We start from the raw sequence: 288,358 nt of genomic DNA, 5'->3' as shown, positions 1-288,358 counted from the left end.
GGTAGCCAGGTGGGAGGGCAGGAGGAGCCAAGATATGGAGGCTAAAAGCAGCGCAGTGGGCTTGGGGGATGCTCAGGGCACCCGCTACCCAGAGAGGTTCCAGTTAGTCCTCTGCCTAAGAAGTGCCCCCATTGTTCCAGGACTCCTTCCCTCCTTTTGTCCTGCCCTCTTTCCTCCCTTCCTCCCTATTTCTCCCTCTGCCCTCCCTGTCTTCTTTTTCTTTTTTTTTCCTTCTCTCCTTCCTGCTTCCTTCACCAGTAGTTACTGGTACCCACTATGTAGCAGCCACTGTGCTTGGCGCGGACGGACACACATCAGCCCCCGCCCGCATGGTGGAACAGGGATATGGGAGAGAAAGACAACAAGCCACTCAGTGTACAAATAGTCAACTACAGCGGGTAAGTGCCCTGGAGAGAAAGTTCAGGGAGTGGTGAGAATATCTAACAGGGAAACTGTTCTCTGTATGGGGTGTGGGTGGGGCAGGGTGGTAGACTGTTTCCAAAGACATGGCCTCAGTAACTCCTCTCGGCCAAGGTAGGGTTCCTTTCTTCACCTCTTGATTCTGAGCTTGGCCATGACTTGCTCTGGCCAATGGACATTAGCAAACATGGCAGAGGCAGAGGCTTAAAAAGTGCTCGTGCATTCAGACTTTTGCCCTCTTTTGTGGCACTTGGAACTCTGAGACATTGATGGGACATTGATGGGAGGAACCCAAGCTAGCCTCCTCGAGAGGCCACACGGAGGAGAACCAAGCTGCCCCTAGCAACAGGACACTAACTGGCACACACATGAGGCCATCCTAGATTATCTAGCCCAGCCAACGCAGAGGCGTGAGTCCGTGTCTTCCTCCCTGACAGCATCAGTGAATCTTAGGGAAAGAGCACTGGCAGAAGCTCTGCAGCCGAGAGGGTTGGGCCTCCACTCAAACATCCAGCTTCTCTTTGTTTTCACAACTTGCAATGTTGCATGCACTGAAGTTTGCTTGGTTGCTGAAAATGCACACAGTCATGAAATCGCTCATTAGGGTACATCATGTCAGTGGAATTTGTGGTTAAGGGAGGGATCATCGTCTTCCCAGAGGCTTTAGATGGGCTTTAGCTCCAGAAAAATCTGTAACCCCTGCCTTCACCTGACCCACAGCCACAGCCCTGTACAAATGGACAGGTTCTGCTTGCCCTGGGATCTCTCTGCTGGGAGGATCCCGGGCCCTGTGAAGTGATGGAGGTCAGCCACTCAGTAGCAAAGGCTGGCTCCTCCCACACACCAGTGCCTGATTTGGGGAGGAAGGGAATGCAGACCTTCTGAGAAAGGGTGACCTTTGCAGCTAGGCCATGTGGCCAGACTTTGGTAACACCTCTCTATTAAAATTGATGTTCCTCCTAATCAGCAGTGATGGGGAGATTGTTTCTTAAATGCTGCTAAATGCAGTGCCGGGTACCAGGTGAGAAGGCAGGGGTCTCGCTAATTCTCCTCCGTGATGTTCTCCAGCCGGAAAGGAATTCTGGCAGCCCCTACCTGTGAGAAGGGCTTGTTTCCCGAGGTGGGTTGACAAGCATCTGGAAACTAAGATTCTCTGCACATTGCCTGTAATTTCCCTTTGATTTTATATGTCCTCCAGCCCTCAGAACCATTATTATTATTATTATTATTTTTATTTTTAAGAAAAGCAAAGATTAAATCCTCATACCTCTCTGGCAGAGTGGAGGTGACCACATTCCAGCATCTGGTGCCCTGTTTGCCCCAAACATGACTTCAAGTGAATCCACATAATACTCTTCCAGAGGGAAAGCAGAACCATCTTCACGGCTTAGGGAGCAAGAAACACAGCGAGGAGTTCCACAGGAGGCCCACGCGGAGGGATGCGGCACCCCCGGTGGACTCTAGGGGACGCTCACTTGGAACGTGCATCACCCAGAGCTGTGTCTGCCACCATGACTTCAGAGCAGCACAGACCTGAGGTGGATCCAGCAATGCCCACAACTGTCCAACAATTTGATTTTTCCAAGGCTGTTTCCATGTGGAAAATGGACTGGCTCTGAGTATTAAATGAGAATGAATGTCCATATGTCTCACTCCTTTCTTCATGAAAGGAAGACACCTCTGGGACTCAGACAAACATCCAATACCATCTAGTCTTTATTCAGTCCTAACTGCATGACAATACAACTAGTGTAACAGTCATCAACATAAGGGATGCTCTCAGTATTGCTCGATGCCCTGTGCGCTATCACCAACAACAACTGCTGTTCATCTATGCCACGGTATGCATCAAATCTACACCACTCCTGCAAGGTATCACTGTCTCCATTTCACAGATGAGAAAACTGAGCCCCCAGAAGGAGAGAGTGTAGATGTGTTGGTATTTTCCTGCCCAACGTTGATTCCCATTCCTTCTGATCATGGTACCCTGACCTCTTTTGGGGGAATTGCCTCTTCCCTGTGATGGGCTGACTGGTGGGATTATCAGTCAAGGTGCCCACCTCCTTTAACTGTCCCCATCTCTCTCAGTCTCTGGAGTTTCTGTTTCAAGCATAAGGACAGAAACATTAGAAATGACTGAAGTTGATTTGCCCCAGGAGGGGCGTGGGGTCGTGTCCTGAGAAGATGCTCTTGTGGGACCCTGCTTCTTGGACTTCTTGGATCCCAGCCCCAAACCCACCCCCAGACAGCCTTATTCTGCCTTCAGAGTCTGGTCCTTTGCTTTCCTTTAAATTCCGAGACCCTCTTGGGCCTGCCCTTTCCCATGCAGGTTACAGCCAGATTGGTTTCTGTTGCTTGCATCCCTCAAACTCTGCCTGACACAAGAAGTGACTCCTCCAGGGTCATCCAGCCCAAGAGTGGCATAGTCAGAGGAAGCCCTCTGTCACCAGGCTCCCAAGCCAGTGTTCTCTCCATCATGCCACGTGGCTGGCCTTGAGGTGGTCCTGACATAGGGAGAGCTTTCTGAGATGGGGGCGAGAAAGCAGATTACCATCAAAGACCTGGTGATGGAAAGACACATGGCATGGCCTCATGGTCATGGAGCCCACATGGAGGCCAACGTGCTGGAGGAGAGCTTTGAAGGCATCCATGGAAGCAGATGACGGGAGCCTGAAAGCCATGTGTGGCCACACACCTGCTTCTGACATAATTAATGAGACACCTTTATTGTTCCTGTCAGTGAGCTTCTTTGCTATCCAAGCCCTCAGTTCATCATATATTTTTTAAAGCAAAAATGGAGGCCTTCCTGAAATAGGCTCCCTCATTTTGCTGCAGTACCGACCTTCTATGAGGGTGAGTTGACACCATCTCAGGACGATGCACTAGACCCCCAGTGATTGATGGCACGAGAGACAGCAGTGTATACTTTTTTTTTACTGACACCTTGAAAAGTAAGGGCCCCTGTCAGACTACTGAGCAAGTAGTTAGCCTTGGAACTTTACTAACGGCAACCATAATTTCATGACTTATTTCACCGTGCCATCTTGTATGATTCTAGTTTGTATGATTTCTTCACTTTTCAGAGGTGGAATCTGAGCCTCAGAGGCTAAGTAACTTGTTTAAGGTCACACAGCTCGTAAACAGAGACAGAGATAAGATCCCTGAGGTTACTGAAGTTATTGAAGGAATAGCTTGCTCCTTTGCCGTGCCCTCCCCTCCTCCCTGGTGCCTGCCAGAATTCTCATCTGCACCCTGGATTGCTCTGGGAGTCACCGGCTGCCCATCTTCCTTGGGACCGGCTCCTCTAGGTTGCTGCCAGGACAGGGCAGTGACTGGGGCTTCAAACACCAGCAGGGCCCTTCAGCTTGGCTCAGAGTCCTGCCTCCTGCCAACGTGCCTTTGCTTTGTTCTCATGACCAAAGTGAGAGCTGTCCTTGGCACACTGTTTACAGCTGTGCCTCTCTGGTCAAGATCCAGGAGTAGAGGGTTGATGCCCATCCCTACCATGGCACAGCTTCAGCTAATGTGAGCCAGAGCTCATGAGCCCACGACTCCTCTCCCTGCCGGTCCCTAGAGATCATGAGCCCACAACTCTTCTCTCCGCTGGACTCTGGAGCTTATAAGCCTCTGGCTCTTCTCCCTGCTGGTCTCTGGAGCCCATGAGCCCATGGCCCTCCTCCCTGCTGGTCTCTGCTCTTCTCCCTGCTGATCTCTGTTCTTCTCCCTTCTGGTCCCTGGAGCTCATGAGCCCATGGCTCTTCTCCCTGCTGGTCTCTAGAGTTCATGAGCCCACAGCCCTCCTCCCTGCTGGTCTCTGGAGCCCATAAGCCCGTAGCTCTTCTCCCTGCTGGTCTCTGCTCTTCTCCTTTTTGCTGGAGCTCTTTTTCCCTGAAGCTCATGAGCCCATGGCTTTTCTCCCTGCTGGTCGCTAGAGCCCCCTTTCTTTCCCCACATGTCTCTCCAGGACGCCTCTTTCTATTTGTCCAGAGAATATTCCAAGACTCGCCTTTGCTTGTCTCTGGGACAGCAATCCATACAGAAGTCTGAGTCGTGGTAGGTGCAAACCTGTGGAATTCTCTTTGCCCCCCCACCAACCCTGCTGTGGCCACTTTCACACCCTCTGTCAGAATGTGCCTCTCCAGCAGCGTAGGGCAGCCAGGCAACCCTTAATGGTAATAGCTGTAACTGCAGCCAATTTCCAATAATTGGTGGCCTTTGCCAGGGAATTCCTGCCTGTCGCAGTAACTCCTTCTTGCTGCCTTTGATCTCTACCAGTCTCTGTGAGACACAAAATACTGTTGTCATCTTCAATTACTCCAAGGGACAGAGTGGCCTTGACCTTGCCACCGACGTCCCCAGCCCACGGGGTAGTGGCAGCCATGAGGGAGGCTGGGTCGTGGACAAGGGGAGTCCCCAGGCCCATTCGTGGGGCTGGTGCTTCTGGAAACCCCACTGCTGCTATGTGTGAAGATGGGCCCTCCAGCTGAGGGTGTGGAGAGCGTGCTGGCAGATACTAAGAAGCACAGGCTGTGCGGGTTGCCGGATGCCTCCTTTGTGCCCGGCACACCTCTTCGCTGATCCTCTCAGCAACTCCTCTGTCAGGACATGTTATTATCTCCATTGTACGAAGGAGGAAACTGAGGCTCAGAGGCAGTCACACGGCAGGTGAAAGGCATGGCCAGTGCGTGGCGGAGGCAGTTCAGCCCCAGGTGCTGGGCTTAGGTTCAGAGCTTTTTCCATGTTGCACAGCTCCCCAGGTCTGTGGCTGAGACGCATGCTCCACCTTCCCTACAGGCTCTGAGTTTCTTGAGGACAGAAACTGGGTGTCCTTCAGATCCACCCCTCCCAGGGCTGCCAGTACAGGGCTGGGTGTGGTGTAAATGCTCAGCCGACCCTTGTCAAGCCCAGGGATCAGTTCCTTGGTCCTCTTCTTTTATCAGATACACTTACTCCTTGGTTATCTCATCTTAGCTCGGGGCTTTATTTCCCCACCTATACACTGATAACTCCCACCTTTACATCTTCCCATAGCCAACTGCCAGTGTGATATCTAGCAGGTGTCTCAAATTCAACTTGTCCCAAGCTGGCCTCCTTATTTTCTCTCCAAAACCAGCTCTTCTACAATTTTCCTGATCTTCGTGTTTGGATTCTGTAACTTTGCAGTTACTCTGGCTAAAATCTGTGGGGTCATTCTTGTCTCCTTCATTTCTCGGGTATCCTACATTCAATCCACCAGGACATCTTGTCAGTTTAACCTAAAAAAAATCTATAATCCAACTAGTTCTTCCTGCCTTCACTGCCACCATCAGCTCTCACTGGGATCACTGCCATGGCTTCCTGACCTGTCTGCCTACATCCATCCCTGCTCCCCTGCTGTGGTTACGCTCAGCCCAGCATCTGGATGCGTCCTGTTAACCACTAAGGTGATGATGCTTCTCTGCCTCAGCCCTCCTGTGACCCCTCCTCTCTCCCATGGGGAGACTCACTGAGGCCACTGACGTAGTACCTGTCATTCACGAAAGGGGACTGCTATGGTGAGTAGAATGATAAAGGTCATAGCATGGTCTTGGAAACACGGAGCAGAGGGGATTCATTCCAACCAGAGGAAGGAGACGGCTTCCAGAAGGAGGCGTGATTGGTGCTAAGCTTTGAACCCTGAGTCTATCTATTATGTTGTCTAGAGACGTGGAGATAGTAGTGCCTGTAACGCTGCACACTGGCGAGGTGTCCACCGAGGGCTGATTCCAGCAGACAGTCTGCCGCAGCTCTCTGTGCTCCTGTGTCCGGCACTGGGCAGGTTCTCCAGATTGCCCAGGGCTCAGCATCCTCATTGCAGAAGCAGATATTCCAGCGGGCTCAACAGCGAGCAACTGTGCACACGAGAAAGCCCCTTGAGAGTGGCACAAGGGCTGTTACCATTATTATTTATTTAATATAATATAACAATAAATTCCTGCACCTGCTTCTTTCTCATCCATTGGTGTGAGCTCAAAGGATGCAGATTTTTTTTTTAAACAGAGTTTTGCTCTAATTGCCCAAGCTGGAGTGCAGTGATGCTATCTTGGCTCACTACAACCTCTGCCTCCCAGGTTCAAGCAATTCTCTTGCCTCAGCCTCCTGAGTAGCTGGGATTACAGGCACACGCCACCACGTCTGGCTAATTCTTTGTATTTTTAGTAGAAACGGGTTTCACCATGTTAGCTAGGCTGGTCTTGAACTCCTGACCTCAGGTGATCTGCCTGCCTTGGCATCCCAAATTGCTGGGATTACAGATGTGAGCCACAGTGCCTGGCCAGATCATGTTTAATATTAGCCAGAACTAAGGAAGGTCCCCATTCAACTGCAAAAAGTCCAGACCAGCGGAGTTGAGCTTCACTCCTCCTCCACTTTCTGGGATCTGGTCCCATGCGTGCTACATGGACGATCTCACTTCTTTTTCATGTAGTCCTGCAAGGTAGGTACTACTGTCACCACTTTACAGACTGGGTAGTGAAGCCGCCTTCTCACAGTGCCACAGCCAGTGAAGGGCAGAGCCAAGACAGGAACCAGATCTATCTGTCACCAGAGTGCTGTGCTCTTAGCCACTACACTGAGCTGCAGCCTGGGAGACTTGCAGAGCCACGGGGAATGGACCTTTCTTTCTAGGCTGATCCACAAACTACCTCTCAGTTTCTAGGCAGGAGCGACCTGAAGTGCTTGCTGCGTGGGCTTGTCCTGCCTTGCCCCCGCGCAATGCAGGTTGAGGTGCGCTGGGCACACACCCAGAGACCTTTGTACTGCAGTTTGAAAAGTTATTTAACGAGAAACTTTTTGTACTTCTCTTGTCCTCTTGCCAGAGGCTTCTGTATACATAACTCTGCAAACTGCTGTGCTATTTGCTCATGGAAGTCAAGTTGATTTTTAGTCTCTCTTCCTTCTATGTAGATCCCTCTAAATAGTTCTATGGCCGTTTCCTTTTTTATAATTATATATCTTTATAACTATGTCTTCCTTTATTTATAGGTGTATGTAGGTGCTATTCTTTCTCCTTTATTTAAGCATGTCAACAGGAGGCCAGGATCTGAAGCCAAAAAATGAGAATTATCTGGGTCTTTTTGGTTTTTTATTTTTTAATTTTTATGGGTACATAGTAGGTGTATATGTTTGTGGAGTACATAAGATATATGGATACAGAGAATTGCCTGTTTATTCATCTAAGACCTAGAAAATAATTCACAGAGAGCAGGTCAGGTTCAATGTGAAGCTTCCACAAAGTCAAATTCCTGATGCAGAAACATGTGGGAAGAATCAAAGTTCTGGCCCTGAGCCTCATCAGCTCTGAGCCTTCACCCTCCTCCCCTCCTGTGCAGGGGGTGGAAACCACGTGGGCTTTGGCATCAGAAGGACGGGGACTAAAATTCCAGCTCTGCCAGTGTCCTTGGGCATGTTCCTAAACTGCCCTGATGATGTTTACCTGGCAAGATCTTGGGAGGATTGGTGTCATAAAGCTCACAAAGGTCCTAGCACAGAGGCCAACACACAGATGGTGCCCAACTCTCTTTGTGGTCTGTGTCTTGAATCCCACAATTTTAGGTGTGTGGGCAGAGCTGGACAAAGGCACAATGCCATGCTGATCTGGCCAGTCTGTTTCCTGCCTGGGACGTGTTCTCTTGCAGCAAGGCCCTGGAGAGGACTCCAGGAAGAGACACACTGAGAAAGTGAGCTTTTATGGACCACACTAGCTCACACCCAATTATTATCATGATGAAGTGGTTTTCCCAAGGGATGGTATGAAAGATTGTAGATTTTGCAGGTTCTATGCTTTGGTTTTTTTTCCTTCCACCAACTTAATGATGGGTCACTTTGCCAGTGACCTGTCATTCACCAGCCCCACCTTGGTAAACAGGGGCAGGATGTGACTTTTGAGTCAGTTTCTCCACATGCTGGAAACATTGTGAGCGGGGATGAGGGAGAGGACACAGATTGGTTTGTTCAATCAACAAATATTTATTGAGCTCCTGATAAGAGGCAGACACTGTGTTAGCACCAGGGATGTGGAAATGAACAGGTGCCTGCCCTCATGGAGTTTACATTCTCTTATGGAGGCTGCATAAGCAAATAAAATGTCAGGTAGCAGTAATGCTATGAAGACATGTAAGGCAGGGCAGGAGGATGGAGAGAAATGAAGGGAAGAGGTGGTGCTGTTTTAGATAGAGTGGTTAGGAAGGGGCTCTCTGAAGAAGCGACATTTGAACAAGGACTTGAATGAGGATGTTACCTATGTGAGGAAGAACAAATGTAAAGACACTGAGGTGGTGTATTAGTCAGCTATTGCTACAATGATGCTGCATAACAAACATCCTATGACTCAGTGGCTGAAAACAACAATTATTTGTTCTTGATGATGCTTCTGCACATCAGCTAGTGAGTGGCTGATGTAGGATGGGCTCAGCTGAGCTTGGCTGCAAGCTGCATATCTGTGTCTCTCATCCTCTTTGGATCAGCAGGCTAGGGAGGGTGTGTTCTCAGGCTGGTGGCAGCAAAGGGATAGGACAAACAGAAAGAAGTGATTCACTTTAGGGCCTCACTTGGAACTGACACACTGTAAGTCTACTCATATTTTACTGACCAAGACATAGCACAAGGCCAAGCTTAACATCCATGGAGCTGAGAAGTATACTGTACCTCTAGTAGTAGGAATGGCAAAGTTATATGGCAGAGGGCATGGACAGAGAGATGGGTGAAGAATTGGGAACATCAGTGCTGTCTGCTACAGGTGGGAACTAGCTTTGTGGGCTTAAGCATCGGCAACAAGGTCAGGATGGCCAATGTGGAGTGAAAGAGGCGGAGAAGGGAGAAGATGAGGTCAGGACCTGGATGGCAGCCACTTCATAAATGTCCTTGATAAGAATTTGGACTTATTCTAAGTGTAATGGGAAGCCACTGGAGGCTGGTTTTTTTTCCTTTGGTTTTAATTGGCATATATCACATACTATAAAGCACACAAATATTAGTTAAATATACAGCTCAATGATAAGTTTTTAGAAAGTGAAAAGTTAGTTTTGACTTTTTTTTTAGCTTTATATAAATGGAATTAAACCGTACATATTCCTTTGTGCCTGTTTTCTTTTGCTCAACTCTGTGTCTGTGAGATTCATCGATGTCCTTACCTGGAGCAGCTATATCCTCTCCTGTCACTGTATGATATTCATTATATGACTATATCTCGATTTATTGATCTTTTCTATTGTTGATGGACGTTTGAGGAGTAGTTGCCAGTTTTGGGCTATGAAGAATAATCCTGCTAAGAATATTTTGTTTGTGTTTTCTGCTGCAGAGATATAAACACTTCTGTTTGGTATATATGGAGGAGTGTGTATGTACCTGTTCATAGGGTATATGTACGGTCAGCTCTAGTAAATATGGCCAATAAATGTCATTATATATATTAATATAGAAAACAATATATTAATATATTACATAATACATAACAATATATATTACCGTGTCTTATATAGGTGTATAAAAATATAAAACAAGTTTCTTCTCCTACTGTATGGCTTACCTTTTGACTCTTAAAAGTGTCATTTAGTGAAGGCAGGGCATGGTGGCTCACACCTGTAATCCCAGCACTTTGGGAGGCTGAGGTAGGAGGATTGCTTGAGGCTAGGAATTTGAGACCAGCCCTGGCAACATAGCAAGACACTGTCTCTACAAAAGAAGTTGAAAATTAACTAGGTGTGGTGCTATGCAATTATAGTCCCAGCTACTTGGAAGCTGAGGTGTGAGGAATCACTTGAGCTTGGGAGTTTGAGGCTGCACTGAGCTCTGATCACACCACTGCACTGTAGCCCGAGTGAGACCCTGTCTCAAAAAAAAAAAAAAAAAAAAATGTCATTCAGTGGATAGAGGTTCTTGGTTTTAATGTAATTAAATTTCTCAACTTTTCCTTTATGGCTAAGGCCTTTTGTATGCAGTTAAATAAATCTTTACCTATACAAAGATCATAAATATGATTTCCTATGTTTTCCTCTAGAAACTTTATTATTTTATTTTCAACATTTAAGGACTTGTATAGAGAATGTTTAATGAACCAATACAGATCAATAAGAAAAGCAATGGAGAGTTGTTGGTCAAAGGCACAAAGTTTCAGATAGAATGAGTTTTGAGATCTATTGTATAGCAGAGTGACTATAGCCAATAATAATGTGTGTGTGTGTGTATATATATATTTTTTCTTTTTTTTCTTTTTTTAGATGGAGTCTTGCTCTGTCACCCAGGCTGGAGGGCAGTGGCGCAATCTCGCCTCACTGCAAGCTCCGCCTCCCGGGTTCATGTCATTCTCCTGCCTCAGCATTCCGAGTAGCTGAGACTACAGGCGCCCACCACCACGCCCGGCTAATTTGTTGTATTTTTAGTAGAGACGGGGTTTCACCGTGTTAGCCAGGATGGTCTCGATCTCTGGACCCTGTGATCCGCCCACCTCGGCCTCCCAAAGTGCTGGGATTACAGGCATGAGCCACCGCGCCAGGCCAATGATGTATATTTTAAAATAACTAAGAAAATGAATGTCCAATGTCTCACAAAAAATAGTGAGGTGTTATATATACTGATTAACTTAATTTATGTATTCCCCATTGTATATACATACATTGCATCCCATAAAAAATATACAATTAGGCTGGGCATGGTGACTCACACCTATAATCCCAGCACTTTGGGAGGCCAAGGTGGGCGGATCACCTGAGGTCAGGAGTTCAAGACCAGCCTGACCAACATAGAGAAGCCCTGTCTTTACTAAAAATGCAAAATTAGCTAGGTATGGTGGCACATGCCTGTAGTCCCAACTACTCGGGAGGCTAAGGCAGGAGAATTGCTTGAACCTGAGAGGCAAAGGTTGCAGTGAGCCAAGATCATGCCATTGCACTCCAGCCTGGGCAACAAGAGCAAAACTCTGTATCAAAAAAAAAAAGTATATATATATATATATACACACACATAATTAATATTTGTCAGTTAAAAATAATATTAATAAAACATTTTTAAAGAAAAAGACAAACCAATTTTTTAAATGAGTAAAATTATTGAATAGAATCTTCACAAAAGGGGACATTCAAATGACCAATAAGCACACAAAATGTGTGCAACATCATTAGTTATCAAAGAAGTATACATTCAAGTTATATGAGATTTCACTTCACATCCACCAAAATGACTAAAATTAAACAAAACATAGAAAATACCAAGCGTTATGAGGATGTGCAGCATATTAAATACAACCACTTTTGAAAACTTTGTGGTTTCTACTAAAGTTGAACATACATAGACCCTATTAGTATACACATCAGATGGGCCTAGGTTGAGGGTTATCCTACAGAATAGTTGAGAACATGAAAGATAGGGAAAGAATAAGAATAAGGATTCATTCCAGATTGAAGGGGATAAAGAGAAACAACAATGAAATGCAATTTGATGTTTCTCATAACAACACTCTCATTACAGTTTTGTTTCTTCTTTTACAAACTTATTTTTTTCTTGCTTTATTGCATTGGCTAGAACATCACCTGAGAGTGTTAAGCAAAAGAGTGGAATAATATAACTTGTTATTTTTAAAGATCACTCTGGCTGATGCATGGAAAACAAATGGGGCAGGTTGTGGCAGCAAGGAGGTGTTAGGAGAGTCTTGCAATAATCCAAGACAAAGGTAATCATGATGGGGATCAGGGTGGAAACAGGAAGGAGGGAAGTAATCAGATTCCAGAGATACTCTGAAGATATTGACAGCAACTGCTAGTAGGAGAGGGAGAACAAGAATGCAATAATGACCATGCAAGGTTTTTGGCCTGACCATCTGGATGATCGGTGACATCATCTATTGAGATGGGTGAGGCCAGCGGACTGGGACAGGTTTAAGTATGGTGAGGTAAGCAGTAGCAATCATGAGTTCAAAATTTGAGACATCCAAGAGGAGGCAAGTGTCAAATAGGCAGTTGGCATTGTCAATCTGAAGCTTAGAAGAGAAGACAGAGCTGGAGATACTTTAGAGTTATCAGCGTATAAATGGTGTTTAATGCCTTAAGAAGGGACAAGGTCACTAAGGGAGTGATTGTAGGAAGGGAAGAGGAGAGGACAAGAGAGGAAAGGAGAGAATGATTGGGGAAGAGAAGAGAATGGGAAGGGAGAGGAGGAGACATCTGGAATGAGCAGCTAGCTAAGGAGAAAAGCCAGGGAAATGTGGTGGTCCAGAAAACAAGCGAAGGAAGTGTTTCAAGATGGATGCCGCCAAGAAGCATTTAACATGGTTAATCACTATTAACTATGAAGGATAAGAATTGACCATTGAATTTGCAAAAGGAACGTGTGAAGACTGTTGACTAAAAGTGACACTGGGTAAATGAATTTCCTTCATAAACAGTCTGAGGCAGGGGATGTACAGTGTCTGATGGAGGGCTCGTAATCACAGTTACTGTTGCTCCACTGGGAACAGGTCCTTTGCACCTCTGGAGTCACAGAAATGGCAGCCCAGCAAAGAGTGAAGGAACAGCCATCACCACTCAAAACATGGTCACTCAGAACCTTGGGATTTGCCAGGTACTTGATACTTTGCTGCGAAGACCTAACATGAACCACACTCTTGCTACTATTCATCAGTCTCTATTTCTAGGTGAATGGGGTAGAAAAATATAGATAAATTTTTATGCAGAGAAAATCCCATCATCATTTCAACCATCAAGGCCCCCTTAAAACTGCTCAGCAGAGGTGGTAACTTAGGGCAGGATTCACTGAGGAGGATTTCATTCTTTTCCTAGCATATTGATGATGGATTGATTTTTTAATTGGTAGTTTTTTGATGCATCCATCCATTCATTCACTAGTAACTCATTCATTCAATAATCCTTGCACACTAGGGCTATGGAAATGCATAAGCCATGGTTTGAAGTCGTGTGTGTGTGTGTGTGTGTATGTGGGGGTGAGGAGGTATGACAGCAGCAGGTTGAAGACCTTGCAGTGAGTAGGATTAGTGCTCAGGATAGAGGCAGAGGACACGCTACAGCGAGCGCCAGAATAAGAGAGGGGTCAGCTTCATCTGGGGAGGTGGGAACAGCCTGCCAATGTGGCCATGGCTTGACTGGAGCTTGGAGAAAAAGCCTAAGTGTTCCAGCCTAAATGTTCCAGTGGGATGGGCACCCAGGGCAAAAACAGTATAGGCAAAGGCAGGAAATCGAAAACCTTGGGAGACCTTGGAGCATGAAGGCAGAGAGGACTTGGAAGGGCTGAGCCTGGACAGGTATGGATAGTGATGATTAGTAGTAACAATAGCACTGGCTAGCACTTATTTATTTAGTTGAATAATAACATTTATTGGCCAGGTGCAGTGGCTCACGCCTGTAATCTCAACCCTTTGGGAGGTCAAGGCGGGCAGATCACTGGAGCTCAGGAGTTCAAGACCAGCCTGTGTAACATGGTGAAACCCAATCTCTACAAAAAATAGAAAAATTAGCCTGGCATGGTGGCACACACCTGTAGTCCCAGCTACTAGGGAGGCTGAGCTAGGTGGATCGCTTGAGCCAGGGAGGCCAAGGCTGCAGTGAGCCGAGGTCGAGCCACTCTACTCCAGCCTGGGTGACAGAACGAGACCATGCTTTTTTAAAAAAATGAAAAATAGCATTTATTGAGTGTTTGCTGTGTGTTAGTCCCTTTAAGTGGGAAGACTATTCTGTTTTGTAGTGTTTCGCTGGGAATATTTTATTCTTCATTTTTATCAAGGCCCTTAGATAATGACTCAAATGAATGGACTCCTGAACTCTGGAGTGGAGACTAGACCACAAAGATAGAACTCGCAAAGGAAGTGGCTGAAGACTGCTTTTGTGACTTTTGTCTGCTCATCCACCGCAGGACAGACACAAAGGACAGGCTCAGGGATTGGAGGATTCCTAAGTGAGGTGGTCTGTATGCTGAGCTGTGAGTGGCCCCTCCCAGCTCCACCTCCCCACCTCCAACCCCACCTCCAATCAGGGATGCATGGGTACTGCTTTTCTCTCATCCAAGCTGGTTAGGGGGCTTTGAGGAGGCCTCAGAGAGTGTGATACCTGTTTTCTCCAGCTTCAGAGACACTGGGCTGTGGTTTAACTCACCCTTGAAAAATCCCAAGGCCTTTACGAGGCTGCATGAAGTGGCTTTGGCAACAGAGCAGGGCAGCACAGCTGTGCTCCTGTTGACAAGGGGCAGATGATGCTGACAAGGGGCAGATGAGTTCTCAGGAGCCAAGATGCTGTCTGGCCCTTAGGTCCCTACGTCAAGCCCTGTCTAAGGGAGTGAAGAAGCTTTAATTCTGAATGAAGTTAGGAGTGTTGGCCGCTACCTCAAATGAATGTAATATTTGCTAAAATGCGATCAGGAGACCACTGTGACCATGGTATTATAATTAGTAATAGCAGTATCTAAGAGTGAGCATGGAGATTCCCCAAGATTTCTTCAAGGAGCAGGAAACAGTCCCCAAGAGCAGGTTGGAGCAAGCACTAGGGTGGAAGGAGAATGGGGGTGTTAAGGTAGGGGAGAATGTTCAGTGCCTGTACCTTATGAGTTCTCCTCATTTGATGCAACAGTTACAGGCCTTCCAGCAATGCTAAAAGGTTGATCCTACTACTATTCCTATTATATAGATAAGCAAACTGAGGCACACAGGTATTGAGAGGTCTTATGGTAGCTCCAGAATTTCAATATAGGCCAGGATGATGGGTCTCCCTTCACGTGGAGAAGGAGATACGAGATTTGTGTTGAAGCTGTTCCCATAACAAGCCAGCTATTTTCCTCCTGGACTGAAGTCTACGGGGAATGGCTTGGGAGGGAGGAGGCTGGCAGAGATAGAGGTGAAGTTAGTTAAGGCACCCTCCCAGGCTGGTTTTGGGGCTCCCAATGGGTGAGACCCAAGGCAGAGAGACCTCTTTAGAGGCAACTGCAACAGTCCTGGGGGGAGTCTGGGTACTTGGACCCTACCCTTGGGATGGAGATGCCAGGAGGAATTCGGGAGAAGTGAAAGGTCAGAAATTACCCCTGGAGTAGGATTCAGGAAAAAAAAGATTGCAGGAAGACACCCACATTTCTGCTTCCAAAAAGAAGCAACTTTCATGCAGATGGGGAGAAAAAGCCAAACAATCATGCATCAGGCAGCCTCAGAGAAACAAATGGAGAGGACATGAGGCATCTAGAAACATGAGCCCTGGAAAATGAGGACTGGGCACCTTTGACGTTGGCACAGCCCAGAGAAGCAGTCCCCGAGGAGGGTGGAGGCAGGGGCTAGGGAAGACAGCACAAGGGTGGGAAAACCTTGGCCACGAACAGCTCCTCAGCACCCCTCACTGGCCGTGCGTGGGAGACGGGTCATCATTGAACAAGTTGCCTTTCAGCTCCATCTTTGTCTATCTGTGTCACCCACCCCGGGAAACACCAATCTAGCCTTTGGACATCCCTTCAGATGCTGACACAGGTTTGGAGAGGAAACCAAAGGCCCATCCCTAAAAACTCACCGTCTTCCAAAGGGTGCTTTGGGCTTCTTTCCAACAGAAGTTGCACCTAGTCCCCCACACCTGCTTGGTCTTGACTCCAGGAAATGACCTGTAGAATCTAGGAGATAGCTCCTATTTGTGTAACATTTTACTGGCCTCACCTGGCTCCAAAGATATTTAATATAAGGCAATATAAGTCCATAAAAGGCAAAAAGCCCCAGCCAAGCCTTCAGCATCCCCAACAAATGTACTTCATGCACCCGAAGTGAATATCTCTCTTGCCTCACTCTAGACCTGGCCCAGGGTAAAACAAGCAAAATACTCGCCTTGGGTGCAAATTCCCTCCAACTGGAGGAAAATAAGTGAATTCTGCACAGCCCGATGGAGTCAAGGACAAAGATTTGGGCAGTATTTGAGTCTCGGCTGTGCCGATTACCATGGACCCTGGGACAAGTCTCTGCTTCCTTTTGATGGACAGTTTCTGTAAAATGGGCATGTGATTCTTTCTTTGAGGTCTCAGAAGATGACTGCGCCAAGATCTGATGAGATGCAGGATAGGGCTTTATAAGTCGTGAAATGCATATACAGGTAAAGACACAGATATTATTCCAAACCTACAAACAACTCCCTCTCCTCAATATTTTACGGTGCTGCTTGGTGGATGTGAATGGACTCTGCACTGTGTGTGGGTGTGGACTCTGAGCAGGAGCAGGGGGGCGTTCTCGGGCCCCTCGTGGCTGGCCAGCTATCCTGTCAAAGCAGCTCCTTGTTCCCCAGGGGCCAGGTAAGAGAAGGTGGCTGGATCTGTAAGCCACACTAAGGACAGGTCTGATGGATGGTGTCATGGAGGACTTATCTTTATTTAAAATTTTTAGGACTGAGCATGGTGGCTCATGCTGATAATCTCAAGACTTGGGAGGCTGAGGCAGGAGGATCACAACATAGTGAGATCCCCGTCTCTACAAAAACGTAAAAAAAAAAAAAAAAAAAAGCTGATGTGATGGCGTGCACCTGTGGTCCCAGCTGCTTGGGAGGCTGAGGTGGGAGAATCACTGGAGTCCCAGCATTTGAAGCTGCAGTGAGCTATAATTGTGCCACCGCACTCCAACTTGGGTGATAGAGCAAGACCCTGTCTCAAAAAAAAAAAAAAAAAATTTCGTTGACATTTTGCTCATCAGGGATTTTTTTGCAGTAATTTTGATTTTCTAAAATATTACTTACCTTAGTTACAGAGTTTCTTGGTGCCCCCTTACATTTTGCACCCAAGGCGAGTGTCTCACTTGCCTTGCCCTAGACCTGGCCCAGGTTCTATCAGTTACTGAGAGAGATGTGTTAAAATCTCCAACCATGATCGTAGACTTGCCTCTTTCTCCCTTTAATTCTGTTGATTTTTGCTTTACCTGGTTTGAAGCTCTATTATTCCTAAATACACATTAAAGATTTTTTTTAATGAATTTACCCTTTTAACATCAAAAATCTTCCTTATCTCTGGCAACACACCTTGTCATGAACTCTACTGTCTCTGACACTATTATATTCACACTAGCTTACTTATCCTTTGTGTCAGACTTTTTTTCCTGTCACTTTAATTTCAGAACTGTTTTCTTCTTTATATTAAAAGCTCTCTCTTGTTAACAGCATAGAGCTAGGTCTTGCTTTGATTCTTAACTTTTTAATCTAGTCTGACAATTGCTGTCTTTTAATTTGGGGGTTTATTTTATATTTACAGTAATTATTGATGTGATTGGATATAAGTCTCCCATTCCTACTTATCTTTCTTTTCTTCTTTTCTTATTTCTTTATTCTTTCTTTCGGGAAAATTGAGTATTTTTTTTGTGTGTGTTAGTTTTACTCTCTTCAGTTATTGCCATTTTGGCTGTATCCATTTTTTTGTTTGTTTGTTTTTGGGGTTTTTTTTTAGTAGTAATACCTTACCACTAACACTTTGGGTATTACAATACGCACCCTTAATTTATTTCAATTTACCATAAATTAATACTATACTGCTTCATGTAAACTACAAGAACTACAATGGCATAAATCCATTTATTATTCTCTCGTCCTTTGAACTTTTATGGTCATATTTTTATTTCTATATAAGTTATAAATGCTATAATATGTTTTAAATTTTTTCACTTTAAATGCATATCTTGGCCAGGTGAGGTGACTCACGCCTATAATCCCAGCACGTTGGGAGGCCGAGGCAGGAGGATCACTTGAGGTCAGGAGTTTGAGACCCAGCCTGACCAACATGATGAAACCCCATCTCTACTAAAAATATAAAAATTAGCTGGGCATGGTGGTGCACACCTGTAGTCCCAGCTACTCAGGAGGCTGAGGCAGGAGAATCACTTCAACCCAGGAGGCAGAGGTTGCAGTGAGCTGAGATCACGCCACTGCACTCCAGCCTGGGCAACAGTGTGAAACACCGTCTCAAAAAACAAAACAAAACATACATGCATATCTTTTAAAGAAATTAAGGAAAAAATGGTCATTTATACTTACTCATACATTTAATCACCTAGTCATCTTCTTTCCTTCCTTGAGACCTGTATTTCCAACTATATCCTTTGCCTTTAGCCCAAAGAATTTTTAAAAACATTTCTTGTAGCATGACTCTGCTGGCACTGAATTCTCTTAGCTTTTGTTTTTCTCGAAACATCTTGATTTCCCTGTATTTCTGAAGAAAATGTTTACTGGATATAGAACCCTGGCTTGGTGGTTAGTTTGCTTCAGCACTTTAAAGAACACAGCACCATTCTGTCCTCCACTGTTTCTATGGAGAAGGCAGCTGTCATTCTTATCATACCCAGGATTTCATTTATCTTTTAACTTCTGGAGGCTTTCAAGATTTTCTCTTTATTTTTGCTTTTCAGGCATTTGATTATGATGTGGATTTCTTTATGTGTTTTTTTTTTGTGTTTTTTTTTTTTTTTTTTTTTTTTTTTGGTTTGTTGAACTTTGGGAGCCTGTAGATGTTGGAAATTTGAAAAAACAAATATGGCCATTATTTCTTCCTGTATTTTTTCCCATCTCGTTTCCTCCCTCTTTGGGGCCCTGGTTGACATATGCTAACCTGTCAGGTACTGTCCCACTAATTACTGAGACGCTCTTCATTATTTTTTTCAATATTATTTTCTCAGTTCAGATCATTTCATCCTGTGTTTTTTTCAAGGTCATTGCTCATTTCTTCCACCACGTCTGATCTGCCTTAAGCCCATTCAATAGATGTTACAGATTTATTGATGTATAATTGCCATACAATAAATCACACATATTTAAAATGTAAACTTGGAGGAGTTTTGACATAGGTTTCTGGCCATACAAAGGGCACCACCCCCAAAAGCTTCCTTGGGCTCCTCCGAAAGCCATTCCTCTCTCTCTGCTTTCTGATTGTTTTGCATGTTCTGGAATTTCATGCACCCTTTCTTTTTCTGGCTCTTCATCCCAGCATGATAGCTACACGCTTCATCCATGTTGTTGCGGGGTGCCGCATGCATCCCTGTTTGACTGTGTGCCTGTTTTTATTGTTATATGGATGCACCACTGTTTGTTGATCTGCTCATTGGCTGATGGGCCCCTGGGCTGTTTCTGGCTTTTAGCTATTAAAAATAAAACTGTTGTGAGTATTCATGTATTGATCCTTGTGTGGAAATATGCTTGCATTTCTCTCCCTTCCTTCCTTCCTTCCTTCCTTCCTTCCTTCCTTCCTTCTTCCTTCCTTCCTTCCTTCCTTCCTTCCTTCCTTCCTTCCTTTCTTTCTCTCTCTCTCTCTCTCTCTCTTTCTTTCTTTCTTTCTTTCTTTCTTTCTTTCTTTCTAGAATCTTCACCCAGGCTGGAGTGCAGTGGCGGGATTTTGGCTCACTGTAAACTCTGCCTTCTGGGTTCAAGCAATTCTCCTGCCTCACCCTCCCTAGTAGCTGGGACTACAGGTGTCACCACCATGCCTGGCTAATTTTTGTGTTTTTAGTAGAGGTGCGCTTTCACCATGTTGGCCACGCTAGTCTTGAACTCCTGACCTCAAGTGATCTGCCCGCCTCAGCCTCCCAAAGCGTCCAGAATACAGGCATGAGCCACCATGCCCAGCCATGCTTGCATTTGTTTTGTGTAACTATGTAGGGATGGAGTGGCTGGATCATATGTAGGTATGTGTTTAGCTTTTATAAAAACCACCAAACTTTGCTTCCAAAGTGGCTGTTCCATTTTACATGCCCACCAGCAGTGCAGGAGACCCTACATTGCTCTACATACTTGGAAATACTTGGTGTGGTCTGTCTTTTTAAAATAATGAAGAGCATTAGAAGTGATACATGCAATATGTTGGTAAATATAAAATATATGATTTCTTTTAGAAAATCCCTTTAATGGCTAGGCAATGTGGCCCATGCCTGTAATCCCAGTGCTTTGGGAGGCTGAGGCGGGAGGATTGCTTCAGGCCAGGAGTTTGAGACCCGCCTGGGCAACATAGCAAGACCTTGTCGCTACAAAAATATAAAAATAGTAAAAGTTAGCCAGGTGTGGTGGTGCACACCTCAGTTCTAGCTATTTGGGAGGCTGAAGTGGGAAGATGGCCTGGGTGTCAGAGTAAGACCCTCTCTCTAAAATAAATAAATAAATAATTCCTTTAAAAGGTAATTGTTAAAAGTAAAACTACTAACAACTAATATATTGTAAGGTGGAGTTTATAACATACATAGAAGTAAAAATATATGATAAATTAGAACAAAGGCCAGGAGAGGAGAAATGGAAGTATACTGTTACAAAGTTTTTATATAGCACATGACGTGTTATAATATCACTTGAAGGTAGACTGTAATAAGGGAAAAATGTGTACTATAACCCTAAAAAGAAAACAGAGAGGGGTAGCCAAGAAGCCCACAAGAGATAAAATAAGATCATAAAAGAATTCTCAGCCAGGCGCAGTGGCTCACGCCTGTAATCCCAGCACTTTGGGAGGCTGAGACAAGCGGATCGCCTGAGGTCAGGAGTTCAAGACCAGCCTGGCCAACATGATGAAACCCCATCTCTACTAAAAATACAAAAATTAGCTGGGTGTGGTGGCAGGCGTCTGTAGTCCTGGCTACTTGGGAGGCTGAGGCAGGAAAATCACTTGGACCCAGGAGGTGGAGGTTGCAATGAAACCGAGATCATGCCACTGTATTCCAGCCTGGGCAACAACAGCGAAACTCCATTTAAAAAAAAAAAAAAGGCCGGGCATGGTGGCTCATGCTTGTAATCCCAGCACTTTGGGAGGCTGAGGCGAGCAGATCACGAGGTCAGGAGATTGAGACCATCCTGGCTTACACGTGAAACCCTGTCTCTACTAAAAATACAAAAAAATTAGCTGGGCGTGGTGGCAGGTGCCTGTAGTCCCAGCTACTCGGGAGGCTGAGGCAGGAGAATGGCATGAACCCGGGAGGCAGAACTTGCAGTGAGCTAAGATTGTGCCGCTGCACTCCAGCCTGGGCGACAGAGCAAGACTGTCTCAAAAAGAAATTTTAATATCATAGTCACAGGGCGCAAACCAAAAAAAGGCAGAAAAAGAGGAAAAGGAAACAACAGATAGGACACTATCAACCAACGTGACTTAGTTGATATTTATAAAACACTTCACCCAAGGTCAACAGAATACACACTCCTTTCCAACGCACATGGAATATATACCAAAGTAGGCCATATTCTGGGCTACAAAACAAATCTTGATAAATGTAAAAGGACCCCAATTTTACAAAATTTTCTCTGTGCTCACAAATTAGACATCAACACCCAAAAGACATCTGGAAAATGACATAATTTTAGAAACAAAATAACATACATCTAAGGAATGCAGTGGCCAAAGCAAAAATCAAAAGTTGCCTGTATCAAAACATCTCATGTACCCCATAAATATATACACCTACTATATACCCACAAAAGTTAAAAATTAAAAAAGAAGAAATCAAAAGTAACTCAAAGTGAACGAAAATAAAAACTGACATTATCAGTTCTTGCAAGATGCAGCTAAAGTGGTGTTCAGAGGAAAATTCATAGCATGAATTGCCATTAAAAAAGAGGAAAGGGCTCATGCCTGTAATTCCAGCACTTTGTGAGGCTGAGGCAGGCGGATCATGAGGTCAGGAGATTGAGATCATCCTGGCTAACACAGTGAAACCCCATCTCTACTAAAAATACAAAAAAATTAGACAGGCATGGTGGCGGGCACCTGTAGTCCCAGCTACTCGGGAGACCGAGGCAGGAGAATGGCGTGAACCCAGGAGGCGGAGCTTGCAGTGAGCCGAGATCGCGCCACTGCACTCCAGCCTGGGTGACAGAGAGACTCTGTCTCAAAAAAAAAAAAAAAGAGGAAAGGACACGAAGCAATGGCCTAGGCTTTTACCTTAGGAAACAAGAAAAGAGAGAGCAAATCAAGTCCAAAGTAAGAAGAAGAAAGGAAATAATAAAATAAAATTAGAAATCAGTGACATTGAAAAGCCAAGAGGAGAGAGAAACAAAGTCAAATACTGTATGTTCTCACTTATAAGTGGGTGCTAAATGATGGGTACATAGGGGCATCAGAGTGGAATAGTAGACATTGGAGATTACAAAACGTGGGAGGGTGGGATGGGGGTGAGGAATAGAAAATTACCTATTGGGTACAATGTTCACTCTTCAGATGACAGGTATAGGAAAAGCCCAGACTTTACCACTATGCAATGTATGCATGGAAGAAACCTGCACTTGTACCCCCCAAATATATACAAATAAAAAATTAAAAAGGAGAGAATGAAACAAAAGCTTTTTCTTTGAGAAAATCAGTAAAATTATATGCTTTCTTTTTTTTTCCCAAGAGTTGTATTCCCACCAGTTCTGAGCTGCATTCCAGCATCTTCAAATTTTTTTTTTTAATTTGCTATTCAGAGTTTTTAATGGTTACAATCAGGAGGATTGGTCAGATTCAAGCCACCCAATCATTTACTGTACCTGGAACCCTGGCTTCCATAGCTACTTGTCACACTGTTTGTGTGCTTCCTTCTGTAGCCTTCTCTCCTACTTCTTATTTGATGTTTCCCATTGTCTGTGAACCAGGAGATCGAATAATCACACTTGTGAGAATTGTATAACAGCCAAAGTCAGTGGCTCTGGGAGACTCTCTGGTGAATGAGGTCTGTGCGTTTCCATTAAAACACCTCTTTTGTTTACTTCCCAGGAGGCAGTATGATGTAATGAAATGGAGATGGGCCACAGAGTCTGACTTGACCCAGGTTCAAATCCTGGGTTTGCCACTTAGGAGTATCATGACCTTGGGCAATGAACCTCACCTCTCTGGACTCAGTTTCCTTACCTGTAAAATGGGGTTGCATTGAATCTCAAGATTGCTGTAGGGCTTAAAGGACATAATATATGGAAAGTTCCTAACATCACCCCTGGCACCCCCTGGTGCTCAGCACAAATGACCTTCCCTTCCTTAACCCTTTCCCTCCTGTCCTGGAGAATATCTGTTGACTGATAAGTAACAGTCTCCATCCTCCAGATGAGTAAATCAGGGTGTGTCGAGGTATTAATATATATTTGAGCCAGTTTGCTTTTTAAGTTTTCTTTGTGTGTGTGCTAACAAATTGTAAAGGCATCAAAGATTCTATTCACTATTGCCAACACTTATCCAGTTCTTTGTATTATCCACCTAGGATGAGTGCCTTGAAAGTGTACAAAAAATAGAAGTAGCGAGGTTTTCAGGAGTTGGTAAAGTCTGACCTTTTACCTTCAGTGAGTCTGTGTAAGGCGTGAGACAACATTGTCTGTCATCCTTTATGTGCAAGTTTTGGGCAGATGTGCAGATGACACATCTACCTGCCTTGGGTGTAGTGTGGCCGCCACCAGACCAAGCCTCGTCCAGCTGCCTTCTGCTGAACAGCTGTGGACCCGTAAAAGGAAATGCCAGACCTCCCAGCTCTGGCCTCAGAGACAAGCCTCCCTCACATCTGTCTCCTCCACCAGCCCTCCCCTGAAAACTGAATTTAAAATCAAGCAGGGCTAGGGAGTCACCACTCCTGGGGTGTTTTCAGGAATTATCACAGACCCTGTTCAAAGTGTATAATGTTCTTAAACTGACAGGATTAGGGGATTAAAATTCTATACATTCTAGAATCCAGGTATCAGAAACTCTCTTGAGAAAAAACTGCCTGGCTTGGTGGAGGGGAGTTAAAGTGCTGTAATATCTAGCAGGTGTCTTCAAAGGCCTGCATATGGCCCATGCATTGTCTGATTACGCACTTGTTCATTTGTTGCTTCATTCATTCATGCACATTTGTTCATTAGACTGTTTATTTGTTCACACATCAAAGAAATATTTCTCGAGCACCTATTATGTGCCAGACACTGAGCTGGGTCCTGGGGTTGCTGAGGCAAATGTGATGGTCCAGCTTTGCCTCTTCAATACCCATTCCCCATTCTTCTGGCATCGGTAACCTGATTTTGTTTAGGGGGACAGCCCATCCAATGGATAGAGCCCGAGTGGGGCCCACATCCAAGTGGGGCCTGCCCTACTGTAGCCTAGTGCAGGGCAGTCAAGAGTATTCCCCCTGGAATTGGAATCTCGAGCAGTATAACATGACAGGGACAAAGGATTACTCTCCATTTATGGCCCTGGCACCCCTGGAGAGTCTCCATGTGCCCCCGCCCTGGATCACTGTCTGTTCTCTGAACCCAGTCTGGTTGTGATTCCAATGCTTTGAGCTCTCCCAAATCCTCCCAATCAATTGTGCTTTGCTTGAGTAAACCAGATTTATTTCCATTACTAGCAACTCCAGAGCCCTTATATATTCTCTATCCCCCAGGAGCTCACAGTCTCGTGGGACAGACAAGTAAACAAATGATTTGGGTTCAGATACCCTTACAGCAATTACACTGGGCGTTCTGGGAGTCCAGAGGAAGGGCCTTGATTAATTTCTTAGCCTCAGTTTCTCTTTAAACGAAGAGCCCTGTAAACCCCTCCATGTATTCCAGTTATTCATTGCTTTATAATAAACCATCCACAGCTGTATGGCTGAAAATATTGATGCATTCTTGTCTCTTGTAGTTCTGGGATTTGACTGGACTCAGCCAGTTCTTGCTTAGGGTCTCTTATGCTGTTTGTAGTTGGAATTTAGCTGGGGTTGGAATTATCTGTAGGCTTTACCACACAGGACATCCAGGATGGCTCACACAGCATGATGACCTTCTAGTCGTCAACTGGGAGCATGGCTAAGGCTGTCCCTGGGAACATCCATATATGGCCTCTCTGTGTAAAGAATTTTACAACACAGATTGCTCCAAGATCAACCCAAGAGACCCCAGTGGACACTGCACGGCTTCTTATAACCTAGTCCTAGAAATCCCAGAATACCACTAATGACCATGATCTACTGGTCAAGCAAGTCTGTAAGGCCAGCCCAGATTCCAGGGGAGGCAAATTAGACCCCACATCCTAATGAGAGAATGAGAAAGTCCCACTACAGGTACAGCATGTGGGATGGGAGCTACTGTTGTGGCCATCTTTGGGAAACATCATCTTTCTCACCAGGTGTTCCTTCTAGAACATTCCTTGGGCTACTCACATGCCCCAAATAGGTGGCAGATCCTTGGTGCTTGATCCTAAGTCTCTCATAAGTCAGATGTGACTAATTACTTTGGAAATACCAGTCCCCCAGAGTCTTCTGGCATCGTCATGAGCTTTGTCAACAGAGTCAGACCAACCCTCAAAGCTTTAGATTCAAACTCTGTGTTTTCATCTCAGTTCTAATGCTGAGTTGCTGTGTGACCTTGGTAAGTTGCTTCATCTCTCTGACCCTTAATTTCCTGCTCTGTAAAGTGACTATTAAACATAGCAGTCCTGCTGAACTCCTGGGATTATGGTGAAAACAAAATGAAACTTTGCAAGTGAAGGAGATTTGTTAACTGTAAAGACCAGGGCACACATAGCAGATTATGGTGATGCCGGCTCCATTGAGGAAGGCATTTTCTGTACATTACTCTCCCCAAATCCCTGTAAGGCAGGCAGCCTTGTGAGGAAACAAGCTCAAATTCCATTTCTTATTTAAGTCACTTGCTGTAAAATTTGAGTCCAGATCTTCTGCAGGCCCCAATCTCTAAGTGGGCTTTTTTTCTTTTCTCCTTTCCCCATTTTTTTTTTTTTTAAGACAGTCTTGCTCTGTCACCCATGCTGGAATGCAGTAGCATGATCTTGGTTCACTGACACCTCCACCTCCCAGGTTCAGGTGATCCTTGTGCCTCAGCCTCCCGAGTAGCTGGGATTACAGGCATGTGCCACCATACCTGGCTAATTTTTTTTTTTTTAGTAGAGACAAGGTTCTGCCATATTGGCCAGACTGGTCTTGAACTCCTGGCCTCGAGTGATCTGCCCACCTCGGTCTCCCAAATTGCTGGGATTACAGGTATAAGCCACCACACCTGGCCCCTGAATGGGCTTTTTAAGAGTTGCTTTTTCATTGTTAAAGAAACGAGAAGGACTTGGGTGTGGGTAAATCCCCACAGATTCTAGCTTAGAGTGGGTGCTTCATCCCTAAGTGTTGGTTGAATGAAAGAATGATGGATGAATGAATGTATAATTAATGACCAACCAGGCATTTTGCTCAGGACACCTTCCGGACCTTTGAAAACTCAACTGAACCTCTCATTATTCTTGTATTACTTGATTTCTTTCAGTTTAAAAACATGTAGCTCAGGTAGGGTAAATTCAGGTTTCTTTCAGATGTTGACTGCCAGGAGAAGTAGCAGACCTCACCTCTCTGATCCTGCAGCACCTGGCCACATTTTTATTTATTTATTTTAGGGAGAGTCTTGCTCTGTGACCCAGGCTGGAGTGCAGTGGCACCATCACGGATCACTGCAGCCTTGACCTCCCAGACTCAAGCGATCCTCTCACCTCAGCCTCTGGAGTAGCTGGGACTATTATTATTATTATTATTATTATTATTTTGTAGAGATGGGGTCTTGCTATGTTGCCTGGGCTGGTCTTGAACTCCTGGGCTCAAGTGATCCTCCTGCCCTGGCCTCCTAAAGTGCTTGTATTACAGACTAGAGCCATGCTTCTATTAGGGACCCCACCTCGCCCCCTCCCTGTCTTCCGCCCTCCATCTTCCTTCCTCCAGGGAACAGGCTGAGCCCCTGCCGGAGCCAGGCACTGTGCTTGCCCTGAGAATACGGAGTGGCAACCAATTCTTGACTGTGCCATCCTGTTTCCGTATCCGTGACTCCACCAAGCAGACCTCACTGCTTACCTCACAAAGAGCCCTGATGCCTTGAACTGTGCCTGGGCCACAGGGCAGTGGCCAGTGAGCGTTTATTAAATGAATAAACAAATGCACAAATGTTCCCAGTGAATGATTTTGGAAAACGCACAAGTGTAGTTTCAGTTCAGTGAAAAGCGAACATTTGGCTTCAGCTGAGGTTCACTCCACCGTGGGTTGCTGGGTCATTTCAGTTCAGGGCTCTGTTGAGGAATGTGGGGTTTTGCCTGGGTTGGGTTGACAGCAGCAATGGATGCCTTTATCAGGGGCAGAGGGGCGCCCGGAAGCCTTTCTTTGGAAAGTCCGCGTGACCCCTAGCGCTGGGACAAATGCACCTTGTCACTGTCCAGCGGCCGGCAAGTCCCGCGCGCGCCCCTCATCCTCCCTCCTCCCAGGCGCGACTTTGATGGAGCGACCCTTGGCTGCGGCGCCGGGCCTCAGACAATGCACAATGCGCCGAGCCCGGGCCGCAGCTCCTCAGCGCGGCCACAAGCGCTCTATTGAGCCGGCTGGCGGCGGGCGCTGGAGGCGAGCGGGGCGAGGGGAGGTGCTCTGAGGCCTCTTTGTTCAGGGGCTCACGTGGGGGCAGTTGCTCCGCCGCCCACACAAGTATGCAAAGCCTCCCTGACCCTGGCGGTGGACAAAGCCTGCCGGCCGCCCCAAGCCAGAACCAGAATCGGGGTCTTATTCCATACCAGCAGCCCTGCCCGCCCAGGCCTTGAAATCTGTTTTCAGGTGGGGAAATTGAGGCCCAGAGAGGCCAATGAGCTTGTGTGGGCCTGGTCAATCTGAGAAGGCCTGGAAAGCCCCAAATTCACAAGAGTGCATTAATAGAGGAAGAAAGCCGTAGTGGAGGAGATCGTGGAAGAGGCCTCCTGTTGGTTTGGGCAAGCAAGGTCACAGGTGTTTTCGATGCGCCCTCTGCAGGGGGCGGGCCAGGCAATGGAAAGAATACGGGCTTTGGATCCCGGAAGTCCAGGCTCAAATCCCGGCTCCACTTGCTGTGTCTGTGCAATCTTGGGCAGGCGTCTGACCGCTTTGTGCTTTTGTATAAAATAGTACCTAGCTCACAGGCTTGTGAAATAATACATGCCCAGCCCCGGATCCCAGGGGACAGGCAGCCCTCTGGAACCACTGGATCTGACATTGTGGGGGACTGTGGAAGGGGCCCGAACTTCCCACCCGGAAAGACCTGAGATGCTTATGCTTTGATGTTTATGGACTCTGTGGCCTCTGAAGCTGCCTTTCTTACTTGTAAAGTGGGACTAATAATACCTCAGTCAGAGGGCTCCGGTGGAGTTTTAATGAGGTCACACAGTGAAAGCATCTGACACATAGTAGGTGCTCAGTAAACAGCAGCTGTAGTGATTGCTGTGTCATCCCTAAGGATGCAGAATGTCACCTAGGCTCCGCCAGGTAGGCCAGGTGAAGCTTACCTTCAGACAGGTAAGCTCCTTGAGTCTCTTCAGGGCTGGAGAGCGCCTTCCACTCCTGGGGGAGGACCTTGGGGAGGGGCACACCAGGAGCAGATGGTGTTTGAGGTCGGCCAGTGTGGAGGCGACAGTGCCCCCTACTGGACAGTCTGCAGAGTCCGAGGGGCTCCGGCACCTTGGCCCGATCTTGCCAGGACCTGGCAGATCCTTCTGGCAGAGGAGCCTCTCAGAAAGCTCCGGAGCGCGCCCCTCTCCCAGGTGAATCCTATTGTGTTGGCCGGAGGCGCTACCCTCCCCACGTCCTGCCCACGGACTGCCTGTCTTAGTTCAGCCCAGTTCATTCTTCTGTTTCTCTAACATCTTTTCATCTCTGGCGTCTTTCCTTTGGGAAACAGAAGTACAGAGAGTTCCACCCAAATTAGCTAAGTTATTATCTGAAACATGCCAACTGACTTTCTGACTCCAGGAGAGTAGATGGCGGCTCTGTGTTGCAAACAGAGCCACAGCCTCCACAGTCACCTGCCCTCCTGGAGGCGCTGGGGCACTCCGAAGGGGGCTATGCATGTAAAAGTGCTTCTCATGTGAGAAGTCCTTCCGTCTCACAAACGGGAAGGGTTCGTCTTTCTCCATATTGCCAGCAACTTTCTTTCAGATTATATTTAATGAGTGTGCCACGGAGCAGATGTGAGCCTGGGTATCCGGCAGGCAGAGAAACCTGGAGAGAGACAAATGTCTGCCCAGATAGAATTTCCATCACAATTGAGGAACCTCTCTCTCTAGTCCTCCGGCACTTCTGCAGAAGGCGAGGGCAGTAACCGGGCTGCTCATTGGCTTGCTCTGATCTGGGGATGGCCAGTTGAGAAGGAGTCTTGAATCTTTTCATGCTGTTTAATGAAACAAGCAAATGTGCTCCTTGCTCTGGGAGATGGACTTTATCACCCAAGCAGGGTTAAGATTACTTCGAGGGGCTTTTCAGACCTGAGGGGTGACCTGTGTGTGATCTCTGGTTTTCCAGGTGCAAGGGGTTGGTCCATGAGACGTCCATTTCTGGTTGCAATTAGGTAGCGGGTTGCTAAGTTGGAAGGAGAGAGGAATAGAAGAAAAGATTCAGGGGTCTGAGAAGACCTCATGTCAAGCCTGTAGATCTCCCACTGAGGCCCTATTCGTGACAGCTGACTGCCTGCCTTGCTAATCGCTCTTAGCACCCTTTGGCCAGCCCATCTGTGCACACAGGCATGTGACTGAGCCGTGGGCGGTACAGAGGGCTAAGAGACAGGCTGTGTGGGTTGAAGCCTGCTTTGCCCTTCTTCACTGACATCCACTGGGTCTACCTCTTCCCTATCTTCTTGGTGACAGTTTGGATTCTAGTGACAATTAGCTGATGCCCTCAAGGAATTCACATCACAGCTCTGAGTTCGGAGAGGTGGGACTAGCTGAGCTCCAAGTCCCTCCGAGTCCTGAAACGGACTCTTTCCTCCTCTCTCCTCCCCAGAAAAGGGAGTGTGGGCTTCCCAGCCGGAGAGAGGACCCAGCTCGTCACTTGCCTGCCCTTTGACCTTTCTAGTCTCGCCTCCTCATCCAGCCTTCCCTGTGGGATTCTGAGAGTGAAAGGAGACAATGTTTTGAGGTCCCAGCACCCCGGAGGGATGCTTAATCAGTGACCGTTCCCTTCCTCCCTCCTTCCCTCCTCCTATCCTCTCCCTCCCTCTTCTAAGTCCTCTGGTCCATTATCTTGGCTTTCAGTTGGCCTCAAGTGACATAAGCAATAAATGCCCTTTTTTTCCCCACTGCTTTATTTGTCTTTAGTCAGGAGGTAAGAATAATAACTGTAACTTACAAGTTTATCTAAAAAGGTAAGTCTTTCTCTAAGAAGGTAAAATAAACAAACAAACTAAATCCCACTAATAGTAGAATTTTTCCCCAGGGACTAAAAACCACTTTTTCTTCCCCCCCATCAAAAGCAGTGCTTTCAAGTGGGGCCGGGGGAGAGGGAAGTTTGTCCCCCAAGGACATTTTTCGATGGAGACGACCATCGCCCAGGGGGCAGAGGCCGGGGACACTGTCAGACGTCCTGCAGTGCCCAGGACAGCCCCAGCACAATGAAGGCTTTTCTGGCCCCAAACACCAACACTGCTGAGAGTGATAAACCCTGGTCTAAATGGTAGACACAGAGGCATGAACCTGCCACTGCCAAACCACGTGTGTGTGGGGTGGTCCAGACAGACCCATTTCTAGAACAATCTGTGGGAGAAAAGTTGATAGCTGCTGAGCCTGGGAAATGGAAGTTTCGAGCAAGCAAAGCCCCGACGACCCTCCCTGAGCATTTCCGGACCGTTGGAGCAGCAGAAACAGCTCTGCTCAGCGGTCCAGGCCAGCCTGAGACACTGCCTCTCAGCCCTCTTGCCACTGGCAAGCCACTCAACAGTTCAGAGCCCAAAGTAGGACCAGGTCTACCAGTGATTCCCAGAGTGGAGAGACTTTAGAAGCCCAGAGTTGATTTTGATGGTGCAGGGACTGTAACTTTAGGTAACACAGACCACATATGAAATGATTCTTCCCTTTTCAGTTTGCTTCCAAGCCTCTGTTAAGAAGACAGTCTCTGGTGCTCCTTTGTCTTGAATTCTTCTTTGACTTTTGTTTATTTCCTTTTTAATCAACAGCAGGCGGGCTCCAGGTTCACAGGCAATAATATGTTTAGCTGGAATTTCATCAAGTGGACTTACTTCCATCATATTCTTCATTATGGCCGCAGTTGCACCGCTGGTTTCCCATTTATGGTGGTGAAGTCAAGTTTCCTTTGACAATGAATTTAACTAAGCAACCAAGTAGACTTGAGGACACATATTTAGTAAACAGCAGTATGGGTGGTACATGGAAGTGGCAAATTCATGAAAGGGGTTCGAGAATGCCTGGGGTGTGGGGGGCAGTGAGAGGAGGGGGAGGCTTCACACTTGGTCATCCAACTCGAGTCTCAGTTTCCTCACATAGAAAGGAGAATGACAATCACTTCCCTGCCCGAGCAGTTGGGTTTGGGCAAAATCAAGCAGCATGGGGCAGGTGAAAGCATTGGTCCCTTGTCCCCCTGACACCTGCAAGGTGCTGCTGCCCTTGTGATGACCTTCTCTGCAGGCTTTTGCTCTCTCTCTCTCTCAGGGTGGCCCAGCACTCTCAGCGGTTAGGGCTGCACTTGCAAGTGGCAAGGAAAGGGGCTAGCATCGTTCAGCCCTCACTGCATGCCTCCATGCCTGTCAGCTCATTTCATGCTCAGAGTACACCTGTGAAGAAAGTCTTCTGCAGCCACACTTTTTAATGAGGAGCCTGGGGTTCGGGGAGAGGCAGTCCCAGGTCGAACATCTACGTAACTGGTAAATAATAAAGTCCAGATTCAAGACCAGCTCTGTTTGCCTTCAAAACCTGTACTTTTTCCACTAGATCACCCATGAAGGTAAGCTGCCCTTGACCCTGACCATCTGTAATCACTAAGCACAAACACAGCAGAGGGTCAAGGCCAGGGTCATCAGCCAGGGGCCACAGGTCAGGTCACCGGGCACTCCCTCTTTATCTCCATACGCTGGCCTCTGGTGGAGCAGACGCAGTGCCGGCTCAGTCCTACAGACTCTTCTGATACTTCCCGGTAAGTTCAGTGCCATGTTGCCTTAGGCTTTTCACGTGTTTTGGAGGAAATCCTGGCTTTGGAGCACTGGGTTCAAACCCCAGCTTGGCCACTTGCTGGCTGAACAGCTGCGTTAAACCTAGTTTACTCATCTGTGAAACAGGCATAATAATAGTAATATCCTCATATGGGTGGTGGGAAATTTACCAAAGACTATGCATAGTTGACATAACAATCATCAGCCCTCGGTAAATAATAGCGTTTTGTTATCAATAAAATACAAGTGTCCATGTCTAATTCACAATTCACATCAAAGCCAGACCCGGGTCAGCTTACTTAAACAACAGTGTGGAAAGTTGTTGGCTGGAATTTTCTTCAGGGTAACTGAAGCTAAAATGAAGAAATGTAATTTGGGTTAACACTGTTTTATTGGTACTATTGCATAAGAAATGAAAAGTGTGTGTTTGGTTATTTTGTTTGTTTTTTGGCCCTACAAATTTCTGGAATTCCATTACACATGATGCAATTTGATTTCTAACATCTGCAAATCAGCATTCAGCTTTACTTCCTATTTCAGCCAGTGTGGGAGAGATTTTTTTTGGTTTCTTCCGTGCAAGAATTGTCATAACTATTTTCCCCTTTTCTGCTGACAGGATGGCCAAAGAATAAACGGTGTGTATTTTTCCCTACAAGTCACTCTGCTCCTTGATGCCTCAGTTTCTCTGTCTAGTGAAAAGGGCATGATGATTCGTCTGATTCCTACAGACTTCATGAGACTGAATGAGTGGTCACTCTACTGAAGTCTGTCTTTTCATAAGAGGCAGTGCACTGTGAATTTCATTCATTCATGAACAGGCAAGAACTATTCATTCATATACTCATTCCACACACTTTCAAGAGCCTTGTCTGTGCCAGGCGCTGTGTCATGTGCTGAAGCTCCAGAGATGAGTACAAGGTTATTCCCACCTTTATGTATAGTAAGTCAGGAGGGCCAGACACAAAGGAAGATACAATTGTGCCAGGGTGAAAAAATATTGGGGTAGAGAGCCAATTCTGGAGATTAGCCCACTCACTGATCCGGGAGAAGGCATCTGAGACAGACCTTCAAATTCAAGTGTGATGTGGGAATAAGGAGAGAATTGGGAGGGGGCCAGGTGCAGTGGCTCATGCCTGTAGTCCCAGCACTTTGGGAGGCTGAGGCAGGAGGATCACTTGAGCCTAGGAGTTCAAGACCAGCCTGGGCAACACAGGGAGACCCTGTCTTTACAAAAAAAAAAAAAAATCCAAAAATTAGCCAGATGTGGTGGCACGCAACTGTAGTCCCAGCTACTAGGGACGCTGAGATGGGAGGATTGACTGAGCCTGGGAAGGTGAGGGGTGAAGCTGCAGTGAGCCATGATTGCACCACTGAGCTCCAGCCTAGGCCACTGAGCAAGACCCTGTCTAGCAGCAGCAGCAGCAGCAACAGCAAAAGAAGAAGAGGAAGAAGAAGAAGGAGGAGGAGGAGGAGAGGAGAGAGAGGAGAGAGGAGAGGAGGAGAGGAGGAGGAGAGGAGGACAGGGGAAGGAGAAGGGAAGAAGGGGAAGAAGGAGGAGGAGGAGGGAAGGGGGAAGGGGAGGGGTGAGGGAGGAGGAGGGAGAGGAGGAGGAGGAGGGAGAGGTCGGAGGTTTGAAAGTTGAGTTTAGGTAAGAGTTTTTCAAACTGCAGATGGAAATCTTCCTGAGATCAATAGTAAGATCATAATGAAATGGTAACTATTTTAACTGAAATGGACGGGACTGGAATGGAGTAGATTGGAATGTATCTAGAGTTAAAGGGAAGATAATTGTGTCATGATAGTTTTAGAGGTGTGTGTGTGTGTGTGTGTATGCTGGTTCTTACTCTTATAGAGTAAAATTTTTAAAAAAATTTTTAAAGGAAATTCTATGATCCAGATAAGAATGCAGAGGATCTCCATCAGTGGTGGGTGGTTAAATTTTTTAACAGTTGGCTAAGAAAAAAAAAAGTATGCATTCATATGTGTACACGTTTATTTTGCATTTTACTGATATGAAAGATTGTATCACACAACTTACAAATAAGAAAATATATAATATTCTTTATTGCAAATTTCATAGAGCCAGTTGATTCTCATAGAATGCTTTTGTTAACTTTTACTAAATTCTTATCTATAGCTGACTTATGGTTGCATCTCAATCATGATTTGAGAAGATCAGACTACAAGTACATGTTTGAATACTGTCCAGTTCAGCAACGAAGTGACTCACATCATTGATGAATGAGTATAGTTTCACCATGTATGTTGGTTGGCATTTTCTTTTACCTCAATGAGTGACAGAAGACTAACACAACAAAGATGAATGTCAGAACTTCACTCATTCATCAGGCTGGACGTGGTGCTCACACCTGTAACGCCAGCACTTTGGGAGGCCAAGGTGGGCGGATCACCTGAGGTTAGGAGTTCGAGACCAGCCTGAACATGGCAAAAGCCCATCTCCACTAAAAATACAAAAATTAGCTGGGTGTGAGGTGGGCACCTGTAATCCCAGCTACTCGGGAGGCTGAGGCAGGAAAATCACTTGAATCCAGGAGGTAGAGGCTGTGGCGAGCTGAGATGGAGCCACTGCAATCCAGCCTGGGTGACAGAGTGAGACTCTCTCTCAAAAAAAAAAAAAGAACTTCACTTATTCATCAATATTGTGTCACTTTTTTCCTAAGTTGGATAATAGTTTCAAATTCTAAGAGTATTTTCTTAATTTTTTGGGTGCTATTCACAATGTAATGGCTACAGGTGTAACATACTTTTAAATGTAATCTCCTGAGGAAACATTGTGGGAGATTTTGAGGCGAATAAAAGATTACTGGATATTCTTTTAGTAAATCTCTGGGGCCTCCAGCGATTATCTCATGCTATAGAGGTATGTCCCTTTGTCTTTGTATTTTACAACTGTGCAGAGATGTTTACTTATAGAAAATTGATAGTGGGCAAATCTTTTATGTCCATGGCTAAGCAAAGGATACCTGTCCAAGGCCATGCAAATGAATTTTACCAGGTAGAAAAGGTAAATCTGCACAAGGCAAATCCTCATTTAACCCAGTTGTAACTTCTTACTGCTCCCTCATTAATTAATGGGTTAGGTAAAATAATTCACTTGTATTCATATTATACCTGCTTGAGTCATAATTTTAGCCTTTTTTGAAAATTGTCCTCTAACCATCTTGATCATTAACATTTTCTTCATCACCTTCTTAAGTCCAGACAATCAATACAACAATAAATCCAAGTCTCATTTGTAGCACTTGCCAATGTCCATGGTGTATATATTTCCACAACAACAAATTTCAAGCTACTAATGTGTGTGATATTATTGAACATAGAGTTGGCAAGAGTTGCACAATAGCATGCCATTATATAACATTACCAACCCGAGATGGGTGGATGACTTGAGCCCAGTTCGAGACCGGCCTAGGCAACATGCCGAAACCCTGTCTCTACAAAAAATACAAAAATTAACCATGTGTCATGGTGCATACCTATAGTCCCAGCTACTCGGGAGGCTGAGGTAGAAGGATCACCTGAGCCTGGGAAGTGGAGGGTGCAGCGAGCCGTGACTGTGTCACCGCACTCCAGCCTGGGCTACAGAGCAAGACGGTCTCAAAAAATATATATATATATCACCACACGGATGCGATAAACATCCATATCCTTGAGAGCATAGGTAACAGTGAACTCTCATGACATAATTAGGAACGGATAAGTTTTAAGTACTTATTGCCACATTTTAATGTAATTTATTTAAGCATATAAATTTAATATTTATTGTGCTTAGCAATTTCAAAATCTTGAAAATTTAACAACAGGTTCTTACGGGATCCCTGGATATCAGAAAACACCCCCACGAAAAAAATGTGGTTCTTCTTTTTCTCTTTTCTTTGCAGATGCTTGGCATTCCAATCAATGGGTTTAAATGAAGGAGCTGAAGCGGGGCATGGTGGCTCACGCCTGTAATCCCAGCACTTTGGGAGGCTCAGGCGGGAAAACCTCCTGAGGTCAGGAATTCGAGGCCAGCCTAGCCAACATGGCAAAACTCTGTCTCTACTAAAAATACAAAAATTAGCTGGGTGTGGTGGTGTGCATCTGTAATCCCAGCTACTTGGGAGGCTGAGGCAGGAGAATGGCTTGAACCAGGGGGTGGAGGTTTCAGTGAGCCTCTGTGAGTAAGACTCTGTTACAAACAAACAAACAAACCAGAAAAACAAAAACCAAATTAAATGAAGGAGCTGGGATCAAGGTCTGTAAACAGAGCAGGATCAGGGTAACCCTTTGAATTCCACCAGATCAGATTCAGATTCGAAAGTAGTGTCACCACTGCTGAGAAGGCTTCCCAAGGTGACATGGACAGAGGGCTCACGTCTCACTTCTGCATTCTCAACTGGCAGGACTCACTCTTCCATGGCCTGAGGGCTGCACAATGGAGGGGAAACAGAGTCCTGCCCTGGCTTGGGAGCTGGAGACCTGGGTTCCTGCCCTGCTTTGCTGTGAGCCCCACTCTGTGTGGGACCCAGTGTCCTCACGAAGGGAGTCTGTCTTGCGCAGGAGCAGGCAGGCGGCCCACGTATAATAAACAGCTGAGGCCGGGCGCGGTGGCTCACGCCTGTAATCCCAGCACTTTGGGAGGCCGAGGCAGGTGAATCACGAGGTCAGGAGATCAAGACCATCCTGGCTAACACGGTGAAACCCCATCTCTACTAAAAATACAAAAAATTAGCAGGGCGTGGTGGCGGGTGCCTGTAGTCCCAGCTACTCGGGAGTCTGAGGCAGGAGAATGGCGTGAACCTGGGAGACAGAGCTTGCAGTGAGCCAAGATCATGCCACTGCACTCCAGCCTGGGCAACAGAGTGAGACTCCGTCTCAAAAATAAAATAAAATAAAATAAACAGCTGATCCTCCGATCATAGAGGGTAAAGGGTCAGGGTGAAAATGGAGGGTGCGTGCCCTGTGTGTAAGCACTAAATTCAAACATTTAAAGACGACTGTGCGCTGCTGACCTGGCAGACTTGGCCAGCAGGGTGCCAGTTTGAGATCCCTCAACTAGAGGATTTCTAGGGCCCAGTCTGGTTTGACAGCCCCTCTTCCTACCCACCATACCTGAGCCTTGCCCATCTCCTGAACTCCTGTCCTTCACATCCTTACCCAGGAAAAGGCTAAGGAATGGCCTGGGAGATGCTTATTACATCAAGTGGGATATGTAGTGATACCATTGAATAAGTTATCCTTGGAAGACGTTTAGTGTTTGGGAGTTTGCAAGCTCAGACCATTTTCAAAGGGAAAAAAAAAGTCGTTGTGTTGAATGTTCAGTTCCTCTGGCGTCCAGAAGGTTCAAATCAGTTATTTCCATCCCCTTCGATCAGATTTCTGTCTCTGCGGGATGCCCCAAATGAAGGAGCTGGCTTACCTTTTGGAGTCACAGGGTAGAAAAATATGTGTGACTTTAAGCCCTAGAGAAGCCTGGACAGCTAGTGCTCCCCTTGGGGTGGTGTCTGGGGCTGAGATGGTGGAGAGAGCGCAGAGGCAGTCTCCCAGCCTGAGCTCTGGGTGTAACAGCAGGAGCTATTACCACACCATTTACTTGTGTTATGTCTCTCTCTCTGCAAGTCCCTCTAGATGAATTTGCAAGTTAAATGCATTTAGGTTACGGCCATACCATATAAGGCACATAATTTTCTTCTTACAAAGAATGACTAATCACCTGTTAGGAGAACTTTTGAGGACTATTATAGTATCATTTTATATATGTGTGTGTAAGGAGGCAAAGTGTATGAGTGTGTATATGTATATATTTGTCTGTTTATCAAAGACCTCTTCTGTGACCTCAAATGTCATTGCCACTCTGAATTTAGACATTCATGCACACATAGGGTTGCTAGAGAAATACAGGACACCCACTTAGAAATTTAGAATTTCAGATAAACAGTGAACACTTTTTAGCATAAGTACGTCCCGGGCAATATTTGGGAATATTCACATTCAAAAAGTATTTGCTTTTTGTCTACATTCAAATTTAACTGCACATCCTGTATTTTTATTTGTTAACTCTGGGAATGCTACAGACACACAAATGCACCTATTTGTGTATGTGCCTCCACAACACCTCTGATACGGAGACACAAATATGTGCACACGTATGCATAACTGGGCTGTCCTTTGCCCATGGATTCAGATACACACACACACACACACACATACACTTCCTCCTCTGTCATGAGCACAGTTGTGACCCCAAGGTGCCCTCCGAGTTGAGTTTACAACCACAAGGTCTGTTGTTGCTTCCTGAGGCGGATTTCTCCCGGGTTTCTTTAAGAACCTGCAGTTGCTGGGCGGTCATTACTCTTTCCTGAAGTTCCCATGGATTTAACAGCTTTGGACCTGGTTTGGAGCAGGGGCCCCGGCTGCGGGCTTCCCTCCCGTCCAGCCTGCCCTGCCTGCCTTTCCCTTTCCCTGAAGGCGTCTCGGTTACTTGCGAGCCAGGCCCGGCTGGCTGGTGGGCTTTCTTGGGAGCAGGCCTCTTCCCTCCGGCTCCCCAGCTGCTCGTATCCGGGTTTACGGCCCCGGGGCAGTGCCTACGGGGCCTGCAGGCTGGATGTTCTGAGATTTTTATTGGCATCTCCATCAAGATGAGGGCCATGGGGGTCCTTCAGGCCTTCCGGAGCCGCTTTATTGGGGCCGGCCTTCCAGACACGGCGGGGAGCAGCGATTTCCAGGGGAATCTGGTTTCTCTGCTGGGCTCGCACCCGTTTCCTCTGTGTTTGGCTTGGCAGCGCCTCGGCCTGGCCTGTTTTGAGCCTCACCTCGTGCTTGGGCTTTTGTGGCCTGTGGGTAGATGAGGTGGCGCGGGGTAGCCATTTCCCCTCAGCCACAGAGACACAAACGGAGCTTTGTACGGGGCCGACGCAGGTGGAAGGGAAAGAGCTCAGGCCTCTCCAGCCCTCAGGGAAATGCTGTGGAGTTGGAGGACGTTAAAACACAAATGCAAACCACTCCAGATCGTCTGCACCTTGAGAGCCCAAGCTCAGTCGTGGGAGGACTGAATGGCCGGGTCTCAATGACTGCCGCCTTCTTTGGGACCCGGAATAGGAAGGAGGTGCAGGGATTAATATTCTGTGAGGGGATTTAAATTTTAAAACCCCAGTGGGGGTTAAGCTCACAGTGAGCTCTGAGCAACAGATGGTCAGAGTGACCTTGGCGTTGGAGGCAGGGAAGGCGATGCCTGGGGAGAGAGTGCCTGTCCAGGGGGGTCCCCTGCTGTCCACAGGTCAGCCCATGTGGGCCACCAAACCAAATGACTAGCCAGCCTACTTGTAATGAAAGATTCAGGATTGGCCGGGCGTGGTGGCTCATGCCTATAATCCCAGCACTTTGAGAAGCCAAGGCGGGTGGATCAGGAGGTCAGAAGTTCGAGACCAGCCTGGCCAAGATGGTGAAACCCCATCTCTACTAAAAATACAAAAATTAGCCGGGCGCTGTGGTGGGCACCTGTAATCCCAGTTACTCAGGAGGCTGAGGCAGGAGAATCGCTTGAACCCGGGAGGCAGAAGTTGCAGTGAGCCAAGATCGCGCCACTGCACTCTAGCCTGGGGGATGGAGGATTCTCTGTCTAACAAAAAAAGAAAAGATTCAGGATTAGTGTTTGAGCTGAATTATGTCCCCCTCCAAATTCAAATTCATATGAATGTGGGTACTTCAGAATATGACTGTCCCTGCCTCCCTGCCACCTCCGCCTATCCCGGGTTCAAGATAAACTAAACTAAAATGAAGTCAGACTGGTGGGCCCTAATCCAATGGAACTAATGCCCTCGTAAAAGAGGAAATGTGGACACAGACACACGCAGAGAAGACCATGTGAGGACACAAGGAGAAAACAGCCGTCCGCAAGCCAAGGAGAGAGACCTCAGGAGAAACCAGCCCAGCTGACACCTTGATCTCAGACTTCCAGCCTCCAGAATGGTGAGGAAGTCAGTTTCTGATGTTTATGCCCCCTAGTCAGTGGTACCTTGTTACAGGGCCCAAGCAAACAAATATGGTAGCCACAAGAGGGAAATGATCAGGGCGGGCCTTAATTTTGTTTTTTATACGTGGCAGATTGGAGAAGGTGGCCGCACACTCCTAGTAGAGTGTGATCACAGAGATACTGGTGCATCCAGCTCTCGGGGCCTTTCATTTCCATGTGATCCAACCCAGCCTGCAGTTCAACCCACCGTCCTTTATTCACTTACAGTTTGAGGCCCCCATGAAGCGGGTCCTGAGACGTAGGTGTCAGTGGTTTATCTGGGAAGTTGTTCCAGGAAGTAGATGAGGGAACAGGGATGGCAGGAAAGCCAAAACCAGGGGAGCTCATGAGACCGTTGTGGTGGGTGGGCCTCAGGAGCTCAGTGCACCAGGGACCCTCTGAGAGTCTATCTGGTGCCCCTCAGAATTGTCCCACCAAGGGCAGGACGCGGAGGAGTTTTTGCCGACGCCCTGGCTGTGCCCCGGTGAAGGTCATTCCTGCTGCTGGAGAAGGTCATCAAGCACAGGACACGGGAGATGGCCTGAGGGTGTGGGAATGTGTTCCCTGGGGTCGGCTGAGGAGAGGGCACCCACGGCCTCTGCCCAGTCTCTCACGAATCTGCTGACCCAGGGGCTGGCCAGAACCTAATTCCTCGTCTTGCTGGCCGAGGCCCTCAGCCACCTTGCCCTGAACAGTGGGTCTGATTCTGCTCCTTCCTGCACCAACGTCATGCTTGATTTTCTTGGTTCCACGTTAATCAAGGATGGGAAACACCAAGGCGTTTTTCCTAATCTGTCACAGCCCTCAGCACAGCACTTCTGACATCAGACCCGCAGGAAGGTTCCCCCCACGCCGTGCAGTTCTCCGGTGGACACCAGCAGGGTGTTCTGCAATTCAATTCGGACCCTATCTACCTGGAGATAGCATCAGATCGAAGCATCAGATTGCACAGGCTGAGGGCTCAGTCCCACAAAACCGCACCTCACTTCAGATGTCAATCACAAGCCCCAGGCTGTGGCCTGAACCTCTGACTGACTGGCTATGGACAGAGGTTCCCACAGCTCCCCTTTTCAGGTTTGATTAATTTGCTAGAACTCAGAGAAACACTTTACATATATTGAACCATTTATTATAAAGGGTATTACAAAGGATGCAGGTAAGCAGCCAGGTGGAAGAGTAGCACAGGGGAAGGCGTGGGGGAAGGGGCGCAGAGCCTCCACCCTCTCCAGCTGCACCACCCTCTAAGAACCTTCACGTGTTCAGCTATCTGAGACCCACCCCAACCCTGTCCCTTTGAGGTTTTATGGAGACTTCATTAGGTAGGCATGATGGATTAAACCACTGGCCATTGGTAATCAACTCAACCCTCAGTCCCTGTCCCCTCCCCAGAGGCTTGGAGGTGGGGCTTAAAGTCCCAACCCTCTAATCTTGCCTTGGTCTTTGCTGCCAGCCACCAGTCATCTCATTAGTATAAAAAAGACACCACTCCAGAGAGTCCAAGGGCATCAGGAGCTGTGTGTCAGGGGCCAGGGGCAGGGACCATATGTGTATTTCTTAAATCACAGTGTTGCGCACACTTAACCCCTGGGTCTGTTGACATGCTGTTTCTCCAGCCCAAATCCTGTGCTCCCCCCGGGACAGGAGTCCTCTCTCACTGGAGACCTTCCCACTTCTGGACACTCCCCATCTCCATCCCTCACCAGCTCAGTGTGACCCCTGTATCTCCCTTGAGACTGCAAAGTTGTCCCAGGACCAGCCCATTCATAGGGATAAGGCTTTTCCCCTCTCCTTTTCCCTCCTTCCTGTCTTCCTGCCTCCCTCCTTCTTTTCTTTCTTCTTCTCTCCCACCCTCCCTCTTTCTTTTTTCCCTCTTTTTTCCCTCCCTTCCTCTTTCCTTTCTTCCTTCTTTCCTCTCTCCCTCCCTCCTTCCCCTCTTCTTTCTTTCCTCCCTCCTTCCCCTTTCCCTGCTTCCCTCCCTCCATCTTTCCCCTGTTTCCCCTCTTCCTTCTTTCCTCTCTCCCTCCCTCCCTCCTTCCCGTCTTCCTTCTTTCTTCTCTCCCTGCCTCCTTCCTTTCTTCCTTCTTTCCTCCCTCCCTCCCTCCTTCCCCTCTTCCTTCTTTCCTCTCTCCCTCCCTCCTTTACTTACTATGCAGTGTTATGCGCTGTGTACCACCTGTTTTGTACGAATCAGTGTGCCAGGGGACACTGAGATGAGTAACTCAGCATTTGTGCCCTTGAGGGGTTCACCATCAATGGCAACAGCCAGCTTTGGTCAGCTCCTTCTGCAAACGCTGACCCTCCCAGCCCAAGCCACCCTGCCTTCTGAGAGTCTAAAGCCGGGTCAATTCCGTAGGCACTAGTCAGTCATGTGGGAGAGGGGTGGTGGATGGAGGCATGGCTTTGCTTCCTTTGTAAAAGCTCTGTGAGTCCTTATGGGTGCCTCTCAGAGGGTGCCTTGGAACTGTTACCCTGGCTGCAGCAGCAGCCACCGCCATGGGTCTCCCTTACACTGGATCCTCCCCATGCACTGCCTTGCTCTCCTTGCCTGTCACTCCTGCCTCCTGAAAGCACCTCCCAAATCAACTGCCTGCACCTGAGTCCTTGCTTCAGGCTCTGCTTTGGGAGAACCCAAATTAAGACCCCATCTCTGCCCAGTGCTGGGTTTGGCAGGTGCGGGCAGGAGCCTGACTGCACCTGCTTTGCCAGCATTGAGTTGAGGGGCAAGAGGAAAGAAGTAGGGAGCCCAGCTGTGGTCTCCAGGCAAAACTGTGACCTTTGCAACTTCAGTAACGAAGCTGGTTTTTTAAAAATCTCCATCTGCCTGGTTCTTAGATCCACTTCTCAATGTTTCTTAAAGAAAGAAGAGCCATGACTTGTTAGGATTTCCTCAAACCCCTGTATTTATACAAATGTATATTGACTAGCCTGTTACTCTACTATTTTTAATCAATTTTATTGAGGTATACTTTATAAACAAAATGTATAGTTAACAAATGGTGACAAATTGTATACCTAAGTGACCACCACCTTGATCAAAATAGAGAACATTCCAAAGTCCCAGAAAAGTCCCTCTGTCCTTTTTTGGTCAAACATCCACATTTTTTCCCAACCAGGCAACTCCTCATCTGATTTGAATCACTATGAAATCATTTTATCCATATTACAACTTCATATGCATGGAGTCAGACATATAGAATGATCCCCTCTGTGACTGACTTCTTTCATTCTGGATTCTAGTTCTTTCCTTTTTATTACTGACTCATACTCATCATTGTATAAATCTTTGCAAGGTTATGTGTTTTCATTTCTCTTGGGTAGATGCCTAGGAGTAGAATTGCTGGGATATATGGTAGGTGCATGTTTGACTTTATTTTTTTAAAAACAGAAATTTCTGAGCTGTTTTCCAAGAGTTGTTCCATTATACACTCTTACCAGCAACCTATGAGAATTAGCTACTCCAGCTCCACATCCTTCTCTGCTTTGGGTATTGTATCAGTTCATTCTCACATTCCTATAAAGAAATACCTGAAGGCCAGGTGCAGTGGCTCTCTCCTGTAATGCCAGCACTTTGGGAGGCCAAGGTAGGTGGATCACCTGAAGTCAGGAGTTCGAGACCAGCCTGACCAACATGGTGAAACCCTGTCTCTACTAAAAATACAAAAATCAGCCAGGCATGGTGGCACGTGCCTGTAATCCCAGCTATTCGGGAGGCTGAGGCAAGAGAATCGCTTGAACCCGGGACGTGGAGGTTGCAGTGAGCCAAGATCATGCCACTGCACTCCAGCCTGGGTAACAAGAGCGAAACTCCATCTCAAAAAAAAAAAAAAAAAGAAAAGAAAAGAAAAGAAATACCTAGTTCTGGGTAATTTATAAAGCAAAGAGGTTTAATTGGTTCACGGTTCCACAGGCTGTACGGGAAGTATAGTGGCTTCAGGTTCTGGGATGGGGGGACTTAGGGAGCTTTTACTTATGGGGGAAGGCAAATCAGAAGCAGGCATCTTCACATGGCAGGACCCAGAGAGAGTGGGGAGGTGCTACACACCTTTAAACAACCAGATCCCTTGGTAACTCACTCACTCACTATTACGGGAACAGCACCGAGGGAATGGTGCTATACCATTCATGAGAACTCTGCCCCATGATCCGATCACCTCCACCAGACCCCACCTCCAACACTGGGGATTCAACATGAGACAATTTGACATGAGATTTGGTGGGGACACAAATCCAAACCATATCAGGTATTTTCAGGATTTTAAATTTTAGTTGTTTTAGTGGGTGTGTAGTTGTATCCATCTCTATCGGCCATTCACACACCTTCTTTTGTGAAGCATTTGTTCTTTTGCCAGTTAAAAAAATTGCATTTTGTTTCTTTATTATTGAGTTATAGAAGTCCTCTATATGTTCTGAATATAAGTCCATGATCAAGTACGTGTGTTGGGAATATTTACTCCCAGACTATGTCTTGAATTTTCAATTCCTTCTTTTGTGCATTTAAAAAATTTATTTTTAAAAATTATTTATTTCCTTTTTGAGATGGAGGTCTCACTATGTTCCCCAGGCTGGCTTCAAACTCCTGGACTCAAGCAATCGTCCTGCCTCAGCCTCCTGAGAAGCTGGGAATACAGGTGTGCACCACCACACACAGTTCATTTTGGTGTCTTGGAGTTTGTTATTTTTTAAACAATAAGAAAGCTCTATTTTCTTCTAGTATGTTTTTATTTTTTGCTTTTAAATTTTAAACAGCTTTATTGAAGTATAATTTACATTTTATAAAATTCTCTCATTTTAAGTGGATACTAATGGTGTTATTTTAAAGCAGAAACTTAATGAAGTCCAGTTGACCCATTTTTTTCTTAGATGATCCTAAGATGATCCTTAGATGATCCTTCTTTTTTCCTAAGACATTTTTCTCTATCCCAAAGTCACAAATATTTTTCTCTGCCTATGTTTTCTTCTGGAAGTTTTAGTTTTAGCTCTTACATTTAAGTCTCTGGGTTAATGTTTGCATATCGTGATCAGTATTGTTTCTAGGTCTTTTCAGTGGCCAGAGCTAGGATACCTAGACTATGCAAAACATGCCTCATAAGTTTATAATGATGTTTCTCATTTAAATCGGGACTATAGGTTTTTGTTTTTTAACTTAACCTCTTTTGATTACATCTATATCTATCTGCTTTCTTCCATATCTGAGCATGTTGATTTTGAAGGACACAAGGGATGCTAGAATTTAAATATCCCATATTTACTCTTTTGTATTATCTCATCTTACACACAAAACAGTCTCATAACATTGATATGATCAATTATGATGACTGAAAACTGTGAAGAATGTCTTGTACGTGTGCTTCCCTCTCCTCTCATTTGTTGTCGTTGTGCTGTGTCTCCATTGTCAGGACATATGGCCAGTGCATGCGTTTTTTTTTTTTTTAGACGGAGTCTCGCTCATGTCCCCCAGGCTGGAGTGCAGTGGTACAATCTTGGCTCACTGCAACCTCTGCCTCCTGAGTTCAAGCGATTCTCCTGCCTCAGCCACCCGAGCAGCTGGGACTACAGGTGCGTGCCACCATGCCCAGCTAATTTTTTGTATTTTTAGTAGAGACAGGGTTTCACCGTGTTAGCCAGGATGGTCTCAATCTCCTGACTTCATGATCCACCCGCCTCAGCCTCCCAGAGTGCTGGGATTACAGGCGTGAGCCACTGCAGCTGGCCTGCATGCCTTCTTTAAGCTGTCTTTTGTCCCTAGTTCTACTGGTAAGTATATATATTTCATGTTAATGTCGCTCTATCGTTTTGTCATCTGCAGCTGATTCTCTGGTAGATTCCTTAGGAAGGACTACAGGAACAATTCTTTTGTTTTCTTTTCCTTTTTTTTTTTTTTTTTTTTCCTTTTGAGACAGGTTTCACTCTGTCACCCAGTTGGAGTCCAGTGGTGTAATCATGGCCCACTGCTGCCTCGATCTCCTGGGCTCAGATGATCTTCTCGTCTCAGCCTCCTGAGTAATTGATCCTACAGGCACACACCACCATGCCCTGCTAATTTTTGATTTTTTTTTTTTTTTTTTTTTTTGTAGAGACAGGGTTTTTCCACATTGCCCAGGCTGGTCTTGAACCCCTGAGCTCAAGTGATCCATCTGCCTTGACCTCCCAAAGTGCTGGGATTACAGGGATGAGCCACCACAACTGGCTAACAATATTTTCTGGTTTCTACATGTTGATGACAGTTTGTGTCATTTTTATACCCTCTATTCTTGAAAACTGGTTTTCTTGGGTATAAAATCCTTGCTTTGCATTTTTTCCTCTTGCCTGTCTTAAGTTATTCCATTTTCTGCCATAAACTGTTACTATTTTTAAAAATCTGATAGTAAATCTGATCGTTTTCTTTACCTTATAAATCACATGTTCTTTGTTCCTAAGCTTTCGAAGGACTTATTCCTTAAAGTCTATGGTTTTAATAGACTCTTTTGGTGTTAGTTGTTCTTGGTAAATTTTCCTAGATATACAGCGTGCTCTTTCAATACATGTCTTCAAATCTTACGTTTTTCTTTTAGAAGAGAGTTTGGGAATTATAGTTTTTAGTATTCTCTATTCTTTTGCTTTCATTCTACTTTTCAGAGTTTCCATTATCCATATATTAGAACTTCTTTGACTATTTTCAACATTTGGTCACATCCTCTCAACACTTTGTCTCTTTCATTTTTATTCTTGTTAAAAAAACTTAACTGCTTTTTATCTTTGATTTCTTTTAGGGCAGGTTCAGTTGTGTTGTTTGCTCTTGTGTTCTGGTTTTGTCTTCATTTGTAAAATGAATTTTCTTCTATTTCTAGTTCTTAGTTCTCTTTTTTTTTTCTTTTTAGTTTGTCAAAATCTAATCTACGTGTTTTTTTGTTGATGTTGTTTGTTTGTCTGTTTGTTTTGAGACAGAGTCTCGCTCTGTCGCCCAGGCTGGAGTGCAGTGGCGCTATCTCGGCTCACTGCAAGCTCCGTCTCCCGGGTTCACGCCATTCTCCTGCCTCAGCCTCCTGAGTAGCTGGGACTACAGGCGCCCGCCACCTCGCCTGGCTTTTTTTTTTTTTTTTTTTTTAATTTTATTTTCAGTAGAGACAGGGTTTCACTGTATTAGCCAGGATGGTCTCCATCTCCTGACCTCGTGATCCGCCCGCCTCGGCCTCCCAAAGTGCTGGGATTACAGGCGTGAGCCACCGCGCCTGGCCTAATCTATGTCTTTCCATTGTGTCTTGCATTTTATCCCCAATGCCTTTCAGCTTTTTTTTAAATTTTTTTTTTTATAGTAGGTTTCAGCTTGATGTATCTTGTGAGTGTCTCTGGTGTGCTTTCCTTGTCTGTAGGGATATAATTCTGATTCTTGTTCTCTTTTTTCTTATAATAACTTGGTATAAGATGATTATTTCCTGTTGCTCCTTTTTGTGCCAATTTAGTTTTTCTTGAACTTTCACAAGAAAGCTTTGTTCAGGCAATGCTCCTAACTTCACAGAGCTTCTTCTGTTGTTTTCATGTCATATTTTAAAATATGGTGTGCTGCTGCCTGAGTCCCCTGACTCTGTTCAGCTCCCCGCTCTTATCTGGCCTTTCTTGTTCCATAGTCTCAGTTGTTTCCTTATGACTCAGCTTTTATTATTTCCTTCCAGCAATTTCTTTTCAGTATAGGCCCCAGTCCTGTGCTCTTTCTAACACACCACACTAGACAGCTGGAGGTGGATAGAGCCCTAACTTTCGAGTCTTCTTAAGAGTTTCATGGGGTCGTTTATGCAGGTGAGATACCTGCATGTGACTGACAAAGAATAAATTGAAGACCACTGCATCACTGTATGTGACACTTCTCAAATGAGAAATGAGAAGAAGACAGCTAACTCACCATAGGGAAGCATGTTCGGCCTAGATATAGGGCTGACCAGAGTCTGACTTGTGACCTGATAGGAAATTGAGCAGAGTTTGACTTGTGACCTGATAGGAAATTGAGGTGTTCAAGTATTTTCCTTTGGATGAGTGTCTGTTCTGAAGTCTGGACGTATCAGATTTAAACTGTTCTGGGTTTTCTGTTGACAGGGGTATGCAGTGGTTTGAATGTTTGTGTCACCCCACATTTCCATGTTAGAATCCTCGCTTCTAAACTGGATGGTATTAGGAGGTGGGGCCTTTGGGAGGTGATTAGATTGTGGAAGCAGAGCTCTCATGAATAGGACTGGTTCACTGATAAAAGTGGCCCTTCCTTGCCCCTTCTGCCACATGAGGTTAGAGTGAAGAAACAGCTGTCTATGAGGAAGTGATCTCTCACCAGACATGAATCTGTTGCACTTTGATTTTGGACTTCCCAGCCTCCGGTACTGCAGGAAATAAATTTGTTGTTTAATAAGCCATCCCATCGATGGTATTGTGTTACACTGGACTGAACTGCTTGAGACAGGGGTGAAAGTGCCTTGTGACTCTAAAATGTTTGCCAAACTGATTATGGCGTTATGATTATGTCTGAGGCTATGGGCTTAATTCATTTGTTGAGCAAATATTGGAGGAGCATCTGCTATGGGCCAGGTCTTGTGCAAGGGGCTGAGGATACAGTGGCAGAAAAGGCAGTCTTGGCTTACAGAAATTACAGTCCTGTTCCTCTGTTCATGTAATTGAAACTTCACGCACATCAGCAGAATATTTATAAGTCTGTGAAGTCACAGATTTGCTGTTGAGAACAATAGCTCAGTGAAAAGTTTAACCTTGTTGCGAGTGGAATCCCGACCAGAGGACGTTTGCATTTCTGTCTTTTAAAATGCTGCCACACACACGGAAAAAAACAAACCAAGCAAAATACGGCATTCACGTCTCTGTTTCTGGTTTTAATTTTCTCCTTTGAGACCCAAATCAGATTTGAGTTTCTAAAGAAGTTTATTGTGGTGGAAACGGGGTTGGGATTTTACATAGCGTGGAACTCTCCCGTTTGAAGCCCTTCTCTTGAATGGGTATTACCTTCTGCTTTCAAACAGATGTTTCTATGATCTTCAAACTGGCCCATCACTGAGGCCTGACTTTATCATGAAATGTGATAAGTGAGGCCAAAGGGTCACCTTTATTGTTCAAGAGAAAACTTCACAAGAAAAACGTTTACTATCTGATAACTTGTTGGCAGGATTTACAGCCACTGGGGAAGATGAGAGGGTCCTCAAAGCCTAGCATCATGGTTTCCATCAAATGGGAAAGCAAAAGGCTCCAAAATAGGATTTGTTTATCAACCTGTGTTCTCTGAGTGGTTTGTCTCCCCCTGAGTCTATTTCATTCACCAAGCATTTATTCAGCGTCATCCTTGTGCCAGGTACCATGCTGCATTCTACCGAGCTGAGACAGTCCCCGGGTTTAAAAGCAAGCTGCGAGGAAAGAGAAAACCAACACGTACTGGCCACTTTCTATCGGCCTGGCATGTGGCTAGATGCCTCCACACACAGGGCTTCATCACAACCCCAGGAAGAATCACAGGAGAGGAACTGGAGGCTCAGAGGAGTTGACTGAGGTCAAACGTGAAATCAGGAGGTCAAACATGAAGTCAGGCCCAGGTCTGTCTGAATCCATAGCTTCTACCTAGAAAATAACCTGGGTTGGGGGGAGTTGTGGGGAGCAGCACAAGCCTCTTCTTAAGTTTCAGCATAAAAATGTTGGGGGCAAATGAAAATCTCATAGCAGATAATTTGTCTCTGGCTTGGAGGAGTCTGAACAGTCCAGTAGTTTTTATATAATTAAAATATGTGTGCGCACGCACACACACACATATTTCCTGACACTACTATATACATTCTGGCATTTTCTGTGAAGTTGTCCAGAAACAAAGAGGCCACCAGTAATTATGACATATCTCAATTCCTCTTTTCATTATATAACCCAAAGAAGCACATTAACATGTGGCAAAGTCATGATTACATAAAAACTTTCTATAGTCAAGATGCCACTCACCCAGTGGATTCAGCTCAGGTGTCACCTCCTCCAAGAAGCCCGCGCTGAACTCCCGCTCCTGGCATGGTGCTTACGTGGCCCCAGCACCTCTGCCACAGCCCAGCATCCTTTACAACAGCTGTCTACTTGTTGGTGCCAGCCCTTATGAAGCCAACAGTCTTTGGATGGGAGACAGAAGGTCAATGAAATAATGGACTTGAGAGAGCTTTGTGAAGGACAAATGCAATGTGATCGCCAGTCATTATGCAGGAGACAGAATTGAGCGGGGTGTGAAGGGTAAAGGGCAGGGCATGGTTTGCAGAAGGAGGGCCCCTGATGGTGACTTTGGAGGAGCCCTTGGTTTGGGGAGTCCTCCAGGCTCAAAGATGGGGTGGGCCCAGCGTGAGCCACGCCCAAGGTCAGGGTGCTCAAACTATCTCCAGGTCTATCAGTTTTTTCCTGCAAGAGTGATTACCTTGCAGTAGATGCTTCTGAAAGCTCATGGGTGGGCATAGGTGGGAGCAGGTGCACCCTCGGCTCAACTGATTTATTTCCACTGTGAGTCTGGCTGCATTGGAATCACCTTGGCCCTTCCTCAGTTTCCTGCAAAGCAGAGGCTGTCCAGAGTGCACTAGAAGGAGTCCTCAAGAGAGCATCTGGTGATGGACAGAGCCAGCCTTGGAGGTCTGTTACTCTGGAGGCTCCCATGCAGACCTGCTGCAGAGGCTGAGACCGGGAACCCACCTGCAGACACAGAGAAAAGCAGAGGGAGGCGCCTTTCTTCTCAAAGTTTTTAAGACCATTCACAAGCCTGTCCTGTTTTTCAAAAATCTCAGCCAGGAGTACCAGCCTGCTTCCTTGTCCCCAGATCCTGTGGCCACTCCTCAGGCCTTGTCCTGCCGGGCCCTTGTCTAACTCTGTAACAGTCACTCCATGAAAATTTTAGCTTACAGGAGACTCCCTCTCCAGCTTGTCCTCCTACTCCGCTAAGGGCCTTCTACATTCTGTCCTATTTAATGCTCGCTCACAAAAAGCCCATGAGGCAGATGCTCTTGATGTCACCCCCATCGTGTAGATGGGGGTCCTGAGGCACAGAGAGGTTAATTAACTTGTCACCGGTCACACAGCATGTGACTGTGGTGCTACAATCTGATTCCAGGCAGTCCGGCTCCAGGCTCATAGCCACTGCGTGGACTGCTGCTCACATCAGGTGTATTCAAGAGCATAATTACACAAAAGGTGGGGGAGGCACAAGAAAGAATCATTGCTTGGCACGAAGTGTGGCTTGCTCTGTAGCAAAAGAGAGACCATGTTGCATTTACAGTATCCAAGATGGCTCACGCCTGTAACCCCAGCACTTTGGGAGGCCGAGGTGGGCGGATCACGAGGTCAGGGATCAAGACCATCCTGGCCAACATGGTAAAACCCTGTCTCTACTAAAAATACAAAGATTAGCTGGGTGTGGTGGCAGGTACCTGTAGTCCCAGCTACTCGGAAGGCTGAGGCAGGAGAATTGCTTGAACCAGGGAGTCGGAGTTTGCAGTGAGCTGAGATCGTACCACTGAACTCCAGCCTGGTGACACAGAGAGACGACTCCATCTCAAAAAAAAAAAAAAAAAAAAAAAAAACAGTGTCCAGGAGTAGGACTCAGTTTCCAGCTGCCCCTGGCCTGGGATGTGGACTTTCAGAGCGGGGCTCCCTTGACTCACCCTGCACTTCTCCACTTTGGCCACATCTCGGCTCCTGTCCACATACCTGTCCCTCCCTGACACAGTGAGCCTGGCTCTGTGTGTGTTGAGGGGCAGGCAGGCGTTGTCATTGTCCACCCACCTCCTCCCCTTCCCCTGGACAGAGTGTGTGCTGGGAACTCCACGCCCCTGCAGCTGGTCTCCAGTGTGGCCGTTATACACTCAGGATCTAAGACCGCCCACATTCCTCCCTCACCTGGACTGCAGGAATGGGCTCGGAGCAGGCCCCCGTTTCTTTTTTTGCCCCTATAAACCACACACACACACACCCAACAGCCAGAAAGGCGCTGTCAAAGGCTAAAATCGGTCCCATTGTACCTGCTCACTCCCTCCAGTGGCTCAGGCCTGGAGTGTGGAACAAAACCGAAAGCTCTTCCTGCAACTGATGAAGCCCTGTGCCATCTCCCTGCAGCCCCCTCCAGAGAAAATCCTGGATGCCTGTCACATGCCAGGCACTGTGCTAGGCTCCGGGCACTTGACCGTGAGCAAAACTAAAGCCCTGTCCTCCCAGAGCTTATAGTCCAACGGGAAGACAGAGAACAGTGACAGACAAACCTGCAGGTGAGGGGGTGACACGAGCAGTAAGGAAAGCCCAGTAGGCAGAGGGCCAGCCATGTGATTGCTGGGTGCTCTCTGAAAAGAGCCAGCCAGGCGGGCCTCTGGGACAAGGGGACAGCAGGCAGACCTGAGCCAGGGCGGTGTAGGTACAGCTGAGCTGGCGCAGAGGGTGCAGGCTGCAAGCTTTCTGTTCTTCCTGACATCTGCTGAGCTCCCAGCCCCGGCCCTGGGTGCGGCTACTCACCCTCTGGGTAGCACCCTGGAGCTTCATGAGGCTCAACTCTTCAGAGGGGCCTTCCCTGTCCCACCTCTCTCAACTCCCTTTGCAAATAAATAACTGGAGACTCTGAAGAATGAGGAAACCAGTGCAAGCTCAGCCAGCCTCAAGGCAATCCAGCCCTGGTGTGGAACCAACCCCAACAAGCACTGTGGTTCCTGGTGTTCAGTATTCTCTTCCTCTCCAGACCTGTCTTTCTCCAGAGGACTTCAGGGGACATGTGCACGACCCAGCCCCTGGCTCCCAGGGCCCCACCACTCCACTTTGGCCACCACTCCCCGCATATCTGGGACTATCATTATATGGGAGATCGCCAGTGCCCCTCCCTGAGCAGCCTCCTGCCCACCTGCACCACCAGTATCTGGATCCCCCATTCTCTTCCATCAGCCCCACCTTCCTTCCTTCCTTGGAGTCTCCTATCCTCCATCCTCAATGTCTTTGTCCTTTGCCTTCTTCCTACATAACTGTAAACAGCCCATCTTGTGCCCACCTAGCCCTCTACCTGCTTTATTTCTCACCTGGCCACCAAGGGGAACTGATGCCACCAAAAACCTGTGGTCTCCAGCCCAGTGGGGCACTCCATGCCTTGGTAATTGTTGGACTGATTCTGGGCCATTCTCTGCAACTCATCCTTCATCAGCATGTTCAAGCCTCCATTAAACCACAAACATCTCCTTCTCCTCCAGCCTCTCCACTCTCAGGAGAAGACTTGACACCCAGTTCATAGAAGGAACCACAGGGCTCCTGCGTGTCACTCCCGCCTGACCTCCGCACCCCTGCAGCCCATGTCCAACCATGGCCGCTTGTTCCCCTCCCACCTGTCTTAGCAGAAAAAGCATCGCTCCTCTAAGTTGCTACCAATCCCACCCTCTGCGCTCCCCATCTGTCCCTCCTCCCCACTTGGACGGTCTCTCCATGGACCCCTGCCCATTCTTCCTGAAGATGCAGATGGCACCTTTGTGTCTGAGTTCTATGGAACATAAGCTCTGTATCTTGAACTCTTCCTTCTCCACTGGCCCAGGTCTGGGCAACTGGGGGCCAGAGTGAGGAAGGGGCAAGAGTGACCCTGACATGTGGAGGCTGGGCAGCTGCGTCTGTGTGAATGTCTTTGCTTCCCATTTCCTTTGGGGAACTCACATCTGCCAAACCCTGGGCTTTGTTGCTGGGGTGTAAGTTCATGTACCTCCCTTTCACTACAGAAAGGTAAGGCCACGCAGGAGCTCCTCGGGCCAGATCCTCCCCTCACCACCAAGCCCAGGCAAAGAGTGGATGCACAGTGTCAGGGAGACCAGTTGGCTCCACTCTTCTGACTGAGGGACAGGAACCTGGTTAGAATTCATCTATTCCGCCTCGAGGGCCCAGGGAGACTGTTGAGAAGCTCATGCTCCCCAGACTTTCCAGAACAGCCAGAACCTATCTATTCCCAGCCAGATAGTTTAGCTGCCAGGCTTCCAATAATTTCCCTCTTGCTTGTGTCAGGCAGAGTTGGTCTCTGTTGCTGGCAGCCAGCATGCCTACCTGAGGCAGAGAAGGCGTGGTCATTGTGTCTCAGCTTCGAGGAACATAACCCCCATCTAACTAACTCAAGTCAAGAGAGGTTATTGAAGGAGGTAAGGAATCTCCCAGAAAGGAGGTACGGGAAGGACAGCTGGGCCTCGTGGGAACTCGAACAACATTGAGACGCATTTTCCAGAGGCCACCTGGATGCTTATCTGCCCCTTCCTGGTGGCTCCATTCCCCTGCACACCCCACAACTAACCACAGACCCGCTTTTCCAGCCGACTCACAGTCCCAGCCTCCCTCCCTGCTGACTCCGACACAACTCTACTGTCCACTGTCTTCGTGTCACTTAGCTGAGATTCTCAAAATAGAAAGAGTCCAAACAGCTCTGATAGGTATTGGATCCCTCAGCCTCTTTCAGGGCTTATGGAATAAGATTCCGTATGGAAGCTTCCCGGACAGCTGAGTCAGGAGGTGGAGGTGAGCCTGGCAGGCGTCTGAACGGACTGTTCCATAGACACTTACTAAAATGAGTGGGTTAAAGCCGGCCTAGGGGGCCAATGGTGACAGTTCTGAGCAGGGTGCACAGAACGCAGGTGTGAGGCCTCCTTGCCTGGATGCCCAGGTAAGCATTTCTTTTGTTGTTGTTGTTGTTGAGATGAAGTCTCACTCTGTCGCCCAGGGTGGAGCACAGTGGTGCGATCTTGGTTCATTGCAACCTCTGCCTTCCTGGTTCCAAGCAATTCTCCTCCCTCAGCCTCCCAAGTAGCTAGGATTACAGGCACATGTCACTATGCCCGGCTAATTTTTTTTGTTTGGTTTTTTTTTTTTTTTTCAGTAGAGGTAGGGTTTTGCCATGTTGGTTAGGCTGGTCTTGAACTCCTGACCTCAGGTGATCTGCCTGCCTTGGCCTCCCGAAGTGCTGGGATTACTGGGATTACAGGCTTGAGCCACAGCGCTAGGTCCCAGGTAAGCATTTCTGAAAAGCCTCCAACCCTGGGAGCTACTCCAAACACTCCCCAGACAAGACCCTGCCTGCGCCTGCACTTAGGCCCAGAATTGTCCTTCTTTTGAAGGGTTCTGGGTGCCCTGGGGCTGCTCCCTCCTGTGAGGCTTCACTCTTTGATTCCCCTTCTTGTCTACCAGCCCTCCTGGACTGAGCAGGACTTTCTCGCTGTGGAAGACAGAATCTTAACTCAAACTGGTTACAGTGAAAAAGGAAATTTATTGACTCATGTAACTGAGAAGTCCATGAGTGGAGCTGGCTTAAGGACTGAAATAATGTCATCAGACCTCTTCTCTGTCTTTCTCTCTCTCTCTCTCTCTCTCTCTCCCCGCTCCCCGCTGCACACACACACCCTCTGCTCCCCTCTGCATGTGGGCCCAGCTTTTCCTACTGTAGATGAGTTCCTGCGTGCAGTAGGAGAAAGGGTCACAGCTGCAGGAGCTTCAGGTGTATGTCATCCCAACTTAGCCTCAGACTAAGCTTAGGTCTTCTTTCTCCACCGTCCATAGGTAGAATCCCAGCTTGGGACTGGTCAACTGAGTCACCTGTGTTTCCTGTATTATCGCCATTACTGTGTCCAGGGAGATGGGAGGTCCTGACTGTCAAGGCCTGGCTCATGTGCCCACTCCTTTGCCCAAGGACTGATTGGCAGCTGTACTGGAATCACATGCACAGAGGACAGGTCAGTAGGAGGAAGGACAATCGTATTTCAAGAAGATGTAGGAAGGAATGTTGGACACATAGAAACAGCGGATGACCTCCGCACCACTTCGTTTGGGGGCATAGGTTGGCAGGACTCCTGGATCGTTCAGAGATATTTCTTTCCCACCTCATCTTTCTATGCTATCTGTACTCTCTCCGGCTGGTACCCTTTCTGTCCTATTGTCTGGCGAGTGTTCCAGCACGCTGTCTGCCTTTGTGAAAGGTCACAGAGTATAAATACATGCGTAAACATAAAGCAGGCATTGCTGATTGGATTTGTCGTTTGGGGTCCACACTGCCTCCTTCTAGCCTGGGCTGGGAATATGCGTATCTCCCCACTTTTGTATTCCTTTTTCTGATGGTGGTTGGGTTTCAGATTCTATTAATATTAATTCAGCATCTTCTGGGTGTCCAGCACTTTCACACTGATTATCTCCTTTAAGCCCTGGATTACGGCTGGGGGGCCCAAGACTGAAAGAGGTGAACACCTGTTGTCTTAATTTCCTAGGCTATGGTAACAAATACCCACAGACTGGGTAGCTTAAAACAACAGAAAATTATTCTTGTATAGTTCAGGAGGCCAGAAGTCCAAAATCAAGGTCTTAGCAGGGCTGGTTTCTTTGGAGGGCCATGAGGGAGAACCCACTCCCTGCCTGTCTCGGAGCTTCTGGTAGTTGCTGGTGATCCTGGTATTCCACAGCTGTAGCTACTGACTCCAGCCTCTGCCTCCATGGTCACAGGGCCATCTTCTTATGAGAACACCGGCATATCGGATTAAAATCCCAACCTCGTTTTAACTGGTTATGTCTGCAATGACCTTATATCCAAATAAGGTTATATTCTGAGTTACTGGGAGTAAAAGCTCAATGCATCATTTTTTGGAGGAAACAATTCAACTCCTAAAACCCATTAAGCAGTGAAGCCAGGCCTCAAACCCATGTCTGACTCCAGAGCCCACACTCTTTCTGCCTGAAGCTGATGGTAACGACAGCCAGTGTTTTCAGGGGACTGTGGTGTATGGGCAATTCCTTGCATACTTACTACTTAAAAATCATAACAGCCCTATAAGGTAGGCATTGGGGCCATCATTTTCTAGGTGAGGAAATAAAGGCATGCAGAGGTGAAATGCTCAAAGTAACACAACCCCACTTAGGAGCAGAGTTGGGATTTGAGCAGGTTCACCTGACTTCTCCTCCAAGTTGCTCCTGGCCCTGCCTTGAGCTAGAAGGCCCAATATGCACATTGACAAGATGCTGTGGGAACGCTGGGTGGGCAGAGACCACTGCTGCCTGCAAAGGTTGGGATAAGACTGATGGAGAGAAAAAACCTAGAAATCCTTCCTGGAGGAAGTGACAGTTTAGCTGGATCCGGAAAGATAAGTCAGATTTAGTGGGGCAGAGATGAGAGGGAAGGATGTTTCAAACAAGGCAGAGAGTAGAAGCAAGACCTAAAGCCAGGGAAGTATTTGGGGGACAAACGTGGCTCTGTCTGGCTTGTCCATAGCCCACAGTTTCATGTGGGTGAAAAAGGAAAGAGGCTCACTCAAATCGAAGACCCAGATGAAGTCCCTGTATTGACTTGCCCTCCAGGTTCCCCTGTTCTAGTGGAAATTTACTTCTAAACCTGCATGTCCTTCAAGAGAGGGAGAAATCGCAGGAAAGCAGGGGAAGCCCAAACAAATGAGACCCACTGAGTGGGGTCCACTCCCTTTCTCCTTCCCACACACCCACAGACACCCCTCTCCCAGCCCAAAAACCAGAGGGTTGAGCTGAGAAACTCTCTGTCTCCAGAAGGCCCAGCCTTCCTTCGTTCTGATCCGCCCAAGTGAAAAGGTTTCCAATGTGTTCTTTCGGTTGCCATGGGTTTGCTTTCTGCGTCAGACATTCAGTCTGTCAGACATGAAATGGAATAATATTTTTATTTTTAGGCATGGGTCAGAGAGTCTTTTCTTTCTGCTGCCGGGTTCGCCCCCGCACTGGAACTCCAGGGAATTGGGTCTCTGGAAGCCTGGGAAATGAATAGCTTCAGCAGGAAGCTGGTGGGTGGTGTTCTGTCTGAGCTGGACACTGTGTCCTAGAGTGAGATGACCTCACTCCGGTAGGGGTCCCTTTTGTGTCTTGGCAGAGCAGCTGGTTTTGGTCAAGACCTGAGTGCAAGTTGTGCCCATGTGTCAAGGCTGGCACTGTGGGAGGGCAGGTGGGTGGAGTGGACCTGCTGTGGGTGGTGGAAGAGGTCCAGATGGCCAGTGGCATGTGGCAATGTTGACAAGGAACAGGTGACCACACCAGCAAGTAGTCAGGATCCACAGAGAGCCATGGGATGCCCACAGGTAGTTTGCTGGCATTAAGTGCAGGCAGGAATGAGCTCTCATAGTTCAAGTTAAAGGGGGAAATTTAGAAATAGGACCCTCATATTAAGGGCCAGTTCTAAGAACAAAGCAAAACCCCAGGCTTAGAGCAGGATGCCTCAACCTTGGCACAACTGGCACTTGGGGCTGGATAGTTTTTTTGTCATTGGAGACAGTCCTATGTGTTGTAGCATTAACAGCATTCCTGGCCTTCACACACTAGATGCTAGTAACACCCCCTCCCCAGTTGTAACAATTAAAAGTATCTCTAGACACTACCAAATGCCCATAGAGTAGGGAGGCAAAATTGTCTCCTGTTGAGGCTGAGAGGGATCTGGAAAATGAACATGTTTGGGATTTGGGAGGCAGATTGAGGAGCAAGGGAGTAAACAAAGATCCAGTTAGTGGAATAAATGGTGACTCCTTGGCTTGCCCCACATTGGTTAGGATCTTGGGTGGCAAGCAGCGAATGTCAGTTTTTGCTAACGTTCCTGCTGTGGTTTGAATGTGTCCCCAGAAGTTCATAGGCTAGAAACTTAGTCCTCAATGCAAAGGTGTTGAGAGGTGAGACTTTGAAGAGGTGATTAAGTCATGAGGGCTCTGTCCTCATGAATGAATTAACGCCATTATTGTGGGACTGGTTTCCTTATAAAGAATGAGTTTGGCCTGCTTCCCTCTCTCTCTTACCATGTGATGCCTTCTGCCATGTGGTGACACAGCAAGAAGACCCTCACAAGATGCCAGCACCTTGTTCTTGGACTTCCCAGCCTCCAGAACAATAAGCCAATACATTTCTGTTCATTATAAATTACCCAGTCTCAGTATTCTGTTATAGCAGCACAGCAACGAACTAGGATAATTCCCAAAAGGAGATGTACAGAAAGGCTATGGTAGAGGTAGAGGGGACATTCCTTAGTAACAAGAGGCTGGAAGATCTGGCTTAGAAATGGCAGGAACCAAGGAAGCCTCTGTTTCTTCATCTGTATAATGGTAGTAATAACAGTGCCTGCCTCATAGAGGCATTGAGGATTAAATGAGTTATTATAAGTATCCAGTACATGATAAGCACAGTGTGAGAATGAGCTACTATAACTATTAATGTGGTTGTTTTAGTTTTGTTACTTTCCTATTCATGATCTGGCTGTTGTCTTTCCTTCCATCTTCATGTCTCACCACGCTGTCTCTTGCCCCAACACTCCAGTCAGCCCTGGCCATCTGTGAGCCTCTCAAATGCTAAGTCATTTCACATTTTCACCCAGCTGAAACAATTTCTGTGGGATTTGTCTCAAGGTTCTGTTGCTCTTATCTTTAAAGTGTTTAGACAGGGAATAAGCCTGCCATTTTGAAGTAGCAGGTCCCAGAAATATTTCTCAGAGGAGGTGATGAAGTGTTAAATGCAGCAGGTCTTTTCTGAGAAGTGATTTGCTGCCACAGACCATCTGAGGGGCAAGAGAACAGCTCAGAGAGCAAGAGGACGGCCTGGAGCCTAAGTCAGAAGAAAGAATCCCAGCATGGGCAGGGATTTGTAGATCAGCCTTCGTATAGCACACAGAGACAGACGTAATGCAAGATGGCTGCATCTTGTCTGCTGTGAGCTTAGAAGAGGAGAAAATCTAGGCAAAGGGACCTAAGTCATGGAGAGAATAGAGAAAAGTAGCCCCTGAAACTTACTGTTTTGGGAGTCATGAGGTGCAGCCAATGGCATGGGGAAACCACACCACCATCACCTCTACCTCAGACAGTGAATTGTGCTGTAAGGGCTTTTAGCAGCAAAAAGGTGAGATTTTTAATATCGGAGCCATTTGTCATGTGAGAAGGCCTTGTGGAGGGGTAGCTGGCACTTTTCATCACCTGGGAGCAGAAATAAGCATAAAATAAAAAGCTTCTCCTCAGGGCAGACCACGGGAAACTAGTCTTGGAGTCTTGAGTAAGCAGGAAGAGCTGACTTTAGTCCAGAAGGTATGGGACTTGTACCCAGGTGTTGTGTTATGTTAAGCTTGCTTCATATTGAATCTGGACTTGAAATTGTTATGCAAAGAGTAGTCACTGTGTGTAATTAAATATTTATGCTCTTATTTAACAACAATTTCCATTTTAGCAAAGAAAGCAGACTTTAATCCCCTGCCACTTCTCACCTCTTCCTGTAACAACCCCAGCTTTAGGTGAGCCCAGAACAGCACTTACTGCTGGTCACCAGAGGCAGCCCCTAGAATGTCAGGCTGAGAGGGGAGCTATACCAAGCTAGCCCTAGACCACAGCGGGCAGCCTTGATGATGAGCCAACAGCTTGATCTCTCGTTATCACAAAGCGTGGGTTCAAGTTCTGGCTCCACCTTGAGCTAGAAAACTTAATTCCTCTGAGCCTCACTTTCCTTGTCTGTAAAATGGACGTGAGGATCTCTGCCCCATGGGAATGTTGTGTAACTGAAACAAGATAACAAGTATTAATGGTTCCCAGGCATATGGTGCACAAAAAGCAAGAGAGAGCTGTTAGAATGCAGGTTCGTAGGCATCTCTTCAGATTTTCTGATTAAGTTCTGGGACAGTCTTATAAACTTCTAGGAGATTCTTATCTAGATATGTTAGTAAGAAACACTGATGTTTAAAAAGGGTTTAGTAACAAGCCCAGTATACAATACGTCTTCAGTACATATCATTGGTACCTGTTGTAATCATTATTCTAATTATTACAATAATAGTGGTACATGACAAACTCTCCCCAAATCCAGTGGCTTAAAATAATAAGCATTTGTTTATCGCAGGAATACGCGGGTCAGTGATGCAGGCTGGTCTCAGCTAGGTGGTTCTTTTGGTTGTGGCTGGGCTCACTTAACAGGTTCAATGCCAGCTGGCTGTCCACTGAAATGATGGGGCAAATAGGCCACGTGTCTCTGAAAATGGGCATGAGGATCTCTGCCCCAGGTGCCATGAGAACTTGCTAATCCAGCATGTTCTCATGGAGGTGGCAGGGGTGCCAGTGCTTTCAGGCCTCCGATTACTGTGATGTTTAGTCCCATCTTGTTGGTCAAAACAAGTTGCATAGCTGAGCCTAGAGCCAAGACATGGCAAGCACCGCACCCAGAGCAGTAGCCCCTGATCAAGCACATGCCACAGGGAGCTGGTAGGGGGAGTGTGAAGATTTCGGACTAATCGTAAGTATTGTGGTAGAAAATATCAAAGTTCACTGTCTTTGTCTACCAGATTTGCTTCGATGAGCATGCATTACATTTTCAATCAGAAACAAATTTAGCTATTATCACTTTGAAACAAAAATAGTGCTTAGAAAACAAGAGAGGATTATTATGAGGAGTAAATAAGATTTAAACATGTCAATACATGAGGAAGAGCATTGCAAGCTGCCTGGAAGCCTGGGGGATGGTGTGCTAAGAACCAGGCCCCAGCTGGATGTGAAGAGCCCCCTCTCCATCAGGCCTGCAGTCTGCTTTGGATCTGGCTATGCCGCTGCAGCATCACCCACACGTTAGGATCAGGTGTTAACGCACCTCTTACCCCTCTGGAGCCCCAGTGCTTGCATGGTGAATCAGTTTCAGGCAGCAAAACCATAGCCTTCCTCACTTTGAGGGCTTCTCTTTACTTTCCCCTTTATCCAACCCCCTGGAAATTTACTTCTCTTGTGTTGCAATACACTGAGGGCTCCTCAGAGGGCAACGCCACATCCCCAAAGTACATCATAAGAGCACTCACAAAAATAAGAGTCACTACCACTTTCTTGAGCCTTTATTATGCTCCAGGCATGGTGCTAATGTGCTTTATATATTAGCTAATTTAATGCTTCTGATGACCCCATGAGGTTGTGTATGAGTTTCCTATGGCTGCTGTAACAAACTACCACATACCTGGTGTCTGAAAATAGCATAAATTTATTCTCTTACACTTATAGAGTTCAGAAGTCCTAAATGGGGCTAAAAATCAAGTCAGTAGGCCTATGTTCCTTCTGGACGATCTATAGGAAAATCTGTTCCTTGCCTCATGCAACCTTGAGAAACCATGTGCATCCCTCGGCTTGTGGCTCCCTTCCAGCAATGGGGATAAAGAAATGGATGGGGATATGGATGCATGTATGGAAGGGTAGATGGATGGATAGATGGAAGGATGGATAAATGGAAGGATGGATAGATGCATGGACGGATGGATGGATGGATGGATGGTTGGATGGATGAATGGATGGTTGGATATATGGATGGATGAATGGAAGGGTAGATGGCTGAATGATGGATGCATGAATGGAAGGATGAATGGGTGGATGGATGGATGGATGGATGGATGAGTGAATGGAGGGTTGAATGTATGTATGTCTGTATGGATGGATGGATGGTTGGAGAGATGAACAGAGGATGGATGGATGGATGATGGATGGATGGATGGATGGATGAATGGATGGTTGAATATATGGATGGATGATAGATGGATGGATGGATGGATGGATGGATGGATGGATGGATGGAAGGATGGATGAATGGTTGGATAGATGGATGGGTGAATGGATGAATGGATGACTGGCTGGATGTATGGATGGATGTAAGGATGGATGGATGGAGGGATGGATAATTGTATGTATGTATGTATGTATGGATGGATGGATGGATGGATGGATGGATGAATGAATGAAGAGACACTCAGAAAGTCTTTAGTCTCCTTTAGATTTCATCTCTGTGGCTGAGACATGGCAAAGCATTTCTCTTTCCACCCCCATCCTTGGAGATGTGGTTGCTTTTCGCACCCATCAGCATCAAGATACTTCCCACTCAACTTCGTGGGTGAGAGCCTGTACTCTTTCCAAACCTCTCACTGAACCAGTCCACTCTAGTCATGAGAAAATAAGTATGTCATCTAATCACCAATGATGTCAGTCAAGGAACCTTAAACAAAGAGATTAGTTCTGCTTGTATTTGTTGGTACAATGGACATCATAACATATTTAACAGCACTGTAATGTGGAACAGATGGGAAAGACCCCAGTTTTCAGGGCCTCTCAATCTCTCCCACCTTCTACCAACAGCCAAAACCAGATGACCTTTTAGAACACTTTATGGGCTGGATGGCTGCCAAGCAATTGCTCACCCAGGGGCTGCCAATACCGGCCCAGCCTGATAATGCCTGCTGGGTTCTTCATTGAAGACAATCAAGTTACAATCCTTGGGAATGCTGGAAATTCCACAGTGGATCTAGATACAATATTGGGGTGAAGCCCTCCCAAGCTTTATGCATTTATCATTGAGTTTCCACTAAGTGCTGATTATGTCATGGAATTTCCATCCACAAAACCAAAATCTTGGGAAGTCACCAAGGAGTAAATTTCAATTTGGTTATGTGCTGGGCAAGCTTGGGCAAATTCGTCATCTCTCTGAGCCTGTGTCTTCAGCTGCAAAATAAACGAGAAGAGCCAGCTGGACAGAGTCCTGAAGCCTGAGTGAGACAGTGTCTGTAGAAGCCCAATAGGCACATAGCAGGTGCCCAAACTAATCTCGGCCCACGTGGGTGAGGGACCGAGTTTAGAATTCTAGATCTATTGAGAAACATTTCACATGCACCTAGTCTGTGGACCTGCATCCCACACAGAATTTTAGAATTTTTGAAATGAAAGGAATCTTGGGGCTTCTTTAAACCAAAGCTTGCAAAGCAATGGTCTGTGGGCCACACTCAGCCTGATAGCACATGTGTACACACTCATGTTAGCACAGGTATTTTTTAATAACATTCAAATTAGTTGCCCCCTAAAAAATTTTTTCTAACATTAAATTGTGAAATCTCGAATGATTGAGAAACTGTCACTCTAATCCAAAGCCCACATCCCCACATGGCAATGATTGGACAAAGATCCCAACCTTCCTTCTTTCAGGATGCTTTTACACTTGGTCTGGTGATATGGTTTGGATTTGTTTCCCTGCCCAAATCTCATGTCGAATTGTAATCCCCAACGTTGGAGGAGGGGCCTTGTGGGAAGTGACTGGATCATGGGGGCAAACTTCGCCCTTGCTGTTCTCGTGATAGTGAGTGAGTTCTCATGAGAGTCGGTTGTTTAAAAGTGTGTAGCAGAGGCTCGCTGTCTTCCTCCTGCTTCAGTCATGTAAGACGTGCCTGCTTCTTCTTCACCTTCTGCCGTGATTGTAAGTTTCCTGAGGCCTCCCAAGCCATGCTTCCTGTAGAGCTTGTGGAACCTGTCAGACAATTAAACCTCTTTTCTTTATAAATTACCCAGTCCCAGGTAGTTCTTTATAGCAGAGAGAACAAACTAATACGTCCGGTCTGCTCAGATGTTTCCTATCTGGGTTCTGTAGGCATGTTAGTTCACAGACCCAGATTGAGAGCAATTCTTTCACGTTTATAGATAATGAAACTGAGGCCAAAGTGAGGATGACAATAAACCCCTCCCTACGACTGTCTCCTACGACTGTCATGGGAGACCTCACCAAGAGATCATGCAGATTTTTCCTTGATCACAGCCTCAGAATCCCTCTTAATACAGTGCTCTGTGTTGGCAGCCATTCAGATAACCAATCAGGTACCTCAGGGATGAGAGATTTTGCTCAGGGTCCCTTAACTCTGCTCTGTTAACCTTAAGGGCTTGCTTTTTCATCTACACCTGATAGTTTTGGGATTGCAAACTGAAGAGACATAAACAGTGGGTTTGCTTCGTGGCTGTGTGCAGGTTTGGAACAAGAGATCACTGGAGGGCAGGGCTAGACGGCAGCAGCGCCATTTTCAGGCTGTGACCTTGAGGTCCCCTTTCTACCTCTCTCAGCCTTGTTTTACTCTTTAGTAGAAGAGACAAAAAAGCGTTTGACATTATTGTAAGAATCAAATGAAAGACTGTGGGTGGAAGTGCCCAGCAAACTGTGAAGGTTGCGTTATCATTTTATTAAGCATGGTATGCAGTACCCATAAGGCAAAGGGCTCCCTCTCTGACTTCCCTGACTCCAGGGTAAATTTGAATTTTGACATATATTAAAATGTAGCTTGGGAGATATTCCGGCAACTGCACACTATATATTTTGCGTTTGGCTTCCCTGGCCTTTGGTCACGATTGAACATGCATTTCAGCAAAAACATGATTGTAAGAAAATATTTCATTAATCAAATGCAATCTCTTTCTTTATAACCCCTGCATTACCAACCCCCTACCTGACCCCAAAAAGGAAGGCTTGCTGCTTGCACAGACGCCTCCCCCATTGCTCCAAACCATACCCCTCAAGACCTCGCCCAGCAGTACACGTTAGCCCACACAACCATGTTTTCCTTTCCAAACCCTAAAAAAAAGAAAAGAGCCCTTTCTCTTTTCTCTACCCACAGTAATCCTGAAATTATGCACCATATCCGGAACACAGACATGGCCCCAAATTTAATTTTCTGGTTTCTGCAGAGCTGACTTAATCAGACCAGAGTCGAGGAAGGATCCCCCAGGGATGTGCCCCAGAGCTCTGCTGCGGCTCCCAACCTGACAACCCGTGAGACACAGTCACAACACTTTGCCCAGAGCACCACGTGTCTGTGTCTGTAGGTCTCTGTGTGTGTGGTGTGGGTGTGCACCTGTGTATATGGCTTGTATGTCTGGCAGTTGTGTATGATGACTGTCTGTATCTGTATCCGTATGTGCCTCTGTGGTGTCTGTGTGGGGTATGTAGTGTATCTGCATGTGTAGTGTATGTGTGCATCTGTGTGTGTTTGGCCTATGGGGGGTGTGTGCACACGTGCATGTGTCTGCAATGTGTATGTGTGTGCTGCGTGTGGTGCATGCATGTGTGTATGCCTGGATGTGGTGTGGTGGGTGTGTTTGGCATGTGTGCATATCTCTCCGTGTGGTGTGTTTTATGTGTGTGGCATGTGTGTGTATGCATGGTGTGTGTGATTGTATGTGTGCAAGTGTGTGTATGTGTGGAGTGTATGTCTATGCGTGCCTCTGTGTGGAGCATGGTTGTGTGTGGTGCATGTACTTGCACACAGGTGTGTGGTATATGTGTACCAGTTGTGTGTGTGTGTATGGAGTGTGTCTGTGTTTGTGTGTGCCTCTGTGTGTGGTGCATGGTTGTGTGTGGTGCATGTCCTTGCACACAGGTGCGTGGTGTATATGTAGGTGTTTGTGTATGGAGTGTGTCTGTGTCTATGTATGCCTCTGTGTGTGTGGTGCATGAATGAGTGGTGTGTGTGCACGTGTCTACAGTGTATATAGCATGTGTGTCTGTGTGCCCGCATGACCTGTCACCCATGCCCTAGGATGAAGAATTGATCGTGGGCTCAATCCTGGGGTCCCTGGGACAGTCCTGCACCTTGTTCTCTCTGCGTGTTCCTCATGGTCATGGAGAACAATGGTTTGAAGAGGACTGACAGTGCTCTGAGAGATTTCCAAGGTGATTCACATCTAACCTCCCCATTAGACAGAGAGGGATCTGAGGTACAGAGAGGTAATGAGACTTACCAAAAGTCACAAAGCAAGCTGGTGATGAGTGCGAGGCTGGAACCGATTTCTCCTGCCTCCCCGGCCAGTGGGCTTTCTTCCTGGCCCCCTTCAGGGAGGTCACGGCCAGCCTGCTGGGGAGCTGGTCATAGGGAAGGACCTTGCTGGGATTCAAGGGTGGACAGCTTGGCTACATGGATTAATCAGGTAGGAAATTGCACAGCGATGTCCTTGAGCATGAGTTGACAAACGCTTCTGTGAAGGACCAAAGAGTAAATATTTTGGGCCTTTGTAGCGCAAGGGGCAAAATTAAAGCTATTTTGTTGGTACTTACATAACCATTTAAAATGTAACCCACTTAAAAATTTAAAAACCGTTCTTACTCCTTGAACTGTATGAAAACAGGTGGCAGCTAGATTTGACCCACAGGTCTACCCCTGTCTGAGGCTCTGAGAATCAAAACAAACAAGTAGACAGATCTGAGCTTGTGAAAGCCCAAACAGGAGCAAACACAAGAAGGTCAGTGCCAGCAGCCAAGAGCACAGAACAGGCAGCAAACAAAGAGCCATGGCGGTGATGGGTGAGAAGTGCAGAGCTGAGGTCACAAACTGGCCTGCAGAGATTGGGGGTTGGAGTCCCAGGTATATGGCGCTCAATCACAGACTGCGGTCAGAGACAGGACCCATTTTCCAGGAAGGTCCAAAGTGAGGCAACGGAGAGGGACTCCATGGCGGGAGCAGTGCTCAGGGGTGCAGGAGCCCTGTGGGCTAGAAGGACCTCGGCAGGTGCTTGTCCAGTTTTCTCATGGGTGGTAACCTCACGCTGCCCGCCCTCAGTGCCATGGTCCACCGGCTGAATGAATGCCCAGGCCTGAATCTCTGCCCAGTGTCTCATTTGGTCATTTTGTGAGCCGCGTGTGTACATGGGTGTTTTAGTCCATTTGGGCTGTTACAACAAAATACCATGGCCTGGGTGGCTGATAAACAACAGAAATTTTTTTTTTTTTTTTTTTGAGACAGAGTCTCGCTGTGTTGCCCAAGCTGGAGTGCAGTGGCCAGATCTCAGCTCACTGCAAGCTCCGCCTCCCGGGTTCACACCATTCTCCTGCCTCAGCCTCCCTAGTAGCTGGGACTACAGGCATCCGCCACCTTGCCCGGCTAGTTTTTTGTATTTTTTCAGTAGAGACGGGGTTTCACCATGTTAGCCAGGATGGTCTCGATCTCCTGACCTTGTGATCCGCCCGTCTCGGCCTCCCAAAGTGCTGGGATTACAGGCTTGAGCCACCGCGCCCGGCAGAAATTTTTTTCTCATGTTCTGGAGGTTGGGAAGTCGAAGATCAAGGGACCAGCAGCTTCGGTGTCTAGTGAGAGCCTGTTTCCTGGTTCACAGATGGTGCCTTCTTGCTGTATCCTCACATGGTTGAAGGGGCAAGCTCTCCCTCTGGCGTCATTTTAATAGTCACATGCATCACAGCTCCACCGTCATGACCTAATCACCTTCCAGAGCCCTCACCTCCTAACACCATCACCTTGTGGGGTAGGATTTCAACATATGAATTGGGAGTGGGGGGAAATAAACATGCAGGCCGTACCAGTGGTCCACACCCCCCAGGACACCTACTCCTGCTGCATAACGCCTAACCCTCAGCCCACCCCATAGCTTCACTTGGCGTCCCCCATGACCAGTTGTCTTCAGAATAAAGAATTTGAGGCTGGACATGGTAACTCACACCTGTAACCCTAGCACTTTGGGAGGCCAAGGTGGCTGGATGACTTGAAGTCAGGAGTTCGAGACCAGCCTGGCCAACATGGCAAAACCCCATTTCTACTAAAAATACAAAAATTAGCCAGGTGTGGTGGCAGGTGCCTGTAGTCCCAGCTACTTGGGAGGCTGAGACAGGAGAATCACTTGAACTTGGGAGGTGGAGGTTGCAGTGAGCCAAGATCACACCACTGCACTCCAGCCTGGGTGACAGTGAGACTCTGTCTCAAAAAAAAAAAAAAAAAAGTATTTGAGCCTCACTGACCTTGCCTGATATAATGCAACTAGTCAGATGTATAATGTTATAGGATTATAGCCCCTGTGAAGGCTGGTGATGAAAGACAATGGGGAAGGAACGTCCCCCACTGTCTTTGAAACGTGTATTTAGTAGTTCATTTTGCCTAGAAGGAGAAATGACTGAGAGTACAGATCTACACGGATGAACGGGTAGTACCCAGCACCAGAGAGTAAGCTCTGGGAAGGCAAGGTTTGGGGGTTTCTGTTCTGTTCACCATTTTATTTATTCTTGATGTATAATAAGAGCTCAATAGGCCAGGTGTGGTGGCTCAGGTGCTGTAATCTCAGCACTTTGGGAGGCCAAGAGGGGAGTGGATCACAAGGTCAGGAGTTCGAGACCAGCCTGGCCAATATGGTAAAACCCTGTCTCTACCAAAAATACGAAAATTAGTCAAGCGTGGTGGCGTGTGCCTGTAGTCACAGCTACTCAGGAGGCTGAAGCAGAAGAATCTCTTTAACTCAGGAGGTAGAGGTTGCAGTGAGCCGAGATCGTGCCACTGTACTACGGCCTGGGTGACAGAGTGAGACTCCATCTCAAAAAAAAAAGAGCTCAATAGTATTTTTTATTTAAATAGTCTTTACTTGATTCTTTCCTTAAGGATGGTCAAGGACTTGAAAAGGACAAGAATGGGGATTGATAACATGGAAGTTTAGGGAAAATACACCTGGGTAGCCCTTTCAGTGAGATCTTGGGTATAAAGATATGTGTGTACTGTTTGAATGCTCATCAAAAGTCCATCCATGTAGAGAAGGCTCTTGATAATCGAGTGTCCAGACGTCACTGGATGTCAGTTCAGTTGCCCATGAACAAGCGGGCCTGGTGGCAGGGATGTGACAGTCAACCTCATAATTTAGTTCACAGACTTCAGGACATCAAGTAAAATTATGAATGAAACAGAGGAAAACTAATAGAGGACAGGGATGGATATACTGATAAATGAGACATTTTGCTAAGCATTCACTTGTTCATACGGGGGTAGGTGCATTAGAGGGAATGGGAGCTATTGTTTCCACTGCTGTTTTTGCTTGGAAGTTTAAATATGGAAATTGGGGTGCACCAGGACATGAAGTATCCAGAGGCATGGGCTGTGGGGGATACCGTGGATTTGCTTATTAATTGCCTGTTAAACTCCTTGCAAGATGTTTTCCCGTAATGCAGAAGGGTAAAGCTAAAATGGCATTGGCTGAGTGTGGTGGCTCACACCTGGAATCCTAGCACTTTGGGAGGCCGAGATAGGAGTTTGAGATCAGCCTGGGAGACATAGGGAGACTCTGTCTCTTTTTTTAAGGGAAAAAAAATCATTTAAAAAAAAATAACATAGCATATCCCTGCCTCCTTTGCTTCCGTGTTCTAAATGTGAACCAGGTTTTTCCAACTCCAATACTCCTTCATGAGACTGAGTGTGGGAGGGAGGTGCACGAGGAGATGGCTTGACACGGGCACCCCTTTGCCGCAGTGCAGTGGAGGTGAGGCCTTTAGTCAGCGGCGGCAGTGCTCTCCTGGTCTGGCAGCCCCCTAGGGGTGGCAGCAACTTTCTCCACCATAGAAGAGGCAGCGTGGTCCTGAGGCTGAGCTCCTCCTGAAATCTCAGATTAGAGTCTGTTCTTCAGCAATTTTGTGAGCCATTTTATACCCCATCATAAATCCCTTTCTCCTTAAGCTAGTTAGAGTGGATTCTGTTTTCTGCAACTGACTGCTGACAGATTCTAGATTCTCCCCTTAACAAGCATCCCCAGAACACGTGTAAGCCCATGCGGGAGACCCCAGACTCCTGGCAGTAGTTGCAGGGCAGTACTTTGGAGTCAGGCTATGCATCCTAGAGAACGTAAAAGAAGATGCTTCTTCAGAACCTGCCTAGCATGACCAGGGAAGGCATTTGGGTTGGGGTGGAATAAATAGCTCCCAGTTATGGAATGTGTCCTGTGGGCTGAGCACTGTGACAGCCCTTTACACGTACTATCCCGTTTAATCCGCACAACCACATTCCTTTGAGATAAGTATTCCAGAAGACGTGAGAACTTTTTTAAGGTCCAATGCCTTGCAGATTTGGTTGCTTGGAGCCAAACACTGATGAGGATGATTCCAAGCCTGTTCCTAGAACAGTTTCACCGTCACTTTTAAGGGAGTCAGTTAAGAGCAAAAGAGAAACCTCACATTTTTTTCCAGGGCCATAAAAAAATCATATTTTTAAAAATAAAATTTTTAGTGATCTTACTACTGGGAATTTATCCAAAGGAAAGGAAATCATTATATTGAAGAGACATCTGCACCTCCACATTTATTGCAGTACTTGTTCACAATAGCCAAGATATGGGATCAACGTAGGTGTCCAACAACAGATGGATGTAAAAAATATGGGATATATACACAATGGAATACCATTCAGCCATAAAAAAAAAAAAAAAGGGAAAGGAAATCCCGTCATTCATGGCAACATGGATAGAACTAGAGGACATTATGTTAAGCAAAATAAGCCAGGAACAGAAAGTTAAACACCAAATGTTCTCACTCATATGTGAAAGCTAAAAAAAGTTGATCTCATAGAAGTAAAAAGTAAAACAGGGGATACTAGAAACTGGGGAGAGTAGGAGGAAGGAAGCATGGGGAGAGATTTGTTAAATGATACAAAATTACAGTTAGATAGGAAAAGTAAGTTCTAGTATATTACACCACTGTAGGCTGACTATAGTTAACAATAGTATATAGTTTCAAATAGCTAGAAGAAGGATGCTGAATGTTCCCAACACAAAGAAATGATAAATGTTTGAGATGCTGGATATGCTAATTACCCTGATCCGATACCTTATATTACATGTATCAAAACATCACTATGTACCCCATGAATATGTAACATTATTACTTGTCCATTAAAAAAAAGAATTTTAAGTGTAGAAAAAAAGAAAAATATGTAAGCTGATGAAAAAAGAAGGAAATATACATTTTCTAGCGTTCAAATCATACAGTGCTTGTCCTAAATACTGCTCCATTTGCCACTTGGAAGGGAAGACTAATCTTTTTTGGAACATTGCTGTTATTTAGCATATAACTTTTTACTATTTCTTAATTATAAAGGTATCATTAAAAACTGCAAACTCAGTTTTTGAAATGTTCGATGCTTTTAAAAATTCAGGTCTTTTCATTTACTAGATAGGCAAAACAGATTATTGATGAGATTCTATTCATTTCATTCTAATGAAAATAGAAATGAAATAAAATGGAACAAACAATACATAAAATGTTTATTTGGAATCATTTAGAAAAGGTGCAAAAACAGCACAAAGTTCCCATAACCTTCACCCAGTGATGCAGTCTGCATGTTTGCCTCTCCAGAATTCATGGAATCCCCAGTGCTGGAGGCGGGGCCTGGTAGGAGGTGTTGGATCAGGGGGATTTCTCATGGATGACTTAGCGCCATCATTCCCCTGGTGATTAGTGAATGCTTGCTCAGAGAGATCGGGTTGTTTAACAGAGTATGGCACTTTTCTCCCTCTCTCTCTTGATCCTGCTCTGGCCATATGACACGCTGGCTCCCTGTCACCTTCTGCCATGATTGCAGGCTTCCTTAGGACCTCACCAGAAGTGGACGCCAGCACCATGCTTCCGGTTCAGCCTGCAGAACCATGAGCCAATTAACCCTCTTTTCTTTATAAATTATCCAGCTCCAGGTATTCCTTTATAGCAACGCAAAAATAGGCGAACACACCCAGTCTCCTCTAATGGTAACATCTTACATGTCTGTGGGGCATTTGTCAACACCAAGAAATTAACACCAATACAATCGTGTTAATGAAACTGCTAACTCGATTTGTGTATCACTGGCTTTTCTACTAACGCCTGTTCACTGTTCCAGGATGCAATGCAGGATTCCACATTGCATTCAGCATTGTGGTTTGTTGCTTTTTATTTTTTGTTATCCCATCACCTCATTCCAAAGGAAAAGGGCCTCAGTGATGCGCACGAGCTCAAAGAGAGCAAATACGGACAGCATGAGACAGACCATGTCTCAGAACAATTTAGAGCAATTTCCCTCGCTGTCCATTGGTAGAGGAGCCCTCCTGTTAGAAATTGGCAGCAGCAGGCCACAGTGAAGACCAAGCTGGAGCGGGGAGCAGGGACCAGGATGCATGCCAGCATGCAATTGCAATACAGAATTCCAGCCCGGAAGCCCTGAGCAAGTTGGGGTATCTCCTCTGGCAGTATAATGAAGGGTAGCAGAACGGAGAGCCAGGGCTGCAGAGGCAGGGACAGAGGAGGCCGGCGGGCCCTAGTAGCGGAGTAACATTCTCACCAAGGGAATTCCACGAGAAGATGATGAATCTCTCCAATTAAGCGTGTCATGGTTGGGCTTCGAAGCCATGGATGAAAACTGAGGTAAGATAATTATTTCCATGGGACGCCTGGTTGTGAAAAAAATCACACGGTCATAAAAATGAATGAGTCGCCCAGCCAGAAACACTAGAGAACTCAGTAAAGATTTAGAAACCGTGTGTGTTTAATGTTACTCTCCCAGTGGGTTGAGTTCTCACAAAAGGTGCTAAATTAAAACAAGGAAGGGTGAATCTAGTTTTCTCACTGAAACAGTGTTTTAACCCTGAAGTTCCTGACCCCAGGTTTGATGCTTCTGCTGTAGAAATAAACATGTATACCACGTTTAGTTAACATAAATGACACGTGGCACACCTTTATGTTATATGGATTAAGACTTCTTCAGATCAGCTAAACAGGGCTATGCCGTGATCAATTCCATATAGACCTAAAAGGCAGAGCACCCCAGTCGACAGAGTTCTGTCTTTCTTCAAAAAACATGCTGCTTTATTTTTTGGACAACTACTTAGAAGGTAAGGGTTCTCGTTATTCAGGGCCACGAGACTCACAAATGTTTCTGGGAGGGTACTTAGCACTACTCTAAGACTTTAGACAATGGATCCAGATATGCTGGGTGAACTCACCTCCCTCAGTTGTAAATTCCTTGTAGCCAGCAGTGGTCTCGCTGCAGCCTGACAGTGGAAAGTGATTCTTCCATTTGCAAGGTCCACTATAGGAGTGCCAGCAACCTAAACAAGGCAGATGGAAAAACCAAGGACCACTCCTTCTTCCCAATAGAACAGATTTCCCACCCTTTGCCCTTTCTCTGCAGAACTGCTTCACCAAGTCAAAAACTCAGAGACTCATTTGAATGGTGTTTAACTCTAGGGCATGCACCACTGAACCAGATCCAAATCTATTACTTTTGATGGCAAAAACTGTAATTATTATTATTATTATTATTGAGATGGAGTCTCACTCTGTTGCCCAGGCTGGAGTGCAGTGACGTGATCTTGGCTTGCGCACTGCAACCTCCACCTCCTGGGTTCAAGCGATTCTCCTGCCTCAGCTTCTCAAGTAGCTGGGACTACAGGTGTGCACTGCTGCACCCGGCTATTTTTTTTTGCATCTTTAGTAGAGGTAGGGTTTCACCATGTTGGCCAGGTTAATCTTGAACTCTTGACCTCGAATGATTTGCCCACCTCGACCTCCCAAAGTGCTGGGATTACAAGCATGAGCCACCACTTCCAGCCTGTAGCAACTTGTGCACCAGTGGTTCAAAGCCTCATGCCCTGCTCTGGACTCCACTTGAATTCATATGGAGACTAAAACTTTGTCCCTTGCTTTATCAGTCATGTAAGGAGTGAGGGGCTACAGATACAATGCTTCTCACTCAAGTCCCCCACCCCCCATCCCGCCCCACCTCCCAAAGGGTGAGAAGGGTTTAAGATCACAGAGATGGGAAAAACTTAGGAAACGTATTACACACGTTATTAAAATAATGGCAGATTTTTAAAAAATTCTCACTTGGGAGAACAAATTAAACAAGAGGCAAAACCATTTTATTTTAAATCCTTCTAATGACAGTGTTCTGAATTGAAGGGTACACTTCTGTGCCTTTGTAAGCAGAAGATTCTGACATACACTTTCCTTTTCTTGGCAAACCAAGGCCATTGTTAGGAGCTTTTGTTAGCCTGTGGCAGCTCCTGGGTCTACTTGCCGGTTTCTTAGACCTGCCCTCAAAAGTCAGGATGGTGTCTCTGGCTTCTCCTGCATCCGGCAGAGTCCTCCCTTTCTCCTCCGCAGCTTCCAGTGCACTGTGAGTTAAGAAACCAGATAGCCAAACCCAAGAATTCTTTGTTAAACAAACTGTCCTGGTGGGGCTTTGATCCCTGGGGTTGGGAGTAAAATGGCTGGAAAGGCCTCCTTTTACTTCTATCTGGGCTAGTGCCTGGATCTATTGGGGGTGCTGTTTCTCTACAAAATGCACTCAGAGTACATTTCGGAATTTTCAGTATCCACTTGGCCTGCCCATGACCCCCACCCTTGAGACTGTGAACGAGGACGTCTGGGGCGATGCTGAGAATGTTTTCGAAGATGCTCCCAGATGAGGCTGATGTCCACGTGAGATTGAGTGCTGCTGTCGCCTTGAGTCTAACCTCCGCATGAACGAGGTTGAACTGGAAGTCAGAATCTTAAAATGTCAGCCTCAGCCACACGTCATCTTTCTTCTCATAACCTCTTGGACAAACTCCTTTACTTCAGAAAACGAATTTCCAAACCACACACTATTTCATAGACCAAAATAGAGATTTTTATTTCTAAACACAAAGCAGATACATTTTTAAAAACATAAAACAACAGCAAAAACGTCAAACCATCTTTTAGAACACTGCTACTTCCAACTTGCACAAAAGGAAGGGGAGGAAAACGTCAATGCAACTTTAAAATATAGCACTAAGAAGAAACTCTGGGGTCCTGGTGTTCCTCCCTGGATGGCGGGGAAGGCTCCATCGGCTTTGGACTTGATATGAACCGAGATAACACACACATGTTCCGAGACAGTCGTTTGGCTCCAATACTGCTTGCCTTCCCAGAAAGCTTAATTTATTGCAAATGCATGTTTTACCATCACAAATAATATGACAAGAGTAGATATGGTCCCTCTGCATATTGTTTACATAATAGAACATTTAAAACAATGGAATGAGTTTGCCTTTGACATCAAAAATCATTTATGCAGCATCTACATGCACATATACACACAAAAGTGCGCACGCATACACATGCACACACTCACAGACACACACACACACACACACCATGCCATTGCTTGGTCCACATTGCATGAAATACACCATTCCAGCTACATGAACAGGTCAGTATCAGGTCCAGGTCTCCAGGTACAAAGGATGAAGTGAGTTTGCTCACATAGACTTAGCTTAGGGTAGAGTGAATTCGTAGAGTGAACTTGTTTATGAGGACTGCGTTTATGCAGAGGTTGGACTCAAGGCGATCGCAGCACTCAATCTCGTGTGATTATCAGCATCATCTGGGAGTATCTTCAAAAACATTCTCAGCATTGCCCCAGACCTCCTTGTTCACAATCTCAGGGGTGGAAGTCATGGGCAGGCCAAACTCACTCTGCCCCACCTGCTGCATCCAGGATGGGTTCTTTTTTTTTTTTTTTTTTTTGACAGTCTTGCTCTGTTGCCCAGGCTGGAGTGCAGTGGCGCAATCTCGGATCACTGCAAGCTCCGCCTCCCGGGTTCATGCCATTCTCCTGCCTCAGCCTCCCAAGCAGCTGGGACTACAGGCGCCCGCCACCACACCTGGCTAATTTTTTGTGCTTTAGTAGAGACGGGATTTCACCGTATTAGCCAGGATGGTCTCGATCTCCTGACCTCGTGATCCACCTGCCTCGGCCTCCCAAAGTGCTAGGATTACAGGCGTGAGCCACTGCGCCTGGCCCAGGATGGTTTCTGAGGAGACATGGGGCCCTCCCATGGGAGGGATGACAAATGAAACTAAAAAATCTATCTGGGTGGATGCCCTTTGGAATGAGGGCTCTGGTCTTTTGGACTTGAAATGGAGGGAAAACATAATCATTCTTCCAAAGCTGGTATTGGAAACTTGCCATTTTTCCTAACACACACACACACAGAACGAGAGAGAGAAAGGAGAAAATTAGGACCCATAGAATTAAGCCCTCTTTCACAGCAGGTTATCTGCTATCCTGAGAAAAAGAGAGGGCATCGTTTCTAAACCAGCCCAAGGAAATTCCCAGATGACACAGATCTAAGGGGTCATCTGACCTTCCCTTCTTTATGGAGAATGCCAGGGAGAGGCATAAAACTCTGGACCTCGGGGAAAACGTCCTGAGCCCAATGCGGTCTCCCTGGGTTCAGAGAGACCACAGGCTGGGGTCTGTTGTGCTGAAGCCCAATGCTGGAAGCCAGGGCTGCCCAGGTGTGCTTCTGCATGGAGATGTATGTGTAGTACCCGCACATGCTATGCTCACATACGCGTGCATCCCTCCCACGCCGCCCACTCCCTCACACGCACACACAGCTTCCTCTGTTCGCTTCTTCCTCCCCAATAAAACTTCTGGAATATGCACAAGCGACTGCCTCCTTGTTTCTCCCATGAGAGGAACTGGAGCTGCTCATCAGGCAGAGACTGCGCAAAGCCAACTCTGCCCTCTGCCTGCCCCCCAAGTGCTGGCCTGTCCGTGCTTTTCCAGTGGGAAGGTAGACAGTCAGTGGGTACCTGCCACCATCCCCTGGGGCCTCATCCTGATGTTGCCAGCTCCCATCAGCGGTAGGAGTCAACAGACTTCCCCGCGGGAGTGGGCACAGGAGGCAAGCCCTACTGCCCTGCTTTGGAATGTCGCCCTCCAGCTAGCTCACCAGCTGCCAGAGTGATAGCAGCCCGCAGCCTGCAAAGGAAAGGAAAGCAACTGAGGCCCAGGGAACATTCCATAGAGTGGAGCATCGGGCTTGGAGTCAGTCTTGCCTGGGTACAAGTCCCACATTTACCACTCACCCCCTAGCTGGCTGCTCTGAGGCAGGCTGCTGACCCTCCGCACTCTGGTTTCTGTACCTGGTTTCCGATCATGACTCCATAGCACACAGGCTTTTTGAAAGTGTCATGACCATATTGCAGGCCCTCGGGGTATGTCTCCTTCCCTCTCTTTCTCATCCGAACAGGAAGACGGGCCGTAGGACTTTGTCCCTCATCTCCACAGAGGTGCTGGGGATGGGCTGGCTGGGTGTTCCTGGTTGCTGAGCTCAGAAGCAAGCATTTCAGAAAGGAAGCCCAGGATCCTCAGGGGAAACTGAGGTCCCTCCTTGTGATTGCTGTCTCCCGGCTGGACAAGGTGGTTGGGTTGGGGATGGTGTTACCATGACAACCGGAGAGCAGGTGCTGGGAGATGCTGTGTCCCGCTGACTGTGTTTTAAGGCCCTGAACATCCCGCTGAACCACTTGCTTTTAAACCCCGAGCCTGTGTTTTAATGTTCTTTTAGAAACAAATTCCTCCTTGTTCTTACTTTGAAAAACAGAAGGCGTTTCTCTCATACACAGAAGCTGAGAGAGAAATGACAGCTGGTTTTAAGTCCTCTTTGACTCTGGGCCTCTGCTGAAGGAGCCTGCAGGCACTGGCAATTGGGTGATGAGGGCCATCTGTGGGGTGCCCGCACCCACTTTCCCTTTCAAAGCTTCAATTGTCTGCTAGAAAACAAAGGGCTGGCCTGGAAGGGCTCAGAGATCCTCATTTTCCAAGATTTGCACCCAGGAACTTCTCAAGCTCAAGAAGAAATGAAAGCAAATATGCATTGCCTGGGCTGAATCCAAACATAAAGGAAGTGTTCAAAAGCTTAGCCCTGGTGCTCACGGCCAGGACAAAGACGGGAGGGGCTGTTCCTGCACAAAAACTCTAGCAAGCAGGGCACACCTATTTGTCGGTTCCCAAGTCTTGCAGGAAGAATGTCTACAATGCCTTTGGGTAGACCTGTAGGACTCAGGGACCCCTGAGACGAGGTGGCAGGCCATGGTGGCAGGTCACTCATCACCTGCAAGGATGATGCCTTCAAGTTCCGCATAAGGAGCATACGGCCAAGGCATGGAGGGTCAGGACGAACCCCGGTTTTTTCCTCCAACTGTAGCAGAGACAGCTAAGTCCCACTCGAAGCCACCCTACCCTTCATTCTTACTAGAAGGCTCCCATCTTTTTGGGTGCATGTTCCCAGACTCCTTGCAGATGTGGGGAAAACATGTGACACCACCCTGGTCAACAAGATGAGAACCGAAGTGGCTGGTGGAGCTTCTAGGAAAACTCCTCATGAGGAGGGCAGATTCATCTAACTCACTCCCCTCCTTCCTGCTTGGAACCCAGATGAAAAAGTGGAGGTACAGCAAGCATCCTGGGCCATGAAGTGACTGTGATATAAAGGAAAGAGAGTTGCAAAGCCTTGGCTCTGACATCCACAAGCTGAGGAGACGACACCAGCAACCGCCTATCTCTAGACTTCTCAGGAGGAGAGAAAAGTAAAGTCTCTCATTGGTTTAAGCCAAAGTTGGTCGGGGGAGGAGGGATTCTGTTACTTGTGGCTGAATCTAGGGATTTCTCTTCCAGATGTGAGCCCACCCGCACCCTCCTAGAATTCCTAATATTTCAAGGAGCACTAGACGTTCCAGGACTGACTTCCCTCCTTATCATTAGGTGCGGGGAGGTGGCAAGGAACTGGCCCAAGGTCACACAGCCCATCAGCAGCGGAGGTCCAACTCAACCCTGTCTAGTGCTGAGCAATGTTACCCTGTCATCCAGAGGGTGCAGAGACTGACCCCCACTCCTGGAACTAACTCCCTGAGCTCACTGGCCAAACAAGAACTACTGAGGTCTCAGAGTCCTAACCTGTAAAATGGGTACAAAGTTGGAACAAGACAGTCTATGGAAGCCCTCCACCTCTGACAGCCTAAAAAAATCCAGGTATCCTCCTTCAACAGAGAACTTAGCATTTCCTAATCCATTTTGCCTCCCCTAGAAGTCCTACCTGGCAGTTCATCCCATTGTCTGCTTTCTGGGGCTAGTTTGTCTCACCCAAGTACTAGATGAAGGAAAAGTGATTTTTGATTGAGAACATCCTAATTTTAACATACATTCAAAAAAAAAAAAAAAAGAAAAAAGAAAAGGAGGCCAGAATTGAGAGCTTTCCGAGAGGGCTGGTACAGGTGTACGGATGTCAAACAGGTTTTGCTCACATGCAAATATGATTGATTGGCAGCTGCTTGGAGTGGTTTTGAGGACTGTGACGTTCATTGGGCTGGAGAGTAGGGAGTGGGAAAGGTTGGTGATCAACTATTGATGTCTGTCTTGGAAGCAGCAAGGGCTGTAGTTGCCCACACCTCCCTCCAATGCTGACCTAGACTGGTGACAATCAGATTGGGGTGAGAATTGGCTGAGTCCCCATGAGAGAGGGAATTAGGGCAGGATCCCACTGGGCTATGGACACAGAGGCTCCCTGGCGATCACTACAGACACCAGTGAAAAATACTCTGATTATAGAATCCAAAGGAAGCCTCTGGCATCTCGGGGTGACAGCCACAGGCACAGCCTCCCGGGGGGGTCCTTCAGCTCCCCTCCTCTGGGGAGAAATCCTAGGCAGGGGGCAGAAAAGGGCAAGAGATTATCCTTGAGCATGGACACGTTGGTCACTGGGATGTACATGCCAACCCAGACAATCCCCAGTGGGGAAAAATGGGCTTTGGAGTAATGGAAATGACAATCAACATCCACTGCCTTAGCCTTGGGCCTCACCTTGAAGCCTCCAGGAGCCTCCCAAGCTGTGTTGTTCTGAGACTCAGCACAGCCCAACATCCTTCTGACCTCCTGAGGCCGAGTCAGTCTATTTTCCCCTCCTTCTGCCATGCCCAGGTCCTCTCCCTGCTCAGCCAGGCTGCCCTGGCCGCCTTGACCCATTTCCTCTGCCCAGCATGGTTCATAGTCATGATGGTGGCCTCCAAGAGGCAGCAAGACACTCTCATGCCCTGTCCTGAGCTCTCCCACTGTCTGCCCCGTGTGACTCTTCCAGTTTCTGTGAAGTGGGCCTGCCCCCTCTGGAGAGGCACATAGGCAAAGTCAAGGGCAATGACCGCAATCCAGATGGGCATCTTCAATGGCACAAACCCTTTTCTTCATCTGCGAGCGCCCTGAGGGCAGGGACTGGGCTTTGCTCACCCCAAATCTCCCAGCACAAAGCCTGACACGGGCTGGAGAATGCTTGTTGCATTGGATTAAGATGCAGAGAGGCACAGGGCACGTCTGCCCACCAACCAGAAGAGAGAAAGCCGCAGACCCCGGACAGCATCCAAATGGCCAGTGGGAAGGCAGGGCCAGTGAGCACCTGGTTTTTTGTTTTGTTTTTTTTGCGGGGGGCCACAGCTGGCAGGCTCCTGGCCTCCGCTGAGCCCGGTTGACACAAATTTCCGCAATGTCTCTCTTCCCATTTCTCTTTCCTTCTCTCCCTCGGGGACTCCTGCACTAAGCAATCCTCAAGCTGCTCTCTTCTCCCAACCATCTCCCGGGTTCCCAAACTTTCAGACGGCATGTGTTTTCAGGAAGAACACTGTCTTGGGAGCAAAACCAACATAGAGTTGGCAACTTTTTATTTTGTCCAATGAGGGCTCCCAAAACACAATAGAAACCATCAAAGAAGACAGAGCCACCTTTACCCATTCCTCATTTCCTAAAGGCCATTGAGCACCCTTGAAGTAGGAAGAACATAATCCTAGAATGAAGAGTCAGCATTTGGGTGAAATAAATCCTATAGAAAGAAAAACTCAAGGCGTTCCCTCATATTGTTTCACTCGCCTTTGGTCAGTGAAAGCTTGCCACTAGTGCTTGTCCTTGGAGGAAAGTTGGGAACCATGAAGGTACAGCCTGCCATTCCCATTCTCTTCTTCTCTCTCACTATCCTTCCCTCCCTCCCTCCCTCCTTTTCTATCTCTTCTCTCTTTCTCTTTTGCTCTCACTCTCTCTCTCTCTCCTCTCACCCTCAAATTGTGGTAAAATAAACATAACATAAAATTTAGCATCTTAACCACTTTTAAGCACACAGTTCAGTGCATCGAGCCTGACATCACCTCTTGCCTTTGACTCCCTCTGGCCCACTTCCCTGTCTGCCCTCTCCAGCCAGACCAGCATAAAGTGCAGGTCCCCAAAGCTTCTGCAAAGCCTCCTGGCCTCCCAGTCAGGCCTGGCTCCAGTCTAATGGAAGAGTTAAGATCCCCTCTTTACTCCCTAACTGTGGGCAGCCCCAGCCTCCCATCCCCTGCAAAGCAGGGCAGGATGATGCTGCCGGTCCCCGTTTGCCAACAGTAAAATCCATTAGGGAACCCCCAGTTAGCACAAACTGCCCACCTTCAGGCCTTTTTCTGCCCTCTGCCTGTCATTCTCTGTGGCCCCCAGGCTGCAGAGGGTCCCCAGCTTCCTTCCCCTGAAGCTGCCCGGAGACAAGCATCTTTGGACCCCTGGGCCCTGCAGGGAGCTCCAGCCACCTGCCCGAGGCAAACGGGGCCTGAGAGATGGAATTGGGTCAGGTCATCCATGACCCATTTCCTCTGGAAGGGAGTTGGGTGTCAGGAAACACATTTGCCTTGGGGTTTTTAATGTAATTCAACAAAGCACAGCCGAAGCTCTTATCCTGTGCTGGGCATTGGGGGTGTGGAGTTCTGTCATTCATGACTGAGGACCTCATCGTGAGACATTAGAGGGGCTCATCTTCCAGGTGAGCAATGTGAAGATAATGATGGATGGCCCAGGGGAATGTGCTGCTGGTGGCGACTCATCTCAGAGCTGAGGGCCAGTCCCTCGGGGAAACATATGGATGCTCCACTCTGGCCATGTCCCAGGCAAGCTGATGGGCAGGGAGTTCTGCCTGCTTGCCCAGGGAACTCCATTCCCAGAGGCTACAGAGACTGCAATCTGGTAGAACCAGCCTCAAGCCCCCCTCCAGCCTGGGCTTTGGGGTCCTCACTGCCCCATGTTGTGGGTTCGGACCCACTGCAGCATGAGCAAGGGCCTTCATATCTTTAAGCCTCAGTGTTCCATCTCAAACATGGGGGTAAAACAGTATCAAGCCCTGCGGGCAGGTGTCCGTGGGGGAATTACACAAAGCGAGGCTGCAAAGTGCCACCCAAGGGGGTCACGCACCCACGAGCACCAAAGGGAGCACGTTCTTTGTCTCCCTTGTCAGTGTTCCCTCTGTCCTGCCACCACTGAGCACCTCCCAGGGTCCTGGCTTCATGTGCTGTCAGTACCTGCCCATCCCACCCCCTCCCAGCTCTTCTTTTTAAACACCCTCTGGGTGCTACATGTGCCTTTCCACATACAGAAAATGGGTTAAGAAAGGGGTGGGAGGGATAGGTAAGCAGGGATAACTAATTCATCAACCGACCCACTGGTGGCTCTCTCTCCCTCCTCCCCTCCCCTCCTGTCTCTCTCTCTCTGACACACACACACACGCACACACACACCCTGTGTTGGGCCATCAGAGTACCAGTTCTTATAAACTCTAAGACCCCTTTCATTTTGGAGACAGATGAACAAGACACACACACACACACACACACACACACACACACACACACACGTGCCACAGCGCCACCTTTTCAAGCAGCACCTTAAAGCTCTGCATGGCTGTTAAAGAGGCTAGAAACTAAAGTCATAAGATCAATCGCCTGGCTCGCCTTTAAGCAAAGGAGACTGCACTTGCGCATGGAAGCACCAGTAATTGGGCTGTTACGTCATATTACAAGTATATTTATAAGAAAGTACTGAAAATAGCAATTCTTTTTTAAAAAAAGTTGTGCAGACAAGCAGACTTGATGGCATCATTATCAAAATTTTAAAAATATAGGTAGATATCCCCACCCCTGCCCGCATGTTCCAGCTTCTCCTTCCCCAATATGTGGTATATGTGACAGGCTGCACACATGCCCGGTGGCTGTTTTTTTCCTGTAGTTGCCGACACGCAGGGATCACACCACAGTGAGCAGGGCACCGCCTGAGGGCCGTGGCGGCCAGTTGGGCTCTGGCCTTGCTGTCTCTCACTGTGTGGCCATGGATCAGTTTCTTCCCCGTTCCGGGCCTCAGCTTTCTCACCTGTGACATAGGAGAGTAGAAACTTGGCAAGCCCCCCCGCACCACAGCTCTGACTTCCAGGACTGGACATCTGTGCATGGCTGCCTGGGCTCGCACAGCCCCTGGTTTTCCAGTAAGACGGTCGCCTGCAGAGAACGGCCCTCTGGCTCGGTTTCCAGATATCTGGAGAAAAGTGTGCTTTCTCTTCTTCCATGAAATCACGTATTTCTCCAGATATTTGGAAACCAAGCCACAGGGTTGTAGGATCTACTTTTTGAACTTTTCATCCCCTGTAGTTGCCAATTCTGCATGTACTGGTCCTGTAGAAATAAGTTAAACTGAAGCAACTTGAGGGAAGGAACTTGATGGAAGGATGGAGTGTCCACAGGGCTTGTTTTCCAGAGAAAAGTATTGTTTGGAGGAGCAGAATTATAAGCCTACAGCTTATCATAAAGCTGTTAAAAAAAAAAAAAAAAAAAAGGCCAGGCATGGTGGCTCATGCCTGTAATCCCACACTTTGAGAGGCTGAGGCGGGCAGATCACCTGAGGTCAGGAGTTCGAGACCAGCCTGGCCAACATGGTGAAACCCCGTCTCTACTAAAAATACAAAAATTAGCTGGGTATGGTGGCAGATGCCTGTCATCCCAGCTATTCGGGAGGCTGAAACAGGAGAATCACTTGAACCTGGGAGGCGGAGGTTGCAGTCAGCCGAGATCGCATCACTGCACTCCCGCCTGGGCAAAAAGAACGAAACTCCATCTCAAAATAATCATAATAACAACAATAATAATAATAACTCAGAGCCAGGCTTGTGGATGGAAATATAGTGCCCAAGTCACATTCTGCTTAAAGCTGTAACAAATACGGGCGAGTTAAAAGAAAAACAAAAGGACGCTTTCTGAGTCAGGCCCGAGGGCTCTCCTTGGCAGCACGGGTTTCCTGCCTGTGAATATCCTGGTTGCCGAGGGCCGGGGCTCCCAAGGGCAGAGCTCACGGTGAAAGGCCAACGGTCAGTGTGTGTGAGACAGCAGTGGTGCTGGGCATCAGGCCCTCTTAGGGCCTCAGTTTCCTCTCTACTTAAAGGGCCTTTCTGGATCTCTAATACCTTATGATTCCAAAGCCAGACAGAAGGTCCAAGGAAATCCCCTCTGAAGCTCCTATTTGTAGTTGAACAGACAAAATCCATTTGTAAAGAGTGGGCATTAAGTATTTTTTTTAAGGGGAAAATTTAGTGTTGATTTAGGACAAACATGATCCAGTTGCTAAGCACTTAGGAACCATCCCAGAGTTCCCTGGCAAGGAAGGGATGAGTTTCTGGCCTTGGGAACTCACGTGGAGTCACCACAGCCCCAGCTCAGGTGGTGCATGGAGCCCAGCTCGCCTACACCTGGCTGGAGAGGGCCTGGTTTTGGGTGGCCTGGGCCCTAGTCCCATATGAGAATGCACATGAGACCTCCTTGGCCCCGTGGACCTGCTGTCTCCAGAGTCCTTTCTGGGAAGGGGAAGGAGAGCCCTTGAGACAGGCCGAACTCCAAAGCAGATTCTCTCACCTCTGTCCTGGACCCTCGATCCCTGGCCCCTGGCATGGCAGACGCTTCCCTTCTGTCCTGCAGCTTGAGCTCTCGATGATGAAAACTCAGTCCAAGAGCGACAGAGGAAATGCATCTTTCCTGGGCACTGCTAGTGGGTGCTGCTCACGGAGTGTGCCTCACCATTCTGCATGGAAATCTTAAAAATAAAGCCTGTCTTCTTCCCTTTCTCCCTGAATGAAACACACAGCACAGGATCTCACCGTTTCACGGGGGCTCGGTGTCATCACCAGGGACAGTCCTCATACGTCTGTGTGATCAGAAGCCGCTGAGAGCTGGGGTTAGGGCTCCCGCACGCGATGCCTCCACGCGGCTGTACTTTCTTAGTTCGGGGATCTGCTCTCTGCAGCTCTTCTTTTTCTCCCTTGATATCGCTCTGTCAGTTGTCACTGCTATCACTGTACCTGCCTCTGGTCATTGCCATTTCTAGTTCTCGTACGTGGCAGCTACTCTCTGTGGCTGTTAAAACTAGACAAGCATACTTGTTCTCATTATGCATAAAGCCAGAGTCGCTGGGCGCCGAGTGAGGGTCTGTGCCGCTCTTCCGCGTTGCAGCTCAGAGGCCTTTCATTACATCCGAGTTCTGGGATTGGCTTTGGAGAAGAGGTTGCCATGAAAGTGACAGGTTATTGTTCTTGCTTTCTAGAGTTGACTGCAGACCGAGTCAACAATACCACAAAATCCCATTGGAGGGAGACGCTGCTAGGAATTTTCCCAACTCCAGATAGACCTCATATATGAAACTATACATACTGAGCATTTACATACAGATCGTATAAAAATTCTAGACATTGTTCCCTAGTCACATGTAGTACACATTTGGTATAAATAGACTAAGACAACACTGTATAAAAAGTAAGTCTGTTCTGGGAATGCTGACGGAGCACTGATATGGATGCAGCTCTGCAGTCTTTGGCCTGCCCCTGTTTCCAGTTTCCCTGGCGGGCATCCTCAGGAGGGGCCCTGGGACTGCTGGAGGTTGGAGAACAAAGTCACCTGTGTGCCCCAGCGGGTTAGGTGGGTGGCGGGCCATTGTAGCGCAGCATGAGCGTGAAGGAGCGGGCGAAGTTGTTGGCCAGGGTGCAGCTGCGGTCCTCTTCCCTGATGGGGAGCAGGAACAGCAGGAGGAGGAACAGCAGCAGAAGCAGCTGCAGTGGGAGCGCCACACAGCACACCCTCCGGAAGAGGGAGCCCAGTCCTCGCCACCGCCGAGTCTGCGGAACCAACACAGCACAGGTGAGTGGGCTGGGGGACTCTGGGGGTGGGGGGCAGGTTCAGGGGGCGAGGAGGATGCCAGGAGCGGCGATGGCACTGAACTGACTGTATGACAGTACGTGTCTCCGTGTTCTCATCGGTGAAATGGGGCTAATGTAAGTTTTGCCAGAAACAAAGGTTTCTGCAGTTTTCCCAAAGCATTCAAGGCATGAAAGGAAGAACAGAAAAGACAGTTGCAGGCTCTGCCATTGTGACATATATCTTCGCTTGCCTGGTGTAGCAGAGGGCTGGCTATGAATCCTAAGGTCACCTGACTTCTCTGAACCTCAAGTTTCTCATCTACAGATAGAGGCAATAATGGTACCTACACGACAGAGTTGTCATGAGGATTCAATGAGGCAGAGCCTGGCACATAGTAGGTATGTACCAGCTGCTGTCATTATTAGTACACATCCTTAATATTGTCACCATCTAAATCATCGTCATCACCATCATCACCACCATCAAGTTCACCATCATCACTTTCTTCCTCCTGTCTTTCTTCCCTGTTTCCTCTTTCTCCTCCCCCTCTTCCTTTTCTTTTCTTTTCTTTTTCTTTTTTCTTTTTTTGAGGTGAAGTCTCACTCAGTCACCCAGGCTGGAGTTCAGTGGCGTGATCTCAGCTCACTGCAACCTCCGCCTCCCAGGTTCAAGCTGTTCTCTCCCTCAGCCTCCCAGGTAGCTGGGATTACAGGCGCCTGCCACTACACCCAACTGTTTTTTTTTTTTTTTGTATTTTTAGTAGAGATGTGAGGGTTTCACAATGTTAACCGCCATGGTCATGAATGCTGACCTCATGATCCACCTCTCCAGCCTCCCAAAAGCGTCACTGGGATGGAGTGTGAGCTCACCGTGCCTTCTCTTCCTTTTCCTCCCTCTCCCCTTCCCTCTTCTCCCCTTCTTCCTCCTCCTCCTTTTATTTCATCATCAATTTCATCACCATCACCATCGTCATCAGTATCACATAAAGGTCAGTCTCACAAGTCCAAATGCCTAATGGACTTCTCTGCTACAATATCCCTGAGAGTGGTCAAGAAATATTTTCTAAATTCTGGAGGGACTGGCGGGGTTTTGGCTTCATGGATGTCTGACTGCCAAGGAGTGCAGAAAGAGCTGGTCACTCAGAAAAGTGAGGCCCTCATGGTCAAGATGCTGCAGAGTGCAGGATGAGCCCAGCTTTTAGGATCCTAGCAGACCAGGTCCCCACCCAGACTCTGTTACTCAACAGCTATGTGTCCTTGGGCAAATCAATATTGGATCTTCTGTTTCCTGCTCTGCAAAATGGGGATCAAATACCTACCCCTATTTGCTGGGCTGTGGTGAGGGCTCAAAGCAAAAGTATATTTATGCCTCGATTGATAAATGTACCAGTTCTTACTATTAGTACTATTAGTAATTATTTATAATAATCGTGCTAGCAATTAGTAACTGTTAGTAACATTCATTACTAATAATATTAGTGATCATAGCACTAGTACTATTATCATAGAATATATGTGCTGGCTCCCTGAAGAACCGAGGTGCACCCTCCAGGACACCAAAAGCCACAGTCCCGTGATGATGATAGTCATCGTGACCATGGTGATGGAGGTGAGGGCAATGATGACAGTGATGCTTGGTATCGTCAAAAGTAATCGTATCATAATCCTGTCATCAAGTAAAATAAAGTAAGTAGAGTAAATATTTAATAAAATTAAGTAGCAATGGTAATATAATAAATAAATGCATCGTAATAATTATAAAATGTCATTAATGAGATAAATTAAGTAACTATAATAAAATGATTAATAGTAATAAATATTAATAATAAATAATATTAATAATAAGTAATGTCATATAACAAATAATGTCGTCGCAGTAAAATCTATAATAGTAAAAAGTAACAATCATCACGAATAAATATCATAATAAATAAATAAATGTCGTATCGTAATAATAATAGAAGAAATAGAATAGTATTGGCAAATAGTATTGCAGAATGACAGGCGATAGCCAAATAAGCCAGTAATGATGATGAAATGGTGGTAGTGATAGCGAGAGTATGTGTGGAATAGCGGTAATATTCGAAAATAATAATCACGAAGAAATCCGAAATCGTCGTAAATAAATGTCGTAAAATATAAATGCGTAAAAATAATAAATTATTAAGTAATAAAGTAGTAAATGAAATAAAAATAAATAATATCGAAATGCGTCGTAAATAAGTAATAAATAATAATAATAAAAATCAAAATCGTCGTAAATGTAAAAATAAAGTAAAGCCCGATGTCGTGTAAATGTCATGTCGTGAAAAATATAATAATAATAAATAAAAAATAAATGCGTCATCGTAATAAATATATCTCGCCGAATAATAAATAATATAAGTGATGGTGGTGGTGATGGTGATGGTTGTGATGGTGATAGAGGTGAAGACGGTGGTGGTGGTGAAGGTGAGGGCAATGGTGTTGGGACGACGGCTAAACGGTGGCGGCGGATTTACGCAGTGGCTGGTAGCATCAAAGTGAGGGTGACGATGGTGATGAAGAAGCACTGTTAAATGCAAATGTTCCTGGGAGGTTCTAACCTGGGCAGTTCTGTCTCTATACCTCTCCTCTCTGAGTCAACTCATGTATTCCCCTGCTCCAAGTATCTCCTCCAGATGATAACACTTAACCCTGTGCCTGCAGCCTCAAATATGTTCACTCACCAAAGTCCTTAAACACTGATTTTATGAAACAGGCTGCTTATAACAATGAATAAGTACTCTTGGCTGCATGTATTTCAGCGGTGACTTTGGGAGCGGAGGGTAGGGGGTGACACATTGTTTAATGAGTGTGAGTTCACAGAGACGGTGGCTCTTCCCACAACTGCTGGGCTGGGTGGAGCCAAATCTCTGACACATGTGACCCATCCAGGGAGAGGGAAAAGAGGTAAAAGACAATGAGCTGCAGGGCCACCCGGTCTGGGTTTTCACTGCAACTAACAGCCTGTAATTAAGGATCTCCCAAATGGAGGGTCTGCTTACAAGTGTCCTTTTTTATTTGCCCCTCCATTCTCAGAGCTAACACTTTGCTTCTTCAAGAGAGGGGTTGTGCCTTGGCCGTGATCCACTGGGAAAAACATCTTTGAAGGTCCAAAAAGTGTTTACACATACAAGTGTTGACAAGGGGTGGTCTTCTCAAAGGATTCCTGCAGCCTGCCCAGTGCCTGTTTACTTAGAGCTCACATCCTCACTTAAAGGTCCCTGGATTCCAAAATGCTCTTTAAAAAAGACATCTTTCAATATGTTTCTAAATGCTTAGAAACACACACACACATACGTCCATACAAACACAGACACACACACATATACAACCCTCTAAGAAGCCAACAAGAAAAATGACAATCTTGGCTTTTCCAAAGAGAGAAAGGGCTTCCTCAGGAAGTTATAAGCTCCCCATAGGATATGATTTGGCTGTGTCCCCACCCAAATCTCATCTTCAATTATAGTTCCCATAATTCCCATGTGTTGTGGGAAGGACCCAGTAGGAGATAATTGAATCATGGGGGCAGTTTCCCCCATACTGTTCTCGTGGTAGTGAATAAGTCTCACAAGATCTGATGGTTTTATAAGGGATTTCCCCTTTCACTTGGCTCCCATTCTCTCTTGTCTGCTGCCATGTAAGACATGCCTTTCTTCTGCCATAATTGTGAGGCCTCCCCAGCCACGTGGAACTGTGAGTTCATTAAATCTCCTTTTCTTTATGAATTACCCAGTCTCGGGTATGTCTTTATCAACAGCATGAAAACAGACTAATACACCATCCCTGAGGGTAGGGAAGCAGGGGTCAATGAGCCCATGGGGGTGGGGAGGGAGTAGAGGAGTTAACATACTCATCAGAGGCTCTGACCAAGAGTCCTCCAAGGTCTTACATGATGATCCTGAGACTCCAGATTTCTGAGGATCGCAGGCTAGAGTTCATCACAGTCCATGAGACCTAATCTTCTACCACTGGTGAAATGGGATGTGGGGAAAATAAAAGGTTTGGAGTCTTGGGTTCTAACCCTGACTCTACCACTTTCTAGCTGTGTGATCTAGGGCATGTTGCTTAGCCTCTCAGAGCCTCAGTTTCTTCTCTGTTGGGAGACAGTGACACTTGCCTACCAATGTAGGAAGGATAAATGAAGCAATGCATGCTATGCATAAAATGCACAGTAGGCACCCAACAAAGGCTCACTTCCTTTCTCCTCTGGCTGATGGGTGTGGGGCGGAGAGGCAGCTCCTGCAAGTCCCACAAGCTTCCCCTCCACCAGGGATGCAGGGATTAGGCACCATCATCACCTTCAGTCCCATCAGGGAAGAAAGCACTGCCCTCCTTAAATGCCATCTCTCAGCTCCTTAAAGACCCTCACGTCTTATTGCCGCAGGGCCTTTGCACAGGCTGTCCCTTGTGTCTGGAATGCTCATTGCCCTTCTTTCTCCACTCCACCTGGTTAGTGCTGACTGACCATTGTAATCTCACCCTGAGTCACTTCCTCCAGGAGACCTTCCCTGGCCTTACACATCCTCAGGGCACCCTTTCCTCTGGATCACTGATTAAGATCTGTGCTGCCCTTAACTCCTCGGAGGCGGGGTCCACATTAGTCTTGTACTTTACTGTATCCTCAGCAGTGCTCAGTAAATATTTGCTGAATGAATGAAACCATGAATATAAGGCTCCTTCCCTCCCTGCACCTCTGGCCATCCGCTTCTCCCTCAATACATCAGAGGCCACCCCGGAGACAGGGGCACCTGCTATCTGCGAGCTGTTCTCACTGTGCCTATGGTTCACCAGGACGTCTGGGCTCCACTTGTTAGTGAACTCACTAAACACACCCCCAAAGGTCCTGAGCTCTGCTCTTCACCTCACTCAGCGGCCTCCTGGGCACCTTGAGCATCTCTGTGAGGCCGACTTTCCTATGCCCATTTTACAGAGGAAGAAACTGAGGCTGGGAGAGTACCCAGTCCAAGGTCACACAGATAGGCTCAGCTCTCCAGTGTCAGTCAAGAGCCCAGGCTCTATCCTACTATCCCACATGGCATTTCTCACAAGAAACAACAAATAAAACAACAACAAAAGTATCTGGGGCCTCTGTTGTTCAACCTGGATCTGTGGAGGGTGGGTGTGCTCTGACCTGGGGCCTAGAGAGAGGAAGTCACATCCCATCACCACTGAGGTTAAAGGTCTTACCCAGGACCTGTCCAGGTCTCAGTACCCACCACAAAGATGCTTCTAGGCCGGCACCAAGTGCGGGACAGTGGAGGAGGCCCACTGAGTCAGCTGCAGGGCCCCCAAGGAAGCATCTAGTGGGCAGTTGAGGTTTTAGGACTGAGGCTAGAAGGACAGACCTGCATTAGAGATGAAGCAAGAGCTCACACAGCTTGAAGACGGTGCATAACCACGGGCGTGGAAGGAGGTACCAGGGAGAGTCACCTATGAGACGGTGCAGAAAGCCACAGGTGTGGGAGGAGATGCCAAAAAGAGAATGACCCAAGAGATACTACATAAACCAGAGGCCTGGAAGGAGGTGCCAGGGAGAGCCACCTACCGGATGGTGCATGAACCACAGGCATGGGAGGAGATGCCAGGGAGAGTTACCCACAAGATAGTGTGCAAACCACAGGCATGGAAGGAGGTGCCAGGGAGAGTGACCCAGGAGAGGGACAGGTCCTGGAGAACCTGAGGATACCACCCAAGAAGAAAGGGGTATTGTATTTCTAGTGCCTCTACCCAGCCCCTACAGGTCACTACTTATCCATTACAAAAGCAATGGTAGGAACTTCACAGGGAGAAGCTCCCTAAGGGCAGCCACTCTTTTTTCTTTTTTTTTTCTTCTTTTTTTTAAATTATACTTTAAGTTCTAGGGTACATGTGCACAATGTGCACGTTTGTTACATATGTATACTTGTGGCATGTTGGTATGCTGCACCCATCAACTCGTCAGCACCCATCAACTCGTCATTTACAACAGGTATAACTCCCAATGTAATCCCTCCCACTCTTAACTGATGATCAGAGTGAACATAGCCCATGTGCGACATACTGACGCCATGTGTCTCCTGATAAGAGGCACAAGTAAGTAAACCACAGCACTACTCTGTGACATTCCTGCCAGGAACCCGTCACCAAATCCAATCACAAGGAAACAGCAGGGAAACCCAAACTGAGGGATATTCCACAAACTGTCCAGCCTGTACTCAAAAAGGTCAAGGTCAAGAAGAATTAGGAAAAACTGAGGAACTGGGCCAGACTGGAGGAAAACAGAGATGTGACAATAAATGCGATGTGTGATCTTGGATTGGATCCTGGACTGAGAAAAAAAGATCTACCAGTAAGACTGTAAGTGGTACGTCCAGACAATGGAATATAATTCAGTGGTCAAAAGAAATGCGCTATTGGACAGGTGCAGTGGCTCATGCCTGTAATCCCAGCATTTTGAGAGGCCGAGGCAGGCCCATCACTTGAGGTCAGGAGTTTGAGACCAGCCTGACAGACATGGTGAAACCGTATCTCTACTAAAAATACAAAAAAAAAACAAAAACAAAAAAAACAAAAAAAAACTAGCCTGGTGTGGTGGCAGGCACCTGTAATTCCAGCTACTCGGGAGGCTGGGGCAGGAGAATTGCTTGAACCTGGGAGGTAGAGGTTGCAGTGAGCAGAGATTGCACCACTGCACTCCAGCCTGGGTGACAGAGTGAGACTTCATTTCAAAAAAAAAAAAAGAAAAGAAAAAGAAAAAAGAAATGAGCTGTCAGGCCACAAAGACACTGAGGAACCTTAAATGCATGTTGACAGGTAAAAGAAGTCAGTCTGAAAGGCTGCATAGTGTAGGAAGCCAGCCATAGGACATCCTAGAAACGGCAAACCGTGGAGACAGCAGAAAGATGTGCAGTTGCCAGGGCCCGGGGAGAGGTGGGGAGGGATGAATAGGTGGAGCACAGGGGATTTTCAGGGCAGTGAAACTGTTCTGCATCATACTTTAGTGGTGGATACTGGTCATTAGACATTTGTCCACATCCATAGATTGTACAACACCAAGAGTGGGTGCTCAGGCAAGCCGTGAACTGAGTTATTAACAATGTATCAAGTGGTTCATCATCCTTAGCAAATGGACCACACTAACGCAAGATGTTAACGCAAGATGGAGGGGGCTGGGATGAGAGGAGGTCTATGGGAATACTTTGTACATTCTGCTCAGTTTTTCTATAAACCGAAAGCTGCTCAAAAACAAAAGTCTATCAATTCAAAAGAGACTATTGAGACAGCTTAAAATTTTAAAATATGGACTGTGGATTAAATAATAGTATTTCATTAACATTGAGTGTTATCAACACTGACTTAGATAGCTGGCAAACAGTAAAACAAAGAGAGAGGTATCAGGATAGAGGCAGCTGGAAGAGGAGGCCTTGGTCATCAGTCCCAGTGCCCCAGGGCCAGGTGTGATGAGGACAGCAGTTCACTGGCCTTAGTGAAGAAGTAGCTGCCGGGTACCTCACTGCGATGAATTTCAGACGAGTTGTGGGGTGGAAGGTGAGCGAGCAAGTGTAGAGAATGCTTCTCTGGATCTTGGTAGTCAAGGACTAGTTTCAAATACTTCACCACCAAAGTTTTAGCACCAACTTGTTCACAAATCATCGAAGACTGATTGTTTCTGGGCTCTGTAGATGGATGGAGTGGTGAGGCCGTGGGATGACACAGAGCATGGTGAAGCCTGTCCCTGGCTCTGCCTTTTAGTGGTCAGAGACTGCATGGCCCTAGCAAAGCCCAGGCCTTTGGTTGTGACTAGGGAAGAAGCAGATTTGACCCGCCCCTGGAGTTCCACGGTAAGTCACAGGAGTACAAACTCAAGCTATGGTGCCTCTCCTGACTCCCATCTGACCCCATCCCACGAGTGAGAGAAGGGACCAAGGGGCCCAGAAACCATTTCCTCCCACTATAAAAGGAGAAGGCAGTTGTGAGTATTAAGGACCAAGCACATGCGTGCCCAGCACAGGGCCTGACACACAAAAGGGATTTTTGCAAAGAGAAAAAGTTACAATCTAATATGGAATACTCACTGAGATTGGGTATCGCAGTAGCTCATCCAATCTAAGACGCTGATTAAAAAGTGCACCATTATTTTACAAACCGCTAAGAAAGAAAAGAACAGCAACCAAGATGGCGCATCTGATTGGACAGCCCGCATCAGTATGGGGGACCAAGGGAGCTGCACCTTCAACATAAGGAGAAATGAGAAATAAACCCACCTCACAGAAAGAGGGGGCAAGGAAATTCCAGGTCTTCTCTTGGCACTGGGTGAAGGGTGGGAAACCAAAACTCTTCTTCAAGAGTCTGAACCACGGGCTGGAGCTCCCCAAGGTTGGCGGTCTCCGTTTACACAACCAGTGTGGTCCAAAGGAAACCCAAACAGAACGCAACCCACAAGCAGACATTTTAATTTAAAGGAATCTCAGGTTGGGGGTGACGGCAGTAAATCTAAATCTTCACTGGAAGAACTACATTGTAACAAGACACCCGAATTCCAGAGATGTGAAAATGTGAAAAAATATGAGTCTTAAAACCTATGAAACATAGTCAAATAAATAAAATGCTACTCTCGGGTCACACAACATCTGGATCTATAGTCCAAGAGCCCACATATGAAATGGATGGGAGATGCCTGCTCTCTGTTTCCGCAAACTAGCACTGCCCTATTTCACCCTGGCTCACAGAACCTTTGGCCAATCCATCCCCAACTAAAAGTTTGCCTCAGGTAGGGCTATTCCACTTCCCTGGGCCAATGCAAGGAATGCAATTGACTCACAGCGCAACTGCAACTCAAAAAGCAATGACATTTCACGTGTCTAAATGCTGCAGGCAAACACGCCCGCGGCAGTGAGTTGGCAAGTGCGTAGGCAGCTGCAAATTTAATAAATCTTAATTATTCTGTTTATACAAACAAGCAGGCTGAAGCCACTGACGTAGCTGGGGCTTTCAGTGACTTGGAGCATGGAGGGAGGAAAAAAAGTGTGGAGAACCAACTGCTCATAAATAATTAGCTTTGGGGTAAGTTTTTTTTCCCTGTTTCCCTTTAGACCAAAAATAATACGTGGAATGTTTTTAAGTTGGCAAGATTACAGCCTCTGAAGACAGCACCTACTTTCTACCTGCCAGGCCTGTGGATGTGCATACGTGCACGCGTGCGCAGAACCACACACGTATACGCCACACCCCAACCCGCAAAGAACCATGCACACACCAAAGCGAAGGGAGGATTTCCCCCTCAGATGTGCTGTTGCTCCCTTTACCCTCAGAAAGAAAAGCAGGACGGTGTCTGCAGGTCTCCCAGGTCCCCATTCACACAGCACTTGAGAACCTACTATGTGCCATTGTTACAACACGAACTTTGCTACCAGGAGCTCAGTGAACTTGCATTTGAGTTTGGAAGACTGCGGCTAAATGACTCATTGGAGGTCACACACACTAATGGTGGAGCCTGGGTTTGAATCCAGAGTGGAAAGTGGTGGTTCTCAAAGTGTGGTCCCCGGGCCCCCGCAGCAGCAGCAACACCTGGGATCGTGTCAGAAATGCAGATTCATGGGCCACCCTAAAACTAATGAATCGAAAACTCCAGAGGTGGGGTCCAATAATCTATGTTTTAACAAGCTGTCCTATAAAGAAGCCATAGATGGTCTCTGTGTATTGGCCCCCACGTTGTTTACTTCTTCACAGTGGGTTGAGATCCATTAGCTCAAAAGCCAGCAAGCACCAAGGACAAATGTTTACACATCCAATTGTTTTAAACATAGCCCAAGTAAGCAGATTCTTTAGTCATTTAGAGCTTTCCTGCTTTGCATACCCCACCAAGCTGTGCCCAACGTCTTCTGGTCATAGACAAGATACACTTCAGGGCTACATGGATCCCAAGTGGTGTGACCTTCAGAGCTCTCTGATCCAGAGATTCCCATTGTGCTACTGAGAAACATCAGCTGGACACGTGTGCTCTGGCCCCATCCCCCTCTCTCCACCCAAGCAGGATGTACAGTCTACAGGACAGGTCGCTGCTCTTCTGTTCACTGATGTATCCCAGAGCCTAAAACAGAGCTTGGCACAAAGTCAAAGGAAGGAAGGAAGGAAGGAGGGAAGGAGGGAAGGAGGGAAGGAGGGAAGGAGGGAAGGAAGGAAGGGAAGGAAGGGAAGGAAGGGAAGGAAGGAAGGAAGGAAGGAAGGAAGGAAGGAAGGAAGGAAGGGAGGGAGGGAGGGAGGGAGAGAGGGAGGGAGGGAGGCAACATAGAGATAGCAATGAACGCTGTGGCTATGAACATACCACAGTAACACATTAATTACAGGTTGTAGGAACCTGAGCCTGCACTGGAGGGCTGGTGTCAGCCTACAAATGTCACTACTCAAAAACATTTAGTGAGCACTTACTATGTGCTAGGCACCATGGCTAGACACCAGGGGGCCCAGACTTGACACCCACATGGATCCTGGCCTGGGGGCTGCATAGGTGGGGGCTTCCAACCAGAGAGAGGCTTGAAGTGCAGGAGCTAGAGTCGGTCTGGACACCAGGCCCTGGGTCCCCCGTCTCCCACCAGGACCCACCCGGCCGGCCTGTGTAGAACACCTGTCCTTTCTTGATGATTTTCCCTATCACGTGAGAAGTCTGTTTGTTATTCGAAACTGGGGTGTGTTGGGGGCAGGGTTTAAGTGATCAGAAGTACTTCTACTTTCATATACAGCAGTTCACACAATCTTCAAACTAAGTTCATGAAGTAAATAAGGTTGCCATTAATAGTTCCATTTTAGGCTGGGCACAGTGGCTTACGCCTATAATTCCAGCACTCTGGGAGGCCGAGGAGGGTGGATCACCTGAGGTCGGGAGTTCGAGACCAGCCTTGCCAATATGGCGAAACCCCGTCTCTACTAAAAATACAAAACTTAGCTGGGCGTGGTGGCACATTCCTGTAATCCCAGCTACTTGGGAGGCTTAGGCAGGAAAAGTGCCTGAACCCGGGAGGCAGAGGTTGCAGTGAGCTGAGATTATGCCATTGCACTCCAGCCTGGGTGACAAGAGACTCCATCTCAAAAAAAAAAAAAAAAAAAGAAAAAAAATTCCATTTTATAGATGGGGAAAGTGAGCCCCAAGGAGCCAAACAACTCCCTCAAAGCCACAAAGCCAGTTGGTGTTGGGCCCAGAGCCCGGCCTTGATTTTGTGACTGCCCCGCCCAGTCCATGTGTCATCCACTCTCCTACAGATGTTACTTATGACACCAGCCTGAGGCCAAGAAGAAATCACAGATTTCTAGGAAACTCAGATTCCAAAGAATGAGAGATCTCAAGGAACTCAGAGCGCCGTGGGTCAGAGCACGCTGGAGGCTTGTGTCAGTATGGGCCAGTGCCTAGCAGGAAAACACAGCATTCGTTCTTTTGGAAACAGTGGCACCAGGGGACACCGATTTACACCTGGCTTTTCCAGAAATGGGGAGACACTCCGGGCCCCAGGGAAGTCTTCTGCAAGTCACAACGTGTAAGGTTAACAACATGGGGTTTGGATTCAGAGGCCAGAGACCACTGAGGGGCTGAGGCCTTCCTTGAACAAGTCACTCCAGGCTTGCCCCTTCTGTTTCCTCACGCTGAAAGTTGAGATTATACTGCCTCCTGGGTGTCACTGGGAGAGTTACAGGAGGGGCCCTAATCACAACTTAGCACAGTTCCTTACACACACAGTAGATGGCCAATACATAGCATCTCGAGTAAGAATCATACCTGTTTCTCATTGTTGTCATTATTACTGCTGTTATTGTTATTGCTTCGGCCTGCAAAGGCCGTGGGAGTGACTCTGAGCATGGCTCCATAGGGTAAGTGGAAACACCTGCCTAGTAGAACTCAAAGGCACGATCCCTCCCTCTCCTGTCCCTACTGAGCCCCGCAGACCCTCCACCACCAGGGTGGCCACACCGTCCAGTTTGCCCACAACAACCCAGGTTTCCTGGGACAGTCCCGGTTCACACCTGTTGTCACAGCGTAATCACTGGTAGCATCTTTGTCCACTCCCCAGCGTGTCCTGATTTGGGAGGGTGAACTCCAAGATCCCCTCTCTGCTATGTGCCTGTCACAGCGGAGGACTCTGCACACCCTGGCCAGCTTCCCCCCGAGCCTGGGGCTTCTTGAGACCAAGAATCCTGGGCCCCAGCACAGCGCAGCCCAGAGTTGATCCCCCATAAATGTTCTTTGGTCTTCCTGGAGCCTTCCAGAAAGCCCACGAGTCCTGCCCCAGTGTCACGGGCCCACCAACCCTCCAGGCACCCTGCCCGCTAGCTGTGTGGAGCAGATGGCAGACACTGTACCTTTTGGAATCCAGTCGGCTCCCCTGGAGAACTTTGTGTCTGTTATTTTAGGGAAGGAGAGGAAAAGGGGGAAAAAAAATAAGTTAAGTGAGTGAAACTTAAATCCCAACAGAGCCTGTAATGGAATATTCATTTTGTCAGGGGAGTGTTTCTTTAAAACTTCTGGTCATCTGGACAGCCTGAGCCAGCAGGTGATTCGATTTAATGAGCTTTTTAACACACTTCAGGCCCAGCTGGGATTCTGTCTGGAAAGGCGGTGGCCAAGGCCGGCTGGGGCCATGGCCGACCTGGCTTGGGCTAGGGTGACACCTAGCGGCCATCTCGGCTGCTACAGGGCCAGGAAAGCCTGGGGTGCCCAGCTTGGGCCTGGGGTCTGAGGCTGAAAGGGCCCTTAGGGGCCATCTCACCACCCTCCTCAGACTTAGGGACCTAGGAAACTTAACCTCTGTGCCTCAGTTTCCTCATTAGTTCACAGGGCATATAACAGCACCTCCTTTAAAGGACTGTTATGAGGACATAGCATTGAGCAAAGGTTATGATCATTACCAGTTTTGCTATTATTATTATTATTTTGTGTGAGGAGACACAGGGGCCCCCAAAAAGGAAAGTGCTTGCTCGACTCAGACACAGGGCAAGTTAGAGACATGAGGCTGGACCCCAGGGCTCCTGATGCCACTCCAGTGCTTCCCAAGGTCACGCCTACAACACAAGAGTATGTCTGCAGGCTAGCTCTGCCACTGACCACCCATAGAGCCTTGGGCAAGTTTTTTCACTGCTTGGAGTCTCAGCTCCCCGTCTGGAGGCTGGAGATACAATGACTTGAGCAGAGGGGAACCATACGGACTGTATGGGACAGTGCACACAGAGCCCTCGGCTTGGGAGGTAGGACGCACTCCTTACACGTTAATTACAACGTCACTGCTGCCCTGATTGGGACTCCAGCCTCATGAGGTGGTTGGATGGCCAAATGGCATCACCTGAGTCAAGTGTCCGGGACCCTTGGGTGTCCCTGTCCTCTGTCTGAGTAGTCATCTCTGCCTGGTGTGTGAATGCACAGGGCAGGGTGGATGCGGGCTGAGCACTGTATCCTCAGGCAAATCCAGGCCCAGCTACAGTCCTGTCCCTGGAATCTGGGACCTGCACATCCTTGGCACCTACCAGCAGGTAGCCGGAATCCTTCAGCTTGGACTTGTACAGCATCCATTGGTAGCGCAGATCTTCCAGCTCGTCCGAGGTCCCCCTTGACGGCCCGAGACGAAGGAGGTTCTCAAAGAGATGCTGACCTTCTGGCACCCGAGCCTCCAGCTCCTGGGGGAAGCAGCAGCGTCATGGTGGGGTTTCCAAATGGCCCAGACTGCCCCACCTGGCTGGTAAGGATGGGTCCATCAAATTTCACTCAACAGACAGGTAGGAAGGGAGGAGGCAGACAGAATCCATAAAGTGGGACTCCCATCTGTGCAATTCAAGCCAAGGCCTAGCCCTTGCTCTCAGGAATGTTACAGGATGGCCTCCTGCACGGAACGGGCAGCTGGGCTGCAGACCTCCAGTGGTTACTTCCAACTCTGACATTCCAGGACCAAGTCCTCCAGAGGGCTTGACTAGAGTTTGCCTCATTCTAAAAGTTGTCATTGTGAACAGGTCTTTCTGTTGGCATTATGAGCCTGGCAGAGTGGGGTTGGAATATGCAGATTTTTCTCAGGAAATATAAGTACTGTGTTCCCTTGGGATGGAACCTTTTATTCGCAGGACTCTGGAGTGGTGGTGTGATGGGGCAGTAGGAGCGGGGCTATAAATCCGGGAGCCCAGGTTTCAGTCCTGGCTTTGGATCCTGACTCTGCCCCATCCTACTAGCATGTAATATGCGACACCTTGCTTAGCTTCTCAGAGCCCGCAGGAACGTGTGCTATACAAAAGCAAGGGGGTTTAACTTGAGGAACAGAAAGTCATTTCTGGTATGGCTGGAATCGGGTGGTGGTGCGTTGAGGGGAGTGAGAGGAGCAGCCAAATATGAGACGGGAGAGGCAGGCAAGGAAGATTTCCAGGTAATGGCCAACGAGATAACTGGGACCAAACCTCTCACTAAGGACAAAATATTTAAAGCATTTTAAAGGCATAAAAGTATTAACGAAAGAATGTGAGGCACACCGGGACACAACTTGGGAAAGAATGAAAACCCAGGGCAGTCAGCGCTGTGTTCAGACCGGCTTTTGTCCATAGAACATTTGCCAATTTGGAAGAAATAGCTGTAAAACACCTTTGCTTTTGGCAGCCTCACTGGGCTAGGGAGACAAAGGTCAAAGTCTGGGCCCTACTGAGGTGGAGATTCTGATAGGATTCATTCACCCTTTTGCTGAGCTCCTAAAGCCTTCACCCTGTAAAAAATGAACCAGAAGTAAACCTGGACCTTGTGGAGACTTGCAACCCAGTTCAAAGTCATCTTAGTAGACCAGGGAAACTCAAGTCTTGAACTTGGATTTAGTGGTCCCAGAACGAAAGGTCCCTACTTGCCTGGCAGTAGCAAATGAAATAGACTCTGGAGGAAAAGATTATCCTAAATCAAATCTTTTTTTTTTTTCTTTCTTTCTTTCTTTCTTTCTTTCTTTTTTTTTTTTTTTTTGAGACGGAGTTTCGCTCTTGTTGCCCAGGCTGGAGTGCAATGGTGCAATCTCAGCTCACTGCAACCTCCACCTCCCGGGTTCAAGCAATTCTCCTGCCTCAGCCTCCTGAGCAGCAGGGATTACAGGCATACACCACCATTTTGTATTTTTAGTAGATATGGGGTTTCTCCATGTTGAGGCTGGTCTCCAACTCCTGACCTCAGGTGATCCTCCCACCTAGGCCTCCCAAAGTGCTGGGATTACAGGCCTGAGCCACCACACCCGGCCTCTCCTAAATCTTAAATCACTCTTATACATATTTTGGCAAATACAATGTCTAGCACACAAAGCAGCCACACAAAGACACAAGAAATCAAGAGTAAGAACAGGCAGAAATAATATACAACAGAAATATTCATAAAATGCCTTGAGATATTAGAATTATTAGACACAATCTGTAAAAAGCTATGTTTACTGTGTTCAAATAATTAAAAGATAGGCTTAAAAATTTAAGCAAGCATCTGGAAAGTATGAAAAATAATAGAGTTTCAGCTAAGACAGGAGTTACAAAATAAGAAAAAAAAGGTAAGAAAAATGATAGCCTAGATTATTAAAAGTACCAAATAGAAGTTCTAGAACTGATAACTACAACAACAAAAGTTAAAAACTCAATAGACATGTGTAACAGAAGATGAAACACAGCTAAAGAGAGAATTAGTAAACTGAAAGATGGATCAGAAAAACTATCCAGAATGCAACACGAAGAGAGAAAAGGATGAAAAATACACAAGAGAGAGTAAGAGACATAAAGCACACAGTGAGAAGTAGTTACATATGTTTAAATGATATCACAATAGGAGAGGAGAAAGGGAACAAGGCAGAGGTAATATTTTAAGAAATATTGTTAGTAGAAAAAAATACAAGTAACAAGTTTGGGAATTAAGAGAAAAAAAATAATGTTAGAGAGTTTTCCAGAAAGATCCTAGACCACAGATTCGGGAGTTAAAATGAATCCCAACCCAGATAAATAAAAAGAAATTCAAACCTAAAATTGCAGAAAAATAGGGAAACAGAAGTGAGCTGGAGCCTGGTTGAGAAAGTAATAAACTCAGGGGTTAAACTCCACAGTGAAAGGTTTTCATTAGGGGTAGGACAGGGTCATATTTGTCATTCTGGCTGTAGAATGAGCCATGACCTAGATGGGAACCCAACAGGAAGAAGGGAGGATCAGCTGGGAGGCTACAGCCATAGTCAAGGCCAAACACGGTAAGTGCCTAAATTCAGACAATGGTAGTGCGAGGAAAGAGAAACACAACATATCTAGGAGGTGGAATCAAGGAGCTTTAGCAACTGATTAGATGTGGGAGTGAAGAAGACAGAAGAGAAGTGGTAGTACAGTTGCAAAAATGGCTGTGACTTTCCCCATCTCCCTCCCCACAGCCATATCCATACCCACTGCAATATGACTTTGCCATCCCTTCCATCAAGTGGTGGAGTCTCTTTCCCTTTCCTTGACTCTAGGCTGGTTTTGGCAAACAGAATGCAGGGGAATTAATGTTATGCTGGCTCTTAGTCTTGACCTCAAAAGTCTTTGCCTGCTGCTACTGCTCTCTTCCGCCCTGCCTCTGCTATGAGAAGTCCAGGCTGTGCCACAGGAGTATAAGAGATGTGTAGTCCACGTCATTCTCGTCTCTAATAGCCCACTAGCCCCTAGAAGTAGAGACACCCAACTGACCTACAACTGATAGCAGACAGACTGCAGGCCCTGCCCGGTTGAGTTCAGCCTAACTTGCTGTGCTTCTGAACCACGGGTTAAATACCTAGTTGTTGCTTTCAGCCACAAACTGTTGGGATGGTTTGTCACACAGCAATAGCTAAGTGACACAGGAGTCAAGTGATTAGTGGTGATATTTTCCAAGTAGGGAAATACATAAGCATGCTGAATACATGAATGAATGCCAGAAAAAGTTCTAAAATCTTTGAACCAAAAAAGTATAAAAGCCATTATCTATACACGCGGCGGAACAGCTCACAAACTGTGGGTGTGCTCTTTCTTTTGAAGAGCCCCCTGGTGCCAAATGCATCTGTGGGTGCAAACCCTATGGATGAGGGACCTTTCCTGGGGAACAGACCTGCAGCTTTGATTCTCTGGTCCTCAAGTCCTCGGCTGTAGAAGTTCTCATTGCGATGATTCTAACCAGCTTGGAATTTTCCACCTGCAACCACTGCTCAAAGTTCCTCAGGAGCTGGGAGAAATCTTCATGGCTCCCTTCTTCTTCCTGGAGAAGATTTACCTGTAGGATCACACACGGCCAAAGCGTCAGAGGTGAAAGAGGCCCCCTGGCCGTGTGTCCTGGGAATTCCACCTGAGGCAGAGGGGCGGGGACGAGGACAAGATGCCCAAAATGGTGACAGGAGAGGCCTGGGGGATGAGCAATGAATCTCTACTGAACATGGCCACATTTAGGGGCCAAGAACATTCCTCACTGTCCCCTCTCTTGTCCCCTGAGAGGTGACAGAAGCCACCGCCACCTCTTACCAGGGTGGCTATACAAATAGTCACCCTTCCACCATGCTTGTCCCCTTGGGGCTCCATGACTAGAGTGATCTGTCTATGATGCAAGCCCATTCGGCTAACTTTCTGGTTATCCACATTGGTGCCTTTCACTCCTCCTCAGTGTGACCCGGGCGTCTTGGTTCCATTGCATGTGCTGCCTTCCCTGTCCTCTGAACCTGGGCGTGGAGGCGTGTCTTGGCCCCTCAAACTGGCACTCGAATTTCTCCCTCTGCTCTTCACACACACTGTCTCCTCTATTGGGAACACACCTCCCTCCCTCCTCTCCTCACTGCCACTCAGCCGTGAAAATTCAGCTGAGATTTCTTATCTTTCAGGAGGGGTTTTCCTGTCCTGGACCTGGGAACTGCTGCAGACTCCCGTGGCTCTGGCCTGTCTGCCAAGGTGCACCACGGTTTTTTTTTTTTTTTTTTTTTTTTTGCTGCTTTTTTTTTTGGAAACCCTTATTTAACTGCCTGTGGATGCCACTTCCTTGCTTCTTTCTTTTCAACAAAGCTCAGTTTGTTTAAGGGCAGTAAGGGAAAGTGATGGGTGAAACAATGTAGTTAGTTCTTTTTTTTTTTTTCTTTTACAAAACATAGCCATGGCACAAAAATAGACCCATCTTGCTTGATTTTAGTTTCTATTCTGGGGCCAGAGGAAGTGTCCAGCCCCCATGCTCTCTCCCCTGCAGGTGCTACTGCTAGTGGCTCACAGAGCCGAGTATCTCCCGGGCCCAGCAGCACAGGCCTATCCCGAGAGCTTGTTAGAAATGCAGAATGGAATTGTGGGCCCCAGCCAGATCTACTAACTCAGAGTCTGCATTTTATCTTATTTTATTATTTTTTGTTGATGGATTGATTGATTGAAATGGGGTCTTGCTTTGTCACTCAGGCTGGAGTGCAGTGGCACAATCACAGCTCCCTGCAGCCTCAAACTCCTGGGCACAAGTGATCCTCCCACCTCAGGCCCCTGAGTAGCTGGAACCACAGGTGCACACCACTATGTCCAGTTAATTTAAAAATATTTTTTATAGAAATGGGGTCTTGCTATCTTGCCCAGGCTTGTCTCAAACTCCTGACCTCAAGCAATCCTCCTGCCTCGGCCTCCCAAAGTTCTGGGATTGTAGGTGTAGCTCACCATACCCAGCCCAGAACCTGCATTTTAATACAAGGCTGTGTGCCCACTGAAAAGCTCCACATTGGATTCCAAGTTCTCTGAGGGTCGGAAGTGCTACTCACAGCTGTATCCTAGCTCTGAGCACAGTCCTTGGAACAAAGTAGCACTCAGCAAATGGAGGCGTGAATGAAAGAATGAATGGGAAAATGAATAATTTGATGTATTTGAATAACAAGGAGTAACTTTCTTTTCAACAAAGCTCAAGTTTGCTTAAGGGCAGTAAGGGATGGATGAAACATGGCACAAAAATAGTCCCATCTTGTACGGTTTTGGTTTCCAATCCGGGGCCAGCAGGAAGCTTTCAGCCCCGACACTCTCTTCCCTGCAGAGGCTGTTGCTAGCCTGGCTCTGCAGACTCTGGGATCTCTGAGGTCCTCTGTGGAGCAGGATCAATTGCTCTTTGGGCCACAGGTGGGGCAGGCTCAAATGAGACAGGATGTGGCCAAGTCCTTAGAGCAGAGCATGTTGCCCCAGACAGGGAGGCGCCTGTGCTGGAGACCCCTACCCATCTCTTGACCTGGGGCCTGGCCCCTTCTCCCACAGCCCTGCTACACAGACTCACCCGTCGACGATGCCTGGGAATAGGATCCATGGGGTTGATGAGAAATCCTGACTTCGGGATGTTGTTGGTGAAAACCATTTTCTTCCCTGAATCCACTTCCGTCCTCTGCAGGTGCCCGTTTCTGATGAGGCTGAGAAGACAAACTCAGCCCAGTCAATGCAGAGATGTGGTGGGAACCCACCAGGACATGGGAAAAGTAATAGAATTGGGGAAGCACGGGTGACGAGTCAGCGACCCCCATTGAAGTTTGTCAGAATGTTCCTGAGGCATGCTCACATCCGGTTTCTGACTTTAAACTCACAGTAACCTGTCATGAAGGTGCATATGCCCACTGATGCAGATGGGGAAACTGAGGCTCAAACCAGTATGGACTGGAGGCTAACTCCCAAGATGGGGACACTTCCTGGCTCCTCCTGCTCCTGCTAGAATAGCCAGCTGGGCCAAAGTGTGAAGGTGCCTAAGGCTCCTGGCTCCACACTGGGCAGCACCCTGGCCATCTGCTCCACGAGCACCTGAGTGCCCCTGAGTGGGCAGAGGCGGTGTCCTAGATAAGGCTCAGAGCCTAGGAGGCACTCTCACCTCAGCAGACTTTCTTCCAGCAGCCTCAAGGCCCGCCACGACTCTGCCAGCTCCCTGAGCTCCGCCTGCACCACAGCAGCACCCTCCGGAGAAGACTTCTCCATCACCAGCCAGCCCTGCGCTTCCACCAGGGACAGCTGGGCCTCCTTCTCCGGGAATTCTGCCACCAGCCTCTAAAGGACACACAGACACACAGAAACATACACGGTGAAGGTGGAGGGAGGTTTCTGCTCCTCGGTGTGGGAACGTTGGCCTGTCAAGGTTGCTTCTTTGGGAAGTGGGTGAGGGAACCACTGCCTTACCTCAAACTCGGCCTCTTGGGACTCGGCATCCCCCGGGCCAGCCTCTCCCCGCTGTGCCTCCAGCTTTTGTGTGGTCACGGCGATCCACTGCCGCAGCTCCAGCAGTTGGTGGCTGAAGGTGCAGTGCTCCTCCACGCTCTGCCGACACCTGTCCACAAGGTCCTGCAGCATAGCCCGGGGAGCCCAGGGCGCCTTGAGTGCTGTCTGAGGGGGAGACCCCTGCACCACCTCCACCCTGCAGGGCTCTCACACCTGCTAGGGACCCCAGGGCTCCCCACCAAGTAGCACCACAAGAGGCTGGGCTGGCCGTTCCCTCCGCACAGCACAAGGAATTTACCCTGGGAAGATCAACTCTGGTTTAAAGCCTGTCTTACTTTTAGGAAAACGACCAAGTCTAGGTGCGGGTGGGGGAAATCGGATCTCCTGTCCACCACTGATCCAAGCGTAAATTGGCCCAATCACTTGTGGAAACCATGGGTCAAAATCTACCCAAACAGAATGTGGCTGTGGCTGATGGCCCAGCCATTCCATTCCCGGTGCATGCCCCGGAAATGGGAACATACCCTCACCCAGGGGCATATATGTGACAGCCGCAAGCTGGAAACTATCCAAGTGCCCATCGAGAGTAGAATGAATAAATACACGGTGGTATATATTCACATAATGGAATGTTTTACAGCAGCAAGAATGAACAGTCTATAACCACATGCCATACAGTAGATGAATTTACAACCATCATGTGGAGAGCTAAAGGCCAGGCACAAAAGAAAACATTCTGTCCAATTCAATTGAAATGAAGGATAACATCAGACAAACCCAAGCTGTGTTGCGGGAAGCCTGAAGTCAGAGCTGCCCTTGAGGGTCGGGAATGGTGAGCTGGGCATGACCACAGGCACAGGGGCTTTGGGAGGCTGGTAATATTCTGTGCTTTATCTGTGTGCTGGTAACACAGATGCATTTAATTTTTAAAACATTCATCGAGCTGCACACTCAGATATTCACATTTAGTCTTTCTTTGTTCTTTTTCCCTGAGTACTGTTTCCTGGGCCAATCTATTGCTCAGCTCTCTGTCCCCAGGAAAGGCAGACACTGTCCCCAGAAGGGCAGCCATTCTCTATGCCCCTGACCACCCAGCTTGAGACCCTGGAGCTTTCTTTCCATAGCCCGCCATGAACCAGTCAGACCCCAGGGCCTGCCGTTCCCATTCCAGCTGTGTTAGCTGGATGAGGTCATGACTCTCTGCAGGGCTACCATAGGCCCTGCCTTCTGCATTCCACAGACACTGGCTGAGACCGCTGGATACCAGGCCCATACCAGGGGCTGGGGAGACTGCTGCCTCTGTCCTCAGTGAATCATCAATGAGGGCCTGAGAAGTTATCTAAAACTCCACTTCTCTGAGTTTTCCCTACCACTGTCCCCTCCTGGTCCCTGTGTGCCAACATTAGACCAGACGCCTCCAAGGGCTTCCCATGCATAGAGCTGTGATCTCCAACATGGGATACCTGCCCCCCAGGGGGACGCAGAGACTGCTTCGCTGTAGGGAAGGACATATTAGGTTAACAAGCCCTGGGTACCAAAATAATAAAATGGCAATTTCTCTTTAAAGAAGAATATAAACAATCAGAGTTGGAATATCATCGTTTGCAACACCTAGTGATGCTCAGTTAATGCTGCTTCTTATAACGACTAATCGAGCCCATCATTTGGATGGAGGTATTAGGAGACTTCTGCTGCTTCTGTGGGTTTCTATGGGCTCCTGAGGAGTGAGGACAGTGTGTCCTATTTCTCTACTGCCTCGACCTTGAAACTACTCACTGCTAGTTTATTGAATGTAACTAAATGAATTCATCCAGACATCAATCGTCACTTAGACCAACGGGTCTCCACAGGTGGTACCTTATTTCCCGGAAACTGGTGGGGAGGGTTTGCAGTTGCTGAGATAGAGGTGGTGAGGGTGACACTAGGAGGAGTGAGAGGGATGGGCGCTCGCATTCCACCCTGGGGCGGACAGTCCACCAAAGCAGAGTTGGCTCACATCCCACACGATTTTCTCATGTCCTCCTAATATCCACAGCAGGAAAAAACCTGTTTGTCATGACCTGAGCTCAGACTCTCACTCCAATCAACACACAAATACAAAGAAGGTTTTGCAGTTTTAACAAACGTAGACTTCTCTAGAGCTGCACCCTTTGTGTAAGTGGACGGGAGACTGCTCTTGGCTTTGATCAAAGTTCTATCAAGCGTTGTTCACATTTCAGAAAACCACATCACTAAAGGCCGTGATGGCTGTGCCACTTGACATGACATTGATAGCTGTCATGCAGGGAGGGCACGTTCTGACCCCCTCCTTATGTCTTGAGTGTGGCCATCTGGGAGTACTTACATATTGAAGGACAATATTGTATTATAATTATTTCCTTTGATTTCTCTTTTCTATTTCCTGGGTGGGTAACTTATATTCCCTATGAATTTCAGGAGTGTAAAGAGGAGGTTAGGAATATTTGGTATGGAATAGGGTGTGCAAAGTCAGGTATGATGGAGAGCTCTCACTGCCTCACTGGGTTTTTTCTTGAGGTATGAGCGCCAGAGATCCTGCTTTATACTCCTCAGGGCTTGTTACAAAGGCAGACCCAGGACTGCATCTGAATCAGTGTCACAGTGGGGCCTGGAGTCTGCATTTCCACTTGTCCTCAGGGCAGTTTTGAAGGAGCTTCGAGTTCCATCCCCACTGGAGGAAGGGGACTGAATCCTGGGCGAACCATAGAAAGAGCCAAGGTGGCCACTAGAGGGCACTGGCGATGATGCTCTGTGGCCTCCAGGCCTAGTGTAGGCTGCAGGGGACCCAAGGCTGCCTGTGCTCTGGGCTGCCTAAGGATTCCAGCGGCCTGCTCTCTTCTTTTGCCTCATGGCCCTAATCTCGATAGGTAATTGTGCATTGACTTGTTTGCTTGATGATTAATTGTCCATCTACCCAACTGGGGCGTAACTCCCAGAAGAGCAGGGGCCTGGGCTGTCATGCTCTGCTACCTCCATCCTTAGGGCCACCTAGAGCACTGCCTGGCATATGGGAGGTGCTCAATAATTACCTGTTGTATGAATGAGGAAGGTAAGAAAAAATGGAGAAAGAAAAAAGATAGGTTAGAAGGAACAAAGGCAGGAAAGGGGGAGAAAGGCCCCAGGCGTGTTGGATGACAGGGGTCTGCTCACTGTCAAAGCACAGGCCCTTCTGCCAGCCCCTTACCTCCAGAGACCTCTGCAGGGCCTGGAAGTCGGAGGAAAGCTGGTCCATTTTGTGCTGGTGGTTGGGATTCTCCTGGACTAGAGGCCTCGCAGCCTCCATCTGTGCCCCCAGGTCCAGCCCCTCTTCCTGCAGCCCCTGCAGTAGAGAAGGGAACGGGTAGGCTAATCTTCCCACCTCTCCCTCCCTCAGGGTGGCTGATCAGGGCGGAGGCTCGGAGTGGGAAAGCCTGGGAGGGGTGACTTCCCCAAGGCGGTGCGGCTCTTTCATACCAGCGGAAGTACCAACCACATGGCTGGTCTGATGGGCCCACTCTCAGGGCTAGAGAGATTTTAAAAATCAGACACCAATATTCTGGGACACCATGAAAATAAACTCTGCTACAGGCCAGATGGCATCTCCGGGGACAAGCTCACATCAGGACTCATAGTTGGCGACCACCTCTCATTGTGAAGAAACACGGCCCAATTTTAGTTTTAAAACCCAAAATGCACTATTTTTTTTTCTTTTTTTTTTTTTTTTGGAGACAGAGTCTTCTTCTGTCACCCAGGCTGGAGTGCAGTGGCACAATGTAGGCTCACTGCGACCTCCACCTCCTGGGTTCAACTGATTCTAGTGCCTCAGCCACCCGAGTAACTGGGATTACAGATTCCCGCCACCACGCCTGGCTAATTTTTTTTGCTTTTTTTTTTTTTTTTTTTAAGTAGAGACAGGGTTTCGCCATGTTGCCCAGGCTAGTCTCAAACTCCTAAAGTCAGGCAATCTGCTCACCTCCCAAAGTGCTGGGATTACAGGCGTGAGCCACCGCGCCTGGCCTAAAATGCACCATTTTTAATGTCTTCCAGAGAACGCTCTCAATTTGTGTAGGAGTTGTGCTTGGGTTTTCAAAAGAGAACTATTGTATCATATGCATTTTAAAAACCAGCAAGTTCCTTATCCAGCCAACAATGATCAACGGCCAGCCTACTTACAGTCCACGCTTCAGAACATTTATTCTTAATCCCAAAGTTGGTTTAACTGAACACCTGGCTCATTAAGAATACTTAGCAAAGCAATTCTAAAAACAAATACCAATGTTAGACTTTGGAACTGAGGAGTAAACAAAAAGACAGCTTGTCGTTTTGCTGAGCTCAAGACTCAGTTGTTTGAGGTCAGGAACCATCAGATAAACAAGCAGAGGTTCTGTTGAGATGAAAGGTCAGATCTCAACTAAGGGTCTACATTTCTGGCTCACGGCAGCTGTTGCTTTGCTGGTTACTGCTAGACGAAGAAGCTGCTTCCAGGTGCCGCTGAGCACCTGGGCAGGACTGATTCAGGCCTCACACACCCCTCACCTGTAACCTTGAGAGCTGGGCCTGTTTTCCAGGAAGGTCCCTCTGAAGCCCCTTCTCAGCTTGGACCCCGGCTTGGAGGTCCAAGAGCTTCCTCTGCAGGGGCTCGAAAGCCGCTCCGAAGTCTTTGTGCTGAGCGAGCAGGCTCTGCAGACACACAGGACAGCGTGCGCATTAAGAGCGTTCCTCACGGGCACCGTGTTGTGAGACCTGACCTGGGCAGCCAGGCTGCTCTTGGTCTCGGCCAGCTCATGCTCACCAGGCACCACCCGCTCCAGAAAGCCTCCCGTGAGCCCTGATGGAGTTGGGTGCCTCTCCTTAGAGTCACCATAGTGTCCTCACAGAAGACTTTGGCCACATCCCTCTAGAACTGGGGCAAACTACACCCCTCCACCCACTGACCAAACCCCACAGGAGGCCTGTTTTTGTAAATAAAGTTTTATAGGAACCCAGCCATGCGCACACATTTACAGCTGTGTCCATGCTGCAGTGGTGGCACTGAGGAGCTGCGACAGAGACGGCCTGCCCTGCAGACTCTAAAACCTTCACTATCTGGCCGTTCACAGAAACAGTCTGCCAACCCTTGCTGTAAAACAGCACTTTGATGTCTTCCAGTAATTGCCTATTTATTTGTGTCCACCAGCAAGCTGTGAGTGTTTGAGGGTGAAGACCTTGGCTTCCTTTCTTCATCCCCCCAGCTCCTAGAACTGCATCAGGCCCTGGAGATGGAGGGAACATGCATGGGAGCTGAAATCACGGACTGGGTCCTGGCTGTACCTGGGCAGGGTCCTGGCTGTACCCCATATGGACCATGAGCCACCTTCTTGACCATCCTGCTTCAGTGTCCTCATGTGTAAAACAAGAAAAATAACAGTGCCTCCCTCATCGTGCTCTTACGTGGATTCGATAAGATCAAGGATCTGGAGCTCTTAGCAATGCCCTGGCCCATAGCCAGTGCCCCATAGATCATAGTTATTATTGTTGTCATCATTAGACGCTCAGCAAACATTTGTTACCTAAAAGAATAAGCTGTCCACAACGTGCCAGGCCATGTCATTGATGTAGAGTAGTCATTTTGAAATGTGTCGCTAATATGAGCTTCCAGCTCCAGGGTGGTTTAAATTTTACAAGGGCTCTTATTGCCATTTTCTTATTTGACCCTCCGGTCACTCTCTGCAGAAGACTGGACTGGATTCAATTCGATTGCAGGGGGTTTGGGGACAGGGCTGGGAGGCAGACAGGTGGTGGCTAGGAAGCCAGTTAGAGGGAGCATGCAAGAATCCTACCCAGTTTACACACGAGGAGCCTGAGATTGTCCGGGACAAAGGGATACACCCAGGGCCACACAGTGGCAAGTGGCAGAGCTGAGTTTAGAACATAGGGCCATCTGCCTCCCCAGCGGGTGCTCCAGCCCCGTGGCCAGGCCGAGTCCTGAGCAGACGCCCCGTGCTGCACACCTGCAGTTTGCTTTTCCTCTGCAGAAGGCTGTTATGCAGCAGGTCTCTGTCCCTCACGGAACCCGCCACCTGCTCCAGGAGTGCCGTGGCTCTCTCCTGGCCAAAGACGCCAATCAGGAGGTCCTTCTTCAGCTGCAGCATTGTCAGCGGCTCTTTCAGGCGGGAGCTTTCCATCAGGGCCGCCTGTGGGAGACAAGGCTTCTGTGAACCACAGACCAGGCAGGACACAGCTCAGAAACACAGCCAGGGGCACAACTGTTCTGGTTGCAACTGCTTAGGAAGCTTACCTTTGTGCAGGTGTCTGAGGAAGCAGCAAACTCAAGTAGAAACAAAACGAGCTGGCAGGCATGTGCTGGCAAGACCCTGAGTTTTGGGGTCAACTTTGATTCCTCTCTCACCTCCCACATCTGTCTTGATACTCAAGCCTGAGTAACATCCACCTCCTACAGGCCTCAGAAGTCTGTCTCCTCTCCATGGCCTCTGCCCCTGACTGCAGCGCACCCTCAGCCTTGGGCACCTGGACCACACAGCTCCTGGACCACACAGCTCCTAAATGGCTGCTGCCTCCCAGTTAGTTGGCTCCCCACCACCGACCCACCACATTGCAGCAGAACCCAGACCCAGCCAGCTTGATCCTCTACTCAGTGATCCCCCATCACCAGTAACAGTGGATGCACCCCCAGCACTACCTGCAACAGTGTTTTGGACATTTTGAAGGGAGCTACAGGCCTGTAGGAGCATGATCAGAGAGAATTCAGGAAGGCTTCCCAGAGGAGGTGATACTCAGCACACTGCTGATGTGCAGGAGTTTGCCAGGCAAAGAGGAGAACTAAGGGGGCTCAGAAGCCTCCTATAATGGCAGCAGGCTGCCATACAGCCTGAACTCTGTACAGCCCAGACCCTACCTCCTCCAGGAAGCCTTCCCTGACCCCATTCCCAGCCTACACTCATTCTTCTTGCCCCAAAAGCCCTGCAACTCTTAGAGCCTGAACCAAGCCTCTGGCTCCTGTTGCCTCTCCAGCTGTTTCAGGTAAGCACCTCTTGCATTTCTAATCAAGAGTCTGGGGTTCTGGAAGTCAGAGGTTTTGTCTTTGGCCGGAGTTCTTTCATTTTATACCTGATGATGTTGCCGAGAACCCACTCTCAGACTTAAAACACTGAGCTAGGCACAGGGTTGGAAGAGAAAGAACAAAGATTCCAACCCAGGTAAGTCATTTCAGCTAGTGCCGTGGGAATTCAAGGCAGAGGTGGACACTCCTGGTTTGGGAAATCAAGTACTACTTTGGAGAAGGCAGTACTGATGACAGGCCTTGAAGGGTAGGTGTTTCTGGAAGAGGCAGTGTAGCCACAGCTGATACAGCTGTACTGGCATGACCTGCAAACCAGGGCATCTAGTTTGTGTTCAGCCACACAGAGGTCAAGCCTCTCACTGTAGGGGAGTCACCTCTACCCCCTTTTCACCAAGCTCAGACACAATATTATGGGAGTTAAGAGTTTAGGCTGGGGAGTTGAGATCATGAGTCTGGATTAGGTACTGGTTGGGAAGCTAGGGGCAGTTCTGAGCCTCAGTTTCCTCTTTTGTCAGATAGGTTCCCTGGCTCTGATCCCTCATCTGCAAAATAAGGAAGATCATGGTAGAAATGGAAATAAAACTACAGTGCATAGATATTCAAAATATGTGAATTATGACAATAAAAAATCAGCAACAACCTAAGCCTCTGATTATGGAAACATTAAATTATGGCATTCTCCAAAACAGGATATTATCCAGCCATTGAAAATGATCACTTTCATTTGAATGATTTTAAATGATGCTGAGAACAAAAGCTCAAATGTGTGGAGTGAGAATATCAGAATATACAATTATAGAACTTGATCTCAAATATATAAACATTGTAATTAAATCTTCTGCCTCTTGGTGACCATATCTCATGGAAATATCTAAATGGATTTAATCAGATATAAAGGACAGATTTGGGATCTTCTGATCTAAAATTGAAGTTTGTGGCACATATGAAATTCACTCCAGGATGCCCTGAGGAGTACCTAGAAAAGATGTCCCACCACCCTTTGGAGCATGGGGCTAGAAGAAGAGGCCCCCTGGACCCTTGGAAAGAAAGGCCATGCCCTGCAGCTTAAAAACTATTAAGAGAGGTCTGGCACAGTGGCTCATGTCTGTAATTCTAGCATTTTGGGAGGCTGGGGTGGGCAGCTCACTGGAGGTCAGGAGCTCGAGACCAGCCTGGCCAACATGATGATAAAACCCTGAGTCTACTAAAAATACAAAAAATTAGCCAGGCGTGGTGGTGCATGCCTGTACTTGGGAGGCTGAGGCAGGAGAATCTCTTGAACCTGGGAGGCAGAGGTTGCAGTGAGCCGAGATCACGCCACTGCCCTCCAGCCTGGGTGATAGAGCAAGACTTCGTCTCAAAAAAAAAAAAAAAGCCATGAAGAAAGAAAACAAATTATTGGCCCAACATAAGCCCCAAGCGGAAAATCACAAGGGTAGACGTTTCAAAATGCAGGCACATGACCAAGTAGTGTACCCAAGCGTGAGCAGAGGCCAATCCTGGTTATTGGTTCTCCCCAGTAATACCAAGGTGGCAGAAAAAGCGATGGAGAAATTGCCCCAACATGTTCATCCCTATGGCTTGTGGGATAATGGGAGCTTTTCGTTTTCTTCTTCACATACCTTTACACTCTCCAAGTAGGTGTGCCTTTTATAATCAGAATGATTATACATCTCACACACGTTTGAGCCTTTTCCCACTCTTTGTGTCTAACAATCTCTAGACACAAAATCATTTTATGCACTTCAGAGTTCAATGATGTCAGAGACAGTATGTACAGGCATACTGGGGGCACCGTAATGGTGGACATCATGGCAGATGCTGTCTTCTCATTCCACAGTCATTCCTTCTCCTCTCTTCCCAAACAACCAGGATTTTGGGAGGCAAAGTGCTCAGTTCCGGGGCACTGAGTCTAATTGGTACAAACCAGTTACGGTAATCCCATCATCCTTGCCAGTGATTGGGCCAGGAATAATCATATGACCATGACCAGCCAATGAGATGTAAGGGGAGTGTGCAGGAGTCGGGAGGATTTGAAAGGCGGAAGTGGAGGTGGAGAGAGCCCCGAGCACTCGCGGCTCCATCCGGAGCCAGTTGATGTTCATGGGAGATGCATGTTTGGAGCCAAAGCAGCCATGCTGGGGCCATGAAGGGAGACCTGGCTTAGACCTACAAAGAGCTTGGTCCTGGTGACACCACTGAGCTATGGCCTGGCACCCTGGACTGCCTGAATGTCCCTGTTTTAAGATACCGCAGGTCAGGTCAGGTTTCCTGCCGCTTGCAGCCGCAGTAAAGGCAATGGCCTGAAACGCTGCTCTCTCAGGACTGCTGATACCTCCACCTGGGAGGTGCTTGCGGGCGGGGAGCGTCCCTACGGAGCCCCGGGTTAACCCGGAGCCGAGCTGACCTCTGTCACTGTAACAAGCAAGCATGGACACTCCCTGTGCACCAGGACTCAGCAGACCAGGCGCAGTGAGCTCTCCCCAGATATCCGGAGGACCCGGCAATGGGCCTTGCCCTGGGAGAGAGGCTGAAACTCCATGCCCCGCCAGTGGCCCACCCCAGCCACACCCAGTTGGCAGGACCACGGTTACCTCGATCTGGGGTAGGAAGGTGTGAAGGGAAGGCAGGTCCTGCAGGCTGGCAGTGACCTCCAAGAGCCGCTGGGCCAGGGCCCTCCACAGCTGCAGATCCTGCAGAGGCCGCTGGAAATGCTGCCACAGCTCCACCCCCGCGGCATTGCGCAGCCTGGCACTCTTCCCCTTCAGGCTGCCAGGAGCGTGGAGGGAGAAAACGAGGGAGAAGAGAGAGTGGGTTCAGTCCAGGGATGAGGCCTCCACCAAGACCCTCAAGAGGCTCAGGGTGCACTGCTCCCAGGGTGGGCCTTCTCCTATCTCAGTTGCTGGGAGTGTCTGCAGCAGTAGACACAAGATGTAGCTGGAAGGGACTCTGGTTAATATCACTATGAAAAGGCATCAGCAGCAGGCCTGGGGTCTTCCTGAGGACAGACACCGGGGCTCCTTGGGACCTGTAGGCTCTTGTATAATTTACATTCCTGGGCAAGATACGGTGGTTCACACATGTAGTCCCAGCACTTTGGGAGGCCAAAGCAGGAGGATCACTTGAGGCCAGGAGTATGAGACTAGCCTGAGCAACATAGCAAGACCCCATCTCTAAAAAAAAAATTTAAAAATTAGCCAGGCATCATGGTGCAGGCCTGTAGTCCTAGCTACTCGGGAGGCTGAGGTAGGAGGATTGCTTGAGCCCAGGAATTCGAGGTTGCAGTGAGCTGTGATTGCACCACTGCACTCCAACCTAGGTGACTGAGCAACACCTGTCTCCAAAATAAATACTTAAATAAATAAGAGGCATGAGTGTTCTCTGATTCTATAGTAGGTATAAAGAGCTGGGAGTTTGGAGCCAGACAGGCCAGCTATGTGACCTTAAGTGGTTCAATATTAATAAGCCTCAGTTTTCTCACCTATGAAATAGGCAACACAGTGTCCCTCGCATATAATCATTTTAAGTGTTAGATGAGATGACACATGGAGACATTATTCTTCCAGTAACAGAAGAATAATTAATTCAGACTGGCCCTCCCACTGAGTACAAAAACAAAAGGCAAACAAAAAAATTGTTTGATCAAAGTTTTAAAAAACAAGTAATAAAAATGTGAGTCTAACATCCAAAGCTACTTTGACCCTGAGGGAACTTGCCAATCTGGAAGAAATAGCTGCAAAACTGACTTAGGATTTTGGCAGCCTCTCAGGATAAGAGTCTATCAAAAATGGGCAGATTCTGAAAACAGCACCTCACATGAAGCTGGGATCGCAAAGGTCCATGCCCTCAGGATAAAAATGCACTGCAAGCAAGCCAGTCCAACAGACGGATAGCCCAGCTGCATGACCAGGGAATACAAGCCTTGAAGATAAATTATGGAGACCCTAGACTAGTCCTGCCTGCCCCCAGGCATCTGGCAGAAGCAAAGAAAACCCTTTCTTGAGTAAGATAACGTCATTCTAGGCCCATTTAATTTCTACAAATAATTTTTCAAACACAATGTCCAGCACCAAGTCATAGGAAACCAGTACCTGAAACCTCAGTGAGAGAAACCAGAGAGAGAGGAAGACCCTTGGCCACTCTGTTTCCCTGCCTGCTTCATGCACAGGAAATTCAACCCCCCAACCCCAGTCCTACCCCTACTTTAGCATCCCATGGGGGATCCAGGCCACTGCCCCAGTTTTATAGATGTGGGCCTGAGCATGCTGTGGGATGAGAGACACACGGCAAAGGAGGCGCTCCCTTCATTCATTCTGAAAGAGCTCCCTGCACCAGGCAGAGGTGGGAGACGCGTGACAGCTGTGTGGACAGTTGTACCATGTTCAGAACACCTCGGAGGCTCATGCAGTGAAGACAGGTAACAGATTTCAAATCAACACTTGGCTCAGTTCCGCACAGGGAGGATACAGGGCTGCTGCTTTTGCTAAACTAGGAAGCTGGAGGTCCTGTTGTGCCTGAGCCCAGGGGCTGAGGGGGCAGGTGGAGGCTGGTCTGGTCTGGAGACAGCTCAGATGTTGAAGTCAGCACCCGAAGGCAGGGGAATGGAGTCTGTCTATTGAAAAGTCCTCCCTTTGGGCCATCACCCCTCCCCAGTGCTAACCTGCATAAAGAGTCATGATAGGATGGGTGGCTCAACCACTAGCCTGGATAAATGCAAAGTTCAGGCCTCTTTCTGGGAGCAAATGCAGAGCAGTCAAAGGGGACAGTGTCTAAGCTAAGAGAGAACCTGTAAAAGCCAGTCATTGAGAGGTGCAAAGAATGATTTAGAAGTTACAATGTTGCAGGAGAAAGCAAGCCTGCCTTCTGGAGATGGGGAAATGTGGGTTCCAGCACACCCTGAGTCCCACCGCCCTCAGCCTTCCCAGATACCTCTGATACTCCTGGATGGCAGCGATGACACTGTCGGAGAGTGGCTTCAGGTCATGGGGGAAGACGATGAGCTCCTTCAGCTGGGCTTGCAGCCGGTCCACCCGGGGCTCCTCTGAGGCCAGCGCCGCCCGTGTTGCCTGCAGCACATGACGATACCACAGCAGGAGGATGAGGCTCCTCAACAGGATAAGTGTGTGTGTGCAGGGGGGTGACCGTGGCCAGTGGGAGTGGGCCAGGCTGGGCAGAAACTGTCACCAGGGGCAGGAACTTGGGTCCCACTCTTGAGCTCAATCCCTGCCCTCCCATCTCCAGCTCCATGACCTGGAACTCAGCCTTTCCTGTCTGTTGCTGGGCTACAGTTCTGCTCTTTTGTATCGCCTACCTCCCAGCATTGCCATGGCAAAGCTTGGAACCTAATGATACAAATAACTAATAACTCAAGGGACACCAATGCCAGGCTGAGCGCCCTGGGTGTCCCATTCGTTTAAGCCTCACAACAGTCCTGAAAGGCTAGTCTCTGTGTCCCAATGTTATTTACAAGGAAACTTGGGCTAAGAGCTGTCTGATGGTTGCAGAGTCTGCAGATGGTGGACCCGACATCAGAGCAGGGCCTCTTCATGCCTCTAAAGGTGCCTGTGAACCCGGTTATTATTCTCAGCAGGCCTAGAAGATATTTGCATGGACTATTCCTAAGTTGCTTCACTTCAATGTGTGCAGACACTCCAGACACAGCCTTTCCCTGCTATCCTGGGAAGTTCTGCATTTGACCGTGATCTGCAGGACTCCCAGTCCCTTGCTTGGCCCTGCTCAGTAGGAGGCAAGGTGGGGTAGTGGAAAGTGCATGGGCTTTGCCACAACACAGAGCTGGCCTGGAGACCCACCTCTGTCTTTTCCTAGCTATGCACTTTGGGCTGTTTCCTCATTGATAAACGGGGTCACTTTCACCAACCACATGGGTCGGGTGATATTGACAAGGCACTTGGTACAGAGCAGGGGTACATTGGTCCCTCCCCATCCCCAGCTCCCTCAATCCCAGGAGGCAGCCTTGTGCTTCTGCCCTTCTTGACCATACCGACCTCTGCTCGATCCTTCATTCACGAGGAACCGGGGGCAGCTCCAATTAGGCTTAGCCTGGGGTGACCCACGGATGAACAGGGTTTAGAGGATTAAGCTCAAGGGAGAAAGCACAAATAGAGGGAAGGATTTTAGGCAGTGGCTGGGGCAATACGGGCATAGCGGCTGCCACTATGTAGGCAGAAGGACACCGAATCTGCCCAGCCAGGCCTGTTCATTCTCAAAAATATTCCTATCGCTATTCAGTTAGTTAGCAAATGTAATGACGTCTATGAAAGTTTTCACAGACCAGACACAGTTGGTTTGTGGGAACTGGCAGGTTGAAAATCATTCATGAAGAAGCCCGGCATATCAGTGGTCAGGAAAGCTGGCTGGCCGGCAGGAATTCAGCCAAAGAAGGGCAAGGGTGCAGCGGGTGAGCCAGACTGGGGGCTGCCCTGGAGAGAGGCCTGTCCAGGCCACTGGAAGGACCCATCATCAACTTGAGGCAGTACAGGAACACCCAGGGCCCTCATTCCTGGGAAGAACGCTGCCCCATGGCTGGGTGGCCTGGCTAAGCATGACGTTTTTCTAGGCTCACTTCCCTCCTTGTAAAATAAGACCGCATCCCTTCCAGCTCTGACATGCTGTGCTGGGACCTGTACTGTTATCAGGTTTAGTTTGCTGATTCCTTGGGAGGCTCAGGAGGGTGGACCCTGCCAGGTAGTTGCATTTCTGACCTGACACTGGATAAGCCACAAATCCACCCTGACTTCAACGTTTCAAGAAAACAGTCTCCCTGAAACAGACAAGGGTGCTGTTCTGGTCAGCAGAGGGATAACGCAAGTCATACCCAGCCCTCTGCTCTCTCGGGAGCATCCCAGGGTTGCAGTCCCGGAGGGGACAGACCCACTGATGTCTGGATTCCTGGTCCGTTCCTCTTGCTATGTTAATTTTCTAGAACTGGGAGCCTGAGCTGGCCCAGTGGTTGGAAGCATATGACCTTTAGTCAGATTACCTGGGTTCGAGTTAAAATCCCTATCTCCACCTATTGGATGTATAACCACGGGCAAGTCTCCCAGCCTCTCAGTGCTTCATTTCACACATAACAGAAGTTAAAGTAATTTTCCCAAAGCCACTCGGTTAGCAAGGAGAGAAACTAGGACCTAAACCCAGCTAGTCTGGCCCCAAAGTCCCCATCCCTCACCACTGTGCCATACAACCTCCAACGAGCATTGAGGCACACAGTCCTAAAGCTGGGGGGGACAGTTCCCTTTGCAGGAAGGTGATCACTGCCGGGTAACCTGTTCTGCTACAAGATCGAACGAGAAGACAGCCCTGAAGAATACGTGCCCTTTGTTTCTCCCTACAAAAAATATTGTTACGTATGGGCAAAGATTAGAAGGAAGAGGAAAAATATAACAACGGTGGCAGAGTGCAGGTAAGATCTGGGATGGCTTCCCTTGGAGATATCGCCTCTTATGGAGTCGTGATCCTGAGTTAACAATATATACAGACAGAGGTGGGGAGGGCCGTTGCTTATTATTTTAAAACTCTCTTTATCCACAAGTCAAGCTTCGGTGCGTATACCTGCAGGGAGGGGTGGGGAGCCTCCGATGGGATGTCGTGTCTGGTCTGGGAAGCACCCCCGCCAACGTGGGCCTCTGCTGCTTGGCCTCCTAGAGGCCCATGTTTGTTCCCCATCATCTCCACACTAAGAGTTTCCCCTTCTGATCCAATATTCCCTGTTCCACGCAGAGGAAGCCCACATCTTATCCCACCACTGGGCAAGAGACTAGCTTTGAGGCCCAACCCTGGTTGCCTCATCCACCTCTGCTGTTACTTCTTCACAGACCCACCATGTGACTCTAGGGATGCTGGGGGAAAAAAATCTCTGCAGGCCCCAGCCTCCTCCTCCAGAAAATGGGGATAAACATCCAACTTGTCTACTCCCCGTTCAGGGAGCTGAAATATCAAGAATCCTGGAGAAGCAGAGTGAGTGTGCTCAGGGCTCAGCCCGATTCTCCATCACAGAGGAGGTCTGAGTGCCAGGACCCTGGGGCACAGACGGCAACCCGGGCTTCGTGACTCGGCCAGACACGCTTACCGAGTAGCGTCTCCAGTGGGCCACCAGCTCATCCTCGGTCCCCGCCTTCGCCGCAGGCTGCAGACCCTCCTGGGCCAGCCTCTGCAGGACCATCCCGAACTCGCTGAGCTCGGCCTCCAGCTGCTTAATCTGCTGCTCAAAGGCTCCCCTGGACTGCAGCAGGCCCCGCAGCCGCTCCTCCTCCTCCTCCCAGAGGGCGCGCAGCTTCTCCAGAACTTTCCTCATCTCTTCCAGTTCTCCGGTGATCTTCTCTGCACCCAAAGGAGAGGTGTTCCGAATGACGCCCACAGACTGCTCCTCCAGCCTCTCCAGAGACTGCTCGCCCCTGGGAAAATCTTTGGCAATGTCCTGAAGAGGGTAGCGGGGGTGAGGGAAAAACAGGCAGGGAAAAAGAACACAGTTGGTGCATCTTCCAGAGCAGACGTAGGACTGCCCTGCAAAACACTGATTCCTGGAGTCCCGTGTTAGAGCCAGAGGGGCCTTCCCAAGGGCTGGACTGTCTGCCTTAAGCAGCATGGACTCACCACCTGAGAACCTGATTCCTTCCCCATAAGTCTTTTTCAAGCCATTTGATTAAGTCAAGGAGGAAGTCTCTGTTGGGTGCTTCTGTCTTGAACACTTTCTGACATTTGTTTATCTTCCTTTCCACACCTTCAGCTGGAAACAGTGTGGAGCCAAATGGAACCAAAGGCTCCATTCGGTTTCATTGTATTTATTTGTGTGGTTATCTGCCCATTTGGAATCGGCACCATCTTTTCCATTTACGACAGTGATATGTTTTCTTTCTAAATAAATAATCATCAGTTTGTTTTTTTTTTTAAAAAAGAGCCCATTTAAATACAAATATTAAAGAAATAGTTCAGGTACTGCACAGTTGTGGCAAAATTTATCAAGTGCTTCTTGAATTATTAAAGACATTCTACCCACTCACTTTGTGGAGGGAGTCAGGGGCTCACTGAAAGCCACACAGCAGGTGAAAAGTGGGGAGCCCACTCTCCCGAAGGCAGACCTGGTGCCTGCACCACGGTTCTTCTCCCTTGGCACCATTGCCATGTGGGCTGGATCGCTCTGTGCTGTGTGGGGCTGTCCTGTGCACTGTACGGTGGTTTTGCAGCACCCCTGGCCGCCACCTGGATGCAGTAGCAGCATCCACCCCCTCTACCCTCTTAGGACATTGCCAAAGATTTTCCTCGGGATGAGGAGTCTCTAGATACTGCCAAATGCCTCCCATTTGAGACCACTGGCCTAGACCGTGCTTCTGTGGTCCTGGGTTTCCAAATGCTCTGCTGGCCAGGGATGTCCATAAAGCTTCTGAGGACCCAAGCGTTTAGACTAAATTCCACGCTTCTCCTCACGGGGGTCTGTGGGTACTTATATATTCTGTGGCACCGAGCACTGTCCTATTAAAGAAACTATGCCATAGAATCCACCCTCTGTGAGTGTCCCTAGGGTCCCTCTGGTTGAGACACAGCTGGGGATTACCTGCAGTGTGGAGAGGCGCTGCGTGATGGGCAGCTTGCATTTCCGCCCGAGGCAGCCATTCACCTTCTCCACCACCGCCTTCAGCCACAGTTGGAACTCATCCACGCCTGCCTGGTACTCCTCATGCTCCCGGGCTACCTGGTCCAGCAGATCTACCCGGTCCTGCGGGAGGAGGAGAATCACCAGCCATGAGGGTCCCCAGCCCAGACAGCCCAAAGGCCAGAAAACCCGTAGCCTGCCTCTGTGTGTGTGTGTGTGTGTGTGTGTGTGTGTGTGTCTGTGATGGTGTGTGTTAGCAGGAGGTGCAACCAACCCCCAGCCCTTTCTCTAGACACAAAGAGCTCTCAGATACTCTGTTCTGCCTTACAAGCAATATGCCAAGAGACTTGGCTTTGGAGACCAGAGCATGTTGGCACTGGGCCCTGTCACTATGCAGCTGGTTTTCTCGTTTGCCACATCCTAGGAGTGGCATTCAAGACTGAGGTGCGGCAGCAGCAACAACATTAGCACTACTACTAATACATCACACTATCGTTTTGAGCACTCACCAAGGTGCTGGGCATTGCTCTAAGAGCTTGACATACACGAGCTCAGTGAACTCTCCTGACCACTCCATAAGGTGGTACCATTACAATCCCAGTTTGACAGATGAGGACACCAAGATACAGAGAGATAAAGCGATTTGCCCAAGGGCACCCAGCTAGGAAAGCGCCAAGATTCAATCTGAGCTGGGTTGAATGCTAGAAACCAGTATTTCTAGCTCCATTACACAACAGTGTCCACAGGGTGTGCAAATCAATGGCAAACTGCCCCATTTCCCCATGAATACGGTGATATGCGTTGCATGGGTTAGAGTCATCTCTATTTTCAGCCAGTCCCACCAAAGGTCTTAAAACAACACAGGGGCAAGATGATGTCCTGAGGGTGGCTGACATTTGGAAAAATGATGGTGTCCCTGCTATGAGCCAGACTGTACTCCTAGAGACTAAGTTTTTCAAAACACGCCCTGATCACAGTGCTGTCTCCCCATATTCCTTCATGGCTCCCCACTGGCCCCAGGCCCAAGTCCAATCCTTGTAGCCTATCATTTCAAGGACAGGTCCCCATGATGTAGCTCTGTGGTCCAGCAGTCAGGACCCTGGGGTTGGGATCCCACTGCCTGTGGCTTGAACCTTGGCCCCACCTTAGGCACCTAATTAACCCTTCTGTGCCCAAGTCCCCTCATCCATATGGTATGGTTAATAATACCTGCCTCATTGGGAGAAAGTGAGATGAAATGGGCCAGAGCTCACACAGCTCCCAAAACAGACTGGCAACTGGTAAGAGCTTAACAACCTCGAGGCATTGCTGATCATCTCCTGCCTTCTCCAAGCTCTTCTGACACCCCCAGCGGGTGCCCACCTGCAATACTAACCCCAGGCTCCCTTCTCACTCTTGAGGCTGTGCCCATTGCCCCAGGCTGAATTAACGGCCTTCCGTCTGCGTTCCCAAACCACTGGGATGCAACTTCATCACAGCAGTTGTCCATGGCATCATCACCCACTGGGGGATCCAGGAGGCCCCTAGAAAAAAGGCTGCCCCTGTTATTTCATCTCCCGGGGTCTAGCTCAGGGCATGCTCCGGGAATGCTTCCTGAATGGCAGGAAGCACAAATCTGGAGTGTTTGCCATCGGAGGGAAGTTTCCAAAGAGAGCCAAGAAAGGGGAAAAAGGAGACTCATTCAATAAGCACCTATGCTAGGTGTGTGTGAAACTTCAAAGCATTATCTTATTTAATACTCAAACAATCACAAAACCCTCCTATTCTGCAAATGTCCAGACTGGAGTTGGGATGTCACAGAACTCTCCTGCAGAAAAGATTCCAACAGCAAGTGTCAGACTCCAAAATCATTGACTGTTTCTGTCAAGGGCCACCCAGGAAATGCTTTTAGCTTGGCCTGCCATATGGAGCTCCTCCATCGCCAGCATGCAACTTCTGTTGTAGCACATGAGTAGCTGCAGATAACGTGAAAAGAATGGCTGCATTCCAATAAAACTTTAATTATGAACACTGAAATGTTTTTCATGTCATTTTCACACATCAAGAAATATTTGGCTTTCATTTTTCCCCAACCGTTTGAAAATATAAAAGCCATTCTAGCTCATGCTTATAATTCCAGCATTTTGGGAGGTTGAGGCAGGAGGATTCCTTGAGCCCAGGAGTTCAAGACTAGCCTAGGCAACACAGTCAGACCTCATTTTTACAAAAAATAAATAAATACATTATCCGGGTGTGGTGGTGTGCACCTGTAGTCTCAGCTACTCGGGAGGCTGAGGCTGAAGCTAGGAATGGGCTGGAGGTGGTGCATGAACCATAGCTGGCTGACCTCAGCTCTTCATCGTGGAGCCAGACCCTGTCCAGGAGGGTTCTGACCATCCATCAAGCTAAGTCAGACATTCTCAGCTGGGCAGAGTGAACGGGCAAATGCATCTGAAATGCACCCTTAGCTCTTTCAGACATGCCTTTCTCTTCTTTGGGAAGCTCCTCACCGAATCTAGAAATATGAATTCATATAAACCTTGCAACCACCACTGCAAGTAGAAGAAAATATCCCCATTTTAGAAACGAGAAGCCCAGGCTTAGGACCAAGCCCTTCCGTAGAGAGCTGAGAAGTACTCTCAAGGCTGGGCATGGTGGCTCATGTCTGTAATCCCAGCACTTTGGGAGGTTGAGGCAGGAGGATCGCTTGAGCCCAGGAGATCGAGACCAGCCTTGGAAACATAGTGATATGGCATCTCTACAAAAAATTTAAAGATTAGCTGGGTTTGTGAAGCACGCTTGTAGTTCCAGCTACTTGGGAGGTTGAGGCGGGAGGACTGCTTGAGCCCGGGAGGTAGAGGTTGCAGTGAGCTGTGACTGCACTACTGCACTCCAGCCTATCTCACCTGACAGAACAAGACTCTGTCTCAAAAAATAACAACAACAATAACAAATGTTGAGCACTCCAACTGGGGTTGTGAAAACCAGAAATAACACTGGAGGCACCATACATTCTTATTTAGAAACCGATTTTTATTTCTTATTTTTTGAAACAGAGACCCGCTCTGTCCCCTAGACTGGAGTACAATGGCCTGGTCTTGGCTCACTGTAACCTCTGCCTCCTGGGTTCAAGCGATTCTCATGCCTCAGCCTCCCAAGTAGCTGGGATTACAGGGGTGCACCATGATGTCTAGCTTTTATTCTCTTTTATTTCTTTTTTTTGTTTGTTTTTTTGTATTTTTAGAAGAGATGGGGTTTCACCATGTTGGCTAGGTTGGTCTCGAACTCCTGACCTCAAGTGACCCACCCGCCTCAGCCTCCCAAAGTGCTGGAATTACAGGCGTGAGCCACCTCGCCCAGTCAAAAGCCTATTTTAAAGTTATAGTAATAGGGGGGGGGGGAGGGGCGGCGGCGGGGGACGGGGTGGGTGTGGTGCCCTTCATGCTTTCCGCCTGCAGCCCAAAGGATGGCTCAGAGGCCTCCGCAAGCTCCCCTGCTGGCTTCCCTTCCCGCAGGGTTATTTAAATCCGTCAAACCTCTCCTGGAGCCTCCTCCATCCACAGGAAAGGCTCATTCATGAAACAAAGCGGGTCAGGAGTAACAGGCGGAGGCTGAATGCTGGGCCCCTGGCCGCGCTGATGGTGATAGACGCAGCCGGGGGTGAACTATCCCATGGAAGTGCCAGCCGCAGCCCCCAGGGTGTGAAGGATGAGGTGCTGGCACCCGGAGAAGTCCAGGGTAAATAAAAGTCTGTGTGATGGGGAGCAGGTGCTCAGAGGGGACCTTGGCAGGAGGCGCGGGGATCCAGCTGAGACCTGCGCCAGGCATAACAGTAACAGGGCAGAATCCAGCCGTGCTGGAGAATGACAGGGTGACAAACGGGAAGGTGCTCAACCTTCTCGTTAGCCCCAGCAATTACACCATCTGCGGCGGGCAGAGCTGTCAGGAATGTCAAAACCCAACCAATTAACAAGGGTGGTGTGGATTTATGCCCCTGCAAAGGGCTGCACGAGCAGCTCTGATTCATCACAAGCAGCTCTGGTTCATGGCCAAGATGCCAGACAGACGCGCCTTCTGTGAGGGCCGCCACGGGCAGCAGCGGGGGGTGAGGATGCTGCCATGTGCCTGTCTTTGGGAAAACTAAATCAGGATTAAAAACAAACAAGCAAGCCCCTCCCCGCAGCCAGCCTGCCCTGTCTACACTTCACTTGCAAACGCTGGGGGGTGATAATGTGCCATTGCTCCCTCTGGGCTTAGCCTTGGCCCTAGTCAAGAATCTCCCTCCATCAGGTGGTCACAAAGGCTCCAGTTCAGGGAGGACCCCATGGTGCTTCTGTGGCTCTGTCCCCATCAACCCTAGAGGCTGTGCTAATTAACATGTTGGACGTCAAAAATGGGTTGTCCTCGTTGGAGCAGTGGCCTGTTCCTAGCACGGCAAGCAGTGGCAATGGGCTCTCATAGGTAAAAGTAAGAGCACTAATCTGAACCTAGACACCAATCCCACCCCGAAGCCAGGCCTGGATCCCTAGGAAGGCACCAGGACAGATCTGTTGCTGGAGTCTGAGGACTGCCCTGAGAGAGACCTTTTATGCAGGGGAGGTCTTCATCAAATGTTCACAGCAGGGACTGGGAGGCCGGGTCCATCAAGGATCCCTGTGGGCTGCTGGGTATGTGGAGTCCCCACCCACCTTGGGATAAGGCTAGAATCCTACCCCTTTGTCTGGGGTTGGAGGGCTGGGGACACCCAGGAGGTCGACGCATGGGACTGCATCCCACCTTGCTGATGAGGAGCTTAGGATTGGGTGGTTAAATCTCTGGCCAAGGGCGATGGAAAAGTTTGCCCCTCTCAGGAGCCTCTCAGGCTTAGGAAGAACATAGCACCCTCTGGATCCACGAAAGCTCCATCCATAGAATCTGATGGATGCTATAGCTCCTCATACCTTACAAATGCATGCTCACACTTTCTGAATACAAGATCAAAGGGGCCGCAGGGGTCTGCCTAGCCCCTCCCCACCTACCCCTCAGTCCTCCCCACGACCAGCTTATAGAGGCAGGAAACACCCCCAGGGTACACCACAGCTCTCCTGTCTAAGAGCTGACCAGGCTCCCTGTGAGTGAGAACAAAGTCCTCAAGCTTGCAGGAAGACTTCATCAGGGGCCTTCAACCAACAGCTGAGAAAGTCAAAACTGAATTCACTTCTCCATGCAGGGTCCAGCCACCCCACAAACAACAGCACCCCATTTCCACATTGGCATCAGCATTGGCCAGCCATCTGGCAACTCCAAGGGCTTCCACCATGGAGGCAGCCTCCCCCTCACCGTCCCCCAAATCTCCCCCATCACTGCTGTCTCCGCACATGACGCAGGCTCCCACACTCCTGCCCCAGGACACTGCCACGTGGGCCTTTGCCTCTTGAGAGCCCTGGACGCAAGGGCTCCCTCTTCAGCAGCTCAAACCTGCCTTTCACTGTCCCAGCCCGACCACAGAAGCACCCGGGGCCCCAGCGCATCCTGATGGTCACAGGTGCAGGCACTCACCCAGGACCTGAGGTGCAGCTGCAGGGAGTACCACCTTAGGAGTTGCAAGCACCTCTGGCTTTTTCTACTGGGCCGCTGGTGTCTGACACATAGAATGTTTTTTAATCTAAAAAATGAGTCCAAAAGGTCGGGTGGCTTATGTCTGTAATCCCAGCACTTCGGGAGGCCAAGGTGGATCACCTGAGGTCAGGAGTTCAAGACCAGCCTGACCAACATGGAGAGACCCCCCATCTCTACTAAAAAAATTAGCCAGGCGTGGTGGTGCATGCCTGTAATCCCAGTTACTCGGAAGGCTGAGGGAGGAGAACCACTTGAAACTGGGAGGAGGAGGTTGCGGTGAGCTGACATCGTGCCATTGTACTCCAGCCTGGGCAACAACAGTGAAACTCAGTCTCAGAAAAAAAAAAAAAGTTCAATAACAGCTTCTCCATCTACTTCATAGAAAGGTTGGGGGAGCAGATGAGGTCAAAGACAGGAAAAGTTTAGAAAAAACAGCTCTCACTGATAAGAGCTATGGTATCTATAGTGTTTTGGATCATGTGAGGGGAGAGCCTCCGGGAATGAAAATGAGGCTCTTAGAGGCAATCATTTCAGCATCTGGGCCAGAATTGATGCTCACTCAGCACCCCAGCATCCACCCTCACATACAAACATGCACACACGCCCACGCACAAACATGCAAACCTGCACACACACCAACAACTTTTGATCTCATCTCTACACCCTGCACCAGGCGCTCTCTGCTGATTGGCACGAGCATCTGTTTCCTGTAAAGTCACAGCGAAGAGGCTGTGGAGCCAGGCACCTGTCCCAGCTGGGCCAGAGGGGCAGACCTGGAGTGAGAGAGAACTTCCGTGAAGCCTGCCTGTGCCACACGGGACTTGGCAGGACCGGATGAGGGCCAGTTGGCTGCCTCTGCAAGAGCCAAGTCGAATCCCATCCATTCGGGACCTTGTGCAGTCTCCTGGAGCCTCCTGTCGCTTCTCTCTGTGGCCCTGGGGGTTGCTTGCCTTCAAACTGCAGGGGTGGAGTTCTCATTATTTCAATAGATAGTTCTGAGCACCTGCTGCATGGCAAAGAGCCACTGTTGTTACTATTTATTCTCACTGCTACTGAGAGTAGAAGTCATTCTTTATATTGGCAAAATGCTTGCCAGTTTTCAAAGAGCTCACATGTAACCATACAGCCCCCACAACCTGGGTGCGGGTCGGGTGAGCTGCCCTGAAGCCACACAGCTGGGAAGCAGCAGCGCCTGGCCTGGAATCCAAGTCCCTTCCCAAGTGCCAGAGTCCTGTTCCTGGTGGATTCTCTAGCTCTGCTTATCATAGAGCTTACTTCCCTTAAACCGTCAGCATGAAGAACCCAGGAGACGTCCAGTTCCAGCTCTACAGCCGACTAGAGAGCCAGAAATGCCAGATAAAATGTAACATAGCAAACACTGTTTCAATGCAGACCCACGTCACACCGAGGGAAGGGACATTCCCGTGGGCCAGAAGTAAAGATGCCCAGGAAACCACCCTGTTAAGCTCACACAGGTGCCTGAAGTCTTGGTTACTAGAAGCTTGGGTTTAATGCTCAGGCATAGGGTAAGAAGTGAGACTTTGGGCTCAGAGGCAACAAAGACCACTGCAAAAAGACAGAGCCTCAAGTGACTGCCCGCCCCCACTAGCCAAAGGGTGAAGTAGAAAAAAGAAACTGTTACAAACACAATTCAAGAAGGAAACTTGTGTGTTTTAGCCTCGGCCCGAAAACAAACAAACAAACAAAAAACCCAATCACCCTTCAGAATATGGAGTTGGGGCCTGTTGCATGATTCTGGCTTGGGGTTCATGTTTATAATATCTGCTTAATCTGGGAACCCCCAAGCTAATTCACTGACATAAAAATAGGAGTCATGAAGATAAACCTCCGGGGGAGCCCAGCTGAAGCCAACAGAAAGCCACTCTCAGGTGGTGTCCCAGCTGAGGGCTTCTGCAGACACAGCCTGCTTAGGCTGAGCTCAGAGCTCAAAAGGACGACGCCTCCCAAGGAAACAATCCACCATGTCAGGGGACACATAGGTGCCTGACATGGAACTTCAGCCTTAGACCCTGGAACTTCAGCCACTAGAACAATCTGATGGAGACTGTAAAATACGTATGTTTAGAATGATTGCAAATATAAGCTATATCGGGGAGGAATGCAAAATCTCAGGAGGAAAATGACAAAATGTATTAAAAAGAACAGGGAGACATAATACAGAACCAAATGAAATTTCTAAAAAATATAATTGGACTTGGTAACTCAATGAACTGTTTCCTAATTAAGGCAAGAATGGGTTGAGGAAATGCAGACAGGGGATGGACAGAGGGACTGGGGCAAGGGCAAGAGAGAGCAAGGAGGAAACACTGAAGGAGAAGGACTAAAGGGTAGAAGGAGGAAGGGAGGGGAGGAGGGAGAGAGGAAGAGAGAGAAAGGAGGAGAAGGGGGGAAGCTGTTTGGATCAAAGTGAACATCACAGTCCACCAGTCGGTCAACACACCCATATGTATATTAAGCACTGCGCAACACTGGGTGTCTGGATGGTAGATAATGGTGGATGAGTGAGGGGGTGGTGGAAGAGTAGGTAGGTGAGGATTGGGGGATGGGTAGCTAGGTGGGTGGATGGTGGGATAAACGAGTGGGTGACGGTCGATAGTGGGTAGGTAGGTGGTGAAGGGGTAGGCAGTGGAGAGATGGGATGAGTGAATGGGTGAGTGAGGAAGAGGTGGCTCAGTTGATGGGTAGGTGAATGAATAGATAGATGAATGGGTGGGCAATTGTTTGAAGAGATGAATAGGAGATTGGTTAGGCTGGTGGGGAAGTAGATGGAAGAGTGAGTCAACAGATGGGTGGCAGGATACGTGGATGAACAAATGGTGGGGTAGATAAGTGAATGGGGTGGTGTGTGGGTGGATAGTGAAGGGGAGATTTGGTGATTTAGTGGGGAGGTAGATGGGTGAGTGGGTAGATGGATGGGAGGGTGGTTGGATAGGGAACAGGTGAGTAGATGGATTGATAGTAGGAAGATAGACTGACAGGAGGTAGACAGCTTGATAGTAGGCAAACAGTGGCTGGAATGGATAGATAAGAGTGGATACATGGATGGGTGGGTGAAGATGCAGCCCACTCAGCCTCACCCTCACCTGGGCCTTGGCCTTCACTGCATCATACTTGGCCTTCATTCTCTTCTGGGCATCTTCATCCACGCTGGGGTCCCCGATCCTGTTGAACAGGGAGGCTGCCTCCTCCAGCAGCCGGTCCAGGAGCACTGCCTGGTTGTCCACGTTGTGCAGCAGCACCTGGGCATGGCTCAGCTGCCACTGCTTCTCCTTCAGGCCCAGCTGGAGCTCGATGTGGGGCTCCAGCGTGATCATCATCTTCTGGAACCAGCGGTAGAACTCATCTCGGGCCAGCAGGTACTCACTCCAGTGCAGCCACACCCACTCGATGCGGCTGTGGGCACAGAGACCTCAAGGTTGTGAGGGAACCCGCCACCTGCCTCCTGGGTTGGGGATCCGTGCTGCCACCCCCTCCCCAATACTAGGGGGCTGTGGTCTGGGGACATGATGATGCCCTTTCTGGCCCCTGAGTCACCTGGGCAGCTGGTTGACACTCCAGATTCTAGACCCTCCCTCAGTCCTACTGGATAAGACCCTCTGCCCAGTAAATAAGCTCCCTGTGTGAGGGTAGGAGCCAGGGGGAGCTCAGACTCCAAACTTTCTCCCAGAACCACCAGTTTTGGGGACGCATCTTGGGGAGTCCTTTACCTCCAGCACCTTAAATCCTGGCCCTGAACTCCCACTATCAATGCACAGACACCCCCAATCATTTCTCTCTGGCACTGGGGCTCTGAACACAGTTTCTCCAGGCCCCTGGCACACGCACACCCACTAATATTAGGAGCAGACTGCAATTGGGATGTGTCCAGGCAGCGGCAAAGCACCGCTGCATCTGTGGGCATCTGAACCCAATGGGAACAGAAGGCTGGGAGCCTGCGTGTGGGTTCCAGGGGTGCTGTGAACTCACTCTGCAACACTGCCTCTTCGCTTGCCTTAGTTTCTCCATCTTTAACATGGAGGTGGCTCTATCTCCCCAGCCAACATCAAGCCACTTTGTTCGGAATTTCAAGCGCAAGGATTTAGAAAACAGAAAGCACTGGGCAGAGTCATTCCCATCTCCATACACATCCTTGCTTTATAAAAATGGAGATGATCCTGGCAGCTCTTGTTTACTGAGGGCCTACTTTGCGCCAAGCAGTGTACCTCGCTCTTGACACTTGCTATCCCCTTCTAACCTCCTAACAACCTTCAAGGAGCACTTGATCATTCCCATTGTCCAGAGGAGGTGCTTGAAGTTCAGAGAGGTCAGGTAGCTTTCCCAAAGCCACACAGGAAGTAACCAGCAGGACAAGAGTCAATGCCAGGTCTGTCCGAGTGTCTGCTCCCCACCACCCCCTGTCCCCACCGACCACCACCCAGCTCCTGGTACAGGCAGGGAGTCTGGCTACAGTGCTAGTAGCGCCCCAGGCCTTCTTTCTCCAGAGCCACTATGCCATGCTCTGGAGGATGCACACACGGTAAGTCTCTTGGGAATTGTTGGCAAAACATGCTGGGTTCCCGGTGTCTGTTATCATCGTTCAACCTGATTATAATTAGAAAGACGCAGGCAGGGCTGGCCCTAATCCCAAGAGAATATCCTGTCTCCTGGAATCCCAGGACTAGAGAAATGTCTCTTGGGCAGAGGGCCCAAGCTAGTGCCGCGGTGGTCAAGGAGGGTCAACGGCGGCTGTGGACAAAGGCCCTGGATGCCCTACCTGTGACAGTGAGTCATGTAGGTGACCGTCTCCTCCCACTGGGCCTTGATGTCCTTCAGCTGAGTCAGGATCTCGGGCTTCCGGTCCCCAGGGCAGCATGCCAAGAGGGCTTCGGCCATCCGTAGCACCAGGTCCACCTTCACACGCCCCTCGGGCTCCAGTTGGCATATTTTCTGTTGTGGACACACAAGCCAGTTTCCAGGGTTGAGCCAAAGGCAGACAGGCACAGCCTCGGGAAGACAGTGGCAGGGTGCAAAGAGCCAGGACTCGAAGGCCAGAGGATCTGGGATTCACATCTCAACCCCTGCACCCCTTCTTGTGGGGTCTTGGGCAACCTGCTAATAGCTCTGAGGGTAAGAGGCGGGAGCAAAGGCGATTAGCATGCTGGGTGCTGTGCAATGAATGGTTCCCTCCTTCCCCACTCAGCCCATTTCTAGAGTGTGAACTCAGACAAGTTTCGTTCTCTCCTTGGACTTGGTTTTCTCATTTGTAAAAAGAAAGTATTAATCACATCTATCGCTCAGATTTTTTTCAGGATTAAATGATGAGAAAATGCATGTGAGGTACATGTCTCAGTGTACAGCGTGAGAATCTACCTCTCAGGGGGACAGCAGGGAGCTGGCCCAACCCGGGGCCCAGCTGAGGCTCCAGAATCATCTCTGTCTTTTGCAGTTTGCACCAGAGGCTTGCTCCTGAGGCTGCTCCCACCAGAGACCAAGAGCAGCCGGGACACTGAAGCAGCTCCATTCCTGGGAGATGCTGAGTGAGTGACTGTAACTCACAGACAGCCCATGTTCCTGCTAACTGCCTTAGAACCCACAGCAGTCTGAGATGGCCCCTCCTGACCCTGCTCCTTCCTCCCTGCTCTCCTGGCCTTGGGGTCACATCTGCATCCCTCTGACCAGCCTCTCCTGGTTCCCTTCCTCCCCATATTCTCCCAGGGGTGATCCCCCTAATAAATGCTATGCACATTTTATCTCATCTTGGTGTCAGCTTCTTGGAGGACCAAGACCAACACATGATGTCCAGCAAAGAGTAAATCTCCAAGCAATGCTAGCTGTTGTCATTGATGTTACTATTCCAGTTACTATTCCACTGTTATTATTCAGTGGCAGCCAAGGCTTGGTCTCTGCAGGCAAATATGACTGGATTCCAAACCCAGGGCCACTCCTCACTACTGATGTGACCTTTGTCACAGGAGTGACATTCTCTAGGCCTAAGAATGAGGGAAGATAAGCATTAGGTAATGTAGGGAGAGCCATGAGCACACTGCCCAGTCCACACTGCATCCCAGTCACTACTTGCTCACTATTATTATTATTATCCTTATCTTCGGATCTGTCTTTACTAACAGTAGGCATGGCCTAAAGCTCAAGCTCAGACCCCTAGCCTGTCTCCCCGGGGGCTGGCGGTCAGTGTCCTCACACTGGCTTCCCAGTAGCCTGCTTGTCTCTGACCCTTCCCCATGGCTGGGGTGAGGGAGGAGCTCCTGCCATGTGGAATGCGGCCCCACCGACAGCTATGTGACCCCAGGCAGGTCACTAGACTACTCTGAGTTTCCCTTTTTCATCCTGAGACAACGATAACAATCTCTGCTTGTCCATCTCCCAGGGTTATATAATATTAACTTTAAAAACACTATTAGCCAGGTACAGTGCTGCATGCCTGTAATCCCAGCACTCTGGGAGGCTGAGGCGGGAGAATTGCTTGAGCTTAGGAGTTTGAGACCAGCCTGAACAACACAGTGAGACCACGTCGCTACAAAAAAAAAAAAAAAAAAAAAAACCTTAAAAATTAGGCAGATGTAGTGGCACACGCCTGTAGTCCCAGCTACTTGGGAGGCTGATGTGGGAGGATTGCTTGAGCTTGGGAGGTCGAGGCTGCAGTGAGCCATGATCAAGCCACTACATCCCAGCCTGGGTGCCAGAGTGAGACCCTGCCTCAAAAAATAATATTAAAAATAATAAAAATAAAATAAAAACACTGAATTAAACATGGGTATAAGTTAGTGTACTTTGTAAACTGTTGAACAGTTATGTAGACCCTTCCCCAATGTGTGCAAATGGGCAACGGTCCCCATCCTTTTTGTTACTCCATACAATAATCATTGATGATGACTGATGGTGATGACGATGATAACAGTATAGAGGGACTTCCCCTCCTACGTGCATTACCAAACAGTGAGGCAAACAAGCTCCTTCCAAAGGCTGTCTCTGTGTGCACGTGCGTGGGGGGTGCTCAGGGAGTGAAGAATGGGGAGACGCCCCAAGAGAGGAAAGGGGGTTTGTTTGGCCAAGTAGCAGGATGTGGCAGGAGCCCAGGGGGTGATGGCCACAGCAAGTACCCAGACAGGGACCCCTAGTCCCTCTCAGCAGCAAGCAACGATGGGGCAAACAAAAGTACCATAGTGGCCAGTGTGGCCCGAAGACCCAAGGGTCAGTGCGGAATGTTCTAGACTGAATATGATTATCCACCCAGGACGTTTCACACCACCCAGGGGCAGGGTTCCACAGCATGGCTGAGGATGAATTTGTTGCCATTCAGAGAGAGATTTAATTTGATTAAAAATAATAGTAGGCCGGACGTGGTGACTCATGCCTGTAATCCCAGCACTTTGGGAGACCAAGGCAGGAGGATCGCTGAGGCCAGGAGTTTGCAACCACCCTGGGCAAGATAGTAAGACCCCATCTCTCCAAAAGCATTTTTTTAATTAAAACAAAACAAAACAAAACAGAACTAGCCAGGCATAGTGGCATATGCCTATAGTCCTTGCTACTCAAGAGGCTGAGTCAGGAAGATTGCTTGAGCCCAGGAGGTTGAAGCTGCCGTGAGCCATGATCACACCACTGCACTCCAGCCTGGGCAGCAGAGCAAGACCCTGTCACTAAAAAAATAAAAATAAGAAAAAAAGGGCCAGGCACGGTGGCTCACACCTGTAATCCCAACACTTTGGGAGGCTGAGGCGGGCAGATCACAAGGTCAGGAGTTCGAGACCATCCTGGCCAACATGATGAAACCCCATCTGTACTAAAAATACAAAAATTAGCCTGGGCACGACAGCGTGCACCTGTAATCCCAGCTACTCAGGAGGCTGAGGCAGGAGAATTGCTTGAACCCGGGAGGCGGAGGTTGCCGTGAGCCAAGATCGCACCACTTTACTCCAGCCATCACACCGCTGCACTCCAGCCTGGGTGACAGAGCAACATGCCATCTCAAGAAAAAAAAAAAAAAAAAGTAAGATGATGTTTCTGATTCCCAGAAATGTGAAAGGAGACTCATATTCCCCAAGCTAGCAAGACGGGCATCATGATAAGTCCGATTTTACAAACGGGGGAGCTGGGGACCCACGGAAACCACAAGCCTTAGGAATGATTCTCTGTAGCTGCCAGAGAAGTCTCCTCCACACCTGCTCCCAGTTGCAGCTCGGATGGAGTCCAGCTCTGAAAATCACAGGAGCCAACAACTCTGGGGAAGAAGTGAAATTCCATGTCCCTTGGCCACACCCAGAAGGAGCAGCCAGGTCTGGAATGTCCCATGTGGACAATGGCCCCTTCTCCAAAGCCTGGTGTCCTGACTGTGTGGTCCCCCAGGCCCCTGGACCTTTGTCCTTCTTATCCTCATGAAAGAGGCACAGGCTGGACAGAGGGGGACACAAAGACCTGAGACCCGCTGCCTTTTCAAGGGAGTGAGTTTGATGCTTCTTTACCAAAGCAGAGGAGCTGGCTGGTCCAAAGGCAGGCCAGACACCAAGCCGCCTTCCCCGACCTGGAGAAGAACACCTGCCCTGAAAGATCAACCTGTAGGGTGTTTATTGGAGGCCTGAAGCCAGAGGAGGCCAGAGGCTGTGGCTGGGCTGGAAAAGCCAAATTTTGAGAAGTAGACTCCACTCTCTTTGACTGCCCTGATGATTACACTCTTTGGCTGGTGCGAGGTTCTTTTATAGCCCATCACCAGCAAGGACACAGTCCAGGAGCGCTTGGCAAGGGCTGCGCAGCCAAGTGGGAGAAAGTACTTGAATTGCAGCCACAAAATTATTCCAATTTGAAGCAGCCAATGAGGTCAAGGAGAAGGTGGGGAGTGGATGTAAGGAAACACCTTGGGGAGAAGAATCAGGAGACCAGGAAAGTGGAGGAATGGGGTTAAGCAGGGTTTTCCCTCAACCCAGCCAAGACCAGGTGACCCCCAGCTGAGCATTACGCTGGGTGCTAGGGTCCTGGATGAACAAGCTGGTAGGAAAGAGGGCTGCAGATAAGAGCGTAGATGACTGCAAAAAGGGTCAGAAGAGACCGCAAAGTTTGTATGAGAGCTCAAGGAGGGATGGGAGAAATCCAGGAAGGCTTGTGGAGAAGGTGGCATTGGCATCAAGCCTGCAGGTCTCTAATTAAAGACAATTGGAGAAGGATATTTGAGCAAAGGTAGGGAAGTAAGATATATTGAAGGTTGAGTGCACTGGGAAACCAAGCTTTGGGAAACACCAGGATGCTCCTGACCAAGAGGGTGGCCCAGAAGCTGGTGAGGAAGCTGCCTGGCTCAGGCCAGGACCCAGATACAGGACAAGGGAGCCTGAGATTGTGCCACTGCACTCCAGCCTGGGCAATACAGCGAGACTCTATCTCAATAAACAAATAAATAACTACCTATACTGGACCTGGGAGTGTGGCTGGAAGCTCCTAAGACCCACTCCTGGAGGCTCTGGGGATGGTCAGGGACAGTTGGTACACTGTGTATCCCAGCTTCTAAAACCACAAGAAACAATCGCCTCCATTTAGCCAGCTCTGTCAGCATACTCTGCACTGTGCATACAAGCGTGTTTATAAGTGATTCTCCTCAATCCTCCTTCCTTCCTGCAAGGCAGCAGCTATCACTCTCCCCGGAAGCAAGCTGAAGCTCAGAGAGCTCTGGGAAACCCTCCTGAGGTGTCACAGCCACGGCAGATTTTGGAGCCCAGGCCTGCAGGCCCAGTAGCCAAGCTCTCAACCCAGAAGTGATGGGTTCTCCAATCACACCTTACAGAAAGCTCCCATCCCATGAGGATTCTGGAGTTTCCCTTAACCCCTTGGGAACACGAGGGCTGAGGGGGTTCGCTCCTGCTCTACAGATGGGAACATGAGGTCCCGGGAAGGCATGGGACATCCCCCCGGCTGCACGGCTATTAAGGATCAGAACTGGATCAGAGTCCATGTCCTCGTCACTGCAGCAAACAGGCACTGGAGACAAGCCTAACAGAGTTGGTGGAGGAAGCACAAGGGAGATCCCAGAACCTGGGGGCAGGTCCCACGGGTAGGTCGAGAGGCACTAGCTGCCCCCTCTTACCAGCTGGCAACAGGAAAATGTTTTCTTTCTTACTGTGAAATTGGTTTTGAAAATGGCAAAACACACAATAAATGAAGCATGCCGGAGCTCCGTGGGAGGAGACAGTGGCAGAAGGCTCAGGCCATGACTGCCCTCTGCCTGGACTCCCATCCCCTCGGGGCCCACAGAAGTGCTGCCTCTGGCTTCCAGGGCCCATCCACCCTGCCTGCCAATGTGTCTTCATAAGGACCGCCCTTGACTTTGCTTAAACCAGAACCACCAGCTGCGGGGAAAGACCTCCCAGCAAAGGGTAGAAAGTTTGAAATGCTAAGCACCTTAACACAGTGAGCACACAGGCAGGGCTGTGATGCCCACAGACAGGGAAGGTCAGGAGCTGGGGCTGAGAAAGGGGGAAATTGGTCAGGAAAGATGCACGGACAGGAGGGTTTCATTTCTTGTGTACACGCAGACCCAAACAAAAGAGCATTCCTAACAGAGGCAACACGTGAACAAAGAGTTGGCGATGGAAAGTCTAGGAGGTCTTCGGCCAATCGAAGGAGGGCATGAGCTTGTGAGGTGTCACAGTGGCTGGAGCTAAGGCCGGTGTGAGCTTGCGAGGGGTGACAGTGGCTGGAGCTAAGGCCGGTGTGAGCTTGTGAAGGGTGACAGTGGCTGGACCTAAGGCCGGTGTGAGCTTGTGAAGGGTGACAGTGGCTGGACCTAAGGCAGGTGTGAGCTTGTGAAGGGTGACAGTGGCTGGAGTTAAGGCCGGTGTGAGCTTGTGAGGGGTGACAGTGGCTGGAGCTAAGGCTGGCGTGAGCTTGTGAGGTGTGACAGTCACTGGAGCTAAGGCTGGCGTGAGCTTGCGAGGTGTGACAGTGGCTGGAGCTAAGGCCAGTGTGAGCTTGAGAGGGGTGACAGTGGCTGGAGCTAAGGCCGGTGTGAGCTTGGGAGGGGTGACAGTGGCTGGAGCTAAGGCCGGTGTGAGCTTGGGAGGGGTGACAGTGTGGAGAGCTAAGGCTGGAAAACAGAGTGGTGCAGATAGTGGGGGACTTTTGATGCCGGGTGAAGTTTGTTTTTTCTTGGTGGACAGTGAGAGCCATGGAAGGTTTTAGAGGAAGAAAATAACATCACGGGACCCATGTTAGGGGTGTGCCTTATACATGCTTGTGCAGTCACCCTGACTGCATATGTGTCTCCATTAGGCTGGGAACCCTCAAGAGCAGGGTGGGCCTCACCCACCTGCACAGCCCCAGCCCTGGCACAGGGATGGCGGAAAGCAGGGGCTATTCCACTCTTGGGTGATCTGTGAGGGAGCTTCCCAAACAGAGGGCAAAGGGAGCACAGCAGAGAGCTTGAACGTGAGTGAGAGGGCTCTCCAGGCACAGGAAACGGTGTGAGGAGACTCCATTTCCCAGTTGCAAAAGGCAGACAATGGCCCCTGCCTCTGGATGTGGTGGTGACACTGAAATCAAACATTGACTCAGAAAGGTGATGAGGATTCTTAATTCCCACTGTCCACTTCCAGAAAGGGCACGAGATATATGCAATACGGTGCGCAGTGTGCAGAATCGAGAAGACAACACACACAAGGAACCAGCTGTGGGGTCACCACTGCTTCCAGCCTGGCTGGGTGACTGGTTTGCTGTAGGAGAAGGCAGCACCCCCCAACTGCGAGCAACCATTGTTGGGTGATAAATTAGAATTATGGAGTATCTAAATGGATGTGACCCCAGAGGTGTGTAAGTCAACTGCTCCATTTACAGATGGGAAAACTGAAGCCCAGAGTGGGACAGAGACTTGACCAAGGTCACACAGCAATCTAGCATCAGCAAGGAGATAATAACTCCAGCTGCTGACTCTTAGCTCAGTATTCTTCCCTCTTGTCCCCAGGCTGTGGGCAACCCACCCTCAGAGAGGGGCACCACGATGCCAGGCCAGGCACTGGGCACCAGCACTTAGTGCTACATGGACTTGTGCCAAGTGGGTTGGGTAAAGCCAGACTCCGGTTCTGGAGAAGCTCAGGAAGTCACTCCTAGCTGGGCAGAGCCCCTTCTCCTCTCCTCTGGGGGAAGACCTTGGCCAATCCAGATCTGGCAGGGACCCCAACCAGGCAGAAGCAGAGAAGGGGTGGGAAGCCCCCCAGCAAGGGCTGGGGGACCCACCTGGCTGCACAGGCTCCCCTTGCAGGGACAGCAGGGTGAGAGGACAGGCTCTAGTTCCTTATCATCAGAGTGTGTTCCAAGGACCGGCAATAATGGTATCACCTCGAACTTGCCAAAAGCAAAGTCTGGGGCTTCACTTCCACAGACCGGATCAGAGTCTGCACTTAAACAAAATCTCCAGGAGATCTGTGTGCACATCAGAGTTTGAGAAACACTGGTCTAGTCCACCCTTGCCTTTAACAGATAGGAAACCTGAGTTCTGAGGGCAGGGCAGGACGGGGCCAAGACCACAGGGCCATCTGAGGTCACGCCTCTGCATACCTCTGTCTCCCACAGCCTGGCCTCCAGGGCTGCGCGAGGCCCCTGCGTGTTGTCATTGACCTGCAGCTGATCCTGCACAGCCTTCATCCATGCCTGGGCATCCTCCACGCTCCTGTCAAAGTCCTCCTGGGGCTGCTGAGTCATGGCACCTGCAGGGGCTTAAGAAAGGGCCACAGATCAGTTCAACAGGCAGGAATGTAGGGGGCTGTGGAGAGGCCCCCAGCAGGACACCTGGGACAGGCCCACTCCCACCACCAGCCCTCCCCTGGCGCTCCTAGTCGGGCAATACGGCCAGAGGTGGGTGCATTTGTCAGGACTGGAATTAAGCAGGGAAGGAAAACAGGTCTGTCCTCTGGGAGAAGCAGTCCAGGGCTCTAGCCTGGCAAAACTGCTTTGTCTTCGGCCTCCCAGGTTCCCTGCTTCCAGTTCTCCCAGCTTAGGGCCCAGAGGCAATTCTCGTCTGTCTATTCAGATTGCACGCTCTGCAAAAGAGGACCTCAAAACCTGCAGTCCGAAATGTCTGGACCCATAATCGTCTTAATTTGAATGGCTCAAAGAGGCCTCAACCTAAGGAACAGAGTTCTGGGCATGGGCCAAGCCAAAACCAGCCCTGAGCTCTCCCTGAGATGAACCTCTCAGGCTGGGGATGGCCGTGTTAGGTGTATGCCATCCCCACTGCTCCACCAACCTGGGTCCATGGGCAGGCGCTGCTAAAGTTACCCACTGAGCCGCTCCCCTCTGACGTCCGCATAGTACTCCTCGCAACCACTGAAAACGAACTTAACGCTTGAGATGCAACCCGCTTGCTATGCCAGCCCAGGTAACACCTGCTGCTGGCATAGATCACCCACCAGAGACCCCTTTTGCTGGACTGTCCATTTGACTTCCCCTGGGCTATGGCTGCAAAGTCTCAGATTTTCTCCTGTGACTTTCTTGAAATCCCAGTAAGTCCAGGCAAAACTCTTCTGTATTCCAGTTCTAGTCTGAGTATATAGCAACCACGTAACTGCTTTGAACTAAAGTTATTTGTATCTGCATTTTATTTAAAGGGATTTTATCTCATTTATCCTCCAATCTCCCACAATACCTTGTAGAGAGTAAGGCCAATGTTGTTAAATGAGCCCAGAATGGGTATAAAGTTTAACGCATCAAAAAACTCAACACGGCATCATTTAAAATGGCAAAACAAAACCAGAAACAACTCACGCGCCCAATTATAGGGGATTGCTTAAGTAAGTCATGGTCCATTTGCACTTTAGAATATTATGCAGCCAGCAAAAAGGGGGCTTAAAATGAATTCATGAATGGGAATTTGTAGGATATAATGGCAATACCAAAAAAGAGACAAAATTTTATATTAAGTAGTCACAGCTCAACAACTAGTAAAAGCAAAACAAAACATTAACAAAAAATTACAGTCATAGCAAAAGGCTGGGGCCGGGCATGGTGGCTCATGCCTATAATTCTAGAACTTTGGGAGGCTTAGGCAGGAGGATCGCTTGAGCTCAGGAGTTCAAGAAAAAGGCTGGGACGTCTTGCCATTAAACGGTCTGTGTGATCAAGCCGGGGCTGTTTGCAGTGGCCTTAGCCCTTTCCAGGCCTGGCTTTTAAGCACATCCCATGGGACCCTCAGGCCTCTCTCTCCCGGCATGGGGGGAGAGGCACAGTGACCTTGAAGGCCACTTGGTTGAGATGGGTAGGACCACTGTTGAAAGTTTTTTTTTCCTTATTTTTTTCTATTAAGCAGTTAGAATTTACATTACAATTTTTATTACATTGCAGTAAAAATCATCACGATTAAAAATAAAAATTGTCTTCACTCATCAGTTAGTAAGTATCTACTGGGAAGCTGGGCACCCTCCCCAGGCCCTCCATGGGGCCAGAGGAAGCTTCAGGGGAGAACCCATGAAAGAGAAGGAGAAAATGGAAGAGGCCATCAGACGCGTGCTGGGCCAAAGGACGCGGGCTGGCCGGGGGAGGCAGGCAACCTAGCGGGCTGTGCTCTGGAAACCCGTCCTGTGATTCTCCCAATGAGTTGCTTTCCCTTCAGGCCTGTTTTGATTTTTTTGTAACAACTGAATATGTTCCCTGTAGCCACTCCCTGCCTTTGAATGCTTTACTTGAAAAGCACATTGGATGTGCAAGCATTTAAATGTATTTGTTTTGGCTCTAATTTCTCGGCTAGTGTGTGACTTGACTGGCTTCCAAAAACTCAGCTTTTATTTTTATTAAGCAAAGAATGGGAGGGACAGAGACGAGTCCTGCTGAATCTCAGATGATGGGACAGTGGGGAAGCGTGGCTCTAATCATCAATGGGCAGCGAGGCTTTAGAGCACCCCTTCTTGTTGGCAACGCCTGTGGCCTGTGAGGCTCAGTGGTTGGTGTCCAGAGGGTATAGAAGATGAAACCCAGGGACCCAGGGGGGTTGAGCAGGCAGGGGTGCCTCAAACCAACCAAACTGTGGGCTGGGCGAGGCTGCAGGCAGAGTTCAGGAGACCTGAGCCTCCTCTTGGCCAATTCTGCCTATTTTGCTTCAGTTCAATGAAACATAGGACTTAAGCACATGCTAAGAGCCAGACTTGATGCTACGACCACAGCATCAAATAAGCAGACAGCAGACACTATACTACTCTGAAGAAGCTCTCAGAGGAGCTTCTTTACCACCTCATGTGGTATAAGGGACAGTTGAATAGAGAGTCTCTGAGGGACCTCTGAGGTTGTAGGTTGAGAGGGTCGATGTTACTGTGACCTCTGCACGCCAGGTTCTGGGGACTAGCTTCTGCCCTGGGACTATCAGACTGCTCTTGGTCCTCCCTTTCTCTGCCGGTCAGACCGCTCCTCAGCCAGCCTAGAGCACTGCTGCCTCTGTCACCACTCCCTCTAAGGCAGGCTGAGGTAAGCCAGCCCCCCACAACTATTGCACAGCCGCTGGTCACTCCCTGAACCCCTTGCAAGGAAGAATGGTCTGGGGAACACTGTCTATTGGCAGAGGTCTACTCTTCCTGTAAAGGGTCAGGTAGAAAACATTTTTAGCTGTCTCGGGCCACATACAGTCTTTGTTGCATTGTCTTCCTTGTTTTTACAACCCTTTGAAAATGTCAGACCCATTCTCAGCTCACTGGCTTGACAAAAACACACCACAAGGGCACTTGGCCTACAGGCTGTTGTGAGCCAGCCCCTCCCTCAGGTGGTCCAAGGCTACAACCAGAAACTGAGGAAAGCCCAGCAGACAGCAAAGCTAGCTGGCTAAGTGACCCCACAGGCACGCGTCTGGGAAAGAGCCAGCCATGAGGCCAGAAGGATCTAGAATTGGTCCCAGTGCTCAAGACCCCATGACTCACTAGCTGTGTGGCATCTGGCTGGTCACTTAACCTCTCTGGATGTCCATATTCTCATCTGGAAAATGGAGATAACACCTAGATTTAATTAATTTAAAAACCCATCCAGGTACAGTGGCTCACGCCTGTAATCCCAGCACTTTGGGAGGCTGATATGGGAGGATCACTTGAGCCCAGGACCAGCACAAGCAGCATAGTGAGACCTTGTCCCTACCAAAAAAAAAAAAAGAAAAAAAAAATTAGCCAGGTGGGAGGATCACTTGAGTCCGGAAGGTCCAGGGAGCACTGAGCTATGATGGTACCATTGCATCCTAGCCTGGGTGACAGAGAGAGATTCTGTCTCTAAAATAAATAAATAAATAAATAAATAAATAAAATAAAATAAAATAAAATAAAATAAAATAAAATAAAAAATTGCCCAGAGCCTGGAGCACACACCATGCTTGGAAATAGTTCCTTTTTACCAAACGCACAGGTGTTGGGTGGAGGGTTTTCCTTCCTTGGGAACCTGCATCCAGACAGCAGCTGTCTCACCAGCTCAAGGCTGGAGCAGCATAGGAACTGGGTTACCGACTGATAGACTAATGAATCAGTGCACTAAGTGGCTGCTGAGTGCAGGTGCTGAGGATGTGGAGACAGACCAAGTGTGGATCTGGCTTGGTGAGGTTCCCTGTCCAGTGCAGTAGGGGTGGAGGGCAGGGATGGACGCACAGTAAGGCAGCTACAGTGAGGCCAGCACGAGCTTTGAGACAGGAGGTCAGGGGCCACGGGACCTCAAAGGAGTGGTTGTCACCTGGCTTGAGGAAGGTGGCTGGGAGGCACTGCCTGCTGAGGGCACTGGAGCTGGCAAGGGTTAGGCATTGGAGGGGCAGGTGGGAGACAGCGCCAGGCCAGGGTGGGTGGAGGAGGGAAGCACTCTGCACTCAGAGGGAGGCTGACACCGGGGTCACTGCACAGATGGCAGATACACACGGCCAAGGACAATGAGAAAAGGTTGCAGGAGTGAGCAGAGCCAACATGCCTCTCTGGGAGGGGAGAACTTTCATCTCTGGACTGGTTAAATGGAGATAGCATTAAAAAAAAAAAAAAAAAAAAAAAAAGGCACTGTGCATTTTCCAAACAATATTGCAAAATAACTGTGCTCGGGGGTAAAAAGAAGAAAAACAAGTAGTTTCTGTTTCCAAGCCCCGTCTGGGGACATCCCTGGGGTGTGGCTGCAGGCAGCGGGAGAGTGGGGCTCTAGGCGTGTCTCTGAGCTGTCCCCACTGAGTCAGTGAGAGGGCTGGCCAGGAGGGTGCTGACCCTTTCTAGGTCATGCTGGCGCTGATGTACGGAGGAGACAGAAAGGAAACAGCCTTGGGTTTGGGTTTCAGCGTCCATGTGGTTATCACAAATGACAGCGGAAGAGAAGTGATTTTTTTTTTTTTTTTCATGATGGAAAGCCCCGAGCTGGGGCAGATGGTGAGGCAGGCTTGAAACTCAGCACATGCTCAGAACACAGAACCTGGGTCAAAAGCCATGGGCCTGGAAGACCAGCCAGTCCCCCAGAGGTGGATAAGGCCTGTGGGCACGGCTGGAGACACAGTCTCCCCAGGAATGGACAGCAAGGATGCACTTTGGGAGAGGACGGGAAGCTTCCAGAATCTGAGCTCCAGGCTTTAGCCATCTTCTCAAAATGGGACACCTTAATCTGAGTCATAAAGAAAGCTCAGAGTGCTTTGAAGAAGCTGAAATGTCATAAGGAAGCATGTGGTTAACTCGGAGATACTGGCAAACGTGATGCAGACCGAAAAGAAAAGGCCAGCCATGGAAGAGAAGGTGCTAACACTCATGAAATAATGACAGGCCCACACCATGTGAGGCCCTTGTCCAAAAACCACCCCATTTGGGCCTCCTGCATCCCAGTCTGAAAGGCAGCCCCAGCCCATTTCAGGAGCAGCAGAGAGGGGAGCAGCGGGGCTGGTCTCAGGTGAGCTCTGTGGTCCATTAGCTGGCAGCCTGGGCAGAGCCTCCTCCCCACCCCGCCCCCAGGCACAGCAGGGGCATCTACCTCTGAGAATGCTGTGGGGCTGACTGGGGCAGGTGTGGGAGCACCTGGTCGGTAATAGGTGCCCGGAGCGGTAATAGGTGCCTGGAGTGGTAATAGGTGCCCAGGGCACAGGAGCAGCTGTTACTTTCCAAGATCCTGGATAAGAATGTGCAGACTGCAGTCACTGGCCCAGGGCATGGAGGCGCTTGCAGTAACACTGAGATTTAAACCTTGTTCTATTGGATTCTGAAGCCCTAGATTCTCACTAGACCACATTGACTCCAAAATAAAGTTGAACTTCACCTACCATGGGGGCATCCGATAGAACTGCCCCTGGGAGGAAAGCAACCCCGTGTGAGTCAAGGTCCAATCAGCAGAGCAAAGCCCCTCCGAGTCCAGCTACCAACCAGGAGGGTGTAATGAGGAGGAGGAGCTGAGAAGCTGCAAGGAGACAAAGGGAAGCCCAGAGATCAGCCCCTAGGCTAGAGAGACAAGGCGGGGAGGCAATGTTAGATTTACTAGACCCATGCTGGGGGCCGCTGAGCAGCAGGAACTAGAGCCCCAAAGGAGATACTTCTGCTGCAGGAGACGCCACCCGGGGTGGAGAGGCTGTCAGAGAAACCCCCAGCGGACTGCTTACCTCTGGTCCTGCCAGAAGCCGGTATAGGGGAGCTGGGACAATGCAGCCTGCAGGGGTCAGCTCTCCTGTGACCCAGGGCAGAGCAGAGGACAGGGAGAAATAGATGTGTGGGCCCCCAGGCCAGGGCTGCTCCTGTGGTCCATCGGGTAACTGTGAATGTCCATCTGGACATCAGCTCCCTTTGCCCTGATTCCAGGCCTGAAAGCAATTGGCCGAGATGCAATTTGGTCTCTGGAGGACCAGCCTTGCAGGAAGGAAAGGATACTGGCACGGAAAAGACGCCCAAGGCAGATCGCCTGCTGGGTCAGCACGTGGATTGCCAACTGGGGCTGAGGGCCCTGTGTCCTGGGGTCGCTGGGCACAGACCTCTCTCCCTCCCTTCCCCTTCCCCAGCTCTCCAAAGCTCAGGGTGCTGGGTGGGGCCCCTACTTGGCTTTGCAATGCCACTGGTGAGGGGCTGATACCCCATGAGGACCAGGTTCTTACCTCTGTCTCAATCCCTCCAACATCCTAACAGCAGTTTTTAAAATTCTTTGGGGCCAGGCACGGTGACTCACGCCTGTAATCCCCACACTTTGAGAGGCCAAGACAGGCGAATTATCTGAGGTCGGGAGTTTGAGAAGCCTGGCCAACATGGTGAAACCCCGTCTCTACTAAAAATACAAAAATTAGTCGGGCGTGATAGCATGAGCCTGTAATCCCAGCTACTTGGGAGACTGAGGCAGGAGAATCGCTTGAACCTGGGAGGCAGAGGTTGCAGTAAGAAGAGATTGCGCCACTGCACTCCAGCCTGGGCGACAGCGAGACTCCATCTCAAAATTAATTAATTAATATTATCTGGGAATTTGAAAACACTGTAATTCTTCTTGTCATTCAACGATCCAGAGGCTCCAAGAATCCTACTTGGGACCTAACCCAATCTCCTTAGTGAACACCCCTGAAACACGACACTAAGCCCCTCCCGAGCAAAGACAGGGGCAATGTCAGTTTCAGGGAGTGACTGTCACGTGGCGGGCATTATTTGTCCCATTTTACAAAGAGGGAAACTGAGACTCGGAGAAGCAAACAGCCTGCTGAAAAGTGATGAACCCGGGTCCATCAATAACAGTAAAAGCTGACATTTACCCGGCGTTCTGCATGTGCCTGACCGTATGATAAAAGGTTTGTAGGTATTAACTCACTTATCCTACATAGGCCCAGTGACACATTCATATTATCCTACTTTACAGCTGAGAAAACAGGTTTAGTGACACTCACACCGCTGCCCAAAGTCACCGGGACGCTAAGTAGCAGAGGCAAGACTTGAACCAAGGATGACCTGAGTCTAAACTCTTTGCTCTTAAATCCCCCAGTGCCACACAGCTTCCATGGCCCTCCCTGTCCCTCTGAGAATTCTAATGGGAGCTGCTGAGTTCCAGGAAGGTAACTCCAGAGCAGGAATCTCTCTTGAGCTGCAGCTCAAGAATCTAGAGTTTAGGACAACCAGCTGAGCCCCCCAGCTGCCAGGCAGCCTCTGTCACACTGTGCCCGCTCACTCCAGCCCGGTGCCAACCCAGCTGCCCACTGACATTCTGCTCTGGAACTCAGAAAGCGTTGGGATTCAGACCCAGGTAAACCCAGCTCCCATGGCAGGCCCCATTAGCAATTACCGCCTGGTGCCCCTGCTCTGCCAAGCTGGCCCGGGCCGCCCACCACGAGCTGACCCAGAGTTCTGGCATGGGTGTGCTCACTTGCTGTGACTCACTCGCTGTCCTGTGACTCATTCCTGCCCCGCCACACACATTCCCACCCCTATCCTCTCTTTCCCACTGCTCTTATGCTTGGATGGAATTTCAGGCACTGAATTACAGCTGGTCTTAATCCCAAAGCTTTTTCCAGTGGATTCTGGGAACACAATTTTGTTTATTTATCGCAGAGGAGGTTGTACCAAGAGGACGGACCTTGGCAATCCTCTCCTCTGTGGCACTGGCCGAAGGTGACTCTCAGAACAAAGTGTGTGAAAGGAGGGATAGGAACTCAATGATGGCGCCCATGCATTATCTCATTTAATCTCACAGCAACTCTGCCAGGCAGCTAATCCAAAGTGAGGAGCAATTACTGGGCTTCATTCCATCTTAGAGGTGAGCAGACAGAGGCTTGGCAGGTTAAGGGACTGTACCAAAGCCACGCGGGCTGCAGGGCCACACCGCCCTTTGTCCACCGGCTCTGCATGGTTACACAAGAAGTCCCACCTTGGAAGGGGTTGGGAGGCCCACTCTACAATTACAGTCACAAAATTACTCTACACTGGCCAGGGACTGCTTTGGAGGCAGGTGGTCCCAAAGCCGTTTTAAGTCAGCCCCGCTGTCACAGACCAGTGGTGCCTGGTAGGGAAAGCCAGCTGCTCTCTGATGCACCTCCTTTTCCAAATACGCCAACCATAGAACCCATTTCCAGTCTCTATTCAATGAATGAAACCCAAGTAACCCAGGCACAGTCTGGAGGACGCCAGGATTTCCACCCAGAAGTGCTGGCCTTAGCAACACACAAATACAGGTGTTTGAGAGGGAGAGAAGACATCAGGGCAGCTAAGAGGGAAATGGGACAGAGCAGAGGGGGCAGAGTGTGTGCAAGGTAAAAAGAGGTCCCCAGCTGCAGTAGGGATGAAGGCCAGGCTGCTGCAGAGGTATGTTCCTAAGGCAGGGTGGGCAGCTCCAAGGGGTGGGGCCTTAGCTCTTGGGGCCAGGTGTGATTGTCTCAGGCTCCAGAGACTGTGAAGGGGACAGCTCCCAGCAGGTTCAAGGGGGCTCCCAGGAGCCCTGGCCACAGAGTGACAGGGGCTGCTGGCAGTGTGGGTGGAGCCGGTCAGAGGGCAGGCAGGCAGGGCACTGGCTATCTGCTGCAGGTCAGCACTGGGCAGGGTACCAGAGCACAGGTCCCAGCCTGGCTGGAACAGTGAGTGCCATGGGCCACTGGTGTGATGTGGACAGGCCAGTTAATGCAGCGGGGTTGGTACTGGTTTTTCACACTGTGAGTGTGACTTACGCATGGATTGTGAAATCAACTCAGGGGTCTTGATCAAAAGTGCTTTGTAAGGAAAGAAGATAGAATAGAATGAAAAATATCACAGTGCCTTTCACGGATGAAGGATAAATACTGTTTTGTGAGACTTTTGCTTGTTGGATGGATGCGTTGCATATGTATAAATGTAGAATATATTTCACCAAGAGTTGTGATTTAAACAAAACCAAAATCCTTTGAGGAACGGTGGATTCGCTCAGTGATTCTCACACTGGTGCCTCCCTCAGAGACACCTGGGGGGCTTGTTAAACCACAGATGGCTGGACCCCACCCCCAATTTATAAAAGTGGGGGCTAAGAATTTGCATTTCTAATGAGTATTTAGGTAACGCTGACACTGCTGCTCCAGGACCTCACTCTGAGAACCATGGGCTTGGAGGATGTCTCAGGCTCCGGTAGACGAAAACAGATGATTCTAACCGTGGGCGTGAGTGTGTATTTGGCAAATTCATCCACATGGTGTGGGGGGCAGTTGGGGCTGGGTGCTATTAGGTTTGAGTCCATGTGGGCCAAGACTAGAAATCAGAAAGCAATCCAAGTGCAAAGAACCCCTGCCCTTCTTGCCTCAGCTGCATCAGTCACTTCTGTTTCTGAAGAGCAGAGCAGGCTTCCTCCTCTTGGAGAAGGATGAGTGAGGCGGGGCTGCTGGCTCCCTCGCCAGATTCCAATGGGCTTCACCTCACACAGCTTCCCTGGGGCCACCTTAATCAATAGACCTGAGGCATTCACTCGAGGGTGAAAAGGCACACATTCCTCAGATGCCCTGAAGGTAAACTGAGGAAGTCGGCTGCTCCCCGACCAAGGACAGGACACCCTAAACTACAGGTGCCAGGAGCTCTGCAGTCCCACCTTCCGATGGCCACCCCTGCCCCAGAGCCCCTAGACCTCCCAGCAATGCTGAAATGCTCAGCGTTTTTTTCCCTCTGCCCTCGCCAGGCTGTCTCCTCCCCCTCTCCCCTTACACCACTCCCTCTAGGAAACCCAGCAGCCCCACAGGCTCAGCTCAGATGGCTCCTCTTCCAGGACGCCTTCCCTGAATGACTGACCCAGCCATGGCCACTCCTATGCAGATTCAGTCTCAGCCTGGATCCCACTGGACGATAAATATCTGTCCCCTCATCTCTCCTGCTCCCCACTTCACCTCCCCCGTTGAGCTCAGCGCCTGCTCTGAGTTAATATGAATGAATGCAACTTCTCCCACCTCAACCCTGAGGACCAGCAGAGTCTGATTTGGGACAAGGGTCAGGGAGGGACAGAGGTGCGGACAGCAGCCTGCACTCAAGGGGTACACTGTACCCCCACCACCCCTTATCAGCTCCATCCGCACCATGCCAGGCAGAAGGGAGAAGGGCTGTGCCCTCTGGAAGCCCTGGGAAAGCAGCCCTTCCCCGACGGCACACCTTGCAGCGGAAACACACTCCCCAGTGCCCATAGATGAAATCCCCAGGACCCTGGCCCCAGAGGAGAGCTCCCATATGCTCTGCGGCCAGGCTAATCCCAGGTACCGAGCCAGGCCCCAGGCCCCCATCACCCTCAAGAAGATCTGGCCCAGTGAGGCAGAACCAGCCAGGATGTCTGACCCTTGGTCCCTGCACCTGCCTGTACCTTCTCCAGTGACTCACTCAGCACCCCTGATAGCATGGCACTGACGCCTGTCCCCCAGGCTATCCCCCACCCCTCTCCCAATGTCTTCTTGGCCCTGGGAGTCAGAGGTGCCAGGCCTCACCCTCCCCACCAGTGCCTCATGCCTTCTCAGACAGAGTCTTCCCCACAGAGGGACCCTCCTTGAACCCTCCAGACCTGCCTGGCCCGCTGGCCCTGCCTTCCCAGACATCTCCCTCTTCCTGGGCCATCTGTACTGCAGCCCAAAGAAGCAGGAACGGCACAATGACCACACACACCTCACCACAGTCCTCCTCGACCCTAAACCCCAGCGGCTCATGGACAGACCCTTTTAAAGCAATATTATGGCTGCACAAGAACACATCCTCAGACTGTGCTCTTATCAACAGGGACTGAGAAATGACAGCCTTCTACTGGATGAAAATGTCTTTCCATTGAAAAGGACTGTGCCAAAATATAGGGTTTAAACTTTTTTGTTTTTATTACACGCAAATTTTTAAACTTCACATAAAACTCATTTCCAAAGTGGCTGCACCTCTTTACATACCCAGCAGCCATGTGTGAGCTCCAGTTCCCGCATGGCCTTGCCAGCACCGTAAGGTCAGTCTTTTCATCTTAGCCCTTCTGGTAGGTATGCCATGCTGGCTCCCTGTGGCTTGCATTTCTCACTGGTTTTGGCATTGGTGGTATAGGACAGCCTAGCTGAGCTCCCAGACTCTGTGCTGAGCGCTTCCCAGGGATCTCCTCCTTGAAAGCTCCTTGCTGTGCTGAGCACCGGGCCTGCTGGCTGAAGGCTAAGGGGGTGAGCAGCTGAGTGACTGAGTGACAAAAACACATGGCCAACAGGGACCTGCTCCAGTTCTCAGGGTGCTGACAGCCAACTCCCTGAATGCAGGCAACTCTCTGAGGACAGAACCAAGCACCATGAACCAACAGCCAAAGCCAGTAAAAGCAGAAGACAAATGGAGTCACCCACAGGTGCATGGGGCTCTCTGAGCTCCCCAGCAGCACATCCACGGGGCCTGTCTCCCATCTCCTGCAGGTCCCAGACAGATTCCTGTGTAGGGCCTGGAATTTCTAAACAACTCGTGCAGCTGCCAGGGGGTCTCCTAGAATAAGGATTGGAAATCAACAACTTCTAAGTTCAGGGACCTGATTCCAGTCCAACTCCTCTGAACTCTGAGTCTGTTGTTCTCATTTGAACATAAACTGCCTCTGGGCACAGCCTTTGCCTACTTTCACCACAACACGTGGCATGGAACAGGTACTGACACACAGTAAGTGCTCACACACATTTGTGAATGGAAAGATACATCTGGAAAATATAAACTACAATACCTACCTCGGTTGGTGCTTAGTAGGCACTCAGAAAGCGTTCTTTTATTTGACTGTTTTTAGAGACAGGCTCTTGCTATCTTGCCCAGGCTGGTTTCAAACTTCCTGGGCCCAAGATTTCTGCCTCAGCCTCCCAAGTAACTGGGAGTACAGTCATGAGCCACCAGGCCTGGCTTATTTTTTTATGAAAAGAAAGAAGTGTGGAGCCAGAATGGACATCTCTGTGCCCTCATTAGTCCTTGATTTCACGTGCTGCTGGCTCAGGGGAACTGAGAAAGGCAGGAATCAGAGGCAAGAGTGGGCCTCAGCACAGACTCTGTAACCCCAAAATAAGAGGCTTCCTTCAGGTCACGAGTGGGGGCAGAACAGGCTCTGGAATGGGGTTAGGGGTCATGGTTCCAGTGTGGGCTCCACCACCAACTTGCGCCCAAACCCCGGTTTCCTCAATGGTCAGAGGGGAGCAATAGTGCACACCTGACTTCCACCCGCTCTGAGACGAGTGAGCTTTCAGTTGGAAGGTTGTTGTGAAAGAGAGGGGCACGTCTGATTCACCCTGGGGCTTTTTCTAACAGAATCAGTTAGTAAGGAAAACACACGCTGCTGAGAGGCCCTGCCCTATCCCAGTGTAAAGGACTATCACCGTCATCTCTTGTTCTGGCAACCTAAAGGCTAATTATACCATATTTCCACGTTATAACGTGTAATAGCCATGGGTTATAACCGATTATGGCGTGCACAGCAGGCTGGAGTAAATGCTATATTGTTCCAAGCTCTAATTCCAACCTGCAACAGCTGGAGATCTTGGCAGGAGCTAGCTCTGTGCCCAGCTATTTTCTACAGCACTATACAGGGCTTCAGAAGCAAACATCCTATCAGGTAGATGCCATGACCAGCCCTTTATTACAGATAGGAAATAAGGCATAGAGCTGTTAAATAACTTTCCCAAAAGCATGCAGAGCCAAGATTGAACTTCAGGCAGGCCAGCTGCAGAGGCTTCCTGTTACCCTGAACCATACTGAGCTTATAGACAAGTGTCCAGCAAGCCCCCGGTCAGCATGCTGAGGTTGGCTGCAGAGCCAAAGGCGTAAGTCAAGCAAGAGCTGCTGCTGGGTGGCGGGTGAAAGAGCTATGAAGAGTTCCCCATGGTGGCCTGACTCCATAGCTCAACCTAACACTCTTCAGATATGGCCCAGGGCAAGTGTTCACCACGGTGGCCAGGCCTGCAGCCCTATCAGCAAGGCCGTGCATTGCCATCCACATTCTCGCATCTGCAGCTTGTGGCACGCAGTACCAGCCAGCATGCCCCAGTCAGCTCTGCATCATCTGTTGATGTGTCTGTCTTCCCATTAGAATGTCCCCTTCAAGGGCAGAGGCTATGTCTCATCCCCTCAGTATCCTCAGGCCTGGGACACAGCTGGCACAGAGGAGGGCAGTGCTGCTTATTCAATAAATACACACAACATCAACATTCTTGGAAAGGCAGGGCTCGCTTTTCTGGGGCCAGATCAGGGTAGGGAGTTGCTGGAACTGCCCCCAGATTTGAGGCTGGCTCTAGATCTCAGGTGGTGGGGTAGGCCTCGCGGGATGACAGGACATTCCAGTGAGCCAATGAACGATGAAAGGTTCTGTGGAAACCTCCCAGCTAACATGTCACAGTTGGACCTGTTCTTAGGAATCCTCTTATCTAGCTGTGCCATTTTATAGATGGGGAGACTTAAGGAGGGAAACAGACCCGCCCAAGATCTGGCAGCAGCTCAGTGTAGAGTGATGGCCAAGACCTATCTTGTACGTCTGAGAAGGATCATTCTATTTCTTCAAAATGACTCACAGAGAAAGCAACAATCAACCCTCCTATTTACAGACAGTTAATTTTCAACAAGGGTGCCAAGACAATTCAATGGAAAAGGATAATCTTTCCAACAGTGGTGATGGGGCAACTGGACATCCACATGAAAAAGAATGAGATTAGACTCTTACATCACACTGTATACTAACTCCAAATAGATCAAAGACCTACATGTAAGAGCCAAACCTATAAAACTCTTAAGAAGAAAACATAGGCGTCCATCTTCCTGACCTTGGAATAGGCAATGGTTGCTTAGATGTGATAGCAAAAGCACAATAACAAAATTAAAAAATAGATAAATTAGACATCATCAAAATTAAAACTTTTGTACTTCAAAGGCAAAAAGGTCAAAAAAAAAAAAAAGTGACACCATCAAGAAGGCGAAAAGATGTCCCACAGAATGGAACAAAATTTTTGCAAATCACATATCTGATAAGGGACTTATATCTAGAATGTCCAAAGAACTCTTAAACTCAATAATAAACAGACAACCCAATCATAAAATGGGCAAACGATCTGAATAGACATTTCTTTAAACCATACCTACATCTAAGAAGGCCAATAAGCACACTGAAAAGCCCAGAAAGCACAGAAAAGATTCTCAACATCACTAGCCATCAGGGAAATGCAAATTAAAACCAAAATGAGATACTAATTCACGCCCATTAGAATGGCTATAATCAAAAGAAGATAATAACCAGTGTTGGTGAAGATATAGGGAAGTTGGAACCCTTATATGATACTGGCAGAAACAGAAAATGGTGCAGCCACTTTGGAAAATAGCCTGGCAGTTCTTCAAATATTAAACATAGAGCTACCACCGGATCCAGCAATTCTACTCTTACATATAGAGAAATGAAAACATATGTCTACAGAAAACTTGTGCACAAATGTTCATGATAGCCAAAAAAAAGTGGGAGCAACCCAAATGTCCATCAACTAACAAATGGGTAAGTAAAACGTGGTCTATCCATACAATGGAATATTATTCACCTATGAAAAAGAATGAAGTGCTGACATATGCCACAATATAGAGAAACCTTGGAAACATTGTGCTAAATGAAAGAAGCCAGTCACAAAGGATTGTGTACTGTATGATTTCATGGATGTGAAATGTGTAGAACAGGCAAATTTACAGAGGCAGAAATTAGATTAGTGGTTGCCGAGGGCTAGGGAAGTGGGAGGATTGGGAGTTGACCGCTAAGGAGTGCAGGGGTTCTTTTGGAGGTAGTAAAAATATTCTAAAAATGATTGTGGTGATGGCTGTACAGCTCTGTGAATATACTAAAAGGCAGTGAGGGTAGGCAACGTGGCTCATGCCTGTAATCCCTACACTTTCGGAGGCTGAGGTGGGAGGACTGCTTGAGGCCAGGAGTTTGAGACCACCCTGGCAAGACTCTGTCTCTATTTTTTAAAAAAAATAGAGCAGTAAGACCCTGTCTCTATTTTTTTAAAAAAGCACTGAATTGTACACTTTAAATGGGCGAATTGTATATTATATGAATTATATCTCAACAAAACCTTTTTAAAAACATCAGAATCCCAAAACTAGGAGGACCATTAAAACTGACCTAATCTAACCAACCACCTCTGCTTGAATTTCCTTAAAAATACACCCACCGAAGGCTCCCAAGACTCTTGACCACCTTCAGTGATGGGTGGCTCACTACCTCCTTCAGGCAGCCAATTCTGTTGTTATATAGCTCAGGCTCAAAGGAAGTTTTTCCTTCCAGGAAGCTAAAACCTGTACCTTATCAATGGGGTGCCAATGTAAAGGAAGCTAAGAAACTGCTTGAGATCTTTTTTTCAAAATGGAGAATAGTACGTTCCATTTACTGAGCAGGTATTAGGTGCTAGTTAATATGCCTCTCCCTCTCCAAGCATTTATTAATGCACTTGCTCTGTAAGACAACTTTCATGGTTGGTATCATCATGCCCATTTCAGAGATAAGGAACCTGAGGCTCAGAGAGGTGAGATAACTGGAGTATAAAATCTCCGAACTGGTTTTGCCCAGGAGGCAGAGCTGGGATTCGAACCTAAGTGTTTGAACTCGGCAGCTGCAGCTGTCCCAGCTGCTGAGTCAGACTGCTTCTGAGAGCCTGACACCATTTCAGCCTCCAAACTGGTCTTATAGGCCTTATGTAAATGGCATGAAATTGTTGAATCAAACAACAAAACAAACAGAAGCAAACTCTGCCTCCCAAAAGAGGTGCTGAATGCAGCCTCATGGGATGGGCAAAGTGCCAGCTTGGGAGAAGAGGGGTGGCCACCAGTGGCTGCATCGCTGTGGGAAGCCAGCCGCCATGGACAGCCTTAGAGGAAAATAAAGCTAAGTGATGCGCTCAGCGGCATACAAATAGCCTTGAGTGCCAGGATTCTCAACCCAACAGCCCATCATTTGGTGGTAGGAATTCCGGCGCGGAACAAACTCCCCGCCGTGAAAGCTACTCAATTCAATTCAACAGCATCTGTTGAGATAATTTTTTTTAGAAAATTTATACTTGAAAGGTAGGTCTTAATATTCATTCCCGTGTTATAGATGAGAACACTGAAGCTGAACGGTTTCATGGCCTGCCCAAGATTCAAGAGATAGTAGTTGGGAGGCAAGAATTCAAATCTAAGACCATGTAGCCAGGTGTGGTGGTGCCTGCCTGCAATCCCAGCTACTCAGGAGGCTGAGGTGGAAGGAGTTTGAAGTCAGCCTGGGCAACACAGTGAGACCCCTGACTCTAAAAAAAAAAAAAAAAGACTGTTTGACTTCCACATCCAGATATGCCTGGCGCTGTGCCACTAGGGCCTATAGGTTTCAAGCTCAGGTTCTCCAGATCACGAGCTGTAAATGAGAGTGCTATGGGTGTTAAATGCAGAGGCACAGATTCTAGAGAAAGGAGCAATGATTCTGATGAAGATTCCAGGAGAGGCTCATGGAGGAAGGGACACCTTGGCTGGGATGTGAAGGATGAGAAGGGTCTGAGTAAGATGAGAAGTAGGAAAGGGCATAACCAGTGGATGGACTGGTGAGACCAAAAGCTGGGAGGTGGGGAAGTGCAAGGCCAAGTTCAGGCTGCAGGACGGGCTTGGCAATTGTTAACAAAGAGAGATGGGAGGAAGCCGTACTGGAGAGTAGGCTGAGGGGATTGAACGGCACAGGATTCCAAAGGGTTGTGTGGGTTTTACTCTGTGGGCAATAGGGAGCCAGTGAGGGTTTGTGAGCAAGAGAGTGGCACAGCCTACCCAGTGACAGGACCCACACGCAGCCCAGGCAGCATCTGCTCAATGGTGTGAAAACCACATTGGACCAAGCAGGGCCCTTGCAACAGGGCACCTTAAGTCACATGCTAGGAGATGCCTTGCAAGGTGCCGTTTAACCCTAAGGCATCCTATTTATTGTAAACCTGCTCTTCAAAAAAAAGGCCATGGGGGCCGGGTGCAGTGGCTCATGCCTGTAATCCCAGCACTCTGGGAGGTGGAGGTGTGTGTATCGCCTAAGGTCCGGCGTTTGAGCCAGGCTGGCCAGCATGGTGAAACCCCATCTCTACTAAAACTACAAAAATTAGTCGGGTGTGGTGGCAGGCACCTGTAATCCCAGCTACTCAGGAGGCTGAGGCAGAAGAATAGCTTGAACCTGGGAGGCAAAGGTTGCAGTGAGCCGAGATCGTGCCATTGCACTCCAGCCTGGGCAACAGAGCAAGACTCAATAGAAAGAGAGAGAGAGAGAGAGAGAGAGAGAGAGAGAGAGAGAAGCAAGCCATGGGTTCAGATAGAAGGGTCTTTTCTTAAGAGCTGATTAAGCTTGCCAATATCTAATGAACTGTGAGAGCAGCCTCCATTCTTTCCAAGAGTGTCTGTGCCCAGTCTGTCCTTACAGTCCCTTTCCCAGCAAAATGCCCAGCCGGGCCCACCTTGGACAACGCTGTTTCACAGTTAAGGAGTCCCCTGCCTGCTGCTACCCTATCTCCTGCTCTGGGCTCATCTGCGACCCTATGGTTGTCCTGGTAGGTGTCAAGGTTATCATTGGGGCTTGACCTTAGGATGCCAAAGGAGACTCCTGTTGGTTGGGTAAAATGTTACCACATGCTACTCACAATGGCAAGAGTTCCCACGTGTGAGGCCTGTTGCATGCCAGGCACTGGGCAGACACCATGAAGGCCCCCATCAACCTTCAAAGCAGGGGTCATCATGCTGCCTGACAGATGGGGAAACTGAGGCTGGCTCTCCTGCCCAGGTCAGACAGTGACTGAGACACCAAGTCAGAAGCAAGCCCAGGCCTGCGTGGCTCCCGCGCCTGTGCCAGGCTGTAAAATGTCGGCAGAATGAGGAAGTGAATCAGGAAGGCAAGGGAGGAGGGTTCCTTTTTGACTCAGAACAGGATTTCCCATCTCCCTCCCAACTGACTGAGAGACAGACAGGGTGGAGGGTAAGCCCCAGCGGCTCAGGCCGGACCATCCCCTGTGAGCATTCCTGAGCCTGGGACAAGCCCGAGGAGCCAGCCAGGCTTAGGGTTATGGCAGCTGGGCCTGCGAAGGCTTCCTCAGTGGGTCTCTCAAGAGTATGGCTTGAAATGAATCAGGCAGAGCAGCTCAACAGGGCAGCGGCCCCAAAACCCAGGGCTCTCCCACCTCTCATTCCACTCAGAGGGGCCGGGAGAAGATGAAGGCCGTGCCCTAAAAGGACCCTAAGTGGATGGGCAGAGAGTTGGGTTGTGGTCATCTTGTCTTCTGACCAAGAACCATGCCAGACCCCAATTTGTCTCCTTTCCAAAGCTTGGGAGATGCTTAATTCATTTAATAACAATGACTTCAAAGCCCATGCCAGACACTGTGGTCAGTGCTGAAGCTCACTGAGATGAACCAGACAGATGAGCGCGTCCTGCCCTGACACAGCTCAGCGTGTCTTTCATCTTCCGGAAAGTGAGTGTTGCATTTGGAGGATTCTCCACACTGTGGACTCCCTCCCCTGCCCGCCTCCACTCCAGTCTCTATAACGTGGCATTTCCTAACACGGGATCTTCTGGAATCCACCCATTCATGAATGTTCTGCGGGAAGCCCTGGCTAAATTCACATTCTAAAATGTCTCTGAGCAGGGGATTTTAACCAGCCTCCTCTGACATCATTGGAGTGGGGGTGCCTGGATGGGCCACGAGGGCTCCATGAAATCTTAGGAAGCTTGTTCTCCTGGTGAGAACGTCTGGGATTCCCCCCTGCTCCCCTAAGACCCCCTATCTCACAGAGGACGAAGAACATGCTTGCCACAAGCAATCCACGGTGTCCATCATTACATTCTCATTGTAAATGGCTCAGAATATTCTATGGAGTGAAGATCACAAACTTTCTTGAACCACCTCCTTTTTCTTGGATAGTTACATTACATTTTTGTTTTCTCCAGGCAACTCAAATATTTGCAGAGTTACCATTTATCTAACAACTGAGCAAGCTGTGGACTCTTCCGGCCACAAAGCAGAGCTCCTGCCAGGCTCAGCCATCCACTCTCGTACTCTTACACCCAAATGGTATTTTTCTGATCCGGAGTCATTATTTTCTTAGGCCTCTGCACTTTCTCTTCAGCATCAGCTGCTGGCCCCCTTTTCAGGGCCATTTTAAACAAAGAAATAAAATTTGTGGTCACTTGGCCCAAGCTGGAAGATCAGGGCCAAGTCAAATCTGGATGGTGTGAGGCTCCAGGGCTGGGCCGAGGTAGGGTCTGGCAGGGCTCACTCCTGGTGAGTCACTGCCCCAGCCCCTGTCCCCCCACACAGGGATTCACAAAGGCTTGCTTTTCCTGGGACACTTCCTAACAGCTGCTAAGGATTCAAACCTGACTTTGCTGCCAAATAAGCTTAGCCCAGTATATTTAACTCCTCTGACTTTGCCTTCTCATCTATAATATGGGGATGGTATTAGCATAAACTTCTCACTGCAGGTCTGAAGACTAAGTGAGTTAATATTGGTAAAGTGCTTAGAAAAATGCTGGCACACAGTAGGTGCTATATAAGTGCCTGCTAAATAAATAATAAATGTGCAAATGTGACAGTTCTCCTGAGGGGAGAAAAAGAAGATGCAATATAACAGTCCAGCAAGGAAAGTTTGTGACATCCACCCACTCTACAGCATATTCTGGCCATTTATAATGAGAAATTAACGCCCTAGAATAACGTACGGTCTGCAGAGAAAAAGAGCAGACTGCAAAGCGCCGCACTCTAGGACAAGGGTTGGCAAACTGTTTCTAGAGACGGTCAGAGAGCAAGGGCTTTTAGGCTTTGCAAGCCATATGGTCTCTGTCACATCTCCTCAAATCTGCCATGGTAGCATGAAAATAGCCACAGATAGCATGTAAATAAATGAGTATGACTGCATTCCAACAAAACTTTATTTACAAAAACAGGTGGCATTTGACCAGCAGGCCACAGTTTGTCGACCCCTCCTGTGCAAATCATTCAGAAACTGTCAAAAAAAGATGAAGAATGAAGCCGGATGCAGTGCCACGTGCCTGTAATCCCAACAACTACAGAGCCTTAGAAAGATCTCTTGAGCCCAGAATCCAAGGCTGCAGTGAGCTGTGACAGGAGCGCCACTGCACTCCCCTCCAGCCTGGGTGACAGGACAAGATCCCATCTCTTAAAAAAAAAAAAAAAAGGAAAAAAGTAGCATCACAGAGCAGCGAAATCATGGGTATGCTTCTAAGATTTCAATTTCCTTAAAGTGGTATTAACAGTTAAAAAAAAATTACAGGCTTTTAAAGTCACATTTTAATCACAAATAAAAGGGTTTTTTTGTTTGTTTGTTTGTTTTTTGAGACAGAGTCTTGTTCTGTCACCCAGGCTGGAGCGTAGTGGCATAATCTTGGCTCACTACAACCTCCACCTACCGGGTTCAAGCCATTCTCCTGCCTCAGCCTCCCAAGTAGCTGGGATTCCATTCATTTCGCCAGAAATCTGGGATTACAGGCATGCACCACCACAGCCAGCTAATGTTTATATTTTTAATAAAGACAGGGTTTTGCCATGTTGGCCAGGCTACTCTTGAACTCCTGACCTCAGGTGATCCGCCTGCCTCAGCCTCCCAAAGTGATGGGATTACAGGTGTGAGCCACCACTCCTGGCCTAGAAATTAAAAGATTTCATTGTTCCACTAGACTTTCAGAAAAAGTTAAGAGTATTAAGTCCAGCATTCACATTACATGAGACACAAAAGGCACAGACTTTGAAGTATGTATAGAATAGGACTGCATCTGGCTTCTCCATCTACTAGCTGTGTGACTCAGGCAAGTGTATTCACCTCTCTGTTCCTCAGTTTCCACATTTTACAAATGAGGATGACAATGGCACCCACAAGCATGCAAAGAGCCTGGCATTGAGTGAGCCTGGCACACCGTAGGCCCTCAACACAAAGAAGCCACCTGTCAGTCTCCCCCAGGCTGGATCCGGCTGGCCCTGGGTCTATGGCAGCAGGACAAGGCGGACTAGAAAGCTGGCATGCTTTACTTTCCAGCTAAAAAAAATACTCTCCACAGTTTTCAGCTCTGGTTTACAAAAACAACACAGAACCATTCGAATCTCACTTTTAATTTAATAACTGGCACCCCAGCCTGAGAAACGGTAGGGTTCATTTCAAATGGGAGTTCTTGGCGGGAGTGAATCTGAGAGCTCACTGAACCTTTAGGGAGATCCATGGCCCTGCAGTGCCTGGGCCCTTGACTGGCAGAGCCAAATCCATGCCTGGATCCAGAGGCTCAGGCACGAGGATGCTTCCATTCATTTCCCAGGAAACCTGCCAGTTTTACAGGAGGCAGTGGGACCAGAGTCCTCTTTTGGCAGAAACGAGCATCTAAAGGCTCAGGGTCAAAGGCTTTTCTGAATGAATGCTTCCTGTGCCTGACAGCCTCCACCCAAGAAAGTCCAAGGTGTTTAACAGGACATTCAAAGTCCTTCTCCATCCATCCCTGCAGCCTCAGCCTCCCCTACTTTCCATCTCCTCTGCTTGTAGCAGGAGCCACCTGTGTCTCCTGTATGCATCATTTCTCCCCTTGATCTTTGCTCCTGCTGGTCCCTCCGCCCTTCTCTGCCTGGCTACATTCACCCATTGGCTTTGGCGTCACCACCTCCAGAAAGTCTTCCAGGATTTTTCATAGTGTAGAGGACTGGGAACTAACACCTTACTAAGTACCCATGAGGAGTTTGTACACATCAGCTCATTGAGTCCTCCCACCCACCGTTAAACCAGAATGACTGGCTTCTTTTTGTAGATAAAGAAGTTGAGGTTAGATTCAAAGTGGCTAAGTAACCTGCCAAAGGTCACACAGCAAGCAATACCTTAGCAGAGCCCGGGCGGTTTTAAATTGTCCTCATTCTGCTGGGGCTGCAGGATGATGTCCACTGAGTTACCTAGAAGAGCCCCCTGTATCACTAACTCTTGTCTTTTTTTTTTGAGACGGAGTTTCGCTCTTGTTGCCCAGGCTGAAGTTCAGTGGCGCGATCTCGGCTCACTGCAACCTCCGCCTCCCATGTTCAAACAATTCTCCTGCCTCAGTCTCCCGAATAGCTGGGACTACAGGCACCCGCCACGATGCCCGACTAATTTTTTTATTTTTAGTAGAGACGGGGTTTCACCATGTTGGTCAGGCTGGTCTTGAACTCTTGACCTCAGGTGATCCACCCGTCTCGGCCTCCCAAAGTGCTGAGATTACAGGCGTGAGCCACTGCACCCAGCCTACCTCCTGTCTTATATCTGAAATATCCAGACAACCCTTGAGACCTTCTCCCCAGAACCTTCACCTCCTTGGAGTCCAAGGTCGATCATGAACAGGCTGTGCAGGTTATAATTAGTACCTGCTTGTTCCTGCCAGAACTTTGAGATGCCAGGTTTACGATGTGCCTGTGAGAAGCCAGGCACCCAGCCTAGGAACTGCCTTTTGTCCCACTGCTCTCTGCGGCTCCCAACCTGAAGGGGCTACCCGCAGGAGTGAGTGACTACCTTGCAGACTCGTAGGTGTCCTCTTGAGTCCCCAGACCTCAGCACCAGTGGCCGCCCACAGCCAGGCAGCAGAGAGAAACTGCCCTCTGGGACTCTGCTTTGGCCCAGCCGGACTCAGTGGGAGGAGGCTGCCTTCCTCCTGGAGCTGGCCTGTGTCTGGGGCTGAGCTCCCCATCAGACCCAGAGAACAATGCCCCACTGTTGTGTGCAGCGCTTGGAAGCTGAGCAACCAACTTCATGATCCCTGTTGATCCTCTCCCTGACAGCCCGAGGGACAGTGGCTGGCCATTTTAACACCTTTTCCCTTGCAGGACCTTGGATTGTCCCCAGCAGCCCCATAGCAGAGTCACTGACCCTTCCTGCTGCAGCTACAGCTCCGAGGCCACCCACCCAACTAGAAGAGGCGGACGGCCAGCACACGAGCCCCATTCTTTGTACTCCCAGTGGGGGAGGGGGAGTGGTGAAGCGGGAAGGACACACGCTTGCTTCCCACACCAGGCACAAAACCCCGTCTGACTTTCTAAAATATTTTCTCTCTCCTCTCAGACAATACTGGCTTTAATGAATTTCTCTAAAGGGACTGACAGTCCACACACTTTGCGTGGAAGGCAAAAGCCACTGTGTCCAAGTTGACTACGCCACGACCCGGGGGACAATGCATGCCTTCTTGCCTCCATAGAATGGGCACATGTGCTGGGCCTCAGCAATGTCCGCTCCATGGAGCTGGTGACTCCATCCCAGCCTGCAAGCAGCTGGCAGGAGCTCAGGTGACTCATCTTCTCCTTTGTGTTTTCTTCGGAGCACACGCATCCTTCTCATATGTTCTCATTTATTTGCTTGCTTGTTGACTCTAGATCCTTCTAGAATGCGAGTTCCAACAGCACAAAGGCTTTGCCAATCTTGTCCATGACTCCCACCCCACTGCCCAGGACTGTGCCTGTCATACAGGAGGCCTCGCAGAGGAGCTGGTGAGTGAGGAAACGAACGGATCTGTGCTCGGTGTGTTCAGCTCCATTCATTCTCTCAAGGCACCTCCATGGGGCATCCAGGTGCCACGTACAGCAGAGGAAACACTAAGCTGGTCACCAGCCCTTGAGGAGCTCACAGCGCATGTGGGAGAAAGATGCCTTCACAAACAGGCCCGATTAGGGAACTGAGTGAGGTTCGGTTCAGGGGGGACACAGCAGGGCCAGAAGAAACTCCACTCAGAAGGAGGGCTGGTCAGGAGCAGTCACAGAGAAGGAGACTCTTGAGCTGAAGGGACAGTGGAGGAGGTGGCCGCAGGAGGGAAGGGCATGGGGGGAAGGAACAAGATGTGCAGAGCAGCAAAGCATGAATTAGCATCTGAGTAGGTTGTCTTCAGCGGGGAAGAAATGAAGGTGGAGAGCCTCAAGCCTCATTCATTCATTCAACAGCATTTACAAAACACGCTGGCCTAGAGCAGGCAGGAGCTGGCCCCAAGCACAAGGGCGTTTTCTGCCTTTACAGACTCTTGGGGGAGCACACAGGCCCTTGAAGGATAGCACGGGGGCTCTGGGAACACTGTGAAGGGGCAATCTAGTCTGAGGGTGCAACAAGGCTCAGGGGAGAGATGATCCCCCCTTTACTCTTTCTACCAATGACTCGACCGCCCAGTGCTACAGTCAGAGTAGCGTGACTTTAACCTAGGATGACCAATTTATCCTGAGTTGATGCACACCATCCAGGTTTTAACCTTGAAAGTCCCAAACCCCAGGAAACCTCTTAGTCTTCGGCAAACCAGGGACAGTTGGTCACACTTACTTTCATCTTCATATCCCCTTCCAAGACCCCCAGACTGTCCCCCACTTTACTGACACCCCACCCCACCCCCACCCCCACCTTCCAGCCACTCACAGGGGCTGGGTTCCCGGAGCCTGCATCCTCAGAACTAGCCAGGCTCACGAGCAGCCTTTCCTCCGGGGCGGAGAGGGAGACTTGCTCTGGGTTATGGACCGGACAGCCACCTACAGCCTGTGTGTCCTGCCTTTAAGGCCCCATCTTCCCCGGCTGGCTCCTAATCACAGCTGCCACAGGCTCTCAGATCCAGTCACTGTCTTCCTTATCTGAGCTTTATCTCCTGAGGCCTCCACAATCCAAGGACAGGCTTCCTCCCAGTCCTGTCTTTGTGCATTCAGAAGGAGACCCATTGTGGGTGCCCCGCAAGCAACCACGTGCCAAACTGAAGCAACGAGCAACTAATTACGACACCACCATCTCCATTTTGCAGAAGGAAAACCAGCAGGGAAAACCGGTCAGGAACTCACCTCTGGGATTCATTTCACAAGGCCCCGAGGATTCCATTATTCAAAAGCAGCTACTCACAATCTTGACTTCCAGAGCCCTTTCCACTAGCCCTGCAGAGACTCAGAAACCACAGGACTCGGAAAAACTGAGTCTTCCGCAGATGCTTGTTTCTAGGTTTCTAAAGTAGAGCTCCGTGTCAAGCAGCGAGTTTCCACCAAAGACATTCACAGAATACAGTCAGGTTGGTGCCACCCCAAGCTGCTGGAGGTCTGACTCCCAGTTTTGAGGCCCCCCAAACAATGCGGGTCTCCCCAAGAATCTGAGGCACGGGGATGAGGAGTTACAAGAGCTCTAGCTCTCATGGGAAAGGTGCTAATGATTAAATTAATCCCATTAGCCAGCCTCCAGATAAAGTGGATTTAATCTACCCTCAAGTCCCCTGCAAGGGCGTCGCATGGAAAGGGCTGGGTCTTGTGGCTCACACCGTTTTCTAGTTCTAGCATTTATTATTAGCTTGTGACCTTGGAAATGCCCCTTAACTTCTCTGGGCCTCCCCTACCATGCAGGGTAAGCATTGCCATCCACCTTTGTGTACCAATCTCTAACTCTTTATAGACATGAGAGAGTAATAGCAAACCTTCACCAAGGGCATGCTATCTGCCAGACACTGGGCTCAGTCTTACAAGGATCCTTTCACTGCTGCCGTAGGTCCTACTATTCCTGCCTATTTACAGATGAAAGAACTGAGGCTCAGAGAGGCTAAGCCACCTGCCGTAAGTCCCACAGCCAGTATATGACAAGTTTCCCCTGCTCTTAACCACTAGACCATTAATATTTGCTGAATGAGCAAACAAATTAACACTAGGTTCTATTTTAAACAGTAGACACAAGATTGAGACTTGTTTCAGAACTACTTTTTTTTTTTTTTTTGAGACAGGTCTCTCTTTGTTGCCCAGGCTGGAGCACGGTGGTGTGATCGCAGTTCACTGCAGCCTTGACCTTCTGGGCTCCAGTGATCCTCCTGCCTCCACCTATCGAGTAGCTGAGACCACAGGCATGGGCCACCACGCTGAGCTAATTTTCTTATATTTTTTGTAGAGATGGGTCTCACCATGTTGCCCACGCTGGTCTCAAATTCCTGGGCTCAAGCAATCCTCCTGCCTCAGCCTCCCAAAGTGCTGGGTTTCCAGGTGTGAGCCACTGTGCCCGGCCAGAACTACATTTTTAAGAACTGAAATTCTTAGAAGAGTGACTAGCTCAAACCTGCAAGACTCACCCTCCACTGCAGACGGGGCTTCTAAACAGGAGGCTGCCAACCATGGCCCACTGCCTGTTTCTGTACAGCTCTCAAGCTAAGAATGTTTTCTAACATTTTTAAGTGGTTGGAAAAAATCAAAAGAATAATAATGTTTCATGGCATATGAAAATTATGTGAAATTCAAATTCCAGTGTCCATAAAGTTTTATTGGAACACAACCAACACCCATTCATTTACATAGTGTCTGTGGCTGCTTTCTCGATATGATGGAGAGCCAAAATATATTTACATATTTCCTTTCTGGCCTTTTACCAGAAAAAGTTTGTTCTAGAAGCTCCAGAGGCCAGTGCTATTTATCAGCCCAAGGGAATTACCTCACCCCACCCTCTGCCTATCAGCACGGCATTCCTGCAGGTCCATTATCCTAGAAAATTCTACACTAGTCCTTTCAGCAAACCGTGACACAATCCGGATAGCCAGCTTTGCTGATGGGCAAAGGTTTCCAAATGCTAAGAATCGTGTCTTCATCAGGGCTTTCCATCTGGCATTTATCTTACTTATAGTCATTTAGGGGGCCTTTGCCACTAAGCTGAGGATACCCCACACCGTCACGGTTGTTCTGCTGAAACCATCTCCCCACGTCCTCCAAGCACTATCTGAATCATTGCTAGACTGGGCCCCACCCTCCCAGGGGCCCACGGTGTGAATTACTACATCAGTTAAAAGACAATAGGAGGCCAGGCATGGTGGCTCATGGCTGTAATCCCAGCACTTTGGGAGGCCAAGGAGTGAGGATCACTTGAGCCCAGGAGTTCAAGATTAACCTGAACGACATAGCGAGACTCCACCTCTATTTAAAAAAAAAAAAAAAAGACAATAGGAGCCTCAGGCAATCACTCACAAAAGAAAGGCTCACCAGCCAACTCTCCAGTGATAACAGGCAGGGGCCACCAGACACAGGCGGAAAAAGCTGGCCAGGGCCAGGCAGGGCCTGTTTATATCACATTCTGTTTCTGTTTCCCTTCTGGGGAGCTTAAGACCTGGGGGCAGGGGCCCTATTTGATATACAAAATCCAGGCCTGGGAAGCAGCAGTGCTGCTGGGTCCTGCCTTGGGATTCTGGGCGACTCACTTCCCTCCATGGCTTGGTTTACCCAAGCACCAGTGAAGAAGCCGGGCTCCTGTGGGCGCTGGGGTCCTGTAATGTTGCAGTCAATGAGTTTACATGGCAGCATTGTCCCCAGGGAAATGGCCCTGATTGCTGGACAGGTTGCTTCTCAGGCTGCCCCTATGGTCTGGGGAAGGTGGAGCAAGAGGGCAAATGCATTGAAACAGAGAGAATCTAGCTGCACTGTCCCTACAGAACTCTGAGTAAAGCCACACTGGGAAACCCTGCTATGCATACAACCACTCTCAAGCCTGCTTACCCCACTCTCTGCCAGTCCAGGTGGCTGGTGCCAGTGGTCCTGGGTTAGCGATCTCATTGGGCAGCCCTCAGATCTGTCAGAATGTTGGGCCTTAGAGGTCATCTAGTTCCACGTCTTCACAGCGTGGCCATTTGTGCATTAGTCATGATTTTGACTATATCTGCCATGCAGACACATCCACTTTTTTTTCTAATTAATATTCTTCAATTTGACCCATTTAAACTTATTTTGAATGAAGATTTTTTTCTTTTTACCTCTTTCTTTTCTTTTTTTTTTTCTTATAGCTGGATTAAGAAATGTATTTTTACCTTAAATAAAAAACAGGGTTGGGATCAATTGCCATATATCATAAAACAATGAACATAAACAGTGTTTAACTCTAGATAATGTTGCTAGTTTGCACCTGGGGCCTGCTCATTGTTAGAGACAGAGGCAAGTGTGGGAGAGCTATTAAAAACATATTAGCAACTCACTGAGATGTTCTCCTAGACAAAATCCAGAGGTTCGCAACCATCCCTGCGCATCAGGATCACCTGGGGAGTTTTAAAAAGCTACAGGTAAGCAGCCCCACATCCAGAGAGCTCTCTAATTCATTGGTCCAGGGTGGAGCCCAGGTGGTTATGAGAAGGTCATATAATAAGAAAGATTAAAAGAAAAAGTAAAAAAGAAAAAAAAAGATGGAGAGGAGATGAAGAGGAAGTGGCTGTCATTCAATGCCCTGGGCTTGTACCACGAAATTTATCCTGGCAATTACTAGTAGCCCCTAGTCCAAATTCACCAAGATCTGACCTAGTCTAAGCCCATCCTGAGGCTTAGGTATTGAGGAGGACCCCGAGGCTCAGGGTTGGGAATGAGACAGCAGGACCTGCTGCGGTGATACTGACTTTTTTCTCCATAGTTAATTCCATAAAAGAAAAAAGTCACATTGGCCAACTGCAGATGGCTGGTGCCCTGGGCAGGCAATGAATGGTCAAGGTGTGTGGTCTGCACCCTGTATACCTCTAAAGGGGGGACACCGTCTGTGCACACGGGCGCAGGCTTAGCTGGGTCGACTCTGGCCCATCATGCCTTCCTAGACCTGCCAGGGCACGGGCATCGGCCAGCAACACTTGAGCCAAGGGCTGACACACCAGCAGCTGTGCCCTGTTCAACTCACTGCCCGTGCTGGGGGCAGAGGCAGGCAGAAGTGCTGAGCTCCCTTCCAAGTGACCTGCATAATGGCAAAGTCACCTCCCCAGCTAATGAGCACCCAAAGAAAAGAGGGAGCACTTGGAGAGGCTGGGAAGGGAATCCATGGGAATGGGCGTGACCCAGCACTTTCTGTTTACTGGGAATCCCCGCATCTGTTATCTCATCTGAGCCTCACAGTGACTCTGCAGGGAAGGTGTGGCCAGCCCCATCTTACAGGTGTGATAGCCGGGCCCATAGAGGTTATGTGACTTGCCACAGGTGACAAAATCAGGGTTCCAGCTCAGATCTGCAGGATTCCACCTGAGGCCCTGGAACAGAGAGAAACTCCACCACAGTCGAAAGTCGAACTTCCTTTGCACAGACGGCACCAGTGACGCCTTGCTCTGCTGGCTAAACTAACAATAGTGATGACCCCTTACCTCCATGGGGTGGTCTGCAGTTCACAACACAGCCAGCAAGGCAAGGAGTGTGGCACCTGCACCCCCACTTTACAGAGAAGAGAGTTGAGGCCCAGAAAGACTGTGCCTCTGGGCAAAAGTAAAGGGTCCTTCCGGGTGCCTCTCCCGACCCCCTGAGCTTCTCTCTCACGGAGTCACCGTCCTCTAGGATGGGACTGTTTAAAGCACACACCTCACCCACTGGACTCCTCCCACAGGGCAGGGCCATGTCTCTGGCGTCTTCCTAGTTCGTGTCCTCCTCAGCCAGTGTCAGTACGTTGAAGAAATGCCATTGCCCAAGGCACTGGTTACAAAACGGAAGAGCCCAGATCCCAGCCACAAACACGTGCTTCTTTGGCTCCCAAACCAAAGCTGGCTCCAGCTAAGCGCTGCGTGACTAACCCTGCAGCTTCCTGCAGGAGACCCAGACAGGAACTTACCGGGGCTATCCTCTCACCCCCTCAAAGGAGCACATTAGCAAGGGAAGACTGCGACCAGAAGAGCTCGGCCTGGATCCCCCTCCCTGGGCATTCGAGTGGTTTCACCCAGAGGGAAGTGAGACAAGAGATGCCACAAGATGAAATTTTTTAAAAAATCAATTTTCTAAAATTATGCCTGAGCAAACCTGAGTTTGAAAAAGGCAAACAGATAAACAGGCAAATCACGGAAGCCAGGCCTGCTCACTGCCTGGTGCTGGATAAATGTCAGAGATGAACCTGACAACCCCAACCGGCTCACACCCAACCCTACAGCCAGTGGCTTGTGGTCACCAAGTTCTCAACAGCTAGTGAACAAGTGGCAGAGGGGGTTCCCTAGGAGAAAAGGATGTGGTCAGAGAAGACAGGCTCCGGGGTGGGCCCTGGCTCTGGAAAACCTTTGGTGTTCCTAGCCCATGTGACACTGGTCCCACAGAAAGGATTTCCTTTGAGGAATGGCCTGGCAGTGTGAGAGCCACTGGGGACTGTGGAGAAAGAGCCAGATGCCTGGTTAGGAGCCTGGCAGTGTGAGAGCCACTGGGGACTGTGGAGAAAGAGCCAGATGCCTGGTTAGGAGGCTGAGTGACTCGCCACTTCCAGCCCACAGCAGCACTCCTGGGCGGGAAGGGGGCCAGGTAGGCCCAGAAGTTACCTTTGCTAGAACTCTGGGATCAGGTAACCTGGGGTCAATTTCCAACTCCACTGCTAACTGAGGTAGCTGAGGATGGGTTAATTAACCTCTCTGCCAAACGGGAACAACATCAGAGCATCCTTCATTCGGCTGTTGTGAGGATAAAGACAGAAAAGGCAGAGAGCACTTAGACATTCAGTAAGCACTGAGCAGATATGAGTCGTAAAGATGAACCATGCAGGAATCTTAGATGGCACCCAATGGACTCCATCGGCCCATTCACTCATTCATTCATTCATTCTAGAAATATGTACAGTATTGAGCAGCTTTGATGGCTGGGTTCTGGGCAGATAACAATCCCTGGCCTTATCTTCTTCTAGTGCAGAAGACAGACAATAAACTCAACTGCAAATAATTAACGCAAATAATTTCAGGGTGACAGGACAGAGCATGTTGGCAGGATGGGATGAGTGCCACTGCGTGGGCAGGAGGGTCCCTCTGAGGCCGTGACTGTGAGCTGAGATCTCAACGCAGAGAGGGTGTGGCCAGGGGAAGGCCTGGGGGAGGCACTTTTTAGGAAGAGGAAAGAACAAGAAGTCAAGCTGCAGGGAGAAAGACTTGGCACGCGCAGGAGAGAGAACATCAGATGTGAGCCCCAGGGAAGCCAAGAGATATTTGCAAGGTTCCAGGGCCAACCCCCACAGAACCCAGGAGAATGGAGAGATCTCCAAGAGGGCAGTCCCCTGCAGGGGCCACAGAAGGAGATGATGCGTATTGCACCTTCTCTCCCCAGCCTCAGGTCACGGCTCCAGAGCTCACTTTTTTCTTGTGTCCTGGAAATATCAGGATCTGCCCTTTATACTTCATTCAAGGGAGCTGTGAGCACCCCTAAAGTTTGTAAGATTCTATTTTAAAGCCTTTTAATTTAATAAGAGCAGTAATAATGGCACACTGTCTCTGGGCTGGGAGCAGGGATGTGAGGATGAATAATCCTGTGTCCAGCCCTCAAGGAGGTCACAGGCTAGTGGGGAATCACTCTTGAGACTGTGGATTAGTATCAATGGCAAAGTGCAACGGGAACAGGGAAAAGAGATCACCAATCCTGTAGGAGGTGGCTGAGGAGGGCTCCCAGGAGGAGGTCATGTCTAGCCAGGTGTTGGTAGGAAGGGGCAGGGAGAAGGAGAGCTGAGCGGGGGAGCAGCTTGAGCACAGGTGTCCAGGTGAGAAAGGCCAGGATGAGCTAGGGGCCTGATGGTCCTTGAAGGTGGCCCAGGTTGTAGAAAGCTGGACCAGTTGGGAACGTGGGACCTAATCCTCAGAGCAAGGCGGGTAAGCAAGGAGTCACCTGCCAGTGATCTGGACCCTCCTGGGGTGAGTGGGTGAACTGCACTGGCCAGACCCAGGTCCCCAAACACCTACTTTGAAGCTGTGGTCCTTGAATGAGAAAACATCTGAACTTCAAGGTACCTTAGAAATCTCCTAATCTCAACCTCTTTCTTTAAAGGGCAGGAAACAGAGACCAGCCCAGGTGAAGGTCAAATGCAGGCTCCTCCCATCCTTAAGGAATGAGGCTACCCCAGTGAGTCAGCCGGCTGCATTATTTCAGCAAGTGTCACTTGGGAGGGGCTCAGTCCTTTTCAGATCTCAAATAAAACTGTTGGCTTAAATTAGAGTCCAACCAGCCATGGTGGCCCACCCTGTTCTGTCCACGCCTTGGTGATGACCACACGGGCTGAACGCTGCCATTTCATCTTTATCAAGTAACCATCCCAAGTTGTGTTACACCACAAATATCAATGAAACAAACTCTTGGGGAAGGTGGTTGTAAGGTAAGAGCACTGGTCAGGGAGTTAGGAGATACCATCTTGGCCCTGAAGCACCTGCAAGACTTGAGCCAACCATTTCGGCTGTGGAGACTCAGTTTCCCTATATGTAAAAGTATAAGCGTAAATCATCTCTGAGGTTCGGGCTGGTTCCACTGCAGCTGTCACTCCTAAATACTTCTCCAGCGCCCACACACAGTCTCTCTGGGCATGTACATGAGGGTTTGTTTCCTAGTCTCTGAAAGCTGCCTTACCCATGTAAAGTTCTCTGTCATTAGGTCCTTACTAAGCCCTGCCCCACAGGGAGGTATCACCAACCCCGTTAGATGGGAAACAAATGGATTCACAGTGCAGCAACTGGCCAAGAAATGGATTCACAGAGCAGAGGGTAGACAGCAAGGGCTGAGACCTGGGCCCAGGCCTCCACTGTCCAGGGGAGCACCCATGCTGGGACACAGCAACCGTGCATTAGGAAAACCATCATCTGAAACTAAGCACTCCTGGAACATCTGTCCCTTAGAACCCTGTTGTCTGTGACAGGCACTTCTGCAGAGGGAGGGCAGGAAGAATACCTTTGATGAGAGAAGAAAGTGGCCAAGAATCAAAATGTGCAGCACTTGGCCAGGCACGGTGGCTCACGCCTGTAATCCCAGCCGAGGCGGGCAGATTGACTGAGGTCGGGAGTTCGAGACCAGCCTGGCCAGCATGGTGAAACCCCCATCTTTACTAAAAATACAAAAATTAGCCGGGCGTGGTGGCAGTCACCAGCTACTCGGGAAGCTGAGGGAGGAGAATTGCTTGAACCCGGGAGGCGGAGGTGGCAGTGAGCCGAGATTGCACCATTGCACTCCAGTCTGGGTGACAGAGCGAGACTCTGTCTCAAAAAAAAAAAAACAACAAAATTGCAGGACCAAAATGGGATGGATTCTCTCAACTCCCAATGCACCAGTGCCCATGCCGCAAAGGCAGTGGGCTTCCTTGCAGGAGAGCAGCAAGGCAGAGGCAGAGCTTTAGCCTCTAGATGGTCTCTGTGATCTGACAGCTGGAAAGCCACCGCCCAACTGTCCCCCACCAGGGCATTTCCCCACGGCCCGCCCAGGCTGGGCCGGGCTGCGGAATTTCAGCATCTAAGGAGTGAAGAATGTGCTCACAGCACAGCGCACTAAAAACAAAAGTGGTTCATCTCTTCCACTCCCCCTCTGGATGAAAGTCCTGCTCCATCTTCACCTGCTGAGTGATTTGGGTCAAGGCACTGAACCTCTCTGAACCTGTTTCCCCCATGGAAAAATGGAAATAACCATACCTGCAGCACTCAATTGTTTTGGTGATCAAATATGCCAGCCACAAATAGGATGAGTAAGGGGAGCTCTTTCCTAAGAGGACTTCCTGCTGGAAAGAAGATTCTAAGCACTGCTTATATGTTTTCTTTGAGGAAGTCTCTGTTCATATAAGTTCTAGAAATGTGTGGTTCCATTGTAAAATGTAACTCTCCTCTGACTTTTAAAAAATAAAATGATCCTGGGCCAGGCATGGTGGCTCAAGCCTGTAATCCCAGCATTTTGGGAGGCCGAGGTGGGTGGATCATGAGGTCAGGAGATCGAGACCATTCTGGCCAATGAGGTGAAACCCTGTCTCTACTAAAAATACAAAAAAAAAAAAAAAAATTAGCTGGGCATGGTGGCACGCATCTGTAGTCCCAGCTACTCAGGAGGCTGAGGCAGGAGAATTGTTTGAACCTGGGAGGCAGAGGCTGCAGTGAGCCGAGATCGCACCACTGCACTCCAGCCTGGGAGACAGAGCAAGACTCCGTGTCAAAAAAAATAAAAAATAACAAATAAAAATAAAATAAATAAATAAAATGATCCTATCAGTTTAATCTCATGCATACTTCCCGTCTCTCTCCCTGACTGCCCTAAGGAGGAGGCTAGTGACCCAGGACTCACACTGGTCTGTCTGTCGGGTGGTATCCTCATGATAGTCACACAGGTGTGGCAGTCTGGAGAGAAGTGTCTTCCCTACGTGTGTGCCAGTGTTGACCTTGGCTGGGACACTTCCTTTTGTTATAAAACCAGCAGATTGGTCCAGGTGACCTGAGGTTCCTCCCAGCTCAAATATTTCAGGATTTTATGATTCAGAAGCATAAATCATTAGGCCAGGAACTTTACAAATCCTGTTGATCACCTGAGGTTATAAAGTGTTATTGTTATCTTGCTCATTGTATGATTTGGGAAGAGGGAGATTATGTCTCCTACATTAAAGAGAAGTATGTGTCATACAACAGGATTTGTTGCTTTATTTTTTAAATCCAGCCAGATTAACATTTGAATCTGAGGAGAGAGGCAGATTTTCTAAGAAAGCATCTGAAAATGCTCCAGATGATCTTTTAATTTAATTGGTATTATGTAAGATTATATATATATGTAATGTAATATATGTGTCTCCTATTTGCAAATGGTGAAGCACAAAAATATTTTAAAATAACACTCTTAGCCAGGCATGGTGGCACATGCCTATAATCTCAGCTAGTCGGGAGGCTGAGGCAGGACAATCGCTTGAACCTGGGGAATGGAGGTTGCTGTGAGCCAAGATCGCGCCACTGCACTCCAGCCTGGGCAACAGAGTGAGACTCTGTCTCAAATAAATAAATAAATATTAAAATTAAAAGCAACACCCACAAGCCTACCACTGGACTGAAGAAACAGAACATAATGGATCCCACTAAGAATGAAACAGGCATCTCCCTGATCAATTACCCACTTCTCCCCAAAGATAACCACCTTGATTTTGCATTATCATTCCCTTACCTTTTTCTTTTTCAAACTGGCTTAACTTTGTGAAATCGAATCTATGTATAAACGCATGTATAACACATACATGTAATTATCCAATAACTACAAAGTGATTTCCTTTGCAACTGCCCCCCATGAGTCTCCTGACCCTCTCTCACCTTTCCTCAGCACATGTGGCAATGCTTGGCTTTTATTCAAGATAATCACCTTCTTGCTTTTTGTCATCATTTTACTTCTCAGCTAGGTGTCACTAAACAACTCATTGCTTAGTGTGCTTGTGTTTTGAGCTTTTACAATTGCCTTAGCAGTTCTCCATGGAGATGCTAGGATTCTCTATGCCGCATCTGCAGCCTAGAAACCCAGGCGAGAGATCCAGGCTGCACTCTGGTGTTACAGTGATAGCAGAAGGTGAGTAATAATAAAAACCATCAGTCCTATTTATGGTGTGCCCCCACCATGCCGGGCGTTCTACTAAGCATCATCCCCAGTTACCTCACTTATCCTCACAGCAACCCCGAAAGGGAAGTATTTAGAGAGGACAGAATTAAGGCGTCAGCTTCCCGAAGCTGTCTCCCATCCACTTCCTAGCTGCTCAGCCCCAGAACATCATCCCTCAGTCCTAAGGCAAAGGTTCCTTTTGGGATGGGAGGGTCAGGAAACACTATTGCTCCTGGGTTCCTATCTTTGTGGTCCAGTCGGGCTGCTTTAGGAATATATATATATTCAGAATCCATATTATTTTCCAGCAAGTACTGATGACCTAATGAAGATAAGCATCCTGTCTGGTCGGTACTGTTTTTCCAGTGATGAATGTACAACATTGTCCTTGGATTGTCTAGGAGAGGCCGTGTGGTATCAGGAAGAGCATCAGGTCAAAAGCCCTGAGTTCTAATCCTGGCTCTACCACATCCAGCCACAGATATCAGCCTCCTCATCTGTAAACGGGCCAGCAGTGACAGACTTGCCTACTGCCAGATCCTAGGAGGTGAGAGGCAGGAAGTGCTTTGGAAGACCCCATTGACACATCTGAGTCCCTCTGTAGCTTCTCTAGAACCTCCTGCCTTCCCCGGGGCCAAGGGCCAGCTTTCAGTGCTGGAAGGACTGTGAGGGGGGTGAGCCAGGACCACTCACCATTGACAGACAAGGGGAAATCAAGGTAGGGAGAGGAGGGGCAGAGCAGAGGGGAACCCAGGTATCCTGATGAGGCCCCTTCGCCTCAAACTGTGACACCTTCTCATATGTGCTGTGTCTGACATCATATGAGATGCTGATCAGGACAAAGCTCGTTTAGTGCTCATGATGCCCTGCAAGGCAACACCTGCAGTGCTATGGTTAGCCCCTTTCCATGGGGAAGGACATTGAAGCTCTGAAAGGTGAAGCAACTTTCCCAAGGCTACACAGCCAGGAGCTGGCTAAGGCAGGACTGAACTCAGGCAATCCAACTTGACTGCCCTGATTCCTAACAGCTGGACAGTGCGGGAGACCTAGCTGCCCAGTGGGTTCCCAAAGCCTCCACGGTGATTTTAAGGTTGAGCTGGGCCTGCCCAGTCTTGCCTCCCGGGGCCACCAAGCCAGGGCCCCCGGCAGCCTGCTCCAGGCTGCGTCACAAGGCAAAGGGGCTGCCCAGGCATGGCCAGGTCCATGGCTGCTGGAGAGCATGCAAAGCACCGGGGCAGGAGGGTTGTTCCCATGGAAACAGAAAGGACTCCAACTCACCCTGAAGTGTACCTGCAGGGAGCCAGGTGCCAGGTGCCAGACTGTACCTGGAGGCAGAAACCTGAGTCTGGATTCTCACCACTTCCCTCTGTGCCACCAACACATCCTCAGGTCTTCTCCTCAGGACCCCCAGCAAGACACAAGTTCCAGAAATAAGACATCCCAGCCCACTTCCCGCTCAGCCACCCCCAGAGGGGCCTCTCTGGTTGAAAACAACGCCCGGGGCCAGCAGGCTTGGCACAGCTGTGGCTGTCAGCCTGCCGAGCGCTGTCCGGCCTGAGGAATGTGCAGACCCACATGTGCTGGAGCGTCCTGCTGGGGCACAGTGACAGGAAACTGAGCAAAACAGCTCGTTGGCACTGGTACGCCCCTCCCACCTCCCAGCTCCTGACTCCTGTGGGCTGTTAGCTGCCCTGGAAGTGCAGGCGGCAAGGCCAGGCCCTTTAAGAGAGCCAGGCAGTGTGGCTCTGGGCAAATCACTCCCCCTCTCTGGGTCTGTTTCTGCTTCTCTTGGTGGATGAGGGAGGCTGTCCTGCCAAGCTCAGAACGGCAGTGATTTTGACATGCTCTCCTTTCTGGGAGGACGGTCCATTCTCCTCATGCCCTCATTCACGTGGGATGGGGCATGCCCCCAAGACACATCAGGTTATCCCACTAGCAGCCCTTGGCTGTAGACAGCCCCTGCACCCGGTGCTGGGACAAGGGTAACTCTTCAGAGTTGAAAAGGGTGACCAGGGACCTGGGAAAGAGTCCCAGGGCAGCCCACGGTTGGAGCTTCAGGGCCAAAGTGGTTAACTAAAAATATTCATTATCACCCCACCCAGGCTGGAGGCCCTGGCTTCCAGTTTTGAAGCAGAAGTCAGCTGGGCGGGGTAGGACACTGCTCCTGGGTTGACCAATGGGCCACATCAATGGGACTGCTGTTTGGGGTCAAGATCCCAAGACCCCAAGGGAAGTCAACATCCATCTGAGGCTCTCTCAGGCCCTGCAAGCCATCTCTGGCCTCACTGCCCTCCCCTTTAGAAATGTGGGAATGAGGCTCAGAGAGGTTGAGCTGCTTGTCAAGTTTGCACAGCCAAGAGGCGTCTGAACAAAACTGAGCATTCGGGGTTGGACTTCCCCTCCTCGCCGCCTGCTCTGCTCTCCCAGACACTACTGAGCGCACTCGCGGTCGCCAGGAGCGGGTCGGGGCCCCGCCGCGCGCAATCCTTGGTGACAGGTCAGCCCGCCCCTAGGGGAGGCAAAGGGAAGCCCCGAGGAGGCACTCGGCCCGCCTGGGACGTGCTGCCTCGGGCTTTAGGGCTTTTTCTTGCGGGCCGAAGCTCCCCGGGGTTGAAAGGAAAGGCTCGGGAATTTCGCAGCCAGCACGGAACGGTTGGATTTAAACTAAAAATACCCGCCCGCCCGCAGCTGTCACGCCGGAGCCCCCGCCCCCGCGCCGGGCGCGCCTCCCCAGGTCCCCCAGACTTTCGGCGCCCCAGATCCCCGGGGCTGTGTCAGAGCTGGGCCGGGGACTGAGGACCCCACCCGCCCAGGCCCCGGCCCCCGGCCCCCGGCCTGGCCTCCCGGCCCCGTGCCACTTACCCGCCCGGAGCGTGGAGGAGCGCGGCGCCGCGGGTAGCTGGGGCCGAGCCTCCTTCCCTCCTCCCTGCGTCCCGGGCGGCTCCGGGGCGGGGCAGAGCTGGGGCGGGCCCGGACACCACGAGTACCCCCGCCCCCGCCGGGGCCCGCCCGGTGGCCCCGCGGGAGAGGCCGCGCCCCTCTCCGCACGCGCTCAACGGAGGCCCCGGGTGCGCAACCCCAGCCCGGCGGACACCCTGCGTGTCCCCGGGTACCAGGGCCGAGGAAGAGCCTTACCGCTCCCTGTCGCGGACCTGGGGCGGGGGTTAAGGGGGTATCCTGTCCACGGTGGCCTGGAAAGCAGCCCGGAGCCCTGGCCCCTGTCTGTCTTCCCGACACACACACAGCCACCGTCCCTTTTCTCATTCTAGGGAATGGCGCGGAGCTGCCTCTCCCCCGGGAAAGTTGGATCTGTGCGTCCAGACTTGGAAAAGGGATTAGGACGCCGGCAGATCTTGCCCTCACAGAGCAGAGGTGGGGGCCTAGGAAGGGGCACATCGCCCAGAGGCGCGAAATCCAAGAAGAAAATGACACCCATCAGCTAGCCTCACGCGGGAAGAAAGGGCGGGGTGGTTGGGGCGGGGGGACTGGCACCCTGCCCATCCTCTCCCACTCCACAGTTCGGGACCACAGTCCGGGAGTCGCAAGGAATGTGAATCACCAGGCATAATGTGAACCCCCAACAAACCCAAGGCCTCAGAATGCTCCTCCCCTCTCCCTCCCCATCCAGCAGAAACATCCTCCCGTCCTCCCAACCCCTGCTCCAGCCATGCCAACCCTTTAACCTTGTCCCAGAATGTCTAAACCGTATCTGCCTCTGTGCCTGTGCACATGAGGTTGCCTTGGCCTGGGGTTTGCTCCACAGTCTTCTGCCAAACTTCTACTGCTTGGTGGCTGGAAGCCTTTGCACCCTGGCGCTCTCTCCCTCTCCTCCCAGGTCAGCAGTCACTGGCCTTCCTGTGCGTCCAGCCCGGCTTTGAACAGCCCTGGGCCCCAGTTCTTATCTTTTTCCGAGTAATTACATAGTTGCATGATTGACTCCACCGGCTCTGGATCAGATGAGCGCCACTAATGAGGGATACAAGTTGTAAAACTAGGTTTTACGTGAACTCCAGTCATCACAATTTAGGTGCGGCTAGCGATTTTACAGATGAGGTGTTAGTAACTGACCCAAATCCAGTGCTTCCGGGATGCCGTTTTCCTTTTTTGTTTCTTAGCAGGGATGCCGGATGTTTGCAGAACAGATCGTGTAAAAGTCAGTATCCTAAGAGATTAAATTGTAAAGCAGGACAAGATAGTTAATGGAGTGTGTGTGTGTGCGTATGTCTTTTCGAAATTGAGAGGGAGGTAGAAGAATTAGCCAAACCCCAGGATTCACTCTGAGGTAGACCCACACCTCTTAGTTAGATCCCATTTATTAAGCTGTAATTATTCACAGCATTGCTGAAGACATACACAAGACCCCTCCCATCTCCCTGCGACTGACTGGTTCCAAGTATGCTATTATACGTGTTATTATCACTGTGACTCAATTAGGAGTGCTGCCGCAGGCCTTGAGGTTACCACAGTCAAACTGCAGGTGCAGGCGGTGAGTAACAATGATTATAATGCCTGCATCTGGATCATGCTTTTTGCTTTTCAGAATGTTTGCAAATGTGTCTCCTCATTAAATCTCTGCAAACATCCTCCAGGTAGTTAGGAAAAGTTTAATGAGTTTCGCCTGACAAGGGAAACCAAGGCACAAAGCGGGCAGGTGATTTGCACAAGGAGAAAGATGGCTCCCCCAGGCTGCTCCGAGGGTGGAGCAGGCCGCCGTAACTCAATGTCCTGCAGGAAGAGATGGCTGGGTATAGTTGGGAGCTCAGGCTCTAGTGACAAAGTGCCCAATTTGCAACTTTCAGCTGATTACTCATACTTGGTTTCCTTTTCTGTTAAATAGATCTAATAATAGGAGCTTATCTTGTATGGTTTTGTGCCTGGTATTTGAGCACCCAGCTCAGGTGAGCTGTTATGTTATGGTTCTGGGAATGGTATGATTGCTACAGTTTCTGGCACACAGCTATTCAGTCTTTCATCAAACATTCCTGAGTATCTACTATGTGCCAGTCTCTGGGAATAGGAGGACGAATAAGGCACAGACTACTACCTCCAAGGAGGTCAGGGTGTAATAATTCTGTGTCAGGGCACCATGGTGCACAGAGATGAACTGTCCCTCCTGCTGCTGGTGCAGTGCAGAGGACCAGTTCAGAGCAGTGGAGATATTCACTTTCCTGGTCAAGCTTTGCTACTTATTTAGCTGAGTGAATCTTACAATGTAAGACTGACTTACACATACAGTGTACACATACAGTATAATCTTACACTGAATGTGACCTCTTACAACATTGGTTTTTCTCATGTTAGATGGGGATAGTAATAATTTTTCATGGGTGAAAACACATGTGATAAACATTTTATGAAATGCAAAATACTGTGCAGATAGTTTTATTATTATCAATGTGATTGTTATTATCTTGGGCTTTACAGGGCTTGCTGCTTTTCAGAATACTCTCCCATTCCATTGCTTTTCTTAGATAGAGTCTCGCTCTATCACCCAGGCTGGAGTGCAGTGGTGCAAACTTGACTCACTGCAACCTCCACCTCCCAGATTCAAGCAATTCTCATGCCTCAGCCACTTGAATAGCTGGGACTACAGACATGCACCACCACGCTCAGCTAATTTTTTGTATTTTTAGTAGAGACAGGGTTTCACCATGTTGGCCAGCCTGGTCTCGAATTCCTGACCTCAAGAGATCCGACCGCTTGGCCTCCCAAAGTGCTGGAATTACAGGTGTGAGCCACCATGCCCGGCCATCCATTACTTTTCTTAAGCTTGACATAAACATTACATCAAAAACAGAACCCTATTTTTTATTTGATGCCAGTCTTTTTCCTCTCCAAAGTAGTCCATATGGAAGAAAAACAGAAGTTGAGTAAGCAATACGAAGGGATGGGGCAGTTTGCAACTAGGAAGTCCACAGTGCCTTAGTCCTCAGCATTACCTGTAGCTACAGAAGGGGGTGGACATGAAAACCCATCTGGAAAAAAAATCTGGCAAAGGATTGGGGGAAAAGCCCCTTTGTCATCTCTGGAATTGAACACAGGAAACCCCGCCCTGAGACCTTCCTTTCAGAAGCAGCCCAGAGAGAGAACCACAAGAAGGGCACTAAAATTATGCTGTTCGGAAGTTCTGACTCACTTGGCAGTGGGGGCTATTTGTGCAACATACCAAAAAGCGAAGTTTTTACCACTCTTTCCCTGTGTCTGCTCCCTGCAGCCAGCATCTCCACCACCACTCATGGGGAAGCAGGAATCAATTTAATAAGCCTGGGGAAATTATCTGGGTCTGTTTCACATTTGCTGTTGGTTAGCCAGCCTCAGCAGCAATCTGCACAATCCTCATTTTGTAAGCATGATGTTTTCAGTTTGCGTGTGTGTGTTCAGTCTCCACAGATAGATTACAGCAAAAGCTGCAATGGCTTTTCTGGCTAATAAAGCACCTCGTGGGTAAACTGAGGCAAGAGAGTAGGAAGGAGGGACATTGCCCACGGTCCCAGGATAGGAATTGCTGTTCAGAACATTTACATTCCCATCTCTCCGTCTCTAGCCTGGCTTCCCACTTAGTGGTGAGGTACATAAGTGCTTTCAGCTTAGCACGGATGAAAAGCTCACATTAAGGGTGCCCACTTCTGGGGTGCCCCATCGGAGAGGTCTTGGTTTGAGCCTGGAGAGCTGGTTCTCATCCCAGTTCTGCTCTAAACTTTTCCTTCTTCTTTGTTTTTTCTTTGCCAGTTCTCCAAGTGTTAGCCTGTCCTTCCCTACTCGGGTGCTACATGTGCTTCTAGGGTGAGCACATCCAGCACCCTGATTTCTTCACTTCTCCATGGGCAGCTGCCACCCATCAACGGAGCAGGGGCACCCCTCTGGGTGGCAATGAGTCATCTCAGTACCAAGCAGGGTAACTGCAGTAACTCAGAATATTCCTCTACGTACATTTAATTGTGCTGCATTTATAAAATACAATTGTGTATAAAATACAGGACTGGATTCTCAGATGATGGGGTTCTAACCCTTGTTAAGGCTGCTAACTAGCTGTGTAACTTTGAGTCACTTCTGAGTTTTTGAATATGTGAAATGAGAGAATTGGAAAAGATTTTCTCTAAATTATTCCCCAATTTAAGTAACTATAAGAAATATATACATATACACACACATAGTATTACATACAATGTAATATATAATAATGCAATAAATACATTATGGTATATACTGTGTATACATATATCACCATATATACATTATATATATATATATATATATATAGTATTGGCCAGGTGCAGTGGCTCACTCCTCTAATCCCAGCAGTTTGGGAGGCCAACGCCAACGTGGGACGGTCGCTTGAGCCCAGGAGGTCAAGACCAGTCTAGGCAACATGGTGAGACCCCGTCTCTACAAATAAATAAATAAAATTATCCAGACAGGGTGTCGCATGCCTGGTCTCAGCTACTTGGAGCTGAGGCAGGAGGACTGCCTAGGCCTGGGAGGTCAAGGCTGCAGTGAGCCATGATTGCGCCACTACATTCCAGCCTGGGTGACAGAGTGAGACCCTGTCTCTCTCTCTCTCTCTCTCCATATATATCTTTTTGAAAACAGAGGAATCTTGTTTGTATTAAACAATCATCATTTAACATAACTAAACACTGCTACTATTATACTCCAAGGAGTAAATACTAATATAAACAAAAGTGTTAAAGGACAATCGATACATTTTATTCCTAAAAAATAAAATCTGGCTGGGTGCAGTGGCTCATGCCTGTAATCCCAGCACTTTGGGAGGCTGAGGTGGGTGGATCGCCTGAGGTCAGGAGTTCAAGACCAGCCTCGCCAACATGGTGAAACCCCACCTCTCTTAAAAATACACACACACACACAAAAGTAGTCGGGTGTGGTGGCGGGTGCCTGTAATCCCAGCTACTCAGGAGGCTGAGGCGGAAGAATTGCTTGAACCTAGGAGGCAGAGGTTGCAGTAAGACGAGATCACGCCACGGCACTCCAGCCTGGGTGACAAAGCAAGACTCCATCTCAAAACAAAAACAAAAACAAAAACAAAACCAGAAAATAAAAAATATACAAAATCCTTCTCGAAGAGGTTTGCCATGTTTCTCCCAACAGTGGGAAGCCTGGTCTACTTTTTCTGCTTCTGTTGGGACTACTTTAAGTGTATGTGGGTTTTTTGTGTAATTAAATGTTTTGAGACCACTGTAAATTAACATGCAGTTGTAAGAAATCATACAGAGAGGTCCTCATATACTTTACCCGGTTTCCCCCGATGGCAGCATCTTACAAAACAATGGTACAGTATCACAGCTAGGATACTGACAGACACCAACACGACACAAGACACTTCCATCTCAAGGATCCCGCACGCTGCTCTTCCCCGCTTTTCCATTCCCTCCTTAAACTCTGGCAGCCACTCCTCTGTTCTCCTTTCTATAATTCTGTCACTTCAAGAATGTAATAATAACGGAATCACACAGTGGGACTGCCCTTCTCCACTCAGTGCAGTTCTCTGGAGCGTCACCCAAGCTGGTTCCTGTATCGAGTCTGTGCCTCCTCATTGCCGAGCAGCAATCCACGGTGTGATGGATGCATCACGGGCTGGGTCACCCTTCCCTTGTTGAAGGACATCCGAGTTGTTCCTGGTTTTTGGCTATTATCAATGAAGCTGCTATAAACGTTTTGTGTGCACATCTGTGTCAATATACATCTTCACATCTTAAGTTTCAGCTGCTGGATCTAATACCCACTTACAATCCCACAACACTGGATTTTTTCCTACTTTTTCCTAGTGATGAACACAGCTAGTGATGAAAGATGTTTAAGGGTCCAACAGTTGCCCTGGACTGGGTCTTGAGTTGTGGAAATCTAACAAAAGCCAGTTACAGGGTTCCTGCCATCAAGGAATTTAGAGTCTGTTGGGGAAGCAACATTAAGACACATGAATCATTCATGGAACTAAGTAATGCTGCATGTCCGTCATATGTGAGACTGCACGGTACAAAACTGACTTGTAGAGGAATCCAGAGACAGGAGAGAGAAGGGAAGGCACGAGTGTTTGGGAGTCCTCTGGATAAGATGTGAGATATATCTCAAATGATGGAGACAAATAATGATATTTTATGTTTATTAAGGGCTTACCTACCATCTGCCACGCACTGTTCTAAGCCTTTACCTATATTATTAATTTAATCCTCATCACCACCCTTCAGGATAGCTCCTATTATCATCCCATTTCCCAAATGAGGGAAAAACGGTGAAAACCTGGCCATTCACCCAGCTATTATGTGGCTCACCTAGGGTACACACTCAGGCAGTCTGACCCCAGCGCCCACTTCATCGCTGTGGATTCTGTCTCATAGCAATAGTGGTCACGATTCAATTCCAATGCGTTTCTTAGGTTATATTTTCCACACACAGCATATGCTACAGCTATGCTGAGCCTTCTGGGGGAAGGTTATTGATAAGTTCAAATACTTTTCAAACAAACCAACACCACTGTTAGTAACATAACAGGTGAGAAGTCTGTGTGTGATGTATCTGCTGGTGTGTGTGTGTGTGTGTGTGTGTGTGTAAACAGCAAGGCTGAAGCCTCCAGTTGTGTAGATTATCTGCATATACAGCAAAACACGCACACATCACACACATCAAAGTTCCCAGCTCTATATGGTAAAACATAGAGGCAGCTGAGCCCATTTCAGATAATGAATGTGGTTTTGTCTTCTCTGAATTGCTACATACCAGGAAAGTCACTTCCAGGCTCAGCTACCTCCTGGGTTGCTAAACACACAAGATGTGTGATCGCGCTTCACTCACAGCACTGATGGCTGCTCACCCTTTGAGCTGTATCATTTTGGTTAAAACAACAGCATACTACGAGCCTGGCATGTTTGCTTGTTTTTGTTTTGAAATCTAAACGCAGCCTCGATAATGTCGGTGTTTCCATAGATGGGGTGGGTGGCGGAATGAAAATCTCCCTGGATCAACCTCTCCTGACTTGCTGTCTTTCTGGGCTCTGCATTTCCCAGTCGGCTGGCAGAGGCGAGTCATCTCACCTCCTCCCGTCTCCACATTTAGAAAATGGGGCCAGTTCTTCCTGTTTTCCCTGTAAGAGCTGTCATGAGATTCACATAAAGATGATGAAATGCACTACAAACTTGAGGTTCTGTGCAAATGTGTACTACTATTGTAAATTAAATCCTTCACTTACTATGCTTTCAAAGAATGTTTCACGACAGACACCAACTCAGGAAGAGTCTGTGAGTAAGGAAGACTTCCCCACTAAGGAGGAAAATGAAGCTTTCATTTTTTTTTCTTTTTTTATCCCTGGAGATACGTTTTTGAACATTGCTCAAGCGTTCTCTCCTTGCTTTGACAAGTGTGACTGTTCTGAACACGTGACCATATTAGAATCGCTGTGTGATAGGCAGAGTGCCCAGGAAGCCGGGGAGGCTCTGAGCCCAGCCCTGGCAGACACGCAGAGGCGTGGCCTTGGCACCCTCCTTAGGGCAGCGGAACCCATGCAGGGCACCTGCACCACCCCCACCCATCCCATATGAGCAGCCGGCGCTTGTCTCTTCCGGAAAGCCCACACTTGGGGCCCAGCCCTGTCCCTCTATCCGAGCGGCAGGGGCTGGTACATGCCAAATGGGTCCACGTATCTCATAAAACCTGCTGCTCTTGATGACAATTCTTGACGGCCCAGGACACTTCCCTAACAGAGAAAGTTGTTTCATTGTCATGGCCTAGTTCCAAAACCTTAGAATCTTATAGCCAACACCTGGCACGGAACACATGCAGAACAAACGTTTCCCAACCAGACTGCCGCAGGTCCTTGCAGTGGTAATAGCAGCAGCACCTGGCCTAAGATGTTAAAGAATTTTTATCTTAAATTTCTTCTTTGATGTTATAGACTTGGTATGCAGAGAAAAATGGCCAGTGTCACTCAATGCACCTCCTAGTTAATTAAAAAGCCCTATTCAGCAGACAGAAGCAACCTCTATAAATAGGCAAGAGGTGTCCTCAGGTATTTCAAAGCTCTCGGCCAGCACCATGCCAGTGGGATGAGTGCACCAGCTTCAGCAATCGAGCTTGTTTCATCATCCAAACGGAAACATTTCTGCAAAATGACTGAACTCCATCTGCCCTGCTCACTAACTACAGAAATGGCCTAAAATAAGGGTTCACACACAGACAAAAGTAACAGCCAGAAGACACTTGACAAATTCACTAGCCCAACTCTATCATTACAGAGCCCCTTACACGTGAAGTGAAGCGCCCAAGGGCAACAAACACTGATTGCATCAGCCCACACTGTGTTTACCTCCATTACCAAATCCACAAGACCCTGGGCCCTTAGCTGGCCTCTCTCTGTGGCTTCCTTTTTTTTTTTTTTTTTTTTTGAGTTTTTAAGAGACAGCCTTGCTCTGTTGCCCAGGCTGGAATGCCATGGTACAATCACAGTTTACTGCAGTCTAGAACTCCTGGGCTAAAGTTATCCTCCCACCTCAGCCTCCCAAGTAGCTAGGACTATAGGCACACACAACTGCTCCCAACTAACTTAACTTTTTCTACAGACGGGGCCTCACTATGTTGCCCAGACCAGTCTAGAACACGTGGCCTCAAGCAATCCTCCTGCCTCAGCCTCCCAAAGTGCTGGGACTACAGGTGTGAGCCCCCACGCCCAGGCCGTCTGTGGCTTCTGGTAAATTCCTCTTCCGCAAATCACTTGCTCCCAGTTCTCCTCATGGCCTGTCCTTCCCCAGTTATATGCTTTCCCCCGGCTTTCTTCTCTGTACTCCTTCTTGCCCTCCCTGCCCAAATCTCCTTTATCAATAGATCCAGACCTGTAGAGGCAATAATATGCATAATCTCTCCCTTTATTTCAGACATAACCAGATGATTTAGATGTTCCTCAGGCACCTGGAAACAAATGTCCAAAAGTAATTCCTGACCTTACCTTTCCAATCCTCCTTCCCCCTCCCGCTGTATTCCCTGCATCAGCAAGTGTAGTCAGTGGCTAAGCAAAAACCCAGGAATAAGCCTGAATCTCCCCTTCCTCCCAGCCCCCTCCCCAGTCAGCCAGTCACCAAATTCTGTCATCCCTACCTTCAAAGAACTCAGCTTGCAGTGGTGCCCTTCCCCTGTGCCCCCCACCACACTATCTGCAAAGGTTAAATCTGATGACCCTCTTCTAAGTGGCCCCGTTAGCTCAGCCACCTCCAATCCATCCACACTCCTGCAGGGTGATCTCTCAAGCACTCGGCAGCTTACACTCCTCCTGGGACTTTCCCTCATCCAGAGGAGGAGAGCCCAAGCCCTTACCATCTGTCCTCCCCTCAGCTATGTCCAGTCCTGCATTTCTCAAGAAACGGCCCGGCATTCCCCCAGCGGGCCCAGGGGCCTCTGTGCCTTTGCCCTGGTTGCTCCCTCTTCCTGGAATGTTCCTCCTTTTTACATAGAGGCACTTCACCCTTCTCCCAAAACTCAGCTCAAGTGCCGCTTCCCTACTAAGCTTTTCCCACCCCTTAGGCGCTGAGCTTTTTCCCCTCTCTCCAGTTCTCAGGGGCATTCTTGCATCTGTCCCCATCACAGGACTGCGAGGTCCTTGGGATTTGGGAGCATCTTACTCCACTCTGTAGCCTGCTTAACAGAGCCTGTGGGCACATCACTGAATGTTTCTCCACCTCCCATGGCACCTGTGGTCGATATGAGTTTCACACAATTTGGGATTTGCTGAGATCCTGTTCTGTATTGTTCACCATGTTTTCTTTATTCAAAATTACGTATTGAACACGCAGTAAGTGCCAGGGATGGCACTGGGGCACCAGGTTTCAAAAATGAATCCTACCTAACTAGAAGCTGATGGCCTAGTGTGTGTGTGGTGGTGGGTGGGGAAGGAATAGGTAACATTACAATGCATACACTCCCTGAAGGGGTGCTGGCCCCCAATCACTGTGAAACAGGGCTGGGCAGTAGGACAAGTGAGGTGGTTATATTCTTTGACCCCTCTAATTGTGTGTCCTCGATTGACATCAGCATTTGCAGAACCACTTTATGGATGGCCCTTTCTGACCTAACGTCAGCTGAGCTCTCATCAAGCCCATTTGGTTTACAGTTAGAAAAATTCAACTTTACACCAATATTATTCAGTCCCTCAACACCCGATGAAATGTAGTAGGTACTTCGAAGGTATCTTCCATGAACTAACATGAAGTACGTAACAGAGTCAGAATAACTGTTTATCTGGCACAATGGAGTAATCCTTTTATTTTTTAACATCGCCTTAAGCTGTGTGTGTGTGTGTGTGTGTGTGTGTGTGTTTGTAGTTTTTGTTGGCAAGCTAAAATAAACGGCATGTTTCCTTGACTTTCTATTCAGAGCATGCGGAAAAGAATTTCTTTTTCTTGCTCGGAAGCATCACACAAGGCATTAATGCAGAAGGAACCGTCATGGGTGAAGGCTGTTCACCCCTTCTTACATCGAATGCCCCAGAACGCTGCTTTTTAAAAAGAATTCCAGAATATCTGCCTCTTAGTGCTTCACCTTTCACTTACTGTTCAGTCATTGTTACTGCTTTTAGGGTGAGCCTTTTACATTTACTACTTCTGATCTGTTGTGGTTATATTAGAAAACTAAGTCAGTTAGCTGTTCCCTAAAATAAGAATAGCAATTGGGTGAGAACTGAGAGGCTCTTCCTAGAATTGGGCAAAATGATTAATTCCCAGACACTGTATAATTACAGGGGCAGCCCTTATTGGCCCTTGCCCCAGCTTCCTAAGAAAAATAGACTAGTGCCCCCTACCTGCCTTGCCAGGAAAGACAGAGACTCATTCGATTATAACATGTGTTTCTCAAAACCAGAATGACTTTGAAAGATGTGTTATGCCCTGAACACAAGCAAAAATTCCTTCAAGTAAGAGGATATTATTTGCTCTGTAATTAGACAGCCAATAGTATGTGTGGATTATCACGGAGCTGTGGCTGCACCGTATAAAAAGATGAAACAATGGGAGTACACATCGATTTCACATCGACTAGGCTGGCATGTCCCCTCAGGGCTGCACTCATACAGCTATGATATGAAAATGCCAGATCACCGTCTATCTGGAGAGGGAAGGTTTGCCAATATGACGGCTTCTCAAGAAGAATTTTGTATTAAAATACAAAATTACTAAAATATTATAATACAAAATTATTTTGGTCACCCAATTTTGTCTATGTAATAAAGCTTATGCAAAAAAGTTTTTTTTTTTAACAGAATGTAATTGTTTTATGATACAGTCTTTTTTTTTTTTAAGATGAACTTTTGCTCTTGTTGCCCAGGCTGGAATGGAATGGCATGATCTCAGCTTACTGCAACCTCCGCCTCCTGGGTTCAAGTGATTCTCCTGCCTCAGCCTCCTCAGTACCTTGGATTACAGGCACCCACCACCATGCCCAGCTAATTTTTTGTATTTTTAGTAGAGATGGGGTTTCACCATGTTGGCCAGGCTGGTCTCAAATTCCTGACCTCAGGTGATCCACCTGCCTTGGCCTCCCAAAGGGCTGGGATTATAGGCATAAGCCACCACACCCAGCCTTATGATAGTCTTTTATTAAAACTCTTTCAAACTGTGGCTCACTAAAATTTGATATCAATTAACAGTATCTCACTAGGATACACTTTCAAAAAATAGTACGTTTAGAATTAGCAAATAGGATTTTTCTGACTGTAAAAGGAGAAAATAATATTTAAAATCCTCCATTTTTTTCCAGCAAAGGAAAGTGAACAATTAATGCCTCATCCCATTTGTAACCTGAATCATCCCTCCCCTCCCTGCAATGAAACTGGGGTCTATTTCTTTTTTGCTACATGAACTGTTTTCTATTTATTTATTTTTGAGACAGAGTCTTGCTCTGTCACCCAGGCTGGAGTGCAGTGGTGTGATCGTGGCTGACTGCAACCTCCACCTCCTGGGCTCAAGCAATTCTCCTGCCTCAGCCTCCCGAGTAGCTGGGACTACAGGCACCCACCACCAAGCTTGGCTAATTTTATATTTTTAGTAGAGCTGGGGTTTCACCACATTGGCCAGGCTGGTCTCGAACTCCTGATCTCAAGTGATCCGCCAGCCTCGGTCTCCCAGAGTGCTGGGATTATAGGCATGAGCCACAGTGCCAGGCCTAGACGAACAATTGAAGAAGGCTGGAGCAATGGGTTCCCACAATAGCAAGACTGCATTGTGAAGGCATGAAATTATTAAAGCTCAAAGATTGAAGTACAAAGTGAAATTCTGACTCACCATAAAGTGCATTTATGGCCTTGGCAATACATCTCAGCAATTATTCAAAAGAAAACAATTAAACTTCCTAAATGTTCTTCTGGCTGCAAACTCAGTACTATCAGAGGGAGACATAACGAACAGATAAATCTTAATAACAGGTTTGACACACGAAACAGCAGCACTGGCTCCTTACTCTATCTATTCTGTGATCTAGGGACCTTTTCAGGTCTTTGGAATGTAATAATGTGAGTTATAAAAACTACTGGTTGAAAAAAAATGAAACACATAATACTACAAAACATTGCCATTAAACAGGCAGTTGGGGAAAATAAACAATTCTTTCATCACCTTTAATCAAAAGGCTTAACAAGTTTTATGATTACCACTTAATTCTTAATACCACTTTCCGGGAGATATGATTCAGGCCCATGTCCTTGTTATTAAATAAGGCAACAGAATGAAGTCCAACAGGTGTATGACTTTCAAGGCATGCAGCCAAGGAGCTTGGTCCTCAATGCGAGAAAGTAGCATGGGGACAAGAGGTACACAGCTTTCAGAAACAGCAGGCTATGAGCTTAGATTTTTTTATTAGATTTTTGGTTTTCTGTTTGTTTATTTGAGACAGAGTCTCGCTCTGTTGCCCAGGCTGGAGTATGCAGTGTAGTGGCGCAATCTCAGCTCACTGCAACCTCTGCCTCCTGGGTTCCAGCAATTCTCCTGCCTCAGTCTCCCGAGTAGCTGGGATTACAGGCACCCGCCACCACGCCTGGCTAATTTTTTGTATTTCTAGTAGAGACGGGGTTTCACCATGTTGGTCAGGCTGGTCTTGAACTCCTGACCTTAGGTGATCTGCCCGCCTTGGCCTACCAAAGTGCTGGGATTACAGGCGTGAGCCACCACATCCAGCTATTAGATTTTTGGATTGAACATTTTGTCATTTTAATTTGCAAAGCACAAAAATCATCTGTGTATTTAGTATATATGCAGAACCAGCAAAGATAACTGAGATAGTTGATTTTCTACAGGACTTATTGGCGATGCTATGAATCAGCAAGAGAACAGAAATTGCATGTGAAGGCAAAAAACTTAGAGACACAAGTGCTAATGTCTAACATATTATATACGGGAAAAAACATAAAAAACATAATTTGGAGACCAAAATGTCTGAAAACTGCTATCCTAGGGTTAATGTATGGTTCTAATGAATTCACGTATATACACAAAAATTTAACAAAAAAAGTACAATCTATGCAAGATGATAACACTTGGGGGTAAATATTTAGGAGCAGAGAAAGTACACACAGATTCCTTACAACTCTGCAGCCTTTATATGAAGAAATTCTTGAATTATATACAACCTTTAGCAGACATCAATTTGGATTTGTCCAAAATCCAGAAAGGGGAAAATAGATGTGGAAAAATCTGAGGAAAACCAAAAAGAACTCAAGTACTCAGCAACATTTAAGACCAGAGCCCAGTACTACACCTCTACCCAAACTCCAGGACAAAACTGGGTTGTCATGGCATCTGGGCTTTTCATAAACGCTCACCTAGCTCCCACAGTCTATTCTAGACTGAACTAACCAGATCTATAGCATGCCCTTTCTCTTCAGTGACCCAGTGACTCGGGTCAGGTGAAGGGAGCAGGAATTGTGTGACACAGTGGAGGCTGGCCTGCCTTCCTGTCTCCAAGATGTGGGCGGCTGTCATGAGCAAAGCCTCGGCCAAAGAAATATTAATAAACCAGCTGCCTTGTCAGATAGAGGTAGTGGAAATCCAACAAGCATTTCTAGCTCCATACTAGGAACTAGAAAAATTCTGACGGCTGGATTTTGCTTCAGTTCCTTACACATTATTTTTGGTATTGTCAGGGAATCCAGTTAATTCCAGGGTTGCAGTGATGCTCTAAAACTGCTAGATGTTAGCTCAGTGCACCACAGAGAAAGGTTTCAGGTTCTAGCTCAGGTCAACAGAACTCTGGGTCCCAAATGCTATTTTAGCTTAGGAATGTGTGGTGGTTTGGCTCCTTGTACAATCCAAGCAGCCACCTTGTCCTTAATATGACATTTGCAGAATGTTCTGGCCAGCTCAGATAGACACTTCTGTACCACACATTCTCATGCAAACACACCCTCTCATTTTCTAAGAACAAACAAGAATGCAGCACTGAGTATAAAAGGAACAGGGCCGGTGCAGCGGCTCACACCTATAACCCTAGTATTTTGGGAGGGCAAGGCGGGAGGACTATTTGAGACCAGATGTTGGAGACCAGTCTGGGCAACCTACTGAGAACTCATCTCTTCAAAAATAATTTTTTTAAAAAGGAAAGGTACAGAAACACTGACATGTGGAGTGCTCAGATAAAGCATCACCTTCAGTTCAATAATCTGAACTCTAGTTCTTCATTTGGGGCTGATAAAGGGGCTATCTCAGATATGTGAAGGTTTACACTATGAATTCAATGGTCAATTTGTTTTTGGAGAAGTGGATAGAAAACAGGAGTTCTACTAAATATAGTAAAGCCTTATCTATAAATAAACGCAAGAAAAACATTTTTAGGATGCCTGAGTCAGCATGTTTACATGGCATGATTATTTAGTTTGGGGTTTAATCCATCCTGTGACTCAAATCCCAGGATTCTCAGAAGTTTCTGAGTACTTCCCACCCTCACCTCTTCACTAATGTCCACGGGGCAGGAAACGATCACAAACTAAGGCCATTTACTCAAAACACCCAAAACATTTGGCCATAGATGCAGACTGATGACAATTGTTTATTTAAGTTGTATATTTTGTCATGTTTTCATCATAGGACTAAAGAGGAATTTTAAAACCAAAATGCCAAAATATAGGCAAAAGTTGATACTTTAGACGAAATATTTCGAATACTGTTTTCTTTGCTTCTTAAGATCACTGACATTTGGTGCTAAGTATTTCACCATATTTTGGGTTGTTTTATTAAAAATTTAAATTTAGATGTATTGTTTCAATTTCCTTGGTTTGGATACACGATCTGTTTCCTGCCCTTGGTCATGCTATCAAAACAGCTCCTTGAAAAAGCACCAACATGCTTTTCCATATCCTTAGCATTTCACACACTCTATGTTCTTATCATGTTCTACAAAAACACGGCAACTTCACTATGATTTAGCAAAACACAGGCTTTGTACTCTTCCTTCTCAAGGATTACTCTTAATCTTTAATGGCAGCTGCGTTCTCAACTTAATACAACGTTGAACAAACAAAAAAGACAAGTGCTTCTGAGCCCAATATTATACATTAGGTAAGGAACACGACACTCCTCATTACTGCTCGGTCTCAGGATATACGTTTGCACATTCTTCTCCCAATGTCAGTCAACACAAAAGCAGAATTAGTTTAGAGTGGGCAATGAGAAAGATGTCAGAATCAAAATAGACACAGGGAAAGTCACAAAGAGTTCGCAAGCATAAATGCCTAATAGCAAAAACGATCACAAAAGATTGCAAAACTACAATCCTGCACAAAGGCCATCTCAACCTTACACAAAAAATACATCTGCAATGCCTGCCGAGCAACCGCCTGTCCAACCTGGGCCTGGCGTCATCTTTGTTACTAATCCTTGTGGTCAAAAATAATTACCTCAAAACAATTATGTAACCCTCCTCATTTTTCCTTTAAAGACCTTTGTCTTCCTCAATCTCCCAGGATACACACGGTTAACTATAGCATGCATTTTCTCATTGCAATGCTCTATTCCTGAATAAATGCCATTTTCTTTTAGGGAGCCTGTTTGTTAAGTTGACAGCAATAAACAGTTTAGGTTTTTGGCAACAAATCACCAATATTTACTTAAAAACAAACAAAAAACTTAAACACAGCCATGAACAACAGGTTATTTTGGGAAGAATTTAATATATTCTCTATTGTTAAGTGCACCAGATGCTGGACTTCTGAAACAACAATTATGCTTCAGCATAATAGCATTTTCTACATATTTCTGTTCATGTTGTTTGTTCCTCTGATTTACCCGGAATCAATGAATCTGAAAAACAAAAAGATTCTTTAAGCACCTGGTAAATTTCAGGTCCCACATTAGAAAATGAGCAAGCATCAATAATATTGATGGAGGTGAAAATACGACACCGAGACTTCCAGGTAACGTCCCGAGTTTACTTTCATAGTTTACTAGGCTCAGGTTTCATGGCGAAGGATTATTTGAAAGACTCACTCACTGACATGTGCTGATTTTCTGATTTTAAATTTGAACACTCTCAAAGCATAAACAGATCACCTCCAGCAACACTGTAAAAAAATACTCAAAGTTTAAAAAAAGGAGTAACTTGTAGCAGTACTTAGTGTCCAACAGAAAACACTCCATCTGCTAAACAATATCTCGACTGCAAAGCTTATCTTACTGTTGGCGGATAGATAATGACATAGCCCAGTCATTATCACCGTGGCAACAGTGACCAGAAACTATCAGAGGAAAATTGCACATGGAACAGCTGGCTCTCGAGCAGGCATGCCTCAGCTTCCTCTGGAGTATGCTTTTTCTGCAAGTCTGGTGTGCTAGAGGGTACTACCAACCCCATGCGGCTCCAAGACTACAGATTATATAAATCCACTGGTCCTGCTCTTCCGGATTTATTCTTCCCGCCAGTAGGAGCACTTACCACGTTCCAAGCACCGTCCTAGGCACTGAGGATACAGCAGTGAATAAAGTTGAGTGCCGGGTAGAGAAGTCAATAACCAAGCTAGTAAATCCTGTATATTGTCAAACACTGGTAAGAACAAGGGAGAACAGAAGAAGCAATGGGCCTAAGGAGGCTTGCTTTCCCTCCTCTGCACTCCCACACTGCTTTGTATCTGCTTCTCATTTGTCACGCTGGCTCCAAGCTTTGGGCACCAGGTCTCCCTGGACATTCCGCGCTGGCACCGCACCTAGCACCCAGCGGCTGCTCAGGAGACGTTTGTAGAACGAACGAATTCACTTCTTAGTTCCCCATTCAACAAACCTTTCCTGATCCTAGGCCCAACAGCTTAAAAGGCTGGAGGACCAACGAGGCTGGAAACTCAGAGGCGGCCGAACGCGGTGGCTCACGCCTGTAATCCCAGCACTTTAAGAGGCCGAGGCAGGAGGATCCCTTGAAGCCAGGAGTTCGAGACCAGCCTGGGCAACAAAGTGAGACCACCCTCCCCCCCACTTCCGTCTCTACAAAAAGAAAGGAAGAAAAACGAAACCCAGAGGAAATCACACAGGCAAAAGCGCTTTACAAACTTTAAAAATGAAAATTGTTCTAGAGAAATAATCGCGTGCCGGAGGCGGAAGCCCCAGAGCGAGCCTCAGCTCCCACGTGGCGGCGGAGCCTAGGCTACAGCCCGAGCGCTGGAACCCCGGTCAGGCTCCCGCTCTCCGCCACGACGAACCGCATTCGGCCGCGGCGCTCCGCAGGCGCCCAGGGACGCCCACCTAAGCTGGGAGAGGCGGATACTGGCCCGGCCTAGCTCCGCTACCTCCCAAGAGACCGGAACCACGCGCCCACCAACCACGTTGCCATGGCAATTCAACCACCGCCGACACCGGAACCGGAAACTTCATTGGGAGGTGACCCCTTCCCGGCATTCCGCGGAACGGGCAAGTCCCGCGCCTCTCCCAGTTGTCTCAGGGTATCCCAACTGGCCTCATTGGCTCACGGGAGGAAAGTCGTCTTCCCTCTTGTTTTGCCTCTCGTTGCCCTGCAAGCGTGACCCCGATGGACATCCATTTTCTCCAATTAACTAGCAAAGCGGTTGCCGACGGCCAATAGTAAGGCAGTAGGATGCGACTCAGGCATAAGGCCCACCTCCTACCTGCCGGACGGGACGAGCAACGTGATTGGTAGAATCGAGTAATTGCCGATCAGTGTTGTCCAATCACGGAGGGCAGTTTAGAGCCGGTCCAATGAGGGTCTCCAGTGGGTGGGTCGAACTGCCGCGAGCCGGGGAGCGCTCCGGGTGGCCAGCTGTGTGCCTGGGCTGTCGTGGGTTCCGGCGAGCGTGCGGAGATGAGCGGGTCCCTCGGCCGAGCGGCGGCGGTTCTGCTCCGCTGGGGGCGCGGCACGGGCGGCGGTGGCCTTTGGGGTCCGGGCGTGCGGGCGGCGGGCTCGGGCGCGGGCGGCGGCGGCTCGGCGGAGCAGCTGGACGCGCTGGTGAAGAAGGACAAGGTGGTGGTCTTCCTCAAGGGGACGCCGGAGCAGCCCCAGTGCGGCTTCAGCAACGCCGTGGTGCAGATCCTGCGGCTGCACGGCGTCAGCGACTACGCGGCCTACAACGTGCTGGACGACCCCGAACTCCGACAAGGTCAGGCCAGTGTGCCGGGCAGGCACCCTCCGCCCTGGGCCCAGGAGCATCGCTGCACGAGGCCGAGGGGTTCCGCCGCGCCGGGCTGGAGAGCGGGGCTCCATCGGCTGGGGTCTGTCTGGAGGTTCGAGCCGGGTTAGGGCGAGGAGTACTGTCCTGGAGTAGAGTTTGGGCTGCAGGTGTGGTTGATTTGACTGAGTCTTGAGGATCTGGGGCTCTCTACTGTTGCCAACTTGAGCAGTAGGTCAAGTCCTGAGGGTTCAGTTATCCTCACTTCGAGCTAATATAGGCGTTTCGGGGCGGCTTGTCAATGACTGACTCGGAGGAGGGCGGCCTGCAGCCTGACTGCTCTGCACGGTTAGGAAACTCAGTAAGGACCCGCTGTGAGATAGGTACTTTCGCGGACACTCTGGGGAGGTTGGAAGCCATTGGCCTGCTCGTGGGTAACGGTCTGGGGCTGTCGATGGTGGGGAGAGGACTGAAGTTGTCTTTGAGGCTAGTGAGGTCGGAGGCTGATCTCTCTTGGCGCACGGCTCAGGGTGGCAAGCACCATCCTCTGTGGTTGCTACAAGCAAAGGGTTGGGACTGCTGTCGGCAGGTCTTAGTCGGGATCTGTGTTGTCAGGGAAAAGTCATGACATTTGGCTTTAGATACTCAAACACAGGGCTGAATGTATGTGGGCCAGGGCTTGGAGAGGTTTGTGGGGAAAAGCAGCAGCCCTGGCTCCTGGGCGCTGGACTAACTCACTGGCTCAGCCTCGGAGCCCAGGGGACCAGGGGCCAGATGGATCAGGCCAGGAGACGGGAGGCTGCAGCTAATTAGCATCTTTTCCAAGTACCCCACGTGCATTCGCCAGTCTTATCTGAGTGGGGGAGGAGGAAGAGGCCAGGATAGTCAGGGTTGGTGGAGAACTGGGAAGGCTGTACCTGTTCCTTCTAGAGAGTGACTTAGGGTACCTGCATCCCAGTTAGAGACTTTCAGCGACTGAGTCCCTGCATGTCCCTAGCTAAAAAGAGGTGCCAGGTGTGTGCTAAAAAGAGATGCCAGGTTCTCTGTTACTCTAAATTTGAAATTACTAACCATAGTCATTCCTTACATTGATGAGACAGGCTGGTGTTTGGAAAAGCTTTGGGTCGAAATCCTCTTTTGTGGCTAATCAGGTGTAAAACTTAAGTCACTCAACTGCATTTGAGGATAATGAGACAATTTGGCAAAGTTTTTGTTAGGAAGACAAAGTAAAAATTACAGAAAGTGTGTATCATCTTACCTGGCACAGAAAGCACCCGGTAAATGGTAGCTGGCTTCATATAGCACTTTATGGTTTTCAAACGTATTTTTTCCCAGATTATCTAGTCCTTAAAGACTCTTGGTGATGAGTGATCTTCCATTTGCTGTAGGTGATAGTGGTGTGGCTGGGACCTAGAAGGCATGTTAAGTTGAGGAGTTGACAGGGCAGGTTCAAATTACCACGTATTTGTAATATTGCCATGTGTTATTCTCATGACCCTTTTGTCTTCCTGGTCAACTAGAATGCCACCAGTTACTGGGCTCAGTTTTATCATGTACAAGGCAAAGGACCTGCAGTCTTCCTTCAAAGACAGCTTCTCTGCTTAAAAGAGGAGTAACTGTTTTGCAGTCTTTTAACAGAGACCTTGCAGGGGGTCCGCTGCAAATTGCCAATATGGCACTAATAAAAAGTTGTGTTGTTATCTCGCTTAGTATAATGTTTTGAGGTCTTTGGTTTGTGAATTTATTTTCTCTTGTTTAATATAACTGGAAATGAGATATGCTGGAATATAGCTAATAAACTGAAAGTAGGAGCAAAAATAAGAATATGTACTGATACCATTTTATTTTTCTGTCTTTTATCCATGTCTGATGTCTGGTTTCGGAGTTTGCTTTCTTTTTTTTTTTTTTGAGACGGAGTCTCGCTCTGCCGCCCAGGCTGGAATGCAGTGGCCGGATCTCAGCTCACTGCAGGCTCCGCCTCCCGGGTTCACGCCATTCTCCTGCCTCAGTCTCCCGAGTAGCTGGGACTACAGGCGCCCGCCACCTCGCCCGGCTAGTTTTCTGTATTTTTTAGTAGAGACGGGGTTTCACCGTGTCGGCCAGGATGGTCTCGATCTCCTGACCTCGTGATCCGCCCGTCTGGGCCTCCCAAAGTGCTGGGATTACAGGCTTGAGCCACCGCGGAGTTTACTTTCTTAAGTATTCAAACAGCAGCAACAGGAATTTAACCCTTACATTCCTTGACTAGTGAGTTTCATCAGATTGCTATTTTGGTTAATAAATGTGTTGTATAGATATTGAATATAACATATACCTCTTTTATTGATTAGAAAAGTAAAGATTAGTGTAAGTATTAGTGTATTAACATTTGGACTGGGGCAGGGTGGTAAAAGCACGTTCCCAAAATGGGGATTAGTTCAGCCAGGGTATTAAGACTCTTCCCCTCTTCTCTATACAGCTTTATTTACCAAGAGCAACTAATGGGCTGTCTGATGCTTGCTTTTGCCAGCCAAAGCTGTGTACACCAGATCCAAGGTCATTTCTAGTAATAGGAACAGAGCTCTTGCAAAACTGGCCTTGTGTTGGTTCTTATGCCAAGGAGACCTGAACTTTACAAAGGGCCCAAACCAGAGGAAAACATTCTTTCCTAGTTTTGGGTACTTGGTTCCCAGGAGTGTGATGCGGACAGATCTTAAGACTGTGACCCAAGGAACAAAGGTGACTATGAGGCAGCATTGTGTTCTGGCCTTCTCAAGACCTTCTTGTACTTCTCTTTTTATCTGGAGTGCACACAGAAGACAGTCACAAAGGGATCAGGTCCCAGTAGACTGACATCGCTTCCTAATCCTAGTCTTAATAAAGGAACGTATGCTCATGGAAGCAACTTGGAAAACACTGAAAAGTTTAAGAAGGAAAATCACCTATAATTTTATGGAAACCATTGTATGAACATTTGGATCTAGTTCCTAACAGCTTTTTTTTTTAAACACATCGAGGCCATGCTTGTCTATACGTAGTATTTTGCCCTCCAGAGAGAAGGGAACATGTCTGATGCAGCTGCCTGTGGCACTGCATGTACGGCTTATGCAAAGCAAGCTTTCAGTGAGCATTTCAATAAATAAATAAATGCTGCTTTTATTTGTCATTATATTGCAAACTCTGTGGCCTTAAAGACATTATAAACATTTGCTGCCGATTTAGATCATCACTGTAGTCCTTGCCTCTGGAACAGTGACAGAATAGGGACTCAAATATTTGTGGAATAAATAACCATATCCTATTGTTGAATATTAAGCATTTGAAAATGCGCTCAACCTTTTCAGTATCAGGGAATTGAAGACAGTAGTGAAACACGTGTCATGCTGGTGAACCTTAAAAGTTGGATAACAAGTTGTGTGTATGTGTTTGTGTGGTGCACATGTAGTAAGCTGCAGATGGTAGTATAAAATGGCACCAACACTTTGGAGGAGTAACTGTCAGTACCCAGTCAAGTTATGGGTGAACAGAGCCTAAGACCCAGCTGCATGACTCCTAGGTGTATATTCTAGAGAGGGGGATCTGCAAACTTACCCTAGTAAAGGGCCAGAGAGTAAGTATGTCAGGCTTTGTAGGCAGTGTGATCTTTGTTGCATCTATTCAACTCTGCTGTTAGATAGCCTGAAGTCAGTCATGGGCAATATGTAGATGAATGAGCAGGCTGAGTTTCCATAAAACTTTATTTACAAAAATAGGAAGTAGACTGGATTTGGCCTGAAGACTACAGTTTATCCGCCCCTGGCCTAGAGACTGACTTCTGCATGGGTGTGTTAGGACGTGGGTCCCCAGCCCCCAGGCCAGGGATCCAGGACGTACAGCAGGAGGTAAGCGGTGGGCAAGCAAGCTTTACTGCCTGAGCTCCACCTCCTGTCACATCAGTGATGGCATTAGGTTCTCATAGGAGCACAAACCCTGTTGTGAACTGCACATGCGAGGAATCCAGGTTGTGCATTCCTTATAAGAATGTAACTAATGCCTGATGATGTGAGGTGGAACAGTTTCATCCTGAAGCCATCCCCACCCTTTCCTGGTCCATGGAAAAATTGTCTTACACAAAACCAGTCCCCGGTGCCAAAAAGGTTGGGGACCTCTGTGTTAGGATACCTGTGTCGGGGCGTTCATTGTAGCGTGGCTTGCAATAATGAAAAACTGACAGGAAGGGATCTTGGTCTATTAGTAGCAGACCGGATAAATAAACTTTAGTCATATGATGGAAAGGTAAACTGTAGTTAAAATAAACTAGATCTAGTTGTATTTAACATGGCTGAATCTCAAAAATACAATGTTTAGTCAAAAAGCAAGTAGCAAACATGTAATTATGGCATAATACCATTTGTATATGTAAATGTTAAAGATATAAAACAGTCCCATATATTGCATATATGTGTGCAGTGCACTTGTAGCTCATGGGCAGGAGTGACAGATGGCAGCTAGAGGGTAGAGGCCACCTCTGGTGAGGGACTCAGGTAGCATGTGGTTAAGAGTCTGGGCTTTTGTACTCCTAAAAGCCTGGATATAAATCCTGGTTTCACTGCATGCTGTCACTGTGAGTTTTGTTGAGTTACTTAACCCTTCTGAGCCTTACTTCCTTCATCTGTAAAGTAGGGATAATTGTACCTGCCTTGTCAGATTTTTGTAAAGATTAAATAAGATTATTTTTGTAAAACGCTTAAAGAGAGTGAAACTCAGTAATCCTTAACTCAATAGATTTTTTTTTTTTGAGACAGTGTCACTCTGCTGCCCAGGCTGAAGTGCAGTGGGCAATCTTGGCTCACTGCCACCCTTGCCTCCCAGGTTCAAGCGATTCTCCTGCCTCAGCCTCCCAAGGAGCTGGGATTACAGGTACCTGGCACCATGCCCGGCTAATTTTTTTTTGATTTTTTGTAGGGACAGGGTTTCACCATGTTGGCCAGGCTAGTCTGAACTCCTGACCTCAGGTGATGCACCAGCCTTGGCCTCCCAAAGTGCTGGGATTACCTGGTGTGAGCCACTGCACCTGGCCTGAATGGTATGTTTATTACTTTATGGTATACTTAATCACTTTTTCCTGCATTATTTTCCTATGCTTTTTCTGTTGCCTATTTTTCTCAGAAAATCATTACTCTGAAGGGTGGGTGGTGGAGGATGTTGGTATGGAGAGAATGTCCACACTGTACCTGGTACTATGCTAGGAGCTCAGTTCACTTCATTCATTAGATATCATGGAATCTTCATAATAAATCTGCGAGGCGTGGAGTATATTCCCATTTTACAGATGAGGAAACTGAGGCTAAGAGCTTAACAGATTTGTCTGAGGCTACATTTACAGGCTAGCAAACCAGATCTACTGACCCTTAAGCCTATGCCTTGCCCACTCTGCCCCGTGCTTTGCTTTTCTTCTAGTGAGGGTCTACTGATGTCCGTGCTTTCAGCTCAGATCATCTTATCTTGACTTAACGCCATTCTCTAAATTAGAGAATATGAAGAGATTGTGACTCTCAGAGGTGGTGCAACTTGCCCAAGGTCACAGAGCCTAGTAGGTAAGAGACAGAGTTGGAACTCATATTAGATTCTGAAGCTACTATAGTGAAGTTCTACCAGGAAAAATAAAAAGAAAGAAAACTATGATTATGCTGTTCTTATAATTTAGTGTCCAAACCAGGAGTATTGTCCAGTGTTCTGAATGTGATGAATTTTGAAAAATACCTTTTGAAAGTTCTGGAAGGGAATTTTAAAGTACATTTCTGTCCTCTTTCTGGGTTGATACTTTGGAATATGAATTTGTTTGTATGGGTTTTTTTAGTGGAGCATTAGATGTGCGTAAACTGACTTTGTAAGATAGCCTCCGAACTACCAGTTCCTAGTGTTACTCTGCCATATAACTTTGCAGTCAGCATTTTCTGCCCTGGATGGAATCACCACTGTCTATTACGTATGAAATAATGATTATCATTAAAATTCATTCTTGGATATGATTTTCTAATTTTCAAGAGGAGCTCTCCAATTCTGAGTTATTTCAAGTGATATTTGTAAGAACTACCACTGCATATTGCAGTTTTTGAAAACTAAAGTGTGAGAGAGACTAACCATGTTTAAACAGTTACTTGTGAGTCCGCAGGATTCATTTTAATATTCAACTTATGAAGAGTAGTCTTTTATTATTAGGAGTTTCTCAGCTTCACTCCATAGGAAGCAATTGGCTAGTTCCTTAAATATTTAAACTGGTAATCAGTTTTCTTAAAAATGGAAAATAGCATAGTCATGAAGAAGGGTGCCAACGTTTGGCCTTGATGTCAGCTGCCTGTTATACCTATTCATCTAAAAATTAAAGAAACAGCTAAATTTAATTTTCATACACTGTCAGCTGCTGTCAAGAACAGGCAGGTGGCTCACGAGAAGTTAGTATCATTTGCATGTGGCTGTGTGTGTTGGGTGTTCAGAATGTCTGAAAGCCTGCTGATTTTGGTAGTTTTGGTGGTGAGGATTCTGGGAGTCTCCCCTTCTCTCATAGTCAGGACATACAATCTGCAGCAACATAAAGTTTAATGAATGAGTCAAGCCCAGGGCTTTGAGCGTGATACTATAAAAATGATTGATGAAAAGCAATTTTACTTTAGAAACATGTATTTTTAGGGTAAAACGTAGTTTTGGGTAGTTCTCAGACAGCAAACTTATTTCCATTTTTGGGGTGTTTCAAAAATTATAGACACCCACCAAAATAAATCAGTAAAAACTGATTATTACGGAAAACTTCATGCAATATATTACTCATTGAAACAAAACAGATCGTTCATGCACATCAGTGATTCATTTGCATAAAAGGTATTTAAGAAAGTTTAAGAGAACGAAAAGAAGATCATGTTTACTTTAAACATTTCTTAATCTCGCACCCAGCTGTCAGTCATCATAAAGATAAAAGTTTGTAATCGGCATCATTGTAAAAAGTAAGTTTTGATAGACTTTGTATTTGAGGACAGAGTTTGAAGAAAGTAAAAAGCACACAAATTATGCTAGTTGTTTTTGTTGACATAGCATCAAACATCAGCGTGATGAATAACTTGAATTCATCAGGGTATTCTAGTATATCTAGATATTTGGCATTATAAAGACATTTTGATGATTAATGGAATTTACCCTTTATTAGCAACTGCCAAAGAGCTAGCTGATGTTTCTTTACCAGCACCCAGAGTGGCTGAGAGGTGTCCTGTTGGAGGCCTGGAGCAATGTAACCCTTTCTTAATATGTGACGTCTGGAGAAGGAAGATAAAGCCCTTGGTTAAGGGGCTTTCTCTAGGACTGTCGTTAAGAGCAAAGGCAGGTTTTTTATAAGGCAGTAACTTTTAAGAAAAAAATAAATTGTATATTGGGACTTGTGATATAACTGAAATCAGTAATTTTATTTGGAAAATGATAATAAATTATAGGGTATCAAGAGCAAGTTTTTGTATTTTTAGTCTGTTTACATAAAAATCAATTTGTGTAAACTGTACTATACTTGAACAATCTATTGACTTTTCTGTTTTGTTTACCCATATGCTCATTTTGGCCATTTAAAAATATCTGTGTAAATATAAAAGTGTCACATAAGAGTTAGTTCCTATATGCCATGCTTTGATCATCTTCGTTTTTAACATGACCAATACAGGCTTTTTAATGGCCGGCTGTGGTTTTGAAAGGACAGTCATCTCAACATACAAGCAGAAAAGGAAGTAGAATGATGAAGAGGAATGTTAAGAGTAATCTTTTATGTCTTAAGATTGAAGCCACATTTCTTTCTTACCATTTTGTTACAGTCGTCGTCCTTGTGACTCAGACTTGAACAGAGTAGTCACACAGCTGCGCTGTCACAGAGCATCCCTCATCTCCTCTGTGTCCTCAGAGCCATTTGCACACAGGACTGATCACATGCTTGCTGGTTGGGTTTCTTGGTTGCTGTGAGCTCTGGAGAGTAGAGCGGGTCTCAGCCCCCGAACTCCCCAGCCCTGGACAGGGCCCTTGCTGAGCTCTGGGCCTTCATTAGACTTAACCAGTCTCTTTGGGTTCTGCATAGAGCCTGATCATCCACTCCACAGAGAGCCCATCACAGTGGCTGGATAGATGGGAACTGACAACCCATAGCCGTGGGACAGGAATTTTTCCCTGGGTAAAAGTAATTGTTAAAAACAAAACAAAACAAAAAAACTCAGCAACTCATCATCTCGAGCAGAAGTAACTGATGGCCTGCACCAACCTAGACAGTCACAGTCATGAAAAGCGCACAGGTGGGATTGCCCGAATTGGCCGTGAATTACCGTGATGGATCCATTTGGGTATGAAGTTGGTTGTGACATTTCTTCAAGTTTGCTTCACCTGAAGCTTGACTAGTAGATGAAGAATTATGGCCTTATGTATCTTATGTGACTTGCATTACCCAGTCCAGTCCTCTGCCATTAATCTGCAGTATATCAGGTATTTTACTGAGGATCTTACTTACCTAATTCTCACAAAAACCTTGTGAGATGAGGGTGGAAACAGGATGAGAAGTCAGGTGACTTGTCTGAGGGTGGATGGTTTGTAATTGGAAGTTAGGGCCTAACCACTGATCTCTTTGACACGAAAACTCGTGCTCTTAGTAGCAAACACAGTGCTCTTAAGATTGGGGGAAGCCAGGGAGGGACAATGGGTTGTCTGCTACTAGTGGATCAGAACGACATATTTAATCACAAAAGGTTCAGCTTTCACCATTTAAATAACAAATAAATGTTCTTTCTCCATAGGCATTAAAGACTATTCCAACTGGCCCACCATCCCGCAAGTGTACCTCAATGGCGAGTTTGTGGGGGGCTGTGACATTCTTCTGCAGATGCACCAGAATGGGGACCTGGTGGAAGAACTGAAAAAGCTGGGGATCCACTCTGCCCTTTTAGATGAAAAGAAAGACCAAGACTCCAAGTGAGGGCGGCCAGGTCCTCACTGAGCAGAGAGGGAGCCGTTCACGTCAGAGACTCACTGCCAGAAAAGCCTTACCCATTTTGGTTTTCACTATTGAGACCGCAGCTGCTTGCACTGATCATTTTGGTTCGTGAGCAGTTGGGTGATTTTAGTTTGTCTGGTGTTTGGGCTAAGAATATTTTATTGTGGACTTAATTCCAACCACTGCACTGTAACGATTCAATGCTGTATTATGAGATTGCTGTAAACAAAATTCATTCTTGTATTGTCGCTTATTCTTTGCCTGATTCAGGAGTTAAATAGGAGCTTTGTAATCATTATTCATGACCCCTCTGCAAATGTGTCAGTCTCCAAAGACAGTATCTCCCCCCAGATTTTGTGTAGCTTCTTTTGTTACGGAAAATGATGGACAAAAAAAGAAACTGTGATAACTGAGGCGTTGGCATTGTTTTTTAAAATAAACTCCAGCACAGGGATGCTGTGCATGCCTGAGTTAATTCTGAAGTGCATGTGTCTGTAAGGATTTGGAGTGCCTGCGATGTTTTGTGTGTGGGAAGTAAGGGTGATTCTCATATTCTTCTATTAAATTTGCCACAAGAATTGCCATTGAGCCCTGGTCTACTTTCTGGGGGAAGCTGCTGTTTGGATGGTGAGTCAACTACACAGCTGGAGGCGCGGGTGGGCTGGAGGGAGCAGAGGTGGGTGAGGCCGGAGGCGGCGGCCCCACCTGCCTATCTCTGGAGTCCTGTGCTTGGCAAACTGCTACAGTTAGATAGGGAGACGTCGGCAGCAGTCCACCGAGCTAGGGGATTTAATGAGTATTTTACTTCTTAAAAAATGGGGCCCTTTTTCAAAGAGGACATAATTGGGACTGTGGCAGAGATTCTCCCAGTGTCTGGTGTCTTTATAAGACTTTTCCATGATTTCTGCATCCCAAGACTGGAGCCTGGTAGAGCCTGGGGCTGTGCAGTGGCCGTGGGAAGGAAGCCCACCCTCGTGCGGCGTGCAGGCTTTGTTCATCTTCAGGGACTTAAAGAGAGCACTTGTCTAGAAATGTGGCTTTACGAGGCAGAGGTGGGAAGAAGGATGCATTTTCTCATGGAAAGGGCAAAAAGGGACAGGATGGCTCCTTTTCCCCAGAGCCATTCTAGAGGCTGTTCTTCGTTGCTTATTTAATCTCCCTGAGTTCCTCTTGAGAATACTCTGAAAACAGACTTCCTCCATGAGGTCAGGCTAGAACTGGATGGAGTTGCCCCTGCTCCCCTTCCCCAGAGGTTTTGGAAGGGGAAGGAAAGCTGTATCCCCCCGCCCCCCGCCCTGGGACTGCCCCATCAGATGAGAGCACTGCTCCTCAGTGATCACCCACGTCACAGTGTCAGAGAAAGAAAAATAGATTATTCTCAGAAAAAAAGGTTATTACATTCATTGTCTGCTATATCCCATGATACCTTTATGTCTGCTGTAAGCTAAGGGACCTTAGGATCTTAGAGGAGGTTAAAACACATCCATTGGAGCCATTTGGTTTAGAAATGAGGGAAGCAGGAGCACTAGAGGGATCCACCTTGTCCTGTAGACAGAGTCACCATGAATAAGTCACTTCATACTGCCTCTGGATGGATATAGGCCATGGACCAAAGGCCGGGTCTGCAAAATTGTCCCTTGCTGTCACATCTAGTGAGGAGTGTGGTACATATTCACAATTTTGCTTCTTTTGGCTTTTCCTTAAATCTGCCTGGGTACCCTTAGGTTTCATCTGAAAAGTGGAATGATGAGAAACATTGATGGGAAGCATCAACGTGAGAAACCTCTCTAGAATATGATTAGAGCTAGGAAAAGGCTGCCAAGTGAATAATTTGACCCATGCTTATGAGTCATAGTGAGATCATATCGAAGTCACTAGGGAACTTAATAAGTTGAAGGAATCACTGGGCTCTACCAGGAATGTAAGTGTTCTTTCTCAGAGTTAATTAATAAGTTTTTCTATATGTTTAACAAGCCTTTACCAAGTAGAAAATTGAAGATGCTATCTAGTGTAAGTCTGAATAATTTTGATGGTCTGCGTAATAAGAATTTGCTGTGAGGAGACACAGAGTTTCCTTGTGCAAACAGCAGTATCACACACCTATTTAAAATGCAAGGACTGCTCGGGTTTTCAGTACAGTCCATTAGGCCTGTATTAGTGTGATTATATTGTCTATTTGTCATAGCTTCAGGGTCTGTGTTATTAGACCCTTAGAAATAGATCACGTTATTTTAGAAGATTAAACATTTTATGATTTCAGGTAGTTTTAATTTTTTTTCATGGATTGGTAGTTACATAAATGTCATTACGCTTCATTTAAGCTATGAGTTTTAGAGAGATCTTAGGACAGAAGATAACTTTTAAGTTGGGTTTCTTTTTTACAAGCCATAGCTGCCAGCTTAAGAGAGAATTCTTGTTACATTCGTTAGGTTTACTTAGATATTTTGACATAAATTATATTTTGAGAAATCAGGTCCCTTGTTTGTGACAGGAGGGACTGTACTAAGGGCAGAGGAATGACTTGGGTTGGCAAGGTTTTATTGGTGCAAACTGACTGATTGATTGAAAAAGAGTCTTGCCCTGTTGCCCATGCTGGAGTGCGGTGGCCTGATTATGGCTCACTGCAGCCTTGACCTCCTGGGCTCAAGCGATCCTTCCCACACAGCCTCCTGAATAGCTGAGACTTCAGATGTGCATCACAACACCTGGCTAATTTATTATTATTATTAGTTTTTAGAGACAGGGTCTCCCTATGTTGCCCAAGCTGATCTTGAACTCCTGGCTCAAGTGATCCTCCCACTCTGGCCTCCCAAAGTGTTAAGATTACAGGCATGAGCCACTGTGCCCGGCAGAAACAAATTTAAATGTGAGGTGAGAAAGCTTTCATGTTGGTTCCTGTTCACCGACAGGAAAAGATATATATTAGGGGAGGGCCACACAGAACACTGATTGTTTTAAAAATTTAACATTCCACTTAAGAACTGTTTAGTAAATCTAAAAAACAGCTTTAAATTGTGCCTGAGAAGCATATAATAGCTACTGTGAAGCAGAGCAGAGGAATGGTGAAGAGAAAAGGCATTTTAAGGTCCAGGGGCTTACGGAGATGCATGGGGTGACCCAGGAGAACTCGTGTAAAGCCACATTCCCATCTTATTTCCTGAGAGTAGCATCACTTTAGGTCTGAAAGCTATGTGGGCATTTTGCGTAAGGGGAGCATTGTTTTCTTGGCAGTCGCCTTGGGAGCCCAGTGCAGTTGAGCTGAGGGCGGAGTCTAAGCCAATAGATGCCACTGAAGGTGCACCTCACCTCAAAGATCCCTATGCCAGATTGAGCCAGAATAGCCATGTTATTCCCCTCCTTGTGAACCTCCCGGGGCGCCTGGATGTGTCACAGTGAAGTCTCTCCTGCCCCAGAAAGCCTTCCCTGATCCCAGACGGAACAGACCCCTTAATCCACTCTACAGCCCTGTTCTTTGCTCATCTCCCCAGAACCTAACTACCTTTTACTCGGCTTTGTTCAAATCCCCTCTGGCCAGCATACAGAGTGCCCCGAAAAATATATTTAGAAAAGAGTGAAGAATTTCCTTTCTTCATTCCTTTTGGATTAGTCACAAGAAGTGTTAGGCTGTTAAAGGTTACAGCCTCACAACACCACAGGAGCTAAGAGCTGGGACTCAAGTCACACCATTACAGGTTACAGGTTCGCAACACAGTAGTAGCTAAGAGCTGGGACTTAAGTCACCCTCCCCGGATTTGCATGCCAGCCCCTGCTGGGTGTGCTACTGACCTCAGACGACTTAGTAACCTCCCTTCCTGCTTAAGTGGGCAAATAGCAGATGCCACCGACCTCAGGCGTGTTACAAGCTTAGATGACAGCACCTTATCGAGAACATGGCTTATAATGAGCTCTCCTGTAAGTTGACCCTGACAGTTAATGTTGGATTACACCTGGACTTTGTACCATGCTGTGGTATCCACCACCATTTGGAGGGTTTAAGGGAGTAGAGAAGGACAGGCTGATGAACAGAACATTGTCCATGTTTGGTTGCCTCGGGAACATAGAGACTCATTGTTGAACGCAAAGGACAAGATCTAATCCTTGTGATCATCTGTCAGCGGACTGCCCAGCAGCCCTAGGGGACGGCAGGGCCTTCAGCCAGAAAGAATTCCCTGTAAAGTATCTTTCCTACGATTACAGTTTGACTTACTGCCACCGAGTTTTATTTTTAAAAAGACTGCTTCTATTTCATACCAAAGTGGAGGGTCTTTTATGAACGGATATGTTAGACAGTTACTGTGTTGAGTTATGCTTCGAAGAACGCAGTTTAACCTTGAGTGAATTCTGATTTAGCAGTAGCAAGGATTGTGGCACTGGGTTCTACTGTACCTCATTAGCCATTTTCACAGGGATTCATTTTGCCAGAAGAAGGAGGTAGAAATGTTCTCCGGTTCCTAGGAAATTTGGTGAGCAAATGTGGAAAGTATTTCCCGATTATTGCTGTGTCTTCACTAGTCCTGAGCAAGCTATCAGCTTTGATCATCACCACCACCGATGAAGAAACCTTCCTGGGGAGGCCGTGCTGAGCCCGAGTCTGTGGGGACCTCTTCTGGCTCCGGACCCAGGCTGGGCAGAGGCTGAGACTTGAGCTGGGTGTCAGATACCCCTCACCCGTTGCCCTGAACTTGAGGGTGTTAGGGTGCAGTCAGAGTCTCACATAGGTATCATAATATTTCAGATCTCAAGGAGAACTTCACAGTTGTTCAGTACGTTTAAAAGTAAATTGCAATCCTGGGAAACTAGCCGCACACTTTCTGTTATTTTGGCCTTTTGAATTGTTTGGTTTTTTGTTTGTTTTTGAGATGGAGTCTCTCTCTGTTACCCCGGCTGGAGTGCAATGGTACTTCTTGGCTCACTGCAGCCTCTGCCTCCCGAGTTCAAGCGATTCTCCTGCCTTAGCCTCCTGAGTTGCTGGGATTACAGGCACCTGCTACCATGCCCAGCTAATTTTTTGTATTTTCAGTAGAGACGGGGTTTCACCATGTTTGCCAGGCAAACTCCTGATCTTATGATCCACCAGCCTCAGCCTCCCAAAGCACTGGGATTACAGGCATGAGCCACTGCGCCTGGCCTTTAAGTTGTTTTTTAACTTTTGTCCATGATTCCTTAGTAAAGTCTCCTTAAAATGATTCTTGGGAGAGCAGAGGACAAGGGGCGGTGTCAGTTACACCTGTCTAAGTTACTTCAGGTGCACTTCGTAAAAAGTGTGGTGGGATGTCCATATCCTAATCCCCGGCATGTGTGACTATGTTACCTGGGGTAAGTGTAAGCCGTGTTTAAGTTCAGGATCTTGAGATAGAGAGATTGTCTTGGATCACCTGGGTGGGCCCAGTGTAATTACAGGTGTCCTGGGCAGGAGGGAAGCAGAGGTGCCAGTGATGTACTCTGAAGAGGATGGAAGGGGCCACGGGCCAAAGACTGCAGGCAGTCTCTAGAGCTGGAAAAGCCAAGGAGACGGATCCTCCCCTGGAGTCTCCAGAAAGAACACAGGTCATGAGTTTAGCCCAGTGAAAGTCATTTTAGACTTCTGACCTCCTGCCCTGTAAGATTAAAAATTGGTGTTGTTTTAAGCCACTAAGCTTGTCATTTGTTACAGCGGCAAAAGGAGACTAATACACCTGGCGGCCTGGATTTTATGGTGGACACTTACTTAGTATGAGCAGACAGTGGGAAGGGTCAAACAATTATTGAGCATTTACATCCGTAATTTGGTCCTCACCAAAGATCTGCAAATGTGGGATATTCACTCTTCCTTTCAGAGGATGACACAGAGACTGGGAGGGGTCAGGTCACTTGTCCAAGGTCACTACTTGGTAGAATTCGAGCTGTGATCAAATCCATATTGTAGCGCCCTTCGGAGGCCCGGCTCAGTGAGTGCAGCCGCTTAGTGCAGCTGTGGCCGTGGTGTCCAGAGTGTTTGCCCTGTAGCCCTGAGAATAACTGAATTTGAGCTTCAGTTTCCTATTGAAAGAGCCAGGGAGGCCAGGGATTTTGGAAGTTGCCCCTGACCATCCACTATCAAGTATGTGAAGGAAGCAGAGGATCCCACCTCTGAGGTCAGACAAATGGCAGGTGAATGCAAATAACGCCTCCTTGCAAATGATGCCTCCTTGCAAATGATGCCAGGGAAAGTCTCCTGGGCCCCATGTGTTGTGCGGACAGGTGGCCAGGCCAGAGGTCCTGCTGGACTTCACTGTGAAATGCCAGACAGCAGGAAGTAAACAAAGTGCTTTGTAAGCGAGCTCCCGCGGGCTGCTGGCCTTTCCCTGCACTTCCGTCCGACCTCGGTCACAGCCCTGGGCAGGCTCAGATATTTCTACCCATACTCAGGGCCACCTGTTGCCCCAAGTTCTCACTTCCTGGCGGTGTCCCTCTGCCAGCCCTTGCTGCTGCCCCCACCTTCCTCTGTCTGCCCCCCACCCCCCAGCCTTTTCCTTGGTCACAGTTGTCCTTTTGTTCCCTGTGGTTGTCAGAAACATGGTCAAATAGGGTATAAGCTTTTAGTATCCCATTCATTTGCAATTTTAACCTTATTTTTAATAAAATAATGCATGTATATAATTAGTCAAATGATACTTTAAAAACTACAGTATAATGAAAAACAGCACTCTCCTGCCTTTTCCCTTTTGATCCATGGGTCCTGTTCTCTATAGGCAACACATTTCCATTTCTTAAGCAGTTTCTTGTTCCCCTCTATATTTCATTTCCTTCCCTCCCTCCCTCCCTCCCTCCCTCCCTTCCTTCCTTCCTTCCTCCCTCCCTCCCTCCTTTCCTTCCTTCTTTGTTTTGTTTTTTGATACTGGGTCTCACTTTGTTGCCCAGGCTGGAGTGTAGTGGTACAATCACGACTCACTGCAGCCTCGACTTCCCAGGCTCAGGCGATTTTCCCACCTCAGCCTCTAAAGTAGCTAGGACTACATGTGCGTGCCACTACGCTCAGCTACTTTTTTGTATTTTTAGAAGAGATGGGGTCTCACTGTGTTGCCAGGCTCGCCTCAAACTCCTAGGCTCAAGAGATCCACCCACCTGGGCTTCCCAAAGTGCCGGGATTACAGGCGTGAGCCACTGTACCTGCCAATGTTTTTTAATGTGTTTTTTAAACACTGCCAATGTTTTTTAATGTGCTTGTATTATTTATTTGCTAATCAATCAGATATTATCTATCCTCTTTGCCATTTTGATAGATAAGAATGCTCTCATATGATCATCAATCTATCCTACTCACTGTTCCCTATACAATTAGCACAATCATCAGTCTTTACATTATTATTGACAGTATATATGTTAGTAAAATAAATATATATAAATAAGCAAATGCTATATTCCTTTTTTAACTTTTACCTCCCTTTGTTAAAAATTGTCTTTTTTTTAGTTGTTTATTTTCTATTTGATTATTTCGTATTGGATTTTTATACAGTGCACAAGCATCTGCCAAATACCTGTCAATAAAGTTTTTGAACAGAAGCATCACATAACTCATGGTCGCCCTTGACCCCTGCCAAGCTCCCTCCTGGAATCCTCCACCGTCCAGCTGCTGTCTGATGTCTGTCATCATCCTTGCTCTTCCGGTGTTGGATTTTCTGTTCCCTGTGTCCCATGTCTTGGTCTTTTTGGTTTATTCCTTTGCTCTGCTGGAGCACATCTTGCAAAAGCTTCCTAAAGAAGATGCATGGGAGGTTCACTCTTTGAGACCAGGTCATTGGAAAAGGTTTCCTTATGCCGATATTGTTATACAACTCGGGTCTGCCTGCTCAGCACAGTAAGACCAGATATCCACACTGAGGCTTTGCAGCAGTAGAAAGGAAGCCATTTGTTTGCAGGGTACCACGCAGGGAGGACCAGGAATCGAATGCTCAAATCCTGACCACCCCCCCACCCCCCCGATGACTTGTGGGTAAGGGTTTTTAGAGGCAGGGGTGCATTTCAGGAAAGCAGAAGCTACAGGCAAAATCATAAATCAATACATAGAGATTACACATTGGTTTTGGCCTAAAAGGGTGGGATATTGTGAAGGAGAGGTGGGGCTTACAGTTAGGTTCAAAGATATTCTGATTTGCAATTGGTTAAGGAAGAGAAGCTTTGTTTCCAACTTTGGGGTCAGCAGAAAAGAATATTATCTCAGGCTCATAGGTGTGAGCTGAGAGGCTCCCTTCAGGCCCCTGAGGAAGAAACTTAGAACAAAGAATGAAGGTCAGACTTCAGTCCCCAGTTCCCTTACCTGAGATATACGTGCCAGTGATTTGTTGGGTGGGGGTCCGGGTTTCTAAAAAACTCAGACATATGTTAAGATGTTATCTTAGTTTCTATAGGGAACCAAACATCTCATGACTAACTTCCTGGCTACTAGCTTAGGCTACTATTGCCTTCTTATTCATCAAGTTGCTTAATTCTCAGAGCTAGCTGGTGCCTCAAATTTCCCTTGGAAGCTTCATGGGACCAGGGGGCCCTGCTTTGTTTCCTGGTGTACTCCAAGTGCTTAGAATCACGCCCAACAGAGGTAGGAGCTCGCTATGTACTTACTGAATGGATAGACGGGTGTTAGGGTCACAGCTGCAGCCAGACATGGCTCCTCATAGGTGAGTGGGGTGTGGCTGAGAGCACAGAAAGCTCTGCCATGACAGCAGAGTCTGCGTGGGCATCGGGAGGCACAGAGCGGGGGTCTCCTGGGGCTAGGGGCCATTGAAAAGTGATGCCAGCACAAGTCTTAGAGGACAATGCGCCTGGGACTACCAGGCAGCACCAGACAACACTAGATGACCTCAGTAGGTCATCTCTGCTGTCACACCCTAAGGAGACAGTGTGCAGCTCACAGTGGTGGCCCCATCAAGTGGACAGGGTCCCACAAGATCATGTGTTATGCTCAGCAGTGATTGTGCTGGCAGAACCTGTACCTTGACATTGAGCCAGACCCTGAGTGTGTGGCAGGCCCTGGGCATGTCGCACTGCAGGCGTGTGTGTTGCTGAGTTGCAAGTAGCCACGGGACCCCTGACACCAGCACCACACTTAGACCCCTGCACTCAGGCACCCTTGGCCCTCTCTGGTTGCTCCCCTTCCCACAGGACAGCGAGTCAGTGGGGCCAAGGGCTGTGATCACCTGAGCCCTTGCTCTCTTCTTCCCCAGACCCTAATACAGGTAACAGGGTCTAGGAACTCCTTGCCCCAATGCTCAGGATCTGCGTCCAGGCCCATGAGCTTCTAACCCAGTCCATGCTCCTGAGGAAAGACAGCACCACCGTCCTGGGTGTACACACCCCTCTGCAGGAAGAGTGTGCGGTGTTGTGGACAGAGCCTGAACGCAGAGCTCCGTTGCTCACACTCAGGCCCCTCTGGGTGCTGCACGAGTGACCGGACGCTCACTGCTGGCTGAGCCCAATTAACAAGAGCGACATCTGATAGATAGAAAGTGAATTTATTACCAAACTAGTAGAGGGGAGGCAGCCGAATTCCTGTCCAAATTAACCACTTCAATTTTTGGCAGGAAGGCAAGAGTTTAAAAAGAAAAACTTGATAAGGAAGGCATGCAAGAATTGGGCTGAGCAGAATGTGTGTGTCTTGTTTTGGTGGCCATGTCGGGTCCCAGTCCACCTGGACCTCGGGCTGACGTCATCTCAACAATGGCTGGGCTGTTCAGCAGCCACCTTGAGGTCATCCCTGAAACTTTGCAACTGGGTCTCCAGACTTGGTCTGTTTCAAGATGAGCCCCTGGAACTTCTAAGAAGGCACACAATTAGATACTAACATACAGTTAGACAAATGTAAAGAGAGTATGGATGGTGGGAAAGGGAGGAGCATAGAGTCTATTTTAAGGCTAAGGAAAAAGGCTTTTGCAGTTTGCCTCAAGATGGTGTCTTGAAACCCAAGAGAAAGGGAAAAAAGTTTGAAATGCATTTCGAAGTTAAACTGCCCAGTTACACATGGAAACACGGTTGCTCACCCTATACCTGCTTAAGGATGTGACCTGGGGTGTCTCTTGCTTCACTTTCATGCTTGTTTTTGCTTCTACCTTGGGGTCTCTCTTGCCATTTCAGGGGAGGGTATTTGAGGAACAGCTCAATGGGATTTAAGACTGTTTGAGAGGAACCCACAGAGGGGTGGGAGATCACTGGCTTGGGGCATTCTGGGCTGAGCTGTGGGCTTCCTTTTGGTTCTGTCTCTAGGTACATGTTCTTTTGGTGGTTCTGTGCCAAGAATAAGCCTCACCACTAGGATGGCTGCCTGGGGGCTCTGGAAAGAGAAGTGGACGGCCATGGTACTGGCTATTTGTATCTACAGGCAGGTGGATTCAACTTGGCCATAAGCATCTGCGGGATTCAGCAGCCAGAGAGACACTGGGACTGGGGCATTGGATTGGGTGTCAATCACGCTAACCAGTCTCTTTTCTCCTCCTGCCTCCACAAACCAGTGGTGTGGGCTTCTGTAAAGGAGTCTGCCCCCTTCCTTCATGAAGTCACAGTGGGAATCTCAGAGCGAGACATTTGAGAGTAGGCAGTAAAGGGCTAACTGAACAAGCTGGGAGTTCCCAAAACCCTGCCCCTTTCAAAGAAAGAACCGGCTTTTTACCTCCTTCTGGGAGATAACCCGGCTGACCTGGGAATACCCTGCCTGGAAAGAGTGCTTTTGTGTGCCCAAGGCCCTGGGCCCCACTGGGTTAGTCTGACCTCAGAGGGGCTGGAAACTGGTAATCCCTGCACTTTGGGAGACCAAGGTGGGTGGATCACTGGAGGTTAGAAGTTCAAGACCAGCCTGGCCAACACGGTGAAACCCCATGTTCACTAACAATACAAAAATTAGCCAGGTATTGTGGAGCCTGTCTGTAATCCCAGCTCTTTGGCAGGCTGAGGCACAAGAATCACTTGAACCCAAGAGGCGGAGGCTGCAGTGAGCTGAGATCACATACCTGCACTCCAGCCTGGGCGATGGAGCGAGACTCTGTCTCAAAATAAAATAAAATAAAATAAGGATCAGAAGTGAACTCTGGGGACTAAGTCAGTCACGTGGGCACTCCAGTAACATCCTTGGATACCAAGGCCGGGTCTCACATCTCTGTCTTGGGTGAGCTTCCGTGGGCGTCAACACTTTGAGTGTGTCATCATACATTGCTGCTGGAAGAAACGCATGCATCTGACTCCATTGGGAAGCACATCTGGAAGCTCGTGCCTGGTCTCTCCTGGACTCCACCGTATGTACCTTGCTTAAAAAAAAATCTGTATCCTTTCACTCTACTAAACCAGATAGCAGCTGTTCTGAGTCCTGTGTGTCCTTCTAGGGAATCATGAAGTCTGAGGTGGTCTTGGGAACCCCCAGCACAGGGGGAGAATCTCCAGGTGGCTGGGCTTGGAACCCCCAAGGGATCATTTCTTGGTAACTTCTTACGAATTACCTCTACCCCTACCAGGCTGACTTCGTGACACTTGGACCCATGAACTTTCCCATTGTTGCTGGTGGCACAGCTGGTCAAGACTGGAACATGTAGGCAAAGTCTTTTCTGAAGACTCAGGAATGACCATGGAGAAATGAACAGAGTAGAGAAATGGGCTTACAGGACACGGTTCACTCAGCTTGGACTTGCGGCCCACTTGTTGGACTTGTTTCCTAGCTCAGACCCCTCACTCCCAGCCCCAGAAGCTCACACCTGCATCTCTCTCTACTCCTTTAAAGGTCCAAGCTAAGAGAAACACTTCTAACTCCTCTCTTCCACCTACCTGAGCGTTTCTCAGGGGGAATTTCTTGCCGAGGCTTCAGCCTCCTCCCTTGGCCAGTGTCCTTGGGAAAGACGCCTAACCTCTGTGCCACGTGGTAACCCCAACCCTCATCCACACATAGCAGGGAGACTGTGGAGGGATTGTTTTGTAGTAGGACACCGAGCAAATTGCTTCTCTTCTCTGCCTTTCAAAGACATCTGGATTTTCATTTATTATTTTATTACTTATTTATTTTTGACATACCCTTTCCCTCTGTCCACCAGGCTGGAGTGCAGTGGTGCGATCTTGGCTCACTGCAACCTCTGTCTCCCAGGTTCAAGCGATTCTCCTGCCTAAGCCTCCTGAGTAGCTGGGATTACAGGCAGGTTGCCACCATGCCTGGCTAAGTTTTGTATTTTTAGTAAATATGGGGTTTCCCCATGTTGGCCTGGCTGGTCTCGAACTCCTGACCTCAAGTGATCCACCCATCTCAGCCTCCCAAAGTGTCAGGATTATAGGCATGAGCCAGTGCACTGGGCCTATTTATTTAATACTTACATTTGAAGACTTTACCCAAGTGTTTACTAATGTTAGCAGAGTTCGCCACTAGAAATACTGGTTTAAAGCAAGAGCTTGGCCTGAACCCAGCTGAGAACTAAGAGCTGAAATGAACTTATACTAGCTAGTTGAACTCCAACTCTAATGGAACCACTTTTTGTGTTTCTAAGTATAAGGCAAAACACTGTTTCCCATTTTTTCCCAGAGGACTTCTGAAAACGTTTCGATAGTTTAAATATAAAAACGTTTATGGATGTGGATGACATAGTCAACTATATTAAATATATGGTGCACCAACTATATTAAATGTGTTTTAACACACGCTTCACATTTTACCAATGAGAGCACTGAGGAACAGAGAAGATGTCTAACTTGACCAGGGACACACAGCTGAAAAAGTGGAAGGACTAGAAAATATAAGGCCATGCACTTGGCGTTAGAGCCCACAATCTATTAATTTAGCTACATGTAATATATCATCAAGTAATATATTTATTTACAAATGTTGCTTTTTTCTCAGCTTATGAAACAACTACTAAAACGCTCTGCCAGAATTTTCAGCATCAATATCTCTTATGACTGGAGCACTCTGGGAGCTCTGCCACAGGTTTCCAAGAGCAGTGCTTCTCAAATGTGAGTGTGCATATAACTCACCTGGGGATCTAATTAAAATGCAGCGCCTTACCTCGCATGTCTAACAAGCTCCCAGGTGTCTCCACTACTGCTGCTGGTCCACACACCACAGCGTGAGAATCAAGTCCAAGAGTACCTTTCCTTTGTTTTTGTTGTTGTTGTTGTTGTTGTTGTTGTTTGTTTTGTTTTGTTTTGTTTTTGAGACAGAGTCTTGCTCTGTTGCCCAGGCTGGAGTGCAGTGGCGTGATCTCTGCTCACTGCAACCTCTGCCTTCTGGGCTCAAGTGATCTTCCCGCCTCAGCCTCCCGAGTAGCTGGGATTACAGGTGCACACCACCACGCCTGGGTAATTTTTTGTATTTTTGGTAGACACAGGGTATTGTCATGCTGCCCGGGCTAGTCTTGGCTGCCCAGGCTGCTCCTGAGCTGAAGGGACCCACTCGCCTTGGTCTCCCAAAGTGCTGAGATTATAGGCGTGAACCATGGCACTCAGACTACCTTAAGTTTTTTTTAAGTTGTCTGAGCTGGAGCAGTTTTGAATCCATGTATGACCACTTCCATGAGAATTTTATCTTAAGCACATTAGGACACTGACATTTTTTTTTCCTGTAGGTGTTTAACCATGGTCTCTATAATGTAACCACCCATCAATTTGCTTTTGAAAGTGATCTTTAAAAGGCTTGTTCACTGTGTGAAAGAATGCTCAATATCACTAATCATCAGAGAAATGCAAATCAAAAGCACAATGAGATATCATCTAACACCAGCCAGAATGGTTATTGTTAAAAAGTCAAAAAGCAACAGATACTGGCCAGGCTGCAGAGAAAAGGAAACCCTTATTGGTGGGGATGTAAGTTAGTTTACATTGTTTGGTGGGAATGCAAATTAGTTCAGCCACTGTGGAAAATAGTTTGGAGATTTCTCAGAGCATTTAAAGCAGCACTACCATTCCACCTAGCAATCCTATTACTGGGCATATATCCAAAGGAAAATAAGTCATTGCTCCAAAGAGACACACGCATTTGTATGTTCATCACAGCGCTATTCACGAGAGCAAAGATATGGAATCAACCTAGGTGCCCATCCATGGTGGATTGGATAAAGAAAATGTGGTAGATATACACCTTGGACTACTATGCAGTCATAAAAAAGAATGAGATAATGTCCTTTGCAGCAACCTGGATGCAGCTGGAGGCCATTATACTAAGAGAATTAATGCAGAAACAGAAAACCAAATACCACGTGTCCTCACAAATGGAAACTAAACATTGGGTACATATGGAGGCAAACATGGGAACAGTAGACACCGGGGACTACTAGAAGCAGAGAGAGAGGGAGTGGGGAAAGGGCTGAGAAACTACCTATTGGATACTGTGCTCACTACCTGGGTGATGGGGTCATTCCTACCTCAAACCTCAGTGTAATTCAATATATCCATGTAACAAACCTGCATATGTACCCTCCCAGTCTAAACTAAAAGTTGAAATTATATATAATATCAAAATCTATACATATATACATATATGTATATAAATATAAAATATATACATATATGTATATCTAAAAATACACATATATGTATATAAATATAAAAATATGTACATATATGTATATATAAATATGTACATATATGTATAGAAATATAAAAATATATACATATATGTATATATAAGTATAAAAATGTGTGTGTGTGTGTATATATATATATATTTTTTTTTGAGATGGAGTCTTGCTCTGTCACCCAGGCTAGAGTGCAATGGTGCGATCTCGGCTCACCTCAAACTCCACCTCCTGGGTTCACACCATGCCATTCCCCGGCCTCAGCTCCTGGGTAGCTGGGACTACAGGCGCCCGTCATCACGCCCAGCTAATTTGTTGGGGTTTTTTTTGTATTTTTAGTAGAGATGGGGGGGTTCCACCGTTTTAGCCAGGATGGTCTCGATCTCCTGACCTCATGATCCGCCTGCCTCGGCCTCCCAAATGCTGGGATTACAGGCGTGAGCCACCGCGCCCGGCCCAGTATCACCTTTTCTTCTTCTTCCTTCTTCATGACATTTACCGATACCTAAAACGAGCTTGTATACACATGCATGTATGTATGTAGACAGGCATGTATGTACATAACTCGTGTGTGTGTTTGTGTGTGTGAGAGATGGTACAGCATGTCTACCTTTTGCCAGGATGCAACTTCCAAAAGGGCAGAAACTATGTCTTATTTTCCTAAAGGCTCAACACTATTTATTGAATAATTAACAAAAACTCATTTCTTAGACTGTTTAGGCTGCCATAACAAAAATACTGCAAGCTGGGTGGTTTTAAAACAACAGAAATTGTGGCCGGGTGTGGTGGCTCACACTTGTAATCCCAACACTTTGGGAGGTTGAGGCAGGCAGATTGCTTGAAGCCTCAACCTCCCAAGACTAGCTTGCACAACATGGTGAAAACCTGTTTCTACAAAAAATACAAAAATTATCAGGGTGTGGTGGTGCATGCCTGCAGTCCCAGCTTCTTGGAAGGCTGAGGTGAGGGGATTGCTTGAGCCCAGAAAGTGGAGGTTGCAACAGGCCATGATTGTGCTACTGCACTCCAGTCTGGGCAACAGAGCAAGATTCTGTAGTCTTGCTCTGTTATATGTAGTTATATGTATATGTATATACGTATGTAATATATATTATACATATATAATATAATATGTATCTACATCTGTAATATGTGTATTATATATAATATGTGTAATATATATGTACATATGTATATGTAATATATGTATATTTCTCACAGTTCAGGAGGCTGGGAAGTCCAAGATCAAAGCCCCGGTTGATTTGGTGTTTAGTGAGGACCCACTTCCTCATAGCTAGCGGCTTCTTGCTATGTCCTCGCATGGTGGCAGGGGTTAGGGTCTCTTTGCGGTCCCTTTTATAAGGTACTAATCCCACTGCTGAGGATTGCACCGTTATGACCTGATCACCTCCCATTGGTCCCATCTTCTAGTACCATCACCCTTGGGGTGAGTTGGGATTTCAACATAGGAATTTGGGGCAGACACAAACATTCAGACCATAGCAACTTGCTTTTGATTTTGTTTTCAATGCTAAGTGGATCAAATCCTTGCAGAGTCTGAAATTTTACTCCAAACAGTAAAACATCAGGCTAGCATTTCACTTCTTTGAGATGGCCTGTTCTAAATGCTTTTGTTCTGGTCTGACACAGTCATATCATGAGAAACCAGCAGATGGCGCTGCTTCTCCGGGAATGAGCCCCGTTATTGCAGGTGGTCTCCATCTGGCTCCCTTCTGCCTGCAGGTGCACTGCTTACCCTTAGCCACGTGTGGCCGCGTTCTGCACTCTCCCCTAAGTAAATTCTCTTTGTGAAATGCAAATCAGGGAGATTTCTCTACGTCCCCAGGTGGAGCCTGAGTCCAGTACATTCCACATTTTCTTTGGCCTTGCATCCCTCCCATCATTTCAAGGGACCGCGGGAGAGCATTTGGGCTCCAGACAACACAATCATATCAGAAACGTCTAGTGTGTCCACATCGATTTTTTTTCTCCCTAGAAATGCCCTCTTTAATAGGCCAGAATAAGGCTTCGAGCCGTCCTAGGGAGAGGGGCAGGAATTTGGGCACTGAAGACCAGAATCAGAACCCTGGCTCCCACTTACCTTGGAGAAACCGCTCAAACTCTCGGAGCCTCAGTTTCCTCAACTGTAAAAAGGAGATAACAATAGTGCCTCTTATCAGAGAATAAATAAAAGACATAGGTAATATAATAAGCCAATTAATTTGCTTATCTATGAGGGAAACAAATGATAGATTGACTTCTACATAGGTAGGATTTATATAGGAGACAGAAGAGAGAGGAAAAAAGGCAAAAATTGAAAAATCCCAGACAGCTGGGGGTAGTAGCCAACTTTGTTCTCCTTTAGTTGGGATGCGGCGCAGGTGACATTCAAAATGTTCTCTGCTTGAGCTTCGGATGGTCATCAAAGAAGGTAATCTCAGTTGTTTAAGGACTCCCCAAGACCTTGGGGGTTTGACTCTGCCATATTCAGAACAGATTATCCCTGCACTGTCTGTCAGGGTCCTTTGATAGCACCTTCATCTCCAGCATGAATGACGACTCTAAGAATACACATGATGGTGTGCTGGAAAATGCGACATGTCACACACGAATTGCAATTTCCAAGTAGTTCACTGTCGAAAGCTACTGTCAAATCAGTTGCCCCAGCCAGACACCTGGGAACCCCATTTGCCTCCTTCTTTCAATCCAAACAAGTCCTGTTGGTATCTGCCCCCAAATATCTGTTGAATTGCATTTCTTCTCTCCACACCAACCCCTTACCATACCCCGTATTGCCTAACTAGCCCCACCTGTCCATTACCCAGGCTTCAGAAACCACACACCTGTAACTCATCCTGGATTCAACCATGCAGTGGTTCTCTTTGTGCCAGAAAGCCCAGGACGACCCCGGCAGTGGCTGCTGAGGCCCCGTGGCTCTGGCCCCGCTCTGGTGATGTCTCCTTTGGCTGTCTGTGCTCCCTCACCTTCAGCCACTTTCATTCTGCAGGCTCCAGGCTCCCTCATCCCTTGGGTCTAAAAAATGCTGTCCTCTTCGGGAGCTCATTTTCTCTCTTTGAACCTTCTCTCATCCAGATAAAAGTACTCATCCCATTAGGCTCAGCTGAAAACACCTGTCTTCGGGGAGGCCTGCCTGACCCCCTAGTGTAGGTCATGTCCCTCTATCCCGATGCGTGTCTCCTGGGTCCCCATCCCTTCACTATCTCAGCCCTTGGGAGGTCACTTGTCGCCTCCACTAGAATGTAAATTCCCAGAGGTACCCGGAGTAGTGGCGTAGCCAAAGCAGTAGGAGTGGAGGGGGAAGGCGGAAGCTTTGCTCTGCTGTAAAATCAGGCTCAATGCGATGTCTTCCTCCAAGTCTTCCCTGGTCCATCTAGATAAAACCTGCTGCCTCGCTGAAATCCTACTTACTCTGTATGACAGCCCGACATCAGGCTTAGCTGTATGAGTGTTGTCAACGCTACTGAATTGTAAGGGCTCTAGGAAAGCACCATTGCACAATGGTTAGGAGAATGGCTTAGAAGCAGTGAGCCTGGGTTCGAGTCCTGCACCCCTCCTATCAGCTGAGTGATCACAGGCAAAGTACACATGGCCTCAGAGCCCCAGGTTCTGTCAGAGTACAGACGCACTCAATACCTGTTGTGAGGACCAAGGACGTGACACATCAAGCCCAGCCCTGTGGGCACTTTCTGCAACAATGAGACTGATCACTGGCCACCACTTCATTTGCATGGGGTGAACACCAAGTGGCCAGTGGGAAACCTCCAGCAGGTGGGTACTTGGACCTCAGAAGATTCTGTTAACAGGGCCCTTGAGCTGCTGCTCTGGTCACTCCCACCCTGTGGAGTACACTTTCATTTTCAATAAATCTCTGCTTTCAGGTGTTCATTCTTTCCTTGCTTTGCTGTGCATTTTGTCCAATTCTTTGCTCAAAACACCAAGAACCTGGACAACTTGCAGTCAAGATCCTTTACTGGGCCGGGCGTGGTGGCTCACGCCTATAATCCCAGCACGTTAGGAGGCCGAGGCAGGCAGATCACCTGAGGTCAGGAGTTCAAGACCACCCTGGCCAACAAGGTGATACCTTGTCTCTACTAAAAATACAAAAATTAGCCAGATGGTGGGTGCCTGTAATCCCAGCTACTCAGGAGACTGAGGTAGAAGAATTGCTTGAACCCAGAGGCAGAGGTTGCAGTGAGCTGAGATTGCACCATTGCACTCCAGCCTGGGTGACAGAGCAAGACTCCATCTCAAAAACAAACAAACACACAAACAAACAGACAAAAAAACCCTTCTGGTAACAAACTGAGTGTGAAGCCTAGCATAGGTACACAGTAAATACTGAATGAGTGAGTGAATTAATAAAAAGAAAATCACAGCAAATCGTCACTTTTATGTGGTGACTTAGTTCTTAACAGGCCAATTTTTAAAACTTAAGCTTAGAAAAAGAAGTGCCTTGTCTAAAGTCCTTGAGCTAGTTCCAATCCAAAGGGGCTGACACCTGCTGGTGGCTACACACCTGCTCTTAGTTCCCCCCCGCGCTGCCATGACCCCAGAAAGGATACCCATGAGGCTGAGCTTTGCTGAGAAGGTACCTGGGATATCTCACGGGCAGGGAGTGGTGGGGGTAGACCATCCCAGTCCCTCCAAATGCCCGTGGAAATCCACTGGCAGCTGCAAAGACCTGGCCCACACACCCTCAGAGATGTTGGTAAATGTGTAGGATTCAGAGGTCCCGGTGTCAGGAAAAATAAAGACAAGGATGCTGGATGGCTGCCTTCTGCCTTGGCAGTTTGCAAAGTCAATGAGTCAATGCCCCGAAACAGGGTTTTGGGGAGAAAAGTAGCCAGCTGCGGCTGTGTCCCTGCTGGGAGTGGCTTGCTGAGAACAGTCTTGCTAACCAGCTTCTGTTGGGTTGTGCTGCGTTCGTGGGGTCAGAGTGATGATGGCATTATTGGCCTCACAAAAAACTGCATCTGGGGGTGCGGTCTGAGCCCCAGGGTCCACGCTCACTGCTGTGCTGCCATGGGGATCAAGCGTCACGGGTTCCCCTCGCTGTGGGTTTGGAATCAGGCAGTACCCAGTATGGCGCCTGCCTCTTACTGTGAGACCCTGGGCAAACCTGCCCCTTCCCTCTACTCCACAGGCCTTTCCACCTGTCAGAGGGGAGAAGAGTAACACCTGGTTGGGTACAGTGCCTCACATCTGTAATCCTGACACTGTGGGAGGCTGAGGAGGGTGGATTGCTCGAGCTCAGGAGTTCAAGACCACCCCGGGCCACATAATATGACCTTGACTCTAATAACAATAAATAAATAAAAGAATAGGCCAAGTGCAGTGGTTCACACCTGTAATCCCAGCACTTTGGGAGGCCGACATGGGTGGATCACTTGAGGTCAGGAGTTCGAGACCTGCCTGTCCAACATGGTGAAAACCCATCTCAACTAAAAATGTTTAAAAATTAGCCAGGTGTGGCCAGGCGCAGTGACTCACACCTGTAATCCCAGCACTTTGGGAGACCGAGGCAGGTGGATCACGAGGTCAGGAGATCGAGACCATCCTGGCTAACATGGTGAAACCTCATCTGTACTAAAAATACAAAAATTAGGTGTGGTGGCAGAAGCCTGTAGTCCCCAGCTACTCCAGGAGACTGAGGCAGGAGAATGGTGTGTGAACCGGGAGGCAGGAGCTTACGGTGAGCCAAGATCGCGCCACTGGACTCCAGCGGGTGACAGAGTAAGACTCCATCTCAAAAAAAAAAAAAAAAAAAAAAAATTAGCCAAGTGTGGTGGTGTGCATCTGTAATCCCAGCTACTTAGGAGGCTGAGGCAGGAGAATCGTTTGAACTGGGGGAGGGAGGTTGCAGTGAGCCGAGATCATGCCACTGTACTACAGCCTGGGCGACAGAGCAAGACTCCATCTCAAAAAAAAAGGAGTAATACCTAATTGGGTATTTGTGAGTTTTAAAGAAAAAAAAATGCATGTAATATGTCCAGAACAGAACCTGGTGCATTGGAAACTCTGAGTAAATATTATCTTATATCATCATCATCATTAAGTGGGAACAATTGTTGAGAAATTGGTATCAATTGTTTAGAAGAAGTTTTCTAGAAAACACATTTGGCCCCCACCCTATCCCCAAGCCCTTCTCAGTGGTAGCTCCTAACACAGAGCTGAAGTGTTTGTTAAATGGCCAGGAACTGCTACTGTTTAACCCAGGGCCTTTAATTGGTGTTGCTATATCAGGAAATATGAAAGAGGGATTCCCTGGCACCTTTGCTCAACAATCCCACCTGTCTAGTATGGGTCTAGGTGTCTTCATTCATTCATCCATCCCTGCATTCATTCATTCATCAAAGCACTTTTATATATAATATACACTGTATGCCAGGTACTGTGCAAGGCATCAGCGACACAATAGAGAGCTAAACTGCGCTCGGCTGCTGTGCACAGGTAGCTAGTGGGAGCCAGGCCTTAATCAGCTCATCCCATTGATGACAGAAGGGCACTGAAGGAGAGGGAGGCTATTTCCAGGAAAGGAGACCTGGGCGTGGGGTGGTCAAGTAAGGCTTCCAGGAGGAAATTATACTTCAGGTGAAATTGGAAGGACACATGGGATGAGTGGAAAGGACTTGGACACAAGAGGAAGAGGGAGGGAGGAAGGCTGGGCCCTGCAAGAGCTGGAACCCTCTGGGGTGGGGTAAGGAAGGGTACTCTCCTTTGACTCTGGGCATGTTGGAAGAGGAACCTGTTTCACACCAGGGACATTAATAGCAGCCAAATCAGCCTTGACCACAGAGCAGAATGGGAGACACCGTCTCTTGTGGACATGGAATGGGGGCTGCATTTTCAGCAATAAAACTGGAGAGGGAGCTCCAGGCCCAACACTACTCTGGCTCATATTGTCTCAAGGCTGTGGGAGTCCAAGAAATAAGGATCACATCAAAGAAGACCTGTTTTTCTCACTTCTGACCTGGTGCCTTGGTGAGCGTTCCCCAGCGCATCTTAACATGCATTCATGGGCCCTAGAAGGGCACTGGATTGGAAACCAGTGAACTGGGAGTCCAACTCTGGCTCTGCATGGCCTACTGCCATCCACCAGGAGCTAGGCAGCTTCCAAGGGCAGTGGCCAGTCTGATCGTCTGTGTCCCCCACCCAGCATAGTGCCAGGTCTATAAAAGGCTTGGTGAGGCTGGGCAGGGTGGCTCACACCTGTAATCTCAGCACTTTGTGAGGCTGAGGTGGGCAGATCACCCAAGGTCAAAAGTTTGACACCAGCCTGGCTGGCCAACATGGCAAAAACTCGTCTCTATGAAAATACAAAAATTAGCTGGGTGTGGTGGTGTATGCCTGTAATGCCAGCTGCTAGGGAGGCTGGAATAGGAGAATTGCTTGAACCCATGAGGTGGAGGTTGCAGTGAGCTGAGATCACACCATTGCACTCCAGCCTGGGTGACAGAGCAAGAATCTGTCTTAAAAAAAAAAAAAAAGGCTCAGTTGTGCTTGTTAAGTGATTAAAATCTGAAGACAAAGTTGGCAGGAGCCAACCAGAAAACCAGTCACCTGAGAAAGAATAGGTACGTGGGCAGCTGTTGGCCAAGCGCCCAAGGCTCCACTGGAGCTCATAGAACTTTGTGAACTTGTAGGTGGATATCTTTCAGCAGTTTTGGAAAATTCTCAGCCATTATCTCTCCAAGTTCTAGGTCTGCCCCGATCTCTCTCCTGTTTTATGGGACTCTAGTTACACAATGTTAGGCCATTTTCTCATGTCTTGCATGTCTCTTTTACTCTGTTCTGTTCTTTCCACTCTTTTTGTTTTCTGCATGCTTCAGTTTGGATATTTTCTATTGACCTATCTTCAAGTTTATTAATTCTGTATTTAGCAGTGTGCATTCAGCTATTAAACCCATCTAATGAGTCCTAAATTTTAGATATTATGTTTTTCAGGTCTAGAATGCTATTTTCTTTTTTCTTTCTTTCTTTCTTTTTTTTTTTTTTTTTTTGTGAGAAGGAGTTTCACTCTTGTTGCCCAGGCTGGAGTACAATGGCGCAATCTTGGCTCACTGCAACCTCCACCTCCCGTGTTCAAGCAATTCTCCTGTCTCAGCCTCTCGAGTAGCTGGGATTACAGGCATGCACCACTGCACTCGGCTAATTTTGTGTTTTTAGTAGAGACAGGGTTTCTCCATGTTGGTTAGGCTGGTCTCGAACTCCCGACCTCAGGTGATCCGCCTGCCTCGGCCTCCTAAAGTGCTGGGATTATAGGCATGAGCCACCACGCCTGGCCACTTTTTTTCATAAATTGCAAATTCTTGACTTAAATTCTCCATTTTGATCTTTTGTTCATCATTTCTTCTGTTTTTAATGTATTCATAATCAGTACTTCAACATCCCTCTTGACTAACTTCAGAATTTATGGCATCTCTGGGTCTGCCTCTATTGTCCGTTTTTCCTTCTGGTTACTTTTTCTTCTCCTTTGAAGGTCACATTTTTAAAAAATTGTATGATGACTGTTTTGTGTAAGATCCATAAAGGCTGTAGATGATGCTATTTTCCACCAGAGTTTTCCTCTTTCCCCAGCAACTGGGCTGGATCATGGCTGGGGTGGACCTTATGTAGGTTCGGTCCACCTCTGGTTTATATCTGGTCTTTGAATATGGCCCTCCTGAATATAAATTTTCTCTATTTCCTCAACTCTATGAACGTTAGCTCATCTTGTCCTTTGCTGATTCCACAGCTTTTCAATGTCTGTAGAGTAAAATTTTGGTAACTTTTCCATTTTTTTTCCTAGTTGTTACCGCAGGAACCCAGCCTGCTATGACCTACTGCATTCTATACAGAGGTGAAAGTTGGACAAACCATTTTGTTGTTGTTATTCACGACTGTTTTCCCAGTACCTGGGAGAATATTTAGCACACAGTGGATGCTCAAAAATACTTATTGGATTGAATCCAAATATTGGACTTTGAATAGAAAACTCAGATTGAAGTTTTGATTCTAGCTCTGGGGACCATGGAACTGTTATTTCACATCTCTGAGGCTCAGTTTCACCATCTGCATGTAATATGGTGGTAATAATATCTTTCTGCCTATAGAGTTGTGAAAAGAATGAAAAGAGAGCTTATATATAATGTGCCTAGCACATAGGAGATATCAAGCAAACTGAATACCTAAGATGTTACTTATTCTACTTTTCCTACTCTGCCATGCGTTTAAGTTATTAAGAGTTTTTCATCACCTTTAATGATGACAGTCGTGATGGAGACAAAGGGTGTGAGACATAATTAAAAGCCAGAATTGGAGATGTTGAGATAAGGGAGAAGCAGCAGCTGAGTATAAAGTCCAACTTTCTGCACCATGGCCTGGGAGCTGGCATTCCCTGGGCCAGTCACGGGTGGGTTTTACACTTTTCTATTGCCTGGGGTTCCTTGGCCTAATGACAGAGATCACCAACACTGTACGAATGTACATGTTGTTTCCATTTGTGTGGTCATAGTGGAGAGTGGGGAGAGAAAGTCTGAGAGATAAACCCTGGCATCTGTTTTTAAGTTGACATGAAACCCATCTAGTATGCAGACTGTGGGGGCCAAGTGCTATCAGCCACTATGAGGAATTCTTCATCAAGTCTAGTCGTGTGAGAGGGGCTTGGAAGCCCTTGCAGTTTCTAATCACCACTGGTGTGTGAAATATATTTTGATTAGCATACAGGTTGTGAGAGTCTTTGATCAGTCCTGCCATTTGGATCACATAAGTGACGCGACAGTTTGAGATGTTCTAAGCCCTAGTAATAAATAGTAGGGAGAAGAAGAGGCTTAGAATTTACTAATCTAAGTAAATTCTTGAGGCTCAGCCTCAGGTTTGGGATGATAAAGCTTCTTGCTGAATATATGCAGACCTTCTTGATCCTGGGCATTAAACAACCTTTCTCTCTCTCTCTCTCTCTCTCTCTCTCTCTCTCTCTCTCTCGCTGTATATGCATAAAATAATTTTGGGGAATTATTTTCTAAATATCAACATTTAGGGGGCTGGGGGTTATTTGTTAAATATCAACATTTCCCAAAAACTACAGGTGTCTTCAAATCAACCTTTTTTGATAGACAGAGATCACAGTGTGCTGGCAGCGTGATGAGTTAATCACACTAACCACATTCATGGCATTTCCCAGGGGACCAGCGTTTCCGGAGGCATCAGGCGGAAGGCAGAGATCTAGGATCTGATTGAAAAAAACACCCGCAATCAAATGCATTCTCAAACCATTTATCTAGGTACAGGTATGGGCATAGATTTAGGTGTAGGCATAGGTATAGGTATATGTGTAGATATAGATGTACCTAAATCTATAGTCCTTGGAGATCCTTTGTCATCTCTGAATTTTTGCCTTCTCATCTCTAAAGTGGGCTTAGTAACAGTCTCTCCCTGATGGAGTTACTGTGAGGATTAAATGAGATACCATAATCTAAAAATCCTGGCAGAGTATCTTTCATCTTTCATGTTTTTCAGTTTTGTTTTGTTTTGTTTTGTTTTTGTTAGTTTGTTTGTTTTTGAGACAGAGTCTTGCAGTGTTGCCCAGGCTGGAGTGAAGTGGCGCGATCTCAGCTCAGTGCAACCTCCTGAGTTTAAGCCATTCCCCTCCCTCAGCCTCCCAAGTAACTCGTAGCTGGGATTACAGGCACCTGCCACCGCACCTGGCTAAATTTTGTATTTTTAGTGGAGACAGGGTATCACCATGTTGGCCAGACTGGTCTTGCCCTCCTGACCTCAGGTGATCTGCCCGCCTCGGCGTCCCGAAGTGCCAGGATTACAGGCGTGAGCCACCGTGCCCAGCCTTCATTTCTTTTTTCTAACTTTTCTTGGTTCTCTTTCCAGCTTCCTCTTCCTGATGAACTTTAGAATCATTTTGTCAACAGATTCTCTTTTTAACTTATGATCACCTACACACATTCAAGGCATTGAAAAATAGCTGCAATTTCAGCCTGTCCTCAGCCCTGCAAAACATGGGGGCTGTTTGGCAGGAGATGCTTCCGATTCCACCTTCTGAGAGCCAGTGGTCACCATACTCACCTCTCCGCTGGCACCTGGCAGAGGGAAAGGCATTTGCTGAGGACTCTGGGAGGATTTGCTCATCTCTCCGTCAGGCTCACCCTGGCAGTGGGATGTCTGCTTCTCCCTTGAAAGGCAGTCTGGTGAGATGCTGATAGTGAGGCTGATCTGATGCTGGTGCTGATTCTAATGCCAACGCCAATATTATCAGTTATGTAACAACGGCAACATGAATAGTATTTTTTTCGTATTCATTCTGGGTCAGAAACTGTGCCAATCATTTTACATATTTTATCTCCTCTAATGTAGTCAATATGGTACAGGAGTTGGAAGCTTTTTCTGTAAAGCATAAAAGCATAAATATTTTTGGTTTTGCTGGCATATGTTCTCTATTGCAACTACTCAACGTTCTTTTTCTTTTCTTTTCTTTTTTTTCCTTTTCTTTTCTTTTGTTTTTTTGGAGACAGAGTCTTGCTATCTCACCCAGGCTGGAGTGCAGTGGCGCGATCTCAGCTTACTGCAGCCTCTGCCTCCTGGGTTCAAGCAACTCTCCTGCTTCAGCCACCCAAGTAGCTGGGATTACAAGCATGTTCCACCACGCCTGACTAATTTTTGTATTTTTAGTAGAGATGGGGTTTTGCTGTGTTGTCTAGGCTGGTCTCGAACTCCTGAGCTCAAGTGCTATTCCTACCTTGGCCTCCCAAAGTGCTGGGATTACAGGTGTGAGTCACTACGTCCAGCCTCAACTTTGCCTGTATAGTGCAAAAACAGCCATAGCCAATATGTAAACAGAAGGGCATGGCTGTGTTCAAATAAATATTTACAAAAACACTCAGTGTGTTGAATTTGGCCCATAGATTGCCAACCCTACCAGAAAGGAATGGCTCAAAGGGGAGACTCTTCAGCCAGACTGCTTGGATTCGAGTCCAAGCTCTGGCACTTTTTGCCTCTGGAGGCTTAGGTAAATTATTTAACCTCTTTGTGGTGAAGTCCCTCAACATTCATCCTCCCCCTTTTTGTGTAACAGGTTTTTGCCAGGCACAGGCAAGTCCAGAAGAAAGACTCCATTCCTCAGCTCCCTTGTAGCTATGTGAGGCCATGTGCCTATGTCCCACCCAGCGGGATCTGAGCCAAGATGTCATGTTAGTTTCTGGGAGGTCTTCCTCAAGGGACAGCCCCTTTCTCGTTTTTTGGTCTTTTGTTTGTTTTGTTTTATAATCCCTTCTTCCACTGTGCTGTTCACACTGGTGCTGCGTACGCACCTCTCATTCCCCATTATACCCCTTAGATGGGAATGCTATTTTATTTATCCTTTTACTCTCTCCCCATTGTGTACTAGCAGTGGTACATGAGGGGAGACACGATTGTGTCATTTTCATGTGTTTAGATTGAGAGGAGCTGCACCTGAGAAGCGGTACCCGAAGAGCCTCATCCACACCTGCACTTCATCTCTACGGTGAGGTCCTGGACCGTAAGCCTGAACCTTCTGCCGTAGTGGACTGAAAGTTTGGATGTCTTTGGAGGCAGTGAATCCATTTTGCATGTGAAAAGAATGTAAATAGTGGCTAGAGGCTGGATGATGCTAGCTTGCCTCCAAAGATAACCATTATTAATCATTTTACCTGTATGCACATGCTACTTTCCCATCGAGAAGTGAAGCCTCTTCTTCTAACTCCTTGAATCCGATTTGTGCTTTGACCAATAGATACAAGTGATGATATCCAAGGCTAGGTCATAAGAAGCTTTATAACTGCCACCTGAGTCTCCTGCAAAGCTTGCTGTTGATATACACCCTTTGGGAATCCAGCTACCACGCTGTGAGACAGCCCCAAGCCCATACAAAGGCCATGTGTGGGACTTTTGGTTCCTATAGCTCCAGCTGAGCTTCCAGCTGACAGCCAGTGTCAACTGACAGCATTGTGTCTGCACCAACCTGGACAGCAGGCCCAGTTGAGCCTTCAGGTGACTGCACCTCAGCCGCCATATGACTGAAACCATGTGAGAGAGCCTAAGTGAGAACTTACTTCCTAGCTGAGCCACATCAACCCTCAGAACCATGAGTGATAATCATAAATTGTTTTAAGCGACTCCGTTTTGGGGTGGTTTGATGTGTTGGTAGCAGCAAAATTATACAGGTCAGCAGCAACCTCAATTCTTGTCTCCTTAGAAGAAAGAATTCAGTTGAGGGACATAAGGCAGAGTGAGAGACTGAGGCAAGTTTTAGAGCAGGAGTGAAAGTTTATTTAAACGTTTTAGAGCAGGCCAGGCAAGGTGACTCACACCTGAAATCCTAGGGGAGGCCAAGGTGGGCGGATCACTTGAGGTCAGGAGTTCCAGACCAGCCTGGCCAACCATGGTCAACATGGTGAAACCCCATTTCTATTAAAAATACAAAAATTATCTGGGTGTGGTGGTAGGCACCTGTAATCCCAGCTACTCAGGAGGCTGAGACAGGAGAATCACTTGAATCCAGGAGGCGCAGGCTGCAGTAAGCCGAGATTGCACCATTGCCCTCCAGCCTGGGCAACAGAGGGAGACTCCATCTCAATCAATAAATAAAATAAAAATAATAAAAATAAAAGTTTTAGAGCAGGAATGAAAGAAAGTAAAATACACTTGAAAGAGGGCCAAGTGGGTGACTTGATTCAAGTGCATGGTTTGACTCCTGTCTTGGGGTTTTATGTGTTGGCATGCTTGTGGGGTCTACGTCTCTTCTCCCCTGATTCTTCCCCGGGGTGGGTTGTCTGCATGCGCAGTGGTCTACCAGCACTTGGGACAGGAACATGTGCAGTGTGTTTACTGGAGTTGCCTGCATGTTCGCTTAAGGCGTTCTTCCCTTACCAGCTGAATGTTTCTAGAGGAAGGTCATATACCAGTTAAACTCCACCATTTTGCCTCTCAGTGTTCATGCTGAGCCCACGCGTCCAACTCCTGAGACCTTATTGGGAAGCTGCTAATCATCAGTTTCAGGTGTTTCTATCTGTTGGGAGACTGCCTTTCCCTGGTGCTGGCTGTAACCAATTATTATTTTAGAGAGACAGTTAATGACCACCTGACCATCACCTGACCGTCACCTGACATTCCTGGTCGGGAGGAGCCCTCTCCTGCCCTGCTTATGTCTGCCTGACTACCTACTGTAACAGACGCAGCCAGCTGGAACGTCGGCTTTGCTCGGTATTATGGAGAATCAGATTTCCCGGGCTCCTTTGCTCTCTGGATTCTTGGTAGTTTGGGCTAATGGGAAGCACTGGTGGGAAACTCAAAGGTGGAAGGAAGGAAGAAACCAGGGTGTTCTCTCTCTCTCTCTCTCTCTCTCTCTCTCTCTCTCTGCTTTGGTTGACATCTCCCACAATGGCTGTATCTGTTCTTGGCTCTATGTCTCGTCAGAGAGACCCTCCCTCTGTGGTTCCATCCCCAGGGGGCAGCTCTCACTGTATTCTAGCTCCTACCAGGCTGCCCCGGCTTCTAGCTCCTGGCAAATGTCTGTTATCCTTCCAGCCTCAGGGGTGACAGCAGTTCACTGTCATTGCTACAGCATCCTATTGGGCTTCTCACCATTTTTCTCACCCGTGTAACCAACTTCTAGGATTTAAATTCTTTCTACTTGAAACACCTAAAGTTGCTTCTGTTTTCCTAACTGGACCCTGGAGGATACAGCATGTAAGAGGATAACATAGTCTAGTCCAGCTGGCCAGGGAAGGCGTCCCTCCAGAAGGGGTGTTTGAGTCAAGGTATGAGAAATTACTAGGCTTTCCGGGCATAGGAGATACACAAGTGCAGTGGCCCAGGGGAAAGGCAGACTGACATATTAGAAGTACGGGAGCAGGCCGGGCGCGGTGGCTCACGCCTGTCATCCCAGCACTTTGGGAGGCCGAGGCGGGCGGATCAAAAGGTCAGGAGATGGAGACCATCCTGGCTAACACGGTGAAACCCCGTCTCTACTAAAAATACAAAAACAAAATTAGCCGGGCGTGGTGGCGGGCGCCTGTAGTCTCAGCTACTCGGGAGGCTGAGGCAGGAGAATAGCGTGAACCCAGGAGGCGGAGCTTGCAGTGGGCCGGGACTATCTCAAAACACGCCCGGGGGAGAGAGAAAAAAACCCCCCCTCAAAAAAAAAAAAAAAAAAAAAAAAGACTGGGGCAAAGTGGGCAATGTTGCTGCGCCACAAAGAAAATGAGAGGGGGACTGTCATGAGATAAGGTTGAAGTTTGCAGGGCCAAAGCAGGGGGCTCTCAATCCTTAATGCAAGTTAGAATCACCTGGAGATTAAATATATATAAAAACACATAGTTTATATATATTTATATATAATATATTTAATATGTTTATACTGATATAAATATATATCAGTATAAATATATATTTAATATATCAGTATATATAAACATATACATATATAAATAACATAGATATATTTATATATTTTTATTAATATATATTTATATATTAATATAACTATATTATAAAACTACTGATAAAATATATCAGTATATATGTGTGTCTATATACCAGTATATATAAATATGTATTAGTATATTATATATACTGGTGTATAGACACACATATATACTGATGCCGAGACCTCATCCCAGACTAACTGAATCAGAATCCTTGGGATTGGACCAGCATGATTCCTATATGCAGTCAGGGTTGAGAACCGCTGGGCCTTGACCCTGCAAGGCCTTGTCAACCATGGTCTTTATCCTGATCAATGGGAAGATCCCAAAAGGTGGTGAGTTCTCTGGCTGTAGGGTGGGGAAGTGATTGGAGGGGCCAGGAATGGAGGCAGAAAATCCTGTAGGCAGCTATTGTAGCAGATCGATGTGCTCCTGGCTTGCTGAGCATGGCAAGGGACAAAAGCTGGTTCTGTACTTGCTGGTGAGACTCTCTGGCTGACCCCACTCAGTTTCTCACATCTGCTATCTTGCTCTGGATTTTCCTACTCCCCGTTGGTTCCCTTCAGCTGGGCGCTGTCCTCGCGTTCATCTGCCCTGGAGAGTTTCCTGCTAATGTACCCTCCCCGGTACCCATCCCTCTTTCTCCTGGGCAGATGGATGCAGCCATTCCACATCCCTGCAGAGGGTTACTCTGGCAGAACCTAGGATCCTAAACTCCTTAAGTACCCTGAATTTTAAAATCGTGATTGTATTTGGCAGCTTTAATAAAAAATCGGAAGTACATGGAATTAGAACCTTTGGCCAGAGACTCTCGGAGTTGAAAGCCTCCCTTAGACATAGCCTCTTCCAACCCCTGAATTTCATTATCCAAGAAGATCCATGAGCTCTGGAGAGTTCAGGACCCAGGTCTGCTAAGGACTTCTGCTTCCCTGACTTTCCTTCATATCCTGCTGTCCTAGGGATTTAAGACCATGAATTTGCAAATGCTCTGCCTGAAGTGTGTACTGAAGCTCTGGAGACCTCACCCAATTCCCAGGGCCATAATTATGATAAGGTACGAACCAGAGAGAATCTTTCTGTAAATGTAAACCACTGCATTTTCACTTCTTGCTTTGAATTATGTTTTCTTGCAGCTGCTCCCTCCAGGGGAGCCAGAAGGCTTATTGCCCCAAGGCAGGAGAGGCTGTGTGAGACCTGGTTTTGAAAGCTTTGAGAAGAGAAGAAGTGCTGGGATTCCTTTGTCTCCCGCATTAGCGTATAAAGGGCAAAGCCTAGAGGATCTTCGGGATCCCTGTGGTCTGCTTGAGGAAGGCCAGGCTGGGAGTGGAGTCAGGGAGGCTCTGGGAGAGCAGCCAGCCCCGTGGGAACCTGGAGAGTCATGGGAGAGAAAGGAGGAGGTGCTAGAGGTTGGAAGGCCAATGAGGCAGAAGCTTGTTTTCTGATTCTTCTTCCTGGGCCCAAGGCTGGAAGATAGGGTGTTGGAACCATGAGGATATTCATGGCAAGGAGGGGGCTGTTGCCTCTGGTCCTGGAGCCCACCTTCAGAAAGGTGCCAGGAGAGTCAGCTGAGGAACCTTAAGTTTTCGCCTTCTCCCGAGTGGTACAGAGACTGAATGAAATGCCCAAGGGCCTGCCCTGGGCAAGGGAAGGTGGCACTCAGGCCAATGGGCTGGCTGGAGATGACAGCAATGGCAATCCAGGAGGGATCCTGCACCTCTAACAAGCTCCAAGATCAGACTGAGAGTTACCCTGGCCCCCAGGGGCTCCAGGGGGAGAGGTGACTGTGGGGACCCATGCATGCCAGCGGCACATCCAGATGTTACTGGTGGAAGGTGTCCAGGTTCTTGGCGTCTTGAACAAAGAATTGGACAGAATGCACAAGGTGAGGAAAGCAAAAGCACAGATTTATTGAAAATGAAAGTACACCCCACAGTGTGGGAGTAGGCCGGAGCATAGGGGCTCGTGAGCCCCGGTTACAGAATTTTCTGGGGTTTCAATACTCTCTAGACATTTTCCACTGGTTACTTGTTATATGTTCTGTGTAAATGAAGACAATGAAGAGAAGTTACAAGTCATTTACTCCGAATGTGCCCTATGTAAATGGAGAGGATGTTATTTGGTGTGTGCGGTTTATGTAAATGGAGAGGACGGATGTGAAGTTACAAAGTGTGAATGGAGAGGATGTCCCTTGGTGTGTGTGGTCTATGTAAATGGAGAGGATATCACCAGGTGTGCAGTCGATGTAAATGGAGAGGATAAATGTGAAATTACAAAGTGTAAATGGTGTAAATGGAGAGGATGAAGTGCAGTTTACAAAGCCATTCATATTCCATTTGATTTTGTTCTAGGAAGTCAGCGTGGATCAGCCTTATATTCCTGGCCTCCAGGTCCTATTCTCCTGCTTCACAGGGATGAGCCAGGATCTCTATCCTTACAGCACGTTGGAATGTATATGTTCCTCTCCCCGCATTGCCTTAGGGAGCAGGCAGGTGTCAGGGGCAGCACAAGGACAGCCAACAGGACAGGTGCATAAGTAAGACTGATACAATTTGAGGGATCAAATCTGAGAATATTCTAAACAGGATCCAAGTAACATTTTTGCCTCCTAACCAGCAGGTGGGAGCTCAAGAGAAAGACTAGACTTATTCCACATTAAATAATAGTATTTTTTTCTTGAACATCTTGATCATAATATCAATTAAATGTGTGGCCCTGATTCAATAGCTACCGTTTACTGAGCATCTATTTTGTGCCAGACTCACTGCTGGTATTTGACAGTGCAGTGCCTGACAAGTAGACACAATGGTTTAAATGTCGTTGTTACTGGTATTATTGTTGCAATGATGTTTTAATCCTCCCAATGTAATTGAGCCTTTATTATAAAGATCATAAGATGTTCACTTTGCTTATTTCCTTGTCCTTTTCTTCCTCCATGCATGCTTGATTGCGCAAGAGAAGTCACTAGTAATTGATTAACTTCCTATCCTAACCCCCAGGACTGCCTGCAAGATTGATGAACTGTTTTTCTTTCAAAGAACAAGGATCCTTAGGTCATGCAGACCTCCTTGGTAGCATCTAGGAGTTTGTTTTGGCCAAGGAACTCAAACAGCTTTGATTGTTGGGGGAACCCATCTTCTGCATACGTACTTTGCTCATAAAAACCCCCAGTTATGTTAAAAGGCAGATTAGATTTGAGAGACTGCTTCTCCTGCCTTCTTGTTTTAGCCGAATCAAATAAACCTTTCTCTGCTTCTAAGTGCTGATGTGTCAGTGTTTGGTTTGCTGTGTATCAGGTACATGAACCTAAAATTTGGGGTTTGATAACACCAACAGCTCTGCACAGGAGATATTGTCATCCAGTCTTACTAATGAGGAAAACGTGTTCACAGGACTTGCCCAAGTTCACACATTTTAATCAGTGGCAAAGTTAGAGTTAAAAATATTTATGTACTTTTTTTTTTGTTTTTATAATTCAAGGATGCATCACTATTTTATGTACCACAAAGAAAGAAAAACAGTTAACTATTAAACTATAATATAGTATTTCCTTCGCATTTAGAATTTTTGTTGTAAACTCATTATAAACAGCTCTTTTAAATTTAGTTAGACATAGACTTTGATTATTTATTGTGCTTTTGCATATATAGAAAAGAAAATATGAGTGAAATAAATCGGTTCATTATTTAGAAAATATCTTCACATTCATACCCTACTTCTTTTTTAAAATATTTATCTCAATAGAGAAACCCTACTTCTTTTAAATAACTTTCCAACTCAGAGTCATAGGTATCCTCTGTATGATCAAGTGTGTTGGCAATGAAATATTTTTTTTTAAACTTTATATTTTGGAACAATTTCAAATTTAGGGAAAAATTGCCAGAATAGTACAAAAATTTCCTTTATACCCTTCAGCAGATTCCCACATTTTTTATCTGATTACATCACCTTATTATCTGTGTGTGTGTATGTGTGCATGTATGTGTCCATGTACATTACTATTTTCTGAATCAGTTCAGAGTAAGCTGCGGATATGAATCCCTTTATTCCTAAATACTTCAGCTTGATTTCGAAAAAAAAGGACATTTTCTGGCCAGGCACAGTGGCTTATGCCTGTAATCCCAACATTTTGGGAGGCTGAGGTGGGCAGATCATCTGAGGTCAGGAGTTCAAAACCAGCCTGGCCAACATGGCAAAACCCCGTCTCTGCTAAAAATATAAAAAAATTAGCCAGGTGTGGTGGCAGGCACCTGTAATCCCAGTTACTCGGGAAGCTGAGGCATGAAAATTGCTTGAACCTGGGAGACAGAGGTTTCAGTGAGCCGAGATCATGCCACTGCACTCCAGCCTTGGGGATAGAGTGAGACTCTGTCTCCAAAAAAAAGGACATTTTCTAATCTAACTATAGAACAATGATTAAAACCAAGAAATTAACATTGATACAATACTATTACATAACATACAGATCTTATTCAGATTTCACCATTTTATCAATAATGTCTATTACAATAAATAAATACATACATATATTTAATAAATATAACAAATGTATTCATTAAAATATATTTATATGTTATTATACAATAAATAAATATGCATATATATTTTTTCTGGTTCAGAATTCAATCCAGGATCATACATTACATTTAGTTGTTGTGTCTCTTCAGGTTCTTTTAATCTGGAACAGCTCCTCAGACTTCTTTTGTCCTTCACAATCTTGATATTTTGAGAGTACAGATCAGTCATTTTGTATGAAGTCTCTCAGTTCAGATTTGTCTGGTATTTCTATATGAGTAGATTCAGGTTTTGCATTTTTGGGGGCACGGTTACCACAAAGGTGAGTATATGGCCTTCTCAGCTTATTATGTCAAGAGACACATGATGTCAATTTGTCCCATTTAGGGGAGGCTAATTTTGATCACTTGGCTAAGGTGGTAACTGCCAGATTTCACTGCTGTCAAGTAACTATTTTACCTTTTGTAGTGTATTAGTCTGTTCTGATGCTGCTACTAAAGACATACTTGAGACTGGGTAATTTATAAAGGAAAGAGGTTTAATTGACTCACAGTTCAGCATGGCTGGGGAGGCCTCAGGAAACTTACCATCATGGCAGAAGGAGAAGCAAACACGTCCTTCTTCACATGTCGGCATCAAGAAGTGCTGAGCAAAAGGGGGAAAAGCCCTTTAGAAAACCATCAGATCTTGTGAGAACTCACTCACTATCATGAGAACAGCAGCATCGGGGTAACAGCCCCCCATGATTCAATTACCTCCCACCGGGTCCCTTCCATTTATCAACTTTGGCGTCCCCACAGCTCCAGGGTGGGGAAAGAGGAAATAATACTTTCCCTCTTTTACAGAAGAAGGGGTTGAAGATCTGAGAGGCTGAGTTACTTTCACAAAGTAACACAGCTGGTAAGTTCCAAGGCTGGCCTTCCCGCTCCAAGACTGTTGCTAGTTCTAGAGGAACCAGGACCCTCCTAGATTTATCCTCTGGAGTTTATGGAACAGACCATGCCCTGCCCCTTTTGAAGTATCTTGGGCGTAAATGAGAAGTAGACTACACGTGAGAGTGAAATTTTAAATTGGGCTGAGCTGGACTTTATAATAACAAAGTGATTGGAAAGCTGTGGGTTTGCTGAGAGACCTTTGGGAAGGGAACAAGGACATTCAAAAGAGTGTTTGGGGAAAATAAAGCCGTCTCTGGTTTGTACCAGCCCCCTTTGGTCTTATCCAGCACCCTGCCTGGGAGCCCACACCTCGCTCGGCCTGTGAGGGGCACTCCACCAATGTTTGTTCAATGACTCCGGGAATGGATCAAGTGTCAAACTCTGTTAGGCTACGTGTGGGTGGATTTGACTTGGGGTTCAGTCCTGGGGATGCTATTACAGAACCATAATTGGTTTCTCAGAGGTGATTTAGTCCCTTGTTAGCAGACTAGAACACTTGAGGACTTCAATCTACCAACATTTAGATTGCCTTGGGAGAACAGCCAGCAATTCTTGCACCCACAGATTTTAAATGCCTGCGTTCAGCATTCCTGCAGCAGGCTCCAGGTGGAATGCTAATGGGACTGGCCTCCAGTCCCTGGACCTTAGCTGTGGAAGGAGAGAAGAGGACATCTGCACCTCCTCTCAGAGAAAGCCTCATGCCTACCAAAGGACTTGGAGGGCCGACACAGTGACCCTCAGTCTGGAGCTTGTTCACTGAACATTGGAGACTATCATTTGGGCAGGTGGTCTTGGGCCTCTATGAGCAGCAGGCTGCACCCCACTGTGACCCCCTCATTCCACTCTGAGGCATCTTCATGAAAGCAGATGTCCATTGAAAAGCACCCAAGTGCAGTCTCAGCTGATGAACTTCAGAGACAATTAAGACAAAGGCTCTTGGTCCCCTCTGCCCTTGGGTGGTGCCTCTGGTATGCACTTGGCCCCTGTGTCTTTATTTAGACTGGTCACTTCCAACCCATCATGTCAACCCACCCCTAACCGTGCCCACCCTGGGCCCTCACCTCAACTGTCTGACTTCCCACTTTGAGCTCAGCAAAGGCAAGAGATGTTTTCCTGCTTTGATACCCTAAATGTGTGGAATTGAGGCTGGCACACAGTGGGCCCTTGAAATTTGGGAGGAGTGAATATATATACACACACACACACGTATATGTACACACACACACACACACACACACACACACATATATAAATATTCCTACCTCAGCTTTCCTTGCAGCTCCCCATAGTAGGAATGGATTGTAAAACTTCCCAGGATGTCCAAGAGGAGAAAGGAGAGAAAGCAGTCTGGAATTTTGAGCCAAGGGGCCCAAAGCCCAGCCACCAAGCCATCTGTAAAATGGGATGGGAATATGACATGAGCCACAGGGGTACTACGAGAGTTAATGAGGTCAGCATGCGATGTACCATGCCAACATGAATAACCAGACCTCTTGATATCATCATTTCTGCATTCCCCAGCAAGTGCCTGATACACACTACACACTCAACAAGTGTGTTGGGGTGTCCAGAGGAAACTGGTCTCTAGAAGAATTTTTATAGCAGGCTATCCTTTCCTTTCAAAAGTTCAAAGCTGTATTTGCATTCTAGAGTGGAGTCCTTGCTCCAGGAGGGAAGCTCTGTGTATTAGTCAGGGTTCTCTACAGAGACAGAACTATATACTAATATATATATTAGTTATTAAGTATTAACTTACATGATCATAAGGTCCCACAATAGGCCATCTGCAAGCTGAGGAGCAAGGAGAACTAATCTGAGTCCCAAAACTGAAGAACCTGGAGTCTGATGTTTGAGGGCAGGAAGGATCCAGCAAGGGAGAAAGATGCAGGCTGAGAGGCTAGGCTAGTCTCTCCTTTTCACATTTTTCTGCCTGCTTTATATCTGCTGGCAGCTGATTACATTGTGCCCACCAGGTTAAGGGTGGATCTGCCCTCCCCAGACCACTGACTCAAATGTTAGTCTTTTTTGGCAAGACTCTCACAGACACACCCAGGATTAATAATTTGTATCCTTAAATCTAATCAAGTGGACACTCAGTATTAACCATCACACCCTGTATTAGTTTGTTTTTCACGCTACTGATAAAGACATACCCGAAACTGGGAACAAAAAGAAGTTTAATTGGACTTACAGCTCCATGTAGCTGGAGGGGCCTCAGAATCATGGCAGGAGGCAAAAGGCACTTCTTACTTGGGAGCAGCAAGAGAAAAATGAGGAAGAAGCAAAAGAGGAGACCACTGAGAAACCCTCAGATCTCATAAGACATATTCACTGTTGTGAGAATAGTACAGGGAAGACCAGTCCCCATGATTCAATTACCTCCCCCTGGGTCCCTCCCACAACCTATGGGAATTCTGGGAGATACAATTCAAGTCGAGATTTGGGGAGGGGGGACAGCAAGCCAAACCATATCATTCTATCCCTGGCCCACCCAAATTTCATCTCCTCACATTTCAGAACCAATCATACCTTCCTAGCAGTCACCCAAAGTCTTAACTCATTTCAGCATTAACCCAAAAGTCTGCAGTCCAAAGTCTCATCTGAAACAAGGCAAGTTCCTTCTGCCTGTGAGCCTCTAAAATCAAAAGCAAGCTAGTTACTTCCTAGATACAATGGGGGTACAGGTATTGGGTAAATACAGCCATTCCAAATGGGAGAAATTGGCCAAAACAAATGGGTTACAGGGCCCATGCAAGTTTGCAATTCAGCAGGGCAGTCCAATTTTAAAACTCCAAAATGATCTCCTTTGACTCCAGGTGTCACATCTACGTCACATTGATGCAAGAGGTGGGTTCCCATGGTCTTGAGCAGCTCTGCTTGCAGGGTATAGCTTCCCTACTGGCTGCTTTCACTAGCTGGTGTTGAGTGTTTGCAGCTTTTCCAGGTGCATGGTGCAAGCTGTTGGTGGATCTACTATTCTGGGGTCTGGAGGACAGTGGCCTTCTTCTCACAGCTCCACTGTGCAGTGCCCCAGTAGGGACCCTGTGTGGAGGTTCCAACCCCACATTTCCCTTCTGCACTGCCCTAGCAGAAGTTCTCCATGAGGTCCCCGCCCCTGCAGCAAACTTTTGCCTGGGCATCCAGGTGTTTCTGTACATCTTCTGAAACCTAGACGGAGGTTCCAAAACCTCAATTCTTGACTTCTGTGCACCAGCAGGCTCAACGCCATGTGGAAGCTCCCAAGGCTTCGGGCTTCCACCCTCTGAAGTCACAGTCTGAGCTCTACATTGGCCCCTGTCAGCCATGGCTGGAGTGGCTGTGATACAGGGCACCAAGTCCCTAGGCTGCAAACAGCATGGGGACCCTGGGCCCAATCCATGAAAACTTTTCCCTCCTGGGCCTCCAGGCCTGTGATGGGAGGGGCTGCCATGAAGACCTCTGACATGCCCTGGAGACATTTTCCCCGTTGTCTTGGGAATTAACATTCGGCTCCTCATTACTCATGCAAATTTCTGCAAGTGGCTTGAATTTCTCCTCAGAAAATGGGTTTTTCTTTTCTATCACATTGTCAGGTTGCAAATTTTCCAAACTTTTATACTCTTCAGGATAAAACTGAATGCCTTTAACAGCACCCAAGTCACCTCTTGAATGCTTTGCTGCTTAGAAATGTCTTCTGCCAGATACCCTTAATCATCTCTCTCAAGCTCAAAGTTCCACAAATCTCTAGGGCAGGGGCAAAATGAAACCAGTCTGTTTGCTAAAACATAACAAGAGTCACCTTTGCTCCAGTTCCCAACAAGTTCCTCATCTCCTTCTGAGACCACCTGAGCCTGGACCTTATTGTTCATATCACTATCAGCATTTTTACCTAAGCCATTCAACAAGTCTCTAGGAAGTTTCAAACTTTCCCACATTTTCCTGTCCTATTCTGAGCCCTCCAAATGATTCCAACCTCTGCCTGTTACCCAGTTCCAAAATTGCCTCCACATTTTTGGGTATCTTTTCAGCAATGCCCCACTCTACTTGTACCAATTTACTGTATTAGTTCATTTTCACATTGCTGATAGAGACATACTCAAGACTGGGAAGAAAAGGAGGTTTAATTGGACTTACAGATTCTGCATGGCTGGGGAGGCCTCAGAATCATGGTGGGAGGACAAAAAAAAATGAGGAAGAAGAAAAAGTGGAAACCCCTGATAAACCTATCAGATCTCATAAGACTTATTCACTATCATGAGAATAATGAGGGAAAGAGCAGCACCCATGATTCAATTACCTCCCCCTGGGTCCGTCCCACAATATGTGGGAATTCTGGGAGATACGATTCAAGTTGAGATTTGGGTGGGGACACAGCCAAACCATATCAGCCTACACAGTGAGCCTCTTGGTTTGGATCTAAAATGAAGCCTCCCAAATAGCTGGGAGTACAATGTGCCACCATGCCCAGCTAATTTTTGTATTTTTAGTAGAGACAAGGTTTCACCATGTCGGCCAGGCTGGTCTCAAACTCCTGACCTCAGGTGATCCACCCACCTTGGCCTCCCAAAGTGCTGAGATTGCAGGTTTGAGCCACCACACCCAGCAAGTTCACTTTACATTTGCAAGAATCTCCTCCACATCAGCTTCACCAAACAGAAGACCCTTTGATAGGGGTTATACCTGAGGCTCTGCAGCCAGACTGCTGGATTGAACCCTGGCCTCACTGGGGCTACTCTGACTCTGCCCACCTGCCTGGATGGACATTTGCAGAGCCCCTCCCAGCCAAGCAATCCCTCACCCCAGTTTAATAAGGAAATTAAATGTTCATTCTTTCCACTTCTCTCCTCTTTGCTAAATCACTTCTTTGACTTTCTTCTCTGTCTCTCTCACTGAAAGATAGAACCCCCTCAAGAGTAGGAGCTGTGTGTCTCATCTCTGCACACCCCACATATGGTACAATTGCTGATGCCTGGGAGGTGCTCAGACACCTTGCTGAAGGGTGAGCAACCATGGCATGAAAGACATCAATGGGAGGGACCCCATCATGTCCTCATTATGTAGGTGAGGCGCTTATCATCACATTTCAATACCTCTGAGACTGCAATGCATCTTACAGTCACTGGCTGGTTGTAGTCATTCCTGCTTGAGCACATCAATGCTTGCAGAGTGTGGGTGAACCATAGACAATAGCGAAGCACTCTTTTAAGAAATTACTATATGTGGTAGGCAAAATAATGCCACCCCCAGCCTGCAAAGATGTCCACCTCCTAATCTCTGGAACCTGTGAAGATGTTACTTTCCGTGGCAGAAGGAGCTTTGCAGATGTGATTAAACTAAGAATCTTGAGAGGGAAAGATGATCCTGGATTATCTGGGTGGGCCCAGCATAATCACCGAAGTCCACATAAGAGGGAGATAGGAGGGTCAGAGTGAGAAGAGGCTGTGCAGTGATGGAATCACTGGTCAGAGGGATGAGGGATGTGGTCACAGGATGGGGAAGGAACACCAACCCTAGAACCAGAAAAGACAAGGAGATGGGTTCTTTCCTAGAGCCCCAGAAGGAACACAGCCCTGCAGACACTTTAATTATAACCCAGCGAGACTTGTTTTGGGACTGTGACCTCCAGAACTGTAAGTTTTCTTACAGTTTCTTCAAGTTTCTGTAAAACAGAAAAAACTATACATTTTTTCTGTTTTAGGCCAATAAACATGTTCTAATTTTTTATAGCTGCAACAGGAAACTAATTACACTGCATCTCACTATTTACATCGTAGTTACAATGGTTGCTGGTAAGACTTACCAATGGCAGATAAAAACAAGGGGGTGAAAGTTTGATGAGAAACGAGATATTTACATACTCTCCAAATATCTGCCTATAAGATGGTTATTAACTACATGATATGGTTTGGCTGTGTCCTCATCCAAATCTCATCTTGAATTGTAGTTTCCATAATCTCCACGTGTCATGGAAGGGGCATGTACATGTCACATGTCAGTTGTTATCATTCCCACCCCCACCCTTTTTTTTTTTTTTTTTTTTTTCTAAAGACAAGGTCTTGCTCTGTTGCCCAGTGCAGTGGCGTGATTACAGCTCACCACTGCAGCCTGGAACTCCTGGCCTGCCCTCGTTTTGATGCAGGTTCTGCTCCCTCCTCCCTGGGGGCTGTCCCCTCAGTTGGCAAACACCCTAGCCTTTGTGTTCTCCCCACTCCCCACGTGGCCAGGCAGCACAGCGGTTATGATCAGCACAGATTGTGGAGTCAGGCTGCTGTGACTCACATCCCAGCTGTGCCACTAACAGCCCTGTGGACCTGTGTGAATCACTTAATTTTTCTACGCCTCTGTCTTCTCATCTGTAAAGTGGGAATAAGAGTTGTGCCTCTCTCATGGGGCTGTTGTGAGAGCTCGATGAGTTTTCTTTTCTTTCTTTCCTTTTTTTTTTTTTTGAGACGGAGTCTTACTCTGTCTTGCAGGCTGGGGTGCAGTGGCGCAATCTCCACTCACTTCAACCTCTGCCTCCCGAGTTCGAGCAATTCTCCTGCCTCAGCCTCCCAAGTAGCTGGGACTATAGGCGCCCGCCACCACTCCCCGTTAATTTTTTGTATTTTTAGTAGAGATAGGGTTTCACTGTGTTAGCCAGGATGGTTTCAATCTCCTGACCTCGTGATCCGCCCGCCTCGGTCTCTCAAAGTGCTGGGATTACAGGTGTGAACCACTGTGCCTGGCCCTCGATGAATTTTTATTTATGAAGTGCCTGAAGTGGTGCCAAGGATAAAGAACTGTGAAGATTCTGCCTCTTACTGTTAGCAAAATTCGACTTCTATCAACAAGGATTTGATGAGCACCTAACAGCCACCAGGCACTGTACAAGGCATGAGGATCCCATATGAACATGACAAAGTCCCTGGCCTGCCAGAACTAATGGTCTAGGGGAGGGTGCAGAGAAAAAAAGTGGGCAATTATGATACATAGTCTCGTGGGTGCTGCTCAGGTCAGGTGATATGGAAACATGGAGAAAGGACTCCTAACCCAGAGTGACGGATCACAGAAGGCTGCCTGGAGGAGATGGCAGGAGTGGAAGCCGCAAAGGATGAGCAAGAGATGGCCAGGAGACTGGAGGCAAGAGGTGGTGAGTGGAGGGAAGAGCCTCTGGAAGGTGGAATGAGCGAGCAGAGTGTAAAGGCTACGGGTGGTGAGGGCGGGAGTGGGGAGGGTCGGAGCCAGGGTGTGAGAAACGGGAATGAAGGAGCCTCCCTGGCTGCAATGCTGAACACCCATGATAGGGGGTAGGATGACCTGGCAGGGTGCCCTGGAGGTCCAGGCCTGGGTGCAGTGAGTGGCTGAGGTGCCGAGGGCAGGTCAAGGAGAAAAAGGGGTAGCTGGGGAGGGGATGAGGATGAAGACAGGGGAAGGATGAGGGGAGGCCAGGATGAGGACAGGGTGTGAGGATGAGGGGACAGGGTGGGGTGAGGGTGAGATTTCTGGCTGAGCCTCAGGGCAGCTGGGGCCCTTCCTGGGGGCTGGAGGAGGATGTGGAGGGGTGGTGAGCTCCAGGTGGTGAGCTCCGTCTGGGACACACCTGCAGGGCCTGCAGGGCACTCAAGTGGAGCTGTCTGGCAGGCAGGTGGGCATCAGAGAGCCTGGAAGGGGGATCTGGCTGACATCAACACACAGAGGACAACCAAGTCACTGAGTGAGGAGAGCTGTGGGTCATGACAGGAGAAGCAGCTGGGGGCAGAACACAGAGGGCCCTGAACATTCAGGAGACAGGCAGGGAGCACAAGTTCCCCCCTTCCCGGAGTTTTTGGATGTGAACAGAGAGCAACGCTTTGATGATCAAGTGGTGCAGGACAGGGATGAACTCTGGTGGGGTGAGGGGCAGGGAAACTGGACTTTTAGGCTCTCTGATCATCCCACCAAGTGGCTGTCGGTTCAGAAGACCCGTCCCCAGGGCGACTGATGTCTGCGCAATAATTGATTCAGGTACAGTCAGACCCTCGAGGCCTCCCCGGCTGCAGTGCTGAGCACCCATGATGGGGATGGGATGACCTGAATTATGGGAGTGTGCTGGTAACAAACCCTTGGAAGCAGCAGGGGCATTGGCCTCCTGCTCCCCATTTACCCTGGGCTCTCCCCAGTCAGCCACATGCCAGAAGCAGATGTTGTTTGTTAGGATTTGTCTCACAGCTGAATTCACCTTCTGAATTTTTCCCAGGTGTTGCTGTTCTCAGTGTGGTAGAAAAGGTTTCTAACAGTGGTGCGTTGGAGCCACCCCAACCAGCTCGTAAGAGCGGATGGTTACATGTTGAGGTATTTTGCAAGCTGGTTATTAAAATGGACATTATGAAAAATGTATTACATAAATTTACAATTAAATAGATTATTTTAAAAGCAAAGTTATATAGGTCAGGCATGGTGGCTTACACCTATAATCCCAGCACTTTGCAAGGCCAAGGCAGGAGGATTGCTTGAGCCTGGGAAGCTGAGGCTGTAGTGAGCTGTGGTCGTACCACTGCACTCCAAAGTAATATATATTCAAAATACCTCACTTCCTAGTTATTGTATTTTATGTCACTATTACCTGTGCTTTTGGAGTTATTTACATCGATTGTATCTTTATGGTGGAAATACTACACTGTACAATAGTGTGTTGCTGCACACCTCTCTTTCCAACTCTGTGTTTAGTGGCTCTCATGTTGGTTGGTAGCCTGAAATCAACTATAGTGGGAGCACTTACACCACGGCAATTGGCAAACATGACAAATGTAGGCTCTTCCCTCGGAAGAGCCAGTTAAACATTTCCCAGCATCACTGTATATGAGGATTTGTTGGAATCCTATCTCCCTAGGCTTTCTATAAACATGTGAACAAGGAAACATTTATTGGTGTTGATTAGATGTACTTAATTAATTACTGGTGGTAATTAGATAGTATCTAATTGCTCCTTATAAATATGAAAACAATAAAATCTTTAAAGAAATATTAGCATATAGGCAGCATCTTGTGCCTTTTCATGACTTTAAACATTATGGATGCTTTCTTAAACTCTTTCTGGGTGTCTCTGTTAAGTAAACTAACCTGATCTAAACCTGAGGTTCTTGTCCCATGGGCCCTCAGGGCAATCCAGTGAAGCCTACGGTAACTTTTCAGAATCAAGGTGTTACCTGCATAATGCAAAATGTATTGAATTTAAAAATAAACCATTTATATCAAAATAAAGTTATCAAAATACAAAAATATGTAACATAGTTACTACTATATGCTTCTCTTCCTTCTTTCCTTCCTTTCTTCCTTCCTTCCTTCCTTCCTTCCTTTCTCTTTCTTGACAGGGTCTCACTCTGTCACCCAAGCTGGAGTGCAGTGATGCAATCATGGCTCATTGCAGCCTTGACCTCCTGAACTTAAGTGATCCTTCTCCCTCAGCCTCTCAAGTAGCCAGGACTACAGCATGTACCACCACACAAAGCTAATATTTTTTAAAAATTTTTTGTAGAGACAAGGTCTTGCTACATTTCCCAGGCTAATCTCAAACTCCTGGCCTCAAGCCATCCTCCTGCCTCAGACTCCCAGAGTGCTGAAGTTGCAGGTATAAGCCACCATGCCTGGCCCCTTTGTGCTCCTTACACACTAAACAACCAGATCTAATCTATTAACTAGCTTAATTTCAAACTAGAGATCAATGTACATTATATTTTGGGATATCTGTAACAGCTATAACATAGCAGGCAAACATCTGTGATTTCTACTTTTCAGGGCCAGAGGCTACTAAATAATAATATTCTCCTTTCCTTTCCTGCTTTCAGAGCCAGCAGAGAAATAGGAAATGAGAGGCAGGTGAAAGGAGATCAAGTTAACAACTTGATTCCTGACACAGGCATCATCTTCATCCCTGTATTGAACTTCCCACCACTCACACTCTGCAGGCCTCCTTCTTCAGGGGACACAGGCGCTGGTCTGTGCCTCCTGCAGCAGTGATGTAGGTGGCTGAGCACAGGATGCTGCTGCTCTGGGCAGGGAAGGGAAACAGGCTGGCTGCACGTGCTCAGTCCCTTCTCCCAAATTCACCAACCCAAGGAGCCTTTCTTCCTCTTTCTTCGGGAATGAGCAAGAGACAGGGAGACTGGAAGTTTTCTTCCCCTGTTTTCCCCTCCTGGGAGTGGGGCAGACTTTCCCTCCCCTCTGTGGAAGAATGAGGAGTCTGGGATTAAGGCACCCTGCAGCAAACTCAAAGGTCAGATTCAGGCAGAATATACTGTGTGTGTCCAGACCACTTAGATGATGCTGAAGACTGCAGGGAGGAAAAATGACCATGGGGGTTGCGAATCAAAGTCTTCATGGAGGAAGGTCTGTAAGTGTAGGTCGCCTAAGTGCACTTACCATAAGTAACCTACACCATAAGCAGCTTACCATTGCAAAGGTTACTATCTCACCTGCACCCCCCGTGCAATGCAGTCAGCAGGGGACTCTGCTCCATGTAGTCACTCAGGAGCCCAGCTTCTTCTGAAGCTGACTCTCAATGTGTCACTTCAGGGTTACCAGTCTGGAAAGGGATAGCAGGGTTCTGAAGGGGCTTCTCTGTGCGTATCCTGGAAGCAGCACCTATTACTTCCTTCCATTCCAGGCCACCTAATTGCAAGTAGGTGGGGAATATGGGTGAGCACCAGCCATGTCTCCCACAGACCACTACCGTTTATTGCCTGACAGAGAAATAGACCATTCCAGGGACTGTCCAGCATTCCTGAGCACTATCAGCTGGGGGCAAGGCTTTCAGAAACAAATGCTACAACTTACCAAAGGGGCACCAGAAGGGCTTTTGACACCAAACTGCTCAGAATGTTACATACACTTTGGAAAATGTCAGAGGTTCTACAGAAGCTCAGGTTCAAGGGTTTTAACCTGGCATCTGTGGGCACTGGGGGGTTCATGGACAGACTTTAGAGTGTCCCATGAACTTGAATGGGAAAAAAATTACATGTTCATTTTTTCTAATTTCTCATTAAAATTTAGCATTTACTTCAATTAAGACTATAGGCAAAAAAACTACAGTAGTATTTTCAATAACTAAATTTGTCACAAGTAGAAATCACAGATGTTTTCATGCTATGTTCAAAGTGTTATAGATATCTCAAAATATCATATATGTTGATCACTAGTTTGAAAGTATGCCAGTTATTAGATTAGATCTGGTTATTTAATGTGTAAGAAGTGCAAGAGGTGGAGAAGCTCTTTAGTTTAATTAGAACCCATCAGAGTGAACAGGCAACCTACAGAATGGGAGAAAACTTTTGCAATCTGTCCATCTGACAAAGGGCTAATATCCAGAACCTACAAAGAACTTAAACAAATTTACAAGAAAAAAACCAAAATACTCCACCAAAAAGTGGGCAAAGGATATGGATAGACACTTCTCAAAAGAAGACATTTATGCGGCCAAAACACATCATCACTGGTCATTAGAGAAATGCAAATCAAAACCACAATGAGATACCATCTCACGCCAGTTAGAATAGCTATCATTAAAAAGTCAGGAAACAACAGATGCTGGAGAGGATGTGGAGAAATAGGAACACTTTTTCACTGTTGGTGGGAATGTAAATTAGTTCAATTATTGTAGAAGACAGTGTGGTGATTCCTCAAGGATCAATCTAGAACCAGAAATACCATTTGACCCGGCAATCCCATTACTGGATATATACTCAAAGGATTATAAATCATTCTACTATAAAGACATATGCATGCGTATGTTTATTGCAGCACTATTCACAATAGCAAAGACTTGGAACCAACCCAAATGCCCATCAGTGATACACTGGATAAAGAAAATGTGGCACATACACACTATAGAATACTATGCAGCCATAAAAAAGGATGAGTTCATGCCCTTTGCAGTGGCATGGATGAATCTGGAAACCATCAGTCTCAGCAAACTAACACAGGAACAGATAACCAAACACCACATGTTCTCACTCATAAGTGGGAGTTGAACAATGAGAACACATGGACACAGGGAGGGGAACATCACACACTGGGGCCTGTTGCGGGGTGAGGGGTTAAGGGAGGGATAGCGTTAGGAAAAATACCTAATGTAGATGACAGGTTGATGGGTACAGCAAACCACCATGGCACACGTATACCTATGTAACAAACCTGCAAGTTCTGCACATGTACCCCAGAACTTAAAGTATAATAATAATAAAAAAGAAGTGCAAGAGGGCCAGGTGCAGTGGCTCATACCTTCAATCTCAGTATTTTGGGAGGCTGAGGCGAGGCAGGAGGGTCACTTAAGCTTAGGGGTTCAAGAACAGCATGGGCAAGATAGTGAGACCTCATCTCTACTAAAAATAAAAATAATTAGCCAGGCATGGTGGCATGTGCCTGTAGTCCTAGCTACTTGGGAGGCTGAGGCAAGAGGATAGCTTGAGCCCAGGAGTTCGAGGCTGCAGTGAGCTATGATTATGCCACTGCACTCCAGCCTGGGTGACAGAGTGAGAGACCCTGTCTCAATAAGAAAATTAAAAAGAAATAAAAAATGGAATAAAGCCTGAGGATATCATGAATTTTATTAAAGTGTGTTGATGTCACAGAGGTTCAGAGGTAATTCCATACATGCTCCCTTAAAGCCTGATAATGATGAGGATACACACAGCAGGAGGCCTCGGTCCCCTCATCACAGGGACTGTGCACTTGCTGACCCTCATAGGTGTCTACCTTTTCTCTCCAAAGCCAAAAAGACTCATGGAGTCACTTTTTGGCAGCTCGGCTGGAGGGCCAAAGAGAGGATGCTCCTCTGTAAGGCTTCCTGCTCCATCCTGAAAAGCTTGGATTGTTAAAGAGTTCATCCCAGGTCTGAGCCAAAGTCTGCCTTTGAGTAAGTTCTCTCCCTGTCCTTGGGTCCTGCCTCTCCCTTCTGGAACCACATGGAACTGATCTAATCTCTGTCCACATGAAGTTCTCTTGAATCAGCCAAGTCAGTTGTCAGTCCTAACCAAGCTGGTTTTTGCCTTGCATTTTGGTACAGAGTTGAGTTCATGTCAGGTCATTTCAAAATGTCCTTTTCAAGCATATCTTTCAGTAAACATCGATTACTTAATATGCAAGGAATACAGTGGTGGAAATACCGCATTCAGGCTCTGGGATTCAACACTTCTGCAAATACTTGGAAGACCTACCCTGGGCCAGGCTGTGTGCCAGGTGAGGGAGATGCAAGAAGGAACAGCAGGCTTTCAGGTTGACCCTGTCTGGAAGCACCTTGAGGCATGATGAGAGAGGAACACCTGCCTTTGTTAGCTGGGTTTATAGCAGGGCCCTGTTTAACTTAGCTTCCCCATTAGACATACACTGAAAACTGAGAACCCATCTCTTGGCTGTTTGCACAGAGCTGGTGATTAAGCCTCCTTCTCTTTTTGCAGAGCAAAAAGTTTCAAGCTCTGTGGAATAGTTTCAAGCTCTTGGAAGAAGAAGGAAGACTCCATGCCAAGTCTTAGATATCCAACTCAATTCAGCGAAGATGTATTGAGGTCTACTAAGCAACAGGATACGACTCCATCCTTAGGGGCCCCACTGTTCATTCATTCACAAACGTTAGGTTAGGACCCCATCAAGAGAAAAACACAGCAAGTCGAATTCAGGCCAAATGGAAGAGTTGCCAGAAGAGACATTTAAATACACTGTGGTGCAGGTGTGAGAACAGGAGCTGGCCCCTGAAGCGGGAAGAATCAGAAACACTCCTGGAAGAGGTGGCCCTGGCTAAGGGCCTGGAAGGACTTTTACAGGCAGATGTTGGGGGTGAAGAAGGCCCTGCAAAAAATAGAATCACCTATATCTCCAATATTGTTTATTTGTACAGCAAAATTCTCCTACCTTTGAACATCAACGTTGGAAATTGCTTAGGAAATCGCTTATTCTGCAAACATCCTTTGAGCAGGTGCAGTATACCCTGTGCTGGGCTAGCTGCTGGGAATGGAGTGACATGTGCCCACCAGGTTATAAGTTCCAGTCTTGTGGATGGAACACGTGAAACAGGATTCTCAGGCAGGGTGAGAAATGCAGTAGCCCCTACCGAGTGTGCGCATGCCGTCGTCTTACTGCACACGACTACGACGGGCCTTCATGCTCTGCATCCTGCCTCACAGACACTTCCAAGGGCTTCTTTGACGTGCACTCCTGCACCTCATGAATAATCACCTTCTGTATTTCAGCCGGTCAATCCTATCAGGTTAGAAACCTGCTAAGAAAGAAAGAAAGAGAAGGAAGGAAGGAAGGAAGGAAGGAAGGAAGGAAGGAAGGAAGGAAGGAAGGAAGGAAAGAAGGAAAGAAAGAAAGAAAGGAAGGAAGGAAGGAAGGAAGGAAGGAAGGAAGGAAGGAAGGAAGGAAGGAAGGAAAAAGAAAGAAATAAATAAATCCTCCTGTGACAGTACCTCCCCCTTCGGCCAGGGTCTCCCTTTTCTGCTGCCCTCATAACAGCACTTCTGAGAGGCCTATAGTTGCCACGTCCACCTGCAGGGTTCCTATCTTAGCCAATTCCCGTGTCTCCAGTTCGTTCCTCTGAGCCTGCACTAGACAAGGGCAGCAGTGATCTCTGAGTTGGCAAAGCCGGTCATCGTTTCTCTGTCTTCATGATGTTCATACCTTAGCAGCATTGGGCACACAGGTGCATACCCTGGACTTTCTTTTTCTCCTCAGCTTCTACGCTTTCCTGGCTCATCCCCTCACTGTTGGATCCTTTCATCCACCTTGGATGGCTTCTCCTTTGCTGCTTGACTCCCAGTGGGGGAGTCCCTTGGTGCTGAGTCCTGGGTCCCTTGGTGACACTCTCTTCTTGAGTCCATCTCTTGAATGGTGTTATATCCCCACCATGCACCAAGAGCTCCTCAGTCTCTATCCCCTGCTCTGCCCCCTCTTTGGAACTGTAGACGTGTATACCCAACAGGATAAGTGACAGCTGCACCTGGGAGCCTAACAATACTCAAATTCCACAAGCGCCTGACAGAACTTTCCATATCGGCTGCCACCTCGAGGCCAGCTCCTCCTTCATCCTTCCCTCTGGAATCATGAAGCCCCCAAATCTAGGACTCTGCCTTGATTCCTCCCTTTCCTTCACCCGCCTCTCACATCCAAGACTTTATCAACTCTTGCCTTCAAAATGTATCCCCAAGCAACCAACTTCTCTCAGTTTTCTCCCCCAGCTCTGCGTCCAAGCCCTTATCTAGTCTCAATGAATGGCTGCAGCTGCCTCTTCACTGCTCTGCCTGCCTCCACGCTTGCTCTATCCTCCCATCTCCACCCAGCATCTAGAGTGATCTTCTAAAAACGTAACTTAGATCATGTCCCCTGCCCCCATTACACACTGATACAGTTTGACTGTGTCCCCACCCAAATCTCATCTTGAATTCTAGTTCCCATAATCCCCACATGTCATGGGAGGAACCGAGTGGGAGTCAAGTTAATCATGGGGATGGTTTCCTCCATGCTGTTCTTCAGATAGTGAGTGAGTTCTCATGAGATCTGCTGGTTTTACAAGGGACTTTCCTCCCTTTACTCGGCTCTTCTCTCTTCCTCCATCGTGTGAAGAACATGTTTGCTTCCCCTTCTGCCATGATTGTGTTTCTGAGGCCTCCCCAGCCATGCGGAACTGTGAGTCCATTAAACCTCTTTTCTTTATGAATGACTTAGTCTTGGGTATTTCTTCATAGCAATGTGAGAACTAATACACACCCCTTCCAGTGGTTTCTCACCATTTGTCCAGCCTGTTCCCTGCTGTATGAAGGCCTTTGTCGTCCCAGCCTGGCTTACCTCAGTGCCCTTGTCACATGCTCCTCCTCACCCACCTCCTGGGGTTGAGCCTCATGACACTCTTCCTTTTCTTCCTCCAGCCTGTTGTGCTCTTTCCTGCCTCTGGGCCTTGACTAATCTGTTCTCTTGCCTGGATTGCCTACATGGCCTGCACCTTCCCCTCGGTTCACCATCATGTCACCACACTTTGATTCTCTGCATTCTCTGAATAATTATTATCACTCTCTGATATTTTTCTCTGGCTTGTTTGCTTGCTTGTTCGTGCACCTGTCCCTCTCCACTAGAATACAGTTTCCAGGGAGATGCAGAGCCTGCCGGTTTGGTCACAACTAAATTCCCAGCATCTTGGATGACGCCCAGCCCATAGTGGGTGTTCAGTACTCATATGTTGGATGAGTAAATGAATGGCACACTGGATGTCCTTGCAGACTCATCTCTGGATGTCTCTGTGGTGCTGCCTGCAAACACAGCTACAATCCTGTACCCAGCCCTTGAGTCTGTTTCCACCACACTGATTCTGGGCATGGCCAAAGGGACATAGAAAATGTGACTTGAGAAAGTGTAGCTGTGGTATTCCTTGAGATCACCAGAAGAATGCGCTGAGCTAGCCTTGAGTGGATGAAAGGCCAGTGGGAGAGAACCATGGTGAACAGCCAGGCAGCTACCAGACACGTGAGTTGCATTTTCTGTGTTCATCTGGGTCCTCCAAAAAGCAGAATTAAGTGTGTGCAAGGATTGCATTAGGGGAAGTGCCTGTGTGAGAGAAAATGGAGCAGAGGCGGGGAAAGGTTGGGTGAGCTGTCAGATGGCCATGCAGGTCTGGCTTGGAGTGAGGAGAGAAAGAAGGTTGGAAAGAATTATTCTAGACTGCTGCACAAAGTAAGGAAGCCTTGGCAAAGCCATTGGGGAGTCCCCAAGCTGAAGCTGGCTGTCAGAGGTGTCCTGTGTCTCTCAGGGAGAGGGCTTGCCTTAGCGTCCACACTGTGGGGGCCTTGATAACAGAGTTGAACCGAGCCTTCAGCTGACTGCAGATGTGTAAGAAAGATTAGTCAAGCCACCAAGACCAGAGGAACTGCCCAGCCAATTCAGAGAATTGTGAGATAAATGTAGTGCTTAGGCCCTTCAGTTTTGGGATGTTGAATTTCATAGCACAGGCTAAATGATAAAGCCTCTTTGATGATTTCCTAAGGACAGACTCTAGGAAAGAGGGGAAGGATTTCTGCATATTTAGAAAACAGTGAATACATACTGCCAGTCACTTTTTAGAAAGCCTGTATCTACATACCCCTACTGGCAATATATGAGACTGTTCATTTCACTACATCCTTACCCATACTGAGTATTAGCATTCTAAAACATTTTTGCCAGCTTGCTATGTGAAAACACATAAGCATTGCTGAGGCTCAATTTGCATTTCTCTGACTATTGCAGAGCTGAATCCTGTTTTCATGTTTGTAAGAATTAAGGAGGAAAGAGGAAAGAAACACGAAAGGTAGCTTGCCAGTTAAGATAGGTTTATTTTAGAGAAAACAAACTTGAGAGGAGCCTTTGGCCGAGTTAGGTTAGAGGCCCACTTTTTTACAGACTAAGAGTTTTTAAGGATTTAGGGTGGGAGAGTTTATTAGAAGCTTGGACTGCTTCTGTGTTTTTTGTTTTGTGTGTGTGTGTGTTGTTGTTGTTGTTGTTGTGCTTATTTGGGAGGGAGAGTTATGTGTCTGTTTCTATACATGTTTTTGCAGCTGCAGGCATACCCCCCGAGCTTGCTTTTAGTTTCCCTATTTTAATGAACCTGAAGGGAAAGGAATGTGCTTATTAAGTAAGGCCCACTGTTTTACTGGGGCCTGTTGTATGAGGGTGAAATGTTGTAGTTACCCAAGAGACTTTCTCCCTACTTTCCTTTGTGCCCTGGCTGTTTTATTTGTGTTTTACTGTCTGCTGTTTCTGGCTGATTGTAGTTAGAAGATAAGTGATTTCCTTGAACTGCATGAGGCTAGAAAGGGAGCTGGAACTTAACATGGTGGTGTTTGTCCGAGATGATGGTGCTCCTGCTCTGTCAATATTTATTGGCCATTGGTGAGGTGTTTCTTCTTACCCTTTTAAAACTAAAGTTACAGGAGTAATCCCTGTCTCCTGTGTCCCTCCTCAAGGGAGCCACAGCCTCCAGCGGCTGCTCCTGGTGTTGTCAGCATTCAAGGCAGTCCCTTCACTTCCGCCGCAATTAACAGCCGATTATCTCCCCAATGCGCGAGCTCAGTGCTTCCCTGGTTAACCCCGTGGCTGGAGGGTTGCCTAACAACATTTTCATAGCCTGATGCAGCTCTGCTTCATTAATTCCCAGCAAGGGCTGTGCGTTATCCTCTCTACCGACAGTGGGGACTCCCCGATAGTAAGGTAGGAGCAAAATGGTGAGGTGGCTGCAGCTGGAGGAGGAGCTGGTGAGGTCTGGGGATCACGTGGTTCCCCATGACTGCATGGTCGGGGGAACCAAAGCTGAGGGAGGGAAAGACACAGTCTGTTGCAAAGCTGCCAGGAGCCACATGTGGTGAGTGAGCACTGGAAACATGGCGAATCTGAAGTGAGATGTGCTGTGAGTGGAAAATGCACACTGAATTTCAAAGATCTTAGTGCAAAAAAAAAGAGTGTATGGCATCTTATTCATATTTTTTAAATATTACATGTTAGAATGATAATATTTTAGATATATTGGGTTAAACACAATATATTATTAAAATAAGTCTCACCTATTTCTCTTTCCTTTTTTAATGGGAGTACTAGAAAAACTTCAATGATGTATAGTGTGTATTTTAATTGGATGGTGTTGGTATAAGTCCTCATAGGGCATTAGTGGCAGTGAGATGAGAGTATGCATATATGTGCGTGACTGACTCTGTGAGTATGTGTGTGTGTGTACATGCATGTGTGTGTTAGTATGCATGCATGAGCATATGTGTATGTGTCAGTATAAATACATGAATGTGTATGTCTGTATATGCATATGTGTGTATGTGTATACATGTACATGTGTGAGTATATATGTGTGTGCACATGCATGTCTGTGTGTGTTTGACTCTCTGTGTATATGTAGGGTGTGTGAATATAAGTGTGTATGTGTGTGTGTATGTGTGCTTCTGTGTGTGTATATGTAAAGGGTGTGAGTCTATGTGCACATGTGTGTATGTGTGCATCTCTGTGTGTATATGTGGTGTGTGTGTATCTGTGTGTGAGTGTGTGTATGTGTGTGTGTTTGTGGGGTGTGTGTATGGATGTGGGGGGCAGGGAGGTTGACTTGTACAAAGTCAAAGTCAGAAACCAGATCAAAGCTCAGGACGTCTTCATTTCACTGCCTTATGCTGTGGTCTCTATTATATGCCAGGCTTGCCCCATACACATCTCATTGAATCTGCAAGAAACCCAGTGTGCTCTGAAGTACCATCCTGCCTCACAAGGTCAAGGGCACTAAGTAACTCATCAAGGTCACACACTAAAAAGTGATGGGAATGGGAAGCGATGAAGCTCCAAGCCACTGTCTCTCCCGCAGACAGACCCAGGGCCTGCACTGCAGACCATCTCAGTGACTCCACCATGCCAGCCCTCACACTGAGGCCAGTAAAGCAGTGGGGGCTGGAAGGAATGATCTAAAAGTGAATTTCCGTGTTGCTGTGACCTTGGTGCCAAGCCAGGGCACAATCAACCACCATCTACACACGTTCTCTCCTCATAGTCATACCACCTCAGGGGCCAGAATGCACAGTTGGCCCCAAACCGCAAGGAATCAAGGAAATATCAAAGTTATTCTTGTCTGTTCTTTCAACATATATGTAGAAACAAATACTTGCATGTTAAAGAAAAAAAAAATCCAAGGTATATGTGGCTTGGATGCTGGCTCTGCCTCTGACCTGAGTCTTGGTCTCCCCATGTGTAATACCCACATGTGTAATACCCACCCGTCTTGGGAGTAAATGAAGCAATGTATGTAGAATGCTGGGCACAGCCTAGATGTTCACCATGTGTCACTTCCTATCCCTGTCCTCCCTAGTCTATCTCTGCTTAAAGTTTCCCAACTGCTTGGATTTTATTAATTCTCTCTCAGATGATTTCCTAGACAAGTTTAGGTAGGTGACAAGCCAATGCACTTTCTTAGAATAATAATTTATATACAGTAACTCCTCTTTAGCAGTCCTGCAGAAAGCTCCTTATGTGTGTTATCGTGTGGCCATTACAAAAATGTAGTGCATGTGTGCACGTGTGTACCTGTGTGCACGTATGTACATGCATGTCCATGTTTGCATATGGCAGGATGGGTTGGGGAGACTGACTTGCACCAGTCAGTGATGCAGGTGAAAGCCTAGCATGTTCTAGTTTCTCCACTTTATACTCTGAGCACCTTGAATCGAGATCAGTAGAATTTTAGAAGAAGTTGTCAAAGGATCTTGGAAAATGTATTACTCCATTTTCACATTGCTATAAAGAACTGCCTGAGACTGGGTAATTTATAAGGGGAAGAGGTTTAATTGACTCACAGTTCTGCATGGCTGTGGAGGCCTCAGGAAACTTACAATCATGGCAGAAGGTAAAGGGGAAGCAAGGCACGTGTTACATGGTGGCAGGGAAGAGAGCGCAAACCACCCCTGTGATCTGATTACCTTCCACCAGGTCCCTCCCTTGACATGTGGGGGTTACAATTTGAGATGAGATTTGGGTAGGGACACAGAGCCAAACCATATCAGAGATCATCTAGAAGTAAGTTGAGCATGGAAACTACAAAATAGCATGCTGCAGTTTTAAAGAATTTGAGTCTCTTGTCCTAAATGAATATTATCCTGAGGGCTGAAGGAAATTGCCAGTGATGCTGCTACTGCTGAAATGTATTTGAGAAAAGAGGAGTCCTTGAAGACTTGGGATAGTGTGCACTTTTTGAAAAAGAGAAAAAAAAAGAATATTTCTCCAATTATAGACCCATCAGCTTGATTTTCATCCCTAGGAAGTTCTAGTATATATCATGAAGCATGTTGAAGAAGAAGTAGTGAAGTCCAGGACTCAAAATGAAAATAAAAATTTGTTTGACTAGCTTCATTTCCTTCCTCCATGGAGTTTCTGCATGGGAATCATGTTGTATACTCCTTTGTGTTTCTACTATATTTGTTAGCTATTGGTGTGTAAAACAAATTATCCTAAAATTTAGTGACTTAAAAATTAACACTTATTATCACTGACAGTTTCTGTGAGTCAGAAATTTCAAACTGCTTGGCAATTTCTCGTGAAGTTACAGTCAAAATTGCGGCTGGGGCTGCGGTTTTCTGAAGGCTTGATTGGGGCTGGAGCATCCTCTTCCAAAGTGGCAGAATTGCTCACATGACTGGCAAGTTGGCACTGAATATTGGTGAAAAATCTCAGTCTCTCTTTATGTGGGCCTCAGGATGCTTGAGTGTTCTCATAACATGGAGTGCCTTCCCCCAGAGCAGAGAGAGACACAGAGACAGACAGACAGAGATAACATGGTAGAAGCCATCCTTTTTATTGCCTAGACTTAAAGGTCCTGAAACATTATTTCTGCCACCTTTTGTTCAGTAGAAGTGAGTCACTAAGTCCAGAATGCATGCAAGAAGAGGACAATAGGCTACACCTTTTGAAAGGAGAAATATCAAAGAATTTGTGGGCATATTTTAAAACCACCCCACTGTCTGGTAATTTAGGAATAATATATATTCTGCGTATTTACCCACAAACATTTATTGCACATTCACTCATTCAGTGTGTTGTTTTGAGCACCTAGTATGTGCCAGAGACTCTTCTGATCATATGAAGTTAACAGATTAGTGAAGTAATAAACAATGCCATGAAAACTAGAGCTAGAAAGATGTATGTGTGTGTGTGTGTGTTTTGGGGCAGGTGAAATTAGACAGGGTGGTCAGGAGGCTCTCCGAGGAGGTGGCATTTAAGCTGAGATCAGGAGGATGAAAAGGAGCGAGTCAAGGGCAGAGTGGGAAGCAGAGCATTCCTGGCAGAGGAAACAATGCAAAGGCACCAAGGCAGAAATGAGGGAACAGAAACGCAGCTGGAGTTGGGAGAGAGGTGGCTGGAGATGGGGAGAACCGGATCACTCTGACCTCCTGGGTTGGGGTAAGCAGCTGAGCTTTCCTTCCAAGTGTGATGGGAAGGAGAGAAATAGCAGGGAGGATTTTATCCTTAGCAGCAGTATGAGTTGATTCATGTGTTAACAAGACCACTGTGAGACATGAATGGTAAGGGCCAGAGAGGAGGCGGGGCATGCAGTGAGCAGGCCACAGCAGTGGTTTAGGGAATGGAGATGGCCACTTGAACAACAGTAGGAACTGTGGGGATGAAGAGAAAGAAGTGGTTTCAGGATAATTTTGGAGATGGAATTAGCAAGATTTGCTAAGTGAGTCCATGTGACAGGTGTGGCAGAGAGAAGAGAGGAAGTAAGCACAGCTCCTCTAGCTATGACTTAAATAATTGGGTAGGTGATGGCGCCACTTAGCAAAATGGGAAAGAGCTGGTTGTGTGTGTGTGTGTGTGTGTGTGTGTGTGTGCATGTGCACATGTGCGTGCACACGTGTTGGGACTGAGGACTCAAGTGATCAGTTTGAGAAGCCTGTTGGACCCCCCAGTGAGATGCTGAGTCAGGGCTGGCGATGTTCAAGTCATTGGCATGTAATGGGCCTATATCTGCCTACTCTAAAATGCAGGCAGTGCAGTAGTAGGTAAATCAGCTACTAGGACATAAAAGCTAAGAGGAGAATGCATTTTACAAGGAAGAGTCAACCATGTGGTACCAGCAGAGAGGTAGAGGAAGATGAGAACAGATATGCCCATTTGTTTGGGTGACATAAAGGCCAAAAGTGCTCGCATGAGAGCAGTCTCAGGGGAGTGGAGGACAGAGGATTGATTGGAGTGAGCCAAAAAGAGAGCGTGACAAAAGGAAGGGGAAGCAGGGGCCATAGAAACTCATTCAAGAGACCAGGCACGGTGGCTCATGCCCATAATCCCAGCACTTTGGGAGGCCGAGGTGGGTGGGTGGATCATCTGAGGTCAGGAGTTCGAGACCAGCCTGGCCAACGTGGTGAAACCCCGTCTCTACTAAAAATACAAAGATTAGCTGGGCATGGTGGTGGGCACCTGTAATCCCAGCTACTAGGGAGGCTGAGGCAGGCGAACCGCTTGAACCCGGGAGGCAGGAGAATCTCGTGAACCTGGGAGGCAGAGGTTGCAGTGAGTCAAGATTGTGCCATTGCACTCAAGCCTGGGCAACAAGAGGGAAATTCTGTCTCAAAAAACAAAAAACAAAAAACAAAACCACACACACACAAAAGATAAAAAAATAAAAAATAAATAAAAAAATAAAACACCTCATTCAAGAAGGTTTCTCATGGAGGGGAGCAAAGATGAGTTGGGAGCTACAGGGACATCATGAGCCAAGGGAGATGGCTTTGATTGTTGGTTTTAAGATAGGAGATACCAGAACTCTGTGACTGTGTGTGTGTGTGTGTGTGTGTGTGTATGTGCTGATTGGAAAGACCCAGTAGAAAGGGGGAAAAAACCAAGGTGTAGGGAAGAGAGGGAATAATTATAGGAGAGAAGTCTGAGAGGGGCTTCAGGGCACAAGGGGAAGTGATGGCCCTGGTTCTGGGACACATCTATGGCAACAAGAGCAAAGGTGGGAGAAACAGGCACCGAGTTGTATAGATGACAATCTTTAAAAGGAGAAGGTGAGGAAGTCCCTGTCTGGCAGTGGGGCAGGTTGAGTTGAGGGGAGAAGGTGGGCAATCCCTTTGAGTAGTGGCTGAAAGCTCCCAGTGAGTTGGTTGGATTGCCAGGCTCCATTTGAGATTGGTGGCTATGAGTTTAAAGTGAAGTCAGTTTTTCCCCAGCTGTGTTCAGCTGCTCAGATGCAGGTGAGGGATAGGTGAGTGGTTGGATTCACAGAATGGTGAGAAAATTGAGGCTATGTGTAAAGGAATAAGGGTAATGATGGATTACAGAATCTAAGTGGGCTAAGTAGAAAAGTTATAGTGGTTTAAAAAAATGCCCAGGCTGGGTGCCTTGGCTCACACCTACAATCACAGCACTTTGGGAGGCTGAGAGGCTGAGGTGGGAGGATGGCTTGAGCGCAGGAGTTTGAGACCAGCTTGGGAAACATAGTGAGACCCCCCATCTCTGTCTTTTTTAAGTAAGTCCACAAGTTTTTTGATATTCCTCATCTGAAGAGTGGAGCCTTGTTCCCCTCTCCTTGAGCGTGAACTGGATTTAGTGACTTGCTCCTAACAGATAGAAAACATGAGCTGCAACAACAATAGATGTGAATCTGTGCCGCTTCAGAGACTTGGTCAGAGAAGGCAATGTAGCTTTCTCCTTGCTCTTGCTCTTGGAAGAGAAATATGGCTCTGTTCCGCCCGGCTCACCGGCAGTCAGAGTTTAAGGTTATCTCCCTTGTTCCGTGAACATTGCTGTTATCCTGTTCTTTTTTCAAGGTGCCCAGATTTCATATTGTTCAAGCACACATGCTCTACAAATAATTTGTGCAGTTAACGCAATCATCACAGGGTTCTGAGGCAACATACATCTTCTTCAGTTTACGAAAATGATGGGATTAAGAGATTAAAGTAAAGACAGGCATAGGAAATCACAAGGGTATTGACTGGGGAAATGATAAGTGTCCATGAAATCTTCACAATTTGTGTTCAGAGATTGCAGTAAAGACAGGCGTAAGAAATTATTAGGGTATTAATTTGGGGAACTAATAAATGTCCATGAAATCTTTACAATTTATGTTCTTCTGCCATGGCTTCAGCTGGTCCCTCCGTTCGGGGTCCCTGACTTCCCACAACAGGAACCTGCATGGCAGGGAGCAGAGGTGGGATGTCAGCAGGACTTGTGGACCCAGCATGAGCATCTACTCTTTCCTGACCTGCCCTGTTGGTGGACTCGCTCATTTATGCAGATGTTTTTTGGCTTATGGGCTCTCTTGGCCTTTTTTTTTTTTTTCTTTTTAAAGACAGGGTCTTGCTCTGTTGCCCAGGCTGGAGTGCAGTGGCATGATAAGGTTCATTGCAGCCTCACTTCCTGGGCTCAAATTGTCCACCCCCCTGCCCCTTTTTTTCTCCCTTTCACTGATGTGGCCAAAGCGTCCTGGGACAAAACCCGTAAGTATTGTACACCAGACACACCACACATTAGGCATACCACATACACAACATACATGCCACACACACACATACACACACACTACACAGTAGACACATCACACACACAATTCCACACACACACCACACACAGAGTTAATATGGAAGGAAGGCGAGGCCTGCTGGTGGAGGTGGGGACAAGCATGTGCCCCTGTCCCTTTGTGGGGAGCAGGAATCCTCCCAACTCACACCCTTGGCCTAGTCCAGCCGTCAGGCCAGGAAGCCATGGACCTGTGGCCAGAGCCCAACAGCCATCAAAGAGCAATCTGGCCTGGTCTTATCCTCTCGCTTGTGCCTTCCTGTGCCTCTGTGTGTGTGGAGGGGCAGGCCAAGGATCTGGGGGCTCAGGATCCAGGCCAGAATGCTTCTCCACCCCACAGCTAACAGGACCTGCTCAGAGTGGCGTGAGGGTTGAACGAAATCACAGGTCTAAGCGCTGAGCTGGTGCCTTTTTTTCCTTCCTCCCTAGATAACTCCTGGGGTAGGGAGATTACTCTCTTCCCATTTTTCTCTTATTCTTGCCCTATGCAAGCCAGGGGCTGGGAAGGAAGACTCTGCAACTGGCACCTAATATCAGGAAAAGCCAACAGAGGACCCACTGAGGCACATTGCAGACTGGAGTGCATGCTTGTCTCCTGCCCCTCACTTCACTGTCCTGTGACTCAGATTGGGTTAGCAAAATGTAGTGGCATCTTTTGGCACAAAGGCTGTGGAGCAATGTTGCATAATGACATATAACACACAGCTTGATGGTTTCACCTCCACCAGAAATACCACAGAGTGGCTGGGTGCAGTGACTCATGCCTGTAATCCCAGGTATTTGGGAGGCCAAGGCGGGTAGATCACCTGAGGTCAGGAGTTTGAGTCCAGCCTGGCCAACATGGAGAAACCCCGTCTCTACTTAAAATACAAAAATTAGCCAGGCATTGTGGCATGCATCTGTAATCCCAGCTACTCGGGAGGCTGGGGCAAGAGAATTGCTTGAATCCGGGAGGCAGAGATTGCAGTGAGCCAAAATCGCACCACTGCACTCCAGCCTGGGCGACAAAGCAAGACTCCATCTCAAAAAACAAACAAACAAACAAAGAAACACCCCAGAGCTACTGGAGAAACAGGCTGCCCAAAAGCCCAGGAAAATTTCAGTGTAGAACACAGAGCTTTGGAGGCCTAAGAAGGCAGTAAAAATGGAGACTCTTCTTGTAGATGCATTTATTAAAAGGGAATAACTGCTAGAGAAGGCAAAGTCATGTAGATGAGGGGTGGAGGGATTTTCAAGAAGCTTCTCTATGACCATCTGCTGGTCTATCCGCACAGCTAAAGCTCAGCCTCCATTTACAAAGACAAGACAATGCACACAGAATGGAAGATTATTTTGACAAATCTTACTCTGAAACACAGCCTATTCCCACCCTTAGAAAGTGACCATACTAGCCCCAGGAGTCTCTACTACACTAAGCTCACTCTCTGGCCAGCACCATGCCAGGCCTCCTACACTCATGATCTCAAATCCACTCAAAGCCCTGCAAGGTCAGGAGTCAGTTGCCTCCTTGACTGAGGATCATACAAGTGAAGCGCTTGTCTTAGGCCACCTAGTGGATCCAGGTCAGGAGTCAGTTGCCTCCTTGACTGAGGATCATACAAGTGAAGCGCTTGTCTTGGGCCACCTAGTGGATCCAAGATCTGAGCCGAAATCTGAGCCAGGGTTGGGATACAGCTTGCCGCTGTCTGACACCTGCTGTCTACACTCACTCTCTCATCCCCCTCTATTCTGTGCCAGTCTTTTTCATAGAGCCTAAAAGCCAGATGTGTGTTTGTCTTCACTCTGTATGTCACACATCAGCATATCTCTCACAGTGACGCTAGCCGCATTACAGACGAATTTCCAAATCTCAGTAGCTTGGCAATATTAAAATTTACTCCTAATCTACAAAATGCCCAGACAGGTATTTTTGATCAACTGGTATCTCTTCTCTGTGCACTGTTTTAGGAATCTGGATCCTTCCTTTTTGTGTGTGGCCTGCCAACTGTAACCCCTGGTTCCAGGGCAAAGGGGGAGATCATGAAGGACCATCAGTGGGAGAGTTCATGGCCTACATTTCAGAACTTGGTCAAACCTAACGCAAGGCATCTGGGAAATGAAGCCTAGCTGTGTGCTGGAAGGAGAAGAAAAGAGGTTTGGAGCGCGGGAAGCCTGGCATGCCACACCAGGGCCCCAGCAGTAACGTTTTGAGCTGTGCTGTATGGATGTTTATCTCCTCTCTGTCCCAGGGTGCTGAGTGGTGACCAAATTCTTTCAAAACTTTGGGCCAAAAGAAAAGGAAGGGTATATGACAGTGGATGGTAGAGTTGGGTGGGTTTCAAAGCCCTCCAGCTCAACAAGTTACTGCCCCAGGTCCCTAGGACAGTTTCCCCGACACACCCACGCGAATGCTCATGAGGCTGTGAGCTCCTGGGAGATGGGCCATGTCCTCTTCATTGCTTCCAGGGTCTAGTTCAGGGACTGGATGCTCAGCAAATGTGTTAAATGAAGAACTGAAGTCAGAAAGTTATGTGACAAACCAATCAGATGTGAACTTGACAATGCACTTCCCAATCACAGGGAGGCTTGAACCATCTGGAGGCTGCATCTGTAGAGGATTTACGGTGCCTGTCACTCATGCTAGGAGGAGAAAGGTAGAACCAGATCTGGCACCAACTCACAGTGTGGGTCAGACTCTGCTGCTTCCATTCACTTAATCCTGATTTGGAGTTCAAAAGTCAGATTTCATTAAGATCAGCAAAAGTTCTGTTCCCAAGCCCTGTGAGGAAATTGGAAAATGCTGTTGGTTCTGAGAACTTGAGAAGGGGTGCTGTGAGGTTTTAAAGAAGGGTTCTGGAATTCCATGGATTTTGTTCTGCTAGAGTAGGAGACAGCAAACTACGGACTAACAAATAAGTCTAGCCTGCCACCTGTTTTTGTATACTATCCCAGCTTGGAATGGTTTCTATATTTAGAAAACTGTGTGGGCCGAGTACAGTGGCTTATGCCTGTAATCCCAGCACTTTGGGAGGCTGAGGCAGGCGGATCATGAGGTCAGGAGTTCCAGACCAGCTTAGCCAATATGGTGAAACCCCATCTCTACTAAAAATACAAAACTTAGCTGGGTGTGGTGGCATGTGCCTGTAGTCCCAGCTACTCAGGAGGCTGAGGCAGAAGAATCATTTGAACCCGGGAGGCAGAGGTTGCAGTGAGCCAAGATCATGCCACTTCAGTCCAGCCTGGGTGACAGAGCAAGACTCTGTCTCGAAAGAAAAAAAAAATTGTGGTAAAGTATAGATAACGTAAAATGTACTACCTTAACCATTTTTAAGTGTACAGTTCAGTAGTGTTAAGTATATTCACATTGTTGTAAGACTAATCTCTAGAACTTTTTTATTTTGCAAAACGTAAACTCTATATCTGTGAAACAACTCCCTATTTCCCCCTCCCCCAAGCCCTGGCCATCACCATTCTTCCTGTGTCTATGAATCTGACTACTCCAAGTACCTCATGTAAGTAGAATCATACAGTGTTTGTCTTTTTTCTGTGACTAACTTATATCACTTAGCATAATATTCTCAAGGTTCATTCACATGGTGTAGCAAATGTCAGACTTTTGTTCCTTGTTAACGCCGAATAACACTGTATGTACGTAGCACACTCTGTTGATCCACTCATCCATTGATGGACATCTGGATCGCTTCTACCTCTTGGCTACTGTGAATAATGCAGCTAAAAACATGGGTTGACAAAGATGTCTTTGAGATCTAGTTTGCAATTTTTGGGGTATATATTCAGAGGTAGAATTGCTGGATCTATGGTAATTCTATTTTGATTTTTTTGATGAACTGCCAAACTGTTTTCCATAGCAGCTGCGCCATTTCACATCCCCACCAACAGCGCATAAGGGTTCCAGTTTCTCCATATCCTTGTCCATATGCATTACTTTGTGTTTTGACTGTTGCCTTTACAATAGGTGTGAGATGACATCTCACCTTGTCTTTGGTTTTGATGTCTCTCATGATGAGAGGGGTTGTTTGCCATTTGTATATCATCTTTGGAGAAACGTGTCTTCAAGTCCTTAGCCCATTTTTAAATTGAGTTATTTGTTTTTTGTTGTTGTTTCTGACATTTTTACATTTTAAATGTTTAAAAAAACAACAAAAGCAGAAGAGTATTTTGTGACTTGTGAAAATTATGTGCAATTCAAATTTTAATGTCCGTAAATAAAGTTTTATTGGGACACAGCCACACTCATTTGTTTCTATTTTGTCTGTGGCTGCCTTCGCGCTGCAGTGTAGGGTAGTTGCAACAGGGATCGTATGTTCTGCAAAGTCTAATATTGCTCTACTTCATCTATTATAGAAAAAGACTGTTACCCCTATGCTAGAATCTAAGAGGTTTAGAAAAAGCCTGCAAAGTCCAGAGACCCTCCTGGAGACAGCTGGGGGCAGCAGAGAGCTGCTCTGGTAAAGATTCCATATGGGTCTTGCAGCCCAGAATCCTAAGATGTCTGGGCTCCAGATCTCACTGAGGGCACCAGGAATCCTTGGCATGGAAGGGTTGGTGGAAACCAACCTTGTGAGGCTGAGCTGGGAGAGAGTAAAATCCTGCCAGTCCTCCCTGCCTACCTCTCTGGATTCCAGTCTCTTCTCCCTGTGGATGCCAGACTGGTCTTCCTAACACACGAATCTGACCCCATCACTTCCCTACTTAATGCTCTCCACTGGCTGTCTCTGCTGTTCTTAGAGATCAAGTCCAAGCTCCTTCAGTCTGGTTTCCAAGGTCCTGTCTCTCTCTCTGCTTTTATCTCTTGGCTCCATCCATCTGTGATGGCTCAGAACCTCCTGCTCCACCAGTATAAAACCAGGCTCCCAGGTCTTCCATGGCGTTCTCTGGTCTGTAGGCCTCGGATGACCTGCTCTCACTCTTTTTTTTTTTTTTTTTTTTTTGACAGAATTTCAATCTTGTCACCCAGACTGGAGTGCAATGGCACCATCTCGGCTCACTGCAACGTCTGCCTCCCAGGTTCAAGTGATTCTCCTGCCTCAGCCTCCCGAAGTAGTTGGGATTACAGGCGCCTGCCACCACGCCCAGCTAATTTTTTTGTATTTTTAGTTGAGACAGGGTTTCACCATGTTGGTCAGGCTGGTCTTGAACTCCTGACCTCAGGTGATCCACCCTCCTCGGCCTCCCAAAGTGCTGGGATTACAGGCGTGAGCCACTGTGCCCGGCCAACCTGCTCTCACTCTTACCCTTCTCCCCTCCGTGTCTTACCCAGATAACTTCCCCTATCCTTCAAGACTCAGCCCAGGCTCCACCTCTTCCAGGAAGCCTTCCTTCACCTCCTACTTAACTCCAAACACAGTCAGGTACCCCTCTTCTGGCTCCTTTAATTCTCAGTGTTTACCCCCTCCTAGTACCGCAAACATTGCCATGGTTCCTGAGGGCAGGACCAGGGTCTAGTTATCTAGTTATCTAGTTACGAATGAATGAATGAAGAAACAAATTAAACATAAATCCCATCAAGAAAGGAATGAGAGGCTGGGCATGGTGGCTAATGCCTATAATCCCAAAACTTTGAGAGTCCATGGTGGAAGGATGGCTTGAGGTCAGGAGTTTGAGACCAATCTGCGTAACATAGGAAGACCCTGTCTTTACAAAAAAATTTGTTTTAAAAAAAGCAATTTGCCAGGTATGGTGTTGTGTGCCTATCTATGGTCTCAGCTACTCAGGAGGCTGAGATGGTAGAATGGCTTGAGCCTGGAAGGTTAAAGCTACAGTAAGCCATGATCGTGTCACTGAACTCTATCTACCCTGCATGACACAGCAAGACCTTGTAAGAAAGAAAGAAAGAGAGAGAGAGAGAGACACACACAGAGAGAGAGAGAGAGAGAGAGAGAGAGGGAGAGAGGGAGGGAGGGAGGGAGGGAGGGAGGGAGGAAGAAGTGATACCCTTTCAGGTCAAGAGGCTTTAGTAATGTCCAGGGGACATTTTCCACGTGAGGTTGAGACCGAGGAAAGAATGGATGCTGTACGATTTTATCTGCATCGATGTCTGGCCCCTCCAGATTTGTAGAGCTGAACTGGTTAAGAAGTGTTGCTTCTCCTGCTAGAAAACTTTATGCTGCAAGGTTGACAGCTCAAGGCCCTCCCTGCCCCTTTTCGCACATTTGGCATGTGAGATGGGCTGGTTTTCATGGGGACTCCAGTGGTCACACTCCATACGGCACTTTGGAGCTGAACAAGGTGGAGATGTTCTGTGGCAGTCCGTGAACACCCACTCCCCTGCTTGGGAAGCAGAATGAACTGGTGGGTCCTTCTCTGTATCTTGTTTTCCTTCCTGGGCTGCAGTCTACTTTCCTGGAGTGGACCAGAACCTGAATGGGCATTGGACGACCTGAGTCTGAGGCTGAATCCTGCTGGTCAGTAGCTGTGTGACTTTGGAACATCACTGGCCCTCTCTGAGCTTCCACTGCTTCCTCTGTGAAGTGAGAGTGAAGACTTCACCTCTTTCACCTCCTGGAGTTGCTGGAAGACCATGTGAAGATTGACCTGAGTTCTTTCTGCCGCGTCAACGGTTCTTTCTACAGTCATGCAGGTGGCCATTGGGCAGGTCACCTGGGACACAGCCACCACATAAGTAAAGCCTCTTTATCTGCCATCCAGTGCCCATTTAAGGAGGAGCACTTTTAAAATCCCAGCCAGCCTCTCAGTTCTGAGTCTTTCCGAGTGCCGCCCACACAATGCAGGTCAGAGCCGGTAAACTCATTTGAGAATTCGCAGGAGGAATTACTCACTGTACAAACAGACTTCTCTTGTCAGATGCAATTTGTAAATATTATTTACACGAAGAAGTCAATTAAAACTTCCCCTGTCAATTCAGCCCTCCCCTTCCCCCTTGGCAGATGTCACACTTTATAAAAGGTATGGGACTTTTAGGATCAATTACTTTCAGAATTTTCCTTGCCTCTATTAATGGGATATGATCTGGGTTTGGTAGAAATCTTACAGTTCCTTTATTTTTTTGAGATAGAGTCTCACTCTGTCACCCAGGCTGGAGTGCAGTGGTACAATCTAGGCTCACTGCAACCTCTGCCTCTCCGGTTCAAGCAATTCTCATGCCTCCGCCTCCTGAGGAGCTGGGAATACAGGTATGTACCATGATGCCCAGCTAATTTTTGTATTTTTAGTAGAGATGGGGTTTCACCATGTTGGCCAGGCTGGTCTTGAGCTCCTGACCTCAAGTGGTCTGCCCGCCTTGGCCTCCCAAAGTCCTAGGATTACAGGCGTGATCCATCATGGCTGGCCTGAAATCTTACAGTTTCAAGTTCTTGCTGTTGAGCTATTTTACCTTAGAAATAAATAAAATGTAGTTATTTCTTGCTTCATTCATTTATTTATTCAACAAATGGATGAAATGTACTCATTTCCTTCAAGTTTGAGCTTAAATCTCACTTCCTCCATGAGGTTTCCCTGGGTCCCGTTTACTGCTGCAACCTGGTTTTCCCCCAACACTTCTAATCTCCGCTCTCCTCCTCCCCTTTTTTCATAGCCCTTAATATCTTCTAACACACAAAATAATGCAATTTCTTATCTTTATTGATTATTTGCTGTCTTCCCAGCTTGAAATTAAGTCCCGTGAGGGCAGGGGTCTCTGACTACTTCATTCACATGTGTATCCAGATGCCTGGGACAGTGCCTGACAAACATTGAAAAATAGTCAAAGAATATTTTTGAAAGAATTAATGAATGAATTCATGAATGAATGAGAAGCTACAAGCTTGTTGCAAAAGACCTGAGCATTCAAGCTAAGACAGAGAATGTAGTGATCCTGGCCAATGGAAGGAAGAAGAAAGAAGGCCAGGCACGGTGCCTCATGCCTATAATCCCAGTACTTTGCGAGGCCGAGGTGGATGGATCACCTGAAGTCGGGAGTTCAACAGCCTGGCCAACATGGCAAAACCAAGTTTCTACTAAAAAATACAGAAACTACTCGGGCGTGGTGTGTGTACCTGTAGTCCTCGGTACTTGAGAGACTGAAACAGGAGAATCACTTGAACCCGGGAGGCAGAGGCTGCAGTGAGTCAAGATCATGCCATCGCACTCCAGCCTAGGCAAAAGAGCGAGACTCTGTCTCAAAAAAAAAAAAAAGGAAGAAAGAAAAAAAAAGTTTATTGAATATTTCCCTTGCTATAAGGGATCTGTGTCATATAGTCTTCATAACAGCCCTACAAATTAAGTGATTATTCTACTTTACATGAGGAAATGTCTGCACAGAGAGGTGAGGCCATTTGCTTCAGGTCACAGAGCTGGGAAGAGGTGAGTCCACACTGTAAACCCAGTGCTAACTCCAAAGCTCCCTGTGCTGCAGCAGGAGTGGGAGAAAGAACAAATGTGCTGGGGCTTGTTTGTTATGAAGACTTCCTGTAGGAGGTGATATTTGCACAACTTTGAAGACAGGGTAGGTGTAGGATTTGTTATTTGTGATGAAGAGAAGGATGACCTGCCAGCCCAGAGACGGGGTACATCAGGGAAAGAACTGTGGCCAGGGCCCAGGCCACTTGGGAAGCACCCTAGTGGTCGAGAAGGCTGGAAGGGCAAGAATGAGGTCAGCACCAATTGGGACTCAGGTTCAAAGCTAACACTTCATTTCCAGTTTGCCAAGCTAACACATATGTGACTGAAAGATGTGCCATGCTCTGAAAAGTCCTTAAAATAGACAGATATTAGCATTTCTCTGTTTCACATTTCCTCAAATGAGGCAAATCCAAGATGTACCGAAAGAAAACAGTACTACCTTTGATGCTTATGGGCCAAAGACATTATAAAAAGCCCATTCAGCTAAAAGTCCAGCTGTTGCCAAAACATTTTTTTAAAAGACCCTTGGTTCTAAAGAGGGTCTACTACAGGCTACATATTTTGCATCTATCATGTGTATTTAAGTATCCTGAGGCCAGCGGCACAATGGCCACTTAATAAATAAGAAAACGAGGGAAGAAATGAGAAAATGAGGGCTCCAAGAGATTATGTTTTATTTCCAAAGTCACAGGGCTAGTGAGGATACAGATAAAATTCCCAAGAATATAGTCACTTGCCCTGACGCCTCTTTTGCCCTTGAAAAAGTGCATATCCCAGCTGTGGAAACACTGCTTCAGTGACCACCAACAGGGTGTCTCCCATGAAGAACAATTCATTCCACATCACTATTCCTCACCATTTTGGGGAAACGTTGACATGGTCCTCAGAGGCTCAGCTTGATCTGTTTAGCTAGAAAGCTCCTCTGGAGTTAGCAGATGCAGGAAGCTGAGGATCTGTGCTCTTGTCAGCCTTCTCATTTGGTGGTGACAGTGTAATCATCACACAGGTTCTTCCTGCCCACTGCACAGACAAAACCAACTCACTGAGACCATGACATTGCAGTGAAGAAAGCGTTTAGTTGATATGAGGCCAGCCCATATGGAAGAATGGAAGTCGTTACTAAAATCAGTCTCCCCAAAGTCTCAGAGGTTAGGACTTTTCAAGGATAGTGTGGTGGGCCGAAGAATGTGGAATGGGTGCTGCTTACTGGTTGGTAACACATCATATGGATGTGGAAAATGGTCCTTGTGCACTGAGTCCGCCTCTGGGTGGGGTCCTAAGACCAGGTGAGTCATGATCACAAGTCCAGCTGGAGTCATCTAGTCCTCAGAAATGCAAAAGTCTGAAAAGACATCTCAGAAAGCCAATCTTAGGTCCTACAGTAGTGATGTTATCTACAGGAGTAGTTACAAATCTTGTGACCACTGAAACTGTGACTGGATATTTAACTACACCTACATCTTAGCAGAATTCAGGCCACTCTCATTATCCTAACCTTGTAGCCTTACATTAGTTTTATAAAGCAGTTTAGTTTGGGGAAGGGCTATTATCCATCCTTGCTTACATCCTTAAATTATAAACTAAATTCCTCCCAAAGTTAGTTTGGCCTTTGCCCAGGAATGCCCAAGGACAACTTGGAGGTCAGAAGCAAGATGGAGTCAACGATGTCAGATTTCTCTTCCTGTCATAATTCTGCAAAGGCGGTTTCAACAGTCTGGGAAAGTTAAGGCCAGGGAGGCATCTCTTACAAAACAAGAAACGTGTACCCACATCACGCTCCAGAGTGAGAGAGCCTTCCCATTATTTACCCATCCAGCTCAGAGCAAGGTTACGCAGATGAAGAAGGTACACAGTCCCTACCCTCAATGAATTCCCAGCACAGAAAGAAAAACAGATATGTAAGAGGGTGCTTTTAGTACAGCTCCATCGAAGCATCTGAAGACATTCCAAGGTGAGAAAGAAAAACTTTAGAAAATTAGAAGCTTTGAAAGTGCTCTCCAATATCTCTGGTTCTGACCCATTTTTTTCCAAACGGCTCAACAAGGTAGCAGGATGGTTTGAATTCCTTCCCCAATCCCCATTTGGAGAACAGTATTATGTTCCTGAATCATCTTATTTCCACCCACTGTATGGAAGCTCCCCATTACAGACGTAGGATCTCCCTAAGATGTGTACAAATGGTGTGAGGATGATCTAGTCCAAAGAGTCTCCCAAGTACAGACCTTTCCATAGTGATGTTGCAAGTTGTTAGTACTTGAGCAGCTTACTAAATAACCCTTCTCTTTCCTCGCTTGAGTTCAGCAGATGGAGAACAAATATTACCTCTAAGCATTAGGTTGGATGATGTTTTGGTTAGGCTTTTTTGCTGCATAACACATAACCCCCAAATCTTAGTGTCTTATGACACACGCAAAAATATTTTTCTTACTCATTGGTCTGTATGCACTAGTGCAGCTCAGCTTCAGGCTGCAGGTAGGGTTCCCCTCTGCCCTGCATGTCTCTGATTCTGGGATCAGGGGATACGTGCGCATGCTACTCCCATTGACTGTGGCAGAAGTGCTTGAAGGGTAAGCAGAAATGTGTGATGCCTCTTAAAGTCTCCGTCTGGAACTGATACTTTTTCGTATTTCATAAGCTGAGGCAAATCACTTAGCTAAGCTGATCATCTGAGGGGCAGCGTCACACACAATGAACCAGTAAGGAAATCACACACTCCAGGTGTGGAACTTGGAAACAAAGGAGGCATTGAGTCCTTGTCAGAAAGTCCCGCCCACTGTTCATGGCACAGCTAGACCACTGTTGGCTTCCCCACATGAAGGCCTGCCCCTGCAAACTTAACGCCTAAGGAAAAGCAGCCCCAAATGCATACTTCATATAGGAATCTGGGTCTCTAAGAAGAAAGAAAGGAGGGGCTGAACTGGGAATGCCCACTTCCCCTTTCCCTCATCAGAATTCAGAGGGAACAAAGGGTTGGTAGGAGGCCCAGAGCATGACCCCAATTGATGGTCCTAGAAATGGAAACATGGACAGCAGAGAAGGTTCTCTCCAGACACCACGAGGGGCACTTGGTCTTCCACAGCCCACTGGGCTAGGCATACACTCTCCTTGTATGGATGGTACCCCAGGGGCTGCTGTTTGTTCTAAAGGGAACAAAGGTTGTGTTATTTATTCGCTCAAGGTCCATCTATTGAATCTCTATTAGGTGTCAGAACTGTCAGAACCCTTTAAGATCCTCAGGCCATAGGCTCTCCTGCCTTAGGACCTCCCAGCACTCACTATATCAAACACATTGAAAGACACCACCATCACACATTAGACATTCTCTTTTGGAAATTTTGAAAGCCTTTAAGATGGTTTCACCTTTATTTATTTTAAATTTAATTTTTTTTCAATTGACAAGTGGAGGCTAAAGTAGCTCCATCTTAGATGCTAGTCTGCCATGTTGACTTCCGATTAACCCCAGGTCTGGGAATGCCTCTAATTCCCACTTTCTCTCCTGTCCCTGTGTAAGAGCATATGCTTGCCATAAATCCTGCCTTTAGGTCAAGACGGCCTTGATATTATCATACAAATTCAAGGCTATGATGTACACAGCATTTTTGTCCTTTCCTAGAAGGTCAACTTTAATTGTCCTGCGCATTCCTTATAGGTCACATGTATCTTTTCCCTGTGGTATATAAGCCCTGGGTCTCCGGGAATAACAGTGTAGAGAGCTATCTGTCTTATGGCCATCCAAGACCACACTTCTGTCCGTAATTTCCCCCATAAATCATCCTCTAAAGGCAAACTAATTTGTCTGCCTTGTTCTTTGGTTTCTCAGCTTCTTTCACATTTTGGGATCACTTTGTATACATGGCCTTTCACAAAACAACAAATAAAAATGACATATATTTATGGTGTACAAAGTGATGCTTTGAAATACGAATGCACTGTGGAACGGCTAGATCAAGCTAATTAACATATGCATTACCTCACATACTTACCATTTTTTGTGGTGAGAACATTTAAAATCTACTCTTTTAGCAATTTTCAAGTACATAATACGTTGTTATTAACTATAATCACCATACTGCACAATAGATCTCTTGAACTTATTTTCCTGTACTGTCTAATTTATGTCCTTTGACCAACATCTCCTCATTGCCCCCTCATTTTACTTTTAAAATGATTTGTATTTAAGTAATTTATTGTGATTATCTATGATTTCTCATCAACCATTATGCATATGAGGGATTCTTGCAAAGAAAGAAAACCTACCCTACAATTTGTTTTCAATTGTAATGACATTCTTACAAACACTAAAGTGAATAACTAATGAAAATGATTTGATGTTACGGTTAATGGACAAACATTAATTTTAAATTTGCTCTCTTTTTTCTATAGTTGGAGCTATTTTTTTTTTTCATGTCCCAGATATTTTTGTTTGACACTTGCAAATTTAACTGGCCTTAGGTACAGCACTAATTTATCCCTAAAGGGTAAAGTAGGGCTGAGCACTGTGCAGGAAGCAGCGGAAACAAGGACAGGAAAAGGCAGCAGTCTCGTCTTCTGGAAACTTCCAGCTTAGAAGGCCAAATGGAGATGTAAAAATAGAAATGACAACGCAGTGTGAGAAATGGGATCATAGGAATGTGTCCAGGGTGTAGTGGGCACAAGAAAAGGAAGGGGCAGCCTTGGTGAAGGCTTTGTGGAGGCCAAGGTGCTTGACTATGACCTGGTGGGTGAGTGGGTGGTCTCAGGATGGTGAGGGGGCGAGCAGGGGTTGTGGCAGGACAGAGGGGAGATGGGGAAGCGATTCCAGTTCTGGGGAAGGGTGTAAGCGAAAGAGCATGAACGAACATGGTTGGGTAGCTTGGAGTAATTCATTGTCGCTGAAGCCTAGAATGTGAGCAGGAATGTGGCGAGCCTGTGGCAGAGGTGGCAGCCTGAGGTGCCATCCTTGTAGCTGGGTACCTGGGCAGGCTTCAGTGGTGTCCTAATTTGGTTTAATGCAGGAAAGTATAACTTCCGAGGTCTGGGAAGTTTTCTTCTATTAAAGTGTAGACTATTGTTCCTGTATTATTTGTGCTTTCTTTGTAAAACTTTGTACTAATAGGTTAATGTTTTGCCCCTTCATTTCTTTTACATTTTGTTATAACAGTCCTTCATTTACAGACACAAAAGGCCTGACAGGTGACTTGTTTTTAATCCTTTCTCTCTTCTCTCAGCAAACCCACTTGGGGCCTGTCTGCTTGATCAGACAGCCTAATCATTTAGATCTTTTCTCTTTCTCCTCTGTGGCTATTAATTTAACATTTTTATTCCATTTTTTTCTTCCTTTTTAACTGGAACTGTGACCTAGAAATCTTCATTAGTTTCCTAGGGCTGCTGTAACAAATTACTACAGACGGGGTGGCTTCAAACAACAGAAATTTAGTTCAGGTGGTCAGAAGTCTGAACTCAAGGTGCTGGCAGGGCCATGGCCTCTCTGAAGCCTCTAGAGAGCATCATTTTTGCCTCTGCCAGCTCCTGGTGTCTCCTGAAAGTCCTTGGTGTTCCTTGACTTGCAGCTGCATCACTCCAATCTCTGCCTCTATTGCCACATGGCTTTCTCCTCTCTGTGTGTGTCTCTTCCTAAAAGGACACGAGTCTTTAGGCTTAGGACTCACCTCATTCAGTATGGCCTCATCTTAATTTAACAAATTAAATCTGCAAAGATCCTATTTTCAAATATGATCACATCCCGAGGTTCCAGTGGACATAAATTTTGGTAGGGGGGCAGGAGACACTATTCAACTCACCACACCCTCTGTCATTTGATTTGCTGCTTGGTCAGCTTTGTCTTTAGTGCCTCAGAGGTGGATTTCATCTTTGCAACTGCATTCCAGCTTTCCTGCAGGCTTTTGTCTCAGCCTACTCTTTTCATCTCAGCCTGCTGTCCTGGAGTCTGAGATTGTCAGCTGAAGCTCCTGGATCCTATTCCACAGAGGCCACATCTTCTGAGATACCCTATCTATGGTTCCTAACAGTTTCCTTCTGCTTAATGGGGAAAATAATTTTCAGAGCAAGTCGTTTCTCCTGAGGCTTTCTTGTAGTGTTCCATTTCTCTGTGGCTGTAGCACTTTTCAGGAGTCCTAGGATGTTCTCCCCCCATCTATTGATTCCTTCTTAAAAGAGACAGATTCCACCTGTCCAGACTATGTGGACTCCCTTTGGCTGATGCTGAAGGAAGGGGAGTTGTAGCCAACTCCTAGCTCAACTTCCAGCATCCAGCCAGCACCCACTGATTTAGCTCTGCTGAGCTGCGTAAGACTTTCTGTCCTCTCAGTTCTATAGGGAGGACCATTTGCATTAGAAGAGCGGCTTTCATTTACACCGGCCTAATCAGAATGGCCCCAGGGAGCATTTCACAAACACAGATTCCTGGGTGTTATCCTAGAGAGTCTGAGTTATTAAGTCTGGGGAGGGGTCCAACAGTCTGTTTGTAACAACTCCACGAGGAATTCTAATACATGGCCAGATTTGCAGACCTTAACGACTTGTTTCAGGTTTGCTTCCCCAACAGGGCTGTGAGCGCCAGAATGATAGCCAATATTTACATAGCACTTTCCTCTGTGCCAGGCACTGTCTAAGCACTTCATGTACATTGACTACTCACATCAACCCTATGAGGGTACTATATGTACATTCATTATCCCCATTTTACTGATGGGGAAATTAAGGCACAGAGTAGTCACAGCTGGTAAGTAGAGCTGGGATCTGAACGTGTGATCTTTCACTTTAAATAATACACAGCCTCTCTTTCCATGACAGCAGAAGCTGTGTTTGATGTACTCCTCATGGAAGTCTCTAGGTGGCGCAACAGGGACTCAATAGGTAATTTTTATGCAAATGAAGCCCACCTCCCTCTCCCAGAAGAGGCCTGGTTGACCCTTGTCAGTCTTGTAGGGATAAGGGTGTGGTCAGAACATCTTTACTTGAAAACGCTGCTGACTGTGGCCTAGTGTGGTGGTGCACTCGCCATTACACTCCAGCCTGGGTGACAGAATGAGACCCTGTCTCTCCAAAAAGAAAAGGAAATGCTGCTGAATGGAGTTAAGGGTGGGAGGATTTCAAAGGGAAGGCTTGACTGGGGCAGGTAGGGATGTGCTAATGTGTCACATCCCAGGAGGACACAGGAGACTACTGAGAGCCACACATGCACAGAACCCAGGAAGCAGGAGCGAGGGAGAGTGGGTTGACAGAGATGGCATGTGGCTGGCTGGCCAAGCCTGGAGACTGGAACAACCTAAGGTTGGGATCTTTGTGTTTCCCCGGGCAGCGTGTGTGGCCAGCTGCCTAACCTAGAGGGCTAGGACTGACTTTGGGCAAGTCTCTGAAAATTTCCACGTTGCCATTTCCTCACCTGAAAAATGGGGCAAACAGTATCTGTTGGTTCCTATCTTGTGTCATCGAGCACTTTGCTCTACGAACAATGCTGAGAAATGCTTATTTTCACAGCAGTTAGCATGGGCGTGTTTTGTAGGGATGACTGGCCTTTGTGGAGGGGCACATATAAGCCAACTACGGCACAAAAAGGTGCTGGGTCTCCAGGGCAGCTCAGGAGATAGGGAGGAGGGGAAGGGTTTCTTTGATGCTCAGGAAGTGAGTGGGCGGAAGCGGGAGCGCGGAGAGTTGATGGAGCCAGCGAGAAGCATCCAGCCAGGGTTTTGCCGCGTGACCCCCCACGGCATCCACTCCCCATCAGCAGCATCACACTCCGGTAACTTCTGGAAGTGCTTGAAAGAGTGGAGTTTTGTGGAAATTGGACCTGGGGCTGCGTTCTGAGAGAGGAAGCAGGAAGTCAAGCAGCTGGGGAGAGGATGGGGAGGGAGAAGTCTGGGCACCAATCAAGTGGACTCTGAAATGGTAAGGAGGCGCTGGACCTTCATAGTAATCTGGAATTGGGCTGTGGGCTAGATTTAATATGATTTTGAAGGTCAGGAGGTCCTCTATGGATGGCAGAGTTATGCTTCAGTGCCATATAAAGTGTTCCTATGTGTAAACTGAACTTCTGTAATTACTGCGAGGGTGGTTAAGTCCCTTACACTCCAAGGCAGCGGTTCTCAAACTTGGCTGTCATTGGAATCCCCTGGTCCCTGGGGAGTTTTTAACAATTCCAGTGCCCAGGCTGCACTCCATACCAGTTTAATCAGAATCACTTGAGGCAGAGCCCAGGCATAGGTATTTTTTAAATTTCCTAAGAGACTCCAAAATACAGGCAAACTTGAGAACCAATGATCTAAGGCAGACATTGATAACCTTTTTCTGAACAGGGCCAGATAGTGACTATTTTAGGCTTTGCAGGCCAGCCAGTCTGGCACAACTACTGGACTTTGTTGTTGTGGCATGAAATCAGACATAGGCAATATGTAAATGAATGTGACTGTGTTCCAGTAAAACTTTATTTACAAAAACAGGCAGACAGCTAAATTTGGCATGCAGCCATAGTTTTCCAGCCCCTGGTCTAATGTATGGTACAAAATAAGACATTTAACAACACATGGGACTAGAGACCTCCCAATAGACAGATGGTATGATGGTTAAGAACTGGGCACTGAAGACCTGACTTGGAGTCCCAGCTCAGTCACAAATGAACTGTGTGACTTTGGCAAGGTCCTTAACTTCTCTGTGCCTCCATATCCTTATTAATTAAATGGACATAACAGAAGTACCTACTCTACAGCATTATTTGAGGATTAAATGAGAGGTAATGAATATAAGAAGCTGGCCAGGTGAGGTGGCTCAAGCCTGTAATCCCAGCACTTTGGGAGGCTGAGGCAGGTGGATCTCCTGAGGTCAGGAGTTTGAGACCAGCCTGGCCAACATGGTGAAATTCCATCTCTACTAAAAATACAAAAATTAGCTGGGCGTGGTGGCGGGAGCCTGTAATCCCAGCTACTAGGGAGGCTGAGATTGCACCATTGCACTCCAGCCTGGGTGACAAGAATGAAACTCTGTCTCAAAAAAAAAAAAAGAAAGAAAGAAGAAGAAGAGCAATGCCAGCTGAGCATGTTGTACAATTCTTAGTAGTATTATTTTTCTTTCTTTCTTTCTTTTTTTTTTTTTTTTTTTTTTTTTTGGCGATTCTTACCATTTTTCTAAACAAAGAGGATCATGGAACTTTTACCAGGACCCTCAGATAGATGCTGTTTGAATAGATGCTGATTTGCTTTTAAGCTAGCAGCTAAAGCAACAAGGGAAATGCATTTCAGGGAGACAACTTTTGTTTTCTGACAATTAAAGTTAATTTAATTGCCAAGGAGTAATTAGCATGTCTCAGTTTCTCTCTTATAAGCACAAAGAATGAACTTTGATAAGAAAAACTCTGAAACAAAACCAAACCTCCAGCAAATTGGAGAACTGTGGTACCTACTTCCCCAGACCCCACCAGGGAGGCAGGCCCCTGGGTGGGGCAGATGTAGTCCTGGGACTTCTAGTATGCCTTTTAATTACCTGTCAAAATCATCTGCAGGGGCCCCTTGCCTGGTTTTCATTATTTTTTTTCTGTTACTATCATGTAAACAATGACCATTTGTTTTCTTAAAAGATCCTCACTGCGGACAACAAGCCCCCGGGCTGCAAAACCCTCCGTTATGTAAGGATGGGGTTTAGGTATTGCTGGGCTCTGTGACTCCGAAAAATATCTTGGTACCAAAGGTGACCTTTTATTTTTTCTCTACCTGAAGTGATGAGTTCATTTGCTTGTCTCCCCCCACCTCCCTACCCCCCAAAAGAGCATAGATCAATCTGAACAGCCTCACCAGTGGAGCGTCAGCAATCTCTCACTGTCCAGGTGGTTCCAAAAAATACATCGTCACCATGGAGCTATTTTTACCATTGCCCAATATTTCTGTTTCCTCTGTGGTTTGCAAGGATGGGCATCACTTCTCAGTGACGCATGAGCCTCTCAGAGTTCCAGGGAGCCTGACATGTTTCTTGTAGCATACCCCATCCTTCCTGCCTGTTCTATCCTTGAACTTTCTTCCACACAGCCTAAGCCTGATCTATTCTTGAAAACAAAATTCAAACATCTCCCCAACAGAAAGTGAATGTCTAATTTTACTGGGCCTCCCCCACCTTTTGTCTAAATTTCTTGACAGGCAGGGAATGCTCTCCCTACTGTGGTGCTGAAAATTCTTCAAGGGCAGAAGGAGCAGGCTGTCTTCCTCTTGCAGAAGACATTGTCAGAGCAGAAAAAGCAGATGGTGCAGGGAGAAGGGTGTGTCCTTTGCAGCCAGAGTTTGAACTCCAGCTAGGTGACTTAATGAGTAAGGCAAATGATTGGACCTGTCTGAGCTAAACTTCCTCCTATGTAAACTGAGTATCATAATCCCAGTGTCAGAGATTGTGGGCTGGTGGTGGTGAAATGCTCTGTATTAGGTGCCTAGCACAGCAGCTGCAAGAAAGGGCACACCAAGATGTGTTGATTCATTGATTTCCCACCTGTTTGACAGGCTAAAGGCATTCATGGAAATGTATGTGGATGGAAGAGAGAAGTGTCGTAGTCCATTTGGGCTGCTGTAACAATTTATTGCTCACAGTTCTGGAGGCTGGAAAGCCCAAGATGAAGGCACCAGCAGATTCAGTGTCTGATGAGGGTCTGCTTTCTGTTTTACAGATAGCTGTCCTTTTCCTGTGTCCTCACATGGCAGAAAGGGCAAGGGGTCTCTCTTGGGCCTCTTTTTTAAAGGCACTAATCTCATTGATGTGGGCTTCACCCTCATGATCTAATCACTTTCTAAAGACCCCACCTCCTAATACCATCATGTTGGGGGTTAGGATTAGGATTAGAATATGGAATAGACACAAACATTCAGACCACAGCAGGAGGGAAAGGAGAGGGAAGACAGGGGAGTGGGAGGAAGGGAGGAGGGAGGGAGGGAAGGAAGGATGGAAAAGCTGGGGGAGAACTCTAAGCAGAAAGGCAGGTGATGAAATGCAGGACAGCTGGGCATCCAGGAAGTTCTGGAGTGGGACCATGGAGACCTGTGCCTTAGCTAGGCTGAAACTTAGGCCAGGCCGGGCCTATCGTGCTGCGCTCAGCAGGCTCATCTTGCCTCAGTGTGGCTGGATGCTTGAGCAAGGCTGTTGGTGCATTGAGGACATGGTACAGCCTGGACAGAGCAGGCAGGACTGCTCAGTAGATAAGAGGCTGGGTTCTGAGTTGTTCTAGGCTAAGTTTGGTGAGACAGGAAGTTCTAGAGAAAGGCCAGTGGTTGGTCTCCTGCTGGTGGTTTCGAGGGAAGAAGCCTCATGGTCAGGAGGCAATAAGATATGCTAGCATCACCCCAGAGCAAAACCTGCTGAGTCTTAAAGAGCCCAGTCTGTTATGAAAGGACTGACTCCCCAGAGACAGGTTGGTGGTCTTTTGGGGCTGAAAGTTCATTTGCCTTGTTCATTTGTTGAACATTTATTGAGTGTCTACTGTTTGCTGTCCTAAGTGCTGAGACAAAACATTGTCCCATACTTGAAGAAGCTTCCAGGCTATTGGAGGTCATGGGTGTCAATAAGTGAACAGTTTGTTCCAATTCAGAACAATAAGTACTGTTCTGGAGCTGAGTGAGGTGCAGATGGGCAGGATGCATGTGTCAGCGGACACAGAGAGGACCCTCAACCTAGCCTTGGAGGTCAAGCAAGGCTTCTGAGTATTTTGCTTGGCCAAAAGGGTGGGAAAGATGTTTCATTTGGAAACGCAATATTTGGGGGCCCAAGAGAGAGCATGGTGCCTGCAGCTGGGATATGCTCTGGTTGTGATCCTAGGGGAGGCTGAGGGTGAAGGATGCATGGATACCAGGCTAAGGCCTTGGCATTTTATCTTCAAGGCACAGAGGAGCCAGTGATTGGTGAATTTTGACCAGGGGAGTGCTTTGATCTCGTTTACCATCTAGAAGCATCATGGGGGGAAGCTGAGAGTGGTCAAGAGCATTCCCTGGA

At 47.6% G+C, this 288,358-nt stretch overlaps 2 protein-coding genes, 2 long non-coding RNA genes, 1 other non-coding gene and 1 pseudogene across 27 annotated transcripts in view; 2 read left to right on the top strand and 4 right to left on the bottom strand.

Moving 5' to 3' along the window:
- LOC103886462 overlaps nt 1-2,061 on the top strand; it is a 14,105-nt gene extending 12,044 nt beyond the window's left edge. For 10 of the 12 annotated variants that reach the window (XR_002523501.2, XR_002523499.2, XR_002523497.2 and 7 more), the window contains 2 exons: nt 283-398; nt 1,699-2,061. This is a non-coding gene — a long non-coding RNA (uncharacterized LOC103886462). Of the gene's footprint in view, nt 1-258; nt 399-1,488 lie in introns of all 12 variants that reach the window. The other 2 variants (XR_002523505.2, XR_002523502.2) reach the window with 2 other exon arrangements.
- Nucleotides 2,062-76,481: 74,420 nt separating this feature from the next.
- Nucleotides 76,482-78,099, bottom strand: LOC101016574 (annotated as a pseudogene).
- A 5,313-nt stretch (nt 78,100-83,412) lies between these two features.
- SYNE3 (spectrin repeat containing nuclear envelope family member 3) lies at nt 83,413-180,056 on the bottom strand. Of its 10 annotated transcripts, none has more exons than XR_002523506.2 (19): nt 147,540-148,139; nt 141,533-141,690; nt 133,755-133,927; nt 132,085-132,394; nt 123,365-123,526; nt 121,883-122,230; nt 118,723-118,859; nt 116,388-116,562; nt 112,724-112,906; nt 111,270-111,413; nt 109,939-110,073; nt 106,698-106,859; nt 106,396-106,568; nt 105,817-105,946; nt 103,654-103,815; nt 100,083-100,232; nt 98,925-98,963; nt 85,300-86,552; nt 83,413-83,770 (listed from the first exon to the last, which is right to left on the bottom strand). XR_002523506.2 is itself a non-coding variant. In XM_031667869.1 (19 exons), exons 1-18 carry the CDS (start codon nt 147,709-147,711, stop codon nt 86,352-86,354), a joined length of 3,114 nt encoding a protein of 1,037 aa, XP_031523729.1. In that variant the 5' UTR covers nt 147,712-148,139; the 3' UTR covers nt 84,451-85,931; nt 86,335-86,351. The 10 variants fall into 10 exon arrangements, 8 of the variants coding, with proteins under 8 accessions (XP_031523729.1, XP_021797225.2, XP_031523733.1 ...); XR_004184791.1 differs by having other exon boundaries at nt 85,542-86,552; XM_031667869.1 differs by lacking the exon at nt 83,413-83,770 and having other exon boundaries at nt 84,451-85,931; nt 86,335-86,552.
- Nucleotides 180,057-195,542: 15,486 nt separating this feature from the next.
- On the bottom strand, nt 195,543-198,172 carry LOC101010856. 3 transcript variants are annotated; one of them, XR_004184788.1, is made up of 3 exons: nt 197,860-198,172; nt 197,019-197,126; nt 195,543-196,387 (listed from the first exon to the last, which is right to left on the bottom strand). It is a non-coding gene; the product is annotated as an uncharacterized LOC101010856 (long non-coding RNA). The 3 variants fall into 3 exon arrangements; XR_004184789.1 differs by having other exon boundaries at nt 197,816-198,168; XR_004184790.1 differs by lacking the exon at nt 197,860-198,172 and adding an exon at nt 197,361-197,809.
- LOC116276209 lies at nt 196,684-196,958 on the bottom strand. The gene has a single exon (XR_004185640.1).
- A 17-nt stretch (nt 198,173-198,189) lies between the features above and the next one.
- On the top strand, nt 198,190-208,243 carry GLRX5 (glutaredoxin 5). The gene is made up of 2 exons (XM_003902235.4): nt 198,190-198,684; nt 207,465-208,243. Exons 1-2 carry the CDS (start codon nt 198,390-198,392, stop codon nt 207,641-207,643), a joined length of 474 nt encoding a protein of 157 aa, XP_003902284.2. The 5' UTR covers nt 198,190-198,389; the 3' UTR covers nt 207,644-208,243.
- Nucleotides 208,244-288,358: the final 80,115 nt, after the last annotated feature.

The sequence above is a fragment of the Papio anubis genome, chromosome 7, assembly GCF_008728515.1.
Source record: "Papio anubis isolate 15944 chromosome 7, Panubis1.0, whole genome shotgun sequence".
NCBI classification, from domain to species: Eukaryota; Metazoa; Chordata; class Mammalia; order Primates; family Cercopithecidae; genus Papio; species Papio anubis.
The sequence above is the reverse complement of the archived record's forward strand: the minus strand, read 5'-3'. Positions and strand labels throughout refer to the sequence as shown.

Excerpts from the sequence above, each read along its gene's own strand:
- SYNE3 (XM_031667869.1), bottom strand. The coding sequence starts at position 147,711 with ATGTCCAGATGGACATTCACAGTTACCCGATGGACCACAGGAGCAGCC. Across the intron at positions 141,691-147,539 it reads GGCTTCTGGCAGGACCAGAG|CCCCTGCAGGTGCCATGACT; the intron begins GTAAGCAGTCCG and ends CCCTTTCTTAAG. Across the intron at positions 86,553-98,924 it reads AGCCGACTGGATTCCAAAAG|ACTCGGCGGTGGCGAGGACT; the intron begins GTACAGTGTCTG and ends TTGGTTCCGCAG.
- GLRX5 (XM_003902235.4), top strand. The coding sequence starts at position 198,390 with ATGAGCGGGTCCCTCGGCCGAGCGGCGGCGGTTCTGCTCCGCTGGGGG. Across the intron at positions 198,685-207,464 it reads CGACCCCGAACTCCGACAAG|GCATTAAAGACTATTCCAAC; the intron begins GTCAGGCCAGTG and ends CTTTCTCCATAG.